General features: G+C 39.0%; 2 protein-coding genes across 2 annotated transcripts; one reads left to right on the top strand and one right to left on the bottom strand.

Annotated features, from left to right (window-relative positions):
- Positions 1 to 31702: 31702 nt before the first annotated feature.
- LOC145987333 (uncharacterized) lies at positions 31703 to 36799 on the bottom strand. Its single transcript, XM_083121851.1, has 2 exons — positions 36632 to 36799; positions 31703 to 33512 (listed from the first exon to the last, which is right to left on the bottom strand). Exon 2 carries the CDS (start codon positions 33506 to 33508, stop codon positions 31964 to 31966), a length of 1545 nt encoding a protein of 514 aa, XP_082977977.1. The 5' UTR covers positions 33509 to 33512; positions 36632 to 36799; the 3' UTR covers positions 31703 to 31963.
- Positions 36800 to 46136: 9337 nt separating this feature from the next.
- On the top strand, positions 46137 to 172318 carry LOC145986762 (cell division control protein 42 homolog). The gene is made up of 3 exons (XM_083121145.1): positions 46137 to 46651; positions 124715 to 124773; positions 170241 to 172318. Exons 1-3 carry the CDS (start codon positions 46330 to 46332, stop codon positions 170712 to 170714), a joined length of 855 nt encoding a protein of 284 aa, XP_082977271.1. The 5' UTR covers positions 46137 to 46329; the 3' UTR covers positions 170715 to 172318.
- The last annotated feature ends 75364 nt before the right edge of the window (positions 172319 to 247682 follow it).

Raw genomic sequence — 247682 nt, 5'->3', positions numbered from 1 at the left:
ACCTGTGTGTTTGGAAACACTTACCGGGGATTACGTCATCATATGCTAGCAACATCTGGTTCAAGTACATGGATGGAAATGCAAGCAACAGCTTTCGTGCATCAGACGGACATTATTATAGAAAAAAACACGAATTAGCGGCCAAATACATTGAAAAATGCGAGAAAACACTTCTTCCGAAATCACAAACTCAAATCCGTAAGTACTTTCTCCTGTACATTTGAAGAAATCAGATTCCCGCCTTTGATAGTTTTACCCAAAAATGTCCTGTGGAGGGTTGGGGTGTGTGGATATGTCACTGTTGCATAGACTGAAGAAAAGATATCTGGTCTAATACTCGGTGAAGGTACACAGCAGTTCAGACTCCACTTTAAACTGTATGTCCAGTCCCGATTAGGCTATCTGTGCTTAAAGTGGACCTAAAACAAAAACTGCAAATGAAGAAGAGATATGAGAAGTGTTTTTACCCATATGTAAGTTGTATGTAGTGGGCAGTGCCCCCCCCCTACTCTATTAAAATGGAAATTAGCAAATTAAACTGTAAGTAATGAGAAATATGTGGAAGTTTCTGCTACAACCAATAATGTAATGTCTTAACATTTTAAGAAGTTTTCCTTCCTCTTCAGACGTTCCTTTATTTTGTAATCATTTCTGACAAGACTATAGTTTCATGATTGATGCAGTAAACGCGGTTTAAAAATACTTACGTGAAATTTAGAAATTCCGTACTTCTGTGTTGCACAATTTAATGGTTAAATTCTATTAATTTCGAAGATCCTCTGTCTTCATTCACTAATTGTGCAATGCGGAAATATGGAATTCCTAAATTTCACGTAAGGAAGGCTATGGTTGTTTATTTTAGGATTGGTTCCAAAGTAGAGTTATGTCGCCAATAATCTCTTCTCTGACACAGTGAGATCGAAAGATTAAGTATGAATAGAATCCCTGATTTTTTAAAAAAGCAACAGTAATATATTGTCCCATCCTGCAATAATTTTTATGAATTATTTCTTGTGAAGTGATGTCAGTTAAATGGAAAAATATAAAAAAGAAAATTGGATAAGCTCAATAAGTGCTCACATGCCATGTACGGAATGCTTCTGGTTGATGTCATACACAGGGTGACCAGACGTCCTGATTTTTGCAGGACAGTCTTTTATTTTTCTTTCTTTTTTTTTCCGAGAGTCACGTCCCGTGGTTTGCGCTGCTACTCCAAAAAACCAAATATGTCCTATTTTTCAACAGCATCCTGCGAAATGTCCTGCAAAACATCCAGATGAATTGTTTACATCTGTGAAACTGTTAGTTCCTTTTAAATTAGCCTAATAGTATTGTTAGTTTGCATAGAAATACTTTTATAACTAAACATTTACAGTAAGACCTTAATCTTACTGTAAAGTTTATATTTATTGTTTAGAAGCAGATATTGCATGCAGTCTGTTCATGATATGATATGAAAGGTACCGAGTGATGACTAAAAAAGTATGCAGGGTCGTTTTGAAAATTGAAAATAGCCAAATTCTGAGGATTTGCATGTTTGATGCATTGATGAGATGATTACTACAGTTGCGTTCTCAGTATTGATTAATATTTTAATATTATTTCACAATGTATGGATGTTTTATGGTAAGAAAGTAAGGAAACACAAAAAGATCAGTAAGAACTAGACAGATAGGAAGGTTAATCTGTAAAATTAAAAAGATAAGCAAAAGTAGTTACGAAATAGGGAGAAGGGAATATATAGGGGAAAGGATAACCTCCGTGGCAGAGTGGTTGAATATCAGGTGTCCTCAGGTCGAATCTCAGCCTGGACATGAGTGTTCTTTGTGAGCACATAAATTCAATCATATTATCACTCATTCTCATTGTCGCAATTAGCCAAAAGAGACATTAAACAACAATCAAATCAAATTAACAAGACAACAGATTAAATTGTGTAATATGTCAGGACGCATGTAAGCAGCATGACGTTTCCTTTGCCAAAGAGAGGGGAAGAGGGGGGGCTGCACTTGATGTGCTCTTTTAGATATAGCTGCAAATCCCGCCTCCCTGTACACATCCATGGATGTCCTGCTTTTCATTTCAGAAAATCTGGTCACCCTAGTCATACAGAATCTGGCAATTACCTGAGACATCGATCGGGTGAAGAGAGAACAACCTTCCCACAATGAGTTCTGAGTAGTGTAGGCTGCCAACAAATAAGGTAGAAGTTCTAGAATAGTTGAAGTGGTCTACGGCTTTAAAAAATTGTCGGAAGATAAGGAACCATGTGATCTGCTTATGCAACTGCAATTTGAAACTGCCTCTCTCGCATTCAACGATGCACATTGGTAGCAGAAATAGTATGGCAAGATTTGGCATTCAATTTCGCTCAATAAAAGATGGTCCATCTGCCACTCTATTCCTTCTATACTCGGTGCTGTCAACATTATTCTATTTCTCTGCTAGTCGGTCGTTTTTCTGTGAACAAGCATGATGCAGTACAGCACAGGGCCTCACACTTACAAAGTATGTTTAGGGAATGTAAACATGAATGAGGATTGAAAAAGGCTAAAAAGAAGTAGGGTTGGAGGCACTGTTCTTCCGCTGGGAGAACGGTGCATCAATAAAAAGTCAGAAAGGTGCTGTCGAAAAGGTCAATTGAAATCTACTAGAAAGAAATAGAGTGGTGATGGGACTCTGTACATTGAAGATGCAGTACTCAATGAAAAGGCAATTGAGATGACAATTCCCTCAAAAGGTTGGTGCAACGTGAACATGAAATTTAGTCTTAATGTTATTGGACCTTAATTTATAATTGTTTCAACAATGCCATTTCTTTTCGATGTACTACTGAACATACAGTACTTTCCTTGGACTTTTTCATGAAACAAGACCCTTTTTTAAAACAATAATATCGTAATCATGACACTCATAACTAAAGTGCGGATCAATATGCACTAAAAAAGTAAAAAAATATGCATGCATCTATGCACTTAAAACAAGTAAAATATGCACTAAAATATGCAAATTATGCATTAAAGGAAAAATATAGGCACAAAAAAATTCCTCGAAATACATTTATTTTTTAAAGTACTACACACACATAGTGACCATTGAAGGTAAAGACGAAGTAACAACAGCTTCCATGTCAAGTAAAGTTGCAAAATCTTGTATTAAATTGAATTTACTATTTCCAGTTGTTAAACACAATATAACGAAAACCGTTAAGTAGTATTGAATTTATGTAAATTGCAGTGCACCACAACATATCTCTCTAAATTGGTTAGAGTGAATTTTTCCGTTTTTCAGTTAGTACATCCTTGTATGAAGAAAAGGTGCGCTCCACACTACAATTTGTCACTGGACAATATTTCAATCAGTGGCGTACGCAAGGGGGGGGTTACGGGGTTTAAACACCCCCCTTGAGCTTGTGAAATATTATGAAAAATGCTGTGGAAAAAATTTTAAATGGCCAATTTACCACAGTCAAAGATCTGGGACAATACTATTACTATTACTACATCTACTACTACTACTACCACTAATAATAATAATAATAATAATTTGAATTATTATTTCCATGTAGCATGGAGAAAAGCACAGCATTCCAAGCACACGCGTCTTTCAGAGTGATGCCTTGCACAAGTTCTTGAAAGTGAAATATGAGGGTAACTATGATTTAAAAGAGAAATAAAATGTTTTGTACTTCAGTTGCAACAATGTTCAATACTCTGGCGTACGCAGTTTTTTTTGGGGGGGAGGGGCCGGTATAGTAAATGTGGATAACACACGGCTTCGTTTTGGAGGGCAGGATGCATAATAAAATATTTCGTATTTTTGGAGCTTTCCAGTCTATTAAAATTGTATTCAAAGACAAAAATGGTAATCGGGACTCACTTTAAAAGAGGTTTCGTATTTACACATTTTGATTTTTTAAAGTTCTCAACGGATTTTTATTTGAAAATTCTGATTTTCTCAAAATTTTGGTAGGGGCTGTAACATCATCGGTAGAGGCATGCATATTTCGTTTTTGACAAAAAGAAAACGAAATTTGAAACAACACATTGCAATGTTAATTTTTAAGGTTTCTGAAAGGTGTGAGGTGCATTTTCCTACCCTGTTTTGTCACGAAATGATGCGAAATGAACTGCAAAATGCGAAATAGACTCTTAAACACGAAATTTACCGTTTATATACCTACGCGACACTTTCTGAAGCCTGAAGTATCCTGTGTGTTATGCAATTCACGGAAAATTGATTAATTTTGCTGTAAATATTTGAAAAGCAAAAATGGACTCCTCTATACAGGAATAAACTTAATATTCTGGTAATGATTTAATGTGCTATTAGAAGGGATATGTTTATTTTGTGTAATAGTGCAGTTTTTAAATCGGGATTATATTCACATTTTTAAAACCAAAATGTAATTTTATATACCGCTTTTATACCGCTATAACAGCGAAATTTCATTTTATTTACAGCTTTTGAACCCGAAATTGACTCTGTTTTTATACTGAAATTTTGCTTTTTGATTTACCAAAAGTATGTGCGTCTAACCATCGGCCATGCCTCTACGTACGCCAGTGTTCAACGAACATGTCTTTTTTTGTGTGAACAATGAGAATTAACTAAAGAAAGTTCTTGGTTCGTTGTTAGAGGCTAATGTATAGACAAAGGCTAGGCGGACAAGAATACAGTCACCAGTCTGCCTTCCCATTGTATTATTTACCGCAGCACGTTTGAATGTCTCTCTTTAAAATGTCTCACCTTGTTGACTAGACAATTATTCAAACGACAATAAGCTTAACTATTGGAAAATGTTTTGTTGGTAAGAACAGTGAGACAATCCAGATGTGAATTATCGGGGGCATTTATGCGGGGAAGAAGCCGGAAAAATTCCAACCAATTTCGGGAATCGAATCCGGATCTCCCGCATAATTGTCAGATGCTCTACCGACCAGACCACCGCAGCTTCTTGGATGAGTTCCATACTTTAATTATTTCAATTTATTTTAATATATTTTCTTGTTTTATGGATTTTCTTCACCCTTAAAATGTCTCACCTCCTTGACCAGACAAAAAACAAAAACAAAAAAGTGCTCCCAGGATTTGATAAAAATTGAATGATTAGAAAGTAATTTCTTTCTATAGTTTTCATAAATGGTATATTTATGTAGCTCTACTACATAATAGTAGTAGTGGTATTAGTAGTATTATTAGTAGTAATTCAGCTAATTAATTAACTATAAGTATTATTCATTAATTGTGATTATTATTATTTAATTAAAGTATAATAAATCAAAGGTAATGTGAATTTGGAGAAAGTTTTAGAAATAACCCCCCCCTTGACGAAATCCTGCGTACGCTACTGATTTCAATGCAGCTATGCACATGTTCTCTGTGTCATTGCCAGGTACGTATGCGCGAGGGAGGGGGAACGTCTGCCATGCAGCGCATAAACAGAGGTTTTCGAACACCTGTGCTTGAAAACTTTACTCTCAGAAACACTCCACAGACGAAACATTAACCAAGTGAACAAATATATTTTAAAAAAAACTATCAATTTAATGATTTTTTCACGTAATATGCATTTATATGCGCTTACGCAGTAAATATGCACGAACACCTTAAATATGCATTTATATGCACTTTAAAACCCCCCTACTTCGGTTCGGAATGCTCTGAAATAACTTTAGAACCCGGTTGCAGATTAATTAGAGGACCGGAATAGAATATGCAAATATGCAAAATCCACACTCTACTCATAACACACGGGGAAAAGGAAGACTGGTTCATGTGCACAAAACTTCAAAACGGCAGGAAAATTAACTTCGAAATACACGACTTATTATTTGGGGTATACTGGCCATAGGACAAGAGAGCAAATGTCCCCTGGGCCACAACTTCTACTGAGTTTAGCAAAAAATCGAGAGTAACGTGTAGTGTTTGCTCACGAGACAAGAGAAACTAATATTTTCAGTACCGGACGGTATTTTTATGAGATGAGACGAGAAGTTTCCAGTCTCAGCTCATTTTCGAGACGAGACAGACCAGGGTCTCGTCTCGTGTGCAACACGAGTATTCATGATAAAAGTTTATGAATTACGAAGCTTGATTGTTTATTGTGTGGCAATAAGAGACAGACTAACTAAAGAACTAAATTTTTCTACTGGATTCGTAAATATAAACAATTTACACTCTCTAAGTTTACAGTATATAAAGGTTGCTACGCCCTTGGGTGTATGTTAAGGTAAAGCTCCACGTTTATGGGCGCCCCACTATGCTACGACCCTGGGGGTACGTACTTAAATGTTATTTACCACGGCTATAGATAGGGGATAGGTTCTTTATTCGAGAATTCCAAATAAGAAAGCGTTTTATAGCCAGGAGGATATAGTTAAATGCGGATCTATATTCTGGAAACTATACACAATACAGAGAAAATATATGGCGAAGATTGTATATACATTGAAATATATATATATATGCTGATTCCAAATTTACGTCGGTTATATTCTTCTTATACATATATGAATAATTGAAAGGAAATCTTCTTCTTCTTTCTTCTCGTAATTTCTAGGAAAAGGCTTCTTCTTTTCTTCTTCTTTCTATTTTGAAAAAGACTTCTTCTTTTCTTCTTTCTATTTTTGGAAAAGACTTCTTCTTCTTTTATTCTTTCTATTTAGGAAAAGGCTTCTTCTTCTTTCTAATTTTGGAGAAGGCTTATTCTTCTTTTCTTTCTTCTATTTTTGAAAAATACTACTTCTTCTTTTCTTCTTTCTATTTAGGAAAAGGCTTCTTCTTCTTTTCTTCTTTCTAATTTTTGAGAAGGCTTATTCTTCTTTTCTTTCTTCTAATTTATTGTCTTTCCTTTTAAAGCGTAATCTTATTTATTACATATATGCGCTAGCTTTCCCCGCTTCTTTGGCATTATACAAACGACATAAGCTATACTTATAGAAAGAGTAGGGTCGACTAAACTGACAGTAGCGCCACCTCCTATGTAACGACCAAAAGGGGAATAGCCCAGGTTCGCTAACAGCAAGCGCTGCCTATGGCCCAGTGCGTCTAATAAGAAGCGCAACCGTAAGTGCTTCGGGGCATCTAATTGAACACAGCGCCACCGAGGGACGGACAAATGCAAGCGCTGACTATGTTCTCCTCGTTAGAGGATCAAAAAGGAGAGATAGAGATACATTTCTGAATTAATTTGCTCACTTATTAACTTTCCTGATTGTTTCATATACGAGCATATATTCTTATTTATCTTAATTGGCTATTTACAAATTTTATTTACTCCTTCTATAATTTTTATACTCTTCCTTTATGTATTTTGCATTTACTATAATATATATAATCGCTCTTCTCCGCTCCTAGTTTCTACAATGAACTCTCCTCTTCTTTATATGGCGTGCTGGCATCTATCGTCGCTCTCGGGAAACATTTCTGCCTTGCATTTTTCATTGTGTCGTCGGAACTGGCACGTGACAAGGTACAGTGGGATCCACAAGTATTACCGTGCAAATTGTCCATCACCATGTTCGTGCACTTTATTTGACCCAATAAGAGCTTCAAGAATTAAAAGAAAACTCAAAACAAGCTGTTGACAACATCTGCACCAGCATACATAAAAATCCATCACTTAAAAACACATGATGTAAGAGAAAAATTAATGAAAATAGTCATACACAATTTGCACGGTAATACTCATGGATCCCACTGTACGAGATGAGGGTTTCTCCTATTGATGGCCATCTGCAAGCAAGCAAGTTAATACGGCATTTCAGATGGAACCCGAATGTCAAGTTCCCCAGGCTCCTGCACAGGCTCCTGCAACCAGAGTTGAGGGGAGTAGTGGTGTTTGTGGTGGGATAAACCCACGAAAGTATGAACTCTCCTCAAGCAGATTTGCTTACACTTAAAACAGGCTCAACATGCCCATATGAGCTTTTTGTTCAAGTGTGGAACCCCTGTTTAATCCAAGATTTTTGTAAAAAAGCCCTCATGGATTCCATGAGAAAGTATGACCCCCTCAGATTGATGAGGCTACACTTATAAAAGGCACTTCTGTGAGATTGTTGTCCATAATTTTGTTAAAAATATGCCCCTCTTTTGGCCACACCTAAAACTAGGCCACACACACACATACACACACATACACACACACACACATACACACACACACACATACACACACACACATACACATATTTATTTTACCTGGAATATTTCAATTGGGCACCAGGCTCAACTTGTATATCTAGTATTAAGATAATATAATTCTTCTAGAATTGCTCCGTGATCCTCTTGTTATTATAATCTATTCATATTTAGAGTCTGTCCAAGTTGTTATATAAAATTAATACACATGGCATTAGGTCAGTGCCTTCTGGGACATGCATGTCTGTGCAGGTTAGATTCCCGCGCCACGGAGTTGTGGGATCAATATTCTGGGCAATTTCTCGGCGCGGCAGGCAACAGGTGGGATCGGATCGATATTTCGAGCAGAACAAGTTCTATTGCCTGCATGTACTCTTATTGACAAAGCTCGTGCAGTTCTATTGACTGATTGGAGTAGTTCCAGACAATTCCGCTCCCCTAAGCGTGGAGGCGCTGCGGTCTCGATTGCATGTACGCTCAGCAGAAAAACGGGATATACACTCAGGAGACAAAAATATAAGAAAAGGTCTCATGTTTCTGAATGCACCCCCAACCCACCCCCACACACCCCAACCCACCCCTACACACCCCCAACCCACCCCTACACACCCATATACACACCTACCCACCCCTAACCCACCCGTACCCGCACCTACCCACATCTATACATATTTACTCACCGGTTACTTCTATTGCATCATGTTGTGCTATATTAATCAATTAATATTGTACGATATAATGCGATGTGTGGTGTTTTTTGATTGGCACTGCAAATCTATAAAAGCCAGGGCACAGTGCAGATTCTTCACCATTGCTGGCTCGGCAGTGGAACCCACAAGTGGGGGATAGAACCTGAACAGGCTCCACCAAAGTATAGGAGACTTGAAGCATATAATTTGGCGGAATAACCTAAGTAAGGTCATAGAGACAATATACACTGATACAATAAAAGCCAATTTTTGGCAGGGGGGCCAAAGTGGTTCCTAAATACAATATCTCAAGAACTAATTGACATAGAGCTATGCGGTTTTTTTTGTCTGCACTGGAATAGCCCAAGTAAGGTCATAGAGACAATATACACTGATACAATAAAAGCCAATTTTTGGCAGGGGGGCCAAAGTGGTTCCTAAATACAATATCTCAAGAACTAATTGACATAGAGCTATGCGGTTTTTTTGTCTGCACTGAACTCAACTGATCCAGCATAAAGTTTTGATCTGAATCCCAAGAAATTGTATATAAATACCAAAGCCAAAAATATTAAGTGTATACACACATACACTTACACACACACACACAAAGCACAGTGTTGAACCCAACTGATATTTTTTATTCAGTATAAAGTTTTGAATTGAATCCCAGGAAATTGTATATAATAAACAACAGCAAAAATGCCAAATCAAAAATATTGTAATCAGTGCAATAAAAATATATCCAGCCCCAATTGGGCCAAGCACCAAAAAATTTGTAACTCGGACAAATACAGAACTCCTACAAAAATTTGCCCCAAATGCAATAGAAAATACAGCATGCAATACTTCACATATACACATAAAGATACTTGCTCTGCTTTGCCCTCTCAACCATCCACATCTGGCCTGAAAAGAAGGCACGAAGTACCTCTTAATGCCAGAGCAGCAAAGCAGCCACGCCATGCACCACCCATCCATAGCAGTTTTAATGGCCAATTAAGGGATCACTGTTTTGTATCAGAGCCAAGATGCGGCATTGAGAATTTCTTGAACAGTATAAATTCTGATCTCCAGGCAATTCTAAATGCACAAAATGGCTCTTATAAGCTATCCCTCAAATTGTATACACAATATAAGAAGCCAAACGCTACAAAATTTATACACCCCCACGTAACAGAAACTGTACCTGTATATTCAAATACAAATTCGGACAAAATAATATGCAGGTTGATAGATCAATTGAATATGAAACACTCTGAATTTGCAGCAAAAGAGTCCGGATGGACCCTATGCGGCTCTCCGCACAAGTTATATGTTAATATTTCTGAATTCAGCCCATTAAAAGGTTCTACATATCTGCCATTACCTGCTAATATTAAAAACAGAAGAGCCGTGGTTAATATAGAAAATACCGACCAGAAATGTTTTCTGTGGTGTATATTAGCTGCTTTGTTTCTAGTTTCAAGGCATCCTGAGAGAATAAGTTATTACAAACAGCATGAACATCTTTTTGACGATGCAATGGAGGGTTTGGAATATCCAATGTCAGTTCAGAATATTGATAAATTTGAAAAAAGGGCCAGGCACATCAATGGCAAGCAATTATCTATTAATGTATTTACTTGTTCCACTGGCAATTGCTTGATAGATCCTCTCAGAATCAGTACACTTGATGATGAATCTGCAATTCCGATTGATCTGCTCTTAATTGAAAAGGATGGTACATATCATTACACTCTGATACATAATCTTGAAGCTTTAGTGAGAACACAACTAGACAAATATAAAAAAATATTCAAGTTGTGCAGAAGATGTTTAACTGAATTTGATGGTAGAAAAATGGTGAATGGTGTTTGTGAAGAGAGTGCAGAAATTGCTAAAAACAAGTTAATTGAGCATCTGAAATACTGTGGCAACCATAAACCTGTTCATATGGTGATGCCCAATCCAAGTGAAAATTGCAAATTCAAAAAGTATGAAGCCTTGTTGGAACACCCAGCATATATTGTCTGGGATTCTGAATCAAATCTCAAATCTCTTGCATTCTGCAATCCAGATCCCGAAGAATCTTCAAGTACACCATACCAGCAACATGAACCTTCCAGCTTTTGTTATGTGGTTGTACAGGATGGTGTTGTTATTAAAGAATATTCATACATGGGAGAAGATGCCATCAAAATATTTGCACATAGAATAGAAAATGAGTGCCGTGACATAGCATCTAACATCTTATTAAAATCAAAGCCCATGTTGCCTTTAACAGAGGAACAGATTGAAGATTTCAACAATGCAGAAAAATGCCCGGTATGTGATTGTGAATTTTCAGATACAAATATCAAGGTACATCACCATTCTCATACAGATGGTCGATATAAACAGGCCCTGTGTAATAGCTGTAATATTAAGATCAAGAGACCAAGATTTGTCCCCATATTTTGCCATGGAGCATCCAATTATGATTTCCATCATCTGATCAGGTACGAGGGGTTTGAGAAGCAGAATTTAAATATTTTAGCTGAAAATGATGAGAAATATATATCTATTAGCAAGATAATTAAAGTTGATGGTGTTCCTATTCACATAAGATTTCTTGATTCTTACAGATTTTTATCTGCTAGCCTGGCTACACTGGCCTCTCAATTACCTGATGATAAATTAAAAATCACACGTGCATTGTTTCCAAATCAGGACCTGAAATTAATTAGGCGGAAGGGTGTATATCCATATGACTATGTTACAGATTTTTCTAAATTTGATGAGTGTTCCCTGCCACCACAAGAAGAGTTTTACAGCAAAATCAGAGGATCTGGAATCAGTGATGAAGATTATCACCATGCTCAGTTGATGTGGAACAATTTAAAATGCAAGACATTTGGTGATTATCACATGGCATATTTAAAACTTGATGTCACCCTCTTAGCTGATATACTGCAAGCATTCAGAAAATCTTCCATGCAAAATTATGGACTGGACCCAGTGTATTTTTACAGTGCCCCAGGCCTAGCATGGGCCGCAACGTTTTTGAACACCAAAATGCAATTGGATCTGATCCACGATCAAGATATGTATCTGTTTATGGAGAAATGTATAAGAGGAGGGATGGTGCAATGTTCCCAGAGATATGCCAGAGCAAATAACAAGCATATGCCTGATTATGATCCAGCACGGCCATCAAATTATATACTGTATGTAGATGCAAACAACCTCTATGGTCACGCTATGATGGATAAACTGCCATATGCAGGTCTTGAGTGGGTCGAAGATTTCAATATTGAGGATCTTCAGGATTTTGATGACAGTGACTGTGGCCTCTTCCTAGAGGTTGATCTGACAATTCCTGATGATTTGCACAATACATTTTCTGATCTGCCCCCAATTCCCGAGGTTCAGTGCTCACCTGGCTCTAAACAGAAGAAGCTCATGATGACTCTGGAGCCGAAACAGGGTTATGTTACATATTACAAAAACCTCCAGTTCCTGATGAAACATGGTGTTCAAGTAACCAAAGTTGGCAAAGTTTTGAGGTTCAGGCACTCAAGATGGTTGAAACCATACATTGATACAAATACAAAGCTTCGAACATCTGCAAAGAGCCAATTTGATAAGAGCCTGTTTAAATTGATGGTGAATTCAGTGTATGGCAAAACAATTGAAAATGTCAGGAAACATACCGATGTTAAAATAATTACTGACCCCAGCCGGAGCAAAAAATTCGTTGCAAAGCCCAACTTCAATTACAGAAGAATTTATGATGAGTACATGGCACTTTTCAACATGATGAAAACAAAGATTAAGTTTGATAAACCTATTTATGTAGGGGCTGTGATATTGGAATTGTCCAAATTACATATGTTAACATTGTATTATGATGTGCTGAAACCTTTTTATGGTGATCGTGTAAAATTATTGTACATGGACACGGATAGTTTTATTCTTGATATTCAAACAGAAGATGTTTATCAAGATATGGCACAGCCTGAATTGTTTCCATACTTTGATACCAGTGAACATACAAGGATTCAACCCCACAACAAAAAGGTGCCTGGCAAGTTAAAAGATGAGACACTTGGTGATGTTATTGTGGAATTTGCTGGGTTAAGTGCCAAGGTGTACAGTTTTGAGACATGTAGTGGTGCTGTTGCCAAAAAAGCCAAGGGCGTTGGCAGAGTTACTGTGGAAAAAGATCTTGTGTTTGAAGATTATAAAAATTGCATCAAATCCCAGAGTTCAATCAGAACATCAGAAAATAGAATTCAGAGTGAGGATCACTTGCTGACTTCAAATATTGTAAGAAAAGTGGCTCTGGACCCACATGATGATAAGAGATGCATTTTATCATGTGACATACATACTTTACCTTGGGGGCATTGTGATTTGAAAAATGGCAAACAATGCCCAATTACAGAGCATGATTTGAAATAAATAAACATGCCTATGAACTTATTTGGGTTCAAAAAACAGGCTATTATGGACCTGCCGATACCACAACCCTCTTCTGATATGCTGTCTAAACTGAGTGGCTTGTTAATTATTCATCTGAACAGCATACTTACAGATAATGATGAAGAAACAGGCAAAATATTGTACATATTTAACAATAATTTAAATCATTACCAATTACCTGTAGGTGGTCAATTGCAATTTATTACAACCCCTGAGGGTGATGTCAAGATTTCAGTGGGGAGAAATATTTACAGAATCAAGCACTCAAACATGGTTTCTGGCACTGTATATACTGTTTCTGCTGGTGACTGCTTATATATTGAGGTCCCTGGATCTTATGACAAGCTTATACCCTTTTTTATAGAATTAAGAATCAGATACTCTATAATAAATAACCACTAAAACAAAAATGCCTAATGATATATTTGGCCATACAAGACATGAAGATCACAGTGATGAGATTCTGATGCTTGATGTCAGAGTCAAGAAATTAAGAAGTGATTTACAAGCTTTACAGACCACACTCAATGCCAGTCTTCAATTAGAAATTACAAATTTACAATCACAATGCATGGACCCTCTTCTTAAAATTGATTCTGAACTCAAAGTGCTGCTTCAGAAATATACTGATTTGGCCACATTAGATAATTTTCAAAGTTTAGAAGAGGCTGTAGCAGCTCTTCAAGCCAAATTTAAGACCCAGGCCACCAACTCTGAGCAATTGAAACAGCAATTGGAAGAGCAGATAAATAATGTCCAGTCACAGCTCCAAACAATTGTCAAAAGCATAAAATCACAAGAAGATTTTGATCTAGTGATTTCTACTCTAAAGGAACAGATTCAATCACTCCAAATACCTAACCTGGATCCTCTGAACAATGCCATAGCCGAGGTTAAAGAAAAAATTGAGACACTTGAAAATTTTATGAACAACTTGCCATCTTCTGATGCTTTGAATGCAATAACTCGGAGTGTAGCAAATATTAAGCTGCAACTTGAAACATATGAAGATTTTGGAAAAATTCAAAGTTCCATAACCCATCTTGAGGGTACAATAGCAGCAGTGCAAAGTGATTTGGCAAATGTACTAGAATCTCGCCTGCCTGGGATTGTAGATACTCTTGTCAGTGTCCAGCAACAAATCACAAAACTTGAAAACCTCAACACTGAATCTGAACTATCTCATTTTCATCACTTGATCGATGATATCCAAACAAAGCTTGAAATTTTACAACAATCAACACCCTCTCAGGCAGATATAGCCCTGCTCCAAAATGCTATGCAAAATGTGGCTGATGCTTCTGAATTAAACAATGTAAAATTGGCACTTGAATTTTTGCAAAATACAGTATCAAATCTCCCTACATCACAGGAACTTAAAAATATTAAGAGGGCAGTGAATCGCATATTGAAATCAGAAGATATCAAGAATATCCAAGCAGAGATCAAACAACTCACACAGACAGTTGCCACTCTACCAACCAATCAACATATTAATGAACTGCATACCCTGTTTGAGGATATCAGAAGACAGGTCCATGATCTTACTGCTCAAAATTCAAAATTGGCAGTTGTTGAAAATTTGCAACAAATTGTAGCTAATATCAAGCAACAGCTAGGGACCATGGAATCCAATCAAGCAAATGCTCTGTCTGTTTTTGCCACCCAGCTTCAAGAGATTGTGCAACAATACAAGAAACTTGTTGTGGACGTAAAAATCAAGCCAGGCCATGATGATGTTGTTAGGACCATCAATGAGCACCTTGAATCTGTAACAAGCAGATTGCTTACAGCAGAAAAAGAAATAACGGGCATAATCGAGAATCCAAAACATACAGTAATTCTTGAATTGTACAGCATCCCCAACAAAGAATATGATTCACCATTTACACCAGGTGGCAAAATATATATGCTGTCCCCTGCACAATTTTATTACCAGTTTTTTGTTGGGGGCACATTGAGACCAATCAAGATCAAATATTGGCATCAGCCACAGGCACACCACTACCCTACCTTATCAATAACAAATGCTGATAACAAAGTAAAAATCACCAGTGTAGAGTTGGAGGATTTTACAGACCCCAATACATTAGAAACAGCCTATACTGAAGATGATGGCTCTCTGGAATTTAAAATACAAATAGGGGACAAATTATATTTAGAAAATCCTGTAGTATCAGCTGCTGAACACCCCATAGTTGCAATATTCTTGTTTACATATTATGTCTAGACAAATTATTGTTGATGAACTACACAGACAAGCCAGACATAATTTTAAGAGACTGCCAGTAGTCACAAAAGGCATAGATGATTTATGGCAGAGCGACTTGATTGAAATGGCAAGTGGGCAGTTGAAAAACTTAGACAAAATCAACAAGGGCTACAAGTATCTACTCACTGTAATAGACACATTTTCAAAATTTGCCTGGGCTGTGCCACTCAAATCCAAGACTGGAAAATGTGTTACAGAAGCCCTCAGGACAATCATCAATCATTCAGGAAGATCACCGCGCTATTTTCAAACAGATAATGGCAAAGAATTTTATAATTCAGTGTTCCAACAATTTATTAAAAGCCAGGCAATAAAACATTACTCGAGTTACAGTGATCTCAAGGCCTCAATTGTAGAGAGATTCAACAGAACCTTAAAAAATCTTATGTATAAACAATTCACACTGCAAGGTAATTATAAATGGATTAATATTCTTCCAGAACTTCTACATAAATATAACAATTCTGTCCATTCCACAATCAACATGAAACCCTCTGAAGTAACTTCATCTGATGAGCAAAAATTGATCAGCACTGTTTATTATCCTAGATACCAGCCAACAACAAGAAGGGCCAAATACAGGGTGGGCGACCAAGTAAGAATCAGCAAATATAAGCACTTATTCAAGAGAGGCTTTACGAGAAACTGGAGCACTGAATTATTTACAGTGGTTCAAGTTAAACCCGGGACCCTTAACACATATATAATAAAGGATCACCGAGGAGAAATTCTCAAAGGCCGATTCTATGAACAAGAGCTCAGCAAAACTAAACAGCCTGACACATATCTCATAGAAAAAATCATCCGCAGAAAAGGCAACAAGTTACTTGTTAAATGGTTGGGTCATCCGGAAAACAGCTGGATCGATGCAGACAAAGTGATAATATGAGCACCTGGGATGTTATAAAAAGGCTTCCAGAACCTGAACAACAGAATAAGAGAAATGGCAACTTGCTGCCTGATAATATTAGGTGTCTTATTGTTGGGCCATCGGCTTGTGGTAAAACTACACTAATGGTTGATAATTTTTTATTGGCACCCAACTGGTTAGACTGGAAAAACAGGCACTTGTATGTCTTCTCTAAGAGCTTGGAACAATTAAAATATCAGCAGTTGATGAAGCTATATGATGGATTGGATATTGCCACTTTTGAACCAGATGTTAAGCCATTAGATGAATGTCTCGATAATTCTGTTGTTGTGTTTGATGACATTATACTGGATAATCAAAACAAGGTTAGAAATTTCTTTACACAGGGCCGGCACAAAAACATTGACTGCTTCTACCTGGCACAGACTTTTTCAAAAATACCCAAGCAACTGATCCGAGACAACAGCAATTTTATATGTGTGTTTCATCAAGATCATACCAACCTCAAACACATACACGATGAATATGTAGGTGGGGACTTGAGCTACAATGATTTTTCCAAGTTTTGCAGCAGGTGCTGGAACCAGGACAGTTATGGGTTTGTCACAATTGATATGACAAGAACACCCAATAGTGGCAAATACAGAAATAAAATCAACGATTTTCTAGACGTTGAGACATAAATAAACAACCATGAAACGACCAGTCATTGATGATCTTAAGTTAAGAGATTATCTTGTAAAAAGATTTAAGGGATGGAAATCAGAGAACCGTGGAATTTATGAAAAACACAAACAAACAGAACAGCCTGTCATTGATGCTATTAATAATTTAGGTAAGAATATCAAAACTGTTACAGAGCAAAATCAAGATTTGATCACAGAGCTTGTGCCTGTAGCTGCAAGGAACATATTAGATTATCCATTCACCCCACTTTCCAGTATTCATACACCTAGTCCTGTTGCTCCTCGAAGAATTGAAGCTACTCAGGATCCTATTGAATTGGGTCTTCTTGCTCAAAAATATTTAACCACACCTAAAGACAACAAAGATGAGGTGTTTGGCTTATATGCTGACACAGAGCTTGATGGCAGTATCATACATAGAATCGGCAATTTCAGAGTAACTTTTATGGGAGATGATATCATTGTTTATTCAGAATCTCGTCTCGGAGAAAAAGGTGCTTTTGTTAAGTACCCCGGAACACCTGGATTGTGGGAACTGATGACTAGGAAGAGGCCTGGCAGCTATACAGATCAAGATTATGAACATTACAAAGAAATATTAATAAAATCAGATGCTCTATACCAGAACAATGATCCCACACAAAAAAGAGTCAAGTCTAGCAGTGGAGCAAAATACAACAACTTAATCAAGCCCATATGGTCTCAGATCAAGACAGGTAGTGGGATCAAACAATACAACACCCTGCCTAAAGAATTTGTCTGGGTTGATGATGTCAGGAAACTTGTAGATAGGTTGCTGGTGATAGCTGGGGAGGAAAATGCTGGGAACCACAATTTTTACAATGAAAAGGTTGGAATTATGGACATGATAAGCACCAAATTATCTAATTTTATAGTGAATGACCCTAAGGGGATTGGATATCTCATAAAAATTATTAATACTCTACCACCTAAATTTTGGAATGTTTCTGAGGGTCGGGGCCTTGTTAATGACATTATAAACAAGTTGCCATTTGAACTACACATTCCAGGCTATCAGTATTGTGGTCCCGGTACAAAATTGGACCATAGATTAAACAGAGGGGATCCTGGTGTTAATCCTTTAGATGCTGCTTGCAGAGACCATGACATAGCATACAACACACATTCTGATCTTGACAAGAGACATGTTGCAGACAAGAAATTAGAAGAGGCTGCATTTGGTAGATTTGTAAGCAAAGATGCTTCTTTGAGTGAAAAAATAGCAGCATTGGGAACCACCATAGCTATGAGCACCAAACAAAAACTGGGGTGGGGGTTGTGAATATATATATAATAAACCTACAATGAAGGCAAAGGGTGTTATGTATCAAATACCTTATGCAGGTCTCAAATCTCTTAAAACTATTGACAGTCTTTTGACCAAAAAGCAGCGCAAGAAAAAAAACTCTTGTCTTGCAAAGGGACATGGTATGAAATTGTTGCTTAGTACCCCCCAATTAAAAAAATTACAACAATCTAGAAAAAAATCACATGTGGGGGGTTTCATATTTACCATCCCTGCCATCTTAGCTGCTCTCGGGGCTGTTGGGAGCTTGGCTGGGGGATCAGCTGCCATAGCAAAAACAGTAATAGATGCCAAGAAGAATAGGGCAGAATTAGATGAGCAGAAGCGCCATAACCTGGCAATGGAGAAAAAAGGCAAAGGTGTTAAGAGAGCCATGAGTAAGTTTAAAAAAAACAAGAGCCGCTTACAAACCAAGATATTGAAGCTTTAATCAAGCCACTGGGCATCAAAAATTTTAGAGGTGTGTACATGTCTGATTCTTTACCAGAACAACCACTCAACAAAGAGTGTGGCATTGTTAATTTGGATGAGTTCAAAAATCAGGGCACTCACTGGATTTGCTATCTTAAATATTTAAAAGATGAGGCATTTGTGTTTGATTCATTTGGAGGTGTTCCACCTGAAAATTTAATAAAATATTTAAAATCAGCTAATCTTTATTACAATAATGCCCGTGTTCAAAACTTCAAAGATGTTAATTGCGGACATTTGTGTTTATCCGTTCTCAGATATATGTCTCAAATAAATAAACCATCAATTGAAAATTTTCAAAAAGCCTTGTGGTATCTGAAACATCATGGGGGTATTCCATCTCACCAGCCAAAATTCAATATTGAAACTCAAATTACATGATGACATAGTGTATCCCAAAACAATAGCTCTCAGAGCATTTTACGGCATGTACCTGATCCCCAATATTACGCACCACAACAACACAATTGCAGTAGGGGATCAAAAAATTGTCATCACTCCAGGGCAATATAATCTGTCCACTCTAAATGCTCAATTACCCAGAGGTATAGTGTTAAGTCAAAATTCTGTCACTCACAGAGTAGAGATTGTATCTGCCACGGAGACAGTGGATCTGGGTACTATAGGAGAGCTGTTAGGCTTTGAGAACAACACAAAACTTGAACCGGCCATCAAACACACTGCTATGAATATACCCAAATTCTTAGCCATAGAGACTCTGAATATTCACTGTAATGTGGCCGAGGGTATGATCACCAAATCAAATGGCATAGGCACTCACAAACAAACTGGCATCATTGCAACATTCAAACCTAATTCCGAATTTATGGAGCCGATCATCTACAATCCATCCCCAACATTATATTTTCCCGTGTGTCATAATAGAATAGATTACATTGAATTGATGGTCACTAATGAAAAAGAAGAATTAGTTGATTTTGCTGGAGCCACAACAACTGCTATCATAGAGATTAATATTTAAATAAAAATACATACAATGGAAAATATTGAGAGTTATGAGCTACAATCATTCCCCCCAAACAGGAGGACATTTGCAAATTTAAATCAACCCAACACAGAAATCGAGGTTGATCTTGATGTAGGGGACGGCTTTATACACCCCCACAGAGCAGATCTATACATCAAATTTGATGTTGTAAAGCTCGATGGAACAGATTATCCGGCAAATTCGAATATAAGATTGGTGGACAATTTTGTGCCGCATCTGTTCTCTGAAATTGAGATCAGAAAGCATGGTGTTGTTATAAACAGAGTAGATTACCCCGGCATTACCTCCACAGCTTTGGCCACATTAAAATTATCCAAAACAGAGGCTTCATACTATCAAATAGGTGGATTTGAGGCTGGTGATAAGATATTATCCAAGAGCCACACAGTGCTGTTCCCCATGCGCCTGTTGCCAGGATTCTTCTCAGATTACAAAGATATTATGTGGAAGGGTGGGTTAAGAATTACATTTAGAAGAGCTGCCAATGATAATAATGCTTTGATGAGGTACAGTGCAATAAACCCCACAGGGGAAGCTCTGCCTAATACCTTACCTGATGAAGGCAAATGCATTATTCAGACTATGGAGTTAAGAATCCCGGTTGTTGAATATGAAGCCAGTTATGCTCTTAAATACAAAGCAGATATCCTAAAAAATCCACAGGTTCCTCTGCAATTTTATACATATCAATGTGTACAGAAGCCCGCCACTGGTACCTATTATGAGTTTGATGCTACAAATTCATTCTCCAGTATTCAATACGACATGCCTGATTTTGTAGTGGTACTGTTTCAGACTGGAAGACACAATAATCAGGAAAAAAATTCAAGTAAATTTGATAACTGCAACATCAAGAACATATATCTTAAAAATGGCAGAAATGAGGTATTTCCTAGAGAAAATTATAATTTAGACATGTCCAAGGATGATTTTCTTAAATTATATGAGGCTTTTTCGGCTTTCAAACGTGTCACTACTGGCAGTACTGATATGTATTACTCACCAGATGAATTCAAAGCACGGAGACCCATGTTTGTAATTAACACTTCAAAAAGAAAACAAGTTGTGGTTAATGACAGGACAAACATTAAAATTATCTGTGAATTCCACGAGGCATTACCTGATGACACCATTTGTAGTGTTATTCTCATAGGAGAAAAATCATATGTTTATGATGTAAGAAATGAGAGAGTCACGGAGCAATTCTAGAAGAATTACATTGTTTTAATATTAGATAAACAAATTGAAGCTGGTATCCAATTGAACTTAAACCAGAAATAAATATGTGTGTGTGTGTGTGTGTATGTGTGTGTGTGGCCTAGTTTTAGGTGTGGCCAAAAGAGGGGCATATTTTTAACAAAATTATGGACAACAATCTCACAGAAGTGCCTTTTATAAGTGTAGCCTCATCAATCTGAGGGGGTCATACTTTCTCATGGAATCCATGAGGGCTTTTTTACAAAAATCTTGGATTAAACAGGGGTTCCACACTTGAACAAAAAGCTCATATGGGCATGTTGAGCCTGTTTTAAGTGTAAGCAAATCTGCTTGAGGAGAGTTCATACTTTCGTGGGTTTATCCCACCACAAACACCACTACTGAGGGGTTACGTATTCAATTTCGCGGGTAAGTAGCATGTTTTCAGACGCTACCCAGGCGTGTTCTAGCGGCACAATAACCAAATAAAGGCACCGTATTTATTACAAATCTGATTGTTAACTGCTAACTATAGAAGGGACGAGTGATTCCTAGTATCTCCTTGTTAATTCATGGTCTGCACATATACCTACATACATGTGCAGGGTTGTATTTGTAGGGAGGGATCACGGGGTATTCCTCGCTCCTGTTTAAAATTTTATCCCTCGAGGCAGGCACGTAGCCAGGGGGAGGGCTAATGGGGCTTAAGTCGCCACGAAATCGTACAAATATCTAATATAAATAGTGTATAGTGGTAATTAATTTTACTTCCTTAGCAGGATTAAACATTAGATCGAAAAACGTTTAGTGTATAATAGAGGAACCAGTTTATATTTTTATATACTACCATATTATCCAGTAGGAAGACCAAGACGAAGATGGAGGGATAATGTTGAGACGGACCTAAAGAAAATTGGTAGGGATGGAAAAGAGTATATAGATTTTGCTCAGGAGAGGGACAGATGGAAGGCCTGTGTTGCTGCAGGCATGAACCTTCGGGTTCAAGAAGGCTAGAGAGTTGGTTAGTTCATATTATCCAAAGAATAAATGGATCCACAGCTCCCAAAATTTATAGTTTTTTTTGTGAGAGGTCACAGAATATAAACTTTATGAGTAAAATTTTGCCATAACTTGTAAAGCCTTATCATTTAACGGAATGTGTAAAAGTTAATAACAAAATACAATATCTATGAATTTCAGTAGCTACACTAACTGTACAAAATGTAAGAAAATAGTGGACTGTGGATCGACTAGCACTAACAACAAGAACAAATTTGGATTAAAATTTGTTTATTTGTAATAACTTATAATCTGGCCCTTCTACAAATATTTCTGGAGAGGCCTCGTGGGCGTACCATATTTCACCGCATAATCGTCGCAGATTTATGCCAAGTTTTCTTTCCAAAATGTGGGATGCGACCATTATGTGAAGTTTTTAAAATTGTGTCAGTATTACCGGTACTTAAAAATAATTTATTATTAAAAAGTATTTGGTGCAAGATTAGGATCGACGGAATACTCGTGGACGTGAATATACGTTAAAATTTAATATATAGTCCAATTCCACGAACACCATTTCTTCGTGACTGTCTAGAGAACATTTTTCCGGTCTAAAAAAAATAACACGTTAGTTGTTATTGATTTGAGCATCACAGTCGAAATACCGGGTGTCCCAGAAGTCTTTCCCTGATTACAAACTTTATTCATATTCGCTATATGCAATGTAGAGATGCGAAAGAGGTGGCAAAATGTTGGAAAACTAACCAAGTTTATTTGTTGCAGGTTTCAGTAATGTGGCTGTAGTGTAGCAGTGCCAGTGCCAAGGAATTCGGAATAAATGCTCTTGACATCGGGTGCCATCTTTCCATACAATGTTTGTTGGACTTGGCAGGATTTGGGAATGAAGATAAATTCAATTTTTTAAATACAAACTTATTGATGGCAGATATTCTAGACGAAAGAATTCTGTACATTTGAAAGTTCCTCTGCACTGTTATTGGACCGGGTCTCGTGATACCAGAGGACATGATGAGCTTTTTCCTGATTTGTGAACATTTCCGGTTTTCCTGGCACTGACACTGCTACACTACAGCCACGTTACTCAAACCTGCAACAAAAAACTTGTTTAGTTTTCCAACATTTTGGCACCACTTTCACATCTCTACCTTGCATATAGCGATATGAATAAAGTTTGTAATATGGGAAAGAGTTCTGGGACACCCGGTATTACATACACTTGAGAAAATTTACTAGTGTTCCGAAGCGCGGACTTTCAAAACTTAATCTTCTGTGTCCGAAGATTCTGCGCCGCTATCATTGATTTCATCTGCCGCTCCGATGCGACGATTAGCGATGAAATACGATATTGTGTAGCGCTTTCTCAGCACTTGAAAATCATCTCGTAGATAATTCCCTCAGCATTGTCCAATAACTGGAAGCCTACAACACCTAAGAAAATAATCGATCATACTTTTTGGGTTGTTGTCCGTGAGATCAGGTTCCACACCCTGCTGACCATGAGAAGCTGAACTTGCTTAGAATTGAATCAAATCCCATTCATGCTCATTTCATTCACAATAGCCTCGACCAAGTCAAGGTTGCCAACATAGTCAATAAATGCAGAGCTGCCACAACCGATAATTTCTTGACATCATGCTTCCAGTAACATGGCTAAGACTGCGACTTGAACAGCGTCTCTTTCAATATATGCCCCTGCTGTCACTTGTGAAAATGAAGACCAACTATTATTATATGTTAGTTTATGTTGTATATTGTCCATTACGGTGAACGATCGATTTGAAAGTTGTTAAAAATAGAAGAAAAGAATTATTATCACAAATATAGCTTTCAGTTCCTCTTTTGATCATCAGACACGCATGCTTTCTAGCACAGTGATTTATCCCCGCACCACTAACACTCCCCAAATTTCCACAAGATTCCTTAAATTTTTCACAAAGGCCCAACTTTGGTCATTTTGGCTCTAAATGTACCCTTCCACCCCGTAAATACGAATTTACTGTTACACCCAATATGAAAAATTCTGGATAAACCCCTGTTCTGGCATGTCAAAAATTGGTGATATTTGCATAAATTTCCTACAAGATGTTATGTACTCTCCACTCTGGGCAAACTTCAGAAATTTCTCTTTGAACGTTTAGAATATGGGTTAAAGTATCTAATGGAAGTCGATTCAAATCATGTCACAGAACGAACAATAGCAACGAAGTGTAAGTGTAGGCTACTATTCAAAGACTGGTTTTGAGATCGAGGCGGCCTAACTAACTAATCGAGATGAGACCGAGACTTAGTGTCCGATATTCTTGGTCTCGTTCGAAAGTTTATTATAATATCTAAAAAAAGAAATACCTACAGCCTACCCCAGGAGTCTGTGGAGACGCAGCGCATAAATGGGAGAAAGCGAATGGGGGAACAAAGCACTACAAACGGCTGCTAGCTGCAGTCACGTTGCCCCCTCCATGCAATCCCTTTCCCTTTCATGCGTTCATTGCTAGTAACCACTTGCGCAGAGGACCTTTTTTTTCGTTCGCTTGCTCCACAGATTCCTGGAGCAGAGTATAAAGCAAAATTCCTTTACTTCTTCACCCATACCAATTAGATATCTACCTGATTTATTCCATACCAAGCAGATATCTACCTGATTATTAACACATAAATCATTTTGTTCGTAGGAATTTAAATGTCAGTCAGTAACAATTGAGAACTCGTGCTGCGTGGTGCATATACAGAGTGTTTCACAAAGGACTTTACAACTTTATAATTATATATAAATTGAAGACTAGAATTGGTAAACGCTGTAAGTGCCACAATAATTCAAACACCGTTTTCCACGTTAAACTGTGAAATGTGCCATGCTTTATAATGTGGTAAACGTGAAATGTGGCTGGTAGCCCTCTAAGTAGTTCAAAGGGCGTATAAAGAGGTCACTAGTGTGCACGTTCTTACGGGCTGATGTGCGGAACTGTGCGATTTCCCAACACTCGCTTTTGGCACTTACAACGTTTACCACTTTTAGTCCTCAATTATTCACACGACTTACAGAACTGGTTTTGGTGTCATTTTGTAGCAAAATACATCACGTTTTTACCCTATAAGTTAGTAAGGTTCAATGTGACTTCCATTGGTAATTTGGCAGACATTCCATCTGAAGTCGATTTCTTGCCAACTCCGCTGCAGCATGTCAGGCGTAACTTCTTCAAATGCAGCGTTGGTTGTTGCTCTGAGATCAGCAGGTGTAGCAGGTAGGGGTGGTCTGAAAACTTTATACTTGATAAATCCCCAGAAGCAAAAGTCAAAAGGGATCAGGTCTGGTGAACGAGGTAGCCATGGAATCGGCAAACCTCGACCTATCCACTGATTTGGAAAGCGGTTACTGAGGAAATCCCGGACGTCGTTGAGGTAGTTGAACTGTTGTTGCAGACTTCGATTCTTCAAACTAAAACACACAGCGATCACGCTCGGGACCAGTGTAGGCAGCCATTTCGGTACAACTGACGCTAGCACTAGCGGTGGTGGAGAAAAGTTATTATGAAAAATTGTTTTCCTGAATTGTAGTAGTTTGTTCGATGCATTTGAACACTCGATGCGAGACCGAAACTTGTCCTTCGAGTCAGAGATGGGTGTGTATAAATCGACAAGAGACAGAACGAGACACAAAGAAAGGGGTCCCGGGTTCGATTCCTGTTAGAGGCACACTGTGCACAGTAGTTTGGATCCCACCTTCAACTGTAGGCCCAGTCCCGATTAACCTACTAACCATAAAGTGGACTTAAACTAGAAAAAGATAATCCTGATCACACCCGAGATGAGATGAGAGTCTCATCTCGAGACCAATCCTACTATTTCAGCTATACTTATGAAAATGTAGATTTCTTAACATTTTAAAAATGCTCATTCATTTGATACGACAATTTTTTTAAACGTACAGCACAAATATCAGCTCTACAATCCCACATTATGCAAAGGCACACATTCATGAACGAACAGACACTAGAGTATGTGTGTGTGTGAGAGAGAGAGAGAGAGAAGGTTCATTGTGAAAAGTACGACAGTTACTCGTTCCGTTACATTTTCGCACTAATTGAAGTGGAGCTGTTTTCCTTGTTAGGCAATTATCATTTCTAGTTATGGGAACTATGGGACTCATATTAAGGTATTTTTTAAGGTCAGGCTTTCTTTCTAAAAAGAAAAAGGCCACATAACTTCTCGTTAAGCTGTACATGTGCCCTCGTGACCCCCGGTATATAATACATATGGAGAGGTCAACACACAAGGTAATCATGACAAACATATGTTGTGGAGGCAGTGTAGATGTTTGTAAACAGAAATCATAATGTTCTTGTTGTTCCTCTTATTTATTTATTTACGACTTCGTACACGTGGCGAAGCTAAGGCATTTATGCATTCTCTTCCACATAACCATTAATTAAAGCGGTCATTGTTTTTCTATACAATTAATTATACATAATTAAAAACTGAAAGAAGATAAATGAAAAATAAAGTAATAAAAGAAAAATAAAGTAATAAAAATAAAATGAAATGAAAGTACTACAGTTTGCATACGAAGAGTCATACCATTAATTACACTGGTCATTATTTTTTACTAATACAATAAAAAAGGTAACTGAAGGGTCAAATTAAAAATAAAAGCATTACAGTTTCTACTGGAGACACACATACACACACACACTCTCACACTCACACCAAATACCTACAGGGAAGCAAATTTCGTGAACTAAGAATCTTATGCATTGCTTTCTGGTAATTCAATCTAAGTCCATTTTTTAACATGTGTGATTTTAATTGTCTTTTGAATGTATTGCAGTCCACTAGAGCGCAATGTTAGACGTTTAACAGTTGGACATTAAACCGAAAGCAATTTAGAGTTAAATACAGCGTGTTTAGTTCAAACCTCCCACATTTCAATTGATCATTGCTAAAAGGTTATAAAACATAATGGAATGCGAGTCAGGGGCGCCGACTTGTCAAAATTATTAGGGGGCTCTGATCACTGAAATAAATTAATGAATGACTTACTCTCTCCCTTTTTTAAGTTTTGGCCTCAGTGTTCGGAATCTCATAAAAGCTAGGGGTGTGCGGGATCCCGAAAAGTCGGGACAGGGATCGGGGGAAAAAAATCGTTCCGATCCCGACTTCGGGAAATGTCGTTATTTCTCGACTTTTCTGCATTGTCAATTTCTGGAACTTATCGTAAATTGTTAGTTTTTAATCCAGAAATCACTTAAAGTGAAAATGACATGTAGAATTCGAGATTTTCAGAGCTTCGGGAAATTGAAAAATTTTCCCGTCCCGATCCCGTCCCACACACCCCTAATAAAAGCCCATGATTTCCTCAAAAATATCATTTTTTTTTATTCACAGTTCGAATGCAGAATATTAATTGTCCACGGATGGATATGTCACAAGTTTCGTCAGCCATAATAGCAAAATATTCCCGACTTTTAATATCTGCTACCACGGAGCGCAAAACAGATCTCCCTAATATATCAATGATCTTGTTCTAAATGTCATGTGAGAGCCATTTGTAGCCCGAACTACCCTAGTTCATGCACATCGTCTTTAGAAATTATTTTTAGTAAAAATTTTAACAATACTCATAATTGCATACTTAGTATATAGTAATAAGTCATGTGTTTTGCTGTCTCTGGTCATAGCCTCGCCAAAGTTGATGGTCTAGAAAATTTTAAATGTGTATTTAAAGTTAAGTTCATGTAGCACAATTCATAGTAAACTTTACAAGAGAAGCAAAATAATACATTAGATCCTCTTAAGTAAAATTATTTGAGGGCTCTGCCCCCACATCGTTAATATTGGGGGGCTCGAGCCCCCCCTCCCCAAGCCACATGGAGTCGGCGCCTATGATGCGAGTGGTACAGTGGGATCCAGGAGTATTACCGTGCAAATTGTCCATCACCATGTTCGTGCACTTTATTTGACCCAATAAAAGCTTCAAGAATTAAAAGAACACTCAAAACAAGCTGTTGACACCTTCTGCATCAGCATACATAAAAATCCATCGCTTAAAAACACATAGGATGTAAGAGAAAAATTAATGAAAATAGTCATGGACAATTTGCACGGTAATACTCATGGATCCCACTGTACTAGACGAAAGAGAAACTCAAAACAATTTTATTGCATGACCTCGAAGTTCACCATTCTCTCACTATGCAGCGCCACAATCGCAATCTGTATTCTGGTATGCAGCGACCAAATCAACCAACCATTACAGTGCAAATAAATTACCGGAGAGAATATATAACCTTTTAGCAATGATGAATTGAAATGTGGGAGGTTTGAACGGAACACGCTGTACATCCCTTGTTACTTCTTAAGTCTCTTGCGACTAATAGTCCACCATCCAGTGATTTATCCAAACACCCCAACACCCCCGGCCCCAAAATACCTTAACACTCTCCTAAAATTTTTCACAGAGTCTCAATTTATGGTATTTTGGTCCTAAATTTACACTTACCCTCTCTAATTATGAACAAACACCCCCAAGATGGACAATTCTGGATAAACCTATGCCATCATCGGAGTGAAATAAAGAAAGTAACTGAATGCTGTACAGCGGAACGCGTAAAAATCATATCAGGCAAATTATCCATAAAAACATGCTAATTTGACCTACTCAATGCGAAACTCAAGAAGAAAAGACAAAAAGATGAAACAAAGCAGTTGATTTTCTGCACCATTATTCAGACTTATGAAGGATGTTCCTTCACCGGGGTTCAGGCCCGGAACCCTCTGATTACACCTCAATGTAAGAGAAAAATGAGTAAGCATAGCGATGGGTAATTTGCCTTGTATGCAACTCACTGTGGCATGGTAGTGTTGTTAAAATACCATGGCAAGATCCCTACTCATTAATTTTACCAAACTAAAATTCCCTGACTTTTCCAGGTATTACAAAATACATTTTCAGACCTGTAACTTGCTTTAAATTTTTACCATATCTTAAATGAGAAATATGAAAGCATTGGTTTCGGTTACAATTTGTTTCTTTCCACAATTGAAACACTTGTAGTGAAATAAGTTTTTACACAACACACAAATATGAGAAAAATCTATACTCACCACGTGTACGTACAACAATCATGGCAGATTCTTGGACTTTCTCAAGTTTTTTCAATAATATGAAATTCCATGACTTCTCTAGCCATAGTTCAATCCCTTACTTTTCTATGTTCTCCATGCCAGTGGCAACCCTTTATGAACAGGTTCTTTCTTATTTTTATATATTGATTGTACGTACAGTGGGATCCATGAGTATTGTCCTGCAAATTGTCCATGACTATTTTGATTAATTTTTCTCTTACATCCTATGTGTTTTAAGCGATGGATTTTTATGTATGCTGGTGCAGAAGTTGTCAACAGCTTGTTTTGAGTTTTCTTTTAATTCTTGAAGCTCTTATTGGGTCAAATAAAGTGCACGAACATGGTGATGGACAATTTGCACGATAATACTCATGGATCCCACTGTACATTTCTTTATGCACCAGTTACAAAAAGGTAGCAAGTTACAATACATATTGTCAGTCACTTTCCTTGTTCACAACTCACACATTTTGTACGAAGAGTCTCTATTTTAATATTTATATACAGTATATTTTTTTTTCAATCTTTTCACTGTCGGGGTGAATACACTGAGGCGGGTCCATCAGGTTCTTGGTGCGTTCGGAAATTTATTTTATTTTTATTCCAGGAAATCTGGATATTTCACAGTAATACTAAATAGCTTACTTACTTGATTCATATAGTTCACAGGTCATAACTACTCGTGCCACCTCTATACAGACACTGTTTACCGACATAACTACGTCACTAAAAAAGAAGTGCATCAAAGTATATTTCTGCTGAGTCACATTGACGTCATGCATTAAAAACTTGCTGTTTGTTTCTTTACTCTTAAACTAAAAATAATTGCTTCGCAAACAATTCATAGTATATGCAATGTTACGACTTCGATGAACTCAACTTGTATTTTTTTTTTTTTTTTTTTTTTTGGCAAGGAAATTAATTTGTGAAAGTATGTTGTGACAAAGAACAAAAGCATTTCGTTTTCATCATTATTCGAAATATAGCGCTAAGTCAATTTGTTGTTGGCCGTTTAGAATCGGCGTTTGAGTCAGTTGTATTTGTTCCTGAAGCTATCGATGTTGAACAAACTTCCTGAATGATTGCGTCAAGGAAAAACATTCGCAGCGATAACATACTTACGTACGTACTTTTGAAGAATGCGAAGTTTCATTCACACAGCATGTCATGTAATGCATACATGATAATCGGAAAACTTTCATTTTGCTGCAGTAAAAATGTTTTCCAAATTTTCAATTGATAAAAAATGCGTTCAATAATCAGTTGTACAGTGGGATCCATGAGTATTACCGTGCAAATTGTCCATCACCATGTTCGTGCACTTTATTTGACCCAATAAGAGCTTCAAGAATTAAAAGAAAACTCAAAACAAACTGTTGACAACTTCTGCACCAGCATACATAAAAATCCATCGCTTAAAACACATAGGATGTAAGAGAAAAATTAATCAAAATAGTCATGGACAATTTGCAGGACAATACTCATGGATCCCACTGTACTCACTCATATTTTATGATGCAGTCGAATGCATAAATCATACAAGCTAAGTTGTCCTTCACTATTTTCATTCATTATTTTCTTACATTGTAGAGTGGCAAATTGACCATTGGCACATTTATTCACTTTGTTATATTAAATGAGATTTTAGTAATGGAAACAAAAGAACGAAACAATTGAATTGAATTGAATTGTTGTTTTAAGTCCACTTTATGCACAGAAAGGCTAATTGGGACTGGACCTACAGTTTAAAGTACGATCCAAACCACTATGTGCCTCCACCGGATATTGAATCCGGGACAAAAACAACGAAACGATAAGAGTATTACAATACTAACAACTAATGCAATTTATCTCACATGTATGAGTTACATTACTTTGAATTTTTTATTGAAAGCCTTCATTCGAAGAAAGGCAATTTAGATCAGTCCTTTTTTGTTAGACTGCAACATTACTATATATCTACGTCACAAGAAAATACCAACGGATCCTCCTGTGTGTATTCCACCATGGTACAGTTTGCGATTTCATAACAAAAAGCAAACTCCTTTTTAATTTACCCTAATTTACAAATTATTTCTTTATAGTCACTGTCTAAATCAAGAAGGTGCATTGTAATTGAGTAAATGTAATGTTTACTGCAGTGGACAAAAAAGGTGTAAAAGCTCTTAGGCCAAAATAAAAAATTGGGTTGGATTACTGCAATGACCACTAGCGTAGTGGTATAATATTAGATTGTCATCTTTAAAGCGTACGTTCATTTACATTTATAGATCAACAAAGAAATTTTCTACAGACTGAATTCTTCTATGTCGTTCACACTGTCATAACGTTTATGGAACAACTGGAAAACAATGCTAGAAAGTGTTACTCGCCCACTGTACCAAAATAAATGTGTACCTGTAAGAAACACTGCTCTGTTGTAAACAAACTACATGAAATAATTCAACACTGAAGAAACTCAAACTTGACTTGTATTGTATGTCAACCAATCTGTACAATACATAAAAGAACAAAGCAAAACATGAAAACGAAACTTTATAATATTCATTTAACTTTGATTAAAACATGTTGTTTAAAAGAGGATTTAGTTCAATGTTCAAGTTTTTCTTCTTTTCATGATAAAACATGGAATTTTCTTGTATATTATTAAAAAAAAATTGAAGCTTTAATGATTGTGCAAATTGAACGAACGAATTTAAAAGGAAGTGTACATATTATTGTCGCGGGAACACAGGTTGAATCTCAATGTTGACAAGAGCGTAGATGCCTCCGTTCTCGTCCTGTATGGCCACGCGCATCAGCCTTTCAACTTCTACCTCGCACGTGTATTTGGCGGATTCGTACGTGAGGTCCTTATCCAGAAGAGACCTGACGGGACCGAGTCTGGTGAACGGCTTGGCTCCTTCCAGGCCGTGGAAGCAGATCTTGGTCCTGAACAGATTGCTGCTCTGCCTGTTCCCGAACATCAGCACCTGGCAGGCCATGGCGTCGTTGTGGCGCAGGCAGAACACGAAGAACACGTTGGAGTACACTCGGACGATCTGGCCCATCTTGAAGTCGGGTTTCGTCAGGTCGATGTGGAACTGGACCTCCGACACGTTCTGGGCTGGGGGTTCTCCGTGCTGGATCACCAAGTGGTCGGCGATGCTGCTCGCGGTGCTGAGGTAGAGGCCGCAGTCGTTGTAGACGCAAGGAAGCGGGCGAGCGCTGCAGTCGTACTCGTGGAGACGCAGGCTTTCCCCTCGGAACTTCGCCTGGCAACCGAAGCTCTCGAACATGCACTGAACCGGAGCGTCCGGGTCACGCTCCTTTTGGATGGAGCTGCTGGATTCTTTGTCGATCTGAACCCCCTGTCGTTCCTGTGAAGTGGTGGCCCCACACCTCTCCAACCTCCGAGGAGCACTCTCTGCTGGATCTGCAAACTGTCCCATAGCTTGATGACTGCTCTCTTGGAGTGCACCGATCTGCTCCACTCCTTCGGAACTTCTCCTTCCCAGTCTCTGCGGTACCCCTTGCAAGTCATTCCACCTGCGTCCTCTGTTCATTCCTTGAAAGCCACTTCCTCCTTGTTCTTCACGTGGTGCCGTCCTCTGCAACCCATATCCTCTCGGTCCGTCAAATTGTCCAATAGGTCGGGAACCATTTCCTCTCGGCACTCCAGATGGTTGCATAGATGGGAAAACGTTGTCTCGTGGCCATCGAAATGGCGGTACAGCTTCGTAACCGTATCCTCCTTGCACACCAGATTGGAAACCATGTCCTCTTTGCATTACAGGGGGTTGCACAGGTTGGAAAACGTTGTCTTGTGCCCATCGAAATGGCGGTACTGCTTCGTAACCGTATCCTCCTTGCACACCAGATGGTTGCATAGATTGGAAACCATGTCCTCTTTGCATTGCAGGTGGTTGCATGGCTTGGAAGCGAGTTCCGCCTTGCTCTCCTCCAGTCCAATAGACCACGTCTCCTCCTTGGTCATCCATCCTTCGCCAGTAGCTTCCACTTTGATATCCAAGTTGATCGTATTCCATACGGCCACCAATTCTACCCGACGTTGGTGGGTTGTTTGCCCTTACTGGTGCCGGATCAGCCCATCGAGTCCAAGCACCTCCATATCCTGGCCCTGCCCTGTCCCCAGGTACTCCCGTTCGTGCGTATGGTGTAGCCTGAGGAAGCGGACGTGTCATGTCTCCTCCGTAATCCACCTCTGCCACATCCATAAAACTGCGACGGGACATTCCTCCATTCGAAGGTCCTTCCATGATGCTGAAACGAACCGAATAAGGCATATAATTGAAGATATAGAATATCAAATATTTTATATCTTCCTCTTACAGGACATTGGACGTAATGTCAGTGCAAAATTAGAGTAGTTGTATCAATGCGAAGCTTGTCAGAGGTTAGATCAGCATGCTCTGTCACTATCATATTCCCATTAAGCTAATCGCATGTACAGCATTGTATGAAAGTGTGGGAAAAAGAAATGAAGCCACCAGTTATCTGTCATAAAATTCCCGTTATACAAAGGGGACGTTGGTGTTTATTATCTTGAACATGATGCAAGTCACTGGAACTCAATACGTAATTGATAAGGAATGAGATGTCGTAAACAAGAGTAAAAAGGCGTTAAATACTGCAGCAGAGATATATTATTTTTCGCCCTGATAATGCACCAGCTCATACATGCCAGGAAAGAAATGCAACTATCTCTGCCTTGACCTACGTACTTCCAAAAATAGTTAAGATGCAGTATTTTCAGCAGTAATCCCGAGTTAATGAATGCTGTGAGTCAGTGCTCGATATGCTTTTCTGTACCGCAATCAAATTACTTCAACAAGGACTGGAAAATGCAGTAGTATTACAGGACTGTTCGGCATTAGACTATGTTAGGAGTTGAACGTGCTGATCTTCCCCCTTACTTTATATTTATCTTATTTTACGTCGTTGCCAATTTTGGCTAATCGTGACAATGAGGATGAAATGCTGATTACGTGAAATTGACAAAGAGAAACTCAGCTCAGGACTCGAACCTGGAACCTTCGAAAGCGAGATCGTGAGTCTACCGCTCAACTCTCTCGGCCACCGAAGTGGCTGCCCTTGTACTTGAACAAATACAAAGACCCAAAGGAATGTAAGAGCAACCTTCGAGAGGTATGGTACCTTCCTACCTTTCCAAATCTCCTCTAGGGGTACAGAGAACCCTTTAATATCCCTTCACCCCTGACCAATATGATAATACTGCTGTATGCACATTCAGGAAATTTGACATGGAGACATTTTCGGCAGCAAAGCTGACACATTCCCATTTTTGCTAGATTTATCTGTAACTGTGTTAGAAGTTAACGAGAGATGCACACCATCATGAAGAATGAACTTTGATAGTAGATTTTTAACTGTTGAAAGTAGGGAGAAAATAACTTTGTACCGTGTGCAAGGACAACTTACACTACGACACATCTTCCTCAAAGACCACGATCAACTATATTTTCAAAATTGTATTGCAATTAAGCACTATTGAGTTATACCTGGAATAATAATGTATCCATAAGTCAAGTTGTAAGTAACAACCAAGAAAGAAAATAACATCTGTGTCGTCACGTGGTTTAAATCTACTGTACAATCAAAACTGAGTTGACATTAACATACCTGTATGACACTAATTCTATTCTTCCATTACACACCTCCTTTTTTCTCTACATAAGATGTTTTACGTAGATAAGTACATTTTACGTACTATATATTCATGCATAGATCATATCTATGAACCGTGGAAAAGTAGACAGGAAACTGTCTTTATGCACCGAAAATATATCTGATAGGTACAGCACATTTAAAGTTATATATAATTTACAATAATGCATTTTGTATTATTTAGAACCTAACCTATGACACATCGTATTTATTTAAAAGCTTGATTCTACATGCAAACAAAAGATCATACAGCAATTAATTTAATATAGTAGTGTCTTACGCTTAAAAATGTCTAATAAGCAATCTTAATAAATACAGCGAAATCATTGTGCAAGGTGTATTTTCCACTTGTAACTTCAGATTCATGAATTCAATATTATACTTCATAACAAGAACTCACGGATTTGCACATGCCTACATTGATTAAGCGGATTGGTAGTATTTCCGAGAAACAATAAACATATTACACTCCAGATTAGATTAAACACTCAATAATGAAGTTTCAATGATTGCTTTCAATACACGAAATATATGAGTTCTTGTTCATAAATTAGAACACGGAGATATATATATATTCAAATATCATTACGTTTCCAATTTTCAATTAAAAATTTTAGTTATACATCACCAACACTAGGTTCCTTAAATATCTAAGTAAATTAACATTACGCAACAGTTACATCATAACGTTTAATTATTTACATTACGAGGTTTATGTCACATAGTTGTTTCTCATATTTCGTACCAGCTTGTATGCTTTTTTCATACTGCAGCCCTTTTCAAGCCTTTCTTCTACGTACTTGGTGGAGGCCTCTTTGTAGATGAAGGTCCGTGGTTGAAGTTTTCCTGGTTAAATTGTCGATTCTTTAACGAAGGGATTTAAAAAAAATGTTCAATTCCAACGATTATTATCTGTATACCTTTGTTTATATTCAATTCGTTAGATTCTGTATATATACACAATTCTATACATAGTGAAACAGATTTTGTACCAAGGTAGGAACTAACCATGGAGAAGTATTGTACATATACTAATTTTCACCCTGAATTTTAGTATATAATAAACCACAAACATTGAAAAACTAATTTATTTATCTACCTTGAGATCAAAAGACTCCCACTTATGAATCGATATTTTAAAGAAAGTACTCCAATTTAAGACTGAAATAAAAATTAGGACATATCTGACAATATAGTAACAAGTATTAACATGTTTTATTAACCTGCACATTTCACACCCTATCTACTATAATGTTGAAGTTTCAGCTCATCTAATACCAAGAGCTTCGTTGAATATTCAACCAATTATAATATTTTCTAATCTCTCTTGGCATTGAAAACTTGCACAGTATAATAAGCATATTAAATTAACATTGCTTTAACAGAAAATATAATAATATAATAATGAAATCAAAATTCAAAACATGTGTTCGTATCGAGCATGAAATTCACTTGAATGGAAATGGACTCAGTAGAGATAATATTTAAACATTATTTTGTAAATTTCATGCCAACTATGCTTTATGATGATAAAAGATCAAACTCATTTGGATCCTTAAAGAACCATATCACAAAAATAACTACAGAAGATTCAATAATATTAAATTACTTGGAACAGTGTGAAGCAAAAGTAATTTTGAACATTAGACTGCGTACATTGAGAATTAGCTGCAAGATCTCCTGAACTCACTTACCTCACTTTAGAATGTCTTCTTTCGAAAAACGAATTACGCCTTCAGATGAAGCATTAACGAAGAACTCGGAAATATTGCTCAATAGCTCTTTTTCCTCTCTGGAAGTTTTGAAATCGCAGAAACGTTATTTGCAAGAAGCTGTTTATAACGAAATCGAGTTTCCTTTGTCAGTTGCCATGCCGCGAGTTCAGAGAAAGTTCTCGAACGCACAGATATCTAGCACCAGACCGGAAAAGAGTACCCTGTAATCATTAGTTAATCTGAAGCCACACACATCTGGCAGAATGTTAAATTCCTTAACAAATTGTATTCTCTATCAATGCTTTCTATTAATTTCGCAGCGCGTTAACCATCAACTTTGGATTCTCCCCTTGTTATGCACAAGGAAGATGCACAACTTTAATTATTGAATCACTTTTTCCGATCTGGTACTTGTTACTTTATCGGCGAAACTACCACCAGTAGCATTTTGTAGCAATGTTTAATTTCAAGCTAGAATTTATACAGGAGGGTCCGTCCAGTAAATATTCATTGAAGTTCAACACAGAAAAGATGTAAATAAAAAAAAAAAGTTGCAACGTTTACAAAATTTGGTAAGTATTACTAACTTAACTAGCAAATGGTGCGATAATTTGAAAAAAATTAGTGGTGATGAACAATATTTTGTCACGGGCTGCTAATTTAATAAATAAACTAATTAACTCAACTAACTCAACTGAGCCGCGGTGGCTCAGTCGGTAACGCGTCTGACTACCATGCTCAAGGTCCCGGGTTCGATCCCCGGCCGGTTCAAATCCGGGAACTTTTCTAACGTTGGAAGCGGCCCCAGCGTCGAATAACATGGGTACCTGGGGGAAACCCTGGGGGGTAAAGGCGGTCAGGGGCGTGGTGCTGATCACATCACCCCCACTCACGACCGGATCAAGAAAGTGTGGGGCGTTACCCCCACACCCCCTATACGCCTTCATGGCGTGGTGCTATGCACAGGGGAGCACTTTACCTTTTTTTAACTCAACTGAGCTGAGCTTAGCAACGCAACAACGAAGAATCTCTCGCCTCACCTGCTGGGCGAATTAAACATTACATGAAATATAATACGGTCAGGATAAGTGCCTAACAGTCGGAGTTACCAAGAATAAACCTAGGAGGATTTGATTTTAAATACCTGAAATGACGTTACATAATACTACGGTGTTTCTGAATATACACATATATTAAAGCACAGATAAATAGACATTACATCTTGCCCTCTTTCACTCGATCTCACATTCATTTTCTCATTCTATGGCATATTGCGACTATATGACAATTACAAAGGTTAGATTAATTACTACTTTGATCATACTCTTGCTATGTCTTGGCTACATTGCCTTTTACAATTTATCGTTTAGGATTTTAAGTATAAAGTGAATAATTGTTCCTTGTGCGAACTCCTTCTATCTTTTCTGAAGGTATAAATATATTCAATAAACTATTGTTTGCTGTTAACATAAACTCTCATCTTTAACATTTGATTACTCCGCCGGAAAACAGATGTCTAGGGATGCCATAGCACTGATTTAAGTTAAGCAATGATTTGATTTACGCAGATTCGCGGTAGATTGTCGTCATCTCTCTCACACACGCACATGGTTGGATCTTACCTTCGCTGCATTCCCTCTGACCTGGGTTGGGTGAAAGTGGTCCTACAGTTTTGGAAGGCCTCCCCACACTCCATCGTTGCACCTCGCGGTTATCCTGGTTGGCGAAAGTGGATCAGTCGGCGGCTCCATCTGGCCTCATCGGATCCTGGCTTCACTCGTTCACTGTCGACTCCATACGACAACTTGCGCAATAATAGGTCAGTTCTTCGCGGTCACTCGTAAGTACAGATACGTGACTTGGGCGATGAGACGAACATACGCGATGAGCCATTCGCGGTTTCACATGGATATCAAATGTTATTAACTTTCACTACTTAGGACGTTGTTTCGGACGATTGACACAGGTGGACGTGTCTGGCGTTATTCTCACATAACCACACGTATGTGCACGGATGCGTTGACGGCAAGGGGGAGTAACGACCCCCTGGTTCTATTCTGCTCTACTCCATGGCTCTGAAACACTCACTCGAGGAAAAACAAATCCAGACCTCGAGTCTGCTTGCAACTCGCAGCTCGGTCGCGCGTAGCTCACACTCCGGTGGCGATTGTAGGCAAAACTGTGTAAAACTGTTTCAAATCATCCCTTTTATTCCAGATTTGAACGTAGTGACGCGCTACCCTCTATGATCAGGTGCTTGTTTATTGTTTCTGGTGCTTTGACCGTTGTCCTCCTATCCTGGTCAATGCTCACTCCGGTCCTTAACCTTTGGTAGCAGCCCCTCGCGCAGAGATTAGGCTAACTCTTTCTCCATTGTAGTCAGTCACGAAAAGCAAGGACATCTCAGTAGGGTAGCTTCTCCCTTTCAATTCAGCGATGAATCTTTAATAATTCATAACTCCCGTAGTTCTGTTCTGATTAGGCTCAAATCTTGGAATCAGTACTTTCATGATGTGGTCTTCCGCTGGTTGAAATCTCATCAAATTCGGTCCATTGGTTTAGAAGTTGCATTTTTCTTGTTATTCCCATAAGAATGCATGTAAATCCGAATTCGGGCGAAAAACGGTGGTTGAGCAAGCTAGTGCTGGCTAAGACAGTTCGCTAGACACCTGTATTCGCGACGGATATTAATAATACCAATTGCAATTAATTCCTACTAACGGGCAATTAGATTAATTACTTGTCACTCAATATTTGACCGTTATAATTTGTTTATTGCCTTGCATAATAAAACAGTGTTTGGTGACCAACACCTATTCAAAACTAAGTTAGTTAAGTTTATTTAGTGTAAATTTGTTAAATTTTAAAGAGGAGATTAACGCACGTAAATACTAACATGCACTGTATGTGTGTGTGCATGTGCACGCGTGCGTATGTATGCATGGTGGTATTTATAAGGGGGATGCAAACTTTTAGACCTTGGGGAGCTGTAAAAGCTATACAGGCTTCCTGCGCTTATAAAGAAGAGATTGTATTGTAATTTCCTCCACTGAAAATATTTCAAATGTCACATTATATAGATAAACGGGGGAAAGACAGAGAACTGGCTTTTTGCTCTTATTGACTGGATCAATATTAATAATTGAAAAATATACATTAAATAAATTAAATACACCAAAAGTAAGAAACAATCTCAAGTGCATTGACTAAAAATACCATGAAATGTTTTAAAAAGTGTTAGGCTACCGCTCCTTGCTGTATTTGTAGATTTTTGGTAGATAATGACAAGCCAAGAAGCCCTTTTGAGTTATAACACCATTAAGCCTTGTTTCCATGATATGAAAAACTCAATATGCTGACCAAGGCAGAAATTTATTTTACTTTAAAACATACACTAAACGCAATGTTTCAACCTTATAGCAGACTCTGTACCAAGTACAAATGAAACAAGGTACAAAACAGGAAGTTATATATACAGTATACACAAAAATCACTCCCGTCCAGACACAAGAATATTAGAAGTGATTCCTGTTTTGTACCTTGTTTCATTTGTACTTGGTACAGAGTCTGAAGAAGACCTTGCTAGAAGGTTGAAGCGTTACGTTTAGTTTATGTTTTAAAATGAAATAAATTTCTGCCTTGGTCAGCATATTGAGTTTTTCCCTTTCGAGTACACACACTTATTTGGTTCGTACCCTATATAGCTGCGGGTGCCAGGAATACAAAGCTTCCGACTCTACAACACGATAAAGCCAATCTTAACAAATTATTTAAGTTCAATATTGCTTTCATGCTACGTACAAGGTTAAATTTTCTTACGCCGCAAGGAAATAAATGCAATTCATGAACGGGAGAAATAAGGATCAGTACTTCTTTGTACTTCGAAATTTCGAATTCCTTATCAGAATATACATCCGTCTCTAATCAACATGATAAGAGGAATGTAGAAGAAGACTCCTCGATGATCATCGCTCAGTGTTAAGCCGGAACAAACTGCCTGGAAAAGTTCATGGATCTTACAATTAACTGCTCATATTACCAGTTATTATTTTTGATGAATCCTGAATCCTGGATTCGTAACGCGAATTATTAAATTTACAAATAATAAGATCTGAGCTTCCTCATACAGCCACGAAGAAAACTGGGTAGTGTAACTGGCCATTTGTGTATACTGTTCTGTTGAGGAGACCTTGGAGGTGGGAGCTACATGAAACCAGGGCGGAATTCATGCATCTATCTTGAGTTGTAGTTGTCATTCAATGTGTCCTCGGTATGTATGTTCACGCACGCGTCAAGACCGATCGGCAAAGTCGACTGGCCACGCGGTATGTCGATTCCAAGCCGAATAGTAGCGGTCTACTTCAAAGGAAATCGTGCCGACGCGCAAAATGGGGGACGCGCCGAGCTTGTCTAGACAGGTTGAGGAAGGATTTAGACACGTAGCCAGGGGGAGGTCTAAGGGGGCTGAAGGCACCCCCGCCGAAATCCTACAAATATCTAATTTAAATTTTATTTTTATTGTTAATAACAGAAAAAACGTTATGATCACAGTAAAAACTGCATTACATCGAATAAGGTTTAGTGTATAATAGAGCAACCAGGTTATATTTGTATATTCTACCATTAAATCCAAAGAATAAATTGATCCACAGCTTCCAAAACGTATAGTTTTCTTAGTGAGAGGTCACAGAATATAAACTTTATGAGTAAAATTTATCACTAACTGTTAAAGCTTTTTTAACGATTGTGTAAAAGTTAATAACAAAATACAATAACTATGATTATCAGTACACTAACTACAAAATATAAGACAAATAATGGACAACAATTATGTTAGATATTCACTGATACGGCGGATCGAGTAGCGAAGTACCTCCATTTATATAATAATAACAATAAATTTGTATTGAAGTTGGTATATTTTAAATAACTTATGATAGTTATTATTGTAAAATAACAATAATTATTTTTGTCATTATTATTTGTACTAATCAAGGCCTGACCCTCTTTACAAATATTTTTGGCGGAGCCTGTACTGGTAAGGGATGAGCCCGCCTGCCCGAAATAAAATTCTAGCTACTGGCCTGGAAGGATACTATGGTCGTCCTCTGCTATGGGCATCGGACTATAGATTTGCAGGACTAAAAGTCGCAACATTTCTAGAAATAACTTCTTTCAAAATCTTAAATGTATACATAAGCGAAGGGTAGGAATCTCCTATTGCAAGGAACCACACAGATAGAGCAAGACGTTCGCTGGCTGGAATAGATGGTCTCAATTTTGTATCTCTCTTGCTGATTCCAATCTTAGCAGAATTTCAAAGTCACAACTTGTCACACGGATAATGTCTCTGAACCCAGCGTCACATCTGCACTCGAGGTTTAAAGTGTCTACATCGTCTAATATCAAGTATTTGATTAAATCACTTCTACTATACTTATTTAGAATTTTCAGACTCGGACGAATCCAAAATCTCATTTGGAAGCTTGATAGAAATAACAATATTACAGAAACTGCTGCTAAAAGTTCATCTTCCACGTCATACATTTTCACGGATTATTTCACGTTGTGACATTGATTTAGGACCAAGAGGGAAGGAAGGGGAACGTTATTATGCTAGGTATCAAGGAGTGATACTTTCATTTTGTAACGCTCACCTAACTTAGTAATGCGATTCTTAGACTTGAAATACTCTGTACATACGATTCTACGTGGTCTCATAGGCACTGAAGGATTTTAGAAAGTTAGTTCATGTAGCCGTTCCGCGTTTTGCGAAAGGTAAACAAAAAATTTAAAACAGGGGAATCGAAGCTTTATTCCTGTCTTCACTTGTTTTACCACGAAGCATCTCATTTTGGCATCACCAAACTGTCCTCCGGTCCAGAAGATCCTAGTGACATCTGGGAAGCGGCCTGTTTTAGGAAGCACTTCTCTACCTGTTTGTGAGTGTCTGTGTCATCACTTTGCGCTCACGAGCTTTGTCGTCCCTGACCGAGTTGCGCCCAATTTCCGTCCAGCAGAAACACCGCGGTACGATTCATCGTTGCCAACCTTTACGAAGAAAATATATCATTCGAGATGCAAAATTATGCCAAAGCATTTCAAGGAATTCAACTTGTTTAGAAGTAAAACAAGTATCAAGGATATTTTCCTAGTAATCAGTAATGAAAACAATTGCAAATCATGCACGAGACATGGCGGAGCGCGGGAAATAAGAACAAACCTTACAAATTGTCCATCACCATCAGGCACGTATTTAGAAATATAGTTGGTGTCCAAACCAAGTGTCTGAGGAATAATAATAATAAATATTGAATTGAAATGACATTAATTAAAATATGCACGAACTGTGCATGCAAGACGTAGCCTGTGGACAGGAAATTTAGAGCTGCGCACATGCGGAAATTGTCAACCAAAGACTGAGCCCAAGAGCATAGATGTGCGCAAATCTCAGACATCTGCGCAAACAAGTCTGTGCGTGTTAACGGTCCTCTCAGTCTTTTGTCCCCCTGTTGCTCAGTTTCCTTTCGACCCTAGTGTTGAAACACTATTAATGAAATTGGAAAATGTTGCTCTCTTTATTTCTTGATAAATTCGTTTTTGTACAACGATGAAAAATCTTTGTCAGTGTTCACGCGAGTTTTTAGCGGAGTCCATTGCACTCTACAAGAAATGTCCGTGTTTGTAGCGAGCAAAATCAAAGAATTAAGTGACCAGGACAAGAAGAATCAGGCCTATGGAAGCTTGTTACAAAAATACCAAGAGGTTGACGCTTCAGCGAAAAGTACAGTAGTAAGGAAATCAATTCCATGAGAACTGTTTACCGTAAAGAGTTGGCCAAAGTGAACAAACCAGTCAGTTCGTTCTGGTGCTGTGGATGATGACGTTTAGAAGTCAATGTTAAGGTAATTTCATTTACTTGGATTTTTGACTGATCAAGAAACTGCGAGAGAGTACGAATTATTTTCTGCCTTTCCAGGCTAATCGCAACGATAAGATTGAATGTTGATTTTATTGAAACGATGACACCATGGTAACTCTGTCGCCATGTAATCAAGGGGCCCTGAGTTCGATTCAAGCCCGGATTAGCCTATATTAGTGTTTGTGGCGTAGTGGTTATCACATCGCACTCTGACGCCAGAGGTTCCAGGTTTGAATCCCGACCTGGGCATGGCGTTTGCGTGTGTCCATCATACATTACCCATCCACATCTTCGTAATTAGCCAAAAATAGCGGGAAAGCGAAGTAGAATAAGCCAAATCACAAATGGTAACAAGGTGGTACTTTTCTCAATCCCGCAGGAAATATGTTTTAAAAACTTATCTTACCTATCTCCATGGCAATACTGTCTGAGTAATGCTCTACAAAGCCAGATGTCCCAAGTTCGAACCATAATCATGTGCGTGTATATCACTGTGTTCGTACCATCACCATTTAATCACTTCGTCATCCATTACCATCGTCGCGATTAATCCAAGTGGTAAAAGAGCGACATGAAGTAATGAAAATATAAATAACTTGTACATTGTAATTAATTTGTTATTTATAATGGAAATATTTTAAGCAAGCTGAATTATAAACACATTTTTCATAAGAGAATCATCAAGAAAGGGTATTTATGTTAACTTTTTATTTTTGAACATTGTAAAGTATTCTATGGAATTAGGAAAACTAATCTTAGTGAACTATTGGAAAAGTCTTTTAGGTAGTGCTAAACATTGACAATGGAGGTTTATTTATTCACATATTTATAAGAGGACATGATGATAAGTAAATAACCACAATGTTTCTCACCACGCAATTCACGAAGTAACGTCACGTGAGAAAAATGGTTCATTTTCAGTAGCCAGTGCCTGTACCATCCTGAACGCCTCGTGCTCTTAAGATGTTTAATTTGCCTTCTCTTTGGAAGATAAACTTCTAAAGTTGGCCAGAGTAGCACTTCCTCCATGATGGACAGCGCCACCATGGGACAGCGCGGAACTGAGTAGGAAAAATGTACAGCAAGACGTAGCGTGTGGACGCGCCAGAACTGCAACATCTCTTCCTGTACAGTTTTGAACTGCGCAAGCAAGGCGTACTAGCGTGTGGACCGTATACTTCCAAATATGAAAAATATACAATGGAAAATACGAAATGTTATGAATAAGAGCTGAAATATAAAATAGTGTATCCATATTTTTATGAACAAAGCTCATTAATTAGAATTTACAAGCAGTAATTTTATGAGCAATTTGAAACTGGGGTTGGAGGGAGGTGATGTGAAGAAACATTCATGCAACATGTGGCTAATGTAGAAAGAAGATAAAATTCAAGTATTAGTATGTTTCATATTTTGTATACAATTCAACTATCTTATTTCTGAGAACATTTCTTGCAAAAATATATTTGAAAGCTCGGATACTTATAAATAGAAACTACACGTGATAGAACCATACAGTGATCATAATGCTCATTACAAGCGTGTATATTTCATACAAAGATCTAAGATCAAATATGCAATAAGTAACGTCATTTCCTTATTTGATGCATCCTTCACGTCACACAACAGGGGACACGGAAGATTAGTTTTGTTTACTAAGGGTGTGTATCAAAGATAAGGATTTGTTGACAATTTTTCCTATTAAGTTTGTAGACAAACATGATGAATATACAATGTAATGTTCATATATATGTTATTTTGAAGTTACTTATGGCTAATTTTCATATTCGTGAAGTGAACACAGATCATGCAAGCAAGGACCCGCCCCCCTCCCGAAAACACTGATTTCGTTTGAAACATTACAGCGACTTGCAATGATTTGCACGAGTCTTACCACATATGTCTGTGACTCATATTAAAATGCTACACTAACAATTTTAAGAAAGTAAATCCTATTTTGTTCCTCTTTTAGAAAATGAAAATGAGTGCCATAAATAATAATTTTATACATCTACTATTTATTAAAACACAAAACTCTGTTTGAAAGACATGAACATTGGTTCAAGAATAAAACTTTAGTTAATCTGTAGGTTTTTATAATTACACCCTTTTTACCATTATACAAACCTTTGTTGAAGTGTTTGCTGCAGGGCCTAATTTTGTTTCCAAGTCTATTTTTTTAAGACACTGAAAACATATCCCCCCCCCCTTCAGAGTCGCATGTGCTTTTTTCTTTTTACCGGACTCAAATTGTGCTGCCCGACCCTGTGGCCGAGTGGTTAGCACATCGCGCTGCGACGCCAAGGGTCCCGGGTTCGAATCCCGGTCGGGCTTGGTTGTTTGTGAATGTCCATTCATCAATTTCATCATTTCACTCATCCCCTTCTTCGCAAATTAGCCAAGAGGCACAAAACGCGAAGTAAAATAAACTAAATCAATCAATCAATCAAATTGTGCTGGACGCAATATAATTTTCGTAGGGTTAGAAACACTGAGGCGATGCGTGCGCCGGTAGTTTTGTCGGCGTGACGTCTTTTCTAGTCAGCTGTCCGACCAGTCGTGAGAAACCAGTTGCCGTACCAAGCAGGAGAGAGGTCGGTTTGCGTTGCTCCAACAGCATTTCGGGAAGGATCTGTAACGTGTGAATTTTTGTTCCCTAGCGGGGGGAAGGAAAAGTGACGTCGAGTTCCGATGTGTGCTTCCGTCGGTGTCCTGTGTTTCTGAGCTCGACCCGTCCGCGGTGACTGCATTTTGAATGCGCGCTGTGAAAGGTGCTATCCGCGGCGTCAAGGAATGGCGGGGAGAAGGTGAGAAGGAGAAGTTCAAGGTTTGCAAAGAGTTCAGCGTGCCTCGCTTCACGGGCTCGCCCAGGGCGGCCGAAGACATGCCGCCCTACATGAACGACCGGGCGACCAGCCTGTTGATCTCCAACGAGGAGCAATTCAAGGACTGCAAAGGGAGGGTGAAGTGCGTGCTCGTCGGCGACGGAGCCGTCGGGAAGACGTCGCTCGTCGTCAGCTACAGCACCAACGGGTTCCCCACGGAGTACGTCCCCACAGCCTTCGACAACTACAACGGTAAGTTCCTCTGCATGTTGGTACAGTCAACGGCAAAGATAATGGTAGGCAAATTGCCCTGCACTATTTTCATTACCTTTTTATTCTACATTCTGTGTTGTCTTAAGGAATGAAACTATGTTGGTTCGAAACAGGCATTGTTGTCTGCTTATTGACGTTATTATTTCAATTCATTGTCATCACATTGTGTAATACAGACCGAATGAAAATGGTGGTGGACAATTCGTCTACTGTTTCTTTCGCCGTTGGGTGTACGTACACTTACTTCAATTAGTACTCCGGCAGTTTGTTTCTTTATACACTATATTTGCAGGAGATACAATTCAACTTACAAGTGCATCAATATACGCTGTATAAAACAGACCTTATTACTAACTTCGTTGACCCTGTACATTGTGACAATATCGGGATGCAATATAGGCCCACTGCATCGAGCCATGAAGAGACATATCGGCCACCTTTTATTCCTCAGGTTTGCTACTCACCGATGTCGGTGTTTTATCGACACATCCCTTACATCCTCCAAATTTCCTCAACATCCCCCAAAATTCTTCACAAAGGCCCAGTGTGTGGCCTTTTCGAATCTAAATATACCCTTACAAATTGTCCATCACCATCAGGCACGTATTTAGAAATATAGTTGGGGGGATGTCCGAACCAAGTGTCTGAGGAATAATAATAATAAATATTAAATGAAAATGACATTAATTAAAATATGTAAATTGATTAATACTGTATGGTTATTGTTACATGAATAGATAAGAAGAATAGAATAAGAATAGAATAACAGCACATATTCATTATCTAGCTTACGTGTAGCTAAGAACGCCAAAATTTACATAAAACAATTGCTCTGGCAAGGAAATTAATATTTATTGAATAATAACAACGGATGTTAGATCCAGTTGACGAAAGTACAGTTCCTGATTAATATTTTATACGTTAATAATATAAATAGTAATCTCCCTAATTCTTCTTTGGTACTCTCCTTCAAAGCTGTTCATCAAAGTTCTATCATAGATGAACGAATTATAACGTATATAACTATAATACCCTTATCTCTGGTTCTATGTTCTCACTCTAATCGTTGCTAGCATCGATTATAGAATAGATGCGAAAACAACATTTTCATTATTTAATTTTAATACTAGGGGGGGGGGGTCCGAACCCGGGTCTCCCGCGTGGCAGTCAGATGCCACACCGACTAGACCACCGTGACTACTTGCTGACCCTCTCTCTTTCATTCTTCCCGTCACGGTTAACATAGAGTTACAAAATACAACGCTGTAGCTGTACACATAAGCCAAACAACCTTGATGACATCTGAAATGATCAACATTAGCGAGATTTTCTTCTCGTAAAGCCGCGGTAGGGCGTCTTGACTGCTATGCAGGAGTCCAAGGTTCGATTTCCGGGGTGGATGATCTAAGGTCGTAATATTTCCGGTCTTGTCTCCGCATAAAGCGGCTCTGGGGCTCACCCAGCCTCAAATCAATGTGTACCGGCGGGGCAACCCTGGGGGGTAAAGGCAGCTGGAGCGTGGTGCTGATACTTCTAAAATGGCCGCGATCTAGAATGTATGGAACCCTACACCCACATCCCCTAAATGTGTCTTCATGGCACGGTGATATATGGGAAACTTTACCTTTTTAACTATTACCTAGGGAATAAATGTAAAGGATTTTTTTCTCAAAAAGTCATAAATCTTCTTTTGAACTCTTTTCTTTGTCCCCCCACAATAAATATAATTGAGATCAATTAAAGATGTTGCGAAAAACCAAAATATGCAGATAAAAATTACATAAAAAAGCTAAACTGTAAATAATGTTGAGTTTGAGTCCGCTTTATGCACAGATTTATTTATTTATTTATAAGTAATCCCATAACAGAGCAATGCTCCAATTACAATGGGATATTACAAACCCAATACTCACATTATGCAACACAAAAAAAATAAAAGATAAAAAATACAATACAAAATACAATACAATATACCCACCGACAAACATAATACAACTAATACAACAAAAGAAAAATTATAAAACTAGAATAATATTATAGTACCAATATACATGAAGCTAAAGCTTCATTCTTCAAACAGTATAACGAAACTCCATATTAAAACCCGCACTAAACAAAAGAGATAAACACCCAACTCTCATTTTGATATTTTTCAGACTATCGAACATATAAACATAAAAATAATATACAAATCCATAACATTAAGTACAATTCAATACATACAATACAAAACATAAAAATAAGAAAAGTAAATACCATTTATCGTTAATTTTAACTTTGTCTTGAATAGTAGCCCTTTATTACTGATATGTACTTTGCGTAAGGGAATGCAAAATCTACATCAATTTTATCCTTAGTAATACTATTATGTAGTCTACACATACTAATGACCACAGAATTCTGATGGACCAAATTTTTGGAAAAAGTGCATATGAACGGTTGACGCAATCTTAATGATTGAGGTTTAGTACAGAAGTTTAATCTTTGCAAAACTTCTTCTGTTTCGGTTAGACCATTAATAATAATAATAATAATAATAATAATTTTTATTGTAGAAACATGTGAGAACATCACATGTATTACAATCGTCAGAAATGTACAAATAAAGTATCTATAGATCTTACAAAAAAAAAAACAACATCCAAAAAGCATTTTAGAAACGTAACACCACTTACATAAATTTAGTTGTTAACATTATTGTTTTACAATCATAACTATTTTACCTAATACAATTAATTTCAAAGAATTCTTCTACCCTATATATACAGTTATCGGTTAATATTTTTTGTACTTTTCTTTTGAATTCTAAAAAGGGCAGTTGCCTTAAAGACAGAGGGAGAGCATTGTGAAACTTAACTGACATGTAGTAGAAGGTTTTTTGTGTCTTCTTGTAATTACATCTAAACAATCCTAAACAATCCCTATTTCTGGTTTGATAGGCATGTGAACACCCTAACTCCTCATAAATGTGAATGTTCTCTTTTATATAGAGTAGGCATTGGAATACAAAGATAGCAGGAGCTGTCATAATACCTAGTCTAACAAAACTTAACTTACAGTGGCCACGGCTTGGAAGACCACACATTAATCTTACACATATTTTTTGCATTTTTAATAACCTTTTTATTGAAGGCTGATGACCCCAAAGTAAGGTACCATAGCTTAAGTGACTGTGTATCTGTGCATAATAAACAGTTTTTAGAACCTTCAAGCTTACACACAATCTTAACCTACGGATTAAATAAACCCCTTTGCTAACCCTGGATTCAACTCTACTGATATGATCCTCCCATTCCAAATGATGATCTATTAAGAATCCCAAAAAGGTGACAGAATTCTTTTCATGCCCTGTATTATGATTATTACTATAATATGTAAGTTCCAAGTTTTGGATCTTATCAGTGTTTATACAAAGCAAGTTAGCAGTACACCAGTCCTGTACAATATCGGAAGTAGATTTTAATGAGGACCTTAAAAGATTATTAGAATCAGAGTTCAAACAGATATTGATATCATCAGCAAATAGGTAACTACTGACCAAGGGTGTTGAAATGTTATATGGCAAATCATTTATGTAAATAATAAAAAGAATAGGACCCATAATAGATCCTTGAGGTACTCCATGTTTAACAGGTAACAAGTTTGACTCCATTTCTTCAAAAACTACTCTCTGAGATCTCCCACTTAAATATGATTGCAAAAGTGACAGCGCTCCATCCTCAAAACCATAAAATCTTAACTTTTTTAGCAGAAGAGAGTGAGATACAGTATCGAATGCTTTGGACAAATCATATAGTTTCACATTAACAACTTTCTTACTGTCTAACCCTAATATACAATTTTTCAAGAATGAGACAGCAGCCTTAACAGTCCCTAGCCCAGTTCTATAGCCAAATTGAGAGTTACTAAATAACTTATTTTGTTCAAAATAATCAACAATCTGATTATTTAGGACAATCTCAAAAACTTTTGATATGACTGGAACCAACGAAATAGGTCTGTAACTATCAGGAAAAGACTTATTACCCTTTTTAAATATGGGTATCACTTTTACAAGCTTGAAGTCTTCAGGGAAAACGCACCCAATAATACATGAGTTTATAATGTGAGTTAAAGGTTCCTTTATAAAATTTACTCCATATTTCAATATGATAGAGCTTAAGTTATAAATATCCTCACATCTACTACTACTCATTTTAATGATTGCTCTTTCAATGTCTTTTACTTCAACAAGATGAAAATTAAAAGTAGTTGTAGGTTTTAATAATCCATTTAAATAAAAACTTGAATCATTTTTACTTGGGCAAGATGAAACTTTGTTCAGGATTTCTTCAACTTTATTAATAAAAAAATTGTTGAGTTCAGACGCGCTAAGTTGGTTATTAAAATCTTTTCTGGTCACATGTATGGAATTACTCTCTTTTTTTACAATATCCCACATTGCTTTTGACTTATTACTAGAGTTGTTTATAAAATTATCATTAACCTTAATCCTAGTTTCCCTAACTAATCTATATAATTTCTTCTTACTATTTATATACAGATTCTTCATGCCATTTGAACCAGTACTAATATAATAGTCATAAAAACGTTCACATTCTCCTTTGAGTTTGTCAATTTCTTTACTTCTAACCCTTGTAGGTTTGGGTTTAGTAAGTTTGCCTACAACATACTTTAGAGGAAATGCCCTTTCAGCTGAATTAGACATTTCAGACATTAAAAATTTTACTTTGCCATTTATATTATTTACAGAACGATACATAATTTTCCAGTTAACAAGTGATAGTTCATCGTGAAATTTTAAAATATTTTCCTCTTTCATTAGTCCCACTCTTAACTTGCAGTTTTTGGTATCAATTTTAGATGAGACTTTAGGAAAATTAACCTGAGACTTAAGTAAAACTGCCCAATGATCAGATACAACAGTTTTAACAATTGAGCTTTTAATTAACCCATCCATAACAGTAACTATGTTATCAAGGCAACTTCCACCTCCGAGTTTGGGCCTAGTAATCTCAGTTGTAGTTATAGCTAAGTTGAACGAGGAAAATAGATTATTTAACATAACACCTTCTAGATTCTTTACTAACCGAAAGTCAATATTGAAATCTCCACATAAAATAATCTTAGCATTAAATGTACACACATGTTCTAAGAGGTTGTGCATTCTATCAATAAATAATTTAAAATCTTTACACTCAACATTCGGCCTATATACTGCAACTAAGATAGTGTTTATTTCTACAAGAAAAGATGCCGTAACCTCAAATACCATTTCAATAGACATGCTGTTTACACTGTGGACAGGCCTGTGAGAAAAGGTTTTCTTGATGAAAATAGCACATCCTCCATGTTTTCTAGTGGGTCTACAATAACTACTACTCAAGTTGTAGCCCTTAAAACCGTAAAGATCAATTTCGCTGGGACGTAGCCAGTGCTCAATTATACATAAGAAATCGGCATTCAATGTAGAGACATAGTCTTCAACAATGGTATATTTATTTGAGAAGCCTTGGATATTCCAGAGAAGAGTTACAATTTCATTAGGCTTATATTGATTATTAAAGCTACTACTAACAACTTCCGCAAGTTTGACTTTTGTATTTATTGGATGATCTTCAAGGATATTAGACATAGGCCTATTATTAAAACTACTAAGACTACTAATAACTTCTACCGGCCTGACTTCTGAATTATTTTGATGATCTTTCGGAGTATTAGGCATAGGCCTACCTAATGATCTAAAAAAGTATCATTATTGAAACTTAGAGGGATAGGCTCAGAAGGAGCACACTTATTTGCTAATTCCAATATCTTATCACTAACAAATTTTTTACCTAACAACTTTATATAATAAAATATGCTTTGCAATATCAGATCTAGTTTTCAAAGAGGAAAATTCAAACTCAGTTAGTAGCATATTATAAGATAGACCAATCGGGACTGGACCTGCAGTTTAAAGTGGGATCCGAACCATTATGTGCTTCCAGGGGGGGGGGGGGGATTATCGAACCCGAGACCAACAACGTGACGACATCGGATCGTCCAGATATCAGAACTGTAAATAATGTTACATCGCAGTTTCACATGTGTCTTACGTAATATCGTTGACTATGTGTTGCGTAAACAAACAGTAGTGATTCTAGAATCAACCAGGAATACTAAAAGGACTTGCAATTACGCAGCGAAAAGAAGGAAATTGAAGAGTTTGCTTAACTGTTTCAGCGAGCTCAATGAATGTAATGATCTTTGTTTAGTCCTTTTGTTATCTATTTTATTCCTTTTCTTTATTGGTTCTTATCTATTGTTCACATTGCTATGTATTCGCTTTTTATTCTGGACAAATCGAAAATCCTGCACTAGCGACATCTATATTTTAAACGAGATTCCAATTCATCTACGTAGATTTCAACATAGCGACAGGGACGTTCGAAATCGCTCAGCTGCTGACAGTGTTAAAAAAATCTGCGGAAAATTTGATTGACGTGAATTGATTCGTAAATTTAGACTGCAGTCCCAAGGTGGACAGGGGCGTGCCGATAGGATGTGGTTTGAGGGTGTAACGAAAAGTTGCATTTTTCCTGCTGCTCTCAAAGTTCTCTGTTTCTTGCCTACAGAATTCAGTGGCGTATTCTGAAAAATTGACCTGGTTCACCGCAACAATTCTTATTTAATGCATATATGTATTACATATAAATTATATATAATAATAAATAAAACACCAATGCAGGCATGTAAGTAAAACAAATACAGAAGTTCGACAACTTCAATTTTTGCTGCAATTTCTATATCTACATATGAAAACATTGGTTTGCCAGATAACATAGAAGAATATGCCACTGCTACAAATCGAGGAGAGGTGTTGTTAGTACTCTTGTGGTGTTCTAATGATTTCTTTCCAAAACTTTGGGCTCACTCAAATAATATACGAGTAAATGTAACTCGAAAGCTTCACTAATTTGGCCTAAGCCTTCAAATGGTGAAGAAAGTTTGCGCACATTTCTTTTTCTTGTTTTTAAAATAAGAATCTGGATCTCCACTTTGACAATTTTTCAATCCGTAATGTGTACATAGTGTATATTTTAGCATCCCACGTTGTGGAGAAATTTGATAAGAAAAATATGATCAGGATACGTAACAAAACGTACTGTACAGAGAAATATTCATTCCTCCAATGTGTGGGAGCATGTTAACGTAAATAAATACCTAGTGTATTAGTATTCTTTATGCAAGCATGTGTAAGAGAACATTTTAAAAAACTAAACAATACGTTCTCCGAAGATACTATCAAGGACCCGATTTATATGCAAATACATATTTATGTATGAAGCTGATATCATTTATATTTTGTATTATCTTTGGACATCATGGTATGTATACTCGAAAAATTCAGTTTTTATTTTCCATATTTGTACATATATTTTAGGTTTTTGATCATATTTTACATATTTTAATTATTTTTACATATTCTTTCCATATTTCAGAACATTTCTTAACATTAACTCCATACTCGCGCAATAACTACATGTTCCCGTGTGACCGAAAGAATTGAGTGAATTTCTTGGGAATAACTGACAAATTTGAAATAGACTCCAATTACTTCTTGCGATATTGAACGTAGTTTTAGTCAATATAAATCCACCTAAAGATACAACAGAAGGAAATTTAAGTTCGAACACTTACAACAAAATTTTGTTTAATTGTTTTGGAAACAGAAAATGAAAACACATTTTACATTTAACGTCATTGTAAGTGTACTGTATTTTATGTAGCACGTGTAGTGTCTTATAATAAAAAAGGTAACTTAAAAATAACTAAATATGTATTTACATATTTAGCACATTTTTACTACATATAAATCCGTTCCCTGGATGTTCTAGTTTTCGCACACGTACTACGCCCTGCTGAATGAGAATTTTGCGCTGAGTAAAGATGTCCGTGACTTGCAATAAATTTACATAGACGCGTGTTATCATAAGAAGTCGTTCTAATGTAGGGTTGCGCCTGTGTTATGTTTCTGTACATTAAAGAACAATAAACCCATCTTTAAATAAGCAGACAGCCTTTTGCAAAGCTTTTTTTTTTGCTTTGGTAGAAATTTTTATACACCTCAAATTGAAGTTTAGTAAAGTCTGAAACGAGACGAGATGCGGACACGTGAGGATTAAAAAATGTCTTCACTCATAGGCCACATTAATCATAATTCTTCCTTTCTTAGTGAATTTTTTGCTTTTAAGTTATTTTTATACTATGCTTCGTAACCACTTTTGTGTTTCACGCTACATTTTTACAAAATACATCTATTATTTACTAAAAGAAGATGTCAATGTTTTGCCTGTCTTTTACCCATTTGGAGTTCTGACAACATTTAACGCTTCTGAACCTCCAAGGAAAGATCTGTATCTTACTTCCGGTTGTTAAAAACCCAAGACATTTTCTTTGTCAAAGAACACTTAACATAACAAACACTTGCTAAATATCTCATACCAGCGGCGGTAAACGTCACAGAAAAGGATATTAAACTGTGAACCACGCAAATTTTTTTCGCTTTCAGTTCAGTAACTTTTTGGTTTGAATCACAGACGACTTGCGAGCATAATACTTACAGTCGAAATCACTGGTACGTAATTTTTTCTTCATAAAATAGTGAATAGGAAAAACAATATGCGAAAGGAAGCAGTGAATGGTTCAGGGCTACATCTGGCCATTCTCGGACCGTAAGTCCTAAGTCTCGAAAGGACCAATCTCTATACTATCCCCCACCTGCTAAGTACGACCTTTCTGCGAGCCTCTTGGAGGAACAGAACGGAAGGAGAAGATCTCTCTCTCCATCGTTGGCGCAATCCCTTTCGATCGATGCCTGAGCCGCCAAAATCTTAAGCCATCGCCGAAGGAAGAATTCAGCTGTCGGACTCAATTCTCTCCAATTGCTTTCCATGACAAAGGAGGACTCGGTTGCAGGAAGGCTTTTTGCTCCTCCCGGCACTCTCTGGTTCTCGCAGCCCGAGCCTCAATAATCTGCGGCAGCGAACTCAATGCGGATATATTGCGAAAGACGCTGGCAAGGACTTACCGTATGTGTGAAGGAAGACCCAGGCTAACAACTCTCATGAACCCCTATTTACTGTTGACCGCTATGTGCACATGCATACATTAATTAATTAACTTGTTCTCTGTAAGTTCCTGCAATCTCTAGGTTTTCCAGTCTTTCGTCATTCGCTACACATCAGCGTAGGATTAATTTAATATCATCTATCCCGTCGGTGATATCTCTTTTACCAGTGTACCTTGCAGTTCCTTCTTGGCCACTCCCCCAGGAATTTTTTTTGCTTGATCACACCTAGCATTGCTCTGATTTAAGAAGTGAGGCTTCACATTTAATTTCAACGTAATATGTAAATTCATAATTTTATAACAATTTTAGTTATAACTGGACGGTTAATGGGTTAATTTTGCTCTAATAACGGTATGGATTTTTTTAAAAAATAAATTAATTGTGCTATTCACCCATCTGGTGTATCGAGTAGAAGCGTCTTTATACTAAAATATAATAATGATGTTGATAATAATATGTAATATAATATTATTTGTTGATAACAATAACTGCTGTTAGTACTATATTTATACAAAGGCCTTTCCCCTACAAACATTTCTGGCGACGCCCATTTCTAATTAATGAAGGTTCCACCATTAAATTAACTAGCATGCAATATTAATTGGACATTACCCACTGTCTGGTGCTTTATAAGTACTATACTTATTCTAAAACTACGTTTCGAGAAAGCATCTCTTCTCTCATCTTCAAGTGAACCAATTTCTTCACTTGAAGAAAGCAGTGTTAGAATGAGTACAGTTATAAAACACCAGAATGTGTATAATGTCCAATTAAAATTGCATCCTAATGTAGAACCATTGTCACTAACATTCAGAGAATTGTTCTAAGGCGAGATGAAAGGGTAGCAAAAGGAAAATAACAAGGAAGCGGTAAAGGTACCATCCAGGCATTCACCTGGCCTTCTAGGGCAGCGGCGATATGGAAAACCAAACGAGTTTAACAGCTGTCAACAGTGATCTTCAAAGGAGTATTTCAGGTTCCGTTGTCAGCAATCGAACACTTTCTCTTCCGCTCTTCCTTAGCTTCAAAAACATATCCAAGCGCAAATAACTGCCGTGTACTCGTGAAAGTCTAAGCAAAGCAATTTTACTGTAAGAAGATATGCTGATCGGCAGCGTTCAGATTTGTGACCCTGATTTTCGTCTAGAGTAGATGAATTCTCCCTATCTCCACTCTCTTCTCTTCTTGTCCTACTGTAATTATTTTTAGAAATCATCATGTGATTGAACGTGCATACAAACAAATCCACTTTAATTTTGTTCGTACCTACATAACGCGTTTCAAATTCCCCAAAAGTACTCTCGTTCGAAGACAAGCATCTAGCTTCAAAGGAGCTTGGAGATACATGCTTAAAGCACCAAACCTGACCTGCCTAACCTACTCACTTATGCATCTAGTAACAGAAATAAACAACACTTAACTTGCCTAACCTAATCAGATGTTTGTTTCTGCTATTAGATGCAAAAGTGAGTAGGTTAGGCAGGTCAGGTTTGGTGCTTTAAGCATGTATCTCCAAGCTGCTGTAGCTGTCGCTAGCCGTTCGTAGCTTTAACAGGACATATTCGGAAGTTAGAACAAATTCGAACCAATAATGGAATCTTGTCTATTCATTTCTTTCCTCATGTTCAAAACCATGGAAAACACATACTCTATGCATTTCAGAGATTCCATCACAGATGCGCCACCAATTCGGAAAATATATATTCATGGTTGAAGATGGGTGATCCAAAGAATGGCGGAGACTTGCATTGTGAACGAATAGAAGTTAATTCATGAAAACTGTCTTTGCCAGACAGAAATATGACGTAACAGAATCGTGGTAGTCTGGTAGGGCCATTATTCCTGGCTGTTTACGGCTTGAAGTTGACCAATCTTAAAGGATAAGCTTTTCCGGTCTAGCTCTAGATGTCTGTGATTTACATGTTTATCGTATTGTTTAGTTGTTGCTCTTTGTAGGAAAGCCCTTGCACTTTTTTCTTCTTGGCATTGTTTTGTATTTTGTACGAACATAGATTCAAGCCACTTACCAGCAAAGAAAAAATAAGAGAATGTTATCACTGATTGTGAGATAAACATGTATTCTGGACTTCTGCCTGCGGACAGTAGTACCTGTTTGGATCCAGTAACGTATCCTGTGACGCAATAAAAGTGCTGCCAAGGGTTTTCTTGACCCTCTTCCAATTGTACTGCAGCCAAATGCGTTAAGTCATAGATTGCTGTACACAAACACGTAGGAAAAGCTAGGCTCGGCGCTTGTATGAGATTTCGAACGAGCTTTATCGGATAGGTGATTTTGCTTTCCAGTGGATTGCGGTGGCTCAGTCGGACGCCAGGGGTTCTGGGTTCGAGTCCCGGGTAAGGCATGGGTATTTGTGTTCGTCCAGTAGATAAGAAAGAAAGAAAAATGTAAGAATTGAAAAAAGTGTAAAAGTGATAAAAAGAGTGAATGGTGGGGGATACCTCCGTGTAGGGGGTATTTCCTTTTTTTAAAAAAAAAAGAAAAAAAAGTCGGTAACGCGTCTGACTACCATGCTAAAGGTCCCGGGTTCGATCCCCGGCCGGTTCAAATCCGGGAACTTTTCTAACGGTGGAAGCGGCCCCGGCGCCTACCCAGCGTCGAATAACATGGGTACCTGGGGGAAACCCTGGGGGGTAAAGGCGGTCAGGGGCGTGATGCTGATCACATCACCCCCACTCACGACCGTATCAAGAAAGTGTGGGGCGTTACCCCCATACCCCCTATACGCCTTCATGGCGTGGTGCTATGCACAGGGGAACACTTTACTTTTTTTTTTTTTTTAGTGGATTGCAAAAGCGCTTATGATCGGCTTTCAATGAATCGTTGCCAGGTCAACGAACGGTTCGGTTCGCCGCGTTTTCCCACTCATTTGCTGAATCGATTTGACGAGTCTAAGCTAACGAAAAGACAGTAGACGGCCTTTCTTTCTTTTGGAAATAAAGGTTCAAGTTTCAAAATGGCTTGTGGTGTCGTTGAAAACTGGAATATCTTTCAGTACGGTTCCATTTTACACTTGCGTTCGAATGTCCATTTATTAATTGTGCACTATGGCCATAGATAAATATTAATATAAGATATAAATTACACTATTTTGGACCGACTGATAAAATAACTCCAAATCTTGGATACCAAATTGAGCAAGATACAAATATGAAAGAAATGTATGTATTACAATCTTGAATAAAATAAACCTATTGTATAATGGCATCTTCAATGATAGTCATTTTAATAGGAATGTAGCCTCCTGATGGTGTAGTGGTAACATCATCGCCTTTTAATCAAAGGGTTCCGGGTTCGTTACCCGATGGAGTCACATAGTGGTTGGGATCTCATTGTAAACTGTAGGTGCAGTTCCGATTAGGCTATCTGTGCATAAAGTGGACATAACTAAGCTTCAATAATAAAAATTACTGTTATATTTTCGAGAAATAATATTGTTTGCAAGTTCGTTACTGTCACACCTGTGTTGATCAGTTGAACACTTCATGCGAATTATTCAGTTAATAAGGATAACAATGTTTTCCTCGTATACTTTGAAGGGTGGAAAATGACCATATGTGCGGACACACCCAAAAATTTTAACTTGTTCATTCATTCATTTGACGTTAGGTTAGTGTGCCACAGCAACGACATCTTTTATTTTCTCTACTAAAAAATTTAGATGTCTTGAGTACTTCTTGCAGCACATCCCAGAAGTTTGTAAAGATTGTTTGTTATTTTCTTGATATTTCTAATAGAATATAAACTCCTTTCTTACGGTGTCTTGAAGACTTGCGAGTCACTTTCCTTCAATCCGTTCCAGAGTTCGGATGGAAAGTGAGTCACAGGTGTTCACGATGAATCAGTTCTTGGCTTTCATATCTGAACGAATCCAAACGAACCGAAACTTTTCATCACCATTCTTTGTAAAGGACTGTACACTCATTAGCGTAATTGCTGGTCTAGGGGAAAGCTGTAATAGTTTCTGTGTCGGCTTGGCACACTTACTGAAGACAGGAGCCAATGTGGCTAAAAGGTTCCAGACATTCGCGTCTGACTCACTCAGGTGCGCAAGCTAATTTTACAAGCGTCCTTCGTGAAGCCTGTATGGAAATTTGGTTCGTCTTCTTCGGTCACTAAATTTGTTCTCAGCATCCAACGCCGTCATGTTCAAAACTTGGTGTGCTCCAAGACCAAAAGACAAAAATGCTGCAGAACGGATAGCCCGCGCATGCCTTCAGTGATGTTCCTCGCCCAAAGAGAAATTTCCCATTCCTACCTTAAAATTCCCTCTTAAAAGAGTTTATCCCGTGATTTCGAAAAAACATGCTTTACCTTCACTCTTCACTATTAATTAAACTTAGAACTTGAAAGTTCCTACACTTTTCATTTTAATTAATAGGCCTAAACCATGTTCAGACTGAAACGATTAATTGATTGAAATATTGTTTTAAGTCCACTTTATGCAAAGAATGGCTAATCGGGACTGCACCTACAGTTTAAAGTGGGATTCGAGCCACTGTGTCATTACTCGACAGGGTATCGAACCAGGGACTCCTTTACAGACTGAAACGAAAGAAGATATTTTATGGGTGTTAGGGGCGACCCTTTGCGATGACACACACATGCCAACCTGCATTTTGCAGACTAGCGAGGCTCTGGCGTCTAGACCCACGGCCAGTATAATCCTCCTTGGGGTTCATGTTGTGTTTCTCCGTGTGTGTTTGTCCTTTCATTCATTTTATCCAATCACCATTCATCCTCATCTTCGCAGTTAGACAAAAGTGGCAGAAAAGCGAAGTAATATCAATCAATCAAGAAATACGATATTTCAGATGTTCATAATCCACCAGAAGAGGAAAAGTGGAAGCAACCTTGAGTCAATAAGCAATTGTGTAGTTCATTAGCTCATGACGTCTAATTTCCCTGCTTCTTGCACATATTTCGATGCTTCTCGATTATGCAATTTTAGACTACAAAATATCCCTCTCCTGGGAAAATTCCCTGCTAGGAAACGTCACTGCATGTCTTTCCGCGTAGTGGCAGCAGCAGCGCTCTACCTACCGCCGGAAGGAATGCAACCTCTGTGTTCCTGGCTGGATTTTTGAAGGTCGTCATGCAAATTGTCCGTGAGGAGAACGACGACTTTGAAAAGAGCCGAGGACTCCTACTCTCTTCTTACCAAAGCCGGTGGAACCAAGGCTGCAGAGTCTTGAATTAGCAGTTCCACTACCAATCAGTTCGAGTCATCTAACATCAGTTGTATGTCGGTGCTTCAGGGTAGACATAATCCTTAATCTCCAATCGGGTACGCTGTTCGTGTTCAACGTTGAAAAGATAACTTGTGAGGAGAATAGCTCGAATATTTTGTACTGCAGAACACACAGAGTACAGGACACGCTCAATCTACACAAAACTTAAATTGATCAATTCTAGATACGCTGTTCGATCAAGCGAGCACGGATTTAGGCGCTTCAGTTAATTTTGATGTCACATGTTGCATCGATCTTCCGCAACTGGATGTTATTTGACTTATATAATCAGGTGGAAAAATATGAGTGCCAGCGATATTTGACGCAAGAGGTCCCGGGCTCGAATCCCGGCCTTGCCATTGGAGTTTACAGTGAGTGTTTACCAATTTCATCATATCATCACTCATCCTCATCTTCGCGATTAGCCAAAAGAGGCAGAAAAGCGAAGTAAAAGTAAACAAACCAATCAAGACAATCTTCCTGACAATACGCCCTTGGTGACAATAATAAGTTAGCGTTCCGTGTTGGACAAAGCAAATAGAGATAAACAAACAGGAACACAGGATCTTGATATATCGCAGCATGTTGGTAATCTTTGTTAAGAAAATATATGGTCAGTTGTTAAAGAAACACATTTAAAAATCAAGTGTTACGCATCTTTAAACGTGACAATATTTTTTATTGTTTTCATTATTTTCAGAGAGTGTTTATAGTACAAAGCCTCGTAATATAAAATATTAGGCTATCATTCAGTGCTCAATTTTATTATTATTATTATTATTATTATTATTATTAAAATAGGAGTACTGGTGAGCAAGTTTAAATACATATTTGATGTACTTCAGGGCTTCAAATATTAAGTCCTGGTGGTTCGCAACAACAAAATATATTGAAAGGGGTCCGTTGTAAATGCAAGGTTAAGAACCGCTGATATAGCGAGGTAGAATTTAGATAACTTTGTGCAGCTAAACCTTTGCAAGGTTCATTCAATATAAGTTAAGACATGCATGCCAAATTAACTGCATACAACCTGTGAAATTATACGTAACATCATCATATATCTTTGCCGGATCCTCCTACAGAAATTCCACCATCTTATTAGCTCAAAAAGACAGGTGGGTCTGTTACAAAATTGGTCAGATTGGAGGTGTCAGCCCTTTGATCGCAAACTAACGTTCATTTGTTAATAGTTTTCTTCGCTTCATGCTGTTAAAGTCTTTATACTCGTTTGACCTTGGTTGAGGAGTTCTCTAAATGGCACTGGATGCTGTAATTATCTACGGAAACGTGGAAGCACAGGGCTCCGTCCTTGCGTATTCAACAGGCGAGGGTAAGGGTTAATTTCCACCGGTGAGAAAGCGGCCATTGTTCCTCCAGAATATTCCTAAGGGCAAACAATAGGATTCGGACTCTTGTTCTTATTTCGTACGTCTGCACAATCAAGCCATGAATGGGTGCCTAAATGTGAGCTGGGTGTAGGTGCTGTGAACCCTTAACTCCATTTGTGTGTGCTCCCGTGTGAATATCATGAAGGCAACGATGGAGGCTGGACAACGGATGGGACAACATATTGTTTCATTTCTCAGAAAAAATATTTTTTTCTTGCATGTGCGAAGTAGGTACGGCCTCGCTTGTTGGCTGCGTAGATGAAAATTACCTTCTGGCTTGTAGTTTGCCCCAGCAGCCATTTAGCAGTCTGGTTAATTTTCAGCACCGTTTTTTCTCTTTATTATCTCTGCCTTATTTAAATAAAACTAGCATTTAGAAAGCAATTGAGGCCAGTGTTTCTTTGTCATTGTCACCAATTCAGAAATAACGTTTAACCACGTTCTGTTTCACTGCCTTTTCCCAAAAGCATTGGGGTTAATCGCTACCACCCTTTTAACTTCTATATTTGTATATTTTACAAATAATATTTACAGTTTCTGCATCGTTTGACATGTTTCAGCCGTTGTTCTGAAACGCTCCTTATTATATTCAAGACTAATCCATTTAAATAAACTTACATGTGAAGTTGAACAGACATTTAGTATGAATGAATGATTTGGTTTATTTTATTTCGCGTTTCTACAATTTTTGGCGAATAGAGAAGATGAGGATGAATGATGATAAGATGAAATGGATTAAGGGACAATCATAAACATATATGGACAGCGCATATATGCGCATCTCCGCCAGCATTGTCAGCCACGATAAGTGCAAATAAGATGCACGCCTTCAATTAAATCTAAAATTTCCAATCTTGCAACTAGACATCTACGTATGTGTGTGTGCAACATTTCCTTTCTTACTTGTTTTGTGTGTAAATTTTTCATTCCTGAATAAGTCCTTATTCTGTGAGATATAATTCTAGGAATTTATTATCATCAGATACTACTCCCGCGTTTCAGTAGTATACACAACTTTGTGCAAGAGTGTTGTACAGTGGATGCATTTTAAATTATGCAAAGCCCTGGCTTATCAGTATTATGAATGGCTCTCAGATGAATAGAGTTTCAAACCTGTTTATCAGCAATATCCCCTTTGTTTCCTCATGTCCTTGCAAATGCAACTCATTGTTTTAGCATTGCAATGCAAATGTGAATCAGTCATTGTTTTCTCTCGAGTTCTGTTACTTAACTCGGGAAAACAATACCTCTCAGCAGTTGAATTTGCAACGGGATGGCGACACTGCTTTTTACTAGCTTTCGGTATGAGCCAATGAATTGCAGAAGCAAACCCGTAATATGTATCACTCTTTGTGGTCCATGGAAGAAGTGTTTACCAAGCAGGACAGCTGTAGAGTTGTGTATTTGCTCAGCGCATTTGCTTATGTGTGGTCATGAAGATCATTGTGGCGGAGCTTTTAATGGTGCACTGTCGCCTACAAAGTATGCTTTTCATATGTGTATTTTCTTTAATTATAGCCCTTTCACGGCATTGTAAAGGTATTGAATGAAATCTCTGACGCAATTCGATTTGAAAACTAGTTCGTTATCTGATTATGACGAGATAATGTTGAATACTGGTTTTATGATAACTGCTTGTTTCTGATATGGACGAGGAGTTACTTCGATCAAGTCTGACTTACAATTTATTCAAGGACGGAAATGTAGAAAAAAAAACGTCTAGCATTTAACAACTGATCATCACCCATTAAATTGCATTAACACGCATGTTTCTTTCTTATACGTGTTAATTTGGAATTGAAATTATTTCGAACATACAAATTAGCCTTGTTTTAGAGTTATTAAATACTCGCTATATTTGTCATTCGGTGAAGATTTTGAAATGATACAAACCAAGGAAAATTTTTTACATGTGTGTCCATCAGAAATTTTTTTGTGTGTGATTTTAACTGTACAAATTTTAACAAATTAACTGTAGCCTTCTTTTCTATTAATGACTTTGAATGTTGATTCAACGAAAGTAAGGCATAGCTTACGTGATAAACTAATTGCACTAAACTATAGAAATTATCATACTATATTATCCAGAATGTCAAGGGCCTCTAGTGACATCACTTAATCATGTTCGTTGAGCATCGTGGGTGCTTCCACCTACATGTAAAAATCAACCTTGGTTGCATATAATAAATTCTTCAAATTCAAAAGATGTGGCGCAAGATAATATGCACCCACGCTACTGTTAAAAGCTTATTGGTGGAGAACAATGACGTCAGATAAAGGTACATGAATGATATTTGGTACGGATATCGTACATTAAAGATGCAGATTTCATGTCGAAGATGGATGGGCACGCAACTGAGCAAGTGGGCAAGGACAATCGACATTTGCTTAGAAGAACGACTCTGGGAGTCTTGCTGTCTTGTGGAACTAAGAAGCTATTGTTTCGCATGTTCCACTTTGAATGTGTGGGCTATCCTATTGCATTTTAATGCATAACGTCACCGTCTGAATAAGCAGCAGAGCTAACACCACCAACTTCCGTCAACCTCCAGAAAAACTCTTCTAATTTTTCAGCTGGCTCTTTGCCTGTCAGGCGTGAAGAGGTGGTTGGTTTCCAGTGAAGAGGTTGCTGTCCTCAGTAGAAGCCTGGTTTGAAGTAGCCAAGATTTGGATCAAGTTGCTACCACGACCTTATCTATACCTTACAACATGTTTTACGTGTGATTAATTAGTTTCACTGTGGTTAAGTGTCAACTATGTCCATGATAAACGATTTTCTTCCGCCTTCTTACCAATAAATATACACATTTCCTGCCGGTTTTTGTTTCCAAGTGAATCGACAATTGTATCTCTTTTCGCGAGGAAATACCTTTGCGTGTATACTTTTTTTACCCTATTGATCAGGGTGGCTACACTAGCAAGATTATATATATAAATAATCTGCGTTTTGGAGGACAATTTCCAAAAATTCAAGACGAAATTCTGTATAGCGTCGACAGCATTATAACAGTGGACGTGGTTATGTCTTATAATCATGTAACTGTAGCTATTATTTCGCATTTCTTCATTCAGTTTACTCTTGGTCAACGCTATTTAATTCTCGCGTCTTGATGGGGAGGTGTGTAACCACAGCACGCTAGGATGACAGAGGTCTCGTTTTCGAATCTCTTTGTGAGTGTCCCTTCATCAATTTCTTCATATCTACCTTCCATGTAGTACACCACCCTGGACTGCATTTTGCAGACTAGCGAGGCTCTGGCGTCTGGACTCACGGTCAGTAATCCTGCTGTCCGTATCCAAAATTAGCAGAAAAGCGAAGTAAAGTAAAACAAATCAATCAATCAATCAATTTCGTCATATCTTACTCATCCTCATCTTCGCGATTAGCCAAAAGTGGCAGAAAACCGACGTAAAATAAACCCAATTCAATCAATCAATCGCGTGCCGATGAACTGCATTTTTTAAAACGAAGCAGCTGTGCAGTGTTGCAAACTCTCTGGATAAATAATACCGAGAAGAAAAAAACAATTGGATTGACAAGAAAAGAAGAGGAAATTTCTGTTTTCATTGAAGTTGTCAACATGCGTTTGAGTAATAATATGCAAATTGTTTTGCTATTTTTGAAAGCAAACGATGAAAAGGTGCGGACATGTTATACGTGAGATTGTGAGAGAGTGATCGTTTCATAGTACCGGGAAATCAGCCCACGCTTGTCCTTCACTGTTGTAGACGTTTGGTAAGATTGCGTGCTTCGCCTACTTTAAAACGACCAGCAACCTCTTCCCCTTCCTTCCCTCAAAGAATGAGCGTCAACCATTATGGAAACGACACAAGCTCCAGTACAATTTTTCCATCTTCTCAAAAAGCAAGGTGAAATATTGCCGCCGGCATCTCGTCCCCAGAAAAGAAACTTTGAGGGAGGCGAACAGAATGGAGGTCATCTCTATGGCAACAAGAAGAATGTTCCTCCGGTCCTTTCACTGGAGCCAGGCGGAAAAAGTTGTTTGCGTCTTAAATTCCCGTGCCTTTACCACGCGAGGAACGCATCGCCGTTTGTTTGTTTGGCCATCTTCCCGTGTCAAAATGACTTGTTTAGCAACTTGCCCATTGATCGACGGGGAAAATCGGTTTTCGATACTAGTTGCAAATGTGACGTCACTGTGCAAGCTCATGTGTTACGTGGCTGTTACCTGAATGGCCTTCACTCCAGGTTCTGGGCGTTGCACGGACATGCATGCTTTGAACATGACCAAACGAATGTTTCACGTAAAGATACAAAAGAAGACAGTAGGTTACGCAATGCCAGAGTTCCAACTCAAGTGAGGAGGCAGAAGCCCCCCCCAGCCATATTTTCCTATAACCTCAGCCAGCACGATAAAGGAAGTTTTCTCACTTTTAATTATATAATCCATTATTCTTGGTTTTTTCTTTAGTTCTAAAGAGAAAGAAGTATCTGTACTCTCTGTGGATACAGGTAATACTAATTTTCCTGTGCAAGTAATACTGGGAACAGAATCCTGGATAAATAAACACTTCTTTAAGATTGAACTACGAATTTGTATGCAATATGTGAAATATTACACAAGGTCATAATAATAAAACAATAGAAAATTACTTCGGTGTGATATAAACTTTAAAAAAGGTGATAAGGATAGTTCTGATGATTTTGACTTTCCTACAATCCGAATTGTATAAAGCCGTCGATTGAATTCAAATGCTTTCGAGTTAGCAATATTGTCGAATACAGTTTTATTCTACATTACTTTGAACTTAATACGAATCGTACTTATTAATTTACAGATATGCTATATTAGTCCAAAGCAAAACGTAAATTAGTCTCTTTCTTTCCCGGGGGGTGGCGGGGGGGGCAGTTGCCCCCACCTTTTGCAACTTTTGCATTTGGAACCCAATCGACGCCACTGGTTGTTAGTGTTACACTTTTGCATCTTACGTAATTAAGATTTAAAAATGTCTCGACATCCCAGGAATATGATTTCCATCACACAAGCCACTGCACATTCTCTCTAATAATCACTATTTACATCAGATAATGCTGCTATTTGTTCAATAGTTATTGTATTTTTTTCTTCTTATTTCGGTTATTTTACGTCACTTTTCAATACCTTTGGCTAATTGCTTCGATTAGAATGAATGATGAGCTGACGAATGGGTTGTGAAACAAGCACAATGATATATATCCATGCTTTAACCAGGGTTCGAACTCGACACCTCTGACTTCGTAGCGTGTTCCGCTGACCACTCTGCCGCGGAGGCTCATTTATTGTCATAAATAAATTCAGTTGAAATTACATGTTTTATGGTGCGATGATAAGTATAAAGCAGGCTTATAAACAACAACAAAAAAGCATAAACAAGAAGTTTGGTAAACCTGTTCTGCTTCCTTTCCTATGAATACTAATAGTACTGGGTAAAGGGGACAAAGTTATGTTGTTGTTTTTTTATCAATATATCATTAATCTTTATAGATATAAGAACATAAGCAAGAGGAATTGGGTGAAAATTACACTGTGTTGAGCAATATGCAATTACTTGGAGATTAGTACGTATGTTGCATGAACAGATTTTATCGTATTCTGAAGAATTCTTGCAGCTACTGTGAAGGACATTACCGTTCGACCGGAAATGCGTGTCAAGTACAAAGAAACAATTTTCTCTACCATGGAGTCTGGGAGACCGACCACAATTGTTCAAGGTTAACCACAACGATCATGGTGGTAGACTGTGCAGTAAGAGACTCCGGGTTGGATAAGTGGTCATGGTCTGCCTAGTAGTAGTCCTAGCACCGCTCCATAAGGCCCAAAGATTCTATGACAAGGTTCTGGGATAGCTTAATGGTTAGAGTATTTTCTCTTATGCCGAGGACGGTCGCGGGTTTGATTCCCGTCACAACGAAATGGGCCACCCCAAATGTTTCTGATTACTAATTATTTTATTTTAATTTTTCCTCTTTGTCCTTCAGTGAATACTGTCACAATTTACAAACACACATACGTACTATTAGAGTTTCCTATATTTTAAACATTCTATGTACACAGCGCGCTACGACACTAGGGATCCCAGATTCGAAACCCGGCCTGGACACTAGTATTCTTTGTTAGTGTCCATCAATTTAATCATATCATCACTCCTCCTCATCTTCGCAATTAGCCAAAAGTGGAAGAAAGCGAAGTAAAATAAACTAAATCTATCAATCAGTCAATAAGCACCCCTACATGTTGTGATAGCAATGCAAACATATTTAATTTATCCTTTTTTTCCCCCTTGTGTCAATTACTTTAAAATGCTATTCAAGACAAGCTTTATTTTATTTGAAACAAAATGAGCTTAATTTCATAATACCATAGCAAAACGACGAAACAGTCAAAATATTATTACTAAAAATACATCTTAGTGGCAATTATTTCGCACTTGGCAACACTGTGAGGGAATTGCAAACGAACTGTTTTGGCAAACGAAAAGTCTATGTTGCAAGTTCTTCAGTAGGTGTTATTTTGAGCTGCGAAAACAGTTCAACAGATGTCGCTAGTTCTTTCCACTTGTTTCTTCTGCTCGACGAAGTTGAAGTGCTGCCACTCCAAGGGAAATGATTCTCACGCCAATGTAAACACGAGATGTCGAAAAGAATATTGGCTCAGTGATAGATAGGATGGGTGGCACAGGAGCAGATAAGGAGTCAATGTTATTGCGTTACTTTGTGCGTTTCTGTGAAGTCGTTTATAAAGTTCTTTATCTATATCTCGTCTTTCACGCATGTTGATTGAGTCCATCTTCTCGCCGAATGCAAAAAACGTTCAGAAACGAAAATGTGAAGATGCACAAACCGTGGTAGAGCTTTTTTAAAAACAAAATACTGCGTGCAGTGGAAAGCAGGCGAGGAAAGGAGTTGACGTTTCAGGCCGCGTTGGCAGCACAGGCGTTGTTCACTGTGCTACCGCAAGTTCAACATCTTGACCTAAATTGATCTGTGGAACTTCCGACTGTTCATTTTGAACGAAATTGAAGCCCAAGTAAACATCCTAATTTTGACGAACTTTATTTATCGGCTCATTCAGCACGCCCCAAAATCCATGTAGTCTTCCATTGATGATTTCATGAGACACACACAATGATCAATGTGTTAAATCGAGGGCACCAGAGTATTCTTGTTACAAGACAGCGACAACTGTCTCTAAAATAAAAGAATTGGGATTTAGTTATAGGTGTAAATTCTCTTGTCATAAATCTGGCACAAATATACGAACACAAAGCTTGGCATGCTTCCAGTAATCTTGAAGGAAAGAAGTGACTACGTGATGAAAGACAATGTCGACACAGTGATGAAAATATGAATGTGCTAACGTGTCAAGATGGCATTGTAGTTCTTTTGGGGTCCTTCGCAGATACAAGAATTATTCAATCGAACTTCTCGAATTGTGCCTCTACCTGGGCTCTTGATTTCAGATCACATTACTCTGGATCAGGGATACGTGCACAAAATATGTTTGTAGTAGATACATACTGAAAAATCATTGCACGCTTGAATCACTGGGATAAATTATAAAATTCATGAACTCAAGGGTGAAAAAAATGCTTTGTTCTTTCCATATCGGTTTTATTCTTTACTTCTATTCTAGAGTAGAGAAATGAGGATGATGAGTTCCGCGGATTTGTCTCCAGTCTTCGGTGTTGCAGCGCCCTATGGACGACAATTCCTGAGTTTAAAATTCATGTTAATAAATGCGTGTTATTAATTATCCTAATCCTTCTCCTATCATCATTATTCACGCAACGTTGTGACAGGAAAATGGAAATTGTTCAAGTCTTCTCATTAAAAGAAACACAGGAAGTTGTTGTGGAGAAAGTCCTCAGTTGTTACCGTTTTTGCCAGATGCAAGACAGAAGGGAGTAGCTTGACCTTGTCGTTTACCGCGAAATTCAAAGAAATGATCTGACAAGACATGCCATGTCCCAATCGGGAGTAGGCTACGACCCAGCTCCCATTTTTTTAACTCTCAGAAATATCTGTACAGAAATGACCAGTGTTTCTCGATCGCCGGGCTGCAGCTTGGTACAGGGCCCTGGTTATCAATTATTGTGAAAGGTTTTCTTGAAACTGTTTTCCTCAAACCAACTTAATTAAAATCAAGTTAAGTATATAGTTATCAGTTTTCCTCATCGATTTCCAAAGTAATTTGAATATTTCCGTGTTCAAAATTCAACATGTCAGAGAAAATTAGCGCTTACCACATTAACTTAATGATATGAACCCGAGGAAACTACAAGATGTCATTAGATCTAGTGATTGAAAGCCAATTTAAACCTCATTTTATATGTCTAAAAGCTTAGACATAATGGGACTACGTATCTCTCTTTACTATTATGTTGTAATTTATTTATTAATATTTAGTTTCAATTGTGCACATTAATATAGTTAAAAAATAAAAAGGTTTTTACGAGAAAATTGTTGGAATTGGAGCTTCGGCGTAAAAAAGCGATATAGACCATGGTGGTTGGCGTGAAGGAACATTGACATCAAGAAGTTCGAGTCCAGCCAGACTACGACTTTGCTAGTTCCCTTTCACTAATTTCATCTATCATCATTGGCCCGAAGGAACAAAAAAGCGACGTAAATTAAGAAAAATATAACTGTTCACATTAAGAACCTTCAGCTTCAGGAAACCTGAGACGACATGGGGAAAGAAAGATGAGGAGAGCGACTGAACAGATAAGATGCTGCCTCCACAACGCGAGAGTGGAAGTGCATTGGAGCATATCTGGGTCAGGTAGGGCATCGGGCTCATAAATTATGTATGTTGACAAGAGCGTGGATAATTGATACGCAGGAATATGATAAAAAATGAAAGGGACGGGAAAGGATCGCGCGTTGTACGAAAATAGCTGACGGAAATGTGAGAGACACCATTTCCGGCGTATTAGTTTTCCCACAATTCCTCTGGAAACTGCGCTGACTGAGAACCGGAACTTAAATGTTTGACGATCTGGGAATTGCGTTTTGTGTTCCTTCATCCTCACCTTATTAGGTGAAGTTGCCTTTAATAGCGGAAGGATGTTTTGTTTCTTCGATCGATGTTCTGTGTACTGATTTTCCCCCTATAGTTATTGTCTGCGCCGTGGAAACTAAGTTTAGCTTTTCAGATGGAAGCTACTAATTTTTGTATGAAGTTTTATTCCACGGTATGAATCTTTAAAAACTTGAATGTTATCTAATATTGATTTAATATTACTGTGCATAAATATGAGCCAAAATGTGTATAATTATTTACTGTGCTATCAAGAAATATAGATACATTTCAAATGCGAGCATGCTATGGAAAAGGACTTGCCTGCGATTTCAAGGATTTATATCATCTATTCTCTTTTGTTGTTAATTCATATTTTTCGGTATTGTTTTCAGAGAAGTTGTATTGTGTCGCCTCTGGGGTCGAACACGTAGAGTTCTAGGCTTCTGATCTCGCTACTGACGGTTTCAGGTTCGAGTCCTGGTGTACGCATGGTTCCCTTATTGAAAGTTTAATATTATATATACACACACACACACACAAAACCCTTGGGATAATTTGTGAAGTTAACTCTTTGAAGATTAGAAAGAGAATAAATTTCAAACTTAATGAAGGTACAATTTTATTTTAATTGAATTTTTTCATTTGATGACAAGTTAAAGATTTAACAGGCTTGTTTTCACGGAGTTGCGCACACTGTCTTAAGCATGTTTTGAGTTGTTTTTTTAGTCCACTTAATACCCAGAAAGGCTAATCGGGACTGAACGTACAGTTTAAAGTGGGATCCGAACCATTATTCGGGTATCGAACGTGGTGCATAAACTTAGTAAGCAAGACTGTCTTGTAGAAGCATTAGTAGTTCAGAGTGCTACATCAAAATACCCCGAGTGCCTTTATAGTAAACTTTTATCTAATTATCCTTCATCTTCGTCGACACGACTAGCCTCAAGAGGCGGAGACATAAACGAGGCATAAGTTACAGATACGTGATGCTACTTAGCCCTGTGTTTTACTAACTTTTCGTGATTTCTACCCAGCCTTCCCTGGTTACCCTGATCGTAAGGATAAGCGACAGCGTTAGATAAAGGAGGCGTCAGATTTTAATTCGACATTCTGGTTGCCACCGTTACTTTTGATTTAATTCAGTTCTCGATGCGAGAGGCAATTAAACTCAGATTGCTGTTTGGATAAGTGAGGGGAGAGCCGAAAAGGAGCTCCTTTATCTCTTCTTTCGAGGCTGTTTATTCTCGTGAATTGCTCGTTAGCCCGAGTCATTCGTCACTTTCTCGTGAATTCAGGAAGGTGGTATGGGACTCCTCTGGCGTTACGTGTTATGTAAATTGCGCTTAAGCGTCAAGCGCTATGTTTTCCCCTGCCTATTCCATTCCCGAGCAGCTGTTCCTAATGGTCAAAAACTTTTATTAGTTCTGTATTTATTCTCCTAGCCTCGTCTTCCCAGACAACCCAACCATGTCCCTTTTTTTTTCGTTACCTTCTCCCCCCTCCTCCGAGTGAAGAAGATGAGAAGGGCAAAATTTCCCTTCTTCCTTTCTTTTTCTGGTTCGCCGGTCACGTGACTATAATGAAGGAAGCTCGAACAAGGACAGGTGTCTTCCCACGTTTGCCCCCGACGAAACAAAAGACGATAGCCAAGTAGGTGAAGTGGCCAGTGCACTGTATACAGTTATAACTTGTAGCGTAGCGTCGGATGTTTTCGGGTAAAGTCGGAATATTTCGTGTCGCAGTCGAACGAAATCTAAATCTTATCGCGATAAAAAGAGGAACAATTGCATTTTTCTTTCCTTATCTTGAGTGAAATGGCATTGAATTTTAAAAAAAGATAGAGAAATGTAGTTCTTACGGGAATAGGATAAGCCATTGTTTCTTCAAGCGTCGAATGTTTAACTCACGATCTTGCCTGTAAAGGTTGCGGGTTCGAATCCAGAGCAAAGCATGTTCTTTCACCGTCGTGATTGACCTAAATCGTTACAAAAGCAACGTTAAATATCCAAATACACAACAAGTGCTGTTACAAATTGGTGGAGCAAAGCAGCGAGAGCTGCTGCAAACGGCTGGTAGCTGCACTCACTTCTCCTCCCACGCATTCATTTGTCGAACCCTCTCGGGTCTCTCTCTATTGGCGCAGAGACTTGTTTTCGTTCGATCGCTCCAAAGATTCTCGGGACAGAGTATAGAAAGGCCACAATATAGGGTCTGAAAAAAAAAAGTCTCATTGATTCTCGTCATGAAACCTAGCAGATGTGTTACAGATAGATAAATAGGGTATAATCAGTCACTTGTTATTGAAGTTTACTGTTTTTCCCGCCCATAGTAGTTGGTTTTGGTGTTACATGTTCAAGTTCAGTCTAACCACAGCCATCTTACTAAACCGGGGTAAAAACAGGTACACTTTCGTCGTGGACAATTTGAAACAACACTGAAGCAAATTTTATGATTTCAACTACAACTTAAATCCACATGCCTTTGCTATGTATTATTCCGAGTATTTTTAGGTGGAATATTAGTATTATTCATTCATACGACAAAAGGCAAGGCTTTAGACTGAACCATTAGCTAAAAACTTCATTTCTATGCGTCACAAATTTACAGAACAATCTTCTTTTTTTCTTCTCAACTGAGGTTTTCAAAGAATGATTTTCTGTCAAGGTTTGGTGTCTTAAGATATTTGATCTAGATTTAATGGGTCTGTTTCTTCTCCGATTGAGTACAGTGGCGAGATAATTTTTTTGTGTGCTCGGAAAACAAAACACGAACGGAACGTCACGCGAGCGCCACGGAAAGATCGCCGTGCGGAGCTTATCGGAAGCAGCACGAAGACATTTACAACGTATGAAATGAAAAAGGAGCTAAATCTGGGATTCTGGTCATGCTCCCGTATCTTCTTCCCTGCGATAGCCGGGGTCATGCTGCGTCGTAACGTGTCCCGAATCTTCCACCGGTGGAAGATATTTGTAAAAGCAGCCGGTCCCTTCGTAACCTGTTGCTGTTGCACGGAAATGGGGAACGGGATGATTACAGAAATCACGGATGCCCGAGGGTGGAACGGCCACGTATTGCCGGATGGAATTCGATGTAATTATTCCCGTGGGGGCTGGTCTTTCGTAGACCTTGTGCGTGTGTGCGTGCTGGGTGCGTGGAAATGGCATTTACGCAGCTCAGATGGAGTGGGTCTCACTTACCGCACAAGACTCTAGCAACATTCGTGTTATGATGTCAGCGCGGATTTTTTTTTTATTTATTTTATATATTTAGGCTTTATATTCATGGAGAAGTTAAAGTTATTATGCACTTTCTTCCACTCAACAACCTACTTCGATATTTTCTTACATAGCTTTGCTAATAAAGTAGAAAAAAATAAGAATGAAAAGGAGTTAAGTTGCTGACCAAGGTAGTTTTATTAAAAAAAAATAAACTGCCTTGGTCAGCAACTTTAGTATTTTTAATATGGAAACAAGGCTTAATTATATTACAATTAAAAGGAATACAAAAAAAATACAATTAATAAACGCGCACACAGAGACATGCTTGCTGTTTCATACACATAAACAAAATGGCAGTACACTCTATATTACACACATACATACATTCTCTCCCTTATGCATACACATATGCACAAACACGCACGTACAGTCACGGACATTTCTGGGTTGTAATGAATTCATTCACTTTCAATGGAATCGTTACAACCCAGCAGTGTCCGTGATTATACAAGCAAATACGTAACATTCCGCTTAAACATAGTCCAAAATGGTATACATTGACGATAATTCATCTTAAATATTACATATAATAATTTTTGTGTGTCTTAATTACTTTCTTCTGTCATTCTCTGCGCCTGCTCTTATTAGTGGGAAAGTCAAATATTTATTATCATTAATAATAAAATCGTCTTTTTTAGAGCGGGCGCGTTTCGGCCTCAAGGGCCGTTCATATAGCAGGGTATACATTGAAAAAACATGAAAAGGATTACAAATCAATAGAAATAAGAACAATTATATATATATATATATATATATATATATATATATATATATATATGCACGTGTGTTCTATATAATGAAAAAAAGGTTTACATGTAAACTATTGAACATATGTATCCAATGTTTGTTAATTTTATCTTTAGTACATGTTTCAGTAATCTGGAACAATGAATAATACGTATAATAATAATAATGACGTGAATAAAATTATAAGATTAATTAATGCCTTCGTTGTTAGGTTAGGTTTGTCAAGTTTAAGCTCTCTTAGCACTGCAAATGTATTATTTATGCTAAAGGAACTAAACCTAACGACGAAGGGTTTCCGCTCTGACGTCAGAACACAAAGGTTGCTAGAGTCTTGTGCGATAAGTGAGACCCAGATGGAGCCGATGTCGTTTCTCTTCAAACATAATTGTTTGCGTTCGTGGCGGTGATTAGGAAGGGACTGAATTCCGGACGGCTCGATCTGGGACATTGTTCAGTTTGAACAAGCGTGTCGTCTTTGTACAGCGCGATGCGTCATCGGTAGCCGAGATGATATGACAAATGTGTCACACAGATTTTCTACGGAAATTTCTGTCCGGTTTCCACGGTTTTATATGTTCCTTAGAAACGGTCTTTATCAGGGCCGGATTAAGGTGGGTGCTATTGATGCTGCAGCATTAGGCCCATTCCTGAAATAGGCCCAGATGAAAACAGACGAGAATTTTCCGAAATCTGAACAGTTTTCTTTTGCTATATTAACCCGAAAATAAATCTTAGAATGAAATTTGGAGCGCCAATTTCGGACGCCTAGACACAGCGTTACTTATACAGTTACTATTATTCTTTGCGCTGTGACGTAACTATAACGTCGTTGTGTTCATTGTTCGCCGACGATTTCAAGTTAATGCTATCAATTTTACGTTAAACAATTTACTTAGTAATTTAGCTGCGTTTCTTGCAATATCTTGTCGATTGTTGCCACTTTATTATTGTTCAGTAAGTGCGACGTAGTAAATTTTTCACCTTGAAAGTTAGTTGTACACAAAAAAATCGACGGTATTTCAATGTTAGGTTTTGACGTGACAGCATCAGGTCCAATTTCGTGCTAATTGATGAAGGACACTCACAAAGAACACCCATGCCCGGGCCGGGATTCAAACTCGGGATCCCTGGCGTCGTGAGTAGTGTGCTAACCACTCCGCCACGGAGGTCGGCTCGACCAAGACGAAACAGAGACTTTGTACTCCCGAAATCTCTCTCCTTCGAGATTTTAGCGTGACATTGAAACAAAAATTTCCTAAACCAAATTTACTTTATTATGTAAAGTGGTTGCATACATATCCAGGATAAAATACATTTTTTTTCACGGGCTCGTAGCATCGAAATGAGGGGTCAAAAAGTAAAGCTTTATTAAGAAAAGATTATGCCCTGACGCCTTGTACACTTGTCCAAAAGTTATCTGACCGCTTTGTAGAGTACCCAACTTTACTGAAAGTTCCTTTACTAAACGAGAAACACAATGGTGAAAAATGTACATTCTTGATTACAACATGAAGTCAGAAACTATATTGATCCAACATATTAATAGAGAACAAAACGGAAAACTTAAATAGGAGGAATAACGTTTGATAATATTTGCGATTTTGCAAGTTAAAATTGGAAACAGAGTAACTTATCACTAGGGAACGGAACTTTATGTGCTAAAAAACTCAGAAATATTTTAAAATATGTGATAAAAACAGGAAAATATGTGACAAAAATAAAAAATACATTTGGTAACAAAAACAAAATTTGTGACGATTATCTCTAAAAAGCATCTTATATTGTGAGAAAGATCGCTCCACGTCACAAGAAACAATTCTTGCATATTTGAAGCACGAAATGTCACTAACGCTGAAGTTTTCCAAAGCTTCCTCTTCCTCTACTTCACCTTCCAAAACACGTGCAATTTGGCACAACGTTTGAAAACCTTGGTTTTTCCCAAAAATTTCTGTACATTTAGCACTTGAGGGTTAGATCGTAGCGAGGTGCCAGAAGTCTGCCAGCGAGCGTGTTCAAAGACAAAACAAACCTAGCACACTCGATATGGAAGAGGTGCGGAGAAAAAACATTTTTCCTTCGAGGATTTCGAGGTATCTGAAGTCAATGAGCGATTTTATGTATTTAAAATGAAAATTCGCAAAATATGTATTTACATACGGAAAACTGGAAAATATGTGTTTTTATATACAATAAAATTTGCTGTGTTGACATATAAGGAAGGCTATGATCAGAATTTTGGCAAGAAAGAGGGTCTCTATCTTATCGCAGAAAAAACATTTATTTACCTAAAATGCCGTTCCCTACTTATCACTTTGTCATTTTGTTCGATACCTGGTGGAGGCACATAGTGATTCGGATCCAACTTTAAACTGTAGGTCCAGTCCCGATTAGCTTATCTGTGCATAAAGTGGATTTAAAAACCAAACATAAACTCAATTTATTCCTTTTCGTCTTCACTAGTTAATTGGTGCTCTTAGCCTAGAAAAGTGTCACGAACGAATTAGGCTAAATATATTATTTGCAAATCAATAAAAACAATGGAGAAACTAGGTTTAGTGTTGTATTCCTCGACAGAAAAACATTTGAAAGTACCATGGTGTACATAAAATTGTAATGAAGTTGCTAAGATACTTGACCTAAAACCTAGATATCAGCCAAGTACGTACGTGCCCATAGGAAGAATGACTAGGGTGGTTTTCGGATTTGCCCAAAGGTCGTTGGTTTAAGTTTCACTTTTCGCATGGGCATATTGAAATTCGCACTGTAGAGACTTTCAGCTTCATGCAGTTGAAAATATTCCGAAATTCGAAACATAAGACGCTTAGCTTCTCCATATTGAAGGAAATTTTCCATCGATTTTCATTTGACACGTTTGTGCTAAAAGGCAGGCCCCCTTTATCCTTTCATTCCCCACAAAAATAGATCTACAGACAGACAGACCACTCTTCTGTCTTGGCGCCTACGTCGTATTTGTCTGGCACTGTCTTTTGTAGGTAAACCGTCAGCAATTTTCACCCAAGTGAAAAACCATACAATGGCTAATAGACCATGGACGTTCGCAGGATTTATTTAAGGGGGACAAACGAGGTATATTCTCCCCTATAATAGCGTTAGCCCCCTCCAAAATACTCCTTCTCTTTGAAGTTATCATATCCCTAAAACGCTCTCATAATAATTAACACAAATTACTGTGACTGAAAATAAATTAGCCGAGCTGTGTGGCGGAGTGGTTAGCATAGTGCGCTACTACGCCAGGGATGCTGGGTTCGAATCCAGGCCAGGCCATGAGTGTTCTTTGTTTGTGTCCCTTCATCAGTTCCTTCACACCAGTACTCATCCTCATCTTCGTGATTAGCCAAAAGTGGCAGAAAAGCGAAATAAATAAACCAAATCAATAAAACAATTAAATTAAATTATATGTGTGAAACAGGAGCGTATATTCTAGGCTAGCTAGCTATCTGCGAAGCCTGAAGCCTAGAGAATAAAGTACAGGAGAAAAATCGATCAGAAATTGTAAATAATATTATTCATATCAGTGAGATGATGATGCTGATTTTGGAATTGGCAACGTGATTTCTTGTGAGTTGGTAACCTGATTTCCTATGAGTTGGCAACCTGATTTCTTATGGGTTGGCAACATGATTTCCTATGAGTTGGTAACCTGATTTCTTATGAGTTGGCAACCTGATTTGTTATGAGTTGGCAACCTGATTTCTTATGAGTTGGCAACCTGATTTCTTATGAGTTGGCAACCTGATTTCTTACAAGTTGGTAAATTTATTTCTATTCATAGTCTAAGACCACGTGACATATTGAGATAGTTCAGATCTTGGACTCAGTGTACGCCACTAGTGTGAAATATAGTGTATACTTTTAGATTGATATTCATTTTCCATGGGGGGGGGGGGGCATGTCCCTCTTTCCCCCCTTCCGGACGTCCATGTCAATAACACACCTGAAGAAAGTTGTGTGATTATTTCCTTAAGATTCGATTATTTCGATCATTTTTCGTTCGAAAAGCGATTCACAAGAAACATATTTACATGCGATGGTACGAATATATTTTGGCTTCCCGTTATTTTGGTTTTAGAAAGTTTTATTTTCGTTCTATTGTTCTATTGATTTGTTTACAAACCCAAGAGCAGTGCACATAAATAGAACCATTTCCCAGACCCAGACGAGTTGGAAAGGAGAACAGGACTTTAAAAACTGTATTCCTACCTGACAGTCGGCGTCATAAAACTGGGTAAATAATGTTCTCATTGTGGGCGTTGGTACCTGTCGTGGAAGCAGTAAAGATGTCGGGAAACAGAGGGTCGACAGGGGGCCGCCACTTATACAAGGGTCGAAGTGCCTCGGTTCAGGTAAATGTGCAACTTGGCCACGGTGTTTTCCATCAACCGTCGTAAACTAGTACGAACCAGTTTTGGGCCCAAATTGATTCTTTCCGGAGCGGTATAACCACAGATATCTAGTTCCAGAGCGGAAGAGTTTTCTTCCAGCAGCCTATTGCGTTTGTGCGCCATCTTTGAATCATCTTTTGCTTTGGATAAACAGAGAAGAAACTGTGAGACTTTCATACTGGTTAACTTGAAGTCTTCCACCTGAGGTGGAATTTACAATTCTAATTTTACCATAAATTCTCAAATACAGAAAGCCCTTGAAATCCAACAAAGCTGCCTCCTAATTAGGCAGAAATTAAAATTTCAAGATTCCTTTTTCATTTTAAATAATCAAAATTCATGATATATCACCAAAGATTTTTGCCATTGTAGCTACATTTTGTTTTGCGTAAGTCTAAATGTGTGTGTGCTGCCAGAGAAAGAAATTATAAATTTACAATACAATTGAAAACAATTACAGTATAATGACAGTGAAGATAAAAAGTTAAAAATAAAAAAATTGGACACACTGTATTCTGGGAGGCAATTGGCAATGAGGCCGAAGTTCATTTGTTTTCTTCCATTCGGAACTGAATAATGCATCCCATATATTCAGATGAATTCCTCGTTCCTTTGTTAAAAGGGGATTGAGCAGGAAAACTTTCGATTGTTCTGCTTTTAGTGAGGTGTGCCGGGGGGGTAGGGGGGGGCTGGAGAAGGACTTTTACACAAATTTCACGAAATTGCTGTCGTTCCCTTGGTAACGAGTGAAATTTGCGGCCAGAGGGGCGTAAAGTGGGGCGTCCTTTTAGCACATAAAGTAACGGAAGGGTTTTTTGATGAAAGCGCCATCTCGCGGCGTTCATTCGAACGTGAGCAGTGTTGCCAAACACCACCAAGTAAAATATTAACATTTTTAAATTCGACAGTCGTTTAAGTCAGGTACACAAAAAATATATAATATAGCATTGCAGATTGTAGATATACAAATGATGTTTACATATAAATAATTAATATAGAGATATTTCACATAGCTATACTCTGGTCTACCGGAGCCAATTAGGATCTTTAGAAATATTTCTTGAACGTCTTGAAAATTTACTAAATAACATACCAAATATTCATAAGGAAAAGTATTAGTTTGTGGAGATTTCAATGTTGATTTTCTAAAAGACTGCTCTGAGCGAAACCGTTTGTTGACACTAACTTTATCGTATAATATTAACTATTTAATTACAAAACCTACCAGAATAACAGCTAATTCCGAAACTGCAATTGACACAATTCACAAATCTCGATCACTGTGACATCTCATATGACATTAAGAACGGTCTCTCTTTTCACACATGGCAAATCATGCACGTAAAAACTACACTACCAAACAACTTATTATGCACGAAAATAGAATATATAGTCAAAGAAATATGTACAAATTCAAATCTTTGATAGAAATAGAATCTTGGAGCCAAATATATGTAAGTCAAATAGACAGTGATGAAAAGTTCACATTTTTTACAAATACACTCCACAATATTTTTGATAAGGCTTTCCCTAAAAGAAAAATAAGGTAAAGTGCTCCCCTGTGCATAGCACCACGCCATGAAGGCGTATAGGGGGTGTGGAGGTAACGCACCACACTTTCTTGATCCGGTCGTGAGTGGGGGTGATGTGATCAGCATCACGCCCCTGACCGCCTTTACCCCCCAGGGTTTCCCCCAGGTACCCATGTTATTCGAGGCTGGGTGGGCGCCGGGGCCGCTTCCATCGTTAGAAAAGTTCCCGGATTTGAAACGGCTGGGGATCGAACCCGGGACCTTTAGCATGGTAGTCAGACGCGTTACCGACTGAGCCACCGCGGCCACTAAAAGAAAAATACAAGCCAAAAATGGAAGGAGAATGCAATGGATAACACGAGAGGTAAAACAATATAGCAAAATAAAAAGATGCCTAATAAGTCAAAGTCAACGCACTCCCATAAATATCAGTAAATAAATTTTACAAAAATTACTATAAAAACAAATAAGAGATACCAAACAAAAATATTATCCGAACAAAATTGTTTTCAAATAACAAAAGCAAAACAATGTGGGACATTGTAAATGAAAATACTGTAATGAAAGAAAAACAAACAAATAACAATATAAAATTATGTACAAATGATATTGAAATAGACGATCCATTTGTAGTGTGTGAAACATTTAACAAATACTTCACCGAATAAATATAAAATCAGTGTTGACCCTTTCTGCAGAAACCAAAATGCCATCCTCGTTTCCACGTAGCACACCTTGGACTACATTTAGCAGACTAACGAGGCTCTGGCGGCTGGCTTGTGTGTTGTGCTGTCCATATTGTGATTGTCCCTTCATCTGTTTTATATTCTCACCATTCTTCCTCATTTTCACAATTAGCCAAAAGTGGCAGAAACGCGAAGTAAAATAAATGAAACCATTAATTCATACATACATAAAAACTAGGTTTTCCCCACAAAATTCCTATGCATGTGGCAACACTGATCACAAGTATTCCCAATTAGCAGTTCCGAAGCGATTCGGGGCCCCAGAATTTTCAATTCGGGACTGGGAAGGCATCTGGCGTTTATTCGCAACAAAGCGGCAACACTTTGCCGCACGTCTTGTAATGTCATCAGCCCCAAGTGTGTTCCGTTTTCCCCTCATGAATGATTGATTACCCGAAAGGGGTGATCGATCAGTCCTTCCATCCAGTCGCTTTCCCCAGCACCTGTCTGGTCATTTGAGGCCCCATTGGTATGCAGGACCCTCTCTCTCTGTACACGTGAGGGAAACCGACGCAACCTGGTATTAAGCCCGCCTGTTCGCCTTTGTGCGATGCCTCGGCAAAATAATTACCGATTCGGTTTCCAAGTATCAAATATGACGTCATCGTGATGATTCACGGCAAACGGCCCTCTTGGAGCACTGTCCACCTCTTATTAAAATAACTTGTTTTCACCTCGGTGGTTGAAAGTGTACTTACCGAACATTCGGACAATGATACCTTGAACATTTTCAGATTTTCTGGCTTGTGATGCAGAGTACACGTATGCATACAACAAGCTTCCCAATGATAATAATCGAACGCAAATTAATTGAGGCATATTACAGAAATTAATTGCATACAATGTTAAAATTATAATACAAATATTCATCAGAACGTTAGATATCTCCGCGTGACGTCGTTAAATACCCTAGATGGTCCGACCTTTATAATAACCCTCGCTGTTACCCGAAAGAAAAATTATTATTAGAATATCATTTGAAGCTTCCTTATCTAAATTGCAATATGTTTTCGTCTCAGTCTCGAAATGAATGTCTCGATGTAACAGAAGCAATAAAAAAAGTTTTGTACATTAACCTAAGTATAATGAGAACCATACTCTTCGTATGGTTGAATAAGTTGCATGAGCAATTTAGATATTGACGAAATATTAGTATATTTTGCATTTTGCACTATCTTCTTAAAAGCTTTAATGAGGTATTTGGGCACAAATATTGAAAAAAAATAATTAAAAACGAGGTTTTCCAAAGACCTATAACTAAAAGAGGAGACCATTTTCTGAGCTGAAATAATTTCTGCTAAAACTGATTCTCCATTACTTCTTTCATTGGAAAAAATCTTAAACAATGATTTTTGTTCAGTCAAACTTTCAGTAATTTACATTATAGATGGTAAAGAAAGGTATACAAGGCCGCGGTGGCTCAGTCGGTAACGCGTCTGACTACCATGCTCAAGGTCCCGGGTTCAAATTCGGGAACTTTTCTAACGGTGAAAGCGGCCCCGGCGCCCACCCAGCGTCGAATAACATGGGTACCTGGGGGAAACCCTGGGGGGTAAAGGCGGTCAGGGGCGTGATGCTGATCACATCACCCCCACTCACGACCGGATCAAGAAAGTGTGGGGCGTTACCCCCACACCCCCTATACGCCTTCATGGCGTGGTGCTATGCACAGGGGAGCACTTTACTTTTACTTTACTTTACTTTAAAGAAAGGTATACAGGACATAAACTATAGCTTGAAATGTACTGAAAACAATGTTTTGTACCTCATTTTTCGCAATTGTCTGCAAAGGTCAAACATTTCGAAAGCCATGAAACAACAGTGGCAGCCACTTTTAAACGAAGTCAAATGAGAAAATATGATGTCTGTTTTGAACTTCTCAGGCAAGTGGGTAACAATGATAAAATAAGCCAAACAACTAATTATTTTTGGACCATTTGATGTGGATATATCGAAATAGCGAGCAGCCCTATCAGTAGGCCAATTTCGCTTTGTTAGTCGGCTTGTCTTCTTGAAAGGGGTTAGTTCATCCATTTCTCGAGAATGTTACAGCAGCGCTTACGTCAGACTTCCTTGACGGTCATTCGACATTGTTCCTTTCTACATCTCAACAATTGGGAGCAGAAATAAACCTTGCACGTTCAGCACAAGAAGTCAGCATTCACGCCACAGTGAACCCACCTTGTGATGATGGAAAACCCTGCCTCACAGCTCAGCATTACCTTACTCTATCTTCTCAATCGGAGCTCTGCTCTTGTGAATTCAAGAGGAACTTTCATGGAACAATGGACAATAGGGACATGACGTCATGATAAGAGGTCGGCCTCATAACCCCGACGAAATGTCTCGCGCAGACACGCGACCTGAAGATGCACGTGACACGCCAGCACAAATGGAGGATGTTATTGTTTAGGATGCATTTCTGCGGCTGGCAAGCATTTTTGAAGAGGCTTAGGAAGGTCGCACGTCCCAAGGACCTTTCGTAGTGGAGCAGCGCGTTCGAAAAGTCTGGGCAACGCCCAAACGGCAGAGAGCTTAAAAAGGCGTGCTCCCAACTAAATTACCGCAGGAACAAAGCACGTGTCTTCTATATGTTGATTTAATCAGTGCAGCCACGATTTTTGTGTAATATTAATGTATAACATATGTACATGAATGTGTAACAAAGTGTGGCGAACTATACGGCCAGGAACAGCATGTATGGGAAAAATCGGAGTAGTTTTTATAAGGGTTTCTTTCACCACAGTATATATATATATGTGCCAAGAAGTATAGGGGTGTCATTTTTTTAAAAACATTGGGTGGTCTCAAACACTTTGAGTTATAAGTTCATAAAAAATCTCATAAATCCTCTCTTCCATGTATCATGATATTAATGCACATCAGCAGTGGCATCCGTAGTTATTATTTTTTAAAAAAAAACTTATTTTTGATTTGAGTAAGCAACCCACGACGAATAACAATGACAAATACACGACAAATTATTGGGTGGGCTCGATCCCAACTGGCCCATATAAGTTGGCGCCACCGAAGAAGGAATTGTTTTATTGGTTAGTATTATTATTTCGAAATTATTTCTGGTGATTAAACCCTCACCCCCTCCTTTCCACGATGACCCTTACAAATATGTAAATAAAAGTACACAAACATGTAACTAACTAACTCTCTATCTCTAGCCTTAAACCCGAAGGTTTATTGCTGCAGCAACACAAGCGTTCTATCTGTCCCTCTCCTGGGCAAGATCAATCCAATATTTTCCATCTCTACCCATTTCCTTTAGATCCATCTCAATGTTATCCCTCCATATTCGTCTTGGCCTTCCTAGTGGTCTCTTACCATCAGGTTTCAACATTTTGATAATATCTGCAGATGAATGCAAATTATGTAACATTCTCCATCTCACCTGTCTCCTCATCCAAAAACACTTAATCTCTCCTCGTCCCACACTGCGCTTCTATACATTCTACACGGCCACCTTTCAATTAAAGTTCTAATTAAGTTCTAGATGTCCAAGGGGTGCGGGAACATACGTCTAAACTACATTGGTCCTATTTCTAATACATTTTATATTTTCTTAACCCTACATGTATTAGAGATTTTGGTGGTTACAGATTTCCCAAGACTCACCTCCCTTTTTTTTCACCAATAAACACACACGAGCAAGCAATTGAGTTACCCCAATGTAGACAAACCTTGGGAGTGCAGAATGTAAAAAAGTTATAATATAACCTTAGGGCTCAACCAAAAGAAATATCAGCTTTGGGGATCCGCTCTGGCGTTTACTTTTTCGTGGCTGGGTAAAAACCCAAAAAGGTGAACTGTGTTTTTTTTCCACTTTCCTTTCTTCTTTTTTTACCTGAAAAATTGTGGCAGTAAGTGTGGGGGGGATAGGCGGTTGTAACTTGATTCCGCACTGTTCAAACGGGCTCCGTAGATTCGAATTTCGAAGTTTGCACAGCTTTGGGTAACCACATCCACAGTGTTTCCATTTCAACTCTCTTCCCTTTGAAACGAACGACACAACGTATGATTTACTCCCTTTTTGGATGTTCCAACTGGAATATGATCGGCCATGTTTCCTGTTTCACTTCCCTATTCTGTATGCCTTTCATCCATTTTGCTGCGAGACAGGCTTGGAAAACGCCCAAAACAAATTTGGAAAGAGTGTACTACGTTTTTTTTAAAAAAAATAAACATAAGAGAAACCGGGCAAAAAAAAAAAAAAATATGTTGGAAAGAAAATTAAGTTAGGATGTGGTGGGAGACGAACCACTGGGCAATATGTCTCCACCTGACGAAAACGTACGATAACTAAATGCTCAAAATTCCCCGGCCTCACCACTCATCCTTTACTAGCACCACCAAAACAAAAAATACAAACTGCAAAAATTTCGAAAACGTTTGCCAACACTGATCGCACTGCCTCATGAAGTGACTGTTTCATCCATCACCAACTGCGAAGAACGGTTTGCTTTTCTGTCCATTCCAGCGTATGGGAACGAACCATACCAGCCATTGTTATGTTCTTTTGTTCCCCCTCTTCCCATGAATTCTGTTGTTCTCTGTGAATAGAGGCTTAAAGGTGAGCAGGAAGAGCAGGTACTTTATCAGGTAAGGGGTGGTGCTTTCAGTATCTGTAAATAGACAGGAGGAGGTTTTTCTTACCGTTCATGTTCAAAGCCGTACTCTGGACAGGTAGGCAGGCACGGAGTATGCAGAAAACTCGAAAGATTTCGGCACTGCACTGGATAAAATTTGCTGGTGGAGCGAGTGTTCCTGGTAGCAGACATAATCTCTACTTATTATTACTTTTAATCTTAACAATGGGGCGCCTCAAGATACAATTTTTACTCGGGCAAGGTGGATCTTTGACCCCCCCCTGTAATTTTACCCCCCTCCCCAACTTTCCATCCTGGTCCCCATACTTTCCACCACCCGTCACCATGCTATCAGTGGCGTATAATGAGTCCAAGATGTGGGCTATCTCACTATGTCACGTGGTCCTAGGCTATGAATAGAAATAAATTTACCAACTCCTAAGAAATCAGGTTGCCAACTCATAAGAAATCAGGTTGCCAACCCATAAGAAATCAGGTTGCCAACCCATAAGAAAACAGGTTGCCAACCCATAGGAATTCAGGTTGCCAACTCATAGGAATTCAGGTTGCCAACTCCAGAAACAACATCATCATCTCACTGATATGAATAATATTTAAAATTTCTGATCGATTTTTCTCCTGAATTTTATTCTGTAGACTTCAGGCTTCGCAGATAGCCTAGCTAGCCTAGAGTATACGCTCCTGCATGCTATATATTTACGATTTTAACGAGGAAAAATAAAAGTCTTACTTTTTAAATACCGTAAGTGTTACTGATAAAAAACGCATGAATTTATTTAATACCTCCATAATGATATAAAAATAATATATCTTAGCTTAAATTGCAATATGATTTTGCATAAGAAATAATAATAATAATAATAAAGGTTTTGGCGCCACTCAAGATGGACGTCTCTGTCTTGCGCCCCCGAGGGCCGCGGCTGTACCTTTGACCGACGCCAGGACAGCTATTTTCGAAAAAACTGCCATGATATTCCAAAATTTGAAAAATTACATCAGCTTAGAATTCCCTGGAGCATTCACGTTAATCTACATGTACTTTGCTTTCGCTCTTGTCTATATTACCATAGTGTTATAGACTTAACGCAGCCACGAAACTATTGATAATATCTAGCCCCAGCATGAGTGAGGATGTTCAGAAAGTGCTTGTGCTAGATACTCGATTTCTTGCGAATTTGGCACAAAACTTTTAGGCATGTACAAGTATCTTATCTTTCTGTCTTGTTAGTCACTGAAGCGAATCAAGTCACATGTTTAACTTTGGAAGTAAAAACGTACAATGGAAAAAATATGACAACGCTTACGAAATCTTCGAGGCCGGTTGTGCGTAGGAGTTCCAAAGCACAGCACAGCATAATTGGAGGCTTGCACTGGATACACCCACCACAAAGATTTACTGGTCTGCTAATTAGACTCGAAGTGAGGTATGTGTTCTCTCGACTGTTGTCTCCTCTTGGGTGCCCCGACAGAAATCCCAATTAAAGAGTGTCCTTGAGAAACTTCTCCGCTTGCTGGGATAAACATGGTGTTTAAGAAATGTTATTTCTGGCCTCATTAGTCTGAGTATGTAGTGAGACTTGGGTTCTTTCCGTGTCTTGCATTTTTTTTCAGCTTGGTCTCATGTTTACGTTGAGCAAGGTGTTCTTGTGTTTTGTTCTTGGGCAACCACGACAGCATATGTATGAAATGGCGACAGTGGCGTGCCCAAGGGAGGTTGGTGTTTTTTTTTTTACCGAATCCCGTTTCGCCGAATGGCCCAGAGGCGGATTATATCAGATTTCCCATCTTAAGTGAAATTTTCGGCGAAAGGGGAATTCCCGTTTCGTCGAAGGGAGGGAATTTTCCCTCCGCTGGGAAATTTGATGTGTTCGAAGCCGAAGTGCACCAGTTTCATTTTTGTAGATAAATAGAGCATTCCCTGACATTCTCTACGAGACTCGGCGGCAAGCGGCCCGGCATCAGAGCTTGTCTTTCCCGGTGAATGGGTCCGCGACAGTCGCACGCTACAGTCTGTTTTCTTCGCTCTCCCTGCCTTCGCTCTCTTTCCCTTTCTGTTGACGTTCCAGACTGGCGCCAGTATAATCCTCCCTCGGAAGTTGTGTCGTGTCGTGTCCGTGGTTGAAGATTGTGGCTTAATATGGCACCACAAAAGTTTACATTACAACAAAGGATTTATCTTGTCGAGTCTTACTTCAGAAAGAGGAATTGTGGAGAAGTGCGACGACGTTTTGCAACTAAATTTCCTTGTGTTCCTGTTCCACATAGGACGATTATAGTAAACCTCGAAAGAAAAATGGGAAATCTAAAAAATAAAGTATACAAAGACAATCCGCACACCATCCGTGAGTTAATAGAGAGTATTGTACGAGAAATCGGGAGAATTACAGTAGACGAACTTGCACGTGAAAATGCCAATTTCCTTCGGAGATGCCAGGAATGCGTTGCAGCAGAGGGACATAATTTTCAACACCTTCTGTAGTCAAGGTTAGTACGCAATATGAAAACTGTAATTTTAATAGACTCTAGCGACTGTCGCGGACCCGTTCACCGGGAAAGACAAGCGCTGTTGCCGGGCCGCTTGCCGCCGAGTCTCGTAGCGAATGTCAGGGAATGCTCTGTAGAAAACTTATTAAAAAGCTACATGGCCAAAGATACCTAGAGAAATGACGTATTTATGAGTCTGGAGAAAGCATTTGATAGTGAATTGGTTGAAACTTACATAACAAACGGATTGGTGGAGGTTGGAGACAGAGAGGACCATCAGTCTTTACATGAAACATAAAACTGAGAGTAGGAGAAATGACAGGAGGGAAGTGAAATTGGGAGAAGAGTACGACAAGAATGCGTTATTTAACTTCTACTTTGAATAATTGGTATAGAACGTTTTCCAGAATAGTGAGTGGTAACAATATGTTGGTTGGTTAGTTCATTTGGTGTTTTACGCCACTGATTGACGACGTATCGCAAGGTTGATTATCAAACTTTTCTTGGGTGTAACGTTAATAGAAACAACTTGAAGCTTGAGTTACAGCGTCATGCTCTGAACTAGTCTCCACCCACAGTAAAAACTGAGTTAATGTAAACAAAACCACGTGTCTCCTGAGGTTAGTTGTGCTGATATTTACGCCTTGAATGTATTGATTTGTCGGCGTACAGCTCATACTACAATATCCCACAATTTCAAAAGTCATTCTTATCATGTCAACCCCGAACAGCATAAGTTCGAAGCAAGAATTGAACCCACATAGTTCTTATATAAGAGATCGAATCTCGTGTCCTCCATCATTAGTACAGATAACGTTATCAAAGCATAATATTGAACTTTGTTGAGCATGTGTGAGCTGTATAGTTGCTTCATGATGCTACTTTATTTTCGTGGAAAGTAGAGTCAACAAAAAAGTTTTGTTTTAAGTCCACTTAAAACAGATAGGCTCACCGGGACAGAACCTACAGTTCAAAGTGGGTTCGGTTGTACTGTAACCTGTATCGGTGATCGAACACGGAACCCCTTTATTATAAGGCGACACCGTTACCACTACGCCATCTGGGAATCCCGTATGGTTCAACGAATTCAGTAGCAATGTGTTGTTTCTTCAGAACAATACTGATTCACTCAAAACTGCATAAACTTAATAGAAATTTTTTCAACTGCATGGACAAATTTGTAGTTGTTCTTTATGATGTGTTCCATATGTTCAAGGTAAAATCCGAATAATGTAAAAAAAAAAAAGTGTATGTATTCAAACGTGATATTGTGAGGAGACCAACAAATCCAGATACATTTCTGTACCTTTCATTTTTAAGAGGCATTTTTAATTGCGTGTTATTGACTTTTTAGTGCATATTTTCTCTTAACTTCATTTTAAGTCTTTACTTCCCGTTTAACAACGTTCGCAAACTCATTTTTCCTTACGTTATAGCCGTTCATTTAAGTGTCTCCTTCTATTCTTGCCATTACTTCTGAATCCTCTTTTTGCTGATGAAAACTGTGTGGTCTCTATTTTGCTGGTATCAGCGTGGCATTGAACTAGCAAGACTTACGGAATATACCCACTCTATTATGTAAGGACCAAGATCATTTCCTCTTAGTAATTGTCTTCGCTTTCTGACGACCGAATGAAAAAAAACAACTAAAAATTGTGGGAATAACCCAGTGTTATCTTCTCAGTCCTTCAATTTCGCCCTCCCGAGAATTTGCACTTACTTCATGACGTCATTTCTTGCAGTGTTATCTTAAGACACTCATCATTGCATTAGCAGATAACTCCCACCAGAACTGTACGGAATTGCATCAGAATATGTGCAGTTAAGTAAGCCAACGACACACAAGCTTACTGTAAAGATTATTACAGCTAAATCTCTGACAACATTCTTCATTTTTCTGCGTAATAAAGAGAAATAAGACGGTGCAAACGTATTTGTTTACCGCGAAACAAAACTCGAACGCTTCTGCATCTTACACATTTGACTGGCCTTGTGTAATTATCAAAAAAATATTCTTAATTCAATCGTGGAACTTAATGGTTTTGATACTTATTTTATAAACGGTAAAACGAGTAATTGATATCAAAATATAATTTTCTAACAACAAAATATAGTCCAATAATTATGGATTGACGATTATCTTTCTCGTATTACAACGTTTGATTTGATCAACTTGGAATATTATGGATAGAGTTAAAGTTACTGTATATGTAACATGTCATGATGAATTTCAATCATTTTGTAATTTTAATGCGCATTCTCTTTAATAATATGAATACTACAATACATTGACAGTTATTATTTAATTAAATATTTACGATAATTCGAATGGAAAGTTAGTCCTTGAAAATGTATGCTCGCAGCAAATAGTAGACCAATTCTTGCAAAAATATTCGTGAGTGTTAATGCATATCTGTGCAGTTGAAATAGTCTGTAGGAAAACCTTTTGACTTCTATCGAAAATAAATTTCTAATCGTGATCATATCTTTCTGTGAACATAGTGAATTCTGTGTTAGAACCACCCTCCGCGGTGGCGTAGTTAGCACAAAGCGCTGCGACTCCAGGGGTCCCGGATCCTGGGCATGGGTGTTCTTTCTGAGTGTCCCTTCATCATATCATCACTCGTCGCGACTAGCCAAATAGGCAGAAAAGCGACGTAAAATAACCTAATTCTATCAATCAGTTCTGTGTTAAACAAGAACGTTGTACGTATGTTCCCGTAAGAAAAAAATCGTCTATGTTGATGAGTTTATTGTCGCTCATAGCAGACGTTGCAACCCTGCGAAGACCAGGCAGCTTGTTGATTACCCTTTTAGGAATATGGAAGTGCTCGGACTTCGCCTTGAAGTTTGTTCACCGTGGATCGCTCGACACAGTGCGATGTCATTGTCCTCCCCGCGCAGACTACAAAGTCCGCCGTGCCGTGCTCTCGCTGGTCGCCATCAATAACGACCGCCAGATGATGCAAGGAGGGACAGTTGGCAGAGAAAGCAGGCAGGTGAGATACTTTTTTCCCTACCTTCAGCATCTCTCCGAAACACCTGTTCCCCTGAGGGCGCGCCTGCTCAACCTGTCCCTCGCAGTCGACCAAGGAAAAGTGAATGTTTTTGCAAACGGCACTGTCTCGCTGATCGGGCGGGCAGTAGATAATGGCGTCGAGTTGCGCTAGGGATGGTGCCAGACGAGACGAAACGAGAATTAGGTAAGTCTCGTTCTCGTCTTTTCATCTTAAGTCTCGAATTGAAACAAAGATCTATCCTCTGGGACTTGCACTGCGTTGTGTATGATGGTTTATAGTGAGCTGTGGAGACAGAGTCCCACACGCAGTGGCGTGCCAAGAATTTTCGAAAGGGAAGGGTTACATACACTTCTTTTGGTAGTCAACCCTCATTTTGCAATCCTTTTCTGCCTCTGACTCATTTTTATAGGAATACTGGGCCAATGACCCCCATCAACACTCCCTTGGCCACGCCACTGTCCACACATTCTCGATCTCGGCGATAGGGGGGCCCTCCCCGATGGAGCAGTGGTAGCGTCGTCGCCTTGTAATCAAGGGGTCCCGGGTTCGATACCCGGTGGAGGCACACAGTGGTTCGCATCCCACCTTAAACCGTAGGTCCAGTCTCGATTAGCCTTATTGTGCATAAAGTGGACTTAAAACACCAAATCAATCGGCCATAGGTAAGGTAATGTGATCAGCACCACGCTCCAGCTGCTTTTATCTCGCAGGTACCCACAGATTAGAGGCTGGCTGGCTACCAGAGCAGTTTTATGCAAGGACATTGTCGGAAAATTCCCACTTAAGATCACCCCCCGGAATCAAACACTGACCTCCCGCGTGACAGTCAAGCACCCCACCGACTGAACCATCGCTGCTCCCATACAATTATAATCTAATCAGACAAGCATCCTCTTTGAATGCTCTAATTTGTTACATAGTAAAGCCGCTTTGAGGTACTTTGCAATCTCACTCATTAGTCTCGAACAAGACGAAATTCTCGGACATTTAGCCTCGACATTTAGGTGGTGGTTTTCCTCTCGTATCAATGTTTAAAGAACGGTATCTATTTCAGCACCAACCGTACATTTGTGGACAAATTTCAACCGACTCAATCTTCATCACAGTTAGTTTTCATAAAATCATTTTGGAAAAAAGATAAAACAAAGGCAAGACTGTTTTTTCATCGAGTGACAACCACACATTTCATACAACGAAACATGACTACTGAAGCCCGTAAGTGAGATTTCAGACCGAAGCGACACGCGACACTCCGTAGCGGCATGACAGGCCGCACAAGCCTGCGTTCCATACGTGAAATTCTCAAGCGACACGCATCACCTGCCGCTTCGGTGTGAAATCTCCCTAAATCCACAAGTACATTCGTTCTAGTTATAACAAGAATAAACAATTGAAACACTTACCTGTGCTCTACTCTCGACGAGGATGCTGATTCCTTCCAACTTGGGGAAGAACAGGGTGCTATGTCGCATATGCAACGGGGAAAATACAATAATACAATTCCTAATAAATAAAAATAAATTCCTAATAAATAAAAATAAATTCCTAATTTCTGTTTTTTTAGTGTGCTTGGTCTGCACAACCATTATAATGTGTATATAGGAACGGTTGGCACTGAAATTGTCTTCGATTAGAAAGGATAGTCGCGGATTTTTCGTATTGCAAAAATTCCCGGATGAGACTGTCAGGACTTAAATGAAATATTTAAGTTTTTATTTTTAAAACAAAAAATATTCCAAATACAGCTTTAGCTATTTCATATTGAAATTTACTAACAGGTATAACGACAATATGCAACAAAACTGCATATGGAAAAGTGACTGACATTCTTATACAACGATCTTGTAAAAAACAATGCTTAATTCTTAGGGGGTTATTTTACGCCGTCTTTTTATCTCTTCGGTTCATCGCGACGATGAGAATACATGACGAAGTGGTGATGGGACAAGCACAATGATACATCCCATGCATGACCAGGATTTAAACCTGTGACCTCTGGTTTCTTAGCGCGTTACGTTGATCACCACGCCACAGAGACCGACACTTCTTATTTTATGTACGAATATGTGACCTGCAAGTTTGTGTCTCTCGCCAGGAGTGTGTGTGTGTGTGTGTAAATATTCGAAAAACATGATTTTGCAAATGTCATGTGGTGACATTTGGTGACGGACAATGGTCAGAAAGAAATTTAAAACGGAGTTTCGTCTCTTCTATAGTTGGATGAGTGAGAGGGGGAAAGGATTTGCGATACAAGAATAATGTAATGCATAAAATGACGGAAAAAATTCGTGGTACGAGGATGGGTAACATTGTGAATTCTGAGATAGAATGTGTTTTGCAGTGGTCGTATTGCTTGTACATCTCTGAATTGTGCTGCATTAAACGTCCACGGGTGCAGAGCTCTCCATATCTACAGAACAATGCCGAACGCTGATTAGCCAAATTTCTAGCATTTTTCAACAGGAATGGAAGTGATGTTTGACGAGACCCATTATTTGTTTGGAAGGAGAGCAAAATCAATTCGAAACATGGGAATGGAAGCCGTGCCGAGACCATTGAATCGCTGGGAAAGTTTGGATGACGATCCAGTTAGAATTGAGTACGCACCAAGGATGTCACATTCAGGCGTGCCACGTGTCTACAGAGAATGATGCGGGCTGTGAGATGCATTGAATCGAGTAGCAGAGTTGCCAACCTCCTTTCGTTAAAAGTCACTAAATGCTCGATGCTAGCTAGCCATGGAACAACATACGATACAGTATTAAAGATAGTGTACGTCTGTGCTTGTAAAAATTCTATATGTTCTAATATGTGAGTCAAAAGCTGTGCGAATAACTTCAATGTCTGATTGAAATTAAGATTTTTACTACATTGTCAATAAATTCAACGTCGCAGGATTGTATGTTTAATACGTTTCACGAATGTTACAGTAATTTCCTTAGCCCTGTATTTCGTCCACCATGTTTATCGTGGCTAATCGACAGTTTCACGTTAAGTGAAATAACCATTAACCGAAGTCTTTCGTTCTTGTATGTGTTGGAGTAATTTGGACTTGCTCTTGTAACCGTTATTCAGACGTTCGCCGATACAACTGATAAAAAACGAGTGCAATTCATTGTGCCATATTCTATTTAGATAACTTTATTTTTAATTGGTTATTTCGTAGTAACAGCACATATTACATTCAATCCGACCCAATCAGTATTATTTAAAATGTGGAGTGGAAAAGTTTTGAGCACTCCGCATCCGAAAGAATAACACTATCAACTGTGATGTCATTTCCGGAATGAGTATTGCGATTAATCATGCAACACAAGGCCTGATTCTCGGAAACAGAGGCTAGGACTATCTGCCAGTTTATAAGAACAAAAGAACTCTACAGCGTACCGTACAATGATAGAAGTAACAGCAAAATTTTCAATATTTTACAGTTAAAATTTTGTAGTCTACATGTAATTTACAAAAAACGGACGCAACCGTTTTATTTTATTTAAATTTGATTCTTTATCGTTCGTGGTATACAATGATTATAAATTACGGTTCTGTACACTTTTAATATATTTTAAAACACCTAGTCATTAAAATTACATCAATGAGGGTAATTACGTGATGACTGTTATTTCTTTAAAAACAGTCACGGTCATTTTTACAGTAGTTGGACGGCAGTGGAAATTTGACGGTGTTAGACCATCATTTTCCAGTCAAATGTTTTACAGTTTGCGCTTATCCAATGACAACACAAGAGTATACAAATAATGGTTTCAAAAATTACAAGTATTTTTTAGTTACTTACACGAGAGTTTATGTGTGCATACTTAAAAACTTCCAAGTCAGAATATTTTATCTATATTGATATGAGAATCAATAAAATTAAATTTCTTAACATTTTTTCAGTACACCTTTATATTTTGACAACAGCAGTATTCATAAAGCGATGCATTTGGCTACGATGTTTACTTAATCTTAGCAGGCCACACTGTCAAAAATTTAAAATTATTTTACTACACGACTTATTCAGGCATACAAAAATAAGGGGAGCTGTCTGATTATTTATATGTGAGTTATGTGCTTAATGTGCACAATTGTATGTTTCTACGTGGTTTTAATAAGTATATTATTACGTGTCTGAAAATATCAATGTACAATCACCATCAATAAAAATAGATTTTTATAGCAAATTTTCAATTGAACCTTCTACTACCGCTGTAGAGCTAGGCAATACACATAACGCCTTACAGGAAAACTAGTTGTCCCAGTATTGTCAGTGACTGTACAAGGTTTGTTTGATTTATTTGGTTTGGTTTATTGTACTACGCTTTCTGACACTTTTGACTAATGGTAAAGATGGGGATGAGTGATGATAGGGTGAAATTAATGAAGGGACACTCACAAAGAAGACCCAGGTTCGAAACCTGGGATTCCTAGCCTCGTAGCAATATGCAAGGGCATGTGCCAAGTCATGACTCTGTACCATTCCCAAAATGATTTCGTTCACGTCTTTAAAACACGTTGAAAGATTAAATTGGTCCGGCACCATCGCAGGATTACAAAGACTTAACCAGTGTTAACTGGAGCTGCAAGAAGTTTAGGGAAACCCTTGCACTCTTGTCGCGCGGTTCGCAACGCTGCGCAGACATGTATGCGTGCTATCATGTGCAGCTGTTCCATTGAACAGGACTTCCTGCGAATGTTCCGGTTACAAAAGGCTTCTCGAGCGATGCTGCAGTGGCCGATCGCTCCCACTGCGTTGATCTATATCACCGCAACAATGCACAGAGTCGCGTTACACGATACGAAAGCAGTTCTCCCGTGTGAAAAATTCTTCTCTTCTGAATTCGCAGATCGTTGTACGTAAAGAGATCGATATCTTTCTTTCCTTTTTGACAAGTCAATGCCCAATCCCAATGGTAAAGCTGTGCCAGCACAGCACTTAATGTACAAAAAAATGTATAAACTTATTTCCAACGTATTGAGGCAGCACGATTTAAAAACGGTTCTTTTATGTGAACATTCATAGCGAGACTACTAAACGATTCGATTCTTTCAAAGAAGGAATGGACCACCAGTTCGCATAGATTAACAAATCATTAAGAATGTCATTGGTTTCGATTCAGATTTTGAACGAATAGTTCCATTAATTTGAATCAGCTGATGGTAAATTTATGCAGATAAGAATCGATTTGGGTGAATGTAAAGTTTACTTAATCACTTCGATAGAATGTAATATTTGTATTTCATTATCCTGAGTACTCTATTCACACAATACCATAGTTCATTGTGAGAGTTACTCATAGCGCACCGTATAAAAAGTAATCGATCAGAAATCGTTTTGATTGATTAATTTCGTTTATTTTACTTCTCTTTTCTTCCACTTTTGGCTAATACCGAAGATGAAGATGGGTGATGATATGATGAAAGGACATTCATAAAAAAAAAAAAACATCTATGTCGAACCGGGGACCCCTGGCGTGGTAGCGCAAGCAGATATCTTGTTTTGAAGAAATCTATGGAACTTTAAAAAGTAAGACGTTATTTGATGCAATCTCAACTATTGTCATATTTCCTAGCAAAAAGTTTAGCACACTTTACCATATGTCTCGTGTGATAAAAGTGACAGGAGCAGGTGGGCAGTGAGGATATTGGGAAACTAACAAAGGGAGGAGTGGGAAATGGACCTTAGTAGCTTTCTTCGAGTGATGTTATGATATTCGAAGGAGCGTGGCTAATCGTGGCTCCCACATTGAAAAGGTCCTCCCATCCTGCAGATAAGGAACGACTGGTTCACTCTCCAAAAAGGGACTATTCTGGAAACTTGAATAGAGAGGGGGCATCGTGTTTCTTCTCGTTCAGGTGGTTTTAAGGTGTGTCTTTCGAAAGGAAAGTTGCTAGGAGGCAGCTGGTGGAGAGGACAGACTTTGGGCTTTGGTCCAACCCGAAGAAAGTCAATGGGGAAGGGAATAAGAAAAGGACCCCCCTTCCACCCAGTGTGTGGATATTGGGAAAAAATGTAACACTGGGACTTTGTGTAGTCTGAACAAGTCTAGACATGCGCATTCCAGAAAAGAAACATATGCTCGCTCCCACAGGTTGGCCTGTCTACACATGCACCAGATCAAGATTTTTTGGAAATTTGTCGTTCTACAAAATAAGTTTGCTAAGTTCTTCGGAGGTGCACAACCCAAATACGATCGAACCTAACTGTAAGTTTCAAGCAATGGATAATCCATAATAATCCAATCACGCACCCTCCCAAATTTCAATTTTAGTTAGAATAGCTTGTGAATGCTTGGTATCTTCCAGTTCTCACGTGATCGTAACCCTAGAGAACTTCCTCATGAAACCTTTATTGAACATCAACGGTCCTTAAAAAGCTGCAGGAACACCGTATTATTGAACATTTCTAGGTGAAAATTTACGTTCATATTCTCCTTAAAATAACCTTACACCACGCGGGTCGAAAATTATGCATACATCACTGTCCAAGATTGCTATTGCCGTGTTTGGACAACATCCTAACGGAAGAGAACTGTATAAATTCAAGTAAACAAGTGGACAGGCTTTTAGACGGACTGCTAATCTTAAAATTAGGTGGTTCCAAGAAGAATACCCCTCTAGCGTTGCTCACGAGACGAGACATTTCCCGTCCAGTGTTGCCACGACATGAGGGCACAATTTCCCTTTCCAAGGGGCAAAATTTCCCTTTTTGAACCAATTTTTCCCTTCACGTAAGCTAATTATATAATAATAATAATTAGTAGTAATGATAGTAGCAGCATTATTAGTGGTGGTGGTGAAAACAGTAGTAGTACGTAGTTAAGTATTCCGTTGAATTCGTTATTCGTTTGAAAAAAAAATCACATTTAAGTTTCGCCCGACCCTGTGGCCGAGTGGTTAGCACATCGCGCTGCGACGCCAAGGGTCCCGGGTTCGAATCCCGGTCGGGCTTGGTTGTTTGTGAATGTCCATTCATCAATTTCATCATTTCATCACTCATCCCCATCTTCGCAAATTAGCCAAGAGGCACAAAACGCGAAGTAAAATAAACTAAATCAAATCAAATCAAAAATCAAACATTTAAGTTTCATCACTTCCTGGCCAGATGTCCCAGGTTTGAATCCTGGTCAGGAATCCATTTAATCTTTAATCCTCATCGTTACTATTTATCCAAAGATGCATAAAAGCAACGTACAATAAACTGAAAGGAGCAGAAAAAGTAGGAATAGCAAAATAAATAAATAACATAAAAATGTGGATATGAAATTCAAAATTAACATAAACTGTAATAATGTAGTCGGATGACCTTAAAATTTCCCTGTAATTGTGGTATTCTTAATCGAAATTCCCTTTTGGCTATAATTTCGGTCCGAATTTCCCTGCAAAAGGGAAATTTCCCTTCATGTGGCAACACTGTTCCCGTCCCGTATCGTCTCGTCTAACGAGACGAGACAAGAAATATTTTTGAGATGAGGCACAAGACGGGACAAGCGAATATTTTTGAGACGAGACAGATCAAAGTCTCACCCAGAACCCGTTTGGGTGTCTCTTCATCAATTTCATCTCAATGATCATTCATCCGCATCGTCACGATCAGCTCAAAGTAGTGTAAAATCAACGTAAAAGAGAAACAGAAGGATAGCAGTTCGTAATTATGTCCAAGACATTAGGTTTTACTTGAGGATACTAACACTGATTTCCAAACCTAGGCCCTTGTCTCCAAATGCAGGGCCAAGAAAGCATTTTGACTGTTTCCGTCCGTTTGCGACAAGCAGCTGCGATCAGTGAGGAAGCGTGGGAACTTTGCAGGTCACGTCAAACCACACAGACACACCTGCCTTCTGATTTCGCACCCACCCTTCTGGGATTCACAAAAAGCACATATCCTCTTCCACCCCTGCAGGCCGGGCCTTTTCAACAAATCCATGTGTAGTGCGCCTTCCCCCAGTGGGGCACAATGCATGACGGGAAAGTGGATAAAGGGCTACGACTTCAATCGCACGATCAAAAGAATTATTCCCACCTATTTGGAGCTGTGCCAGAATCTCTGCTTTGCAATTTCCACTGGAATTGATTCTGACTGGCACACGATTCCCCTAATTGATGTATTTCAAGATTTATACATAAAGGTAGAACACTGTAACACTCTCGGTGGAATCCTTCTGCGCAGATTGGAGAGTTTTTATCCCAGTAACAAGGAGCATCGTGACAAAATGTGTCCACTTCTTTGACAGTTGTTTTATGCTGATTGAGAAATGGATAACAGAATAGAATAAGAATAAGCTATCAAGAAAAAAATATTTTATATTCACCATCTTTTTTTTTTTAAAAAAAATAATAATTACTCGTAGAAGATGGCAATCTGTGTAGAACAATACCTGTTTTCGTCAGTTACCAATACCTGTTTACCTGTAACATTTTAGTAACATGTTATATAATGCATTGTAACATGACTCGTTGATTTGCCTATTACATTATACTTTTCATTGATACTTTTGCCACCAAATGTAACGAAAATTAAGTGCATCGTTATATTTATAACAGTGGGGTATTTATGCGGCTCATAACCCCTCCCCCTTTGATCCAGCATTCCTAAAAGATAAAAATTTTAAAGGCGGAAAACATGGCAAAATTATGGGTGACTACTAAAAGGTGTACGTAACCCCCCTCCCCTTTTCAGAAATCCTGGGCACACCACTGGTTTCTACCTATTTGCTCACAAAGTCCTGCAGTTTATCATTCAACCAATGAATGTTCAATACAAACTATTGTCCGTCCTGTATATGTAACCAACCACCTTGGCCACTCTACGATGGACCAGGTATTTTTCGTATTATTTCGTGTATTGAGGGGTTGGTTATTAAATATAATATTTTTGGAATAGTTCTATTGAATTATTAAATAAAGTTATTGAGGATAAGCTAATAAACATCAACATTGAAACCCTTAAATTAGGGTGACCAGATCCTTACCAGCAAAAAACAGTACACACACATACCATGACAAACTTTCTTTAAAAAAAAAGACATAAAGGACATAAATTTTAAAAATAATTATTCTTTTATTTGACGAATCCCCAAAGTGGCATAAAACAAAAATGAAAACTAAATGTATTTAAAATTTGACATATTAAAGAAACTACAGTTGTGAGCAAAATTTTGTTGAGAACATGTCACTTACACTTCTTGAAAACAATTCCAATAACTTCAAATTAACAAATATTTCATAATCAAATGTACCAATATTTAAGTATCATCCTTAATGGTTCTGTACTTTTGCTTCGAGTGAATAGCATGTAATAACTTTGTATTTTCCATAGTCATATCATGGAATTCACTACAGGTACAACTGAAATTATATTTAGTTATTATTAGGTGTTTCAGAGTTTCAGTTTTCAATTGAGATTTCTCAGCAGTCCACATGCTATTCATTAACGATAAAAATCTCTCAGTGGGTGCATTTGTGGCTTGAAGGCACAAACTGAACTCTACAATATCAAATACCTGATAAAAGGAAATACATTTTTCCTGAAAATATTTGAATATCTCAACCCATCTCTGCATCTACTCTCATTTGAGCAGTGTTCCATGCTTTCAGTTTTTCAAGAGTACCATACACTCTTACATTTGAAATTTCATCAAAGAGATAAGAATCATTAAGTTGCTTTCCTGACCATTTGTTGAAAAATTGTACGCTATTTTGCACTCTGTCCCATTCGATCATCGAATCCAGTTTTACCCAATCCAACACAGTCATTTCAGAAAGGGGAGAGGACCACTGCTTAATATATTCAATACAAGTTGAATAAAATGAACGCACTTGTTCCTTAAAACTTGACATGCAGATGTAGTGTTATTTCAGACCTTCCACTGTTTGCAATTGAAAACTCACTGAACATTTTTCACAGTGAACATCACTATCGCTTTTGCGTCTCTTAAGAAATGGATAAAGAGATTTCAGTTCTGAATTAAATGCAAATTTCCTCCTAGGAGGCATCTTCACCCGACAGTGTTGAAATACAAGACGTGCACTTCAGGAACGAGACTTCCACTCTACGCACCCCGCAACAACTGGACAGATCGGCGCTACCCGACCCTTTTGTTCCCAACTGTCTACAACCGCTTCTCTGCCGTGGTAACTACGCATTGTTCTAACCGGATGTTCATTCTCTCCAGCTCGACCACAACAGAAAAGTATGAAAAGTAGTGCATAAACTGTTGACATAGAAAAAACAAAAGAAAATATAAATAGAAAATAAATATTTGGACTTCGGAGACCGGAGTAGAAATCAGGACATTTCGCAGGACATATGTGAAAGAAAGGACATATCTTAATTTTATACATGGCTTCGCATTCTGCAGGACAGCTCATCAAAAAAAAGGACTGTACTGCGAAAATCAGTACGGATGGTCACCCTACCTTAAATGTCAGTGTGGCATATTCACTAGAACCAAGAAAAAAAGGGGGACTAAACGCAAACAATGGACTTGCTCGTGAATGGTTACGAAATCCCTTTGCGACGAAGAGAACAGCGATAACAGACGAAAACTGCCGCAGGGGTTGCCGTAGTTTATTTACCACTAACTGAACCCCACCGTAAAGAAAACCATGGACCTTCCTTTCTCTTCTCGACTAATGTGGTTTGTCCTCCAACTTGTAAACAGAGCATAACGGTGCGTTGGGCATTGTTGTCCTTTCCTTATGGCTGGACTCAGCCAAAGATAAATTCCCGAAAGTGGTACACAAACTCCCTCGGGCAAGTTCCGTATTCCTGGGAAATGTAGTGTTTGTTCTTATTGTCCCATAAGTTATTCTGGTATTAATGCCATAATGCTTCTCTGATTCCGGCTACCTCAAAAACTTATCTTCAAAAACATCTTTCTATCACTGATAAGTTCAAATACATTTCCCCATAAATTATTGGATCATCTGTTTCTTCTCTGTGATATATTATGATTGTTTTATGAGTCTTATCTTTACTGTTGTGTTCGATAATTCTTACAACCAGTGGGGCAATGACGGTTTATTTTCCCTGGTAGATAAGGTTTAGCATAGTGCGGGGCAAAATCGCCACCACTGCTTACAACGACCCAAATAAGGATCACCATAACAACAGTCAGAAAGGAAAATATTGAGTTCCGACGCTTTTTTAAGTTTAAAAAAATATGAGTCTACTAGTAATTATATACTAACAATATTTTTAGCACCCTTCAGCAGTGAAATTAGTTGGTATTCTGTTTCATCGTTTATGGTTGTTTTAATTGATTGATTGATTTGGTTTATCTTTTCTGCCACTTTGGGCTAATCGCGAATATAGGGATGAGGGACGACATGATGAAACCGATGAAGGGACAGTCCCAAAGAATACCCATGTCCAGGCCGGGATTCCAACCTGGGACTCGTAGCTCGCTGTACTGACCACTAAGTCACGGAGGTCGACTGTTGGTTTAATGAACGTCACTCGTTTGTACCAATGGATAACCGCGAGGGGAAGAAGAGTGAAAGAAAATGACAAGGAAGTGTCTGTGTGCTTCGTTAACTGCGTCATCCTCCTATTACCTCTGTGACTGGGGTAAGCCAGGGGAAAAATTGAGTTGAAAACGAACTCGGTCAAACTTTCGATGCGGCAAAGGCATTTGCGTCAGCTGTTCGTGAGAGACCCAGTGCGTAACCGCATGACGAGATTGCAATGAAGGCAGCTCGAGCACGCTGCGTAGTTTCTGAAACGTAACTTCACAAAACATCCGATGACATGTGCTTTCAGACATGTGCGCTGTAGTCTGTGCAAGTCGAGCTCCTGTGGCCGCTACAGCGTGACGATCCTGTTGCTTGAATGCTGGAAGAACCCCCGATGAACGATTTCTGGACGGAAAAAAAAAAATGTGTACAATTCGAACAAGAGTTTGAAAAATAATGACATACTCACATGATTGTGGACGAAAATTAAACAGAAGTGGTTACCGAACACCTTTTTAAAATAAAATGCGTTTAGAATATAATGCAAATCAACGAAAATAATATTGATGGATGGAAACAAAGTCACGGAATACGTGGTAAGAATAGTCCAAATACGTATTCCTAAAACAGGACATCATGTTGTTTTCGTTGATGTGCATTAATTTATATTCTAAAACCCTATTATATACAACGGTGTTCGGTAACCATTTTCGTTTAATCTGCCTCCATATTCGGGGGATTACGTTCTTGTTTTGGGGCAAACAAATATGACGCATGGTGTTGGACAATTCCAACAATGCTTTCCTCTCACATATTACTGTCGGGTTCCTACTACGCTAGGATGGGGCTGGTCAGGCAAAGCTAATTGTAGGTGGCAGCACGATATTTGTGTCCTTTCGCTTCAGACAAGACACCTTTTCTCCCATTTAAATACATGGAGCATTCTATGCTGGACGTCCGAATGTCATTTTCGGAAACTTATGATTTGCTACATTGACTAAAAGGTTTACGAAATAAATTTTTATTTTCGATTGAGACCTGAAACTCTTCTTCGCTTAAAATAACTTTTGAATCGCGCTCCTTTGTAAAGCTTGGGGCAGGGTTGGTTAACGCGCAGACGATGTGCCATTTTATGTACCTAAACTTGATCGTGTCACCTCTCTTGAATCAACCGCATCTGTTGATCTAGTGTTTATGTACAAGATTGTTGTTCCAAGTTCGCTTCTTCACCTAGACTGCCTCGCATAGCTCCGTACCCGAGCGACCCACAGTGCATTCAGCTGATTGCAGAGGTGACTCAGCAACGCACTACGTCATCCGAAAGGGAGTCTCGGCCTTTTTGCAAAGCCAGCGCCGGCTGTGAAGGAAAGGTAGTAACGGAATGGAGTGGGTTACCTAAAGGAGGCAATTTGCGATCCGCAGGGACAGGGGGACGGGAGGGTGGAAAGGGAAGCGTCGATCTGAGTCATTTGTTCGTCTGGACTGCGAGCAAAAGATTCGTTCGGCGAAACCCGAAGGGACCTGAGCACCTGTTGATGAACAGTTCAATGATTCGCAAGGTTGCCAAGCCAGAGGCATTTCACTTCTGCTTGCAACAGTGTTGCCACTTGGCACGTCCGCATGACAAGAAAAACTTGTTTGCCAACTCAGTCCAGTTTCTTTTAATCGGTTTGTTTACTAACCTTCTTCTTGGCGGCTGCATGTATCCAAAAATAACGCGCGCGAAAAGGATATATATAGAGAAATACTTAAACAGAAACATTGCAAATGTGTATATATACCCAATTGAAGCCTTGTAACACTGTTTCCACTTCAGATATACTTGATATCTACCGAAGGAACTTAGTGAACTTTCTTGCAAGCTCTATCATGACTCATACCAATACTTTTTCCATAACAAGGACGGTGCAGATTTACATTGCTTACATGCAACAACATCAGTCATAAAATATATCGCATTACAATCATTACACTTTAACCACACATACGCAATACAAACTATGTCAAGTTTCCGCCTATTCAACACATTTGCAATTGTGATGCTGGTATCATGTTGCCATCAATGACCTACAACTGATGTCAACTGATGACGTTACATGGAAAGAAAGTCTGCAAGAGAATTGTTATAAGACGGCAATGTTCGAACCAGGGCACCAGGCACCATACCTCAGTAGTTAGCAGGGCATGCATCTAAATCTTCCGAAAATTTAATATAATATTTGCGTATTAAATTTGCATTAAGGTTATGCAAGATAATAATACCAGTATTTCTATAAATTTCTTCCTGCATAGATACTTAACAATAACATGCTCGTTGTATTAGTGAGTGACCTTTACTCCTTGCTTGAAGTCTAAAATCAGAAATCAGTAATTACATATTTAATGATCATTCGCTGCTTTAGAGAAAATCGTTAATCTGCCTCTATTTGTGAATAGAAGTGATTAGTCTTGAAATCAACTTTTTCGTTCTCTCTATTGGCTATTGCTTCGTCCATTTCTCACCACTGATACATTCATGTATCCTAACAGTACAAGCAAGAATTATCTATTATCCTTGGTACAGTGGGATCCACGAGTATTACCGTGCAAATTGTCCATCACCATGTTCGTGCACTTTATTTGACCCAATAAGAGCTTCAAGAATTAAAAGAAAACTCAAAACAAGCTGTTGACAACTTCTGCACCAGCATACATAAAAATCCATAACTTAAAAACACATAGGATGTAAGAGAAAAATTAATAGTCATGGACAATTTGCACGGTAATACTAATGGACCCCACTGTACAAGTATGCAACCTTTCTATCATTAATATGTGGGAAATGAGAGCAAATTGGAATATATACAGGTGGTCCCGTCGAACTTCTTTTGTGTTCTGGAATTTCCGTGTGACGTAGGCTGGAAGCCGAAACAAAATTGCACCATAATATAATACATTACAGCGTGTCTCTTTCTCCGAGTAGGGTTTTCTCAAGTAAATTCAACATAAGTTACAAAATTGTTACAGTTGTCGTATTGTTATTCTCAGAAAAATCATGGGCCTCTACGCGACGTCATCTGAATGCATTCGTTGTATGTCTAGAATGATCCCACCTGTATATTCCACCTTGGTGTTCTGCATACGCCCGTACAAGAAAGAGATAATAGATGACTGTATATAGTGCGCGGGTATTCTACGAAAGCAGCTATGCAACAAACAGGAAAGGAAGGACGGGGGTGGCGCTGCGAGTCCGTCATTTCTTTCGCTATACGTCATTATTTATCTACCTGCAGTGGTCTCAATGCCTTGTATACATTACTTTATCATGTCGTCAAGTTCGAGAAATATAAGCATGCAGATTGCTTCCTGAAAGTTTCAGGTTACCAGTTCGGAAAGTTATTTTTTAAAAGTAACTGATTTACTTGCGAAATTCTAGATAAAGTGTAACTCATACAACATGTTTCATACAAGCAAGTAAACTGTTTTTCTCTCACTAATTCACTAACGTAAGACTAAAGCTAATTTTTATTAATTGGTAACCAATCAAATACGAGGTTTAAATATAAAAATATAGAGACAAGACATTTCAAGGTAAACCCTTATACAACACATTACTCTTAACAAAGGTATATACATTAGCCCTAAACATAACATTTTATTTATGTTTTTATTAGCAAGCCATATTTTTGTTCATTACTGTTGAAATGTGCACAAAAGTAACTGTTAATTCCGAATCTCGTCAACTGAAAAAGTACTGAGCTAGAGTTACAGTTAACCATTTCACAAAATAGCTACGTATTACAGTTGCAGTACTTCCAAGCAATGCCGGTTACCGATCGTAAGGTTATCCTGGCGCCACAAACGCTACAAAGTCAGGTCTGGCTGAGAATGTATACTTGTGCTTACTCTGGCGGTAGCCTGACGGTAAAGTGGGAATTGTGGATTTCTTACAAAACGCGTACTTGTCATTATCAGGTTATTCTGAGAAGGATACCTGGCACTATGTTTAATGTATAGCGTTGCTCTCACTATTTGTGTTGTTATTATTCATGTTACAAGAAGTTCTGAACCTAATAATGTCCATTTCTGGATATATTACTGAGTTACTATGAGCTGAAGTGCGCGTTGAATGGTCAACTCGTCAATTCGCCACTGATAGTTCTCTGAACGTGCCATGCCATGCGCATGAGTGTCCCTTCATCAATCTAATCACGTTTCATCCACATCGTCACGATTAGCCGGAAGAGGAAGAAAAGTGACGTAAAATAAGAAAACATAAAATTTAAAGCATTTTGGAATAATCGCTGTGGTTTGTAAAACACCATCGCAAGAATTAGAATGGATGTCCGTAATTACACGACAACTCAATGGACTTTAAACCAATCTAACTGAGATAAACATATCTTTACTAACATGAGATAAACATATCTTCAATTTGTATCGTGATGAGTAATCTTGTGAGTGTTCTTTAAACAACTTACAGGGAGACTGTGTTCAGTGGCGTATTTAGGAGAGGAATGCCCTCGACAACCTCTTAATATACTTACCGCTAGAGGGAACTATGGAATTAGGTAACGGAAAAATATACACTCTTATTTTCGAAATGCATTTAAATTTACCGAAATTATAAAAATTAGTGGTGTGAAATATTACTGATCCGAAATATAACCATAATTGTTTTTCCATTTGACTTATTCAGACATACCAAGCTATACAGCGTACGCTTTTAGAAGGAACATGAGTTCAGCCAATACGCTGCCAGCGCTCTTGCGCTGTTGTCAAACGAACTGCTAGCGGAAGGGGAACAGAGAATTCGTTGTGTCCAATATTAAACTTTTTATATATAATGCATGCACGTGATATTTGAGTACAATGAAATATATAGTGAAAAATTCTACACAGGATTATATCATATCACTGCAGCATATAAGAGAAACTCGTACCTGAAAGACGTTTGAAGGAATTTATTATAGAGGAACTGCAAGGTCATCATCATCCTCGTTTCTGTTTTCTGGCATGTTTCCCAGGAGATTTGAACAGGGGTTCAACGATTTCTGCGGTAGATACTTTACTCTGTTTTATATTACGCAACACAGTAAAAAGACATACACCACACGCTTTAGCCGTAAGTTCTCGACTCTGAGAAAACACTGTTTCAGCAAGCACTTCTTCCGACGCCAATTCATTGAAGTAAGAATACACTTTAAAAATAACTGTCTTGTGAACGTAATATTTTACCCTCGGTGCCTGTACTACTGCTACTAAGTTTCGAGAGCAACGTTATTAATTTGATTTGATTTGCTTTACTTTGTTTTTCTGTCACTTTTGGCTAATTGCAATAGTTGGAATGAGTGATGACATGATGAAATTGATGAATGTACATTCATAAACATCCATGTCCAGGCCGGGATTCGAACCCTGGACCCCTGGCGTTGTAGCGCGATATGCTGACCACTGCACCATAGGGGCCGGCGCGACATCATTGAATAACACTCACGGAACACACACCATTGCACAACTATCGAACATAAGGACTGTATTTCACAGCGTGCTACGACGCCAGGTGTCCCGGGTTCGAATCCCGGCCCGGGAATAGGTGTTTGTAAGTTTCTCTTCATCTTCATCATATCACCACCCATCCTCATATTCGCGATTAGCCAAAAGTGGCAGAAAAGCGAAGTAAAATAAATCGAATAAATTAATCAATAAGGGCTGTATTGAATCTCTCACAACTGTTCTTCGTGGCGTACGAGTATAATTATCTTACACCGCCGTTGTTACAAAAACGCTGAACTCAAACTGACTCGCAATGTTCGTGAACACCCACAACAATGAAGGGTCATTGTGTATATTCTGCCGAATTTGACACCCATAGCTTTACCAAGACAAAACAACTCAGCGGGGTCAACAAGGTGGCAAAAAAAAAACAACAGACGGAACGGTCATTGTGTGTGTGCGTGTGTGTGTGTGGATACGTGTTGTTTCCCGTGTTTCTTTGAGAACCGATAACTCCGGCTGTAGGCGACAGAAATTCATGGGACTTGGACGGTCATGTTCAAAATGTCGTGCCCCATCTTATGATTAACCTTAAGGCTCCTTCATACATTGACGAAAACGCGCAGTGCAGACGTTCCGTTTTAAACAGATTTTTCAGTTACGAGCAAAGATAGGATCTCGGGGTTTGTTTTCTATCCTTCAGAAAATATGGCTGCGTGATTCCTACAAAGCAGAAATTTAAAAAAAGACCCTGCTTAATAAGTAAATTGGGCATAAAAATGGGGAAAACCGTAATTTTCACATGCAATTATCTCGTTAATCACACAAGCTTATGGAAAACTGTTTTGTTGGGGCCATGCAATGTTCATTGTACTTGACATTAACATCATCACTCTAGAAGTCAGTTTTCCTATTTTGAGACTGTTTGAGGAAAACGAAACCCTTGCAATACGTAAAAGTGTCCCTGCACTGTGGCGACATCTCGTGCAGATAGTTAGAAGCGTTCTAAACCCCACCCACATTAGAACGCGGAGGGATACAACAAAATAGCTCGTGAAGACAAAACACGATCGCAAGAGACAGGGAAGTGTGCTTGCGTCAACTGGACGTGTTCAATTGCAAAATATGGGTGACGGCAGCAAGTGTGTTTGGCGTAAGATGTGGGCTCCGAGAAAATCGTCTGCTGCAGAAACAACAATGAAGTCTCAAGCGCTACAAAATAGCCGGCAAAATAAGGGTTCAGAATGAAATATAAATAATACCTATCCGTTTACTACATCATCAAATGGGGAAGTATTTATCGGTTTCCGTTAGACGTTTACATTGTACGTACGTAAACCAGTAACGTTATTTTGAGTAATTCAATTAAACCGGTGTCCTTGGCAAATATTACGCTATAATACGTAGAACAAGTTTGCTGAGGGTCCGGGCCCCCCCGAAAGGATTATGAAGTACTAAAATTAAATAACGTAAATATACTCCTTTAGCAATATTTGCCTATTCGATGGATAATTTCCTCTGAACGCGTATTGGAGTGAAGGATTATAGCTATAAATATAATACGGCTTTGAAGTATAGCACCCGAAATACTTATCAAGTACTACTATTTTTACTCTGAATATTTTGGAAGGCAATGATTAGGATTGAGATCATAAGGCTTTGAAAGACATAAAGGATTTATTTAGGGCGTCTGGACCCCGTTCCCCAAACGAAAAGATTACCAAGTGATAAAATAATAACAATACTCGTTTAGCATTTGTTGTATATGATGGTTGTTAGCTTTATCTGAAGAGACTGAACTTATTGGAAGGCAAGGATTATATTGGGATAGCACGGCTTTGAATGATATTACAAAGAAGGTTTATGCATACTACAACTCATAACAATATGTATACAATATCTATCAGAAACTTCACTGTATCTAACATTTATTTCGTTATGCAATTATCGAAATTAAGTGTCCCTTTTCTGTCAAACATGTAACACCTGCACATGCCATCAAGACGAAGAAAGTAACTTTCTGGAAATTTTACGAAGAGCTTAACGCCAATATCGTGAACAACACACATAATTACTATTACCACGTGTAGGGTAATAGTAATTATTACACGGAGAAGGTACTGTATCTTTGTGTCTGTGGACACAGAAAGGTGTTAAAATAGAATACATCCAGAGAGATGATCAATTCTGGAAGAAGAAGAATATGGAAACGCAGCTACAACAATTCTATGTTGAGTGTCTACTACCAAAACTTGTCTATCCACGGCACACATGTTCAATGCAGATCCGAAATCCCACGAGAATAATCCAAGCCCAAAATAGAAGGGAAGAAAAAAAAACCACCGGCAAACTGATCAAGAAGGAGAATCTTTCTAAACGAGGTAACCTTTGTAGGTAACGTATGCACTGTTTGTGGCAAGTAGTACAAAATTCACCCTCCCCCATATGTGTGTGTGTGTGTGTGTATGTATATATATATATATATATATATGGGGGAGGGTGAATTTTGTACCCCCCCAAATGCAAAACGTTCCTGCGCCACTGTTCACATACAACGATGCCCAGGCTAGGATTCGAACCCGGGACCCCTGGCGTCGTAGCGCGATGTGCTAACCACTCCGCCACGGGAGCCGGCAATACATTAGTTTTATTATACACACACACACACACACACATACTACTTCAAACCAAGTGTCACAAATATAATAATTATTATTATATTTAATTAAATTAAAATATTAGTTAAATATGTAAATTAATTAATAATGAATTATTATTATTACATGAATAGGTAAAATATAGTAAAATAATATAGATATAACAGCACGTATTCATTATCTAGCTTACGTGTAGTTAAGATCGCCAAGATTTGCATAAAAACAACTGCCCTGGCAAGGAATTTAATGTCAAATAGAAAAGTAATTGAATATTTATTAAATAACAAAAAAGGAGTTGGATCCAATTAATGAAAAGTAAAGTTCCTGATTAATATTTTATGGATGATATTAGTAGTGTCCATAAATGTTTGGAACCCTTCAAAGCTGTATGCGTCAAATTCCTTGCCTTCCAATAAGTTCAGTGGAAGTAATCATCGAACGAAAGCTAAACAATATTTTGATTATTTACTTTTACTACTTGGTAAGTCTTTCGGGGAGGGGATCAGGAACCCCCCCTTAAATACGTCCTTGATATCTAAGTATAATGTGAAATATTATATTTTAGAACAACACACACGAATGTCCTGGTATTTAATGCATATTTTGCATAAATATTTTTTTCTTTGTTTTTCTCAGAATTTAAAAAAAAAAACAGATTTTAAAACCAGATAAAAATTCTGAAACATATAAAGCTCTGGACCTCGTTCGGGGTTTGTTTTAATTTAACGGAACGGAAAGTCAGGAGTTTTAAATGTGAAAATTGCGAACAAAGATATATCTATTCATTTTAATGCAGGTTGAGATTAAAGGGGATGAGGAGGATCTTGGGCCACCCCAACCAGAAATAATCATCTCCCACCCAATGGATATAGAAATTACATTATTAAATATATAATACTTATGAAGTTCCACTTCAGTTCTTTTCATTCTAATTTTAAAGTGCTATAGCTACGCATAAAAATATCTTAAACAATTTATGGCAGATGTGTACCACATCCAATGCCTTTTAGAAGCCATGTATTTGGTATTTTCTCAGACACCTATAGGGCTTTGTATTAAAAAAGAAAAAACTAGAGTTGAGATGGTTCCCGATCAACTCGTAAGAAGTCTAAGTTTGAAATATTTGTGAAACATTTGACAAAGCATTTATTTCTTATATAATTACAATTAGCTGTACCTAATGACACTCTAGAAGCACTTTATCATTACATATGCAAAACCGAAATCCTTCAGATCTCAGAGGAAACAAGGAAAGTTATATGCTCAAGACTTTTTCTTCTTTTCAATCGTTGGTGGACAATATGAAGAGCCGGCCAAGGTTTATTTTCGAATGTAATGGTATTAAATGCAGGTTCATGCGTGTGTTTTTGGGTGACATGTCAATTTTTCGTTTATGTGAAAAGGTAAACTTTAATGTAAGCAAAAGCATGTGCGCGTCACAGTTAAAGATTTTCGCATCTACAGAGAAAATCCAAAACGCATTCCCACCTCGCCGGCCTCCGTGACGATGGGGGTTAGCATAGCGCGCTATGACGTCAGAGGTCCCAGGTTTGAATCCCGGCCTGGGCATGGGTGTTATTTGTGAGAGTATATCAATTTCATCATATCATCACTCATCCTCATCTTCGCGATTAGCGAAAAGTGGCAGAAATGCGAAGTAAAATAAATAAAATAAATGAATCAAACACCTTGTGAATCCATCCAATCCAAAATATACCAATAGAACCTGCAGTGAATCTCATTTACGTCGTTCATTCATCTGACTAATGTATTGTACAGTTTGACTTTAGGGTTTAACTTAAAATGGCGTTGTGTTTGTGTTGCATTCGATATCACAATTAGATTATAAGCAATTAATATCCAATTATAAGTATACCTTAATACATAGGTAAAAAAAAGTTTCCCTGATAAAGTCGCAAATTGCATCCTGTTTAAATGTGTAGGAAAAATTTAATTTCGCCTAGGAATGATATCGCTATGCGATGAGTCGAGAATTGTCACAGCCTCATCTCATCTCCTGTGTGGTGAGGTCCTTCTCGTTCTTGTTTGTGCTTATTTTTGTTTCGGTTTCCACTCTGAAGTTATTAAAACTTATTCTAGATTCACTTCATGCTCAAATAGGCTAATCGGGACTCTATTTCCAAAAAAATATCTTAAAATATACGTTTAAGTATAGTTTTCCGTACACCATCTTACAAAGTTATGAAAAATATGGGTGAGGTACAGGAGTACATTGTACCCCCCAAGTTGGTCTGTCGTGTCTCGTCTCGTTTGTGTAAATATTCGTTTCGAAAAATTACATTTTAAACATTCAAAAGAAAATGGAGTCAGTCATATATTCTTCTGATGAAGATTTGTATCTTATCTTCGAATCGACGAGGCCACTTCTTTAGCATTCGTCTGCAGCATGATTTTCTGAGAGCAAATATGGTTCCATCGTTGCACACACATTTTAAACAATTTTCATCTCCTTAAGGAGGTTACCAAGAACACAGGTCAATGAACTAACTAGTAGCAAGCACAATGTAGTAGAATAAGTTTGCAATGGATTGAATTTCTGTGGTAAGAAAGATAATGCTCATAAATTATAAACAATATACACTTTTTTTATTGGGTGAATTGAAAATAGGTTCTTTTAACAGTAGCACCTTCCGTCTGCTGTAAAATTACCAAAAGGGGGAACAACTCGATTTACTAGGGTACAGTACCCCCCTTTAAAAATTTGGGGGTACAATGTACCCCCCCCCGTTCCTGCGCCACTGTATGTGAGTGTTCATTCATCATATCATCACCATCTTCGCAAATTAGCCAAAAGTGGCTCAAAAGGCGAAGTAAAATAAAGCAAATCAATCAATCAATCAAAAAACAATGTATTGTTATTATTACTATAAATACTAAAATCTAAACAAACTTGAAACACCTCGCGACAAAATTCTGCGTACGCCAATTATAGTTACAAAAATTGTAATTTCTATTTAGGAACTGTTGATACAAAATAGGAACAGTTTTCGATTTTTCTTTCATTGCTCTTTATGGAAGATTAAAAAGAGAAAAAGAGAGAGAGAGAGAGAGAGAAAGTGCCTTTTCCCCTCCCTGCCTCTCCCACATAACGATATATCCAACATTCAAGACATGAAAGCGCGGCTGTGTTTACTATTCCATTTCATGAATGTTTGAGAATCTTTTGTCATCAAATTACGGATTTACTATCCATGAAAAATTTGTTACGTGTTAAAAGAACGATAATTCATGTTTGTTTTCTTCGTTCGCCTGCGCGCCAGATGGTCAACCGCTTCACAACAAACACATTTTCGTTTTTCCTCCCTTGCAAGCGATTGTGTTTGTTTCCCCTCAGGTACCCCACCCCACCCCAACTGCTCTCCCGTCAGCCGTGAACAGTAAACAGCAAATGCCTACATTCAACGATCTCATATGAAGATCTGTTTCCATGTGTAGGTAATCTTTTATACTTTTTTAAAATCATTTCGCTGTTTCTTTAATATAACTTGTGTAGGTTCGTTAGGGACTATTTACTGCGTCGGAGCTCTACGAGGAAGTAGAAGCTGAGACCCAAGCAAACTGTGAAGACTGCCAATCTCGTGACGTACTCGGTTACGTCCGAGATACGTTACAGAGTAAGCCACGTAAAAACCAACCCACATGACCCTCCTTTTTTCTTCTTCTTTCTCAGATTCGACTATCGTCAAATGTATGAAGGAGCCTTAAAGTGGAGAGTTTTATGTAAATTTCTTGCGCGCAAAAAAAAATACAGAACACGGCGTTTAACTTGCGCGCCGCAGTCTCCTAACTGTACAACGTTGCACTCCTGCCACTGGCTGGTCGCCAAGGACACGCTCTCAGTAGCTCCGCCCTATATCGCTTCTGAAAACGTGCGTCGTATAACTGTAGATAATACATTTTGTTGAAGTTATTACATGACAAATTGGCTAGTGTGAAGTTGTTTCCAGTGTGGATGCATATATTCAGAATGTTCACCTTAATGATCGCTCTGCTGTCAACTGTCAAGTTTATACGGTGACACGATGTATATAATGCTTACTGTATACACTCGAGACGAGTGCCGGCCTCCGTGGCGGAGTGGTTAGCATATTAGTGTTTGTAATGTAAATCGAGACGAGGCCGAGAACAACACACGAGACGAGACGAGACGACACTGCCACAAGCCAAATCTCCTCTCGATGTTGTTCAGATCCCTCGCAGCTGTTACACTGCCGGTAGAAGTACTCTTAATAAACAAAACGAGTTACATGCATGTTATGACGTAACACTAACGTCAAAGATAAACTATGCATATTTAACATTCAGGGTAATGTTGAAAGTCCTAGCTTAATGTACGAACGCCAGTTCTTTTTGTGGTGTTAAAATATCTGTACACCGACGAAAACGAAAACAATAATAGACGATACAGCATAAGCAAGGCGAAAAAATGCGAAGGATATGCCATTGAAGCGGGGATTACAAGTTTGGAAGGCCGGCTGAGAAACAGGAAATGCACCGCGACGAATCACCCGAGACTTTTAACACTATGACCTTGTGGACCAGAGTCCAGCGGTTCAGTGTTCCTGGCCGAGGGCCAAAGAACGCTCTTTTGCTTAGCAAATACAGGTTACCTCTCGGATTACGGCACCACGTGGGTTGTCATTGCGTTTCCTGAGAAAGTTCCAATCGCCGTACTTACCTAGTAGGTATGTCGGGATGACTGATTTCATCGAGGTGATCTGTTTCATCGTCCTTCTTAATGTGGTTCCTGGGAATGCAATCGTGACCCCCCCCCCCCCAGAGCGGTGTAGTGGCTAAATTGTCGCCTTGTAATCAAGAGGCACATTGGCCAAAGGTTCGAATCCCACTTTAAACTCTACTTCCAGCACCAATTAGCTTATCCGAACATGAAGTAAATTTTTACGTTTATGTTGAGCTTTTTTTTTGTCATTTTTGGTTATTCGCGGCGATGAGGATAAACTGACGAAGTGTTGTTCATGAAGGAACGCCTGCACCCACGGCAGGACTCGAACCTGCAACGAACGGCGATTTTTACATGAACGCTTCTGAAAGCAACCATTATGAGAAATATGATTCAAATATGGCAAAGTGGAATTTCTACAGGTGGACCCGCGAAGGATATTCAAGTAACAAGTTTACACGACGTCACGTGGAGACAATTCTTTTTCCTACATGTTAGTAAAAATACATTGAATTACTCTTGTAAAGCTTAATTTGAAAAATACAGTCTAGAATTGTCGTTTTTTGCAAAATTTGTGAGGGATTCCAATTTCTAGCCTCAACTGTTTCCTTTAACTTTGAAAGTTACTTTGAACAGGCAAGGTTAAAAAAGCTACCATTGGTCGAATTTACATATAATGTGTAACGAAGTTGTCATTTTCTGCTTCAATTACGTTCTTAATGACTCGATATTAATTAGAACTTGTCACCAGTTGGCGCCACGATTCATTGGCGAATCTACGGATGTTTTTGTACCGTGTGAAACAGTTTTACCCCGTGATATTTTTAATTGTTGAATTGTGAGACATAAAAATGAAATAACTTGACTTCTTTTGTAAATGTTGGTGCTTCACTATCTTCAGCTTATCAAAACAGCAAGAAAAATCCTAAATAGATTATTTTTAGCAGGTATATTATGTTTGCGTTCCACGCTAAACTTCAGTATTCTGTTCTTGTAACAGAATTCTCGTTAATTGTCACCTCATAGTTTATCGGTGCGTTGATAACTGAAAACAAAAACTACATAATTGTCCTCGTCTGAGGTTGATGTTGATGTTCAATCGTAAAATACATAGTTCGAAGTGCCAGAATACGTTATTTCCAACACTGCAACGTGAAGGTAGACTCTCCATTTTCGCAACAGTGCAATGTGTGCCAGATAAAATTAAGCCTTGATGCATTGGAATGTCGTAATCAAATGTGATGGCGCGAAGGTGTGATAAGGGTTATCAAATTAAATCTTACAATAATCTTTTTTCGGCATTGTTTTCAAAGATACTTGAAGTATTTACTCCTTGAACTGAAGCTATTTTCCTCAGAAAACCAACGTCATCTATCAATTGCATTGTTCCGGCTGAATTTGTAATTGTTCTAAATTCATATTGTAATGTAATTGTGTAGAAAGATAATGTAAAAACATAGACGTCAGACGTAAACATGAAGTCATATAGAGAGAGAATTTAGGTGACCGTAGGAATAGAGTTTTTGTCTAAACGCACGGTCATGAAAATAGGCGGCTGGGCAGAATTACGCTGGTGCCACATACGGAATAGCAAAGCGAGAATGGGACATAAGTCGCTACTTCCCGCGCGCTGTGTGTGCAAAGTCAACCGCGCTGCGTTGCGTAGTTCGAGCGTCAGATCTACCACTTTTGTGTCATTCCTGACCTTTCGAGCAAATACTTTCAGTTTGAATCACCATGGATTACAAAGACCAACTCTACAACGCGATCTTTCATTCTGTTAAACCTCTGAACAGATTGGGATGTGCTCCGACGTGGCAACAGCGCGAATTTCTGCCACTCGCCTAATTTCATGTCCTTGCACTTAGACCGTGTGTGTATATATATATATATAGCTATAACACAAGAAAAAACTTTCTTGTTTATAGCAGGAGACGCTCATTATGTTGGATGTAAAAGTGTAAAATATGCAAGATCAATGAATAATAATAATAAACTGCATTAAAAACATCTTGATTCCTCGATCTAGGGTTCAAACCTGGAACCTCTAGCTTCCAGAGAGAAAAAGAGAGAGAATACAAAAGTTAGAAGTTACATGAAAGAGAGAGAGAAGTAGAAATAAACGCAAGAAGTAGTCCACGAAAATCTAAACGTCATCGTATCTTCTTGTGGATCATTGTGTGGCTACAGTGCATGAAAAAGTTACCTGTTCGTCTTCGCTCTTCTCTGATGGGCTGGCTACTCTGCTCTTGAATTTCCTGTCAAACCGCGGAAATTTTAAATTTTCATCCTCGCATTTGTTTCCCATTTTTATCCTTTTATTATTCATCGAGGAACCCTTCCGGTGTTCCCTTTCTGGTTTTTATCCCCCCCTCTCTCTCTCCCTCTCTTTCTGTCTTTCTATTTCACGTGTACAAAGTGAGAGGATGTTTGTTTTCATTGCTGGGGACACGAGAAAAATGAGCTAAAATCAGGCTCCATTATAAAAAAAATGTAGTTTTTAAAAACGCAGAAATATGTTCAACACATTTAATGGTATTTGCTGTTCCGTCTACTTTCAATAACTCGGATCGTTCATTTTCATCGTTGTGATTAATCAAAAACTGTAGAAAAAAAAGCGACAATACGTAACGAAACAAAAACAAATTATCTCACCCCTGAATTCATATTACTGTTTTGTTGTATTTACTAATTTAACATAGGATATTTAATTATGGTAACGGAAAGTGACAATTAAAATGTTTTCAATTGTTTGCTGTGAAAATATGTTAATTTTGAATTGTAAATGCAAGTAAACATTTTGTTTTTAGAAATAGTCACGTTGGCTTATTGTTACTATAACGAACATATTTTAACTTCTGAAGCATTGCAATTATAATACTGTACTAATAATACTTAACATATGTCCAAATATATTCATTCAATCTGAAAGCTGGATCCGCAAGGTGGAGATTCTACAGGTGGGTCCGTCATATACAACAAACACAATTTGATGACGTCATACTTACGACATACCAAAATTGCCGAATACAAAGATCGTAGGACGGCCTTTGCATTACACCTTAATTTTAGCGCATAAGTTGAGTGAATTTGTGGACACTAAAGCGATTTCCACACTAGTGGATTATCGACTGCTCAAGTTCTCTTTAATTGTGCAAGGGAAAGCGTAAGATTGAATCTCGTGGTGTCGCGGTTGGACCATTTCAGAGGCGGTTCACGCCCTGGTTGCACGACGGGTGGGCCAGCGCCTTTGTTAAAGTAATGACGTCGATTAATCTTTCGGCAGCGGCAGCTTTTGGGACCAGGAGGACGTACGTCGCAGTCTTGCCGAATGGTCACAATTTATGCTCGCTTCTAGTTTGTTACCTGCCTGTCTCTGTACAGCTAGGCGTGTTTTTTGGGCACAGGGAGTTATAAAGCATTCTAAACGTTAAATTTCGATAAAGGATAAAAATTCTTATCTAACCAACTTCAACAACAGATGAATAAGTCTCATTATTGTTGAATAATGAATGATAGATGCACACGAGATGGTGTACACAGCGTGGTGTAAGTGTGAGTAAACATGTTCGTGAAGCTATAGTGCCACGTTGTACTGAAAACTACAATTATGGGCATCCGCAAACATTTTTTTCCAGAGGAGACTGCAAACAAGTTCTTTTCATGGGGACAAACACTTTCCAGTCGGAGCAAGGAATATATTTGTCAGTGCTTTATTTTGAGTGATCTGAAAATGGAATAGAACATTTATTGTACTTTCCACGTAAATACACAATGAACTAGATGAAAAATTTCACCACTCGTTTTCGAGGGGGGGGGGGGCAAGTGTCCCTTACCTGATCCGCCCTTGACAACAATGACGTTTTCGAACACAAAGAAACCATATAGATGAACCTTGTCAGCTGTTTTATTCGTTTTTATGTACGCAGAGAAGTTAATAGGGTTGAATTACAGTATGAAGTTCAATCTAAACCACGGAATTCTGGCTGGACCTGTCGGGAATCAAACCTTGAATCTTTTAACAAGTAGACCGTGTTAACCACTATGCTTTCTGGAATACTCTCCGTTTGGGGAGAGGTATAAGTAACTTTGATTCATTTTTTTAAGGTTTTTGTTTTAAGTCTATTTTATGCAGATATAGGCTAATCGAGACTGGACCTACAGTTAAAGTGGGATCCAAACTACCCTGTTCCTCTGCCTGGTATCGAAGAAGGATCCACGTTGATAACAAGGCGACGACGTTACTACTACGCCAGGTGTAAGTGCTTGACCTACACAATATATCAAGAAACTTCGTTGCGCAAAATCCATTTAAACTGGGCTTTCGATTGTGCGACGAGCGGGCAGCGCATCGAACCCCACCTACCTTTTTGTCTGGCTTTCTAGGCCGGAACCGGCTACTTATTCGTTTCGCGAAGCTCCACAGTTGTCCTCATGGTGCTGGGTGGACACCTAGAATCAAACCTAGAACCTCCCACACCAGAGGTGAGAGCTCTAACCATTGTTCATTTATTAAGATTTTGACGTTTAAGACTAGTTCATTTTGCTGATTCAAAACAAAAATTCACAGCTTCGAATTTTGTTTTGACATGGTTGCCATATCAGTGTTATTAATGTTAAGCTTGAAAAAAAAACACAAAATAGATTAGCAACACTGAATTCACCTTGATCGCACCGACGCAAAACTTCCATCTTTTTGAAAATCACTTTGAGAAAGAAGCTAAGGCCCCCTCCCTCCACATCGATCCCCGTGTGTATCTTGGAAGTGGATATAATCAAGCTTAACGAGTTATTTCTCTTGTCATCTCGCCGATGCGCCTGCCACCTGACGGGATTAATCCCAATCAGAAGCATGACGGGGGGAGTGATGGAGCACGTAGCGTAAACCTTGAAGAGCCCTTTTGTATGTCGATGGAGGCAATTAGGGTTGCTGAAATCCAGCGGCAAATAGATTGTTCGGCAACCTTCTATGTGGGTGTTCGGCTTCCAGGGGTGAGACAATGGAGGGCTGACGGAAAATGCCCGAAACCCCTGCGGACAAATGACGGTGGCTTTACCTGTACACGGCTGTGACTAATGAATGCCACAATTATGAAAGAAACTGGCCGAGAGACCATTTCGAATCGAAACCTGGAAACAAATACCTGTTTCGAACCTTATTCCGAGTTCGTAATTGTAAGAGATATATTTTTCTCTTTCTCATTTTTTCCCCAAGGTGAATGAATACATACAGGTACGGTCATCCGGAATATTGATCGACCACGGTTAGTAACAGTTTTATGCAATTAGTTTTTTTCACAAATACGTTAACTTACGTTGAATTTCCTCATTTTCCAGATATTTTAAATAATTACAGACACGTTCGTACTGCTTTAACTTATCAATACATAATGTATACGTTAAAGAGTCGATGTTGCATGTTATTCAAACCAATTAGTGTTATTCAACATTGTTGAAAGCAATTGATTAAAAATGGATGGCGGGGAAGCGACAGGATCTAGGTGCCCCAATTTTATGGCCTGTGACTGTACGTCCAGTCCTATTAGCCTATATGTGCATAAAGTGAACTCAAAACTCAAACAAACCCATCAGGAAACTGGTTCTAGGAAACGGTGAAATGTGTTTTCATTTTCCAATCCTGATTCCTGACAGATAGAGAGAAATAGCAGTAGTTTCCTTGACTTCCACAGCCCTGACTACTCGAGGTTTTCCAGTCGCTGACTAAACAAGATAAAGCAAGATAAAGATGCAGAGTGCATTGTTAGTTGTTACCAGTTGATAAAAGTTGCAATCTAGGACGCGGAAAGCGTGTTGGAACTCGCAAAAACCCTTCTCAGCAAGAATTTCGCCGGCGTTATCTTCTTGCGTGACTTCAGCGCATTTACAAAAAACGTTTTCGCTGTCGTTTTCCTACGTGCAACAGGGCAGCGAACTGCAGCGGTACACATGTTTAGAGGCCGTATGCGGTCCTTACTTTACGAGAAACACGGAAAATGAGTCTGTTCAGGCTCAGCCTCTTACCTCCCTTCCCCATAGCGTAACAAAATCACTGTTGCCAACTATACTTAAGAAATATCCCTACAATTCACCCCAAAATCGACTGTACAACAAGTCACAAGCTGAGAGATTTCTTCGTTGATTTTGTTACCTTCTGTAGCTTCATCGGGTGTTTTAATACATGCTGTGCGTGTCTTGGTGGCAATCGTGTTGAGTATTGGATTCGCAATTTCGTCACCGAAGGTGTCAGGCTCGAGTACTGGCGTCATCATCATCCATCCTCATCGTTCCAAGTAGTTAAAGAGGCAGAAATGTGACGTAAATTAAGAAAACTACAAACATCTGCGGTCCATGAGTTCTTCGTGGTGGTGTTATATACAGATAGACCTGGAATCGAAACGGGGGCTTTTTGTATAAGGCAAGAGGGGAGCTGCCCTAATATGGTAGCAGGTGTATGTATATCTTAAAACGAGTAAATGTGAATTTGTCTTTGACGTTCTTGGCATTTCTCTTACTTTCCGTTGATTTTCTGCTACTGTTGGTCTAATCGCTACGCTCGATGTAGGCACATAGTGGTACATATCCCACTTTGAACCGTAGGCTTAGTTCCGAATAGCCTATCTGTGCAGAAAGTGGACTTGAAACACACAGCTAAAAGAAAAAATCTACGATAAGGATGACGAGCAGATGAAATTGAAAAAAGGGACATTCGCAAAGGAACATCCTGGCCAGTACTCGAACCTGCAACCTTCGGTAGCGAGATCGTGAGATGACACTGGCAAAGCGATTCTGGGTTAGGTTTTCAGATAACATTTCGAAATAAGATATTTGACGTACAATGCGAATAAATGTCCCTCACTACCCTTAACCTGAAAAATATCATCTTGAAAGAAACTGTGTGTAGAGATATATTTGCACCGTTGGAAACACTGATCTAGAAGCTGCATTAAGCTGCTACGTGCCTATGGTCAGGTATAATGATCGTTTCGGACCAGGTAAGGTAACATGCCACGAGGCCATTTCACAGGAGGAAGTCAGATAAAGAGGAAAGCAAGAGAGAGAAAGAGAAATGGTGTGCTGCAACAATGGCCATTGATAAAAGCATATAAAAGAGGGAAAACAAGCCTGTTTATCACGAAAGGAAAGGAGGCGTTTGTTAGCTGGACAGAAACATTGGCTTTACGATAACAGAAGGAAAGTTTCATACAAAAACAGTTTATTTAATTCTCTCTCTCTTGCTGTTCTGGAGAACTTTGTGTATTTAGGCTTTCTACGGATAATTGTAGGTCCAGTCCCGATAAACCCATCTGTGCACAAAGCGGACGTAAAGCAAATTACGTTCGTGAGCGTTATTTTGTTTGACTCCTACTGTATACGTATATGGAGTCAAAATGATTAAGAGATGGATTAGTTTACAAATTCATTTGTTTCTGAATTAACTATTACCCAATAATATAGATTTTTAGATTTTTCTGCATGTTTGTAAAATACGTAATTTGTTTCTGTTCAATAAGTATGCAAGAAACTAAGAAAACTCATAACAAGTTATTTTTGATTGCCTATTATTATGCCTTTTGTATTGCTGTATATAATAGTACCTTTTAAATTATTATTTTCATGCTGTTGCCTAAAAGTTTTAGTGCCTATAAACTCGCACCCTACCGGTAAGTACTGGCACTATTAACTATTTGATTATGTGAAATTGAACAGTTACATGTATAATAATGTAAACTTCATTTTTTTAATTTTAAAATTGTATGTACAAATATGAACATTGTTTCCATTTCACTAAGCATCGATATAAAATAGAATGGCCAACTCGAATGACATGTTCATCTTCTTAATATTATTGTCGATTAAAAGAATGTTGGTATTAGTTATACATTGTATAATGTTATAAATTTCCAATGTTCAATAAAACAGTGTTCATCTTTTGGTCTGAATGTTTTTGACAAATGTTACGTGTTACTTCCGCCATAGTTTCGCATCTCGAAATTTCTCGGTGAAAAAAATAACATTGTTTGTCCTCCAGGTTTTTCCTCCCGGTTAGGTAATAAAAGTAAATTACTAACCCAAGATGTAACATTGTAAACTTTCTTCTTAACACTTTTTTCCCCCTGTAGCACCATTGTAAAAGCTTTCGTTTTTCTTACAGTCGTCGTGAACGTTGATGGCGAACCAATACGTTTGCAGTTATGCGACACAGCAGGACAGGTATGTACACAATAAAAGTTGCTCACTTAAGAGAAATGCCTGATTAGAAAGTTGTAATCGATATAGGTTAACAACAGTTCTTGTTTTTTTTTTTTTGCGACTGTCTCTCTCCGTTATCTTGATGTAATCTAACAGAAATACGGAAATCAGTGTCCAGTCCATGCTCACTCCTTGAGTACTACTCTAAAACACGGCCTGTCTTTAAGGTGACACTTGAAGTTCGTTGTGCGCAATGATGTGCAGGTGGCCAGATTAATGTATCACTAGAAAGCAAAATAATGAAAAGACAGTGTCGCAATATGCAGATATTAAACGCCTGAACAAGAACTCTAGGTAAGAATGTTTACCAAGGCCTATAGCAAAGCGAATGTGGAAGTTACTAGCGCCATCAAACGGTTGGCCGCAAACTTTTAAGTTACAAAACCATGGACAAGTAACAGGGTTTTGCGGTCAATCTGCCGGCGACATGAAACTCATCAAGTGATTTATTAAATTTTATCAAATTACATTGCAGATTGTATTATTTATATTAGATTTTATGCTTGCATTCAAATATTAAAACGAAAATTTCCCATTGCTCGTTTTGAACATTGAGCAATAGTTTTTATTTCATGTTATGCATCGCCGACCTCGTGGCGGAGTGGTTAGCAAGCGTGCTTCGACACCAGAAGTCCCGGGTTCTAATCCCGGCCTGAGCATGGCTGTTCTTTGTGAGTGTCCCTTCATCAATATCAATAACATCATCATTCATCCTCATCTTCTCGATTAGCCAAAAGTGGCAGAAAAGCGAAGTAAAAAAAACAAAAAAACAAATCAATCGGACCCCGATTTAAACTGTAGGTCCAGTCCCTATTAGCCTTTTGTGCATAAAGTAGACAAACTCACAACAATAACTCATCCTCATCGTCACGATTAGCAAAATCGGCATAAGAGCGACATAAAATAACATGATAGTTACGTGTATCGTGTTGCCTCAGTCTGTTGATTGCGCATGCGCAGTGAATGCTTTTTTATAGACTGGAAAGGCCCGTGTCGCGCGTCACTTCAGTGTGAAAGCTCCCATGAGCCTCAATGGACCGTACCTTGAAACCACGAATGCAGAAAGTTCTCTTCCATTTTTTGAACCTAACGGTATGAAATATTTGGCGAAAAACAACTGCAGGACTCTTGAAACCATTTTGTCGTCTACCACACAAGACGGAGAAACAATATTTTCTTACTATCATTTGGCCATGATGAGCTTTTTTCTTCCCTACGGGCTACGGCGGAAGTTACACGACCAACAGCGTTTTCTGCAATTCGTTACCTCATCACAGGATTCGGCTGACATACTTTTGTGTCACGAGCAGTTAACCGTAACAATGGCGTAATGGGAAAAGCAGGCGGAAGGGAAACATTGAGGAAATCGAAGACAGTCATTTTTTTTAAGAGCAAAGTGCCACAACGGACATTCACATTAAGTGTAGTGTGAAATTGCCCTTTATGCTGGTGTCGCTTGTTACATCCGTCAGTAAACACAAACCAGTTATCAAATTAATTTATTTGACGTGGAAAATTCATAGACCATTGCGTCTTAATCTGTGGACATTGAGTTCCTTAAATTTTTAAAGATGCTGCATATTGAGAATTAAAGTCTGTGTCTAGATCAAAACTTGCTTCTTTTCTCACAAAGACCTCTGTGGTAGAGTGGTTCGAATTCTGGGTAAATCATAAATGTTTGTCCCATCAACTGTTTCCTCAGTCCTACAGTAATAAGTGGCACCCGTAGTCCTGCTGCATCGATGTCCGAGTGTGTTGAGCTGTCAACTCACGGTCTTGCCACAGAATTTTCCACGTTCAAATTCCGACTCACGGCGTTGCTACAGAATTTTCCAGACTCCGGTGCTGACTCACGGTCTTGCCACGGAATTTTCTAGGTTTCATTTCCAACTCACGATCTTTCTACAGAATTTTTCAGGTTCCAATTCCCACTCACGGTCTTGCTGCAAATTGTTTCTAGGTTTCAATTCCGGCTTACGGTCTTGCCATGAAATTTCCCAGTTTCCAGTTCCGACCTGGGCATGGTTCTTGTATCAAGCCCATAGGATCCTCCCTTACATAACACATGCATATGTTTAATATTAATTCCAATACTGTGGGAAATATGAAGAAGTTTTTAATAACTTCAATATATGCGAGGGATGCATAGAAAAGAGGAAAAAGATCATATAATCCATGTAGAACATCGAAAAACTTAAGGAATCTACTTTTCAGACAATATGCGAAAGTTCCAAATTACAATGTCTATTGTACCAAGATGCGCATATTTAACAAAAAAACGTAATATTATTGTTGCAATTAATTGTATTTGTAATTGTATTTGTAATTGTATTACGTTATTATTCTCTTCGCATTTTATTTATTTCTTGTCAGCATAACGTCATCAGTGTCCTGAGTTTGAAAATTTCCTCTGACATTCTTTACGGCACATCCTTTGCAATGCATCCCTTTCCCCCAAGAAATGTCTGAGTGTACTTTCAGTTTGAACCTCATATTTTGTCCCACGTTCCATAAGACACAGCACGGAGAATCTGTCATCTAAATAAACAAGAAAGGCAAGTTGCCGTGCACAACTGAGCCCAAAGTAGATTATTTGGGGGGCATGAAGTAGCGGCAGCCCATCTGAGACTCTTTGTCTGCGGATTCTGCAACCGACGACGCAATCTTCGTCGCTTTCATTTTCCCAGTCCAAGTGCTTCGTTCAGAGCTCATCAGGCGAACCTGTGTTTACTGGGCTTCATTCGCCGCAGTTGGTTCCCTTATCTGCCACTCGCAGCGCTGTTGTCATCCCCAAATGGCTGAGAAGAATGACAGCTTCACCTCCTCCCTCGGAATGTTTCCTCCCCGTGAGTGAACAGCGCTTCGCCGGGGAGCTGTGTGCAAAGAATACCCTTCCGAGTTGGGTAACTTATTTTTAAAAAGAAAGGGCCAAAGTTACCGTTTCTTTGTTTTCAAAAGCAATTGAGGGCTAAAAGTGGTAAACGTTGTAAGTGCCAAAAGCGAAAGTGTTGGGAAATCGCATCGTTCCGCACATCAGCCCGTAAGAACGTGCACACTAGTGACCTCTTTACACGCCCTTTGAACCACTTAGAGGGCTACCAGCCACTTTTCACGTTTACCACATTATAAAGCATGGCACTTTTCACAGTTTAACGTGGAAAACGGTGTTTGAATTATTGTGGCACTTACAGCGTTTACCAATTTTAGTCTTCAATTCATTCCCATTACTTCGTCATCAAATAAGCACACTTAACTGTTTACGCCAGTGTGACATCTCAACTCTGTAGCGAATTTCCCGGTGTAACGTTACATTCACAAATTTTCATCGTCTCGGCATCATTGGATTTATTTTACTTCGCTTTTCTACCACTTTGACTAATCTTGAAGATGAGGATGAGTGATGACATGATGAACTTGATGAACTGACAATCACAAAGAGCATTAATGCCCTAGCCGGGATTCGAACCCGGGACTTCTGGTATCGAAGCGCGCTGTGCTAACCCCTCCGTCACGGAGGCTAGCTATTAATAACTTCAGTAAGCCAGCAAGGGGGGGGGGGGCACCGAAGTTCCCGGCCTGGGCATGTGTGTTCTTTTTGAGCGTTCACTTCCTCAGTTTCATCTAATCATCTTCCATCGACGATTGGCCAAAAGTGTGAGAAAAGAATACAAATACGTATCTTGAGTTAGACTTGGGGAAATGTTTTACCCAACATGAAGTTGTAAACAAATCGGAAAATGCTAAAAATGGCTTCTGTTGTTTGTCGTCGTGCCGGCAAAAACATAAACAACTGGAAGCTGCAACTGCGGGAATGGCTCCCGCAGAGTTTTGCACTTGTGGGGGGCGCCACACATCGGTCGCTGGTATGTTGAGACTCCTTGTGTTGTGACGCATTCAAAATAACCCCGGCTCCCAGTCAAAATAGTCAAAAACAGACAATAAAGCATCAGCTGTAGCACTGAAGCGCTACTTGGAGAGTGTGGCTACTTCTTCAACTATATAAATGTAAATAACGAGCATTACGAGCGGCTAGCGAGAGCTTTAGCAGCTTGAAGATAAATGCTAAAAGGACCAAATTGACCTGCCTAACCTACTCTAATAGCAGAAATAAAACTTATCCTCCCTAACCTATTCACACGTTTAATTCTGCTGTTATACATGCATGGCAGGTTAAGAGTCGGTGCTGTTAGCATATTATTTCCATTCCAAGCTGCTGTAGCTGTCGCTAGCCGCTCTTTTCGCCTCAGTTTTCTACATGCAGCAACAGCAACAGCAACGTTTACAAGGTTCAGAAACAATAATACACATTTCCTAAAACAGGAATTTCTTAATATATTTGCTCAGCTTTTCCACCGAAGAAACCTACTTTGTCTCAAGTGTAGCTATAGGGTCAGGCTCGTAGACAGGGGGAGGGCTGAAAGTTGTAATATACTGAGAAATTCATTTTCAGGTCTTCTACCTCCCCACACCTTTTCACCTTTGGATGGTGGTGGAGGCCCCCCCCTCCCAAATAAAATTCTGGCTACGGGCCTGTATAGGCTAAATTATTATGGAAAGTCTATTTCTTACGTGCATTTGTGTTTAATTCAGCGTATTTGGAATTGGCAGCCAATAGTATAACAAGACACCAAAGATGTTGCTGAACAAGACCAATTCCATCTTAACCCCAAAATAAATATTCTGTAACACCAACTCTTAAGGTAGTCGTCATGTCCTTCTAGAGAAGGGAGGGGTATCGTCCTGGAAATTGACATCATCAATGTGATTATGCGTGGGGCTGGAAATAAATAAATATAACTTAATTATAGTATTGTGGCAGAATAATCGAAGAAGCAGAACAAAGAAGTTAGTTAGAAAAGTATAATGGTAAGATGCAAATCAGATGTTTTCATATTCCAGCCCTTATATAATATATAGATGGTTCTAGGATGGAATTGTTCAAATTCCTAAAATTTTAAATGTCACAGGTCTTTATGAAGGTGTCTAAAGTTAATAAGATGTGAGAATAACTATGTAACACATTATATTAATGGTTTGAAATTTACAAAAACAAAGAAAAACAATTATGTCATGTATGAGCTCATATGGTTTACCGAGTAAAAATCTTCTAAAGACGTAGTTTGATTATAATTGTTATTGCAGATTATGGTATAATTAGTGGTTATTATTGTTGCTGCTAATAAAACTACCTGATCGCCATACAAAAATTTCTAGCAATGCCTTTGATAACCATCTTTTAATATCTCACTATTCGTTATAGACATTTGACATCCACGCTGGTTAGGAAGTGTCAACATTAATGGTTCTTTTCCACACATATCTGTTGCTTCGTGGATCAATCAGTTTGGTGGAAAGTCCGTTAATACACGATTGCAGTTATCTATGCTGTGCAAGGGCAATGCCCCACGCATATTGAGCAGATAATTGCAATTTGCAACGTTCAAACATGACGGTAGTTGCAAGATGATATTTGTGGCATATCGGTTACGGAAACACCACGCGCAGTAGAACTAGGTATGAGATAAATTGTTCACGTCGAGGGTGGTCGAAACCGGTCAGTCGAACTCACCTGGAAAATATCATCGTTCATATGGAAATCAGAAAGCCTTATTTTTTATTAGTTGAAAATTGAAATGAAGTTTAGTTAATTATAAGAGTATTCCAGCAGAATAACTAAAGGGAACAGGTCAGAACTTTATTTTTTCATATTTTACCACTTAATCCAGAAGAATGAATGATTCCATGAGCTTTCAAAATAAATTTTCCCCTGACTTTCAAATACTTTGCTTGAGCGAGATATGTAAATTAACATCATAGAATAAATGTTATTTAGTATCACTTCTCTGCCACTTTTAGCCAATCGGGACGATGATGATGGGTGATTATATCATAAAATTAATGAAGCGGCATTCATAAAGAACACCCATGCCCAGTGCGGGATTAGAACTTAGGACCCTTGGCGTCATAACTCTACAAAGTAGGAGTTTCCCCAAGGATACAATAATAATAATAATAACGGAGCAATGAAGCACTCTTTTATTATTCGCTTAAAATAATATTTTTAAATTTTACTATTGAGTGTTTATTACACGGTTGTGTCCACCTCTTTACAAGACATATAAGTATTTCAAATGAAAATTCATTACAATTAATGGTTCTGTTATATTATACTTCACGCAGAAGTTCAAATTTGTTAAATTTCGTTATTCTGAAATTTTAAAATCACTGTTGTGCAAGATGTTAATGACAAAGGGTAAATTATTCAAATATTTCAACAAATGTGAAAAACGTAGTAACGTGTTCAATGTGCATATTGCCATGAATTAAATTCGTAAACCTAAAGACCTGGAGTTAAAGTCCATGCATGTACACTTTGAAATGATAAACGAATTTTGGATCACTGTGAATATTGTACGTACCGTAGTGGTGATATACTCATGATTAGATAATGTTTCACCTCCCATCACGAGGAATAGGATAGATATCACGAAAGACTGGGAAATATGACTTAAAAGGCAATATAGGTTGACTGTATATTTTGCAAATATGCTGAATAAAGAAACTAATTGCCTCGGTATTAAGTGTCGTGAAGCTAGTTTGCTTTAGTATTATTCTTGCATGATCGCTGTCTGTGCCCTACCTTCAATCAGTTAATCAAAAGCTACGTGAAGTGACTTAGAAAATGATTAGGGACAAACAATGAAGCAGTCCTAAACGGCTAAACCGCGCGTACAGTTGGGGCTGTCATGGAACCATTTCCAGAGGACACTAATGAAATACAAGGCCTAGACAAAGAAGGCCTTTGTCTTGCCGTCTCTTTCCTTGGGGAGACGAACACACACAAGGTAAAGACAGAATGAAAGGAAAAAAATGAGAGAGAGCTCGTTCTTTGATCATACTGAGCGCCAACCGCAAACGGCAAACGAGGAACACAGCTCGAGGGCAACCAGGTGTGTGATTGGACGGAGGGAGGAAGCGAGTCGGCCCTGTCCGCCAGCCAGCTTCTTGTGATTTCGCACCGCAGCAATAAATTATCCTTGCGTAATTTGCTTCCAGGAGAGAGAGAGAAAAAAGAATAACGTCTCTGAGAGGTCGATGGAAGGGAAATATTGCTCTTGGGTCTTCCGCAGATGATTACAATGCTGATTGCCCTATGTAACAGTACCCCCCCCCAATTCCTTATACTTCCAAATAACTGTAATTTCTATGGCTCCTATGAAGGAAATATTTACGTACCACATGAATGTAGTTCAAATTACTAATGTTCCATAAGTAAGCTTACAAGTTTTGCTAAAGCTCAGAATATTTTTTGAATAAAAAGATATGCTATATTAGATCGCTACAGTAACTTCTGCTGAATGCCTTTACAATATACAATTCAACACACAGGCATTATTTTTTTCTTAGTACCAGACTGAAAATAGTTTTGCTTTGTACATAGCGAAGGGTAACCAAAACACAGTGCAGTTCGTACCAGTAGAAAGCTTTGGCGGTTGAAAACAACGGATTCTCCTTGCAGGGTAGGAGCGAAGTTAATATAAACAAGGACACATGATTCATGAGAAATCCTATTAGCTAATTCCAAAAACAGCTGTTCCAGACGTATCTCTCGCATACTATATAGTGCTTATAACAAATACGTACCACCTAACTCCTATTCTGAAGTAGCACGGCGTTACTTTACGAACTATATAGATCTGGAAATTTCCATATCACGTCTGGTGTAGGACTTCATAAATTTGCATAAACGACTGGACTTTCCGCGGATAAATAAATCACTGTAAATCAAAGTATATGTCGGAAATTAATTACATTGAAGAGAGTAACGGACCTTCGTGTGACGTCATCTCATCATATTGATAGAATATCCGACAGACCCACCTGAATAAATTCAACTTGGGTTCCGTGACTGATTTATTCAGTCTTGTTTTAGAGTTATCACGTATAGTAAGATATCACTGGACACTCCTCAGTAACTTCGAAGAAATTTCTTGATGATATCCTGAAAATACACTGTTTGTATTTATATTAGCGATTAACTTACGCATGGAGGCAAAGGCAGTGAAGTAAGAAAATGCAGTTACTATTTACATTAGCCTCAGCTCACATGATCTGCGGTAACAGATAACTGGCCAGGGTGCATTTCTTCTTACGGATGAATTCAGCTTGCCTGGCAAGATGATTGCATCGGAATCTATTACACGTATCATTTTGCATCGATGCTTTCTGACATGAATGTTCTGGTCATTCTGTAATTGACTTCATTGCCTCCCTTTGGGCCTTTCAATCAAGAGGTTCCGGTCCTATACCCGGTGGAGGCATATAATGATTCGAATCCCACTGAAGGTCTAAACTGTACGTATAACTATTGGTGGTAGATATTGTCTATGCACAAGTTATACAAATAAATTGAGTAAACCATTTAGGACAAGGGCAGAAAAAATATAAAGACAAATATATCTAATAGAATAAGAATGATCAGGTCTAGCTACGTAGCCTAATTCTAATATAATGCAAAAACTCCTACAATGTAATACAATGTAACATGCCCTATTAGTACGAAAGGGGAAAATTTCAAAACAAAGCAAACCAAGATAGGAAAAAAAAAGGCCACAAATAACAAAACTAGAAGGCGGGGCAACAAATTGCCGTTGCCGAAACTTCAACAAAAATGCAAACAGCCATGATTACTCCTGTTCTGTCCTGTACACAGTTATTAAGAGCTTGATATCTGATATTATCACATGTAAAATCACAATATACAACGCAACTGAATATTTGCAACCAAGTTTAAGAAGATATTGGCCCAAAACTAGATTCGGTTTGTGGCGCATGCGAGTTGTTGATTTGGCGCCACGCAGTCTGACACCACATCGTGGTCGTTGCACGTTGCACTCACTCCCTGGTGGTCTGGAAGGAGGCTCACAGTGTATGCTGCACCATATGTGGCGATGCCTTCACGCGTCGTCGGTCACATATCGCTCCAAGCTTTATATTTTTTTTCCCCGTCAAGGAAGGTCATTGCGCCCTGCAACATCTTCAAAAGAAGACATGTATTTATTGTGTCTTCCAACGATAATAATCCCGTGAAGAATATTCTCAAACCCAGGTAATAAACCTACTCTGTGGAAGATGTTTTGTGGGAAGAACAAGATCTTTGCCTGGGAAAGTCTTTTCCACGCCACGTAACCATAATACCTCAGAACATATCCAAGCTCACGCAAGCTTAAGTTATAAATCCTGGGTCTAGTCCCGTTTTTCTTGAGAAAGGCTGCCCTTACTGTTTCTCAATTTGACGTTAGGCTCCCACCTTTTTTGTGTGTCTCTCTTAGAAATACATTTTAATGTGCCTTTTGAACTACTCCTTGTTAAGAAAAGAGGTCAAGAATTATGACAAGCGCCCTGGAAATTAGCACAACTCTAAATTGCCGGATCTTTTATCTACGTTGCTGTTTTGTTCTCACGAGCAAGCCTGATCAAGGAAGCAAATCTGACAGTCGAGTTGTTTTCAATGTTTTAGAAATGTGAGTAATTAATTAACTGAAACCCGACTTCCGCTGTGCGTGTATTTTGTGGCCACGATTAATTGTAATTATACCATTTCCGGCCATTCCGCATCAAGACGGAATTGTTTAGAGGAAATTACAAATATGTTATTTCTTGTTTACAAACACTACTTACTGATTTCACCAAACTTTAGATTCCAACATGGTGAATTCTAAACTCGTTCTATTTCTCGTCAGAATTATGGAATTGGATTACCTCCAGATGTCACTACTAGAAGTGTAAGCTTACTTCATTTGTTTCTAAAGTTGTGACAAGCGACACTAAAACACTTGAAACTGTTGAATATTTGCTCAATTTTTTGTCGTGATGTTCGGATTTTATACTATGAATGTTATTTAATAGCTTATAAAGGTAAATTACTCAAGCATTGGATTTTAATTTTCTGACTGTGCACTCACTGATATCTAATACTAGATACTTCCATCGTTGATCAACTTGAGACCACGAAATTCCAGACAAGATAACAGTAAGGCCCGCTTTAGACGAAAACATTTTCCTTGGCATTTTCGTAACAATTATGCCATGACCAAAATGCTACCGCGTAAAGTGAGAAATTTTATGGCATTTCAGATGCCATGGCTTATTTCATGGTTTTTCTCAAGGATAGGATCTGTCCTATTTCCGTAGCGACCTCTAGGTCACGAGTGCAGATGTAATGGCGACCTCGTGAAATGTAAACAACGTATCACTTCACATTTTTAAAACACGATAACTATTCAACCGAGAGGAATAACGTATCGTATTAATTGGTTTTACGTTCAAAAGAATGGCGCTGCTTAAATACATACTTTATAACGTTTACTGTACACGCATGAAAAAATATTTTAGTTGTTTCAATTGTAAACACCATGCACTCACCATAGATGGTGTAACTCGACCTGCCTTTCGTGCTGCATGTAATATACATTGTAATCGCAAAAGCTAGCCAAAAAGTTACATGAAATGTTTGCGTGTTAAGTACCAGGTGGTTATAATTAAAGTGACGGTGTTCAGAGTGGTACAGCACGGGCTGTAATGAGAGTAGCAGTCTGAAACTTCGTAGATATGCTAATGAAGCAATGCGCTCACGAATTATGCAAAAAAAATAATAGTTCCAATTCTCGCCACCAGGGTAAAAAATGGCGCTGTAAGCAGTCAAAACGTGGAATTTTCCGTAACTCTGACGTCAAAGTCGGTGACATTGCCTAACCATTGTGTGAGCTCCCTGGTTGTTGTTGGCGACGCTTGTTGCTTTTTCCTTTAGTAACGTTCATGTAATTCGAATAGTGAAATTGTAGCGATATTTTATTACAATGAGTATTGTTTTCTGCGATTTATAGTGTTTTTCCTGTAACTATACCAAGTTTCGACTGCTTACAGCGCCATTTTTTAACCTGGTGGCGAGAATTGGAACTATTATTTTTTTTCATAATTCTCGAGCGCATTTCTTCATTAGCATATCTACGAAGTTTCAGACTGCTACTCTCATTACAGCCCGTGCTGTACCACTCTGAACACCGTCACTTTAATTATAACCACCTGGTACCATCTGCGATAAGATTTTTGGAAGCATTCACATAGCATTTATGCTAGCAAAAATGTTAAAGGAAATGCTTTGGTCTAAAGCCGGCCTAACATGACCATCGAGCACAAGTTTCCTATTCTAGTAACCTATAGTTTCCACTAATGCTGTCTGGTTGGAAACAAGCATCACCTGCAAATGTAGATCACCTCTTGCTACACACATGCTAGATATCTGTGGTAGTTTTCTCTCACATTTTGCTTATCATTCACCTCATAATTACATCATCCTTTTGCTATTGGTCAACTTGAATCCACAAAATAGTAGGCACGGTGATGACTTTGTGGTGGCATCCTACAAAGGCTTTACTTTGTTTATAAACACGGATCACCACCACCATGTTACCACTTTATTCAAGTATTAACATTATCTTCTTTTATAGTATTGGCCCCTGCTCTTTCGTGGGTTTCTCCTGTACCCTTTCTCTCAAGCCAGCGGGTGTTTGGTTCTTGAAAATTGGTGCGCTTAACAACACTTTTGTTTGCCGAGTTCCCGGGCTGAAAGGGTCGCATAAGATAGTCAAAGTCTGGTGTAGCATTCATGTCCATGGAGTTTTAATGAGGAAGAAATTTCCAGTTAGAAAATAAAAAGTATATTCACAGATTTCAAGGGATGGTTTTTGATCAAGCTGTAAAAGTCTTACATTTTATTATAAGCGATAGAGTTGCTAATGAACTAACCCGAGAAAGAAAAGCTTTGGTTTGTTTTATAGTCTGTGATTATAAAAGTAATATGGGAACTAAAATATTGACCAGCACCTTGATAATACCAAGTCCGCTACTAAACTGTGGTTGTAGCGAATGAGACACACAAAAGAATCTTCGCCAAGCCTTGGACGTGCATTCCATGTTGCAACCAGGCTTCGCTTGACCACTTTTTCCTCTTTAGCAAATAATGCCTGAATTTATTGTTTACGAGGCATGTGTTTGATCACCTTGCCTTTTCTTTTAACATAAACCGACCGGCTGGTTTTTACTCTTTTATTATTTTTATTATACACTGCTGCGACCGGAGTGAAAGTCCATCGAGATGACCCAGGCATTGTTCCTTGGCCTCGAGCTAAGAGCCAGGCGTCCAGATGTCTCCCGCATCCACTCTCGGAAGACTGTTACGCTCCTTGATCATAAACCGGTTGGATTGGGTCACACACACGTGGTAGTTAGGTCCACGTGAAAGAACGTATAAATTGCTGGATGTAGAAAGGTGGGAAGCTGTGGCGGGCCTAACCAAAAGAGTTCCCAGAAATCTTTTCCGGATTGTCCAAGCTGGCTTCTCGCTTTTTTAAATGTGTAAAACTAGGAATACGGAAATGAGTTATTGAGGTGCGTGCAGGAGTTGAAGATGTGTGGAGAAAATGGGAAATCTCATTCTTGGGAAACTTTTCCACGGCAGTTACAGGACTTCGTTGGAATAGACAGTTGTGAAAACTTGTCAAATTGCATGTAGAAAGGTGTTATTACATTTTAGTGGTTAATCTAGTTGACGCCAAGTAACGTCAAACGAACTAAGAGAATCAGTGTTCCAACTAACCACGGATCGTAAGCTTGACTATCTATTGATTGTCGTGGCATTTGAAGTTGTGGAAGATACAACACAAGATATGCTCACAGTAAAATGCTTAATACTCGCATAGAACGTTTCGAATTGAGAATTTGTTTAAAGGATTCCTTAATTAGAGTCACAGTGGTCTTTCGTGATATTACTGTGTGTGTCTTGAAAACTAAACTGCTGAACTGTCAATGAGTGAAAAAGAACATTGATGTTAACTTACTCATAACAACCAGGTACGTTACGAAAAAGTTAGGAAAAATTACTAAAATTGTTTTGATTTGGTTAATTTCACTTCTCTGCAATTTTTGGCTAATCGCGAAGATGAGGATGATATGATTAAACTGATGAAGGGACACTCACAAAGAACATCCATGCCCAGGCCAGGATTCGAACCCTGGCGTTGTAGCGCGCTGTGATAACCACTCCGCCACAGTATTGTGTAGCTATGACGAAGTGTGGAGTGTGTGAAATGGACTGACAAAATGAGAAATGAAACTGTCCTGGAAAGAGTCTGTGGAAAAAGAGCAATTCTGGAAGTGTTTAAGGGACTGGCTAACAAGGAAGTGATCGCTAACAAGATGCACTAGAAGAAATGGTTAATGGGGGAAAATGTCGGAAGAAGAAATCAACTGATAAGCGATATTCAATAAAGTGGAGCGTAAGGCGTAAGCTTGGAAAGCCAGGACTTGCAGTGAAATCAGCCCAATGATTAAAAGATTTTGATTTGATTTGATTTGATTTAGTTTATTTTACTTCGCGTTTTGTGCCTCTTGGCTAATTTGCGAAGATGGGGATGAGTGATGAAATGATGAAATTGATGAATGGACATTCACAAACAACCAAGCCCGACCGGGATTCGAACCCGGGACCCTTGGCTTCGCAGCGCGATGTGCTAACCACTCGGCCACAGGGTCGGGCCAATGATTAAAAGAGAAAGAAGGAATGAAGAACCAGTTATTTTTGGACACTATACGCACTTGCTCCACAGCACAGAACATGCCAAAATTATTTTTTGTAGTGTAAATTGAAGGGGATATTAACTTTTCTGCGGTCCTGTACCAAACACGATCTGCTCCTTACAAACGACAAAGCCAACGGAGGCGTGGGTCTTGGATGCCACCTTTTTATGGGCCTCTTCCCTTTCTAAGTACCTTTTTTGCCATTGACCAGGCATTTTAGTGTGAGCTACGACCGCACGGTTGAACTTGTCAACACGTAGAATTTATCGAGTCAGCGTGATTCCATTGTGCACCAGCCGACGAGGTCCCAGTTCCATTGCTTTTTGTGATAAATGCTTTACGAGGGCCGCACATTGTGGCCCGGGAGGAAGTCAGCTACCGGAGTTTGCAAGAAATGCTTTCTTCTTACTCTTCTCCTCCGTTCAAGACCCACGGAACCTTTTATTGTTCCTTGAATTATTAGAGGTATCATCCCGTTCCTTCTGTTATTGTTTGAACCAAGAGCTTCCCTAAAATGTGTCCTTCTCCAAGTTTCACTCTCGGACACAGATGCATAGTTTCAAGCTCGTAAACATTTCAGACGCTGCCTCCACCGCCTACATCTTAGGACCTACAGTGTGCAATTGTTTGTTTCTTTAATCCCTGAGCAGTCAGCCGGCGAGCGTTATTGTCAGTGTTGCCAGTACCTGGATTTTATCTCTGACAACGGTTAGCTATTGAAAACTGGTATATAGTAGTTTTACGTTCTTTATATATAATATACGTAATAGCTAGACAAAGACTCATTTCCCGAGTTTGAATTCACTGATTTGAAGATTAAGTCTGTTGATTTGGCGTGGGTTTTATATTTACTTGCTGGTATGCCACTTTTCTCTAGCTCTTAATTAACGCGACAATGAATGTTGATGAGACTGAATAGGCGAAAAACACAAACGCAAACAAGCACCAATACACTGACTACAAGTTTTTTTTGTTTTTCTTCTTTTTTATTATTATTATTAATTGGCCGCGGTGGCTCAGTCGGTAACGCGTCTGACTACCATGCTAAAGGTCCCGGGTTCGATCCCCGGCCGGTTCAAATCCGGGAACTTTTCTAACGATGGAAGCGGCCCCGGCGTCCACCCAGCGTCGAATAACATGGGTACCTGGGGGAAACCCTGGGGGGTAAAGGCGGTCAGGGGCGTGATGCTGATCACATCACCCCCACTCACGACCGGATCAAGAAAGTGTGGGGCGTTACCCCCACACCCCCTATACGCCTTCATGGTGTGGTGCTAAGCACAGGGGAGCACTTTACCTTTTTTTACCTTTACACCAGGTAAATGTATAAACTGGGTTAGATGGGAGAACAGCGACAGGCTGAACCAAAGAAAATTTGAATTTGAATTTGAACGACGTATTTAGTGGGGGGTCCAGAAGATCCGCACCCCTTCCCCCGAAAGACCAAGTACTAAAACAAAATAATGAAAATGTACTTTTTAGCATTTGTTTATACTAATAGATGGTTATTTATTTCCTATGAAGACAAAGATAATTATATTGGGATCATACTGCTTTGAAGGACATAACAAAAGAAGATATATGCACACTACTAATGAAAATATGCATAAAATATTAATCAGGAACATCCATTTTTTGTTATTGAATAAATGTTCAATTCTTTATCTATTTGACATAAATTTCTTTGTTTTTATACAAATTTGGCGATCTTAAGTACACGCAAACTAGATAATAAATATATGCTGTTATATTTACATTCTTATACCATATTTTTAAGTATTCATGTAATAATAAAAATGCAATATGAATATTTTAATTTATTTAATTAATTAAATAATTATTATAATTTTATTTTAATTTATATTTGTTTTAATTATAATTTGATTGTCTTAATTTAAAAACATTATTATTATTATTTCTGGGACAATTGATTCGGACCCACGTGCCTGACTGGACTATGACACGAGCACTCACACACACTCGGCTATTGAGGCGGGTGGTGAGGGTGACTTGTCCGAGGCCGTATATACGTGCAGGAATGCATTGGCGAAGGGTTAGGACACCTTTTGCTGCAGGTGGAGGATTATGGCATTCGTTTCTTCCCACGGGAACAGTAACAGGTCCTCTTGGTTGGAAGGAGTTGCCGTTAGAATCTCTGAAAGATTTTTTTTTAAAAAAATGGCACATTTTGGCATCGTCACTGGCTAATTCCTCTGTGCCTGGTTGCAGTCAGTCAGTCAGTCAGTGTCTTGATCTTGACGGGTTGTGTTTGTATGTGCACTAGCACCACCTTCTATGAACCGTAGGGGACCATACCTATTGGCATATTCTTATTAGTGTAAGTTACACTACTTGTTAATATGGTGGAGGATTGCTTATTGGAATCGCTGATGTGACGTTCAGTGGCTGCCATACTGTACTATTGTTCGTTCAAGGTTCAACCGAATTATCGACATTATTTATAATTTCGTGTTCAAACAGCCGGCGGCCTGAGCTTGGTGCTGATCACATCACCTCCAATATGGCCAAGATCGAGAATGTGCGGGGGCCCTACTCCCACATTCCCTACATGTGCCTTCGTGGCACGGGAAACTTTACCCTTTACCTTTCATCTTTTCCTTAATGAAGTCTCTTAGATGCTAAATTTATGCCTTGATCAAAAGTAGAATCGTATGTAACACTAAAATCAGTGCATGGACCAACCACCTTGTCTAGTAAATTCCTTTTTTTCGTCTCTTGTAAATCACATTTAATTTACAATCCTGGATTCGTATTACTTGGCACTTGCTGCTAAGCTTTTGGGTTAATTATAGTAATATTAAATTTTAGTTGTCTAATTTATAAAATAAATACATCACCAATTCGATTTAGTGCAGTCAATATCTCTGCAGCATTGAATTTAAGATCATTGATTTTGATCCATTGATTACACTGGGGAACAGTGAAATTGCGGCACAGTATTTGAGAGCTAATTTAGGGCAATTTCATGCTGCTGAATAATGATATAATAATATATTTCCTGAATTGGCTCTAATTTATGAAATAAATGCAACTAAACCAAAATGGCGGAAACATAAGACATACATATAAATGAACTTCCAACAACAATTTAATATTTCTTTTTGTGATTACAATCATTATTATAAAAATAAATTTATATAGGCCTATGATCAAAATAATTAATGGAATATGTACACAATGAAGTAAAAAACTATGTGAAATGTTTTCTATACGATTTCCTGCTGTATTGCTTTTGAGGACAATCCCTCTGTAAGCTCCAACAGTAGTCGGCCATCACGTGCCGATCCCACCGTCCCTGGTACCTTTCTTCCATTATCCTTATATCCTGATGGAACCTTTCTCCCCGTTCTTCACAAAAATCACCAACGTTCTCAGGGAATCTGTCAATGTGGCTATGTAGAAAATGTATCTTCACACTCATATTAGCTCCCAATTTCTCAAAATTTTTCAACATATTTCCAACTATATCGGGGTACTTGTCTGCTCTGTGATTCCCCAAAAAGTTTTTGACGACGGACACAAAGCTCAGTCAGGCCTCAGATTCGATGTAAGACATGTAAGTTGTAAAATTGGCATCATTTATGAGTGTACGAATTTATGGTGGTCCGTCAAAGATTCCTGCCTTCAATTTTTCAATACTTAGTCCTGGAAAAGTGTGGCATATATATTTGAAACAATCACCACTTGTATCTAAGGCCTTGACAAACTGTTTTATCAACCCAAGTTTAATATGCAGTGGCGGAAGGATGATTCTGTCCCTATTTATCAGCGGTTCATGAATGATATTAGCTTTTCCCACTAATATTTTCCCTTGGGGGGCCAAACTTTTATCGTCCAATGCTTTTCTCTAGCACGACTATCCCACAAACATAGGAAACAGGGATTCTTTGTGTACCCACTTTGCTGTCCTAGTAAAAAAATCACCATCTTCAAATCCACACACACGAGCCACTTATGTTCAGCATATTCAATTTTTTTCTAAAACCATTTCTATGTTTTGGTATTCTTTCTTAAGGTTTGTTGAGTGTCCGATATATTGCCTAGCAATGCTTCATAAGTTGCCTAACAACAATTTACAAAATAAATAAGTTTCTTATTGGAATTTCAGCCCATTATCAAATTTTGATATTACCTAGAAAAGCGTAGAGTAATTTTACCTCCTACATTTTCCATGGTGTTTATTTTTATAACTGGAGTCAATTCAACTGAACCAATCATACAATTGGCAATCACAGCTGTTTTGTGTGCTGAAACTGTTATTAAACTTTATGCCGCAAAATAAAATCTTTTTTTTGTTCCCCAGTGTTATACAAAGTGCAATTTGATATTTTCAGTGTTCCAGTGTTATATATATATATATTATCCTATCCGTGGTCATGCCGGTAATATGCAAATTAATGTGAGGGAGGGTTAGGGTTATGACATGTTTTATTTTTTGTATAAAATTATAAATCAAGTCTGAGTTGAGACTACGCAATGTTTTATACAGCTTGACGACACCGATTGCATGTCGGGAACAAGAAAACGGGCGATAAATATTTCGCTTTTTTGCAGAAAAGTCCTGATTTATTTCTGCTTCCACAAGAAGAAGATACAGGCCCGAACCGCTACAAGAAGTTCGTTTTTTATTACTTTTTCCGAAACTCGGCTGGCATCACTGATCTTTACTGCTACTCCCTCCCTCTTCCTCTTTTCTCCAACCACCCTTTTCATTCCCTTCGCCTGCCTGTGGAATTCCCTTCGTGCCACGTTAGATCCATCCAGGCAGCTGCTCTTCACCGACGCATTGTAGTTCCATCCTAGCAGGAACATTTGGGTGTGACGGTGTTCTCGAGTGGGTCTAACCCTTTTGCCTCATTCTTTTCTTTCGGTATCAGATTAATTCTGGATGACCTTCGCATAAGAAGAAGCGCCGAGCTCCTTGTGTCATGTAAACAATGATAACTCCCCTTAGCATAAATGTAAAAATCTCCCATGATCCTTCACTCTTTTTTCCGGCTACCAAAGGTCGACGTCATATTTTATCTTCCCTCCGCGTTGCTGATGAAAGATGGAGCATAGTTAAGCAGGGGAAGAAAATCAAGGTAATCTCATTGCTGTCGGTTTTTTTTTGTCTCGTATACCTGGCCGCGACGTTGCCACGTCTTTATTGTCCAGCTCATTTGGTGGCAATCTATTCTGTGCTGGAATTCAGGGAGTTGGCATGTCGTAATGGGTTGTGTAAAATTCGCGGTGTGCGACTGCAAAGGAATATAAAACAACAAAACCACTATAAAGTTGCAGGATTAAAGATAACGGCAGTTCTCTGTCGGTTCCCCAAGCGGCCACTCTTGGAACTATATAATCAGAGCCTGTCCTGACCAGGTCCTTATTCACGTATAGTAGGTCTAGGTCTGCCTTCTCCGTTGAGCAAAAAAACAGGTGTAACGTGGGAATTGATACCAAATAACAGAGAGGTTGATTCCCAATGTACCTTTGAGTGGATTCACATATTTTTTGCAAGTAGGAACATTTCTGTTCGAAACCAAGGTGTAATTATACAGGAAGGTATTCAACGAACATGATTATATTGTGTTATACGGAGGGATTTGACTTTCTGTAAAATAATGTAGGGCATCTGTGTTTCAACATAATACGAATCCTGAATGTTCATCTACCGTACAAGTATTTTTTTTTTCAAATAAATTGTGTACTTTTGTAAATACTGCAAAAAATATTTCACAGTGCCATTAGAATGAGCAATTTGAATCAAATTCTATTAAGTGTGACATAACTATACCCGAATTAGCCCCAAATGCTCATGTTGTTCTTTTAAACGGTTTTTGCACGCTTTAAGCACAACAATCTCTGCCTAAGATTCTTAAAACGATTTGAAGTATGCGTTTAGTTGTCCACCTGCTTAGGTTTTCCCACGAGCGGATCAAAACTAGGAAGTGGTAAAATTTTCACAATAGCGTAAATTTTTAATACCAAGTGAACGAACTTTGTACATCTAGAAATTGATAAATTGTAATATGTCCGAATAGCTTATAATATTTTTCAGGGTTAACGAGAGATAAAAAATATTATAATTGAACTTAAATAAACTTTATGTAATACTGTTTGTTTCCGTTTGTGCAAAAATTTACAAATCTTATACCTATATTAGAAAACTGTCGAAGTACTAAATTTAGGATGATTTCGAATTTAGGCTATGCTTGTTATTATTCACAATTTTATAAGTTGTTGCTTATTGTATACTTTTTTATTTTATTGTTTGGTGCCTATTCGGAAATAGTTTAGTGTTTAGAAATCCAGGCTCTGGTACAATTGCAAGCATATCGAAATGTGAAAAGTTTTCCTCTCCCGTCTTCAAATCAAACAATTGCGTCAATATTTTCGAGAATAATTCCGAACATATGGTTGGAAACACTGCATCTTCCTTCTGTGCGATTCAATCCTGTCAGCCAGAAAGTGTGGGGAAAAAAGATCGAGAATGCTGTTCCAAGAACGTTGAAAAAAGTAGTTCCTCATTCACGCTTTCTGCGAAAGAGTTCTTGCTCAAAGGAAAAACTTAAGAGCTTAGCACAGTGTAAGCGATCTCTGTACCACAGAGTGTTAATTATGCTGTGTGAATGGGTGTCAATCACCCTTTCAGTCCGGAGCACCATCTCCCTCCTTAACTGTTGTACAACGGTGTTAGAAAGTGCGAACTCAATTTCTAGTCAAGTAATCTCCTCTGTAAGTTGTTTGCATTTCCTTGCCTCGAAAAAAACATCAGTCCATAAGCGGTCGCCAGGTTTTCTCGCATTATGATGTTTATTTTCTTTGGCCACTGAATGATTTCTGACCTACTGGCCGCTGTGGTTTTATTTCGTATTAGGCTAAGAGCATTATCCATCAATGCAAACGGGCGACTGGTTGAGTATGACATTTACTAAGAACTTTGACAGCCTAGGCAATGTGTAGTTATCATACGATGGTAGAAAAAGAGCTTTAAAAAAACAAAAAAAAAACTGCCACAAGAGTGAAATATGCGCTTGTCATAACCGATACGTATAGTACAAGAAAAAAATGTTGCTATACTGTTTCTTTATTCACGTAATCACTTACTCCCGTTTTAGCAACTGTTTACTGAGCCTTAGAGTTACGTAAGCACAGAACTAATAATGGAGTTTTCATCTGCACCAACATATATTTTATTCTGATCTCTTGTTTTCGAATACAAATACTCACAAACAGTGGCGGGGGTTGGGTTCCAAAACTGGGGGGGGGGGTGGGGAGGACAGTTTACTTTCCCTTAGTAGATAAGGTTTAGCATAGTGCGAGGGCAAAAGTGGTAAAAAGTGGGGAGGGGGCAACTGCACCATCACGAACCCATAATCGCCGCCACCGCTCACAAATATATGTCTATACAATTAATACTCAGGGGAGTACTGAATGTCGCAACGAGGAAAATATGTATCTGCTGTTTCATTTTTTAAAATTTCTTTACATTTTGTAAATAATGCCTCAACAAAAATAAACGGGAAATTGCAATCAATTTCAAATTTCTATACTCTATGGTTTACGGAAACTTTTGAGAAATACTGAGGGAAAAACCAGGAACCGAGGATCTCCTGTTGACACCTGCGTCGTCGTGTTTTGCACGACTTTGAGATAATTTGGTGAAAGATAAACAGCGGTTTCGTTTAGTTACTGCACGTCATCTCTCTTTGTAACCGAGTACTTCTACTCTTAAGGCTACCATTGCAAATGGAAACTACATTATTTTGAAATTGCAAGAAAATACTGCACATTTTTGGAAGAAGATGATTGATTGATGCAATTGATTTATTTTACTTCGCTTTTGTGCTACCTTTTGGCTAATTGCGAAGATGGAGATGAGTGATGACGTGATAAAATTGATGAATGGTCACTCACGAACATCCATGCCCAGGCCGGGATTCGAACTCGGGACCCCTGCCGTCGTAGCGCGATGTGTTTGGAAGAATATCCACATTTTTTTTTAACTTACCAAGGTGAAATGCATGGGGGTGGTACCATACAATATGTTTATGGAACAAGACTGGTGTCACGTGAAGTTACGTGCTTTTCTCATTAGTATTATTATTTAAAACAGTCTTTATGAAACTAATGTCCAACGTAGGCTACACGTTAACTCGAATTGGATTATCTTTCAACTCCAATCTAGGTGGCACGAAAATTCCCAAACACAAAGGGATTCCAAACCGACCTGCTTGCATGCATCCATCCACCTTGGAACAGGAATAGGTATTCTGATGGTAAAATGCCCTTTCCAACTCCGTCAGAAAGTTTTTGCTAGGCGTGAGAATCGCTGAATGAAATTCTGTTCCTGCTGCAGAAGTATAAGAGAGTTTTCGTTGCTACTCATGTTTGTGTCCTTCACCGAGAACACTGTAACAAATAAACAAAACACTCTCTTGTAGTTCCTCAGAGCTTTGATGAACTGTAATTTCCAGCAACTGTTGGTTGTAGGTGGACATTTTTTCCTCTGACCTTGCCTGTTGAAGCAGCAATGTCACGTCACGTGACTTTTTTCGTGACTTGGCTGTTGGCCAGACCACGTGACGCATACACGTAAAAAGAATGGTAAGGATCATTATACAGTGCTGGACTCTGGGTACGAGTTCCTTATTGATCTAACCCTGTGTTTTTGTGTGTTCGTTATTATGTACTGCGAGTGAGTTCATTATGTAACTTTTGTTTGAAAGAGCTCACTTCGCAATCTTACGGATGTATACGTCATGGTGGAATTTATATAGGTGTGTCCGTGCGAGTAATTAAAAGAACAGGTCCCGTGTTGGATCCGCGATGGTATATTGTACAGTGGTTCAAATCCACAAACTGTAGGCCCAGTCCCGATTGATTGATAGATTTATGTTACTTTTACTTTAGGCTAATCGCGAAGATGAGGAGGATGAATGGTGATAAGATGAAATGCGTAAAAGGGCAACACACAACGTGCCACCGCTTACGTCCCGACTAGCTTTATCTGAGCATAATACAGGCTTAAAATAAACTTGTGTTTGGGTTTTACATGAGGGATTTCTTCTTAAGTGTTTATAGGTGCAATTTGCAACACTGTTCTTTCACATTTCATTAATACCTTACCAGTACTTACGTCATTGCGCACAAAAATGTAAAAGTGTCATTTTACTGCTTCGTAACGAGACTGGATTAGTTATGATGGACTAATAAGTTGACTTCTGATTTTATTCTGTTCGAAGCAGAAAAAAGCAGTGAAGTGTTTCTGGGAACTGCTTTGTATACCAACCATTACATGACAAAGACTTGTAATTTACAAAATTTTGATTGTAGTTGTACGTAACTTGAAAACACCAACCTATCGAAATCGCATTATCTCTGTACACAAAGTCGTTAAATGAATTTCCAGTACAGTATGCGTTCTCATAATGATAAATTGCCACCAGTAAATTAAAGTTAATTTAAACGCTTAGAGAGACCTACTTTTCCAAGCTAAATCTCCACTACTTACACCGGACCGTTGATATTTAATTCTTATCGAGCCTTTTCGCAGTGTTACGAGCTTTCTTTCTTCTTTTCGGAAAGAAAGTACTCAGTATCAGAGGTCAAGCAGACCGACCTAACAAATCGAAAGTTATATTGAAATTTCGCCTTATCTCAAGTAAACAAGCCATTCTTTTAAATCAAATGGGTCACGTTTCGTAAGCACACACCAAACTTTAATTTTAAAATTGGCTCATTAATTTTACTTGGAAACGATGTTTGCTTTCCGATTTTCTGAAAGCAATAGAAATATTAGGTATACGAAGAAAGGAAATGTATAACGATATGTGTGTGCGGAAGGGAGCAGGGGGATATACTGCACATATAAAAATCTCTGCTTGTTTGGAAATCCGTCAGATGGCTCCGTCCGTAGTGTGTAAGAATTCAATTGTTTTTCAAAAATAATCAGTTGTTAAGAAATGACACCTTCACACCTGACAATTATTATGATGAATGCGAAGGCTGGTCTCCGTGGCGGAGTGGTTAGCACAGCGCGCTACGACGCCAGGGGTCCTGGGTTCGAATCCCGGCCTTTACATGGGTGTTATATTTTGAGTGTCCCTTCATCAATTTCATCGTGTGATCATGCATCCTCATCTTCGCGATTGGCCAAACAAGGCTTAAAAGCGACGCTAAATAACAAAAAATCATATAGGCAAACGAAGGTTGCTGGTGAACTGAACTGTATGTCACGGAAAAGTCAGATAGCGTGGTGGTCGTTACCCATCTGGGCGAGGGCAATCGCATTTTCAGTGAAGTGAGATAAAGCATTTGTCGTCACATTCAATAACCATCTGACCGTATTCTCCTGGTAAATACTTCTTTCATTCAAACGTCGTAGGATGACTGTATTCAAGTCACATTTCGTTTTGTATTCGAAGTACGAGGTGAAAAAGAAAAGCTTCAGAACTGTACTTGGTGAAGGACACAAATGTATTCCAACGTGCCCACCTTTATGTATCAGCCTTGAGAATCAAACATCTCATTTGTGAGAATGCAATAATGAAATAAATGAAAAATGATCTAAGTAGATCAGCTCAGTGTGTGACGCGGAATGGTATAAACTGCCACATTATACAGGGTGTCTACATAAGTAAGTGAGCCATTGAAACGTTCGACTTGTGAATACCGAGAGAACTGAAGTAGCACTGGCATCCTGGAAGTTATGGGACCTGCACGAAAGTTATGTGGCGCTGGTTGAATAACTCACAGGCGGTAACCTTTCGTTGAATCTGTCCGTTCTACTTGAGGTCATCGGAATCAAGCTCCAATGAAAAGTTTACAATTTTGATGGAACTATAAACTCAAGAAGTTGAAAGTTATAGTTCTTTCGGAAGTTGGAAAGGTATGAACATAAATATTTATGCACAGTTTACCATGTTTCTCTTTGATTTGTTCGTTTTTGTGATATCGGCATGAAAAAAATGACTCCCGGATAGCTTAGTGGTAATGCAGTAGCTTGGAAATTAACTGTTTCCGGGTTCGATCACCGGGAAGGCACGTGGTAGTGTTCCGGATCCACTTTAAACTGCAGGCCCTGTCTTGTTAGCCTGTCTCGCTGAGTGGACTTTAAACAAACATTGAAACAAAGGAAGGAAGGAAAGATCTGGTTTTCGTTTAGATAAACAATCGTTCAGAAAAGTAAGTGTTTCGACAAGTTGATAGTCCAGACGCTGAAAGCGCTTCATCCAAATCTTCAGGCTTTTACAGATCCAACTATATATTGATTCTCTTGGATACTTTCTTATTTTTTCGTTTGTACAGGTCCTCCGATATTTAATACGGCCATGAACATTCCGGCTGTTTTTATCATAGGATTTCTTTCTTTGTGAAATATCTGCACCTTCATTCTACAAGTTGCTACAGGTCTACTCAAAGATGTGTACATTTCTAATTTAAATGTTCTGCTTGTAATCTTGAGTTTTGGTGGCGGAGTGGTTAGCATTGCGCGCTACGACTCTAGAGGTCCGGGATTGGAATCACGTCTTCTGACTGTCCCTTCATCAATTTCATTATATCATCACCCATCCTCATCGTGATTAGACAAAAGGTGTCAGAAAAGCGAAGTTAATCAATCAATAAATAAAGCATAACTGGCATAATAGGTCTTATTACCTTGTACACAGGAACATGTGTATTCAATGAAGATTTATACCAACGATCGTAATGTTCAACCAAGTGTTATGCTACAACCCAAAACGTGTCAATTGACACACATATATATTTTGATTTCATAAATTGCGAATGATGCACCTTTTAGTGTGTCAAAATACACATAGGAATGTTTTTATTTTCATAAGATGAAGTTCCGTGTGATGCACTAAAATGCATCAATTTGGAAGATCAGACAAGATCATTTCGAAGATAACAAACTTTCACTTTTAATGCATCAATTGACACAGCTAGATGTGTAATTTTGTTATCTTCGAAATGATCTTGTCTGATCGTCCAAATTGATGCATTTTAGTGCATCACACGGAACTTCATCTCATGAAAATAAAAACATTCCTATGTGTATTTTGACACACTAAAAGGTGCAGCATTCGCAATTTATGAAATCAAAATATATGTGTCAATTGACACGTTTTGGGTTCCGTGTGTACAGAAAGAACATTATCGCCTAGACATGAAAGTGTAATTTATTTATTTATTGAGAAAATTCAACTACAGTACACAATGACTATTTTGCACTCATATTATCAACAGTGAAAGATAACGCAAACATAAAAGCTAATAAAAATAATATCAAGGGCATACATTATTTTGGATAATTTATTCTGGTGAATAACCGACAGGCATATATGAAGGTGGTTATTTTAGAATATATTGCGTGGGAAGTTTGTAGAATATAAGTCTGCATTGCGTGTTATGCGAAAGAAAATACTAAGAGACAAAGAGCGGTTGCAAGGTGGATCCCTCCGGCAGAAGGACAGTTCTGCCACCTGTCGCCCGATAATTATGCCCCGAAAAGAGACTCGTCCGCCTCTGCCTCCTCCCGGCAAACGACTTGCGATGCCGCAGGAGTCTCACCGCAATCATCCAGCTCACGTCTCGCCACGCAACTCGATGACACATTAGGATTTCGCAGCTGAGGTTTCTCCGCCGGGCGACCTTCCCTTCCAGCGCGGCGTTTCCGGACCGCGAAGAGCGAAGGAGACCTCTGGCGAGTGAGTCACGGACCGGCCGCAGCCCAATTGGTGACTGCCGAGTGTGAAAGAGGACCTCGCGTGGTGACCTCTCCTTATATGGACTACGAATTCCTTCGTTCTCATTGTCCAATCAATCGATTGCGATTTTGTTTTGTTATTTTCGCATTTAGATTAAACTTCATGGTGCGACTGCCCCTCTAGATGGCCAGGGCCTGCCAGAGGTTCAGCGCATCGAGCTCCATCGCCTCTGTTTTCTATCTTTCGAGATCGGACCAGTGTTGCCACATTAAGGGAAATTTCCCTTTTGCAGGGAAATTCGGACCGAAATTTTAGCCAAAAGGGAAAAAGGGAATTTCGATGAAAAATACCACAATTGGAGGGAAATTTTAAGGTCGTCTGACTACATTATTACAGTTTATGTTAATTTCGATTTTGATATCCACATTTTAATGTTGTTTATTTATTTTGCTATTCCTACTTGTTTCTGCTCCTTTAAGTTTATTGTACGTTGCTTTTATGGATCTTTGGATAAATAGTAACGATGAGGATTAACGATTAAATGGATTCCTGACCAGGATTCAAACCTGGGACATCTGGTCAGGAAGTGAGGAAACCGAAATGGGATTTTTTTTTTTAAAATATCTTTATTCAAACGAATAACGAATTCAACGGAATACTTAACTACGCACTACTACTGCTTCCACCACCACCACTAATAATGCTACTACTACCACTACTACTAATTATTATTAATATATAATTTGCTTAGGTGAAGGGAAAAAATGGTCCAAAAAGGGAAATTGTGCCCTCATATTGTGGCAACACTGCATCGGACTCCTCTACTTCTTTTCAGGTAGATCCCCAAGTATCCTCTAAATGCTGGGTCAAAACAGCAATTGTGGGTTCTCTCACCGGAAATCGAACATGGGACCTCTCGCATCAAAGGCGGAAGCTCAACAATCTTTTATACAGGGTGATTCAGAATTCCTATTACACACTTCTAGGGGTTGTAGAGGGGACTTAGTAGATCACGTTTTGATAAGGACCCCGTGTCCGGAAACGTACCGTTTTGATACTACACAGGACACAAGATCACATAATTTCACATCTCCATGATCATCTAATCGGGCAAAAATGGTATGTGATGGAGTGACACGATGCTGAAATCGCTCTGCATACAGATATTGTACAGCTCTACCATTACGTCTAGCTTTCCCGTAAATTAACAACATGTCGGTGATCTCTGAAAACGTATATTCAACCATGCTGTACTGTCTTCCACAACGACTGAATAGCAACTAACGTGAAGGTTGAAGCACACCGGGTTGTAAACAGAGGACGTTGGAAGCAGCACATATAACATCAGGTGACTGAAGACGTCGCCCTCAGTCAATGTGGGTTGCCTACCGTGAAGCGGAGGATGTAAAATTATGTGATCTTGTGTCCTGTGTATTACCAAAACGGTACGTTTCCGGACATGGGTTCCTTATCAAAACTTAATCTACTAAGTCCCCTCTACAACCCATAGAAGTGTGTAATAGGAATTCTGAATCACCCTGTGTATATATAAGCTAAAGGTAAGAAAAGTTCTCCGTGCACTTTGCACCATGCCATGAGGCATATGTAGGGGGATGTGGGGGAAGGGCTCAACACATTCTATCGATCTTGGCCATGTTGGAGGTGATGTGATCAGCACCACGCTCCCGTCGCCTTTACCCTTGAGGGTTTGCCCCCAGGTACCCATTTAATTGAGGTTCAGTGAGCCCAAGAGCCTCTTTATGCGTGGACAAGACAGGAAAAATGGCGACCTTAGTTCATCCACCCCGGGAATCGAACCCGGGTCTCCTGCGTGACATGAAGACGCCCTACCTACCCTCCTTAAATAAGAAAGGAAAACCCCTAATCGGCAGTTTCTCTGTCACTCATTTTATCCGTTTTCTTATATATCATCGTTACTGAAACCTCTTGTTTCTCTCACTTTTACGACAAACACACACATCCATGTCTTAACCGGAATTCGAACCTGGGATCCCTACCACTCCACCACGGAATTCGACATCTGTCTACGCGGAAGTAATTGCTCCTATTTTACATCCACTGTTATTGGCTCTGACTCGAACCGGAAACCTTTGGTAGCGAGACTCTGAGTCGACCACTGAATTCACTCGGTCATCAAGTCTGAGGTTTGTTGGTCAATTTGGAATGAATGGGGAAGGTCATTTTGTTACTGTTGGCTGCTGGAGAATGTTGGAGAAGAACTGGTATCTGATTACAAAACAAACAAAAAGAACTTGCATGTAATTTTTTTTATGATAAATTAACTAGAAAGTCTGAATGCAGCAGCGATACAACACAATCGTCAGCCTCCGCGACATAATGGTAAGTGTACTGTGAGACGTTACAGTAACTTTTTCAATATTCTACCGTTAAAATTTAACATGCCAGTAAAATTACAAAAACACTGCATACAGTCTTTATAAATTTGAAGGTAAATAGTAATTATAAACTGCAGATGCGTGCATAATAAACATATTACTTTAACAAAAAAGCCAGTAAATTACATTAATTAGGCTACCTATGCAATGCCTGTTAATACTTTAAAAATCGCAATGGAAGTTCTTTTTTACGGCTGTTGACAAAATTGATGGTCTTATACCGTAATTTCTCCAGTCAACCATGTACAGTGCGTAAGGAGCTACGGCAGAGGTCCCGGGATCGAACTCTGTAACACATCCTTGTATTTGTCCCATCATCTATTTTCATTAGTCTAATATTCATCCTCATCGTCGCGATGCAAGAATTTGTCTTTAGAAATCAAGGGAAAACACAGAAAAGCTTGCCTCCATACTTTCCGCGATAATAATAATCACTCCGTCAGAAACCGTTCATCAAATCCGCCCAACGCCTGCTCCGAAATTGAACTACTGTACAATGCAAAGTAACAATCAGCTCTATTATGTAACGAGGTTCATTATTGCACCCTTGAGTGCGGATGCAGTCGTTTCTCTGCAAGCGCATCGGCGATAGTGGCTCCCCAGATATATCTTGTACACCGTCACCATGCATTCTTCATGCGCGGTTCTTATTAAAGCACGCGAGGAGTGGGGACACTTCCAATAAGCATCCACCCAAGCGGCCACCGCTGTTCCTGTGTTTCTGTTGCCAAACGACCGCTGCAGAAGCTGGCTGATCTTTGCTCCTTCTGTTGCGAAATTGTATGCGGGATGAAATTACCAAACATTTTCGCTGAATTTCCGTCCGAACGGCTATTCTATCAGCAATTGTGACTTTGGCAACACTGTAATTAGCGACACATAGAACTAATATTGTTGATGCAACACTGCCATCTTGAGAAGCTAACGCCCTTGTTATTATTACTGTGGCCATTAGAAAAAATAACCAAACGTAAAAAAATATTTTTTTTCGTTTCGCTTGTTTGAGTTCTTGAGTTTCTTAAATCAATTTTAAGTTAGTTTTTACGCAGGGATAGACTAATCAGGACTACACGTGGAGTTTACAGTGAAATCCAAACCACCATGTGCCCCCACCGGGTACCGTACCCGGAACCCCTTGATTACAAGCCAACGACGTTACCAGTACGTCATCGGGGAGTTGCGATGCCTCTTGCTTTATGAAGAACGGAAACGACATATTATGTGCCTTCATACCCAGAATGCAATTCTATTTTAAACGTATGTCTTCTTCAGACAAAGATAATACTAAATAAATTCAATTTATTGTGAATTTTTGTCTGAAGAAGATCCTGTTATAAGGTGGAAATGTTACGTTTATGGTGTATTATTTTATAATAAAGTTTAACTTAGTCAGAATTTTAGTGTTCTAATAAGTATAGTATATTTCAACAGCTTCAGTTTTATCTTCAGTGTGGGTCGTTAGGCAGGCACAACTACCCAAATTGGCTGAACTCTTAAGAAAACACAAGACTTATAAAGAAACTATCATCAAACTCCTCGCACCTTCTTTCATTGTGAGCACAGGGGACAACGGCTGGATCTAGTTTCACTATAGAAGCTACCTTTTTGCGCGCCTAAAAGCGAGCATGTCTATTCACACGCTTTCTCTGTCCCTCTTCCCTTTTTCACTTGCTTCGTGGCAAAAAAGATTGGATAACTGTGGAGTGAGTCACTCACGATTACTTGTAGTCGTGATAGATCTTCTTCCCTTTCACTGAAATTGCCTTCTTTCGCATTGAGTGATCTTCACGAACGAGAGCGGTGAAATATGAGGCATTTAACATCATGGTAGTGTCAGGAGCGTATATTCCAGGGTAGGTAGATTATCTGAGAAGCCTGAAGCCTAGAGAGTAAAGCACAGAAAAAATATCGATTAGAAATTGTGAATAAATTCTGAAGTTGGCAACCCGAATACTTACGAGTTGGCAACCTGAATTCTTAGACGTTGGCAACCTGGTTTCTCTTCCTTCATAGCCTAGGACCACATGTCATAGTGAGCTAGTCCAGGTTTTGGACTCAGCATACGCCAGGAAAGTAGTGGGGGATATAGTGCATAATAATGTAAAACTATATGACGAAAATTACATGAGATAAAATGTCTCGTGTCTGGTCTAATGATAACTCTGCCTTTGTGGTTAATGACCACAGGTTGGAAGTTGATAAAAAGTCTTCTTCTTATTGTAGCCTTGAGTTGATTGATTGCGTTTTGTTTTAAGTCCACTTTTATGCACAGATAGGCTAATTGGGAAAGGACCTACAGTTTAAAGTGAAAACTATGTTTCTTCATCGGGTATTTGAACCCGGGACCCTTTGATTACAATGTGATCACGTTACCACTACGCCATTGGGAGACCCTCAGAGAATTTAAGACTACATGATAAACACAAAAATGGTCTGTTTCTATTCAATTAGAGTAAAAAAAAAACGTTGATTATGTGGCATGTTTTGACCTTTTTAAGTTATCGGAAAATCCATTCTTTGCTTCAGCTCAAGTTCAGAGAGAGAGAGCATGAATTTGATTGTTTTATTGATTTGGTATATTTTTACTTTGCTTTTCTCTCACTTCGGCTATTCGCGAAGATGAGGTTGAATGACGATATGATGAAATTGATGAACGGGCACTCCCAAAGAACACTCGTGCCAAGACGGGACCCCTAACATTGTAGCGCGCTATGCTAACCACTCCCCCACGGAGGTCAGAGATACGAATTCGAACCAGACATTTGTAAATCGAGATTAAACCGCGGGAAGTTCCATATCCGCAATCTGGACGACAAGAAAGCGCAAAGCGGGGGATAAGGGGGGAAGGGGGTGCCAAAGAACCTCTGCGGGAACTGCTTAGGGAAGGGAACTCGGTCCAGAAATTCGCCGGCGAGCAACCGCAGATGGAAACCGCAGAGCCAACCTCGACTTCTTCTTCCTTTTTTTATCTTTTCTTGCGTCTCCTCTCCCAAAACAGCCGACGTTAACCGGGGTTGACACAGAACAACCAAGAGAACTGTTCACCGTCTCCTGAAATTTGCCTCAGTTTAAATTTTCGTGGAAATTTATTGCGGCAACATATGCATTGTGAATCTGTTGAACGTAACTAGCATCCTCACCACCACCACCAAAAGGAGAAACAAAAGAAGAAGAGAACCATTGCAGCTATTCAAACAACAAGAAACATTCTTTTTATGGAAGAAAAAGAAAGATTCGGCCTCAGATTACACCATTACGGCGACAGTCACTAGGAGGCGGATTTTTGACACAAATACCCTCTAAAATAGGCGCTTAAGAAAGCATCGAAGTAGGCAATTTCTTTCAGTTTTCTTTCTCCGTTGCACACTTATCCATTTTATACAGAATTAATATTAAAATTGAACACAAGATATTGATCTAATTTTTGTTCATTGTAAATTCTGTCCTCTTTGTTAAAATCTTCTTGTACTGTGAAAAATATATTTATGCTTCACAGGAAGTAAATGCAAAATACTTGAAATCAGAAAGTTTGCCAGGACATAGTTTTTTTACTTCCTGCAATGTTGAATTGCCCGTTTCTAAGATATTTTTGACCTGAAATATATTCCATTCAGGGATGCTCTATACAACACGTTTCGTTAAAGAAGGAAAAAAACCTAATGTTACATATGAATGGCCACCACGGTAGCCAGATCTAATACACTTGGGTTTTTACGTGTGGGGGGACATAATGGCTATAATGTACGCTAAGAAAAATAAGGATCTGGAGGAGAGGTGGTTCTGACCCCATTACACTATTTATTATTATTTCGCCTTATTTTTCATGGGGAAGTTAATCCTATGAAGTCCTTCTCTACCACTTAACCATTGTCTTTTCGGTTCGTCTATGATTGAGAAATATATTTGTTTGATATGGAGGTAGGATTCATCAGGAATCCTCACACCTTTATCTATAAAATTGTAGGCAGTTACAAATCTCTGTAATGAGCATGTATCTGAATGTATTGTGTAGATTATAGTACTGCATGGGACCACTTTCGCTCGTTCAAATATAATTTTAATGTGATAATAATCGTAGGAACATATGTGTAAAATATTCACTGTGTATTGGTAAGTTAGACTAAACTATATTTTAACGATGTTTCAATTTCACTGTGTCTTTAACTTCACAATAAATATTGGAGGTCCTACTACCATAGACAAATTACGGTAATACGTGTACTACTGGACTTCGAGCGTATACAGCTTGTTTTGCCTGTTCGAGCGTTATCCGCTCGAAAGAAGAAGCTCTCGATTCCGTACGCTACTTAGCGTCGTCCGTACGAACTATTCGGCGCTCGAGCGAAATCATCTCCCTGTAGCATTCTAGCGTAGATGATTAGAATGAACATTTCTTGCAGCTCATTCACAGACAATCCATGTTTAATTCCTGCCTGCGTAGACTACCGCATGAGAGACACACAACTCCAGAAAGGTTGTGCTCGCAACAGAAGCCAAAATTTCATTTTTAAAAATTCGTATCACCCCTATTTCACGTTGAAAAATTTATACCTGTGAAGAATATCTTTCAATTGCCAGAAAATCGATATATGAAGTACTTAGCTAACCAAATGCAGACCACCAAAAAGAGGTTAAGAATCTCACCTTAGAAAATAAAATATTAGCATTAAACATCTTGTTGACTACAAGTAAAATTTTACAAGAAAAAGATTAACGTTAGACACGCTGTTTTCGTGGGAAAGAATTATTACCAAATTTAATCTTTCCAATATCACAAGAATAAAATTAAGGTTGGTACCGACACCACAGTTTAAAAATCGAGACACTATAACAAAAGCAGACACGTCAAAACTATTGTGTGAATTGAATCCGTGCATGACTTACATGATTCAGTATTTTTGTCACACGTACGAAATCAGGATTCGCATATCGTACTACTATTATGTAACTATTAGAAATTACTCAATTTTCCATCAATTAACACAACGTTAAACATACCATCAATTACTGTAATTATGTTTAAGTAATTATCATGATTGCCGGCCAGGATTACAGATAATAATCAGATTCCAAACTCTTAATTCAGGCTTATTTATCCACGAACTGGCCGAAACAGTAATCAATACATTATTCTCACCCTCATTGCAAAACCAAGATGTATACGTCCAGAAGCATCAACCAACACAATTAGGTTACGTCATTTGGTGGTATTTGATTTTATTAAAAAAATACTATTAATTTAATTTATTTTTTACTGTAACTCCTAATTGTACTTGAACACGGACAGCTCAAATTTAAGAAAAATACACCAGAACATTCAGAAAAGTGTCTGTTGATGCCACCTGTATGCAGCCACCTTGTCCCCATCTATTTCCTCGGTTCACTCTCACCGTTAAATAAGCTTTCGTATTGCTAGCGGCCTAAAAAAGTGAACCGGAATTAAGGTATTTTGTTTTGCACTGTTTTTGTGCCTCTTTTTACGTTAATAGCGATGACGATGTGATGAAATAGATGAGAGGGGAGACGAGAATTAAAGGGACATTCACGATCACGAAATTCGACACCTCTGAGTACCTTCGGAATCTCATTCACCTTTTAACAACTCAAATAGGGGGGTGGATTAGCGCCTTTGATAATGCCATTATCATTTTTACATTTGCGTTGTACTCCCCTGGATTTTCCGTCCAAACCCCCTCCCGAGTACTTTCTTCTTAAACAGCAAATATTCAATTTTCCATGTATTTTTTTTTGCACAAAATGTGAAAGTCAAACAAAAAAGTATACAATATTGTGTCATATTCGCGTAATTTTGCAATTCTGTAGGCAACGTACAGTTATTCTTATTATTACTTATTATCTCAATAGTGTTACAATTAAGCCATGCAACATTTTATTTAGAACAATATTAATACAAATAATATTGGCTTGATGCCCTACATAGTAAAAAAAACACTAACAAAAAAGTGTGGTGCAAAATAAACACCAATCACAGTGTAACTTGGTGCAACATTGTTTTGGTGCCTTGTTGCATTTTTTAAAGAAAAGAGTGTAACAACAATTAATATTTTTCGGTTTTAGCGAGTTTGTAAAAAAAAAAAAATCAGTGGACCTAGCCATGGGCATCCAGAAGGGAGGGCAAGGCGGGCCGTGGCCCCCCTGGAAAATGTAAGTCAAACAAAAATTATGTATTTCACACATATAATTTCATTTTAGCCACAATAATATGTGTTAATTATTGCATTAACACCATAAATTCAAATTTAAGCAATGTTTTTTTTTAGGGAAAATATGACTTGTTTGCCCCCCTGGAAAAAACATACCTTCCTTGCCCCTCTCTGAAAAAATCCTGCGGACGTCCATGTTAGGTGCGAAAGAAGGCCTATGCTGAACTTCGCTCACTGAATGGATTCCAACCCGAAACCCTCGAAACGGTAGATCACCGCAATTAATACCGTGCCTGCGTCGTTAAAAGACTCCCTTTAAGTTCTGCCCAGTTAGTATGAAGAAGGAATTGATTACGTCATAAGCCAATTCGCAGCTCCGACCGCAAGTCGTTTGTCACGAAAGAAAGTTCGGCGCAGTTCCAAAAAAAGAACATAATGGCCGTCCGCCAAGTGAGCTAGGAGGGGAAAAATTGGAAAACGCAAAGAAAAGATTCGACGAGGGATGAAGAATAAGAGCGGGCAGATAATGAAAATTTGTTGAGCGATGCGTTCAGCAAGACGATATGGACTCCAGTTCGAGGCCCGGCCGGGCACCTTGCCAACCGCGTTTTGCAGATCGATTCCACTGCGACCAGCCACAAACACCAACACCATCTGTAATCCAAGGCGTCAACTAATCGAACGCCGTGCAGAACTTCATTAAAACCCTCTCGCCAGAGTCCTGGGTTTGGCGATAGCATCGGCCTCCACGCAGGAGAGGAAGGAAAGGGGTTAATCTTCGCCACATCCGAGCTATTCTCGAGTTATTCATGAGCGACCAACCTTCCTGCGCAAGCTGATTATATCTCGTTGAGGGAAATCATATTCTGGCTATGCATCTTTTAGCGTTAAAGGCGGGAGGATAAATGAAGATCTTTATATGGCTTATTTATAGTCGCATGATAATGAGATGAAAATGAAACAGGGGTGTAGATGTCACTTCTCGTAAAGGTAATGTTCCCCGTGCACTTTCAGTCATGCCATGAGACGTATATATGGGGATGTGGGGTAAGGCCTCACACATTCTTCGATCTCGACTATGTTGGAGGTGATGTGATCAGCACCACGCTCCGGCAAGATCATCACCCATTACCCGCTTTATGCAGGGACAAGTTCGGAAAACTTCCGATCTTAGATCACTCACCCCGGGAATCGAACCCGGATCTCCCGCGGGACAGTCATACACCCAACCGACCTTTATTTATTTATTTTTTTTACAAAAGGAATACCCCTATGTGGTAATATTACCCGTTATTCGCCTCTTTCTCAGGTGTCACATGTATTAATTTGTACTAACTTTTCCGTTTTTCTCATTCAGGTAAACACAAACATCTATGTCTTAACCGGGAGGATTGTGTAACAATATTTTCACAAAACATTCTTAGTTTTTGCACGTGTTCTAACCGCAGTACATTTCCAACTCCTTGCATTCAACGAATCCTGGTTTCAATTTCCAGTTGTGGACACTCTTCATTGGTTCGGACTGTAAACTGTTTAAGTTCGTTTCCTTATGATACATTTTCTTCAGTTAACGTAAGGAACTTCTACGAGCTTTTAGCAAAGCGTCTCATTTTAAGAAATACGTACATCACATAAAACTCCTAACTCAGCACTTCTTTTAAGTATTTGGGAATCTTTAAACCGAGTTTTTAGAAAATACTGGTGCCACAGAAGCCAAATATATCACACGTGACGTCATTTCTCGTCAACCAATACGCATTCACTACCCTCGAATGATCCACCTGAATATACCCTCCTTGTTCAAAGCCGAACTACGATTGCAAATGACATTCTCCACCAATTCAACTCTAACGTGAAACTGTTCTGGAAATAGTTTTTTTGGGGGGAAAGATCAGTGCTGGAAGTGATCAACAAAAGGAAAAAAATGTCTTGGATAAGAAGGAAATGCCTGTTAAAAAATGCACTGAGAGGAATGGTGAACGGGGTAAAGTTCCAGGGTAGAAGTGGAATAAGCGTAAGGTGAAAGGTCAGAAACACTGGCAGGGATTAAGGGGGCGAGGGGGCAGTTGCCCCCCACTTTTCTCCACTTTTGCCCCCGCACTATGCTAAACCTTTTAATAATAATTCCCTTTATTACATTACAGTACATATTGAATTTGCATTATCATATAATTATAGACAATTATCAAGCATAAGCAACCAATATACACGTATTACAGCTATTCAATACATGTAATAAGGGTGGGGGGAACCCCCGAAGTAAGCCCGGCTCCTCCCGCATACATTCGAGGGTATCGTCTTATTGTCCTGGTTCCTAAAAATATACCAGGACGTCAGTTGCTCCGAATTTGACGGTTCCTCCGACTTTATTTTCTCTATTTATTATTATATGATTGCATTTTAAAATAGGTATAATAGTAAATTGTAATGCTATACAAAGGAATATATACATGACATAATTGATGTATACAATACTTTATGTGATATTATTTCTGTTCTGGAATCCAGAACAGAGGACATGAACCTCGTGAGTGACATTACATTACATGTACACATTTTTTAAAAACCAATTGTGAATAATGTGAATATAACATTTTCCATTATTGTACTGTTTCTGATTTCGACTCTTATGTTTACATGGTAGGACAGTATTAACAATATTAATAATAATATTTTTAACAACATTATCAATAACATCTTCAATAACATTCTCAACATTCTAAACCTTATAAATAAAAAAAAAAGGAAATATACTGTCTTTGCCCCCCAGTTTTGGTACCTTGCCCCCCCCCCCCCCCGGTTTTACAACCCAATCGCCGCCACTGGTCAGAAAGCCTGGAGATTGCAATGAAAAATATTTCCATTGGGTAGAGAATAGTGAATGAATGAATTAGACTTAAACTTTTTTTGATACTGACGTGGCAACACTGACAACGCATATGTTTCCATAAAGAAGAAGGGGAAAAAAGTGTCGGAACTGCTCGCTCACAAACTCACGGTCAATGTTTCATTAGAATGCATCGAGGTCGATGTCTCCTGATTGAAACATTACGGCGAGGGTCTGTGTGAGAATTTTTGTTTATGTACGTGGAGAAATCGTTGGGAAAGCGATGCGAAAGTCGAATGGAAGGACGTTCGAAAACACACACACACGTCAGAAGAGTTCAAAGCCAGGCCGACCTGCTTCGCTTTCGAGCAAACTAGTGATCGGTTCGCTCGAAATATGTTGACACACCCTTCGCACTTATCGACGGGACATTGTTTACAATAGCTCTGAGTTGTTAGCGCGTGCTCATGTCCTTCACATGTTAAACAAGCAGCCATATTATCGTATCCGGTCGCGAAACTAACCTTTTCTCCCACAGAGTGCTGCAGTGCGGTTCGCTTCTGGGAAAACCTATATGCTCCAAGGTTTCCAACTTCGGATAGAAGAGTTTTGAGCCGTAAAAATCGTGCTAAATTATTTTACATTTCCACGTTTCTACATCTCTTTTCTGTAACTTTTTTTGCGCTATATATAATCGCGATATGGAAATCAACTCAACAGAAATACGACAATCATTCAAAAGCCAAAAGCTTTTTACAATCTTGTAAGTCTCTCTTCTTATCCTCTGCTTTGCCGACTCCGTGTGGGAGTGGTTAGAACAGCACGCTACGACGCCAGGGGTTCCGGGTTCGAATCCAGAACTGAGCATGGATGTTCTTTTTGAGTGTCCATTCATAAATTTCATCGTATCATCACTCATTCTCATCTTCACGATTAACCGAAAGTGGCAGAAAAGCGAGGTAAAATATACCAAATGAAATTATCTCATGCTTTGGTAACCTTTATTGCCGTGGTTCATATTTGTCATTTTATTTACTGCTATCGTCGAACGGTCGACTCACGACCTCTCCATCGAAGGTATAAGGTTCGAATCGTAGGCTTGGCATGGGTATTCCTTTGTGACTGTCCTTGTCATTTTCATCCAATCATTGCTCAACATCACCATCTCGATCAACCAAAAGCGTTGTCCATGATGATGTAGTGGTACAAGTCTTAGCTTCGTAATCAAGGGGTTCCGGGTTTGATGCCCGGTGGAGGCACATAGTGGTTGGGATCACATTTCAAACTGTACGGTCAGTCCAAATTGGCCTTTTTGTGCATTAAGTGGAGTTGAAAACAAACAAACAAGCGATCAATCAGAAGTAAATCTCACCCATGCCTGGGCCAGGACTCGAACCCGACAAGATCAATGTCAAAATCGTGAATCGAGTTGACTAAATTCCGATAAGCAGTCCATGTAATTATAAATTAAGAAATTATGTACATCGCTGTGTTGTTCCAAAACTACATAAGAGTCACTTACGCTTGATGCAACATCATCGATAACATGAACTTGAGGTACGATTATTACCCACATTGTTGTATTCACCTGATGCACTGAAAATGCTATACATTTGACTTTCCACTTTCTGGACTGTAAAGATTTCGAAAGCTGAAGTTTCGACTAAAAGTCACGAACTGCTTTGAAAAGACTGGTTTTGTGTCAAATATCAAACCTTGCCCTTTGATATTGAGAATGTTTTATTTATGTTGTACGCATAAACGTCTGTATGTGTACCCATGTGAAAATATTACTTGAAGTTGGTGAAACAAAGTATATTTACACATTGCTACAACATGCTTGTATCTTTTACATTTTATTATGATTTGTAATCCTGTAATTTAACTACTATCTCCTTGTGAATGTATTATAAAATATTTGATCAGAACGAGGAGAATCCTCTTGCACATACCTTTTTAATAATATTGATATTAGTTTGTTTTCATTATGTGCACGGTTTTGTTTAAGAGGAGAGAAGTAATGTATAGTTTTTGTTAATTGGAATTTCGTTGGTTCACCGTGATTTAAATGTTAACATTTGCCACAAATGCAAACTTAAGAAACAATGACCAAATGTGAGGCTATGCGCAAGTCCTATTCTATTACGCTGTGTAAAAACTTAAATTACCAGAATGGCAGAAAATATTTCGATTGTGCTATTTACAAAGTGGAATAGACAAATGGGAGGAAGGGGGTTTGTATTCATGCTAAAACAAAACTGCGTGGAATTGAGAGGGATATGAACGTTGTCACACCACCGCGGTCCGTCACAAACGAAATCCACACGTTCTAAAATTACTCGCAGCAGAGCCCAACCACTTTCCAACAGCCTGACCGTATTCACGTCACGAACCCGTTCCCAGAACTCGCAAGACAAGACTCCCGTGTGGGATTACACACTGTCACTGCCGGGCAATGAGACACCTGTGCCGGCTGCGCAAAGAACAATCACTTTGATACGGTATCATTGTTTCGGGGAAACTGCTAGGGCCAGTTTCGGTGCCACCTGTTCTTCGCTGTTTTCTATTCAATTTCTGGCGAAGCGAATCAGGAACAGGTAAGCTCTGTATCTATACATACAGAACAGAGCAATGGGGAGGTTGCCCTCCCCCCACTTTTTGCTGGGATTCGAACCCGTGACCCCTGGCGTCGTAGCGCGCTGTGCTAACCACTCCGCCACCGAGGTCGACTTAAAGCATGTTCTTAGAAATAAAATGAGGTATCAAGGAAACAGGTGCGACGCCTAGTTTAAGCTGTCCATCAGATTCATCCACCCTATCAAAATGCAATAGCCATATTTTGTAATAAACATAAGATTAAAGTATATAAATTATTATGAATATGGTGAGAAACCTTAGAAGATTCGAATCTAGGATCTCTGGTATCGCCTCCCCGATGGCGTAGTGGTAACGTCGTCGCCTTGTAACCAAGGGGTGCCGGGTTCGTTTCTCCGTGGAGGCAGATTGCACAGTGGGTCGGATCCCACTTTAAAATATAGGTCCAGACCCGATTAGCCTATCTGTGCATAAAGTGGACTTAAAATAACAAATCAATTGAAACAAGCATTTTCTACCAACTTTTGGAATTTAACACTTCCGTAATGAAACATTGTAATTTGAACACAAATGTTTGTATTGGAAAATATTACGCACCTGCAAGTAAGCGTTGCAATAAATTACGAAGGGAATTTTTTTAAAAGCAAAAACGAAACATTCTTCCTATTACAAAGAACTTCGTGGATTTTTGATTTTCCTGAGTTTGTTGTTCCAAATGGCAATATACTCCTCTCCTCTGCAGTCAAGGTTACTGTGACGTCATTCGGTTACGTAAGTCCAGGCGTGTCAAGCTCCTTCTGCATTGCCTAAAGCGCAAGGATGAATGCTCTCGCCACTTTCCACAATTGGCCTGAGTTGCCGACAAGTCCCACGCAGTGCACGTTCGCAGGGGGAAAACATGATGTGCTTTTCTCGTATGTTGGAAAAATCTTGCACTGCTTTCATATGCGATCTTCATGAAAGATGAAGGTTTCATAAGAATAACTTCTACATATGGTAACGTAACGTAGCCAAAGCGTTATTTATCAAGCGAATTAAATCAGTGAATGTACATATAACACGATACTTATAATAGTAATCAACGTTACTATAATCGCATTAACTTGTTAAATTAAGAACTAGCATTTTACTGGCAGTGAGTTTCTTGGGGTGTACCATAGCCTATACGGTTAAAGTATAAAGTGGCCAGTAACTTTCGTTTGAACAGTTTACATTCATTCATACTTGATGCGAAATATACGAATAATACAAGTCACATTGCTTCGGTAAAACACAAACGCAACCTGGGATAAAGAAATAAGAAACTACTTACAATTTTTCGATTTCAGGCTTCAGCCATCTTATTTCAGTAGTGGTCATGATAAATTTTTACCTCATTCTTTATTGATATTTTTTCTTTCCAGAATCGAATACAAGTTGACATAATTTCTACAAAGTTTTATATTAACAAATTTGAATAGTTTTTTACAATATTGTCTGATAATAACTTATTATTGAATAATTTGAAATAAAATAGGTTTTAAAAAAATCGCTACTATGTCGGGATATGGTTTGCTATGGTGAACAATAGATGGCTCTGGACTTATGAGTATTTTTCTAACATTTTTCTTTATTGTTTCTGAATGTTTTACTGTGGTGGAAATGAGTTAATATCTTGATCTTTTTTACAGAATTTAGAATTTTATTTGAAATTGAGAAGATAAACCACATGTAGGAAGATAACAAAGTTTAATTTCTAATTGCCATGAAGAAAAATGTATGTAATTTCCTTTTATACAAGTAATAAGAAAGCTAAATTTTTCTTGCCAAATGGCTTTCATATCAATATCATGATGATATTGATATAATACACATCAGTGTTCGGAAACTTTCTTTTATTAAGTTACAGTTACTCATTCTAAAAAGTAACTCAGTTGCGGTTATTGGTACTTGAAGAGTAACTGTAAGCAATGGCGTACCCAGGATTTTCGAAAAGTAGTCAGTCCTAATTTTGTCATCTTTTCCCGCCTTTCACGTTCTTTTTTATTTTATTTTTTGAAGGTTATAATCCCCACCAACCCCCCTTGGAAACGCCAATGACTGTAAGTTACTTTTATAGGGCTCAGAATTTTCTTGCAGGCAATTTAGACACAATCTATGATCACTAATTGTGATGAAATAGATATATGAAGGATTGCATGTGTTTTTCTCATGTTTCTAGTACACAAGTCTTCAAGTGTAGTTAGAAATGACGAATTGCACTAAATCATGAATGTGCTAAATATAGCATGGAACGAAGCCTAGCTTGATTTAGCTCTTCCCTCACATTACAACCTAGCAAGTTAACGATAAAGTAACGTCTACGTTACAAGTAGTGTAAGATTTATGGCCAAAGAACTAAACCGATGTAGTCCAACATTGCTGGCGTGTCTCAAAATTTCCTGGAATGAGAAACGCTGGGAATTTTCATATGTTCAGGAGTTCTTGAGGAAAACATCCTATAACATTTCGTTCTGTTGTAATTTTTTCTCTAAGATGAAATGCATTGGACTACAGCAGATCAGTTTACACATATTTTTTGTGGCTGCTAAAAAAAATAATATATTCAACCAATTGCTCATGGCTGGTTCCAAGAAAGGAAAATAAGGGCACTTCCGTCAGCTGACACTCAAGTGCAAGATGCAGCTGACCAAAATTAATATTTATAAGTTTATGCAATTAAACACCTGCACAACGTATGTTCGCAAAATATATTTCTTATTCCAGTTTCAACTCATTTCGTCTTACGTTCTTTTATAGCATGCAGTTTGTGTTATTTTTTTTTGTCGCAACGTTCGTTTCAATATAGCAGATGTTCCAATGGCTCGAGGTCTTGTCCATACGGGAGATATCATGGCCAGGTTGCAAGCTGGATGCATTTGTGTAACTTATTTTTGTCTTTATCTTCCGGCTCATAAACGGTGACCTTCTGTCAATTTGGAACGTCTCTCTTGCATGCAGTCCCACGAGAAATGCATGCTGGCAGGGTAACGAGGCTCTGGCGTCTGAACCCATAACTCTGTAGCGTTGTCCACAAGTTGCAGCGAGTGTCAGTTCACAGCCCAAACTTCTGGCATAGGCATGGAGTTGTTGTCTCCGTGTAATGAAGTATCTCTGCAACAGTGGATCTCACCCTTCGTGATCCCGTGAACCGGCAAATTCGTTTTTTAAAAGTCGATGCTCCGAACCCAACAATTTTTTTTACTAGTAAATAAATAGCTTTCTGATTTTTTAAACTTTATACGTTAATTGATATATATCCTTGAAATTTAATATTAATGAATAAATTATGGCATAATCATAGATAGCATTACCTTGATTATGTCTAGGCTTGTTTAAATTAAATAACGACGACTGGATATAATGGAATATTTTAGCTTTCTCTGCCCAATATCATCAAATTTATTTGATAAGTGCTGATGTTCATTGGTATGTTTAATTTTGGCCACCGAAAATATCCAATTAATCTGAATATTTCCACTTCAATATATTTGTTAATGAAAATTGCTGCACCAACTAAATTGACCGTGGTGCTCGTAAGTCAAACGACAAAACTTTGATTGTTTGACCGCTCATAGCCACTGGCTCCAATTCGAGAAAGACCCACCAGTCAAAATTCAAATTTGGAGGCTGCACGGGTGACACAGTCCCCTCTCAGCAGCTTCGATTTCTCACCATCACTGGCCAGAAAGAATCTTATCGTATCGCTGGTGAACCTCGAACGAATGGCCATTGGTTGCTACGATAGAATCCTGGCAGGTCGTGCACCACAAAACAAGGACGTATTTAGCGAGGGGGTCCAGTGGGGTCAGTACCCCAGCGAGAAAGACTTACTAAGTACTAAAATTAATAATGAAATAATAAAAATAACTTAAATTAAATATTGAAAATACACTTGTTGTCATGGACGTCGCCAGAAATTTTCCTAGGGGGGTCGAATCGAAGATGTCGAGGACACACTCCCCTCAAAAATATTGTGATACAGACCAGTGGCATATGCAGAAGTTCGTCAAAGAGGGGTTAATGTTTTAAATTATTGCATTATCGGTATTATTTTAAATTGTTATTATTATTATTACTAGTAGTAGTAGTAGTAGCACTAGCAGTTTTAGTTTAGTTTATTTTAGCATCCAATAAGTTTATTATATGAATAATATAGTACTTGTTACAACCAAGATTACATAATAGTTACTTCGAACATTAGTAGCAGCAGCAGCAGCAAACGCAGTAGCATAAGAAGCTTCAAAACATGTCAAAGTTACAAATTAACAGAGTTTCAGTGTTGCAAATTATGAAAGTTTTGTACCAAATTCGTAATGTCAAGACCATTTTTAAACAATGGTGGAAAATGAGGTGAAATAAAGTGCTTCGTTTATAAATTGCCATACATTGAAAAAAGGTAGATGAAAATTTCCAGGGGAGGGGTCGACCGACCGGTTTGACCCCCCCTGGCGATGCCCATGTCGATGGTTATTTATTTCTGTCCAATTAATTGGAAGGTAAGGATTGTATTAGGCCCCTACGACTTTGAATGACAGTACCAAAGAAGATTTATGCAAGACCTATTATTACTTGTGATAATATGTATAAAATATGACCAGGAACTTTACTTTTCGTTAACTGGATCTAACATTCTTTTTTTCATATTCAATAAATATTTAATTCTTTATCTATTTGACGTTAATTTCCTTACCAGGGCAGTTTTCTTTGTTTTGTTTTTTTTTACAAATGTTGCAGACCTTAGCTATACGTAAGCTAGATAATGAATACGTGCTGTTATATCACTATCCTTATACCGTCTTTTTACCTATTCATGAAGTAAAAATATAATATTAATTAATTTAATATTATTATTTTGAGACACTTAGTCCTGATCCCTCCCTTCTGGATACGTGCCTGCTACATAACTATCTTTTTGAAAGAGAATAAATGCTTTATTTAAAAAAAAACATACTTTTTAATTATTTTCATGCGATGTTTACTTATTTGCTGCTGCTGTAATCCGACGAATAAATAATAAAATTGAATTTTTATTCTTTTTTCATTGCAGGACGACTTCGACACCCTGAGGCCCCTGTGTTACCCGAACACTGACGTCTTCCTGGTGTGCTTCAGCGTGGTGTCGCCCACTTCCTTCCACAACGTCACCGACAAATGGCTGCCAGAGCTGCGACGCCACTGCCCCGACGCCCCGATCATCCTCGTAGGAACCCAGAGCGACTTGCGAAGCGACGTCAAGGTCCTCATCGAGCTAGCGCGGTACAGAGAGACGCCGGTTGGAGAGGAACAGGCCAGGAAGCTTTCCAACAGGATCGGAGCGGAGATGTACATCGAAAGTTCGGCCCTCACGCAGAAGAACCTGAAGGAAGTGTTCGACCAGGCGATCCTCTGCGCCCTGAGTCGGAACTCGGACCTTCAGAAGGTGACAACCGGGATTCGCTGGAGAAGCAAGCCAAAGGACAGAAAAGCAGGCTACTCCGAGAAAAAACAATCGCTATGGAAGAAACTCTGCTGCTTCTCGTGATAGAAACGTATCGCTCAGAACATAAACGGACGTGTGATATCTCTGCGATCGACACAGAAACTGTACTGAGTATATGTCAAAAAAGTGTGTCCCCGGCACGTGTGGATCCAGTTTAGTAGTCGATAAAGGACTATTTTAATAGTGAGTTATACTCGTAACGATACAGAACGTATTCCTTTATAGAGGAGACTCGCCGAATGCTCGAGTTGTGATTAAATTTCTTGCCCTATTTGTCTTTCTTTTTACAAAAAACTGACATCGATATGTCGACAAGCAATCATTCCATTGTAAGTACTTAAAGCTACCGATCTTATACAATTATGTCACAAACCAAGATTTTGTCGTGCATAGTGATTTGTGTACTTCCCCAGGTTGTGACGCCAGAAGACTGGATATCAAGAATATTTTATCTATAAAGATAGATTAGTGATAGTTTGATATTGTGGCATAATGTACTCTCCCCGTAGGTGGGCATAATAGACAATCTTCAGTAATCGTAAGTACTTTTTATCAACACCATCGTCCCTAATAGTTGAAACTTGGCGAATCTTTATTGTGTGTATATGTGAATTATAATATCTCCCGTTAATACGCAATTTTTGTAAAACAATCTGAAGACAGTGTACCAGATAATTCGATTTCTTGTATATAGATCTATGTTAAGTATATTAAGTGTTCCTGTAGTAGTAAACGCGTACATGATGAAGAAAAGTTATATGTATGTATAAATGGCATAGAGATTGCTGTGACAATTATTTTCTGTGATGGTTTTATGAAACAGATTATTTGTTGGCGTCTTCCAAGATAGACAGACTATTACTTAAAATACGAGGTTGTGAAGAAATTTTATGAACTGAGATTACAAATTAGTTATTTACTTTTGATTTTAGTTGGTACAATCATAACAAATACTTCTGTCGGGAACTTTGTAAAACTCATTAGTTTTAAAAATATAATGATAATGATAGAAGGAAAGCCATAATTATCTAAACTCTTTCATTTCCTTACAAAGAGGGCATTTATCAAAATCGTATAGAATGCACTCTTTCAAAATCTTAACGTCTTGTGTACTGGTGCATTGTTGCCTGCGTTTTATAAATTGCATAATTCTTTTTTAAAAAATATAACACTGTAGCTTTTTCAGATGAATAATTTGTGTTACCTTCGCGTGTTAATTCAGAGAAATTATATGACAAACTGTCAACAGTAGGTCTTAATGGCGAATTTAATGGATTCAGTCAATGTAAGAGTCCACGACATTATGTTTAAATGTATTCTCAAAACATGAACAAATGTTACGTGACAAAGTACACACTTCCAAACTTTTACATTCATTTTGGAGTCTCTCCTGGCACAATTCAGGTTAGAGCTTTTATATGTCATGTTCGCACTTCATCCCCCTTTTCAACCAAACACACAACGGTTTTCAAGTGAGTTTTAAAAAATAAAATTTGAAATTCTACACCGAGGTATTTAATTACCCCTGTACTTAATTATTGCAAGGGGGAATAAATTACAACCTTAGTGACAATGAAGTTCGACCAGTCACAAATATAGGAGTGCGTTGTGAAAGAAGGAGAACACATGCATATGCTGAACATATTTTATTCAGCAGGCTACATGGAACAAAGGAAAACATAAATGTCCGCTGCAACGCAGCAATGTATGGTGTCCACACAAAATAAAACATTTTCGTCCATCTACACGTGACATTGAAGTTCGACCACTGTTAGAGGGGATCCTGTTTACCATGGTGTGACGCCGCCCCGTCGGCGAATAACTGTGGCAATGCGTCGGGGCATGCTGCGGGCGAGTCGTTCAAGGTATTCCACATCGATGCGGTGCCATTCCTCCTGCAGGCAGGCGGTAACAGCAGCCACTGTCGTGGGTCCTTTCTGTTGCACACGTCGCTTAAGAACACGCCACACATTCTCAATGGGCGAGAGGTCGGGACTCGATGGTGGCCATGGCAGAGTTCGCACGTGATGGCGAGTCAACCATTCTCTTGTCAGCCGCGCTGTATGAGGCCTGGCATTGTCGTGTTGAAAGATGAGACGCCGCCTGTGGAACAGGTGCCTTCGCACTGTGGGAAGCTGCCGCTACAGTATGCGTGTATAGGCGTGTGCATTCACAATGCCCTCACAGACGTGTAGTGGGCCAACCCCAGATGCCGTCATGCATCCCCATACCATCACTGACGCAGGTTTCTGTACCCGACGTGCATAACATTTTGCTTCATTCTGTTCCTCCTTCCGACAAATGACTGTTTTCCGTATTTTCCCGTACACAACATTGAAAATGGATTCGTCCGTCCACAAAACCCTGTTCCACTGCCGAAATGTCCATCCTCGGTACATTCGTGCCCACCGTAGTCGATTGCCTTTGTTCAACATGGAAAGGAAGGGTTTACGTTTCGCCTTGTACACTCGGTAACCGCATCGCTGTAGGTAATGGCGAATGGTTCTGGTTGACGCTTCAACGTGAAAGCGTTCTCGAGTCCACAGTCGTAATTCGGCCACAGAAACATGATTGTTGGTCTGGATATAGCGCCTAAATATCCGTAGGTCACGCACGCTCAGCAGGCGTTTTCGACCGGGGGCCTTACCTGGCTCTGTAGTACACGTATTTTGGTGGTGTTTGATGATGCAGTGGACGGTTGACTTGGGTAAGTTCAGTTGGCGCCCTATTTCCCGTTCACTGAGTCCATCCCGTTGCAACTCCACCACTCTTCTCCTCACGGTGTTGTCAATAGGTTTGCCCCTGGCCATGGTGATGATCCACTGCGGTTCCTCGGTGCACAGCACGCTCTTATATACGGCGGACTCCCTTATCGTGTCCGTGACGTCATGCTTCCGTCGAATGCGCCACTATCTGGAATTTCCGTATGGGTCTGGTGCCTGGTCGAAGTTCAATGTCACGCGTATAGTTCCCCGTTTTCGTTCTTTACGTGACCTTGGGTGCAACATGCTGGGATCACGATTCTTGCCTGCTCACACGCCTCCTCTTACACACATGCGTCACTTCTGCGGGTCACCCATTCCACCTCCTATGCCTCTGTGCATTTAATCACGTATTCCTTTCTGGTCGAACTTCATTGTCACCAAGGTTGTACATATAATATAAAATAAATAAACCAGCTATTGTCACGTATATTTTTTTAGTGAGCATGGCAACATTGCATTAACATTATGGTCTAGCTTGACATGACACGAAATACAAAAATGTGAAGTGTGTGTTTTTAAAACGAGAAGCGTTTGACTGAGCTGAAAGAAGTAGGTTAATTTTTGCGTTGGTTATAGTTGAGCAAATATTACGAAGTATCTTCTGAATTGATGGTATTTATTATAAAACCATATTGTGTAATAGACTGTTACTCTTACTAGAGTTATTGAGTTAATCGGCTCAATAATATTTTTCCTGTCGGATTCTTTCATGTACTCTTGTAGAGAATTTTGCACGTAATTATTAAAACAAAAAGTACTTACTTATTGAAATCGCCAATTTACTCAGATACCAAAGAGATAGAAGCTGATAAAGACAGTACAAATCTACTCGGCACGGTAAAAGTAATATTAAATGAATTTGTTTGCAACTTCTAGAATGTGCGTGGCGCCATTTGGCTCGTGTTACAACGGAAGTAAAATTCCTCAAATTCTTACGAGTCACGCACTTCAATTTTCTCACGGACTAGCTGGGAGTATGTAATTATATAATGCCTTAAAGACAAAAGGAAAGAACCTAGGTAATGTCTTCTATGCATGAAAAAAACCACCTTATTGTTAAAAGTTAATTCTACTTCTAATTGCAACTTTGACAGTACATTCAAGTTAGTAACTTTGGTGCCATGATATTTAAAAATTAATTTCATCATGAAATGATCTCTTGCTTTCTTAGGAACCAAATTTTAGCTATTTTTTCAAACTTACAACAGAAAATTTCTTAACATGGGAGTTTTAATTAATTCATCTATTGGTTACTGACTTAAAATAACATTTCTTAAATTCCTGCTGATGTCGATGTGTCCTTTTCTAATTTTGTGGCGCTAAAGTTCTTGAAAATTTCACTTCAAATAATGCAATACCCACATTGCATGGTTCATGTATGCAAACTATAGACGATTTATTTCGATTCCTCGTACGTAAGTTTTGGAATTGTACGTACTTAGAATTTCCATACTGTTTTTTCAGCTTCTTTCTCGAAATTTCGTTCCTTCGAGTGTAATAATGCAATGCATATATAAAAATACTATCCAGTTTTAGATTTAAAATTACTGTATCATATAGATTTTAAAAATTGTGTACGGAAAATAAAAAAGAGAATGTTGGTTAATTGTTAATGAGTGTTCATCATTTCAACTAATATAATCCAAACCATGAGAAAGAGTATGTATATAATTTTAGGCATGACGTTGAATATGATATTAATATTTTTTCCAGTGGCGTATTCTGAGCCCAAGATCTCACTATAACATGTGTTCCTAGGCTATGGAGGAAAGAAGAAGACCAGGTCTACGTAAACGCCGTGTGTAATGGGGTAGACACACCAATTTTGCTTTTTCTCGGCGTCTTCAAGGAAGCCGCGATACCATGCCAACGGCAGCCCGGTTGCCAACTCCAGAATCACCATCATCTTATTGAAATGAACAATTTTTAATCAAATTTTCGTCTGTCTTTTTATTCTCTAAGCTTCAGGCTTCGCAGATAGCCTTTCAGTCTAGAATATAGCCTGGTGAACACACACGCGTGCACTTCTCTCCACAGATTAGGCCTCTCTCTCTCTCTCTCTCTCTCTCTCTCTCTCTCTCTCTCTCTCTCTCTCTCTTTCTCTCTCTCTCTCGCGTCCTCTTCGCTCTAATTCCCTTTCCTACTTAAAACCATCATCTTCTCTTCGTGCCTCTTTTACTAATATACATCTCTCTCTCTCTCTCTCTCTCTATTTAGCTGCAGACATACCTGTAGTAAAACGAAATGAGATGAGGTCACTACACTGTAAAAGATTTCTTGGGAAACAACAACAACTTTTGCTTGAGCGAGTTCGACTTTCTGCAGAGATATGCTAATCGAGACTGCCTACAATTTAAATTGAGATCCGAATCACTATGTGCTTCCGCCGGGTATCGAACCCGAGACCCCTTAACTACAAGACGAAGAACAAGTATTTGCTCACAATATTCCCTTGTCAGGATCTACCCTTATCATAAGCACATTAAGAGTGCCATACCAAAAGAACTTGACACGCACCTATTCACCACCACGTCTAGAGATGTGTACATTGCGTGAGAAACAAGATAGAAGGAGAAGTGGGACCCAAACACCACCCTCGCTCTTCGTTACTGGTGATTTTCATAGCTGTCGAGTCAGGCTAGCCCGTCGTAGAACCAGTTTTTGGATTGCATGGTGTTAGATGTAACGGTACAGCGGAAGCTGAGTTTCAATCGAGGCATATTGCCGTCTTCTTTCGTCGGATAGCAGTTGCATGGTTATTCGCAAGAGGTCACTTATCTCCATCGAATCTCGAAATCTTCCACCTTCAATACACAGCAGCGGAATTTCAGGTGTTTCATTGCGACGTAGGTTGAAGTTCGGTTGTTTTAAGTCCACTTTATGCACAGTAAGGCTAATCAGCACTGGACCTACAGTTTAAAGTGAGATCCGTAACCCCTTGATTACAAGGTGACGGCATTACCACCACCTTGAACTAGGTTTAAGGTTTTCCACGTATGTACATGTGCGTCGCAAAAGTTTATATTATTTCGACGTTCGGCAACCGAAATAAAAGTTCAGCTAATGATTGTGAAGTTTTGCCCATGAAGTTTCAAAATTTCGAAATTGAAAACTTTTGTGTGAGAGGTAACATAACGGAAACATCATCGCTATTCTGAGTTTTTCTTTTAAGTTCACTTTATGCACAGATATAGGCTCATCGGTACTGGACAGTTTAAAAGTGGGATCCGAACTACGTAAGGTAAGGGGCCCAAATTCTTCTCCTAGTCACTTTTGCGTACCTTGAGACCATATCAAATGACGTAAGAACTCCAAAATTTTATATAACCTTCGTCAACTATCTCTTCACCTGGAAACCAAGCCAAACGCTTGCATAATCTTTTGTTAGTATCAAAAGAAATTAATTTAGTAAGTAGTCAGTCCCATATCGTAAAACCGAAAAAGCGTGCCTAATTTCGTCCCCCTAAACAAGATCGGAAAAAAGAGGGTAATAATGCCAAGGTATTCATGTTACTTACAAAAGGTAATTACGAAAGTGAACATAATGAACATAGTGTAGCAAACTGAAAACATGAATGTAGCACATGTCAGAAACAATATTATGCTTACTCGAAAAAATAAACTTAAGTTATTATTTATTTGTAAGATGGGACATTAGTCTTCCAAGCAAGTATAACAAATAAATTGCACACAGCTTTTGGCGCCGGAGTATGTTTCGTGGAACCATGTGAAACATTTGTGCAGCGGAACCCGTGGACGAAATTAGGAACACGACCCACAACTAACATGGCGGTTCCTACCTTTTCAGCAAGTGACCTTGATGGAACATAGCGCACACACCCATCTATATTGACAACGTACCTTCGCCAATGAGATGCAGCGAATATAAAACCTATACTCTAAATGACTGTTAACAATGACATTGCAAGAACCGAAACTTCACCATTACACCGGACCATTGTCTTGAGCCCAAAATTTTCACAACTCTCTCTGTTTGCCTTTTCCAATCTTTGAGTTCCGGCGCTGATTGTGCCCCTAGCTACAGGGCCGAGATACCGAGGGGGACGAAACTCGGGGCCCCCTACCTTACTATCTACAGTACAGTCACCTGCAAGGAAAGTGGGACACCTAGATCCTGAAATATTCGCTTCCCTGCAAGGCGCTATGTGTGTTGCCTAACTCTACGGCGAAAAGTGTAGGGAAACGAGTATTTCAGGATCTAGGTGTCCCATTTTTATTTCAGGTGACTGTACCTGCACCGGGAATGGAGGAGGTGCAAGCCTTAATAACACAAAAAGGATAACTATGCATTTCAGTATATTGACGGTATGAAGTGTGGAAAGAAAAGGAACGTGGGATATTCGCTCATCGAGTAGAAGTCTCTTCTCAGATATAACAATATAAAATGTTAACAAAATAATAAACTAATAGTTTATTAGTTTTAGAGTTTATAACACTTTCGATATGAACGGCCTGAATCCGTACGAAAATTGTTGTCGATGCCATTTTTAGAATTGCACTTTAGAAAATTCCTCATCAAAATGTCTCCCCAAGTTTCACGCATCCGAAGAGAAACTCTCTGAACTTGAAAAATTCTGAGTTAGACATATCCCTATCTCTGAAAATCTAAAATTTGTCTTCTGGAGGCATTCTCTCCTTCAATATGTCTTCGTAACCACTTTCCAACAGTTAATCGTCCACTCCTCACATGAAGAAGTTTGCACACGAAGAAGAAGCAACAAAAAAGCAGCTCCCAGACTGGACATCGCATGACGAGTTCTTGCATGACTTTTCGCTTTTTTTTCTGGATTTCCGTGAGAGAAGAAAAAGTGACTAACGGAAGAGGGAGGGGTGAGGATGAAGAAGAAAGTTACAAGCATTTATCGTGCAGAGAGGAACTGCTTCTTTGTTCCAGCTCGACACAGTTGAACACCCAGGAACAGAAATCTGCTTTCAGGTGCTGTATCAGGCTTTCCACGCGTCTGTCGTTGCTTGTGGGCAACTTGCACAAAACTACTTAAAAGTAGAGCTGGGGATTTCAATTGTGTGTTCTTTACACTTCCTAATCCTCTTCTTCCCCCAAAGCAGCATGAGCTGCACAAAGGAGGTGGTGGGAAATTAGCAATTGAAAGAGCGCTTCAGAGCCCGCTAGCAATATTTTTCCCAACAGCTGCTAACAATTTTTACATTTTAAGTCTCCACTTTGAACTCTAATCCAAGTTGAATGTAGAATCGAGCAAAGTATACATAATTTGTTTACGAATTATTACCCCCACTTCCGTGTGCATGTCACAGGCATCTTCAGCAGTAGTACAGTCATGTTCAAAGATGTATAAACAAAAAACGTCCACTACTATTTTCAATAAATTTAGTAATATGATTATGTACAGTTTGATTACACGTATCTTTGAACTTGATCATACAAGGTGTAAACGCCCTCCCTTGCCCGGGAAAACAAAAGCTACCACTACCTAGATAGAGACGGCAAAATCTCCCTCGGACAAGTGAAAGTGCTTAACGGTCCAGGTTGAGTTCGTGTATAGGGACGGTGACCAACAGTGCATAGCGATTAGCCATATCAAAAAAACATATAGTTTCAATTACCACACCTTTACCTGTAGCCGGGAAGCGGCTAGCTGCATACCTGAAAATCACGGGTAGCGACATACGTATGAAATGATATTGCCCAAATTAACATAAAAATAAAAAGTATATTCTATTCATAACAAGAAAAAAAATAATTTAGTACAGGTCCCCCTCTAGCATTCACACATTCTCTCACAGATTCAATCCACGGGGTCATCAACAAAAATAATACATAAAATGCACAGGTTTTTGACGACGACTCCTAATTATTGCATTCGCATTTAATTTTACCTTGACTTTTGTTTAATCAGGTCATTTGTGAATTTGCTCCAGTGCTACTTCAAATCACTAGCCAGCCCTTACTTAAGTTCACCTTAAAAAAAATAGGTCGGTGCGGTGACAATACATTATTTGTCCAGAATAAACAAAAGCGTCTCAACAGCAATTACGCTCACGTGGGCGGACGTTTTTCCTTTTGCTTGACCTCACGTGGTCCTAAACATATCAATAACCTCCGCTGAGCGACGCAAACATATACTCTCTAGCAGGCGGGACTTCAACACTTCGCCGCGACGAGCAATTAATATTACCAGGCAAATACTTTAACAAATAATCACATACGCGACCTGACGTAGCTAGCAGCGACACAGCGCTGACACATACTCAAATGAACAAACCTCAAATAGATTAAACAATTAAGCGGGCGGCGCTTTACTCTAGCAGTACGCACTTCAATCAAATACAAAAGGAGCACAAACAACAGTGAATTTAAGAACATTAAAAAAAATCACAAGAAATGAGTGAAATTGACCTGAGACAATTAAAGACAAATATTAAGCGCAACGGGAGTCTGGTACGAAGTGTCGAGTTGTGCGGGCGTTTTCAAAACATCGACGAATTTCTAGGGCATGCTCTAAATATCAATCGAGCCGGTACGTGTTGACATTCATACAGATGAATACGTTACCATGTCTCTGGTTCCACGGCGCATCCTGGTGTCTTCGCGGGCGATTGAAATCACTAGTATGCACACGAAAGGTTTTCTTATTCTTCCTCGATCGCGACGACGAGAAGGTGAAGAGCGTTCATGCCTCTGATTCCTCGGCGGATCCGTGACGATGGGTCGTCGGCGTCGCTCGGGCAACGTCAAGGGCCTCAGCGTCTCTTCCTCTCGGGATCGGTGAGCATCTCCGTGGTCAGGCGTGATTCAGACGTCGCATCTGGGCGGTGCGCGGTCGTTCATGGGTCATCGGCGTCATCTCCATCACCGTCGGACGATCTCAAGCGCCGGGACGTCGATGTGGCAGCGTTCGACATCTCTCTCTCTCTCTTTCTCTGTGGCGGCTCGTAGGCATCAGGCGGCGTAGCTCGGGTTTTCGGCATGATGTAGGCATTCGTCGTGGTGTCTCGTCTGGCATCGGGGCGAACCGAGGGTGACCCCTCTCCTCTCTTTCCTTTTAACCGGCCATGATTTTTGATGTTCGTTGTTTCACAAAAACTATAAACTGTGTAAGATTATAACGGAAACACAGTCTCGCTTCGACTTCCTCCAGCGATTGAGGTAAGCACACTCGTATTGACTTACTGCCTATCACACACTGATGTTCGCGAAACAAAACTAAGTCCACGGTATACGGAGATGTAGCACGGAGGTGCTCTCGCTACAAGAATCACGGTAAACTGTGTGTCGAAATGGCAGGTCCTTTCCTTTTTTGCGGATTTCGAAAAAGAACGCTCGACGGTCGTTGAAGGGACGCCTCCGGAGAGGTCATTCCTCTTCGCTCCATTGTCTCCCAGCCTGGACAGAGCGTGCTTCTGGTATGGTACCATCGGATTAAGCCGCCGTCAGCGCGGCGCCCACAGCTCAACTGCAATCTGTGTCCATAAACTGATCGATTATAACCAATTCGATCTGGCATCCGTAATTCTTGCTTGATTGCGACGAATCTCCACACATCCGTCCTTGCATACATGTTGCTGCGCTGGTAATAGTTTCACTTCAGTCCGGCTGCTCGAACCCGAGATATTTGAATGGCTGTCGTTAAGGTCGAATTTCCTAAGTTTTAGACGCATAACGTGACCTTTCAGGTGCTCGCCCGTCAGACTCGCGAATTTCTCCTTCTTCCCGTTGGCTTGGCAGATCAAATATATATATATATATACACAAATAAAAACCCTCAATACCTTGATTAAACACATTTTTCACCGCTATGGATTAGAATAATAATAATAATGATAATAACGAGGCAGGTCGACGATAAATCTGACTGTCACAACCGTAACAAGTATATTGATAATATAACCAGTGGCTCGACAGCCCTTGAAGGGCCTAGGCCGATCTTCCTTCCACAATCCTACCTAGAGGTGTGGAGATCTTCAACCGGTAATGGGGTGACGTGGGGTCAGCACGTCGAACCCCCAGCCGTTGTAGGAGATTTCCGAGACCAGATTACGCTACTCACTCGTAGAGTCCAGCGCAGATATTTCTGCCGTGCGATGCGCGAAACAAATAAAGAAGCAGTGTTGCTAATGGAGCAGATAGAAAAATCGCTGCAGTGCGCCGATGCACAGCTGTTACGTACAACAATAAAATTAGAGAATTCAGGTCTATCTAACGTTGAGTTTTAAACGTCATGCATTATACCAGGACTAGGATTAATATGCACTAACAAGTGGCTTTGTATGTAGCTACATACATATGGACTAAAAATTCGCAAAATATGAACTAACACATACGTAAAATTACCAAAAATGCTGCAAAGAAGACTTCTTCATACGATTCCTTATTTGAGTGATTTCAAACAAAATAAAAAAATATATATATTATTTTTCATTGCATTAATGCACTGGTGGCGTTCTAACTTTTCACTCCCAAAACCCGTATACACTGGTATGGAACTGCAACGGCAGATAATAACATGCCAACGTGTTAAACCGCTACAATTGCACCATAACACTCCTCCTCAAGCAGTATTATTATTTCCTCTCTGAGATCGGCGACAGTCGGTTGCCTTTGTTGTACATTTACAAAGGATGCCGGCTTCCACAACAATAACAAGTACATATACTGCCACTAGACGATAAGCTGCGCGGCTCTTTCTTTTGTTATGAACCTCCCTGGGAGGTGGCGGCAGATGCCGCTCTATTTCGACCCCCCCCCCGGTCATTACGCAGCAACGGAAAATTGAAAATCAATATATTCCTAACTAAAACATCAAAATATCAAATAAATAATGAGACTTCTTATGCTATTTCAATACTATTCAGCGCAAAAGAATATCTCGCTCGATCACAGTTTTCAATAGGCTTATTTTTTTCTTCTCTTCAAATTTTGCCGCTCTGGGCGATGGCACGGTTCGCCCTCCCCTTCCGCCAGCCCTGCTATGAACTTGGTCACCCATCAAAGCATGGCAATTTTAACACAGAAAACAATATGTATCGCATTAAGCAGCAAAAATGACAGCCTCCTCTATGCAATTTCTACAAGAACACGTGCCGGAGCCAGAGTTGAAATGATGTTGGAGCCACATAATTTATTTATTTTGAATAATTCCAAAATTATGAAATATGAACAATTTGTTGCTGCTGTTCGCTGCTCTCTTGCCAAAATGCTTTATTGGGATGCTAACACCATGACTGGCTTCCTCCTTCTTGAACTCGTGCACGTTGCTTAGAATTTCCCGAGCTTGGCTATGCAAGGTTTTTGATTTCAACTTCGACAGAACTGGAGGCATTATGGAATTTAACGTTCATTAGCAAACACACACTTTTACATACACACACGCAATACACGCACACAACGTCAAACCGGTCAAATACTTAGTATAAAATAAAAATATGGTGCTTCCAATCCAACAAAACTCACCGCCACTTTACCTGCCTTTCCCCTTCCGTGACAGAAATAGTGCTTCATTATTACAGTTGGCAACACTAGTTACTAGCTAGCCAATGAACATGCAGTGCATAAAAGAAGCAACCACTACGCCGTGCTATATTGCCACATTACCGTCCCTGCCGAACGGTGGGAACCGCGAGCTGGAGCGCTATTCAATTGTTTTCAATGATGTTTGCGCGAGTGTGTCCAGGAATGGAATGACAATATGGCAACAATAGCGAAGGTTTTCGAGCAGGGTAGAACACGTGATGCTAAGAGAGAGGGAGACGAAACGAAAATTCGTTTCTACGCAACGGCAAATTTATGTGTGATGCACTCTAGCTCCCCAATTACCTCACGATGGTGGGTTGCCACCGTTCCTATACGCAGGTCGAGAACCCAGAGACTGAACCCTGGCGGACTCGAACCCATGCCGTCCCGCAGTCTGAGTCCAAAGCACAGCGCCTTAGATCGCACAGCCATGGAAAAGGACGGTAACAAATATATTACCATTGGTTAACTCGAAGCTACAATATACCAGGTAGGGTATTATTTCTGTATGCAAATATACTTGCCACACTTGGAAATGCTTGGTTTTATTTGGTTTATTTTTACTTCGCTTTTCTGCCCCTTTTGGCTCATTGTGAAGATAAGGATGGGTGATAACCAGACCTCGGATTTTTAGGTTCTAAAAAGTGTTACTGTAGGTTCCTAAAATAGGCTCTTAAAGTCCTAAAATAGGTCCTAAAAATCTTAAATTAGGCTAAAAGAATCCTGAAGTAGTTTTTTTAAAAAACTTAAAATAGTTCAAAATTCCTGAAAAATGCTGATTAGGTATAGTCACCGGCAATGAAAATGGGACACCTATATCCTGAAATACGCACTATCTTGCATAACGTTATGTGTGTTGCCTAACCCTAAGGCAATGGCAGAACTTACCATTGGAAATTTGCTATTAAAATATTAAAATCCACTCTTCGCCGTATAGTTAGGCAACAATCTTTTTTCATGTTATCCACAGTTAAACTCCGCAATTTTGTCTGTGAGGATCATCTTATATGCTGAAAATAATCTTTCAACAAAAACATAGTCAGTGGTGCAAACTTCAATGCTGAAATGTTAGTTTGCCACAAAGCAAAGTGACCAAGACCACACAGATCAGATCACTTTGGATTGCACAGGTAACAGTGGCACCAGACATTTTGCTTTGTTTAGAGCTTTGAAAAATCACCATGGACTTGGAGGAAGGGAAATCGACAGAGAGTAAGTTTCAAACACGTTCGTCATTGATTTTTTCGTGACCAAACAAAGCAAATGTCTCTGTGTGACATAAGAATCATGTAAAACCTTTAAAAATATATAAACACCTTAAAAAAGGCTTGATTTAGGCGCATAAACCTAAAATAAGTTCTAACAAGCAAAATAGTTTTTTTAGGCACTATAAAACTTCATCAGTTGTTGCATTTTTTAACGGAACGCTGACATAACTTATTATTTCTTACATACCTGTAAAGGAAAAAATAGGTTAAAAACCTAAAATCCGACGTCTAGTGATAACATGATGAAACTGGTGAAGGGACGCTCAGAAGAACACCCATGCCCAGGTCAGGATTCGAATCAGGGACCACTGACGTTGCAGCGAGCTGTGATAACCACTCCGCCACAGAGGTCAACACAGTAACACATGAGATTTTTGCTTTATACAACAAATTTGCAAAATATGTAATTCAACTTATTACACTGGGGAACAAAAAAAAGATTTTATTTTGCGGCATAAAGTTTAATAACAGTTTCAGCACACAAAACAGCTATTATTGCCAATTGTATGATTGGTTCAGTTGAATTGACTCCAGTTATAAAAATAAACACACCATGGAAAATATAGGTGAAATTACTCTACGCTTTTCTCGGTAATATGAAAATTTAATAATGGGCTGAAATTCCCATAATAAACTTATTTATTTATTTGTAAATTGTTGCTAGGCAACTTATGAAGCATCGCTAGGCAATATATCGGACACTCAACAAACCTTAAGGAAGAATACCAAAACATAAAAATGGTTTTAGAAAATAATTGAATATGCTGAACATAAGTGGCTCGTGTGTGTGGATTTGAAGATGGTGATTTTTTTACTAGGACAGCAAAGTGGGTACACAAAGTATCCCTGTTTCCTATGTTTGTGGGATAGTCGTGCTAGAGAAAAGCATTGGACGATAAAAGTTTGGCCCCCACGGGAAAATATTAGTGGGAAAAGCTAATATCATTCATGAACCGCTGATAGATAGGGACAAAATCATCCTTCCGCCACTGCATATTAAACTTGGGTTGATAAAACAGTTTATCAAGACCTTAGCTACAAGTGGTGATTGTTTCAAATATATATGCCACACTTTTCCAGGACTAAGTATTGAAAAATTGAAGGCAGGAATCTTTGACGGACCACCATAAATTCGTACACTCATAAATGATGCCAATTTTACAACTTACATGTCTTACATCGAATCTGAGGCCTGACTGAGCTTTGTGTCCGTCGTCAAAAACTTTTTGGGGAATCACAGAGCAGACAAGTACCCCGATATAGTTGGAAATATGTTGAAAAATTTTGAGAAATTGGGAGCTAATATGAGTGTGAAGATACATTTTCTACATAGCCACATTGACAGATTCCCTGAGAACGTTGGTGATTTTTGTGAAGAACGGGGAGAAAGGTTCCATCAGGATATAAGGATAATGGAAGAAAGGTACCAGGGACGGTGGGATCGCCACGTGATGGCCGACTACTGTTGGAGCTTACAGAGGGATTGTCCTCAAAAGCAATACAGCAGGAAATCGTATAGAAAACGTTTCACATAGTTTGTTACTTCATTGTGTACATATTTTCTTAATTATTTTGATCATAGGCCTATATAAATTTATTTTTATAATAATGATTGTAATCACAAAAAGAAATATTAAATTGTTGTTGGAAGTTCATTTATATGTATGTCTTATGTTTCCGCCATTTTGGTTTAGTTGCATTTATTTCATAAATTAGAGCCAATTCAGGAAATATATTATTATATCATTATTCAGCAGCATGAAATTGCCCTAAATTAGCTCTCAAACACTGTGCCGCAATTTCACTGTTCCCCAGTGTTATTATTCGTACACAATCGAACTTTCATTATTCTTAATGAATTTACAACGCATGAAATCAAACTATAAATGGCAAGGCAATAATAAATTCACTGATCTTGTACAGTCGGATGAATATGTATTCCAAATTACTTAGAAAGAGGCGAGCGAAGTAGCACTGCTGCACAGACTTTCTACAGTTAGATGCACACATATTGCCCGGGCAAACTGTCCATGGCTATTTTCATTAATTTTTCTCTTATATTCTATGTGATTTGAATTAACATGGCGGTATACTATTGACAATACTTATATATCTCATTATAACACCATTAAGCCTTGTTTCCATGATTATGAAAAACTAAATATGCTGACCAAGGCAGTAATTTATTTTATTAAAAACATAAACTAAACGTAACGTTTCAACCTTCTAGCAAGGTCTTCTTCAGACTCTGTATCAAGTACAAAAGTACTGCCTTGGTCAGCATATTTAGTTTTTTTTTATATATCTCACTGTACAGTGGGATCCATGAGTATTACCGTGCAAATTGTCCATGACTATTTTCATTAATTTTTCTCTTACATCCTGTGTTTTTTAGCGATGGATTTTTATGTATGCTCGTGCAGAAGTTGTCAACAGCTTGTTTTGAGTTTTCTTTTAATTCTTGAAGCTCTTACTGGATCAAATAAAGTGCACGAACATTGTGATGGACAATTTGCACGGTAATACTCATGGTTCCCACTGTACAAGTATTTCCCGTTTCACGTAAACTTTTATTTATTTTACCTTCGAAAAATTTCGGTTGCATTTTCACACCTCACTACAGAAAGTTGCTCACGTTGCCAACTACAACCTCGGAATTACTACCGAGAAAAAAACTAGCAGCAAGTGGCGCCAGAACGGCGGGGAAACGAATGACTCAGTGAGACACAGAAGACAAGGTAAGAAAATCAGTGCTGTGAAGTCGGCCAGGCACGTTTTACGACTCGCCTGTTGCATGTTCCGCTTTGAGATCGTAGAGCAACCCTGCTTTAGCTTCTGGCTACGAAGTGAAGAAAAAAAAGACAAAAGAGAAGGGCATCTTTTTTGACAACGGCCCCGCCAATACAAGAGTACGTCACAGTGTCTGAACTAAGCCTAATCAATTCCTCAGAGCAGAGCACGTGCAATCCGGTTGTAAGTATTATCGTTCCGGGCGGAACTGTTGCACAAACCGTGTACACACATCAGGATCAATTAAAAATTACAATTACTGAATACTAATGCATCTAAAACAAGTTGTTTTCTTTTTTCACGACAGACAGATCGTGTGGGCTGTCTTGCAAACGACAATGAAGCACGGGAAATAAGTTTAATAACAATATATTTAACGTTTATGTTTGTAGTTGTTTTATTTTTTTCTCATCTTAAAGAACTGCAAAAGTTGTACACATAATTGTGGTTATATCATATTTTTTTCACTTCCATGTACGTTGTGTCTCTTTTTCAGGGACGGCGCCAGGGGTGGGCACGGGTGGGCAAGCGCCCACCCAAAAATTCCTGTGCCCACCCGATTGCCCACCCAATCAAATTCAATAAGTACATATACTTGGAGATATATGAATAATTCGATAAATAAGTATATTCTTTTGTTCATAACCTATATATTTTACTTGTGAATATTATCTACAGTAGTGTATATGGCCGGGTTGACCAACATCAAGTGGCTCTCACAAAAACCTTAAAAACTCACTTTCTCTCCACGTTCCGCGCCTCATTTATTGCGCTGACGATGTTTCGCAGCGAAGAAAACAGCATCAAAACATTAAAAACTCACTTTACTCATTTGGCTCTCACCAAAATCTCAAAAAAAGCAAAAAAAAACCTCACTTTCTCTTATTTATTGCGCTGACGATGTACGTATTTCACAGCGTGTTTATATATCGCGACCTTTGTAAACCTACCTCTCTCTCTCTCTCTCGGGAACGATGTGCGTAGTGGACTTTAGAGAGAGAGAGTTCTGCGTCCCTTAAGTGAGGTTCAGTGTTACCAACCCCCCCCCCCAAAGAGAAAGTGTGACAGAAAAAAAAAAAAGCTCTGGCATCACTTTTTTTAAGCTATTTTTTTTTTACCTCCTGCTCTATTATGCTACCTCGTCCTTTTGACCTACACACTTTTTGAAATGACTTACGACATTTTTTCCTATAAGTCTGCTGTCTCCTCTTACTGTAAGGTCCCCCTCAGTGTAATCTACTACCACGACCTTGTGTGCGCTCTCAGCGTAATCTGCTACGATGATGTTTTTTTTGATGAATTAATTGCAAATTTGCAGCATCGACGTCGGACGACGATCTAAACCAGGCGCGGCATTTTTGGCATACTCTGTAATTGTTCGTGGTGGGTTGCAGCGAAGAAGATTCTGTGCCTACGAGTATAACTTTCAAATCCGAAGAAATGAGCGTCGGGGGGTTGTGTTGCTCAGCGTCTGCAAGAAGCACATCGTGTGGCAAAATTCGCAGCACGCGTCCCAGGTACGTCGCAGCAGGAGAATTCTATGCGAATGCCCGGAATAAAATGGAGCAAGCAGCAGCACGCTTCGTTCTCCTGCTGGTCCATCTGATCGAGGATCAAGCTAAATCCCAACTTCGGGGAAACGACCGCTTTCACGGTATTGTTGCTGTTTGCCTCGGTTCCAAATAATCGCCTGGCTCCGAAATTGCGATCATCTTTCATGTGAAAATAAGAAAAAAGCGTTCGCACGACGTCGACCCACGGCGAGGGGATCTTTACCCAGTTCATGCGCTCGATGCGCTCCCGAACGAACGCGGAATCCTTTTTGGGGAAGTAGCGTTCTTTGCTCGCGTCCAGGTTGAGAGAATCGATGTACGTGGCCCAAGACCACACGTTGTGCTGTTGATCCCTGCTGCTGCTGCTGCCACCACAACCCTCAACGATCTGGTGGAAACGAAAATTATCCGGCAAGATCGTCCGTTCGAAGCTTTTGTACTGATTCGATATTCTTTTTTCCGTCCTCAGGAGGCGTAGAAATTGAGTTTTGAACGCGTCAGTTTCGGTCACGTCCTGGTACAAATCTTTCAGGACGTTCAACTTGTTTTCCAGAACCGTGTAATGCAACACCAGGTAATTGATGTTGCAGTGTATGATGAAGAACGTCGGGATGATGCAGCAGAATCGATAGATCAGACCCCAGCCGAGAAAGTAATGCGTGTGGAAACGATGCTGGGTCGTCCACGTGAATTCGTTGAGAACGTGGCCGTCGCAGACGGTATTGGGAAAAATCGTTCGCAAGTACCTGGCCGGATCCTTTCCGAAAACCTTCTCGAAAACGTATGACGCCAAGCTAGAGCGTTGATGCAATCGCTCTTGAAACTTGCCAGCTGTGGGGGCGGACAGATCGAGCTTCCTCCCCAGATCGAATTGCGTTGCGTGCCTTTCCACGAACGCCAGGTAAGCCTTCGCCGTGGGCCACACGATGCTCGTGAGATCTGTTCCCCCGAGAAATTCTATATAAAATAACATACCTGAAATTCTATTCAGAGTATAGATTGATTTTTTTTTTTGAGTTTTGTAATCACCCCAAGAAATTCTATATAAAATAACATACTTGAAAATTGTATTCACAGTATAGATTGAATATTTTTTTTGAGTTTTGTAATCACCCCGAGAAATTCCATATAAAATAACATACCTGGAAATTATTTTTTTTGGTTTGTGTGATCTGAGAAAGCATAATGGAATCCACCAGTTTGATCGAATGTGTTACTTGCGAAAAATTAATATCTAAAACTAATATTAGCAAGCACAGGGTAAGATGTAGCGAAACAGGTTCGAGAATTAATCGTTCGTTACCTTCTAAGTCTTGTGCTCGATGTGGAAAGATGATCAGCATTCCAAATTTAAGTAGACACCTCAAAATTTGCAAACCATCGACCGGACGAGGAACAGTGAAAAGAAAAATCGATGATCTAGGAACCGAAGCTTCCACTTCCAAGCAAGTTAAATTATGTAATGAACGAAAACCAATTAGATCTGCATTCAACCGTCATATTCAGGATTTCTCTTTTACTTCGGAACCAGGCCGGGACATTCTTAGTTTCTTGCGTGAAACGAAAACATCCGTGATAAATATTCTAAAAAATAAATTGGAAAATAATTCCATAAAAGTATACGTTGATCTATTTTCCGAATACGAAAAAGTCGATGGTACAACAAGTATTTTTTATCATCGAACAAAAAACCAGACTCTTCATTTGGCGGACGTCGATAATTTGGACGAATTTTATTCTGATCTTTCAAATGAACTGGTTAAGAAACACGACGATTTCGAGGCTAAAGGGTCGGGATGGTCTCTGTGTGGAAGTCCTCACACGTTAACCGTTTACGTGAACCGATTCTCGCCTCTTCGAGCTTCCAGCTACGTTCCTCTTCCACCGAACATTCAACACAAGAGGGCTGTGTTAAATATACAGAACAGCGATAACAAGTGTTTTCTTTGGTGTGTGTTGGCGGAACTTCATCCGATTCATTGGTCAAATAATCCAGAACGGGTTTATCATTACAAGCAGCATGAACCCGAACTGGAAAATGCAATGACTGGCATCGAATACCCGATGACCATTTCCGATATATCAAAATTCGAAACACGAGCACGAGATGCAGAAGGAAAACGCTTAATCATCAACGTGTATTCCTATACGTTGGATAAACATGTCGTGCATCCCGTCAGGATAAGCGATGTCGACGATGACGATGCTCGTGTGATTAATCTTCTTCTTATTTCAAACGACAGCGTTCACCATTACTGTCTCATTCGTTCACTATCACGTTTGGTCAGAAGTCAAACTACCAAGTATGAGCATTGCATCGAAGTTTGCCCGAGATGCCTAACCACATTCAACGATATAAAACAAGTCGATTATCGAAAATACACCGGACGTCAGATTGCTATCGAGAAACTTGCCGAACATAAAATGTATTGTCGCAACAACAGACCGGTTCGAATGTTGATGCCCGAAAAAAACGAAGTGGAAGAATTCAAAATGCACAAGGCGTTGTTGGAACATCCGGCCATCATCGTTGCTGATTTCGAGGCGTTCCTCAAACCACTCTCGTACTGCGATCCGGATCCCCAAGTTTCTTCCACCACACCTTACCAGCTTCACGAACCAAACAGTTTCGGTTACGTTGTCGTGCGACAGGATAAAATAGATGAACCGTACGTATACCGAGGACCCGATGCAATCGAACGCTTCTTCGAAAAGATGGTCGAGGAGGTTGGGAAAATTGGATGCATGCTTCAAACATCGAAACCGATGCTTCCGTTATCTGCTATCGAACTTCAAAATTACTACGACACTGTCAAGTGTCCCGTGTGCGATAACCACTTCACGGACGACAATCGTAAAGTGTTTCACCATTCGCATACGGACGGTCGCTTCGTAAGCGGAATCTGTAATGCATGCAACCTCAAAATCCAAAAACCAAAATCCGTCCCCATATTTTTTCACAATGGTTCTAATTACGACTTTCATCCCTTAATTAGGAAACTTGGATACGACGCTCAAAAAATAGATATTCTTGCTCAAAACGAAGAACGATACATCTCTATAAGTAAAAAAGTTATGATCCCCGAGACTAAAAATACAATCGAGATGAGGTTTCTGGATTCGTACAGATTTCTCTCTGCCAGCCTGGATGCTCTTGCCGGCAAACTTTCGGCCGAACAATTCAAAATTACAAAATCTAGTTTTCCCAACGTAGACATAGAACTCGTTAGACGTAAAGGGATTTATCCTTACGAATATGTTAGTGATGGTTCTAAATTTAACGACGACGCTCTCCCACCTCCAAGAGAATTTTACAGCAGACTCAGAGAGAAAGGAATCACGGACGAAGAATACCAACACGCGCAACTCATGTGGGAGAAATTAGAATGTAGGACACTCGGAGACTACCACGATGCCTACTTAAAATTAGACGTGACGATACTCGCGGATGTTTTTCAAGCGTTCAGGAAAACGGCAACGAATATTTATAAATTAGATCCAGCGTATTTCTACAGCCTACCGGGATTAGCGTGGTCGGCAATGTTATTCCAGACAAAGGTCAAGCTGGAACTGATATCGGACGTGGACATGTTACTTTTCATCGAGAGGGGGATTCGGGGCGGGATGGTACAATGCGTGCAGAGACATGCAAAAGCCAACAACGCACACATGAAAGAAGATTATGATTCAAATCGAGCATCGAATTACATCTTCTACGCCGACGTTAACAATCTCTACGGACATGCCATGGTACAGAAACTTCCTTACGGGGGATTCGAATGGGCATCAACAGACATAGAAAATTTCGACGATAGCGAGTATGGCTTCTTCGCAGAGGTGGATATCGAATTCCCCGACCATTTACACGATCTGTTCAGCGATTTACCACCGGCATCCGAGTTCAGATCTTCGCCTCATTCTAATCAATGCAAGCTTTTATTGACTCTAGAGGGGAAAAAGAGATACGTTGTTCATTACTCGAATCTCCGATTCTTGATCGGGAAGGGTGTTAAGGTAGCGAATATTAGAAGAGTCCTCAGGTTTAAACATTCCAAGTGGCTCAAACCGTACATTGAAACAAACACGCAACATAGGACGGTTGCCACTTCCGATTTAGACAAAGATTTTTTTAAATTGATGAATAACGCGGTGTACGGCAAGACGATGGAAAACGTGCGGAATCACGTAGACGTGAAATTGGTTTCGGATAAAAATAAATGCATGAAGTGGGTGTCCGATCCTAGATTCAAGTCGAGAAAAATTTACAACGAGAATTTGGCACTTTTCAACCTAGATATAAAATTGATGAAATTCAGAAAACCAATTTACGTTGGCGCAACGGTTCTCGACTTGTCGAAACTTTACATGTTCGAATTTCATTACGACGTTATGAAACTCTTCTTCAATGATAAAATATCACTTTTGTACACGGACACCGACAGCTTCATTTACAGCATACAAACACCTAACCTATACGAAGACATAAAAAATCCTTCCATGCTCGAGTATTTCGATACTTCTGCGTATCCTCAACCCAACAGATTTGGGATTCCTTCCCTCAACAAAAAAGTCCTAGGTAAACTGAAAGATGAATGTAAGGGTAATATTATTGTCGAGTTCGCGGGTTTGCGTTCGAAGATGTATGTCATGAGAACAGAGAGTAGCGTCACGAAGAAAGCAAAAGGTGTGGGCAAGAATACGGTGGAGAACAAACTCACCTTCCACGATTACATCGATTGCCTTTACTCACAATCGACGATACTAAGTATAGAACAAAGAATCCAAAGTGTAGACCACGTGATTACAACAAACAAAGTTAGGAAAGTAGCATTAGATCCGCATGACGATAAAAGATGTATTTTGTCTTGTGGAATCCACACGTTGCCTTGGGGACACCATCGTTTAGAAATTAGTAAAAATTGTAGGCAATGCAAATGAAAAAAAAAAAAACTTAAACTGTCTCACATACACAATAAGTAACTAGCAAGGACAATGAATCTTTTTGGTTTCCGAAAACAGATCAACATGGAGACCGTACACCGCGCGACGACAGATCTACCTTCCGTGTTAACTAAACTCAACGGTCTACTGATTGTTCACCTCAACAGTATTTGGACGAAATTGGACGAGGACGTGGGCAAGATTTTTTACGTCTTCAACAACAATTTACATTTCTACGAAATTCCGATCGGTGGGAAACTTCAAATCACCGTGAATCCGGAAAACGTAGGCGAAATCAAAATATCTACCGGCAAGAACATTTTTCGAATCAAGCACGACAAGATGCTTTCTAACATTACGTACGATGTTTCTGCAGGAGATTATCTTTACGTTCAACTCCTAGGAGATTACGATAAACTCATTCCTCTCTTCGTAGAATTACGAATCGTCTATCCTATTATAAATAACCGTTAACCAAAATGCCTAACGACATTTTCGGCCACACCAAGCGTGTAGACCACGCAGAAGAGATTCTCATGTTGGATGTCCGAATTAAAAAGTTGAGGAGCGATTTGATTGCTTTGCAGGAGACCTTAAACAAAAGTTTAGAGTCCGAGATCGCTACGCTCCAAACGCAATGTCTCGACCCCATTCTGAAAATCGATTCCGAACTGAAAACGCTCATAAAAAATTACGTCGACGTACCTTCTTACGACAACGTTCAAAATATACAGTTGAGCGTGGATTCGCTTCAAAATGATTTGGCCAAATTACAGCAATTTCAATCGAAAAATGAAGATTTGGAAAAATTGAAACTCGAAATCGAAGAACGAACTTCGGCAATAGAAAAGAATTTCTCTGAACTTCAAACCGTCGTGAACGATATTGATGTAGAACGCTTGCACGTCGTCGTTTCCAAATTACAAGAAGAATTCACCGGCACGTTGGAAGAAATTAAATCCAAGTTGCAGACTTTGGAAGATACCATGACGAACCTACCATCGTCGGACAAACTGCAGGTCATCGGTAAAAGCGTCGCGAACATAAAAATTCAATTGGAGGCTTATCAAGATTTCGAACACATTCAAACCACCATCGCTACGCTTCAGGCGTCGCTGGAATTGATCAACGAAGAAATTAAAAATATTCACGCTGAAGCGAGCGCGTTGACGAGCATTCAAGACACGTTGAGCACGGTTCAGCAGAAGATGGAATATTTGGAAAATTTGAACGTCGAAACGAATCTTGCTCATTTTCATCACGTACTGGACAACATACAGGGTGACTTGGAATCGTTACGGACGAGCGTGCCTTCGAGCGAAGATTTGGAAAAATTGAAAACGGCGGTGACGACGCTATCCGAATCGAGCGACATCAAAAGTTCGTTGAGCGATCTCGAGAGTAGGGTGGCCAATCTCCCCACCTCCAAAGAATTACACGCTTTGAAAAGGAACATATCACGTATGCTGAAACGACTGGAAACAGAAACGGCGAACGTGGAACAGATTCGAGACGAACTTAGTTCGCTGGTGTCGACGTTGCCCACTTCGCAGAGCGTCGCCGACCTTCACACGCAGTTTACCGAGATGCGAAGCATCGTGAACGATCTCACCGAGAAAAGCTCGAAATTGAATCAAGTCGAGAACCTTCAGAGTATTGTCGTCAACATCAGAGATCAAGTTGGAGTGCTGGAATCCACGCAGGAATCGACGCTGGCCTCTTTCGGTGCCAAGCTGCAAGAACTCAACGAAAACTACAAGCAGTTGAACGTGGAAGTGAAAATCAAACCGTCATTTTCTACCGTAACGGATACCATAGTCGAATATTTGTTGCCCATACAAAATACACTGGGACAGCTTCACAGCAACCTCGTTAGCGTCGATACTAAATTCGCTAAACTGCATTCTCTGCAAGCCATCGAAATCAACAGCGTACCCAATCAACAGAGAATCTCCACGTTCGTCGAAGGTAACAAACTGTACATGTTGCATCCTTATCATCCGTACTACAAGTTTCTCCTCGATGGCACGATTCAGATAAACGAATTTTCGTACTGGTCTCACGGCAGAAAAGCTAGCGTCCCCACCATGACCTTGATATCGAATCGTGGTGTCCAGAAAGCAGGAAACATTCCTCTGGCACGTTGGAACGAAACGCGCAACGTATATGAAATACACGAAGACGAAGATCTTACCGTTTTCGACGTGAGTGCCGGCGATAAGCTGATCATTCAAAACACGAGCGAGGTGCCACCCTCTTTGAATCCCATCACTCTCGTGCTTCTCTTCAAACGTAATCTCTAAAAAAAAATGTCTAGGCAAGCCATCGTCCAAGAATTGCATAAACCTGCACGCCGCAACTACGAACGTTTGGCGGTGGTAACCAAGGGCATCGACGACCTCTGGGAAAGCGACCTCGTCGAGATGAGCAGTGGCAAGTTAAAAAACGTACATAAATTGAACAAGGGCAACAAGTACCTCCTCACAGTCATAGACACGTTTTCGAAATTCGCATGGGCTCTACCTTTGAAATCCAAAACGGGAACGTGCGTCACGGAAGCATTCAAGACAATTTTTCGCGAAAGCGGCGGCAGACGACCTCGGTTTCTGCACACTGACAAGGGGAAGGAATTTTACAATGCCGTATTCCAAAAGTTTATTCGGAAACACGACGTTCGACATTACTCGACCTTCAGTGACGTCAAGGCCAGCATCGTGGAAAGATTCAATCGCACTCTGAAATCGCGCATGTGGCCACGCTTCACGCTTCAGGGAAACTACAAGTGGGTCACCATTCTTCCGGAACTCGTTAACAACTATAATCACACGGTGCACGGAACGATAGGCATGAAGCCAGCTGACGTTACCAAGGCCGACGAGCAGCGATTAATTTCCAGCGTTTACTGTCCAAAGTACACGCCCACGACAAAAAAACCTAAATACAAAATTGGAGACCAGGTGAGGGTCAGTAAATTGAAGCGAACGTTCGACAGGGGTTTCACACGAAACTGGAGCACTGAACTTTTTACCGTGGTTCGAGTTCTACCCGGGAACCGTCACACGTATATAATAAAGGACAGTGGCGGTGAAATTTTATTGGGGCGCTTCTACGAGGAGGAACTTTCTAAAACTAAATACCCCGACACGTACCTTATCGAAAAAGTTTTGCGTAAGAGAGGCGACAAACTTTTGGTGAAATGGCTGGGACTTCCGGACACGAGTTGGATCGATTCAAACGAAGTGATTCTATGAGTGCGTGGAATGTAGTGAAACGTCTACCTGATTCGGAAAATCAAACGAAGAAAAGGAACGGTGAATTGCTCCCCGACAGCATACGGTGTCTGATCGTAGGACCTTCGGGGTGCGGAAAGACGACACTGCTCATTGATAATTTTATCCTCGCACCCAATTGGTTAGACTGGGAAAACAGACACCTCTACGTATTTTCGAAAAGTCTCGAACAACCGAAATACCAGCAACTTATGAAACCGTACGAGGGACTGGGCATTGCAACTTTCGCAACTGAAATCATTCCACTGGACGATTGTCTCGAGAATTCCGTTGTGGTGTTCGACGACATGATCTTGGAAAATCAAAACGAGATTCGTAATTTTTTCACTCGAGGTCGTCACAAAGGATTGGATTGTTTCTACCTGGCACAAACTTTTTCCAAGGTTCCGAAGCAACTGCTACGCGACAACGCTAATTTCATTTGCTTGTTTCGACAAGACCACACTAATTTAAAACACGCACACGATGATTACGTAGGGGCTGACATAAATTACAATCTATTTTCTATATTCTGCTCCCACTGTTGGAACAGTGACGATTTCGGATTCGTGACCATCGACATGACTCGAAAAGCAAACCATGGAAAATATAGAAATAAAATAAACGTTTATCTAGACGTCTCAAAGGCTAACAAGAGGACAATTTCAGATTTGCAACAAGAAGAAAATCAAAAAAAAAATCAAAAGGTCGTGAGAATCTAAAAAAATAAAATTTGAAAAACGTTCTTTTTTTTTCAAACGTCTGACAAGCATATATAAATAACCATTACAACAAAAAGTGAGTGTTAGAAAAAGTGGATAGTCTCAAGAGGGTGACAGCAGAAAACTAGGAGAACCGAACGTATAGACTGAGAATTCGACGTTTCAAAAACGTTTCAACGTATATAGCAAAATGTCAAAACGTCAATTTCAAGAAGACGAAAATCTCAAGTTGCGGAAATACCTCGTGAAACGCTTCAAAGGTTGGAAATCCGAGAATCGCGGATCCTACGAAGAGAAGAAGCGTCAAGATAAACCTGTGATCGATGCCATCAGCGGTCTAGGTAAAGAAATTAAAAGTGTCACGGAACAAAATAAAAATTTGATCAACGAACTCGTACGACTTGCAGCTAAAAGTTACACCGTACCCACGCCCATTTCGAGCATTCCTTCGACGCCGTTCGAACTGAAGGACGTACCGGCACGACGTCGAGCCATAGGTAGCACGTCTTCGGATAAGATCGAGTTGGGACCTTTGGCAAGAGACTACCTGAGCACGGGGAAATTCGACAAGGATGAAGTGTTCGGATTGTATCCGAGCATGGAAACCAACGAAGGCGGTGGTGTGGTTTGGAAGATTGGGAAATCGAAAGTCACCTTCGAAGGCAACGACATTAAAGTTAATTTAGGCGATAAGAACAGTTGGAACAGGTATCCGGGTACGGTGGGACTGTGGGAACTCGTTGCCAAAAAGCAGCCGAAAGATTACACCGACGAAGATTACCAGAGTTACAAGGAAATTTTGATCATGACGGATGCCTTGTACCAGAACAACGATGCCTCGCAGAATAGGGTGAAATCGAGCAGCGGCGAGAAGTACAGGAATCTCATCAAACCTATTTGGAACCAGGTCAAAACAGGCAGCGGCGTCAAACGCTACAACACGTTACCCAAAGAATTCGTTTGGGTGGACGACGTGAGGAAGCTCGTGGACCGATTGTTGGTGATAGCCGGCGAAGAGAATGCAGGCAATCGTAATTTCTACAACGAGAAGGTTGGCATCGTGGACATGATCAGCACGAAACTTTCCAACTTCATCGTGAACGACGACAAGGGCATAGGTTACCTCATCAAAATCATCAACACGCTGCCTCCGAGATTCTGGAACGTGGCCGAAGGAAAGGGACTCGTGAACGACATCATCAACAAGTTACCTTTCGAGATGCATTTACCTGGCTACCAGTACTGCGGACCGGGTACCAAACTCGAGAAAAGATTGGAGAGAGGAGACAAGGGTGTGAATCCGTTGGACGCCGCATGCAAAGATCCGGACATCGCCTACAACACCACTCGCACGGATCTGGATGCACGTCACGAAGCAGACAGAAAGTTAGAGCACGCAGCTTTCGAAAGATTCGTCAGCAGAGACGCATCGTTGGGTGAACGAGTTGCGGCACTGGGCACCACCATCGCCATGAACACGAAACAAAAATTTGGGTGGGGTGTGTAAATAAATAACATACAGTAAAAAAAACAACATGGCTTGCATAACCGATTTGCCGCACGAACTGCTATGTAAAATTTTTAAACAGGCAGTAAACAGAGATGTTAATAAACTTTTAATCATAGCGAGATCAATGCCGGAATTTCGCATCCCTTGTGAAATGGCTGTCAAGGACCGTCTTCGGGAGGTCAGTGGCATGAGGTGCGGTGATCTCGACACTCTTCTTTCGGCTGCAGGGAAAAAATTAAACGATAGGTTGGATGAACTTCACGAGGCAAGGCAGGGAAGAAAACAATACACGGATGATTGGCATAAGTCGAAACAGGAGACGGAAGATATCATCACGCACATCATCGCGTTTTCCGAAGCACGGACTTTCTTTCTCTAACACAGACAAAAAAAATCTTCGATACAAAAAAAATCTCGTGAAAAAAAAGTATATATAAATAACACACATCGTGAAAAAAAAAATAATCTTCGGTATATATAAATAACACACATCGTGAAAAAAAAATTATATTTCTCTAACACACACACTGAAAATTTTTCTCCTTCGATATGAGTGAAAAAAAAATGAGTGATCTCCAAGCATTAAAACAAATGCTAAATTTGTCAGTCGAATATGTAAAAATTCAGGAATTGGAAGTCGACAAACCTTACACGATAACTTCCGGTTCAATCGTTTCTACCCAGTATGGTCCCAAGGTGCGTCTGTTGCTCAACGCACAATACAGTCTATTTTTACCAGATCGATACGCTAACATGTTATCCGACGAGAAGCTATCTATTTTAATCGAGAACAAAACTCGAATCGTGTACAAGGGTACAAAGGAACTTCTTGGTAAGAAAACAAAGCACGTTATAGAATTTGTGTAACGGGGCTGCGTGGAGTATATATAAAATAACATACCTTGAAAAAAAAAAATGACACGAAACAAAAAAAATCTCGGAAAATACATATATATAAATAACATACCGTGAAAAAAAAATTACACGAGAAAAATCTCAGAACATTTATATATATAAATAACATACCGTGAAAAAAAAACATGAAGCCCAAGGGTGTCGTGTACCAGATACCATACTCCAATCTGAAAAATCTAGGTGCCCTCGATGGGTTACTCACCAAGAAACAACGCGAGAAGAAACGTTCTTGCTTGACGAAAGGACACGGAATGAAATTACTTCTCAGCACTCCACAATTGAGACGCTTGCAGCGTTCGCGGAAACAGCAAAAGATCGGAGGTTTCATATTCAGCATCCCGGCCATCCTGGCAGCATTGGGGGCCGTTGGAAGTTTGGCCGGCGGAAGCGCCGCCATCGCGAAAACCGTCATCGACTCGAAGAAGAACAAGGCCGAGTTGGAAGAACAGAAACGTCACAACCTGGCCATGGAGAAGAAAGGGGGGAAGGGCGTGATGAAAAAGTTTAAAAAAAAGAAACAGCAACAGCACTCACCAACCGAGACATTGAATCTCTGATCGAACCATTACAAATCAAAAACTTCAGAGGAGTTTTCATGTCCGACTCGTTACCTTCAACCGTTAAAAAAAGAGAATGCGGCGTAGTCAACTTGGACAGTCAAGAAAATCCAGGAACGCATTGGATATGTTACCACAAAAATGATAAAGCATTCGTTTTCGATTCTTTCGGAGGCGTTCCACCTACAAATTTAGTTCATTATCTGAAAAAAAAACAAAAAAAAAAAACCTCTATATACTACAACGACGAACGCATTCAAAATTTCGGAGACGTGAACTGCGGTCATCTCTGTCTCTCCATGCTCGCGTTTCTCTCTAAAATAAATAAGCCTACGATCGAAGATTTCCAGAAAGCATTGTGGAATCTTAAACACGATGGGCGTGTTCCATCTCACGAGCGAATCTTCGATCTTGAAACTCACGCTGCACGACGACATCGTCTATCCTAAATCCGTGGCTCTGCGTGCATTCTACAGCATGTACCTCATACCTAACGTCACGCAGCACAACAACAAAATTAGCGTCGGAAGCGAACACATCGTCGTCCCGCCAGGCCAATACAATCTTTCCACTTTGCAAGCTCAATTACCAAAAGGCACGTACCTTTCTCAAAATTCGGTCACTCACAGAGTGGAAATCCTATCCGCGACGGAGACCGTGGACCTGGGCACCATGGGAGAACTTTTAGGTTTCGAGAACGACACCAAACTCGAAGCTGGCATTAAGCACGTAGCAACCAATATTCCTAAATTCTTGGCCATAGAGACTTTGAACGTACACTGCAACGTGGCGGAAGGCATGATCACGAAATCCTCGGACGGATTACTAGGAAGTCACAAGCAGACGGGAATCATAGCCACGTTCAAACCAAGTTCCGAATTCATGGAACCGATCATCTACACGCCCTCTTCGCCGATCTATTTTCCAGTATGTCGCAACCGCATAGACGACATAAAGTTGGTGGTGACGAACGAGAAAGGAGAGGTGGTGGATTTCGCAGGTGCAACGACCACTGCCATCGTGGAGATCAACGTATAATAAATAACCATACATAGTGGGAAAAAAATGGAACAAATCGAAAGTTACGAATTGCAATCTTTCCCTCCCAACCGTCGCACGTTCGCCAATCTCAACGAAGCGAACAGGGAGATCGAATACGACGTGGACGTAGAGGATGGGTTCGTTCATCCTCACAGAGCGGACCTCTACCTTCAATTCGACGTGGTGAAGAAGGAAAGCGGAGAAGCGTTTCCGCCCAATGCAAATTTGAAACTCGTGGACAACTTCGTGCCTCACCTGTTCTCGCAGGTGGAGGTGAGGAAACACAACACGGTCATCGACAGGATCGATTATCCAGGCATCACGTCGACGGCAGTGGGAACATTGAAATTATCCAAAACGGACGCGGCATACTATCAGGCAGGGGGGTTCGAAGCGGGGACGAAAATATCGACTAGAAGTCACACGGTGCTCTTTCCCATGCGTCTGCTTCCGGGATTCTTCTCCGACTACAAGGAGATCATGTGGAAGGGAGGACTGCGCGTCACCTTTCGAAGAGCGGCCAACGACAACGACGCACTGATGCGATACACCAACTTGAACGCCGACGGCACGCCGATAGCCAACACATTACCCGAAGCAGCCAAGTGCGTCATCCGGAGCATGGAATTGAGAATGCCGATCGTGGAATACGAAACGAACTACGCCCTCAAGTACAAAGCCGAGATCTTGAAAAGTCCGCAGGTGCCGATTCACTTTCACGGTTACCAGTGCGTGCAGAAGTTAGCGTCGGGAAGTCACATGGAATTCGACGTGACGACGCAGTTCAACAACATACAGTTCGACATGCCAGATTTCGTCGTGGTGCTTTTTCAGACCGGACGCGATAACAACCAGGAGAAAGATTCCAGCAAGTTCGACGACTGCAAGATCAGGAACGTTTATCTGAAGAATGGGAGGAACGAAGGGTTCCCGCGTGAAAATTACAACCTCGACATGACAAAAGATGATTACCTCAAACTTTACGAAGCGTATTCTGCTTACAAGCGCGTGACCGAAGGAAGCGTCGACGTGTACTACACGCCCAGCGAATTCAAAATCCGCAGGCCGATGTTCGTCATCAACACCACGAAGAGGAAGCAGGTGGTGGTCAACGATCGCACCAACATCAAGATCGTCTGCGAGTTCCACGACGCGCTGCCTGCCGATACTCTGTGCAGCGTCATCCTGGTCGCAGAGAAGTCTTTCGTCCACGACGTGAAGAACGAGAGGGTCACGGAGCAGTTTTAAAAAATAATTGCCACATACAAAAAAAAAATCAACAAGGTTATGTAAAATACAATATAAGTTAGTTCGGTGCGCGAATTAAAAAAAAATAATAATAACTCATGAAACTCCATACAAAAGGCGGGCATATGGCTTTGAATAGCCATGACCATTTTAGAACTGGTTTGTTGGGCACCACGCACCCCCCTCTCTGGCAGGATATTTTATTCTTTTTTGAGGGTCTTAACAAAAATAATTTTGATTATCACACACACACACACACACCGCAGAAGATCACACATGAGTTTTTTTTTAAAAAACATCGTAGCAGATTACGCTGAGAGCGCACACAAGGTCGTGGTAGTAGATTACACTGAGGGGGACCTTACAGTAAGAGGAGACAGCAGACTTATAGGAAAAAATGTCGTAAGTCATTTCAAAAAGTGTGTAGGTCAAAAGGACGAGGTAGCATAATAGAGCAGGAGGTAAAAAAAAATAGCTTAAAAAAAGTGATGCCAGAGCTTTTTTTTTCTGTCACACTTTCTCTTTGGGGGGGGGGGGGGTTGGTAACACTGAACCTCACTTAAGGGACGCAGAACTCTCTCTCTAAAGTCCACTACACACATCGTTCCCGAGAGAGAGAGAGAGAGGTAGGTTTACAAAGGTCGCGATATATAAACACGCTGTGAAATACATCGTCAGCGCAATAAATAAGAGAAAGTGAGTTTTTTTTTTTTTTTTTTTTTGAGATTTTGGTGAGAGCCAAATGAGTAAAGTGAGTTTTTGATGTTTTGGTGCTGTTTTCTTCGCTGCGAAACATCGTCAGCGCAATAAATGAGGCGCGGAACGTGGAGAGAAAGTGAGTTTTTAAGGTTTTTGTGAGAGCCACTTGATGTTGGTCAACCCGGCCATATACACTACTATCTACGCTAGAAATATTCACATATTATCAACCCACAAAAAGCCAATTTTGTCATTAGAAAGTGAAAGTAAATACTAGAGCTATTGAAACAAAAACTGTGATCAAATGAATACTTCCATGATTAAAAGCAGTTAGTAGGCTTAGGAGGCTCAAAATTATGCAGGGTATGATCAAGATTATATCAGAATTTAGGTCGAACTTGAGGACTGCAGCTCCGGGCCTCCACATACGTATATAAATCCCGGCCTGGGTATGGTTAAAATAATCTATAAATAAACAAATAAAATCATCATCTTAGCGTTACTTCCACCGGCAACACAATACATTGTTTTGACTTTTTAATTATTATTATTAGAATAATTTAATCAAGAAGACTTAGATGGGCAGCCCATGTGACACGAATGGCAGAGGAAATAAATAGTTTACAGGATTCTTGTTGGGAAACCTCATGGTAAGAGACCAGTAGGATGGCCAAGACGAGGATGGAGGGATAACGTTGAGATGGACCTAAAAGAAATCGGCAAGGATCGAAAAGACTAAACCTACAGTTTAACGTGGAACCAGTGTGCATTGTGCTTCCACCAGAGGAGGGGGAGTCGAACACAGGACGTCTTCATTATAATGCGACAGAGTTATGCCTTTGGGGAGAAATATACAGAAAGAACTCGCACCAAACGTGGCATTTTATCACACAGAAGGTGCGTCCATTTTAGGAGGGTGATTGCCTGAGGCAAATATTTGAGACTTTGGGAAAACAACATCATTGTTCACGGAATTAGCTGCCTTGACTTGATCCACTAATGAAACGCTGTGCAATTGAAACTACCATCTCAACTTTCTAAGAGGTATGAACTAAATGCAACTCCATTTTTGGAACAGTAAGTTGTGGTTGATTTGTTATATTTAACCTTTAAACAACCGAGCCGGTTTTTGAAAGTAACCCCTCTCTCGCCGCGGCCTTTGCACGCGATTTTTAAATTTTTACACTTATTTCGGAAAAACGTTATATCTCGGATACTATTTGAGCAATCTACTTCGGATAACTTTTGTTTGAAAGCAAGAACATCAGAGCACGCGACCGTGTACAATTCAGAAAGCCCAAGTGAGAAAAACGGGGTTGAGAGGGGCCAAGTCCGAAAATTTCAATGAAAAAAAAATCTGGAAAAAGGGCGCAAACATTTGCATTGTTTTCAAAGAGTAGACCTTTTGCAACAAAGCGAAACTTGTTTCAAGTTCTAGTTCTCATACAAGCTGAAATATGAAGCAATATGTACAATTTGCATTTTGGCTAAAAATAGCTAATTTGCATACTAGAGATAGGGGGAGGGGGGTGGGTTTTCTTCCACATGACATTTCAATGTCTTGTCTCAACATCTGTCAGCGTTTACAACCTCACATACAAGTATGAAGGTCCTAAAAGCACGTGAATGTTTAAATCCGCACCATGGGTCATATATGACCCATTGACTGTTTAAAGGTTGTCATTTTTCTGCTAATTTTGATAATGGCGACGATAAGGTTCAATGGTGATTAGATTAAAGTTACGAAGGGGCGAAATCAAACACAAGCTGACACTCAAAATACAAACCCTCATAAATTATTACTTTGATAGTAGTTCCAAGCACCAGGAACTCGTTGCCTGAAAAATCAAGTTTCCAGGGTGTACTGCACAGGATAGAGGTTGACATTCTAGTGTGTTCGAAATGGTCACGCCATGCAACCCAAGTCATTATGAAAAATAGATGAATTATTACTGGCACGGTGATCAACTTCGATGAATTCCTTGTGTCCTAAATCATTTTGTTACCTCAAAAAATATGTTCATGTAACCACCCATACGTGTATTGCTTCTCCCGCATTAGTAACATGACAGTTCAGAAAATTAATAACAACTTAGCTAATAATCTATTCAATTCTGAACAGATTTTTCGATCTTACTTGTTTGTGAGTGATATTCTGTCAAAATAGCCTTTCATTAGCCTAGGAATACTTCATGGACAATGAACAAAGAATTTGATTTCCGTGTGTGTTTTAAATCATTCCTAATAAGACGTTCATTTTAATCCAAACATTCAGTGGCGGCGATTAGGAGAACCGGGAAGTGGGGGATGCGGTTCCCTCGCCAAATTTTGCCACTCTTTGCCCCTGCACTATGGCCTTTTTATGCTAAGCCTTTTCTACCAAGAAAACGTATATTGTCCTTGCCCCTCAAATGTTGGCACCCAATCGCCGCTACTACAAACATTCAGATAGATTTCTCAGTTGTACAAACCTTGTAAGCTAAGAAAAGTGACCCATAAGGAGTAAGAATACTCTTTAAGTTAAAAACTCATACGATGAAAATACTATGCTCAGGAACATGCATTTAAATTACGAGAAACTGCACGATTGTCTACCATCGCACTTTCTATCATTGTCGCCGAATACATAAAATCAAGTATGTGCCTTGTATTTGCAACACAAGCTTAAATCTAATTCAAATTTATTTCACTGTATTAACATGCATACATTAGAATGTATGGCTGGGGTATGGCTGCGCATATGTAAACACTTCCTTGTGTCCATCAGAGACGAAACGAAAGGAAATGGAACAAGATGCGAGAATAGATTAGAAAAGAATAAAGAGGAAAACAAGGAAAGGGAAAAGAAGTAAGAGGAAAATCGGGAGTGTAAGAGAGAGGGGGATACATACGTACACATACATGGTCTTACATTTATACTGCCCACCCTAATCTATCAATAAGGAGCTTCTGCCCACCCGGTCGAAAATTTCTGGCGCCGTCCCTGCTCTTTTAACAGCTAGAACTAGGCTATTGCAACGGGATAATGATGGAGCAAAGCTGATAAACGAACACAAACGTCGGAATCTTAACTGAGATTGGAAACCAGCACTCCTCGCTGCCGTCAAGTTTAACCATTAAACGGATTGTTCTAATTTATCTACAAACCTAAAATATTCATGGGCTCTTTCAGTTTGAAGATGCTGGATAAATTATTGCTAATCTTTACGTTGGATAATATTTAACTTGACGTCATCACGTACTGCACTTTGGGAAGAGACAGTTGAATACGCATGAAGTTCGGCAAACAGAGAAGCCTTCTTTCAGCAAGAAAATTTGCGATATTTTATTCGTACACAATCCTCATATGATCATGATTGAGTTTTGTTTTAAGTCCACTTTATGCATAGTGAGGCTAATCGGGACTGGACCTACGGTTTAAAGTGGGATCCGAACCACTATGTACCTCCACCGAGTATAGAACCCCTTGAGAACATGATAATTTCATCTTGAATCACTTGGGCAAAGTACGCACAATACTTACCCGTCATGTTTCCAACGCAGGATCTGATCTGGTGACCGGAAATATGTCGGTGGGCGTGATTTTGCGCAATGAATTTTGTGGGAAGTTGTTCGTATCATCCTTTTGTGGATGAAAGTATGCTACAATACTTCTCTAGACACGCCCACTGTTACACAATTTCTTAATTGTTGTCGTAGTTACGCAACAATACCAAACCTGTCAAATTAAAACTGTCACTCTCCACTTGGTTATAATTTCGAAATGGATTACCCCGCTAGGTAGACCATGGTTGAGTAATACGCCGATTATAGTCTGGAGATGACTTGCTTGAATGTAAGTATGTTTGCCCGATCTCAAGGTGAAATACCAAGAGGTGGGCCCGTCAGACTATATTTGTGTTCGGAATTTTTGTATTGTTTTGATTTGAGGTCCTCAGAAATTTGCATGAAACAATCGATGTGGAATTCCTTTCTTTTCTTAATTGACATTTTCAAGGTAGGTTAAGTGAACAGAAGTTAACACATATGGGAAATTGGTTCCTTAAAATTGTAATACTATTATTCGTACGATCGTCAAGGAACGTATATGACGTCATCTAACAGTTTGCACGGGGTCATTGGTGTTCTTTGTGAGTTTCCTTTAAACATATCATCACTCATCCTCATCGTCGCAATTAGCCAAAAGTGGCAGAAAAGCGAAGTAAACGAAACAAAATTAATCAAAAATCCAATTTGATGTCATTCATAGCTAGGTATTTCTTACTTTGCTTCGCTTTTGGTCATTCACGACGTTGAGACAATGTCGATTAGATTAAATGGATGAAGAGATACTCACATGAAAACAATCGTACCAAAGGACGAAAGCCAGGACTCGAGCCCGAAACTTTCGATGGCAAGATCGTGGTCTGCTTGCAAACATGTTTGTTTATTTCTAAACACAACTCTCCCTTGCCCAAGAAGGCGCCGACGTTGTAGCCAGCGGGGGTGGTTTTTTCGGACCACTCGAGCGGTTGACCTCCTTGTCAACTCTCCAAGTCTATTTCCGAGTGCGTCGCTGTCACACTCGTGACGTCATTTGACGCGCTGGCAAGACTTGCGTTCTGTGAACGAGCTCCGTCTAGCCTACTCACACATTACTTTTACATTCAGGCAGAGAGATCTGGTGAAATGACGTCACCCGGAAATAACTGGGTTCGAATCTTCAACTCTACATGGCCTACTTTTTAAAAATTATTTTCTCAATTATTTCTACTGCTCTCATGGTCACTATCATTGTAGAAAATATGGGGAAAATGCTTAAAATAATAAATATACAAGTAATAGATTTGCATATTGCTACTAACAATAACAAATCGCCTTTTATTAGAAAGGATATGTTTCGATCTCAACTGATCTTTTTAACAACAAATTTTATTCATAGCGTTGGAAACTATAATACTGAAAGAAACAGCAAAAACAATTAATACCTATTAAGTAAATGTAAACTTTATTAGAGTGATTGCATAAAATACAGTTCTTCGTGGGTCACATTCTTTTTCTGTTTGAATCCAGGCGTTCGATGTTACGAAGTCAAGTCTCATCTGTACCATCCCTACGTTCAATTCAATAATTCGAAGCAAGAAAAGTGAAAATCGCACATCGTGCAGCGTTACCCCTAGAAAGTTAACAGGGAACCTTACATCGGCGCATGACGCTGTGTAAATGTTAAAGATTCTTCTGCGTTTTATTAATTTGCTGGTTTAATAACCTCATTCTGATGAGCCATTTCCTTCCCATCCGCCAGGGGACGGCTGCATCTGTTCTGTGACAGGAGAAAGGATCTTCCTCTGCTTGAGACGCGGAAGAAAGTGCAGAGTGAAATGGCTGCAGAGGCTCTTGCAGAGTGAATCACCCAGCAGGTCAACTTCTGAGTGCTGACTCACTTGCATGTGCATCTTCGTCTAGGGTTGCCAACCCTATGGTATTTTACTCACATGTACGATCATCTTGGCTTCGTGACTGTCTGTCGGAAAAGCCTAATCAAGGAAGGTACTAATGGTGTTGCAGCCTCTCCCAATTCAATCAGCAATATATTTTTGAAAAAGGTGAAGGGCATTAATTATACACAATTTAAGGGAATATATATATTGAGAAGTATGAAATTACCCTAGAGCAAATATATATGTGTGTGTGACACACACACACACACACACACACCCACACACACGGCAATTACAAGTAACAGTTACTTTGTCACTGTCACTAGCTACTTTTACAAGTAAGTTGCCTTATGTAACTCTAGTTACGTCTTGCAATAAAAAGTAACGTTATCAACAGCTACTTAAATTGTTAACTTGAAAATTTGTAAGTTTGGGGAAGAACTACATTGGACATTTTTTTCCAACTGTGTGTCTGCTCTGGATGCTAATGTGAAAGGATTTTCGTGGAATCACCGAAGGCAAGGAAGCTGGGCTTCGTTGCATGCTAAATTTAGAGCATCCTCCCCTTATTGCAATTTGTCATTTCTAATTGAACGCGAAGACTTCAGCGGATTGTCGGTCGAGGTTCGTAGCGTCAAAACGAGGCTTTAACGAGAAAAACGTTACCAACAAAAGTTGTTATTCTTGATGCCCTGTATACACTGTGGAAAATCGTTCGTGTCGGGTCTTCACTCTTCATTCCTTCTAAACACTGAAAGTTTGTCGGTGTGTGTGTGTGTAACTTGGTTATTCAAGTGTTTGGGTGGGGGGTTACATATTAGGATTATGTAGCATCAGGTTTAGCCTCCTTCAAAATCAAATCTTTAGTACCCTACTGTCAGAAGTTTCTCCCCAAAAAACTTCACACCTTGTAGTTATTATTGGCAAGGGTATCCAACTGAAGGCCCAAGTAATGACTAGACCTCGGATATTAGGATTTTAACCATTTTTTTTTTGCAGGTAAATAAGAAATAACAAGTTATATCGGCGTTTCATAAAAAAACGAAACAACTGACTAAGTTTTATAGTGCCTAAAATAACCTATTTTGCTTGTTAGAACCTATTTTAGGTTTATGTGCCTAAATTAAACCTTTTTTTAGGTTTTTATATATTTTTTTATGTTTTACAAGATTTTTATATCTCAAAGAGGTATTTACTAGGTTTGGTGGCGAAATAATTCAATGACTGGCGTGTTTGAAAATGTTTTCTGTCGATTTCCCTCCCTCCAAGTGTATGATGTTTATCAAAGCTTTAAACAAAACAAAAATGTCTGACGTCACTGTTACCTGCAGACAGTGGCGGCGAAAGGGAACAGTTCCCCCTACTTTTTACTCCTGCACTATAGACTCTTAATGCTAAGCCTTGCCTACTAAGATAAAGTAAATTGTCCTTGCCTCCCCCCGTCCTCCCCATTCTCAGTTTTGGCACCCAATCGTCTCTACTGCCTGCACAGTCCCAAGTACAAACTTCTGATCTGTGTGGCCTTGCTCACTTTCGCGTTAGTTTGGTCCTTTTTGGCATTCACGCCTTGCAAAGTAATATTTCAGGATTCAAATTAGCACTACTGACTATGTTTCTGTTGAAAGATAATTTTCAGCACATGAAATGATTCTCACAGACAAAAAGTGGAGTATGAATGTGGATAATGCAAAAAGATTCATGGTGGTCACTAGGACCATGATAAAATTCAAGTATAATTCCTGGTTTTCAAGGTGAACTTTCCAAAAATTCAAGGATACAAGCAGATGTTTTCTCTTCCAACCTTACGTATTACCGACTCTCACTCTCCCTTCCATACACAAAAATATTAACAATATAAAGGGTTTGTATGATTCCAATGTAACAAAAAAGTTACCTAATCAACTTCAAGATATATTATTTTGTAATAATCTTCCGTTTGTCAGATAGATTGTTCTGTAAAAGACACTACCAAAGTAAACGGATTGAGAAAATTTTGTTTTATCTGTGTAGCTTTCCTTTTCATCCTCAAGAAAATGAATGAAATAAAAGCTAAACTGAGAGGATCTTGCCTCAGGGCGTTTATAAACATGTATAAATTTAATGGGATATGGATTAATAAAATTTGCAATTTTTCACGTCTACGGCGGAAAAAATGGAATAGAGAAAACATCCGCTTCTACCTTATTTTATGTCTTGCCAAAATTCATGAATAAATTCCAGAGCCAATAATTCAAGCATAATTTCCGGTGTCAATAATTCACATGTAATTCCCGGAATTCAAGGAATTCCAAGTGAGTAGCCACCCTGATATTGTGCAGCAAATTAACAAGTAACTTTTTCTAACAGCACAAGTGCAGTATTATAATAATTTGTAGATTCTTTTGAAAATGATATAAAGAAATGAAAATTTGTTTAGAAAATTAATATTTGGTTATTACGGTTCTTGTGAAATATTGTTTTTAACGATTGTAACTAATCAGTATTTTTCAGGAATTTTGTACCAAATTAAGTCTTTTTGCAACCTATTTCAGGATTTTTCGAGGCTAATTTAAGGATTTTAGAACCTAATTTTAGGTTTTTAGAACCTATTTTAGGATTTTTAGAACCGATTTTAGGATTTTTAGAGCCTATTTTAGAAACCTGAAAGCGCACTTTTTAGAACCTAAAAATCCGATGTCTAGTAATGACTGAGGTTTTTCATTGTCCTTTCTGCCATTTCATGCGAATACTGGTATGGTAACTTCACGAACGCTACACGCTCCAGCACCCCACTTCATGTCTCTGCTTTGCTATTTGTTAACAAGTGTACGATTCTATAATCAAAAGCGCTAGTTGCAAATTTTAAGGTTAACAGTTGGCAACAATGATGCTTCGAAAGAGAAGATTTAAAATGACGCCAGAAGCCATACTCCCTGCAACAGCTATCCTTGTTTTGCCTTTCGATTCAACATAGCTTTAGATACTTCACTTGCACTTACCTTTTTCAGGGAGCAAATTACTCTGCATATATTGGATTGCAAGACACGATTATATTGGCCTTTACCAAATTGTATGTAATCATCCTATCATGCCAACGATAGTCACGCTCATGTTGTCGAAAGACTCTGGCCTGAAACTGCTTAAAAAATAGGCATGCATTAGGGATTGAAATGCAAATTGACCAAATTAATGGAAAACTGAAACTGCACGAAAGCGAATCCTGTAACATGAGTCGCAGAACTAAATTTTTAAAAGGGAAGATTTGATTTGTAAAAAGAATGAGGACTGTACAGCTGGCGAAAGCTAGAAAGTTTGAAACACGAAGCAAGCCTAGTAAAATGACAGAAAATAATGTTACGATAGTCTTCTATTGGTGGTAGTACAGAGATACAAGAACGAGACAGGCGTTCCATAGGTGACCTAGACTTTAGAAATTTACTCTGAAAACTACTTTAGCATGAGGCGTCCACAGAAGGGGTCACATGACAGGAGGTGAATGTCAGATGTTTATAAACAGGCTATGTGTTTTTTAATGTACAGAATGTTTTCTTATTTTGCTTTAGCAAGCGTTTCCTACATTTTTGTTTATTTTATTTCGAAAGTCGGCATTTTATTTCTTCCAAGACACTATGATCGTCTATTTATCTATTTCATTTAATCACCATTCATCCTCATCGTCGCGATTAGCCAAAAGTGACAGAAAAGCTATGTGAAATATGAAAACCACCATAACGCAGATAAACGCTAAAATATTACTCACAGAGTTCACACACACATACCTAATTTGATTAATTTGTTTGCTTTATTTGACTTTGTTTTCTGCAACTTTTGGCTAATCGCGAAGATAAAAATGAAAGATAAGATGAAATTGAAGAAAGGACAATCACAAATACACACGGATAGAATGCAGGGCTCACAGAGGCTTATACTGACTGTGATTATAGACGCCAGAGTCTCGTCAGTTTGCAAAATGCAGTCTAGGGTGTACTATGTGGAAGAGAGGCTGGGATTTGTGTGTCTATAAAAAGAGAGTCACCTCTTACACACACACACACATGCATATATACAGGGTGTTTCAATTCCCTCTGGGATTTCGAAAATCTGTTGCTCAGAGGCCAATTCACACATGGGGATGAGAGCATGTCAGGAAAGAGAGTAAATATAGAAGTTTTTAACCCACCTTACAAATGTTTCATACGTAAAACGAACAGATTGGCCGGGTCATCGCCTGAGACTGTGGATCGCACACGAACAAGATTACAGAATTAACGTGTGTCGAGTTACCAAGGAAAGACATACGGAACATTTGTAAGGTGAGTTAAAAACTTGGATATTTACTCTCTTCACTGACATGCTCTCATCACCTTGTGCGAGTTGGTCTCTGAGCAAGCTACTACCGAAATCGCTGTATGGACACCCTGTACATACTGGGTGTTTATCCAGAATTTTCCATGTGGGAGGGTGAAAGTTCGTATTTAGGGGGTGGTTAGGGTATATTTAGAGCTAAAATGACGAAATAAACAGCTTACTTAAGAGTAGCTCCCCAAAATACTTATTCGATAAGATCTGCTCTCGTAGAACTTCGGTCGAACATAATATCAGCAAGAAACACAATCTAAAAATCCCCAAACATAAAACCGCTACCTGTAACAAGTCCTTCATTGTTACAGGGATAAGGGAATGGAACAAACTGCTTGCACCATTGACTAACATTATTTACCATCAAAGTTTTAAGAAACAACTAAAGAACTTACTATTGTCCCAACATTAACCTTCATATGTAAACAATTGCACCTGCACTTACACATCACACAATGCATACCTAACCCCCCCCCCCAACACACACACAATGAACCAACTACTTAAGACTTATTACTTATCTTTTATACTTATCAATTCAATGTATCATTTTATTATTGTATAATCTTTATATTATCTTTATTGTATTATCATGATCAATGTGTTTTTTTCCTTTGTTTTTATTCATTTATTGTATATTTGACAAGGGTTGGTTGTAAGAACGGCCTACAAGGCCTGCTTAAATAAAGACCATTCTATTCTATTCTAAAGCCATACTTCACCAATCTCCAGACTGACATTAGTTCAAAAAGGACCCGAACAAATGGCAATTAAAATATTCAATAATCTACCAAATGATATGGCAAGATTCGAAAACAAATTTAAAAAAAAAAAAGCTATTATTAAATACGGAATATTACAGCGTTAGTGAATACTTAATTTGTAAATTATAGAAATTTTATCACAACTGTACCGAATCCTCCAAATACCAATGTATTTTGCTGATATGGAGTAATAAAACTCAAATTCAAATTTAAAAATTGAGATAAATTGGGCCTTTGTGAAAAAATTTATGGGGTGTTGAGGAAATTTTGGGTTTCTTTGTTAGGAGGGTGTTGGGAGTGTGGATAAATCATTGGGGGTTACTTCCTAAGCAACTTTATACCGCTAAGAAATCTGGATTTTCAAGAAATCTTTTGCAGCAGTAGGGTATATGAAAAGAAATGAGGGTGAGAAGTAACCATCAGCTCTGTAAATGGAGTTGGTTAACAGGTGGTGCATTCTTACAGTCGAAACAGCCATTCCCGTTCCTGTCTACCGAGATGGCTGCAACTTTTCCCCAGCTGCTGTTACTTCTTCTTCTTCAAGAATGTGAACTCACCACCAGTTTTTTTATTCCTCCCTCCTTTTCTTCTCCATCGTGTCGCGTTTTCGTTTTCTAGTTATGCTTTTACTCGCCAGAGGCGCTGCTGTGCGTGACCAAACAGAGGATTCTTAATTACAGGCCGGTGGTCCGTCTACTCAATGTTGCCACCTCGACAATTCAACTGAAAGAATGTTCGGAACTTGGATATTATGTGGAACATCCTTCCGTGTTTTAACAAGAACCTGAGCATGTAGCTGTTTAATGCCGTGTCACGTGACGAAAGGTGAAATTAGGGTCGATTAGCTTGGTTGTTGATTTGAGATATTTTTTTTGTTTGTTTAAAGAAGATTTTTCTTTGTTATATCACGAAACTAATCGTTTTGATGACCTTCAGTGTACCTTTTATACTTATACGAATGGAAACAAAGAGAAGTGAATGAGTAAGCTCCTTGGTTGGGCCTCTTTTTTTCAGCGATTTACACAAGTCATTGCTGATTGGTCAAAAATCTAGTGACCAATTTATAGAGATGGACATAAGCGATCTTTTAAAATGTCGAAACAAGAACGAGACTAACCAAACACCTCGATTCTTGTCAAGGCGTCATCGAGAACTACATATGTACAGTCACCGGCAATAATAATGGGACATCTACGGAGGCTATATCCTGAAATGCTCGCTTCATTGTAAGGCGTTATGTGTGTTGTCTAAATCTACGGCGTTGGTAGAAGTTGCCATTGAAAATTTGCTATTAAAATCCACTTATCGCCGTAGGGTTAGGCAACACACATTTCACCCTGCAGGGAAGGGATCTAGGTGTCTCATGTTTAACTGTACAACCGAGACCGAGATTTCTGTCAAACATTCTCTTTCGTTCGAGACTTCGTTAACACTTGATATGAACCAATCCATTCAACTTATTTTAGACACCCCAGTAGGGCTGTTACCTGATCATATGCACACGTCATGTATCGCAATTGCAAAGTTAATCCATTAGTGACCCTTTTGAAAACTGATTCTGCATTCATCTTTATTCTAAAATAGCATGTGAAGTTATTACCACCTCTTACAAACAATATGCATAGTTTTCTTAAGAACAACATGGGTATTGTTGGTAAACATCGTCAAAGCCACACCAAATTAATCACTTTAGGATCTTTTCAGCAGGTTTCACCTTCTCCTTCACTAGAAATTTCATTATACACCACTGTTCCACAGCAACAGATACACTACTTGCCGCCACTTTTGTTTACACTACTGCGCATGCGCCAAATGGGTCGCAAAGGATCATGTTTACTCGCAAGGAATCATGGACTGTCCTGCCGAAGTAATGCAGCGATACATTGATTCATTAATATTTTACGCACGAAAGTCTTGTTCAACCTTGAACGACCCTTGTACTAACGAGATTTTGATCTATCCACACGTACTATGGACAGATCTAAATCTAATTGAATCAGAATAAGCATAAAATCTATCACATACGGATTTTTGTATGATAAACTAAATCGTATTCGATGTACAAGTTCTATTCCAGATTCTAGCATCTGGACTAAAACTCCATACATACTTTGCACTTTCTTTCCAAAAGGATATTATGCAAGTTTATTACACAACAGATAACTGGAATATTAGTAACAGGTATACGCGTGCACTGTAATGTAATTATTATTTGTTCTTACCATACGAAAAACCTGGTTTTGGTTATTAAATAATGTAAGCAAGAGCTAATGGTGTTACCCTCCATCTAGCAGAGTTCTGTGACGTCTACAGCCGACATTTTGAGTGATTAGATGTGTGGCGCAGGGTGTGGCACACGTTCCACGCATTGCTCGCAGTAATAATGTGTTTCACCTGAACAAATGAACACACGAATAGAACAGTGGGTTCTACAGCTGCGTAAACATGCACAGTAACTGCTGTTAAATGTGACAATTGGATATATCCTTCCATATGTTGTACACTGTCAACCACAAATAAACGTGCTCGCAAAATGTCCACCACTGTAATGATTCAGGTAATGTTGAATAGGTAATAACAAAAGTTTGATAAATGATACTAAATATTCTTTCTCTACCTTTGTTTACCGGGCCCGCGGCCGGGTAAATTAGTTCTTTAAAATTCGATGCCGATTCCAATAATTTTACTCATAAATATGCTTACATTTTTAAACATGTATGTACCCTTGAAATGTACCCTTCTTTTGTTCTTTGCTGATAGACACATACAATTAAGATGTGCTCAAATGTGAAAGTATGAAGGTAAAAAAATTCAATGTATAGTCTTATATTTCGAAAAATTACGTCACGAAAAACATTTGCTCGGAACAAAAGTATATGAGGCATGTCATTGTGACGGGTGAGACAGAACACGCGGACTATATTTTTGGTATTAATTAACTATTTTGCTGTTGGTTAAGCAATATTTTTCTTACAGTTTCTGTGCAATGAAATGAAACGTAACAGTGTTGATAATACATAACTACCCTTAAAATCCTTTCCCAGATTTGTAGCTATAAGTGAATAATTTTGTGTCACGGGATGGACAAACGAAACACTGCCTCTTCACTTAATAAGAAATTTATTTTAATTTCTGTGAATTGTCATACGATGAAAAATAAATTATTTAAGACAAAGAGAGAAGGTAATTGATCTTTGAAAATGTAACAGTTAAAGTAGAAATTAATTGCTTTTTGGTGTCACGGGTGGGACACAATGGAAAACACAACTAAATGAAATAGTTTAAATAAACATTAATATGTAAAATACCTTCAACTTTCTAACTTAATTATGTATAATACTTGAATTTTTATCCAACGGACAATTTTAGGTTGTTCACTCACAAGATGTGATAAAGTTATAGCATTGCTTTTAATTTTAAAAATTGAGGTTCAGGGGCACTTCCACACGAAAAATAACATTTTATTTCCAGTTTTCTCTTTTTAAAAGCAAAACATGACATTGTTCATTATACTGTAGAAACAAACATGAAAGTAACTGTAACTGTATATAACTATTTCGTTACTCATATTTCGACGAACCCATGACGTGGCTGATGGTGATGGCGTGTGTCATCGAGATGGGAGCGAGTGATTCATTGCCCTGGTCGAGAGCCCCTTCTTTGCTTACGCCACGCATGGGAGCGGAAGCTTCATTTGTCTGAATGCGAATCCTTTCATTTCTTCCCGTTCCACCTGAGCTAACTCCAGTCAACGCGATCCCTCGCTGCGATCGGAGAAGGATTCCTCCAAAGCTCCTTCATCAGGCCACGTAATCCTCGCCATCAAAACTAAGGGAATGGAGTTTTGTTCCTGGGTGCCAAAGCCTCGATTTCCACTAAGAGAACTTTTGGTTTTATCGTGGCCTGTGTCGGCGAGCTTCTCTTATCATTGTCTGGTGGAAGGTTTCTCTCTATAGATTGATTAGATAGATTTGGTTCATTTAACTTCGTTTTTTTTTTTTTTTTTTAGCTAATCGCGAAGATGGGAATGAACGATGATATGACGAAATTTAACGGGTTTTCCTATATCTTCTACTCTTTCTACATCTACAAGTCAGGAGCCCTGTCTAGTTCGCTGTAGTTTTTGAATCTCTTGCACTCACGTATCTAGTTGGTTACAAAGTGCAATACCAAGTCGTCTACTTCGTTGATTTGGTGCTGTGCAGTTGATTGATTGATTGATTTGATGTCATACAGTTGATTGATTGATTGATTTGGTGTTTTAAGTCCTCTTTATGCACAGTAAGGCTAATCTGGACTGAACCCAAAGTTTAAAGTGGGATCCGAACCACTATGTGCCTCCACCAGGTATCGAACTGGTGTCATGCAGTGTATTAGGTTGATTGATTGATTTATTTGATTTATTTTACTTCGCTAATTTGGCTAATTTGCGAAGATGAAGATGAGTGACGATATGATGAAATTGATGAATGGACACTCACAAACATCCATGCCCAGGCCAGGATTCGAACCCGGGACCCCTGGCAGACTGGCAGTGTAGTAGGTGTCTGCACTCTTTGGACTACAATCTGGAGCTGGTGTATGATCATGTGGTACTCCGTGTTAACCAAACGAACGTTGAAAGTGGCAGGCAGGCGTTTGTTGAATCTTCAGAACTTGAACATGATAGATAAATGGAAGCTTGTACAGTATCTCCTTGGTGCAACACAATTTCAAATCAATTTGCGATTACATAATTTGTATAATCGTAAGAATGAAAACCAAATATATAAATCATGTGGCAACGAACAGGTTTTACCGATTCTTTTTGTTTGTTAGTTGAGAATTCATAGCCTATAAACATTGCTACGGGTTGTTTGGAAGTGGTAAAGGGGGTTGGTTATCACAGCGTGTTACGTCAGGGATGCGGGTTCGAATCCCGGTCTGGACATGGTTGTTCTTTGTGAGTGTCCCTTCATCAATTTCATCACATCATCGTTGGGATTAGTCAAAAGTGGTAGAAAAGCGACGCTGAATAACAAAAATCAAATCCAATCGAATTTGAGAGAGTCCGTGAAATGTGAGGCAGGGCCCATTGTCCTTATGGCCAGTACGCCCCTGCCCCTTATCATGTTCAATATACAAAAAAGATGTGAATTCTCGACTTTTCGAATAAGAGACCTATTTTCACACCACACAGCTGTTCATCAAGACGCTTCTTTAAAATATATTTTATAGAAGTACAGTGCAGGCATGGCTGCAAGCTTGTAAGCCTTGTTTGTAGATTTTTATAGCCTTTAATTGTTTCTTGTTTGCATCCGCTGCAATAAAGCAGTAAGAAAAAAAGAGAATAAATTACAACTGGCAGGAACTTGCGTAAGGTACAACAGGGTCAAAAGGTCAACCTTTGGAATAGAAAATATCCCTCACTCGCTTGCTCGAAGCAGACACTAATGACTGCGAAGGGTTTGGCGAATCAGATTAAGGTGGGTCCCATTACCATAACTTTGGGTTTGATTGGCGGTCTGAGAGGGGGACAAAGAAACTGGTGATCTGACTCTGGGGTGTCTACATTTGCCCTAAAGATTCCCTCGACTAATTTTTTTTTTACCCGGTAGGTAATTTTCCCCGTGCCCTATCTCCTTCGACCCATGTAGCCTTGTCATTATCTTTTCCTTTTATTGTTTTCCTATCCTCTTTTTTTTTTACAACGCAAGGGGCCTGAAATTCCGGGAGTACCGTTATGTACACTGATGCCATGTGGCCCTTGCATGTTCAAGTCTAATATTTTCTCCGAGCGCGTCGCTGCCTGTCAAGCAGTTGGAAGGTGAATTTATAGACTCGTGCTTGGGTTGGTAGTTGGCACGGGGAAAATCAAGCGAAAATATTCTCGTGAAGTTATTATACCTTTCAACGCGCCAGGAAAGTGGCAGGAGAAGGAATTTGTAAGCTTTCGTTTGTCTTTTGTTTTTTTAGGAGACAAGGAATTAGGATCGCTCAGAACTTTTACCTGTTTCCTTTAACATATTGGTCATTGCCATTTATTGTCCTCGTCAAGAAGGTTTCTTTCAACATTCTGTTCAAAAGCCTAAGGTTAAACCGAAGTAAGTATGAATTCAGTGATACACAGTTTGGAAACTCGTGGGACGATATCGAGACGAAACCGAGACTTCTAGTCCGAAACTTTTGTCTCGTTCTAACCCATAATGAACTACGATGCAAAATAGGAAAATTTCGGCTATATCAAAATTGATTCTCTCATTTCATTGATTGATTGATTTAGATTATTTTACTTCGCTCTTCTGTCACTTTTGGTTAATCGCAAAGATGAGGATGACATTGATGAAGGGACATTCATAAAGAATACCCAAGCCCAGGCAGGGATTCGAACCAGGGACCCCTGGCTTCGTAACGTGCTATGCTAACCACTCTGCTACGGAGGTCGGTAAGTCTCATTTAAATATAGTCTACAGAGAGGGATGTCTGATTATTTATAGATGGAATTATATGTATTGTTTAATGTACACAAAATTATTATCTTAGTTTATTTTTGTTACATTTTGTATCTATATTTTCAGATTGGGGGACAAGAACTAGATATCATTCCCCGTTGGCGAGATGAGACGAGACTGCACGATTGTTGATGTCTGTTTGTTTTTAAATCCACTCTATGCACTGAGAGGCTAATTGTAACTGGACCTACAGTTTAAAGTGGGACCCGAACCAGCACGTTCCTCCACTGGGTATCGAACCAGGAACCCCTTGATACAAGGCGACGACATTACCACTACGGCAACGGGAAGACTGCACGTTTATTGATTTCACCGACAATATTCTTCTCAGGAAATACCATGTGATTCGTCAGGTAACGATCGTCGGTTGTTTTTAATTACTGTCCTCGACGACGCAACAAATTGTGGAATCCCTTTATCGTTCTGGGGGCACACTGAACATTTATACCGGGGGAAAGATTGGGTGCGTGAAGATTTATTGAAGAAGCAGCTCTATCTTCTTTCTTTTCCCTGAACTTAATTCTTTTCCCCCCAAAGCACTTTTGGAACTGGATTCTGGAAATTTTCTAACGAGTTTTCTTCCCGGCGAGGTCTGCTCGAGGTGACAAATGACGAAATGCTTAATCTGTGACAGATGAATATCGCCGACTCTCTAATCCTCGCGGTTAACGGACCGTGTGTTGTTCTTCTTTCTAATTTTAGGTGGAAAGGAGCCTACGAGCCCAGCATGCTTATGCCCGAAGAAGAATCTCTCCTGTTTCCCGCCGAAAGGAAGTCTTCGGACCGTGAAAACTGGGATGAAAGCACCGGGGCGCTCCTTGAATACTACAGTACGGACGCGATAAGAAGCGGCGTGCAATCAGAACGCAGAACGGCAGAACGTGACCAAATTCTGTCTCCTCGTTGGCTGCCATGTGGCTGGGGGGTTTCTACGTTGCCACGTTCGCACAAACACACGGACAGGCTAGTCAGCTGTTGGCAAGCTCGGGTATTCTGGCAAGCATGAAACATTTTATCTTCCTGCTCTACACAGCAACCAAAAACCTTCACTGAAAGAACCTTTGTTGTGTTTTTATTATGGTACATTGCAAGCATCAGCTACCGGCATCTTTTTACTTATGTTGTATCGTGTCACAATTACCAACAAAAGAAAATGCGTCTTCTGTTATGAACAACACTAGGGCAAATCGTTCTCCTTTGATTTCATGCCGCCTCTTTTTGCCTTCTTTGTCACGCCGCGATTGTTGAAGCTTCAGAACGTACAAATGAAATGTATTTCTTGAAAATGAGGGCAAATTACGTATAAACAAATTACGTACAACTTCGTTTCGTTAACACGTTTTTAAATTATATTTTGAGGAACCTACAAAAATTCACCTCCAATACAGAATTTTACAGAACTGAGTTACTGTATTACGGAGAAGAATTTATCAAGAACAAATCAATTGTGTGTGAATTGATTGATTGAGTTGGTGTTTTAAAGTCCACTTTATGCACACTACGGCTAATCTGGAATGGACCTACAGTTGGAAGTGGGATCCGAACCACTATGTGCCTCGACAGGGTATCAAACCCAGGACTACTTGATTACAAGGCGACAACACTTATCCTACCACTGTGCCATCGGGGAGGCACATGTGCGTGTGTGAAGTGAGATAATTTGGGAGCTATATGAGAATACAGGCTCTGGCAATACAGAGTTCAATAAATTACAACGAAACGCTTGACAATTGCTCGATTTCCTTAACATTAATGATACATTTGGTACATGTGTTATTAATGCTTTGAGCTACCTGTATGTAAAACCATAAAAAATGAATGAAAGAACAGAAGTAGTAGTTAAAGAATCAGTTGTTTTTGCTTACCGGCTACCATTGCAGTGGCGCTATCCCAAGATCATCTTCATTGTTGGTTGGTAAAGGAACATCTTCATCTGAGCTACTACTGTCACTGTTGTCTTCCCGCCCAAGTGAAATTACAAAATCCTCCATTTGCTGCTCTTCAACTCCCTCCTTTTCCCATGCTTCGGAAATAATCTTCCTTGTGTGTTCTATAGCCGAACGCCACCTATCTGCTGTCACATCCCCAATAGCCTGGTCTGTCAATTGCAAAATTTTAGACGGTGTAAAAGGTGGCAAAGTGTTCCTCTGTGCTACCAGCCCTTTGACCTGTGCCCAAATAAGTTCGATTGCATTGTACATACAATGATAAGGCGGGAGACGGACCACTGTATGTCCCGCTTCTTCTGCAAGCTTGTCTATTCGATATATGGGGAACTGGGGTTTGTGTAACATAAGGCGCTGCAGTAGTTCAGCCTTCCTCATGTTTCTGTTGGCTCGCGAAAATCCTGAAGTAGGTCAATCCGGCAACAGCGCGTCGCTACCAGAGTGGGTGGTCCCACGCCGCTTGCTAGCGCGTCCCGACTGTAATTGGGCGCCTCAAAGAAGAAACATTGCTGATTTTTCCTCCTTGTATTAATATTCTTTTGTATAACCGAATAAAAATTCTTCCCATTACCATCCTCTTTCTTTCAAGGCTACGAAACGTAATCAAACTTTTATCGACCCTGAAGAAAGGGCAAGTGTCAACGTTATTTACCTCTATTTCACCGTCATAGGCGTCGGGAGGGGTGTTGAACAGGTCCGCCGATTCACGCTGGAAATTGGCATAATTTGTTTAAAGTTACAAGAAAGCAGAAAGCTTGCCATTTTTGTACTCAATATGATAAATAACGTTAGTATTCGAAAATTATAACAGAAGTAAAAAATGAATTTCATGGAATGAGATGAGCGTCAATGCAGGAAATTTACCAAAGGTCTGGACCTGGACCAAGCGTTTGGAACAGTGATTCTCAACCGTCGGGTCGCGACTTGGTGCTGGGCTCAGGCACAGACGTCGAGGCACCAGCCCGGAAACATGAGCCTCATGGGTCAACTTGAAGCGAAAAATTTCGAAGCCGGGGGATACTATCATGGCGGCGAGCGTACCATCATATTTCCAATTTTAACAACTATCTTTAAGATTGTGAGTTATTGCGTCACACAAGAATGCAATTTTCATGTTTACTAAAATATACATAAATCTAGATTAGGTTCGCATGCTGCAACCCAAAATAATTTAATCTGCAGACTCAAATCAGAATGCTCATCTCCGCCATATTTCTATACCCCGGGATATGGGCGAAAGAAGATGCGCGGCTTCAAACAAAAGAGCATCGCTTCCAGTCTGAAATTATATGTCTGTGGGCCCAGGCGCCGATTATACCAGAGGTTTTACTGAAATGTTATTATATCCTGTGTTTGGCAACAAATTTAAAGCTAATTTATCATTGTCAACAAACCTAGATGTAATCGAAATGTTACTCGTTATGATTATGCTATAATTAACGTTTAATTTTAAGGGTACATGCTAATTAATACATAAACTTTCCGTGGTCTCACGAATATTCACTTCTGTGGAACAGACCTGTTGGTACTGCCAGCGTGTTGATTTGGAAAAAAAAATTATCCTAATTTTTAAAGATAACAAATTATAATCCTTATAATCTTCATCCAAGATTAGACGTATCTATCATAAAATTTTACAATTTTGTAACAATGTATTTCAACTTGAATGAATCAATGATTTTAAGTTATAAGACATAAATTTAGTGTTTATACCGATATTAATTTAGACATAAAATTTTAAATCTTATTCCTGATCATTATAATTAGGCACATATAAGACATTTGGCGGGCTTCTCACTGCAGAACTCGTCGTCTTTGCACTTGCATAACTTGTTTTTCTGATTCAAGGAGAAAAGTGTTACAATGAAAGACATCACCACAGACCGTTTAAACGAAATTATATTATCACGAAGAATTATTACGCCTGCTCTTGTAATTCCTCGGGAATATGGCTACTGCATCATCGTGGCTGTGGGTTCAGTCTTCGTTATGGAAGTTCAGTCTCATTGGATTTTGTGCTACCGCAGGAAGATAGACGTCCCCATCGCGGACGAACAATACTTTCCAATACTAGAACAAATTGTAATGACTCATCAAGATGCGGTGGAAGCATATCCCCGACTTTTGCTGTTTCTTTTCATTGGAGGATTGGAATGGCCTCGAGTGTGCGCCTTGGCAGGGAGCTGCTTAGCTGTAGGTCGTTTACTTATTGCCTGTGATGCATACAACATGTACGGAAGAAAGTGGCGTTGGATCGACCTTGCAATGGTGCCTATAAATGCTGTGCTAATAGCAGCTACTATGAAGTGTGTTTACAGTTTTATCCGCAACTTCTAAAATTTGATTCCAGTAAATGAACATGCTAATTTGGTTAGGCTAAACCAGAAAAATGTTTCGTGTTACATACTGCTTGTTTTAGTGGCGTCAATTTTAAAGACCGAAGTTGTGTCTTGAGTGGCAACTGGGTGATACTGTCAACAAAGTGTTACATGTGTGTTTAAGTACTTGAACAAAGAATATATCTGAAACAAATCATTTCATCCCTCTATTATTCTGGATGTTATAAATCGTTTTATGTGTAAGTAAAGCCAATTTAAATTTCTTGAAATAGATTGTTAAAATAATATATGTGTGCCTTAAATTTTTGAAATCTTGCATCTGAAAAGTCAAGTTCACAGTATCACAGTTTGTTATAAAAGCAAATATATGTCAGAATAATACATTAATCGAATTTAAAAATTACATATTGTAGTCGTATATATCATTCCACATTATTATTTCTGTATTTTCTCAAGTGTTTACAAGAGATTCTGATAGCGTATTATTGAAAACTACCTAAAATAGTGGTTAGGTTATAAATCTACTACCTTTCGTTGCTTGTAAGAACATAGAAAGTGGCTGTTGACCAAATGCGTAATGTGGCTACAAATATTGTATTATTTTCAGCTGCTACCAGAATTAATTTTCAACTTTCACATGAGTTTTTAAATTGGATTCTGCTGAATGGACATAACTTGATGCAATAAATGCTAATGTTATTGTTTTGTTTATATCTGTGTTAGGGATGAGTGCAGATCAGCAGAATTTTTGAGTTTTGCATATTTAGTGACAATATATGTTTACTTTTATTTTGATTATGGATTTTTTAAAAAGTTTTCGGGAGCGTTGAATGTTGTATTAATTAACGTTATGTGTAATACTAACTAATTATTAAGTTCCAGTATATCACATTGTTACAGTTCAATTACAGTTACATACTTGATAATAAATTCAAGAAAGGAAAGTTACATGTTTACATACTTGACCAAGCAATAAAGTTGGGAAAGCAAATGTTGCCATAATTCCATAATTCATTCCTTTATGTGTTTGAATGTAGATTATATATATATATATAAAGACCACCAGTGCTTCTACCCCACAATCCCTACTTGTAAAGAGCATGGAGTAAGCTTGCAGAAGAAAGGCAGGTAACACTTTACTATACCAGAGACGGATTTCTTCAAATTTACAGGAGAAAGTACTTACGCAAATCATTTTCTGTAGCGTTGTTGATGTTCGGTAATGTAATTTTGATCCATTTTAATGCGAATGCATGTCGTTTTCTACGAAAATCTCTTTCCGACGCGCTATTGCTGCTGCCGCCATTTGCTTTCTGCATGAGAGCACAATGTTCCATGTGTTTGATGACGTAAACGCGGTAGTCAGTGTTTCAACCCACGCCGTCTTTTCGCTATTAGATGACGTGTCGTTGTCCGTATATGCTAAATTGAATGAAAGGAGTGCTGATGGAACCTAACCTAACAGGCCTAACCTAACCTGGTAGGCATACCTCGTCCCCGTGATGGTTCGTGGGGCTATCGTGCATTTTTGGGCTAACGTCAGTGGTTTTGGGGCTAACGTCAATGGTTTAATAATTACTCTTTATGTCAAAAATTGAACTTTTTTCGTGAAAAAATTTCGTGAAGTGTTTTTAATTTTTTTTAAAAATTTAGTTATTTTTCGGTGAACAAGGTTGCAACACTGCATGCACACTCCAAATCGACAAAACACTGGCACAACGCACGATCAACGGGTAAGATATCTCCATATTGTGTGGAAATAAGGAAGAACAGTAAGTACTCGTTAATGTAAGAAATATACATTATTTTCGTTAGAAATTCATTATTTCACCTAAATAAATGTTTCGCAATGCAGAATAGTACGTTAGCAATGTAAAAAAGTGCGAAATAATTCATTGACAGGTGTCTCTGGTATAGCAAAGTAGTACCGAAAGGCAATCCCTGTGAAATTTGTAAAACAAAGTAAAGGTCTTTTATCAAAAATTTAATAAATTATGTGCTTTATATTTAAAAGTAACACGTGCACATTAACTTTGATTTATACGTCTTTCTCCCGTATTTATATTCTGTGCGTCGTCTGTGGCAGATTATGCCCATGACTCGCTTGAAAGGCCACGGATAGCCGTTTCGAAAGCAGCCGACAGAAGAAACAAGAGAGCGTTTGCAAACCGTTTTTTGCTCTAATAATAGGTTTCGGCGGAAGAAGATGAAACATGGGGCCCACGATGACATCGCGGTATCACCTTAGACATAGAAACCCACTTTCGAAATGACCCGAAAGTTTACGGACCAACCAACTCCTTCCCGTTACATTGCATGGCCCTCCATTGTTGTTTTGCGAAGACGATGCACTACTTTCTCCGGCGGACTATAGTGCATATAAAGTTCACTTAACGTTGCCAACTGACAAAAGAAATAGAAAGTTGTAACTGTCTCAAATGCTTTGACTTTTCTCCGCTCGTGTTCTTTCTTTTTTGCCTTGTCTACTTGTACTGCTTCATTTAAATTCCATTTGCACTGGATGTCCACTTCACAACATGAAAATGACCACCTGCAAAAAAAGAACTGATTTCAAACAAATTATTATGTCTTTGGCAGTAATGGGGTATCCTTTCACAGCCGACCTCACAGAATAGTAAATGCATCAGACGAAACAAAAAATGCATAGAGTTTGTAGCTCAAGCCAAATGTTTCAAGTGCATCATCGATAAAGATGCATCACCAAACCATTAAGTGATGAATTAAAATACAGGTCGACATAGATAGAAAGTGCATACATGTAATGCCTTTACAAATTATATATGTGAGGTTATCTTACACATATTAGTGATTTCAGTTATATATTTTCACTTATTTTTACAGTGATTAATTGAGTGACGTCAAAATTATGGGCGATTTAGCTCAGTAGAGTGAGATTATCATTTGCTGTAATGAAGTTTTGGAGCGAGTCACTCACGACGCATCCAATCAACAAGTGCGCAAGTGACGTCATCCTAACTCTCAGTCCCTATCGCTAACCCTCTAGCTCACGCTGGCTAGACTTGTCCAGTCGGCTGAAGATGTCCGGAAAAATAATTTGACTATAACTACGAGTATTTGTGGCCGTCATACAGTAACGGTGAAAAGCTTCTTTAAAAAGAAAAGAAATGAAACGTATTATTTCTTTCAAATTGAGTAATTCATTCAAAATTATTCAGAGTTCAATTCCTAATGATAAAGTCAAGCCAAAACGTATCTGAGAACTTGAATGTTCATATTTATAGGTAATTGAAGTTGACAAGCACTTTGAGCAATACGCAGATGATATCCTGACTGTGGGTACAGGCGTCACAAACTCGTCAACCTGCAAGAAAACAGTTTCTAGGGTGTACTACGTAGAATTTAGGTTAATACTTGAGTCCCTTCCGAAAGTGCATACCACAAGTTATATACATGTGTGTAGTTTTGTTTTAATAAGATATTATGAATACAATGCATATTAGTGCCATTCTTACATCACTCCTTGCTGTACAGCATTAAAATGCGCGGCTGCAATTATAAACAAATATTTAAGACTTGTACAGTGGGATCCATGAGTATTTTCATTAATTTTTCTTTTAAATCCTATGTGTTCTTAAGCGATGAATTTTTATGTATGCCGATGCAGAAGTTGTCAACAGCTTGTCTTGACTTTTCTCTTAATTCTTGGAGACCTTATTGGGTCATATAAAGTGCACAAACATGGTGATGGACAATTTGTACGGTAATACTCATAGATCCGACTGTACTAGATGTTTGTGAATAACATTCGGGATGCAGAGATAGGAGCTAGACTTTCATGTTTGTTTAACTTTCATCTAACATGTTCCCAACTTGGCGCTAGTTACTGATCTCGAATGCAACGTTTTGTATATTTTATTAGGCTCGAGTCATGACGTCAACATCGTGCATTCTCGAGAGAGCACAGAATATTCTAACCATAATTCCGTTTGTGAGGCATTGCCGTGTCTTTTCCACGAAATCGAAAGGCAATTCGCCCACATGCCGCCTGCACAGAAGTCTAAATAACTCGTTAATGGCTATTTCAGTTTACATCCGTTGATCCACATGCTTTTACAGGTGCGATTTAACTTCCTCTGCTAATGCGTAGATTCGAACAGGTTTTAAAATCAAGAATTCCAAGCTCGATTCCTGAAAAACTAATGACAATTGTACGAATTTCATGCACTTGTTTTATCGTGAAGACACTGGCCCAACATAGCGATATAAACATACGATATAGCAAGCACTGGTAATTTAACTAGAGTAAAGGGTGACAATCTTCTCGGCTGAATTGGTACCTGGTACAGTGGGATCCATGAGTATTACCGTGTAAATTGTCGATGACTATTTTCATTAATTTTTCTCTTACATCCTATGTGTTTTTAAGTGATCGATTTTTATGTATGCTGGTGCAGAATAAGGAGGCTAGAGCACAATCGACCCTTGTGTTTATCGTTTGAAAGTTTAAAAAAATATATTTTGCGCTAATAGTACGTATTTAACACTTCGAATTGCCACTGTGCATTTCTAAATTTGAAGTTACATTTCTATGAAATAATAATAAAAAATACTACTACATTACTTGCCATATCTCGTTTCCTTGAACCTAATCCATGTTGTAAACACACAGTATTGCCAGGTCGAACTTTGGTTTCAACTTGAATATATATGCGAATTTCCACTAGGATTCAACTTTTTTTAAATCATGTTTTCATTCCTATTTTTTCATGTTTTTATTCAAAGGTACTCTATAGAAAAAGGCGGGGCCGCGGTAGTGGTAGGGGGCGGTAGGTCAATTACCCCAGGGGCAGAGCCCGGAATCGGGGAGCAATTAATACTCATTTTTCCCACTTCCAATTGTTTCCTCGCCTTAAATTTTACATTTCTGGAATCCTTGATTCATACACTTTCCAAGGATGTATCATACATATTTCTACTAAGAAGGGTCGATTCGACATCCTTACCAATAAGGAGAAATAAGGAGAATGTGGAGAAATTGTTGAACGTGAAAAAAGGAAAGGAACATGATGAAGCGAAGGAAAAAGAAAACAGAAAGGAAAAAATGAATTTCACATGGAAAGAAGTGAAGGAAGCACTGAAGAGAATGTAGAGAGGTAGAGCACCTGAAATAGATGAGGTGTCAGTGGAAATGATACTAGGAGCAGGAGTGATTGGTGTACAGTGGCTGTACAGAGTAGGTAAAACAGTGTGGCAAGAGAGGAAAGTGCCAAGAGATTGGACAAAGTGACTAATGGTTCTCATATTCAAAAAGGGAGACACCCGGGGGAGGCACATGGCACAGTGGTTCGGATCCCACTTTAAACTGTAGGTCCAGTCCCGATTAGCCTTTCTGTGCATAAAGTGGACTTAATACCATAAATCAATCAAGAAGAGAGACAGACAGGAATGCAAAAACTACAGAAGAATAGTACTAATGTGCCACTCAGAAAATGTGTATGAGAAAATATTAGAGAACAGATTAAGGGAAGTAACAGAGCTGAACATGATAGAGGAACAGTGTGGATTTGAAAGAGGCAGATCAATAGTAGATCTGATATTCACATAAGCCAATTACAGGAAAGGCATTACGAGTGTGGAAATGATTTGATTATAGCATTCTTAGATATAGAAAAGGCATATGATAGCATGGACAGAACAAAGATTTGGAAGGCTCTAAGAGAGAAAGGAGTCGAGGAAGATATAGTGTGTAGAGTGCAGAGCACATACAAGGCTAACCAGAGCTATGTGGAGATGCCAGTGGGAAGAACGGAGTTGTTCAGTATGAGTAATGGACTAAAACAGGAAAGTGCTCTTTCCACACGTCTCTTCATAATCGCAATGGATGTAATTAACAAAGAGGTGGGGAAGAAGATAGGAGAGGAGGAGATGAAGGCACTGTTGTTCGCTGATGACCTAGTAATATGGGGAAACCGTGAAGAAGAAGTACAGATACAGTTTGGTAGTTGGAATGAGGAAATCAGAAGAGCAGGAATGAAGTTCAGCGCAGAAAAGAGTGAGGTGCTAATAACAACAAGAAACAGAGTGGACAGTTTTAAAGATCTAGGAAGCATAACTGAGAGAGTGGAAGAATAGATAAGGAGGTAAACAGAAGAGGACAAATGGTGGAATCTATTAAAGCGTTCGAAGATTAATGGAACAGGGATGTACCTATGAAATGCAAGAAGGTAATATATAACACATACTATGTGCCAATAATTACGTATGGAGCAGAGACTTGGACAAGGACAGAGAGAGACAAAAAGAAGATGCAGGCAGTTCAGATGAAATTTTTAAAGAGTATATTGGGGAAGATTAAAAGGGGATAGAATAAGGAATGAGGATATCCGAGAGATAGTGGGGGTGGTGAAGCTCCAGGACAGAATAGATCAGGCACAGATGAGATGGTTTGTACACATGAAGAGGTTGGATGCAGAAAGACTACCAGCAAGAGCTTACAATGCACGAGGAGTGGGAATAAGATGTCGATGGACATAGTAGAGTGACTGTTAGGAGAAGAGGACAAAATTGGAACACCGTAGAAAGAGAGGAGTGGTGGAAGACCAGAAGAAAGTGGAAAGTCTTAACCCAGCCAGAGGCAGGAAACGGCAAAGGATGATGATGATGATGATGGCGCAGAAGTTGTCAACAGCTTGTTTTGAATTTTTTAAAATTCTTGAAGCTCTAATTGGGTCAAATAAAGTGCACGTACATGGTGATGGACAATTTGCACGGTAACACTCATGGACCCCACTGTACGTACCAACCTGTGGCATTCATGTCCACATATTTTTTTCATTTAATTCTGGTGATATTTGCTGATTAAATGGGGACAGAAATTTCGTGCTAGAATTTAATGAGAAAAAATTAGCTTCCCTAACCCCATTCGTTCACCCTGCAATTCACAGCTAGTAATGGTAAATTGTACAAAAAGTATTAGACTACAGAAGGTAGAAATGGCATTTACAAAACTAAAGCCTGAGATGATCTGTCTTCCTTAGGCATCATATTCGATCGAGGCAAAACTCTTGGATATCTTCCAAACTGCAGTGATCTGTGGCAGAGCAATAAAGAAACAACCGATTGATTGATTGATTTGGTTTATTTTATTTCGCATTTCTGCCACTTTTGGCTAATCGCGAAGACGAGGATGACTGATGATATGCTAAAATTGATGAAGGGACAGCCACAAAGAACATCCATGCAGAGGCCAGGATTCGAACGCGGGACTTCTCGCGTCGTAGAGCGCTGTGCTAACTATTCCGCCACGGAGGCCGGCAAAGAGACAATCATATATTTACTTACTTATTAGACTATAATGAAAAGATTATTATTGTATTAATTTGGGCATACATTATCTAGTTTACTCTGTCTTTGAAGTGAATTTCGGTTGACCTCTGTGGCGGAGTGGTTAGCACACCGCGCTATGACGCCAGGGGTCCCTGGTTCGAATCCAGACCTGGGCATGGGTATTCTTTGTGACTGTCCCTTCATCAATTTCATCACATCATTACTCATCCTCATTTTCGCGATTAGGGAAAAGGAGCATAAAATGAACTCAATCAATAAACAATAAATAAACAAGCAAGTAAATGTCTGGCCTATTTTGCTCATCATGAGGATCGAACCCGCCACGGATCAAGTACACTAACCACTATTCTATCTTATTTAGATTCAAGGGTCAATTTTAGAGCACAGTGTTATTAAGAACTTGCACTTCACAAAAACAGTTATTCGTAAGCCCAATATTAAAATGAAACTTTATCACTCACAGCAAGTTCAGTTATCAATGAAACAGAAAACATCGTCGCCCTCCTTGTTTGTGGCGACAATGTCACTTCATGTGGGGACGCGCATATATTGTAAATTCATGAGGAGGGAGATAATATGGCCTGAAAGTGTCGAAGTTCGGGGTCACGCGCGTCAGCCGAGTTGCAAGGTTTGGCTTTTCCTGCGTCGAACGGTCAGAGCTCGTTTGCTTTTGCAATGCTGCAGCGGAACACAACAAACCGCAGTGGTTTTTAGTCATCCTTGTTTGACTCTCGCTGTGAGTTATTGACCCGCCCCAATTACCTTTGACCTTTCCGCACTGTCCATGTACCTCAGTTTGCTACATGGTATAAACTGGAAGTACAGATGTCTCATTTCCCTAGACACATCTACATTACAATTCGCTTTCAAGAGGAATTTGTAAAACAAAACATCTTGGTATTTCATTTATCTGACGTCACTTTCTGTTTCTTTAGGCTAATTGCGACGGTGAGGAAAATGATTAGACAAAGACCATCAGTGGAACTCGAACCCGGAACATTCGTTAACGAGATCGTGAGTCGACCATCTAGGAAGAAAAAAAGGCATAAAAAGTTTGTGTATACCATAATTATATATGAGATAAAATATTATTTACCTGCAATTTATGGCCATCTTTTATTTACATAAAATATCTAATATTTTAAACGTATTTTACTGCATTTTCTTACTATTGTAGTTTCAATCTCGGTTAATTGATTGTTTGACTGATTTGGTTTATTTTACTTCGCTTTTATGCCACTGTTGCTTAGTTTTCTCATGAGGGTTGTTAGTGCTCAGGGAAATGTGGGTAAACTAGAGTTTTAGTTTTTGAACAAGTAAAATCATACATCGTCCATGCGGTCTAAGGCGCTGGGCTTTGGGCTCCGACTGCGGGACGGCATGGGTTCGAGTCCACTTGGATTCAGTGTCTGGGTTCTCGGCCTGTGTATAGGACCGCCCACCATCGTGAGGAAATTGGGAAGCTACGAGCGAGTAGCGTAATCCGGTCTGGGAAATCTCCTATAATGGCTGGGGGTTCGACGTGCTGACCCCACGTCACCCCATTACCGGTTGAAGAACTCCACACTTCTAGGTAGGATTGTGGGAGCGAAACTGGCAGTTAGGAGATAGGCCAAGGCTGTTCCAGGCCTGTCGAGCCACGGATTATTATTATTATAAAATCATACATCAAAAAATATTTCTTTCAACCAGTAACGAGATATTTTTTAATGTTGTTTATTATTTCATTGGTTGTTACATATACATTTATTAATGTATTTACGTCGACTTCCGTGGCAGAGTGGTTAGCACAGTGCGCTACGATGTCAGGGATCTCAGATTCGAATCCCTGCCTGGGTGTTCTTTATGTCTCTTCATCAATGACAGAATAGCGACGCTAAATAACAACAATAAAATAAAATTATCTATCGCAACGAATAACAATGAGCGCATAAAAATTACTATATTTGCTTGCACATTGCAATACAAGCTTTTAACACAACCTTTTGTTGGTAAGTTGCTCATTGCAACCGAGCTCATCAAAAAATTCACAACACGTCTTTTTCTTACATTTGAATCCTTTGCCGTGATGCCAAATATCGTCAGAGGCTTTCATAAAGATGAGTTTTATTTGATTTATTGCTGGGAGATCCACTGAACATTCTATATTTGGTTCCTTCAGGAGGATTGTTTGTGTTTTATAGTTCTCAATTCTAGGAACGCTATTTCCAAGGCGAGATCGTTGACCAGTTTGTAAACAATCCATACTCTGTTGTATGCAGATTGATGCTCCTTAAAATGCTCTCGTTCAAAAACAAACGAAAAACGACGCTTACTTCCCGAACAGCGCGCCAGGAGAGAACAAAAGGGTATACGTGAACTCCGTTGATTTCTATCTTGGTTGCTGACAAGGGAAGGTAGGTGAAGCGTAAACGGAAATGAAAAGAGAAGGGGAAAGAGGAACAAGCCGTTAAGCTCGTGAAATGGCGGAAATATTTCCACTTCCACAACTCTGATAAAGACGTTCCCCAAAACTACTCTTTTCGCATTTGATGTGAGGCTAATCTTATATCGTTATTTTTCAGATAAATGCTGAAAAAAAGGTACGCACAAATGAAGATAGTGCAAATAGGAAAACATTATATACAATATTAAATCATCGCCATCTATTAACGTAAATATTTTTGACGATACGTACGGGGTGATGGCAAAGTACCCGTACAATTTAAAATGCACGTATAAGGGCAAATAAAAGAACAATTCCAAAGTTCATGCGAGATAAAGTCTTTAGGATATAAATGTTATATATACGAAGAGTTAATAAATAAAAATGTAGTCATTAGACTTTACCAGCTTAATAATTGAAGGGCTCGGGTGTAAAACATGGCAAGTGACATTTTGGTCATTTCTGAATTCATTAAGAAAAAAGGTTATACTATAGATAAATTGACATGGCAATTTCACTCGAAAATTGAAGGATTGCACATTTTACTTTGTAACTCAAAGATTACCAAAATGTCACTTACCAAGTTTTACACTCGAGCCCTTCAATTATAATAATAATTTAATATTTTCTTACTGTTGACAAGGGGTCCCAGGTTCGATACCCGGTGGAAGCTCATAGTGATCCGGATCCCACTTTGAACTGTAGGTCCAGTCCCGTTTAGCCTTACTGTGCATAAAGTGGACTTAAAACACCAATTGAATCAACTTTTTAAACTTTTCTTATTATAGAATTATAAGCATTTTTTACATTTTACATACATGTATTTTTATATCTTCCCAACTGTTTATCGCCCCTGTTGGGAGATAACGACAGTGTTTTAATAAATGTTTTTAGCTTTTAACGAACTGGTCTCTTCCACTGCCTGTGAGGACGTTTTTAGTTCTTACTTATTGAATCTTACTGTTGAATTCTGTAGCACTCAGTAATAACAAAATAGAGAACCATATCTACTATTTAACAGAAAGCCATTATTATAATCCATGAATCATTACTATTATTGCAGTAAAAAAATATCTTTACCTAGTCTTATAACCGTCATTTTCGGATAAAAATCAAGATGAAATACATGTAGGTGAGAGTGAGACCATCAGATACTTTCAGTGGGGGCCTATCGTAATCATGTTTCTGAAAATCCAGAACAGATCCACCTGATCCACCTCCACCTTGGCACAATATATAATATTTTCTTGGATCTTGGGTTCTACTTTTTTTTTCCAGCATTTGCAAACCAAGAAATGCAAGTCTTTCCTCACAGTAGCGTACGCAGGATTTCATCAAGGTGGGGGAGGTTATTTCTAAAGCTTCTCCAAATTCACATTACCATTGTTTTATTATACTTTAATTATATAATAATAATCATAATTAATTAATAATACTTATTATTTATTAATTAGTTGAATTACTACTAATGATACTAATACCACTACTACTATTAAGTAGTAGAGATCTACATAAATATAGTATTTATGAAAGCAATAGAACAACATTTCTTTCTAGTCATCATTCAATTTTGACAAATTCTAGGAGCATTTTTTGTTTCTGTTAAGATATAATTGTCTACTCAATGAGGTGAGACATTTTAAGTGTGAAGAAAATCCATAAAACAAGAAAATATATTAAAATACATTGAAATAATCAAAGTATGGAACACATCCAAGGAGCCACGGTGGTCTGGTCGGTAGGGTGTCTGACAACCACGCGGGAGATCAGGGTTCGATTCCCGGAATTGGTTGGAATTTTTCAGCTCTTGTCCCCGATAATTTATATCTGGATTGTCTCGCTGTTCTTACCAACAAAACATTTTATAGTAGTTACGCTTATTCTCGTTTGAATTCAGAAATTTAAACCGGTGTAAACAATGGGAAGGCGGACTGGTGGCTGTGTATTCTTGTCCGCCTAGCTTTCTGTCTATACATTACCCGCTTACAACGAACCAAGAACTTTCTTTAGTTAATGCTCATTGTTCACACACAAAAAATAGGCTACATGTTCATTGAACTTTGATACAGCTGAGATACAAAACATCTTTTTTTCTCTTTTAAATCATAGGTGCCCTCATGTTTTATTTTCAAGAATTCGTGTTTATTTTCAAGGCATTCACTCTGAAAGACGCAAAGACGCGTGTGTTTGGAATGCTCTGCTTTTCTCCATGTTGCATGGGAATATTATTATTGTTAGTAGTAGTAGTGGTAGTATTGTCGCAGATCTTTGACTGATAAATTGGCTCTTTTTAATTTTCTCCACAGCATTTTTCATAAAATTTCAAAAGCTCAAGGTGGGGGTTAAACCCCGTAACCCCTTCTTCCGTACGCCACTGTTTCCTCGCAATTATATTTGTGACACTTCTGTTTTTAAACACAACGGTCTGACTGATGGTTTTATTATTAAAACAAACGTAATCACCAGCGAGGCTGGAATTTGACGTCACTTATAGAAATTCGAGAATAAGGTCAGATTTCGAGTTGAGTGACTTTTGTATTTCGATGCTGAATGAACATGCAGATATCTCCAGATGACTTCTCTTCCAATCAGTCACGTGTTAGTAGTGACAATTCTAGTTAGTCAACCATGAAACCCTTAACCTTTGAGGACTTTGCTTCTTGAACTCTTGCTTGCTTTGTAAAAATTGTCAACCGATAAGTCACGCGAAGACGGAAGGAAATCAAGTAGCTAAAAGTTAAAAGTTGACGCGTACCCAATGGACAGTTAGAGAAATATAGGTTACGTAAAGTGCCATGGGATATGAAGGTCGCAAAAAAGTCTTGCTTTATGTAGAAACGTCAAAGAACAGTGAAATCTAAACAGAAAATTAGCCGTAACTCAGCGAACAAATCACAATTTGCCATGCTTTGAAATCTTGATTGGAGATTTGTCATTGAGACAAAGAAAAATGTAAAGAAATTTGCATGACAGTACAAAACATAGTAGTATTAATGTAACTTTGGTTCCAGAAATTGATCAAGAGACGGTATTTCTGTAAAACATTGAAACATTCAATTATTTTTTTAATGTTAACATGACTCGTGGCCTGGTTTCTGGTTGTAGAAATGTGGTTTAGCATTTCCTGTGATTTCGTCTAAATTATGTTGTTAAATTAGTGAGTGCCCCAGCGCGCCCGCGTGTGTATTGATTGAATAAAAATTGTTGGCTGCCTCGGCACAAATGGCTGTTTTGCACCCTTCAATGTACACGAAGAAATATCCTCTTATCTAAAATTCTTACTTAAAAGTTAAAAAGGGGTGTAAAAATCCCCTTGAGAAGGGTTAAAAGTGCAGTAGTAGAGTCTGTAGAGTTATAAAGGGACTTGTACAGTGGGATCCATGAGTATTACCTTGCAAATTATCCATCACCATGTTCGTGCACTTTATTTGACCCAATAAGAGCTTCAAGAATTAAAATAAAACTCACAACAAGCTGTTGACAACTTCTGCACCAGCATACATAAAAATCCATCACTTAAAAACACATAGGATGTAAGAGAAAAATTAATGAAAATAGTCATGGACAATTTGCACGGTAATACTCATGGATCCCACTGTACTAGAAAGTAAGAATGAACTAAAAACGTCCTCACAGACAGTGGAAGAAACCAGTTCGTTAAAAGCTAAAAATATTTGTTAAAACACTGTCGTTATCTCCCAACAGAGGCGATAAACAGTTCTGAAGATATAAAAATACATGTATGTAAAATGTAAAAAATGCTTATAATTCTATAATAAGAAAAGTTTAAAAACATTATTGTGGAAATGGCACACTCAGAAAATAACCTCGGCATGACAAAATAAACACGTAAAATCGTGAATAAATGGCAGTGAACTTTAAATTCTGAGAAAATGCATTGTGTGTTAACTACAAGTTTCCGGTAAATATGCGATATCGCCCGAACGGATTTCTTCAAATTTACAGGAGAAACTACGTACTGAAATCAGTTTCTGTTGCATTGTCGAAGTTCTTCGAGGTATTTTGTTTCGCGGAAACTGAAAACTTCACCATAGAATGCTGCAGTACAAGAAATAATATTATTTTTATATAAGGAACTTGCATTTTCTGTAAAGCGACAACATTATGCCGTTGTTTCCATTATGTACCTGCAGATGGCGCGAGCCTCGAAAGTCACGCGGTCTTGCCAGTGTTTCCAAACGTGCTTTTTTTTACGAGAATTTTTTTATTTTTTTTTAACTATGCTTACCTAACCTAACCCAACCTAACCTAACCTTGCCGGAAATGGTCCGTGGGATTATCGTGAATGGTTTTTGGGGCTATCATGAATGGTTTTTGGGGCTATCCGTCAATGGTTCGTGGGGCTATCGTGAATAACTTTTGGGGCTATCCGTCAATGGTTTGTGGGGCTATCGTGAATGGTTATCCGTCAATGGTTTGTGATGACATAATGAACACGAAAGTAGGTATTTTTCGGTTAAGAAGGTTGAAACACTGCATACCCACTCCAAATCGACAAAATACAAGCACAACGCGCGATGATCCATGACGAGTGCACGCCATATTGTCTGTTACCTAAGCAGAACAAGGAAGACAAATAAAGACTCGTAATATGAAAAGTTGACACTATTTTATGGAAAAAGGCATAACTTCACCTTAAAGAATCTTCCGCAATGCAGAATAGGTATCAATGCTAGAATTAACGAAATAAACGAGTGAGAGGTGTTCGGGCTATATCGCATAATTACCAAGTTTCCTTTCAAACGGATAGGAAAGGACAACCACACACAACATCAAGCTTTCAGAAGGGTGGTGGAAGTAGAGTGCAGTTGTGAGGACAAAGGTTAAAACGGTTGCTACGAGGATAATGTAAGGACTCGCTGGGATAGAAGTTAAGCAATTTACAGACTTTTGAAAAATGATCTTCGATTCACGAATAAACACCCTCCATCTTGAGATTCCATCTGTCTCATTTCCTGAGCAACAGGCGTCTAGAAGCGTAATCTGATTACAGAGCATTAGTGCGTTTCACTGACGCCTACTCCGTCACCTACCTACCGCTCTCCAGCCTTCCCATTGTGACACAACTGCTGCATTTCTCGCCGTGTCTCGCCTGTCAGTCGAGTTATTTTCATCCGATGCTGACAGGAAAACTCGTATCATCTTGTAGACGGCAGAAGATGGTCTCTGGGGTTTTGTTATGATAATACGAAAATGTGTAGGAGTGTCGCTTCTTCTTCCGCGGGGGTTATCCGATAAAAAATGATCGTCAGTTTTGTGTCCTTTCTTCTCTCCCAAGTCGCCTGTCGCCCTAATTGCATGATCCCAGGCATTATGCCCTCTTTGTTATATACACGCAAACGTAAAGTCCTCATTTTCCCGTTGGCTTGAGTACGAAAGCAAGAAGTCTACACACAGGTGAGTCAAGTAAGGGTAGTGAACGGTCATTGGTTGAGCAAAACAGATGTCACCAAGAATATGTGGCTATAACTGATTCGATTCTTACTTTTTTATCATGGTTGATATTTAGGGAAGAACTCAGACTTGACCAAGACCGAAGCCAGATCTCTGTAATACCGTAACATTGCTCCACCATTGCAGCTCTGTCTTTGCCTGATTTCTCGCATGACGCCTTTACCCGTGTTGAAATTCTATCAAACGGCAACGTGTTTTGTTGCTTGAATTACTGATCAGTTCGACAGCACTGGCGTAGCCCAGAGATTTATATATATATAAATATAAAAAATCAATTTTGGGGAGTGTACAGTGGGATCCATGAGTATTGCCGTGCAAATTGTCCATGACTATTTTCATTAATTTTTATCTTACATCCTGTGTGCTTTTAAGCAATGGATTTTTATGTATGCTGGTGCAGAAGTTGTCAACAGCTTTTCTTGAGTTTTCTTTTAATTCTTGAAGTTCTTATTGGGTCAAATAAAGTGCATGAACATGATGATGGACGATTTGCACGGCAATACTCATGGATCCCACTGTACGTTCGTATTTTGGGGGTGTCAAAGTAAAATTTGAGTCAAAATGACCGTAAATTGAGACTTTGTGAAAAATTTAGAGGATATTGAGGAAACTGGGGCTGTTAATAGGATATCGGGGGTGTGCGGGAAAATCATTGTCGTAAGCAACCATGGGCTCACTTTCAGTGATTTCTTTAACGTGACAGTTATTAAGTAATAACCAAATCGAACCCATTTGAATCTAGTTAGCAAACAATTTAGACCACCAACTTAGTGAAGGTTACCTTGCAGTTTTGGTTAAGGTTACCAATATTTTATGGTTATTAAAATAAATTAGTTCTTCTGTGCACTAAAAAAATAATGCACTTTAATCTACGTCATACGTTTTCGGACCCGTACAATAACTGATAGATGCTTTTATACTTCTTGGTACTAAACGAGGGAAAAGTATTTCTGGACGAGATGTTGGAAGCTGTCGGTGGTATGTCATTTCTCGCTTAGAACATCAGTCCGTATTCATTCCCTCACCTGCAAAGGTCAAAGGTCATGCTACCAGATTCCCGGGTCCCAGACGGTGGTTAGAAAGGGAAACGTATCTCCCGAACAAACGAGCATGTGGGGGAAGATGAAAACGCACAGTGTTTTAATAATCTGTGAGCAAATAGACATCTTCTGTAGAAGTCACGCTGGGGGCAAGTTGCATCCTAATGAGAAAACGAACGGGTTCTCTCGCTTGTATAATGCAGGGTTCAAATTACGCTATTGTGACGACTTACAGGCAGAAACTCCACAGCAGTGCGCCTAAAGATATACCCAATCATACGGAAATGATTGAAATTGATGTTGGATAGCGGTTCACTACCGATTGCACTGCCAAAGATCCATAAAGACGAACCTTTTATCTTAAAGCATTTCTAAAACTAAGAAGTAAACTACAAAATCATCTGAGATAAAATTGAATAAAATCTAAAATAAAATTGTGACAATTGAAAACTACACTCACAATATTGAAGGAGGGAAAGATAAGCTAGTTAAGGAGGAATGGATAAAACATACTCAATTGTATGATCTCCTTTATAACAAAATTTCTTTTAATGTATTTAAATATGTATTACATATTTTTATCTGCGTATGAACAGAGTATGTGGAGATGGTAATGCAAGGTTCTGCTTATCATGTTCTTCATTTTGTTCAACGTAATATTGAGTTTTCTTCTGTATTTCAATCCAGAGCCTCTGTCATCGATTTGTACAAGAATTGATATTATCCTTTCGAAAAGGAATCTTGGAAACTTTTCAAATCTGCAAATGAAGACCGAAAACTTCGTTCCTGTATTTATATGAAGTTTTAGACCGACTTAACAAAGTATACTGAAATTAGATTTAATAAAATTAACTATGAACTGTGTATAGATCCATGTAATCATATCTTGCATATTGTGTTGGAAAATAGGCATTTTTACATTCAGGAACGGGATAGTCTAGGGTATAAATTACTTTCATCCTGACTCAAATTTATGATGTTCTTCATAGCACTCATTATACGTATATCGCACCCATCATTTCATAGTTGTTAATTTTGCCCGTATAGTACATATAATTCAACCAAGTCTAATAGGATGCTATTAAACGGATGGTTTCTTTTCTTTGTTCTTATGGCTTAGGTTTCATTCACATGTCTCCATATATTGCGACATTGGGTGAACATCAAATCAAGAGATATCCTACGAATTCTACAAAGTATTCGCTGTTGGCGTTATGAGCGTTTCTCTTCTTCATATTTTAGTAAGTAATGTGAAAGAAGAGGAAAACACTAGCAATGAAACAAGGAAGGCAGACAAAGAAGCGTAGCGTTTCATCACATACTTGCTACTGTAGCTCTTCTTGGCTGCATTTTTCGTCGGACAGAGAAGCGGCGTCGGTGGTGGAAGAAAATTAACTTCCTCTCATTTTCCCCAGGCTGATTGATGAGTGTTGATGACGTCAGTATAGGACAATGGAAGGACATCGTTTCTCCTAATTACTCTTTGGAGCTCCTGTCGTCATGGTAACCCCCGTCTTGCTCATTGTTTCTTACGGAGATGGCTTGGGAGGTAAAAGAAGAGAATGCACGTCGTTTCCCACAGGAAGATGGGAGGAGGAAAGGATACCATTAGTGCTAGGGATGGAGGGGGATGAGCTTGATTGGTTGATTGAAAACATTTTCCTTGTTAAATGTATTACCCCTCCAGTGTTGGTAAATAAAAGCTTCTGTTTCATTTACCGCTTGGCAGGAATGTTGATATTGGGAGTTTTCGGGGTTTGGGGGTTTTTATAGTTAATCATATAACAGGTAAAACACCGGATCCGAATAAAGATATTAAATTAGAATCAGGAAATGTAATAGAGACAGATCCGCAAAAAATAGCTAATACTTTTAATAATTATTTTGTTAATGTAGCACTAAACCTGCAACGAAGCATCAGCGTAACGGACACATACATAGAACAGTTAATTAACGTGAAAAGATATTTCACACATTCTTTATATTTGACCCCTACTACAGACTAAGAAATTTCCAACATAATTCGCAATATGAAAAACAAAAAGTCAACGGAACTAGATTCAGTGCCGATTAACGTGATCAAAGAGATTTGCATATATATTAGCGAGCCTTTAGCTAAATTAATTAACGAGTGTTAAATGTAGACAGATCCGCAAAAAATAGCTAATACTTTTAATAATTATTTTGTTAATGTAGCACTAAACCTGCAACGAAGCATCAGCGTAACGGACACATACATAGAACAGTTAATTAACGTGAAAAGATATTTCACACATTCTTTATATTTGACCCCTACTACAGACTAAGAAATTTCCAACATAATTCGCAATATGAAAAACAAAAAGTCAACGGAACTAGATTCAGTGCCGATTAACGTGATCAAAGAGATTTGCATATATATTAGCGAGCCTTTAGCTAAATTAATTAACGAGTGTTTGGAAAATGGCAGCTTTCTAGACTGTCTAAAAATATCAAAAGTAATACCTTTACATAAAAAGGAAATAGAACAAAAATTGAAAACTACAGACCAATTTCCTTATTGTCAATTTTTTCAAAACTTTTCGAAAAATTAATTTATAATAAGATAATAAAGTATGTAGAATATAAAAAGATACTCATAAAGCAACAAAATGGGTTTGTGAAATCGAAAACAACAAAAAATGCCATATTTGATGTAATTGATAATATTCTTTCCGCCATAAACAAAATGTATTCTGTTGTTGGAATATTTTGTGATTTATCGAAAGCGTTTGACTGTGTAAATCATCACACTACTAGAGAAATTAAAATACTACGGAATTCGCGGGCTGTCGAATAAATTAATGGAATCCCATTTATCGAATAGAAAACAGAGCGTTGCAATAAATAGCTTATCCAATAATGGGACACACGCAACATATTACTCGGAATTGAAAGATGTGGTTATTGGAATCCCCCAGGGATCGATACTAGGACCTCTATTGTTTTTATTGTTCATAAATGACCTTCCAGCAAACGTTAAAACCCCCAAGTTACTCTTTTCGCTGATGATACAGCGGCTTTAGTACAGGGTGGGTCAAAAGTCGCAATACACCTAAATCGTAACGAACTGTTGCTCTTTGGGATCTTACCAGAATCCTTAACCATTATGCTTGGGTGATGTAGCTCGCTTAATCATTCATCCTCACTGGTGAGCACTCGCCCTTTGGCAGATAACTTGATGGTAATAGGCGAGAGGTTACTTTTCACACTCGAAATGGCACAACACTAAGAATTTGGGTTTATATCTTCCAGTTTAGATCAACATGGTTAGAGGAGGATATTACCTGTCTATTCGACGATGAAGAAATCCTCGGTGAAGACTCCTAGAAGTGCTGTATGCAGACTCGCTCAAGCTCCCCGATCTTTCTCGTTCCTCGTTCCAAAGCAAAAGACCCCAAGTCGCCCGTTACACTCTCACTTATCCTTTCTTCCACCACCTGGTTATTGCTCCCTAATACCCGTTGATCAACAACTTACTTTCAATCAACCAGAAAGATTGATTTGATACTGACTTAGCACTCTTCGAATGCTTCAGAGAGTAACGGCCGACGAAGGAGGTTATTGTCAAGTCAAGTCAAGTTGGTGTTTTAAGTCCACTTTATGCACAGTAAGGCTAATTGGGACTGGACCTACAGTTTAAAGTGGGATCCGAACCACTTGTGCCTCCACCGGGTATTGAACCCGGGACCCCTCGATTACAAGGCAATGACGCTACCACTGCGCCATGGGGGAGGCCCAAAGGAGGTTATTGCTTTTGGCTTGCTGCTTTTCTCTAATCAGGGGAACCTGTTACGAAATAAAAGAAGCCACTGTGGGGATAGGTGTCAGTGAGTGTTGGATATGCGTGTTGGGGGTGGAGGAAAATTTTATGATGAGGTTGATCTTGACGGCCGCCATCTTGAAGTCCGCCATCTTGGATTCAACTGCATTTCTTTAAATGGGAAGGGGGTCGTGTGACACATAATTTTAGGCTAGAATTTTGTCAGGAATTAAAGGGTGTTGTCCATTTTGACGTATCTTTATTCGTGAGGAGTTACAAAGGTTTTCTCTTCGTTGCAGGTTGACAGGACAACATGAAACTAAGCGACGCTGAACGGGTTGAGATCATCCTAATATCAGGGGAAAGAAGTTCTCGCACCATTGCAGCCGATTTCAACGCTCGCCATCCAGACCAACATCCAATTTCCCACGCCACAGTTGCATCACTGCTGTGCCGGTTCACTGCCACAGGGAGTGTGAAAGATACGCCACAATCTGGGAGGCCACGTTCATCAACAGATGAGGCGACAACCATCGCCGTGTTAAGTAGCTTCGCACTCAGTCCCACAAGGAGTGTGCGTAGCATGTCTCATGTGACTGGTGTTGGCAGATGCTCCATACGCCGGATCTTGAAGACACATCATTTTCATCCATTCAAGCTGCAGTTATTACACCACCTTTCTGAAGACGATCCTGACCGCCGGCTTCAGTTTGCGGAATGGGCAACAGCACAGCTTGCAGATAACCCACAGTTCGCCCAGAATGTGCTCTTTACGGACGAAGCTAAATTTTACGTTAACGGGGAGGTTAACAAGCAGAACCTGCGTTATTGGTCAGACAGTAACCCACATTGGACTGATCCATCCAAGATGGTTGGACATACCAAAGTCATGGTGTGATGCGGGATCTGGGGAACACGGGTCATTGGTCCTGTGTTCATCCACAACAATTTGAATGCCGACAGCTACAAAGAGATGTTGGAGGAGCTGGTATTCCCATCCGTAGCGACGGAGGATGGTGACTTCCCCTTATGGATTCAGCACGACGGGGCACCACCTCACTACGGTCTGCAGGTACGTGGATTACTCAACGAACAGTTTCCACAGCGCTGGATTGGCCGTCGAGATCCAGTGGAGTGGCCTGCAAGATCCCCCGATCTCACTCCCCTGGACTTTCACCTATGGGGCCACCTCAAAGCCATGGTGTATGCGGTCAGAATCAATTATCTTCGCCACCTGGAACAGCGGATCATTGATGCATGTGCGGCTATTACACCAGATGTCCTGTTACGTGTGCATACGGAGTGGCAGAAGAGAATGGAAATGACTGTCCAGCATGAAGGAGGCCACATCGAACACATCATGTAAAGTGTGCCACTTTTCAAAACTTGAAAAAAGAAACCTTTGTAACTCCCACACGAATAAAGATACGTCAAAATGGACAACACCCTTTAATTCCTGACAAAATTCTAGCCTAAAATTATGTGTCACACGACCCCCTTCCCATTTAAAAAAATGAAGTTGAATCCAAGATGGCGGACTTCAAGATGGTGGCCGTCAAGATCAACCTCATCATAAAGTTTTCCCCCACCCCCAACACGCATATCCAACACTCACTGACACCTATCCCCACAGTGGCTTCTTTTATTTAGATGTATTGCGACTTTTGACCCACCCTGTAGATTCTGTTAACGAGGTAACCTTAATTCAAAAACCGAAAAATCTCTTACTGAATTACAAAGCTGGTTTTCAGCAAACAAACTTTCTATGAACAACGAAAAAACTAATATAATAAAATTTGGTGTATCTAGAGCCAAAAACTCTTCTGTTAAGCAAGATGATTTCACAGTAGGGCATGCCGTTATAACAGCTACTAACAATACAAAATTTCTTGGAATATTTATAGACGAGTGTCTAAACTGGAAAGTTTACATATTAGATAATTTATGCAAGAGGCTCAACACTATATGTTACCAATTAAGAACTCAAAAATTAGTTTTAATACGGTGTGTATGCTAAATATCTATTTCTCAAACTTCGAAAGTATTTTGAGGTATGGTATCCAATTTTGGGGGAACTCGGCACAATCGCAGAGGATTTTTAAAATTCCAAAAAGAGTATTGCGTATTTTGGCAAATGCACACAAAACTAATACATGTAAACCTCTTTTTTTAAAAAATCGCATATTAACACTTCCAAGTTTGTACATACTTGAAACACTTACTTTCATCTATCGAACTATCCAAAGAACATAGACACTCACAATTACAATACAAGACAAAAAAATATCTTTCACATTCCCAAAGTTCGGCTAACTGCATACCAAACAGGACCTTTTTACACAGGCATTCAGTTATACAATGTTACCAAATAGTTACAAAAATTTTGAAAGAACCACGGCCTTTAAAAGTAAGGTGAAAAAATTGCTATTGGAATATACATTATATTCAGTTAAAGAATTTCTGGAATTAAAAAACTTTATAAAAAAAAAAAGATTGTATACACTATATAATATTGTACTTTCACAGCACTAGTCCACTCGTAATTTGTCACTGTATGATTTTACTATTATATTATGTTACACTATTATAAAAACATACTGCTCAATTGATGTATAGATATATATTATGTGCGATGTCAACATGATGTATTTTATAATGTACATGCACCAGTGCCCTTCAGGGGTACTTTCGGTGTGAAAATTTCTCAATAAACTCAATATTCCACGAAAAATAAACTGGTCTGCCTGAAAGACTAACTGCAACGCGTATAAGCCAAACGGAACAAAATAAATAACTGTATTCATTTACTACGTCACTATTATATGCAGTGTGGGAAAGTCCCGGGTTCGATTCCCGGTGAAAGCTCCAAAATT

This window comes from Lepisma saccharinum, chromosome 4 (assembly GCF_977018435.1).
Source record: "Lepisma saccharinum chromosome 4, izLepSacc3.1, whole genome shotgun sequence".
In the NCBI taxonomy this organism is placed as follows: domain Eukaryota; kingdom Metazoa; phylum Arthropoda; class Insecta; order Zygentoma; family Lepismatidae; genus Lepisma; species Lepisma saccharinum.
The sequence above is the reverse complement of the archived record's forward strand: the minus strand, read 5'-3'. Positions and strand labels throughout refer to the sequence as shown.

What these genes read in the sequence shown, in the direction of transcription:
- LOC145987333 (XM_083121851.1), bottom strand. Translation starts at nt 33,508, where the DNA reads ATGGAAGGACCTTCGAATGGAGGAATGTCCCGTCGCAGTTTTATGGAT.
- LOC145986762 (XM_083121145.1), top strand. Translation starts at nt 46,330, where the DNA reads ATGCGCGCTGTGAAAGGTGCTATCCGCGGCGTCAAGGAATGGCGGGGA. An exon ending in AGCCTTCGACAACTACAACG is followed by an intron (nt 46,652 to 124,714) that starts GTAAGTTCCTCT and finishes TTTTTCTTACAG; the next exon opens with TCGTCGTGAACGTTGATGGC. An exon ending in TATGCGACACAGCAGGACAG is followed by an intron (nt 124,774 to 170,240) that starts GTATGTACACAA and finishes TTTTCATTGCAG; the next exon opens with GACGACTTCGACACCCTGAG.